The sequence below is a fragment of the Drosophila obscura genome, unplaced genomic scaffold, assembly GCF_018151105.1.
Source record: "Drosophila obscura isolate BZ-5 IFL unplaced genomic scaffold, ASM1815110v1 contig_36, whole genome shotgun sequence".
In the NCBI taxonomy this organism is placed as follows: Eukaryota; Metazoa; Arthropoda; class Insecta; order Diptera; family Drosophilidae; genus Drosophila; species Drosophila obscura.
In genome coordinates, this window is record NW_024542824.1 from 239686 (window position 1) to 528043 (window position 288358).

Consider the following 288358-nt stretch of genomic DNA (forward strand, 5'->3'; position numbering starts at 1 on the left):
GAACACATTTGAAGAAAACCTAATAATATGCCAGAACAGAGACGACAAATTGTTAAAGTTAAAAGAGATATTGCAGAAATCCGAGCACAAACATTACGAGATGAGAAACGGAGTGATATATAGAAAGAAGGATAACGATACCCTCCTGTTCTGCGTACCCGAGGAGATGGAAAGCCATGTACTCTATAAATACTACGATGAGTTAGGACACATTGGAATAGACAAAATGACCGATGCGATATCGAAGAGTTACTGGTTCCCAAGCGTTAGGAAAAAAACCAAAAAGCACATAGAGAATTGTCTCAAATGCTTAGCGTATTCAGCGAAGCACGGAAAGGAGGAAGGGTTTTTGCACAAGGTACCAAAAGGATCGGTTCCATTCGATGTGGTACATATCGACCATTTTGGACCGGTTGACAAAAGTAGAGCGAACAAGCATATATTAGTAGTTATAGACGCGTTCACCAAGTTTGTAAGGCTTTACACAACAAAAACCACTAACTCAAGGGAAGCAGTTAAGGCAATGAACGATTATTTTCGAGCTTACAGCAGACCGAGAAGCATCATATCAGACAGAGGAAGCTGTTTCACGTCAAAAGAGTTCGGGGATTTTTTAGAGCAGAACGACGTTAAGCACATAAAGATAGCAACAGGATCGCCACAAGCCAACGGCCAGGTAGAGAGAGTTAACAGAAGCTTAGGACCAATGATCGCAAAGCTCGTCGACCCGGAGAAAGGTTTACACTGGGATACAGTGGTACGAACAGTTGAACACGCAATTAACAACACAATTCAAAGGACAGTTAATGAACACCCGAGTCGTATGTTATTCGGGGTCAGGCAGAGAGGCGAAGTGTCAGATCTACTAGGTGATTGCTTAAAAGAGCTAACCGAGCAACGAGTGACCAGGGACTTAGAAAAAATTAGATCAGAAGCAAACACTCATCAGGAAAAGGTACAGGACTACAACAAACAGGCAGCAGACGCAAGACGGAAAAAGCCACATGTATACAAAGACAACGATCTAGTCATGGTGAAAAACTTCGATGCCCATATAGGGGTATCTAAAAAACTTATTCCGAAGTTCAAAGGGCCGTATAGGATAGCTAAAGTGTTAAGAAACGATAGATACGTATTGGAAGATGTAGAAGGATTTCAGCAGTCTAGGATCCCGTACAAAGGAGTGTGGGCGGTAGCGAATATGAAGCCATGGCTGGGAAAAGGAAACGAGGCAAAAGTCACAGGGAAAAATGACAGACAAAACGATTGTAATATATAGATTAAGGATAGTAAAATAAGAATGAAACCACCTGTAACAAAAAAGAAGGCCAACAAGAAGCCAAGGCAACTGTAAGGAGTTCAGGAGCACTCCGGTCAGGATGGCCGAATTGTAGTAATATAAGTAGAGTACTGTAAATACTTAGAGAGACACCATTTAAATATTAAGGAGCGCGCGTAAGCATCGTTCACCAACTCGATACATGCAGTGGAGTTGCGAGTAGAAGATATTAGAATAGATCGGGAGAAGAATATCGATAGGGGAGGAAGCGGAGATCTTGATCGAGCCGGGACTGGTTGGTTGGAATACGATCGGCGGAAAGCTCACGAAGCGGAATAAAAAAAGATTAAAACGAACTAATTTGTGCAAAGTTTTGTTATTCTTGTACCCCCCTACACATAAAAATAGCAACAGGGTCTCCGCAAGCTAACGGGCAAGTGGAAAGAATTAATAGAGATTTAGGACCAATGATTGCCAAGATTCGAGACGTAGAAAAAAATGAGCAATGGCATAAAGTATTGGACAAAGTGGAGTTTGCAATGAATAACACAAAAAATAGAAGCATAGACGAATACCCGAGCGTAATGCTCTTTGGTGTATAACAAAAGGGCAATAGTAAGATAGTTTAAAAGAGAACAGAAAATCAAAGAAAATCAAAGTAGCGATCAAAGAGACTTAGATCATAAAAGATGCAAAGCAGCAATAGTTCAACAGAAAGTTCAAGAGTACAATAAGAGTTACGTTGATACAAAGCGACATAGACCCAGAGTATATTCTATTGATGATTATATTATGATTAGAAATTTCAACTCACAACCAGGAACGTCCAGTAAACTATCTCCAGTTCAAGGGACCGTATAGAATTTCAAAAGTTTTAGATAACGATAGGTATGTTGTGCAATATATAGAAGGATTCCAACAAACTCAAATCCCCTATTCAGGAATATGGGCTGTCCACAATATTAAACCATGGGTCTATGATCAAAATGTACACAAAGAATAAAATGATGAAGAAAATGTAAACAATGAATTAAATGATGAAGAAAATGTAAATATTGAATTAGGTGATTAAGAAAATGTAAATATTGGATTTGACAATGAAGAAAATGTAAATAATGAATTAGATGATGAAGAAAATGTAAATAATGAGTTAGATGATGAAGAAGATGTAAGTAATCAACAAAATGTAAATATTGAATTATATAAAAAAGAAAATTTATATAATGAATCATCACATAATGAAGAGAATGTAAATGTAAAGTTAGAAAATGAAAATGTAAATGATGAACATGAACATGAAATCAATTTAAATAAGAATGATGAGGATGTAGCTGATTCACGGTATAAGATAATAGCAAGCGAAATTTAAAGAAAAAATTCAAGAAAAAAAAAGGTTGAGAAAAATGGCTGAGAGCAGCATAATAACAAGAAACATGGCAAAGAGAATCAGGAGATCCTCACTGTGAGGATAGGCCGAATTGTAGCAGTACTATCCCCTAATACCACTGTACAAATATATATTACTAACAATTAAGAACACTCCCTGCAGTTCCAAAAGTCAATTTTCACTCGTGATTCATTCGGTGAATCACTCATGGCATGTCCTCTGCCGCTGGTGACTCACTGGTGAAACTCCAGATGATATTTGTATGGACATATCCGCTTTTGTCACTCGTGAAACTTCATATGAAATTTTCACTGAATTTTCTAGTGATTTCACCGGTGGCTTATACGTATAAGCCATGAGTGAAATCACTCGGGACATGCCTCGAGTGATTTCACTGGGGAAACTTCCGAAAATGTCACTCGTGACTCATTCGAAATGTCCCATATAAAATCACTCGTGACTCTTTTGAAATGTCCTATATGAAATCACCTGATAATTTCATATGTGAAAGCCACCCAAAAATTTCTTTAAACACTTCATTCAAATAAAAGTAAATATATTTATTTTACACAGATTTTCTAGATTTTTCGTTGATTTAATTATTTTTAATTATCTGTAGGGCCTTCCTTAACCGACTCGATCGGGTTAATGAGCACCAATGCTCCTGAAATGATAAAAAAAAAATATATATATTTAGCCATGGAAGGTAATATTTTCTGAACTAACTTCTGAGTTATGTTCTGATTTTTATAAAGCAATACACATACAGTAGGCACACATATTATTCGGACACCCTTGTCACTCTAGTTTAAACACCTATAACTCGGCGTACGGTTAAGTTAAACATAAAAAGTTAATTTTATATCAAAGATCAACAAATCTACTATCCGTTCACAAAAAAATATTTACATTTTCTACTATGGTATCCTTATAAAAATTAACTAAAGCAAAAAAGTCACTTTTTGACGCAGATAAATTATTCGGACAGTCTTTAGGTTCTTCAAGTAATATTTGAATATTACAGCTACACATTCATTCTTAATGATGTCTATAAGTCCTCGGCACACCTTTTCCCCAAAGTTTTTGGTGACCTATGCATTAATATTGACCCACTAAACAAGCAGAGCCATTTTTAAGGATTCTTTCGATGAAATTTTTGGTGTTCGTATCCTTTTTTCCAAATTTCTGCAAACATGCTTTATGGAACTTAAGTCAGGTAACTGGAGCTGAGTTTTCAGCTGGTTGAAGTGGGAAATGAGCAAGATTTGATCAAATAAAGATGCATTTTTTCGGAATTTTTTTGGCTGGTACAAGATGGCCTTTGGAATATGCCCAAATTTAATGGCACATGGATGCAATTTGTCACTCAAACTATCATTGTACATATCCTTGTCAATTTTGCCATCAATGAAAACCATTCGTACAGCTCCAGCTGCACCTATACACCCACAAACCACTATGCTACCTTCGCCATGCCTTACAGTTGGTACCCGATTTGTCTCATGGCTTAATTTACTTTTCGCAAGGTCCATCAATCCAAAATATGTCCTATTTGAATTCACCCGTTAAATCACATACTCCAGAAATGAATTTGGCTTTGTGTTCCTCCAAAAGTCTTGCGAAAAGTAAATTAAGCTCGCAACCTTTCGAAAGGTATTTTTTGTTAATTTTTTCCATATTTTAGGTTTGGTTAACGAATTTTAGCTCCAAAGTCTCTCCATAGATTTTAATGAGCGATACCTTAAAGTCAAAATTTCGTAAAAAATACCGCACAAAAATCATAATTTTTTCATTTCAATGCTTTATATTTCCCAGACGGTAAGCTGTAATCACAAAGTGTTTGGGCTTAACTTCTAGCTGTTTTAATTATCTTTTCAAAATAGCAAAGCGCTACCTCTGAAAAAAACTTTAAAAAAAATACTAGTTTTCAAAAATTCTTTAAAAAAAAGTTCTGCCATAGAAAAAATCAAATATCATCAAACCATTTCTAAGCCCGAAATCTTTAAGAAAAAGTTCGTTTTGTTCCTTGAGGAAAAATCGTGTTGACTAGTGTAATCGGTTTTTCTCCCCACATCCCTTTGAGGAGACGAAATGCGCGAGAGTAGAAGAGTTAGGGTCAAATGCAGGTGCAGAAAACTAAAAATATGAGAGAGAGGGAAATCTATGGACATCTGCTTCTCTTTCTTACGAGTCAGCTTCGATCTGCAGCAGTTGAAGCTGGTCAGAATTTCATGCTGACGTCGACGTCGCTGCCTTTGTCGACGTCGAGCCCGAACAATTTTTCCTATGACACTTTCATGACGTGACAGCCAGAGCTGCAGGGCTGTAATTATGCTCTCAGCACCAACACATATAGAGATACTCTCAATGCAGAGAAAAAGAAGGAGAAACGAAAAGAATAAAATGAAGAGCGAGATCAGTTTTGGATCGAGCAGAAACGAGAAAGCACGCGTTGTGAAATGCTGTCCAGACTAAAAATGTACATTTTTTTTGAATTCTCAATAAGTTATACGCTCAACAATTTATATATTGACTGAGTACGGGTATAAGTAGAGTCTCGTCAGCAGAAGCGACTCACACGTTCCTTCTTAGCTATTTTGAAATTATAAAAGTACATCTTTGAACAATCAAATGTTTTATATCATATAAGAAAAATATTCAAAACTCATTGCGAAAACTCATATTAATGAAACTGCGAAATGAACGCTGAGATAATTTAAGCTTGGAAGGAGTTAGTCTTAGTTCGAATTTTGTTTGTTAAATTGTTAAGAAAAATAAAAACGCTCGGAGTTCTGTAGCACCGCTGAAATTTTTACGCGAAAATCCTCTGCACGGATTTCCATTTCGCTCGGGATTTCTGTGGCACCTCTGATTTGTTAAATTATTTATACTTGGTGAAATCTTTTTGTCAATGATAATACCCTACCTGAGGAAAAGAACGAACGAAGGGTATCAAATGCTTCGGCCTCGAAACAAACCTTCCCCTCCTGTTCTCTTTGACGATACAAACACAAGCGTACAGAAAGTTTGGAACGTTTTTTTTTCCAAGCCGTTACCGCTCACTGTAGTTGTTGCCTATGCAAATATATGTATATATTTACGTACGTATTTGTATTATGCTTTTATACGAGTATGTATACTGTTTGTAAGTATACTGGAACAGCTTAAAGTTTCACAACGTTAACGCATGCTCGCTAAAATTTGTTGGAAAGGTCACGTTCGAATACGAAAATGTCTCAGTTCTTATAAATTAGTTACAACAGAGTGCACTTACACATGAACAGGCAACTGTGTTGGCTTCACTTACGTGTGTTATTTTTATTGACAAATTCGTGAAACCATAAAAGATTTTAGTGCAGAATTAAAATTACTGAATTAATATAAGCTTCGTTACACTATGGAAAAGTTACACCAGTATCAGGGAATAACAGGGCGCTTTCATCAATTAAGGGACAATATTAAAGAATTTTACCAAGACTTTGGTAATGAAGATTCGACTAATATACTACAAAGAGCTAAACAAACCGCTTTGGGGCAGCTTAAAGGAAACACAAGTGCCAATAAGGATTACTCACACATATTCAGGTAATCAAATTAAATTGTTCAATTAAGGTTCTTAAGGGTAAGGTTCAACTAGGTTCGCCCAGAGACTATAAGAGCTAGAGCAACAAAATTGTGTGTTCAGACTCAGTGGATATCACACTGCTACAAGTGCATTTCAAAATTTCGCCTCGCCCCTTTTCGCCCTTTCCACAGTTTCGTAGAGAATGACCATATCTACCAGATTGGTGAATCTGGTTCAGATCATTATTATAGCCAGAATGAAGAAATTAATGTGCAGTGGGTACCCCCACCCCATCCAGGACAAAATATTAAGTTTAAGTGATTTTCTTAAATTTTTGTAAAAAGGTCAAAACTGAGTACATGCGAGCTGTTTTGGTTTTCTATTTTTCTCTCTATGAAAGCTTCCCATCTGTTTCTGTTATTTTCTAAGAATAAAGTAATTGATATATGAAAAATATTTGGTTTTCTTTGCTTTATTCGTTTAGCTGTTATGGGAGACGAAAGTCGGTGATACTGAGTATATAATCACTTTTGCTCCCCACCGTATATACTGACTGAGTACGGGTATAAAAGAAGAGTCGCGTCCACAGAAGGCACTCACAACGTTCCTTCTTGTTTTTGTTGTGTATTAGTATAATTTCATTCATATCTTTAAAAAACATAGTCATACAAAACATACAATACTAGTTTCATTAAATCATTTCACATCAGCATTTTGAATTTGAATCAAAGCCATATCGCTGCCTTTATTTATATACTTGCAAATGTATTTGATAAATTTTACTGAACTGCAGAATTCAACATTTGGACAAGGCTTTGTAAATTTTCCATTTTGAATGCAAGACGATAAGCGATTCATATCACCTCTTGGGCCATGAATCATGTTTGTGGTATTTATATCGAACAGTAGTTGATCAGTAGACGGATCTGGAATTTTTGCAGAAATTACACTCTCTGTTTCCTTAGAGGGTATTTTTCGACTAACCAAATTAAAATGTGTGCATGAAGTAATACTCGTTTTTTCCGTTCAACTTAATACATCCAGCATTTTGTTTGACTGAATACGTGTAATTTTGTAATAAATCTTATTAAAGACTTAAATGTTTGTTTGATGAATAATTTCAATAATTCATTGTGATGCTTAAGTAGTTCGTACATTCCAACTATGCGGCTGGCTATTGCCGAAGTAAGGCTATTGTAAGCGCAACGAGAATCTACGCGATGAGCGAGTGCGAGATTTATGATTTATGAAGTTTATTTGTAAATGTGCTTCGCTAAACATTGGCAGCAATGAGCCTATTTTGTGGTAAGCTTTTCCTTTGATTTCAAATGTAGAATTGTATTGTTTAACATTTTCCGCAGTATTGTTGATTATTTCTGTTGCTTCAAACGATGTCACTTGGAAGCATCATTTGCATTTGCGAATGGACTAATGTAGCGGCGCCCACGTTTCTGTTCCAATTGTCTTTGCTCATTTCATTCATTTCGTACCTGTTTTGATTGAGATTCATGTAATTGCGACATGCCCTCACGCACTTTTTCGTTATCTTCTTCGATTCGTTTGAATGTTCTTTCTTCTCTACTATGTCTCATGAATATTTTATTATTTGTTCGACGGTGCAACTGGGCCCCCTGGCGTCTTGCTGGCATTGTTCACTGTATAAACAAATATAAACGAGAAGGAACGTGTACCCGTACTCAGTATATACATTTTTGAGCTTTTGTGATTAATGTAGAATTTAAAAAAGCAACTGAAAATTCATTTCTTCATTCTGGCTAAAAATACTATCCGATCTGATTCAGATTCGGTAATCTGGTAGAGAGGTCATTCTCTACGATACTGCGTTTTTAGTTTTATCGTATATTTAAAATTGTGCCTGCCACAGATTTTCGTCCTTTGTGTTGGCGGAATGCGGAAGGCGAAATTTTGAAATACACTTGTAGCAGTACGCAGATATGAGTCTGGAAACAAAACAAAACAGCCGACAAACAAAACGGACGGACGGACAGACAGACATGGCTCTATCGACTCGGCTATTTATGGGGTCGGAAACGTGTTCTTCTCTGCGTTACACACATCCACTTTTACCACAAATTTAATATACCCCTTAACTCTTTTTGAGTACGGCTGTAAAAAAGTAATCTATCGGGAAAAAGTCGGTTCTGTTCGAATCGGAAATAAAAAGTTAAATTTTGTCGAGTATTGTAATTTTGCGAAAAGTAATGAAAAATAAAGATTGTAATTTTGTTAAATGTACAATAAAGTTTTTTGAACACATACATTTTAAATAAAGAATTCGATTTACCTCATGTCCTAATACCAAAATTATTAATCCATAAAGCTCACACAAAACCTTCTTAATGATAAAGTATCTGACTTTAGGTTGGGCCCCAATTTTTTTTTTTGCACCGGGACCCTTTCTTACCGAGCTACGCCACTGCGTTTAGTTAGCTTGTGTTGGAATGGAAAATAGCTAATATCTTCTTAAAGGTTCAATTGTAGTAATCGTATTTTCTTTTGTTTGTTTGCTGAACATTGCAACTATTTTTTCGTCCAGTCCAATGCTTGGCCAAATATGGCCTTTTTTATATCTCGCTTAAAATTGAAAATAGTGAAAAATTACGTTTCTTTAAAAGGTTAGGTTAGGTTAACCCAGACGCCCCTCACGGGGCCACGCATAGGCCAATATGGCCCTTAGTTGTCCGGATGGGGGTGTATGAACCTTTCGAAAATATTTATGAAGTTTTGAAGTCCTTAAGAATCGAAGTGTTTTTGGCAAAGGCTAGCAGTTCCCCTGGCGTCCTTTTGGAGGCATCTTCCAGTGATGCCAGTACCGGGGCGCCCAGGTATATTCTCCTAGCCCTTGAGAGAGCCGGGCAGTTGCAGATGAGATGTTCCAGGGTTTCAGTTGCCCCGGATTCCTCGCATTTCCTGCAGTTGCCACTGTTGGTGATGCCTAGTTTGACAGCATGTGCCGCGGCCAGACAGTGACCTGTGAGTATTCCCACCAACATTCTGCAGTCCTTCCGTGGGAGGTGCAGTATGTAGTGGCTGAGTTTCCTATTGCGCTCCTTGCACATGGTTTTTGAGGTTCTACAGGTGGTGGTTCTGCTCCAACTGCTTCTTGCCTGTGTGTCGGCCCGTTTCTCTAAATCGCTTTGGAGCGTTCTAAGGGAGACAGGCACGTTTTCAGTTCTGTCGTTTGCTAGCCCGACGCCGTCCTTAGCCAGACCGTCCGCCATCTCGTTGCCATCGATGCCTTGGTGGCTGGGAACCCAGTACATCCGCACTGACTTTGTCGTGCTTAGGATATCTAGTGCCTCCCTGCTTGCCAAGACATTTCTGGAACTGACCGCCGACGACTGCATGGATCTTATCGCCGCCTGGCTGTCCACGAACAGGTTGATCACGTCGTGTGGACGATCCGTAGACTGAGCAGCCTCTGCCGCTTTCCGTATGGCGAAGACTTCCGCCTGGAATATGCTGCATTGGTCCGGTAGCTTATAGGACAGCCTTATCTCAGGGTCTGTACAGTATATGCCTGCTCCTACTCCTCCTTCCATCTTGGAGCCGTCAGTATAGATGTTAAGGTGTTGAGTCTGGTCCCGACCCCTTTTCCAATCGTCGGGTCCCATGTATGAGGTTGTATTTACATCCAGGCCAGTTTGGGGGTTCATGTAGTCAGATATACTGGTCATGTCTCGGCCAATTGAACTGTGCCCGAATCCTTGTAGAGACATATTGCCTGATGCTACTAAGCGTTGTGCCGCCTTTCCTTCAGTCAGTTGAGCGTGGATGTCCAGGGGGTCGATTCCGATTATGGTTTCGAGAGCTTTTGTCGGGGTTTACCCCAGCGCCCCGTAATGCAGAGCAGTGCTTGCCGCTGGGTCCTTTCCATAAGCTTATTGTGCGTCTTCTTTTCTGTCGCTTGCCACCACACTAAGACTCCGTACAGCAGAGTCGGTCGCACCACCGAGGTGTAGATCCAGTGCATTAGAGCAGGTGACAGGCCCCATATGCTGCTAAGCATCTTCTTGGATGCGTATAGCGCAATGGTGGCCTTCTTCACCCTTTCCACTACATTGGGCCTCCATGCCAGCTTGCTATCCAGTACTATGCCGAGGTATTTGACTTGTGCTTTCGGGGTCAGCCTGGTTTTATCAATTTTCAAGGGGATCCATGCCGGTACCTTGTATCTCTTGTCCGCGTTGATACTGAGTCCTACTTTTCCTGCCCACTCACATATCTCCCTGAGTGTGGATTCCATTATGGAGCTGAGGGTCGATGGACATACTCCCGTAATAATTATGCTTATGTCATCTGCATAGGCTGTTATTTTTGGGGCTCTCCTCTCGAATCTCTTTATTAAGTCGTCGACCACCAGGTTCCACAGGAGGGGCGACAGGACCCCACCTTGTGGTGTGCCTCTTTGAGCCCCCCCTCACCATGGAAGCGGTGCCCCACTCTGATTGCACCCGTCTGCAACTTAGAAGGTTCTTTATCCAGAGGTTGATTGCGGGATGTGTGTTGGTCGCTTCTAGGCGGTCCATAATAGCGTTCGTGGTGACGTTGTTGAATGCTCCGGATATGTCTACGAACACTCCTAGAGCATACTTTTTATTATGGAGGGCTCTCTCGATGGTGGCTACTAGCGAGTGCAGTGCCGTCTCTACCGATTTCCCTTTGGTGTGGGCATGCTGGTTGGTTGACATCAGTCTCCCTACATCATTCCTGATGTGTAGATCCAGCAGCTTTTCTAGTGTTTTGAGTAGAAAGGATGTAAGGCTTATCGGTCTATAATCCTTGGGGCTCATATGGCTGCACTTTCCTGCCTTTGGAAGGAAGACAATCCTCGAGGTCCTCCATTGGATAGGGATATAGCCTGTGCTCAGGCAAGCTGAGTATATTGCAGAGAGCCATGGGGTGATCACGTCTTTGGTCACCTGTACCATGGCTGGGAATATACCGTCTAGTCCAGGTGCTTTTGTACCCGCAAAGGAGTCTATAGCCCAGTGGATTTTCTTAGACGATATGAGACCTGTTGGGGGATGCTCTTCCTCAGTTACTAGGTCCTGATGCGTTGTAGCGTCAGCAACCTCGGTGCATCCTGGGAAGTGAGCTTCCATTAGTGCTGTTAGGGCTTCTTCACTGCCCTCAGTCCACTGTCCATTGTTTCGCTTGAGCTGACTCTGTATGGTAGGTTGCTTTGATAGCAGCTTCCGGAGTCTAGACGTTTCTGGGACTTTCTCGATATTGGAGCAGAAGTTCCTCCACGAGTTTCTTTGTGCCCTGCGTATTTGATTCTTGTACTCCCTGAGTAGGATTTTGTATTCCTCATTGATTATCTCCTCGTTCGCCTGTTTGGCGATTTTGAAGAATTCTTTGAGGTTGTTTCTTTGAAGCAATAAGTCCCGGTTCCACCAGAGTGGTTTGGTCCTCTTTTTCGTTCTCGAGGGTGGGCATGATGCGTGGTACGCATCCAGTAGTTCCTTGGACAGGGTCTCTAGGGACGTTTCTATGTCTTCCGGGGATTTCACTGTGCCCGGGCGAGTCGCGAGCTTCGAAGTAACTGTTTTTTTAAACTTTTCCCAGTTTGTGTTCCGGGGGTTTCTATAAACAGTTATCTTCGGAGAGTGTTTAAATTCGCACTTGAATTGAATGTACTTGTGGTCTGAGAAGGATGGTCTTTCAAGGACTCTCCAGCCAGATACCAAAGTACTCTTTCCCGTTACGAGTGTTAGATCTAGTACGTTGGACGAGGTGGGACCTACGAAGGTGTGTTCCTCCCCTACGTTTGCTACATCTAGGTTAGTTGATAGTATGAAGTCTAGAAGTGACTCAGCTCTGTCGTTGATGTCGGGGCTTCCCCACACGCTGTGGTGGGCATTGGCGTCTGAAGTTGCTGGTCTTTCGGGCTGGCATCCGCCACCAGACTCCTTAGCTCTTCCGGTGGAGCTGGCCTGTCGTGTGCCATATAGCAGGAAGCGACCATAAGGTGCTTTTCCTCGCTTTCTAGCATCACAGCAGTCAGGTCATCAGTTCTGTAATGAGACAAAAGGTAAGCATGGATGCCCTTCCGTACGAGTACGGCGGTTCTGGTCCTGCTTACCGATTGTGAGTGGAAAAGGTTGTAGTTGGAGGACTTTAGTCCGGCCACAGCGTTGCCAGAGGCAATCCATGGCTCCTGGACCAGAGCTATGTCGACGGGCCCTTGCTTCATGGCGATGAGGAGCTCCGTCGACGCGAGCTTGCTTTTATGTAGGTTGAGCTGCAGCACCCTCACTGACATGGGAGGCTGGCTCAACTACACTCGACGGGTTGACTATTATTGTCAGGTCTCCGTCCTCCTCCTCTTCGGAGTCGTCCAGCGCCATACCCTGAGCGGCCTCCACGATGGACTCCAGACCGAGGTCCTTCTCCATCTCGTCTACCTGCAGGTTGTGCGTGTCCTTGTCTTTGGGGTGGCGCTTTTTGAGGCGGAGGTATACGCTACCCATGCCCCACGCCATCTTCCCGAATCTGGGGTACAGCAGGTCCTCTGCCTCCTTCCTGATTTAGAGGATCGCACTCTGGGCCCCGTTGTGTAGTGGGCTCCCAATGTGCAAGATCCTCCAGTTCGCCGTTGGCACGTCTGGGTTCTGCCGCTGTAGCAGCCTCAGCGCACGGTCTCCTTGGATTGCGATGGGGAAGAGTACCTTCGCCTTTGGTATGGACGGGATTAGCTCCCTGTCCACAACCTCCAGTCTGGCCCCCTCCCACATCGCCTCCATTTGGCAGACCGTTTGCGTCAGCCATTTGAGTGTGGGGTCGTCCATACATTTCAGTATTTCGACCCCGTTAAGCCAGCCAGCACCATCGAACGTGGTCATGGGGGCTGTTGGGTCCTCCTCCATTCTTCCGAACAGCGACTCTACGAGCTGCGCGTGCACCATCTTCCACCGCGCCTCCGTCATCTTGCCATTCCCATCGCTCCGGTCAACGAGTGCCACGATCAGGTGTCGTTTGGTCACCTCATTGACCTTCGCCTTGGATTTGGGCTTCTTTGCCGTTTTGGGTGGAGGTCCCACCCCCTTGGGCCCGCGTTGCCGCTTGCTCGCCGGAGTGTCCTTACTGACGCTCTCGGTCGAGCGTTGCCTTTTGGTGGCGAGAATCTCCTCCACCTTGTTGGCAAATTCCACCTTCGTCGGTTTCATTTGCGGCATTTGTGCAAAGTGTAGGTGGCCCTCCTCTACCTTCTGCTCGGCCCAGGCTAGCTTGGACTTCTCCTCTTGGGAGATGTCTTCTCTGCCTTGGAGCCGGCTTCGGATTTTGAGCGCCGCCTTATATTGGGCCTTAGCCTTTATCCCCTCCCTAAAACGCATCGGCCCTTCCCTACGCAGGGAGCTGGAACCTGGTTCAGGCGAGCGGAGAAGGCTATCTTCCTCCGTCTTGCTGACCGAGACTCGCTCTCCAGGTCCGAGTCTGTCTCGACTAAGGCACCTGTGCGGCTCAGCTTGGAGTGAGTCCGTTTTGTGGCAGTAGCATTGCAACTGACATGACCTGCTCCCGCCATATCAGAGGTGTGACCGCTGGCGACACGCAGAGAGGATTGCTCCTCCCCGTGCCCGCCGGTGGTAGCAGTCACGCTTTCCACCGACGTTTGGGTTGACATCCCAACCCGTGTTTGACCATCTGTCCGCTCCATACTAGGCCCGAAGGTCCATACGTAGTTGATGTTTATCGGGGGAACCACCCCCTAGCGTTTTATGCCTACCCGCCAGGCACCTCCATCCATGGCCATGGTTCAGTTCCCCCAAATTTTTGGTCGGGAGGACCTGGATCCGGCCTTGGCTAGACACTGCATTACCCCGGACAGAGCAAGCGAGAGTGCATTACCCGATCCGGGATAATGCAGTGCCCATTGCCCGGCCGGCACCCTCGGGGTGGGTTCAGCTGGAGGATTTTCGCCGGCCGTTTCTTTAAAAAATCTAATAAAATTATAATCGCAACAAATATTTCCTTTTTTTAATTCATATTTTAAATTTGTCATTAAATTAAGGAAAAAAATTTCTCCTAGCTTGAGTACTTTTAATCTAAAATTTTTTTTCTAAATTAGAAAATGTTGGTTTTAAATAGCTCTCATTACGTTTAGCTGCTCTTTGTCGTAGCTTTTGCCGCCTATCACTCTCTCTCTATCACCTTACTCTCAATAATTGTTCTTTTTCTCACTTATAAGCTGTTACAGCAACCACTCTCATCTTATTTTTACCGATTTCGCCTTAAGCATTGCTCTAAGCATCAGCTCTGCACATTGGTCTGATTTTTATTTGTTTTGAATTGTTTTTTCCTCGAAATAAAAAAATAAAAGACATTAATATGGAATTTGCTGTCGTCTGCGCCAAAAAAACCTGCAAGAAGCAGATCACCCATGACCAGCCCAATATCCCTTGCTGGCTTTTCTGCATTATAGTTGTGCTGTGGAAAACGACATGCGTTTGTTCATGAGGCAGGAACGGAGTGGCTTCAATAGGCTTTAAACAGCAATATGATCGGCTCTTGGCCATTGACACTCAGTTCAGCAGCTTACAGCTGCTGGCTGAGTCTCCGAGGCGCAAGAAGTCTACTCCGCGGACTTGCAAGTGCCGACTGCCTCATGTCCGCCGGCACCCGAAAAACTTACTCCGACCACTCCCTTAGTGCAGCAGTTGATTACGTTTGCTACTCCAAGGGCAACGATCGCTGCTGGGAGCCGAATGCGTCACTTCGGAGAGTATGCAGTTGGAAGTGTCTGCAGCGTCCGTGTCCGTCGAGTCCGCACCCAACTCCTTAACTATCCCATCAGTTTCGCTCCGGATACCACCGGATACAGGCATCATAGGTACTAGGCCTGTGGTGCCAAAACCACTGGTGGGAGTCCCACCAATGCGACAAGTTTTTGTCTCGCGGCTAGACCGTGACCTCATCCAATAATGTGACCGCTTTTATACAAAGCTAAATAGAAGCCGTCGACTTAAAGGTGGAAAAATTTAACTTTTCTTACGCCAGGGAGATATCATCCTTTAAGATAAGCGTCTCGCCGACTCAATTTGACACCATTTGTTCCGCCAAGTTTTGGCCGGAGTATTTGGTAGTCAAAGAGTTTAAGGCTAAGAAAAAGAATAGGCCCCCCATAACTCTTCCCAGAAGTCAGACCAGGGCTCCATCTTTAACCTCATCTTCCACCTCAACTTCTACCCATCCAAAAAACTAACTTCCTCTCTTTTAGTTACCTTAAAGAATGCTAGAGGCTTGCGTAGTACGCTCAGTACTCTTTTTCTTGAGAGTCTCGCATTATCGTTCCATGTTATTGTGTTTACCGAGACCTGGTTAAAGCGGACATCCTTAGTTCCGAATTTTTGGCAGGTCGGTACGCAACTTTAAAAATGACCGTTCGTCTCGACGTGGAGGTGGGGTCCTCATTGCAGTGGACTCAAACTTCACGTCGGAACATTTCATGGTCCAGGTTAAACAAAACCTGGAATTCCTGTGCGTAAAACTGATGCTCCCGGGCTTTTCCATTTTCATTACTTGCTCGTATATTCCACTTTCCTCGGATATCTTAATATACGAGCATCACCTGTCCGCTTTAAAAACTGTTTCTTCCTCGCTATCAGATAAAGACCATATGATAGTTCTTGGTGATTTTAGTTTGCCAGGTACTGTTTGGTCTTCGGTAAACGATTCTAATAATCTTGTGCACATGTCATGACATGACTTTATCGACGGCTTGCTAGACCTATCCCTGTCTCAAGTCAATCATGTGAAAAATTCCTTGGGTCGATTGCTTGATCTGTGCTTTGTCTCGGATCCGACCATAGCGTTGCTAACCCGAGCCCTTCCGCTCACTATACCTGAAGACTCCTACCATCCTACATTCGAAGTGTTGGTCGATATTGGGCCTACTGTACTGTACTGTACTCAGGTACTGTGCCGACGTTCTGTGTGGACCTCTGCTTAAACTATTCACCCTATCCATTAAACCTTCATGATTTTGACCTTTTAGGGTTTCCGCCTAATCTTTTGAGATGGATTTCTAGCTACCTTCGTTCTAGTTCTCAAAGAGTCCTCTTCAAAAACTCCTTCTCTTCACCTGTTAAGGTTACTTCTGGAGTACCACAGGGCAGCCATCTAGGCCCCCTACTATTCACACTCTTTATTAATGATCTGCCTTCAGTATTAACAAACTCTCGAGTACTCATGTATGCGGATGATGTTAAACTCTGTGTCCAGTATAAGGACTTTTCATTTCACTCTCGCAATCCGATCTCAATTACTTTCAGTCATGGTGTTGTGCAAATATGTTACACTTAAATGCCTCGAAATGTAAGGTAATGATATTTCATCGCTCCAGCCCCTTTTTATTTATTTATTTCAATTTCAATTAATTAACAATTATCTGCTAACTATGAACCATAATAGGAATAAACATCATTAAAGAATAAATATAATAGAAGAAGAAAAGAAAGGTTTTAAAAATTTGCTAGGTTAAGGTTAAGGTAAACGTTACGTACAATCGTATCAAGGGATAGTTCAGGAGATATTGTATTGTAAAAGGAATTGTTATTATTGCAAAGAACACGGAAAGGTTGGTGCTGCGCGAAGTAAGAACTGTAAAATGTATCTGTCCCAACAGAGTTTGGGAGTCCACAAGCCCAAGAATGAGATTGTGAATGAATAAGACGCCATTGCAAATTCTACGATGGTGTAAGGAGGGTAGGTCGAGTAGTTTTAGCCTGGATCGGTATGGAGGCAACCGTCTGCCAGTCCCAGTTCAGATTCCTAAGGGCAAAAATTAAAAATTGTTTTTGAACAGATTCAATTTGAATTTGTTGCTCTTTGTATTGAGGGATCCATACACAAGAACAGTACTCCAATATCGGGCGTACCAATGAGACGTCTAGTGATTTTGTTATGTACGGGTCGTCAAACTCTTTTGACCAACGCTTAATGATTGCTAAAACGCCCTTAGCTTTGTTCACCGTTAAACCAAAATGGCAACCTAAAGAGTAGGAAACCAAATGTGGAGCTCGGCGGTGAAACGTCATAAGTTTGCGCTTAGAGTGGATCAAAAACCACTTATTTAATTCATGGAGGTCGAGTTGAAGGCGAGTGTGCGAATACCAATCAGAATATGAAAAACAGATTTTGACGTCATCAGCATACATTAGTGTAACTGAGTGCAAAATAACTTGAGCTAAGTCATTCACAAACAGATTAAACAGCAGCGGACCTAGATGACTTCCTTGAGGAACACCTGAGGTTACATGCACGACATTTGACAAAACATTAGAGAACACAACACGCTGTGTGCCGTTTGACAGATACGTCGATATCCAATTTACAAGATTTGCAGGAAAACCTAACAGAGAGAGTTTATGGATCAGCAAAGTATGATTAACAGAATCAAAAGCTTTGCTGAAATCTGTAAAAATTACGTCAGTTTGCAAGCAGCTTTGAAAGCCTCGGTTGATTAGAGACGAGAACTCTATAAGGTTAGTCGATGTTGATCGATGACTAAAAAAACCATGTTGCGACGGGGATATTGTTCTACGACATGCGTGTTGCAATTGTCGAGTAAGAAGGTGATCTAGCAGCTTTGGAATAGCAGAAAGTTTAGCAATACCGCGGTAGTTTTCAACGTTGGATCTAGACCCTTTTTTGTGAAAAGGAATAAGGTAGGATTCGTTCCAATCACGGGGAGGCAAGAACGTTCAAGAGACAAATTAAACAGGAAGGTCAAAGGTTGGCATATGGCTCGAGCGCAATACTTTAAAATGCAGCTCAGATAAAGAACCAGTAGTTGGTACTTTTTATATAGCCGGGATCTTTTAGTTTTAAGGTAGGACAGATACTTGGAGAACCAGGGCGGTTTGGAGGATACCTGAATGGTAACTTCAGGAACATAGGTGTTGAGAGCAGAGTGTAACGTGTCATAAAACGAGTTGACTATTCCATTTATATCTGATAACGACTGAAGAAAGGACCAATCAATTTGCAAGAGATGTAAACTTAAATCGGTGAAATTAGTTTTATGAAAACACTTTATTAGATTAGTTGAAGATATAATGGAATTAATATTCGAAAGCTCGACAACTATAGACAGAGTTGGATGGTACGGATCTTCAGGAAAATACATAGGACTACCTCTGACAACCGTTGCTCGAGAAGCATCGCTGACGAAAGTGAGATCTAACAGTCTACCTCTATTGTTTTTGACGGAACTAATTTGGGAAAGGGAGACATCAATTATACCATCAACAATATCATGTTGACTACCAGGTAACAGCATGTTTGATTCATCCTGCTGCCAAGATAGAAGTGGTATGTTGAAGTCGCCCATTACTATGATATGATCAGCACAACCTGCAGCAGAAACTACAGAATGAATGGCAGAAAGGTGGTTAAAATAAACAACAGCATCAGATCTAGGAGGAATGTATGAACAGGTAAAAAAGATAAACGACGCTCCAATACGGATTTTGACTGCTACAAATTCAATGTCATGGGTGTTGTTAAATGGAAACAGCTCGGATGCAAAATCAGTTTTACTGCAATAAGAACCCCACCAGCAAATGATGGTCGATCCATTCTGCAGGTGGTGAACTTGTGGATGAAAATTTCATGATCGGAGACGGAAGAGTTAAGCCAGGTTTCAGTTATAGCCATAGCGTCGAATTCAAAAAGGGCGCTATCCGGATATATTTTGGTCAATTTACCCAAAAGACTGCGTACATTCTAATATTGGATGGTGAAATGGTTCCTCAGTTTTCTTAAATCTTAGGGACAGTGACTCTAGGACTCTGGGAATAGCTGCTTGGGAGAAATTCATGCAAAATAGTGTGCTCAGACCATGCGGACGGTTCCAGGACTTTGGATAGAAGAGAATCGTGAATAAAAATTTTGAAGGATGAAATATTACGCTTATGTTTAAAATTAAATTCAGTTATGGTAAAGGCATCAGGCGGTGAGTTTAAATAATGACTAAGATGTAGTTTAACATCTTCCGGTGTGGTTTCTGGGAGGAGGCGAGAGACAAAGATTGCCTTTTGAGTTACTACTGCTCTTAGTTGGAGTCCCGGGGCAGAAACGATGGCAGCAGCCGATGCAATGAATGGAACAGGAACGGTGGCAGGAACAGTGGGGACGTCATCGCACATACGCACACTGGAAGCACTAACAGCGGTGTCAGCAGTGATGGATACAGTGAGTGGCATTACATTGTTAGTCGGTGTGAGAAACGGATTGATTTCCGGCAAGGCATGACCACTCGGCGAAGCCAAGGATGCCGATGTATGTAGGTGAGAAGAAGGCGTTCCGATTCCAATAGGTTGCAAAAAGTTGCTGTTATCGGTGTTCGGGATTTTCCGTCTAGGGGATTCACTCAGAAGCTTGAGGCCAAGAAATTGAGATTCCAAGGTCAGGAACTTCTCGTTGAGAGCGACAAATTGCTTCCGGACATCCAGAAAGCCAGTACGAGTCTGCCTCATAAAAGTGCGCATTTCGGCCTCAATCTCCCGCCAGGCCAAACATGACCAAGTCAGACCCATACGTTTTGAGATGAGATCGTGTAGTCGTCCAAAATTACCAACACCAGCACATTTTATATGGGCGACATTGTCGCATAGTCAGCAGCTAAGGAATGAATCGCTGACTATGTTGCCACCGAATTCGCATTTCTTTGCACTGCAGACAACAGCCATTTTTGACAGCAGTTGAATCACTGTGCTCGAAGTGGGAGCGCAAGCTATATGAGCGGCAGACGATCCAGCGAGGTTGTAACATATAACCTGCGAGGAGATGTTCGTTTAACTGAGCGGGGTACGCGTTTGCTTCCGGCTTTTCTCTGGTCGGCTGGGGGTGGGTTACGGGGAATTGGCCGACAGTTAAGGATCTCGCGTTCAAATAAATAGGACAAAAAAAATCGCGTACTTTAGGATAGGGAATGGGGGAGGAAGACCACGGTACAGCAAAGAACTGAAAAGAAGGGGACGAAAAGATTTACGGACAGGCTGGTACTGGTTTTAGGCGATGCTGGGCATTGGGCTGCATGTGCGAAATCGCACGGACGCCCTCCCTACCATGATCTCTTAGGTGCCAAGGTTACATAGAGATCCCTCCCAACGCCGTTCCGGCGTTAGACTGTGGCTTCAAGGTCGGCATGGGTCCAACAAAGAAAATAATATTAGTGCATTTTGCTTAACTGCTATTTATTCATAAAAATAAAAGAGAAATTGTTTGTACTTCATTATCTAACCAGTTGATATTTGCTTATGTTAATAGGGGTCTACTAATAATCTTAACGTCTAGTAACGTGCATAGTGAGGGTTTAGGTATAAATGGAGGCAGATAAATTCTATGTGTAAGTATATATATGGATATGTGTAGATATGGGTATATGAAATATAGGGTATATATGTAATTCGTAAAGTTGGAATAAAGTTGGAAAGGGAATGCAAAATTATGAGCAGCAAAAGTAGAATGATGCCCATTGTATCGGCAGAAAAATGCAATGAAATTGCGGTTCTTGCGGTTCCGTTGTACCCGCTTTAAAGCATAGCTATGCTCGGCTCTATGGCACAAGAGCTTTCCTCAGTGCTATCGGGCTCTGCCCTTTACACGCTCTCTCGCTCGTACAAGCCACTTTCTTTGGCAAGACCAAGCTTCAGCGATGATTAAAACTCACATGCAGTTATGTTGGTACCGTAATCCATCGCCGAAAGATCTTTCGCTGGGGGACTAAGGTTCCATCTGTGCTGCGAAAAAGAAAAGAAAAGAACAGAAAGCACCAAAAAAAAACGAGAGAGAGAGAGCGCTTAGGAGCTTTCGGGCCTAACCTTCGGCTGCCGTTGGGGCCACTGCACTTTGAGGTTGCGTAAGGGATTTTTTTGGTTTAATCTTCTTTCTTTATTTTATAAACTGTTTTATTAAAATTTGCTAGCACATATTATGCCGTGCCCTTTCGAACCCTTTACAACATTTCACTTTTTCACAATATGATTTACTTTTGCCCTTCCTCGCCTCTCCATTTCGGATCACTTCCACTCACAAGCACAAAAAAAACAATATTGGTGGGTCTTAGGCCCGCACACTTGACACGATCGGCTAAAATAAGACTTTGATGGGGGGAATTAAACCCAACAGTTGGGATCCGCGATTTTAAGGTATACACACACCGATTTGGGGAAAGTTGTAACCTCTCCGCGAGCCATCCGTGTGAAACTAGGTGCTGCTTGTTAAGCGGTTATGCCTTGCCGGGGCTTTCGTGGGAGGTTATGCACATATATGGCATATGTGAGGTTGTGTGCGTACGACACAATAGCTCCCGCTGCAGCGGTTAACAGCTCCAAATCTCAGGAAGCTTTTCTCGAGAAGTTCCAAGCTTCTAAATAAGTGATTCCCAAATAGGTAATTGCCAAATAGGTAATTGCAAAATAGGTAATTACCAAATAGGTGCCATTCTGCAGAAATACAAATGAAAATGAAAGTAAGAAAATGCTAAGCCGAATGCCGCATATGTGGGAACTTTCGGTATTAGCTGGAACCAACAGGCCCGGACAATATTTACCCTGATTCGGTTTGGCACCTGCGATAATATCTGCGGTAAATTTTTGTGTCTGAACTCCACTGGTATTGGCTTCTTTTTTTCCCGGGTCGGAGGGTATGAGCCACGCGTCTTCTCCAGTTGCGGGTCGTTAGAAGAAAGAAAGAACCCAGAACCGGAAACTACTGGGAGGCTCAGTGTCATTCTTCTCTCCTTTTTGCATCCTTGTCCCTTGACATTTGCTCCTAACAGCTGGTCGTTTTAGGGCGTTTTAATGGCTTCGAGTACCCTTAACTTTGCCTGCTACCTATCTCTGCCGTTTGGGCCCTATCAGGTCTTTGCCTTCTCACCCTAGTTTGATAGAGATGCAGCCGCTAATATTTTTAAATATATGTATATACCTAACTGCCTTTTCAAAGCTTGGCGTTCCCTTTCACAGTAGAACTGTTCCCAGGCAGTCAACACCAAGCTTTAATATATAACATATGTATATACGTATATATAAGCTTAAAGCTTGCCCTTCCCCTTCAAAACCGTACGGGTCTACGTTTGTTCTAAGTGCTGTTTGATCGGTGTCTACTTTTAGGGTGTACTATATATATACTGTATTAGTATATAGCTACTCGACCAAACGACCTATTACACACCCCCCCGCCAAAATCACACTTAGGGGTTCAAGACTCCAAAGGGTGATCCTCGTTCGGAGAGGTAGCTATGTTCGTCACTGTTTAATGTCCTTGGCATGGTATTTTCCCACTAAATTTCCCTGGAGATCCTCCAGCTCATAGTAACTTTGTCCTAGCCTTTTCCGTACTCTTGCTTTTACAAACGTCGGTGCGAGTTTAGCATTGAATCCCTTTGCAAAGTTGTTTTGTTGATGGTTTTGCCGAAAAACCTCCTGCCCTGTTTGAAATGATACCTCGCGACTTCGCAGATTATAGGAGTTTTCATTCCGCCGATGTTGTTTCTGCATGGTTTGTTGGGCCATTTTGCGAATCAGGTCGAACGAGTCTTCCCTATTAAATGCAAAGGACCGATCCTCCAATACTCCTAGGTTGCGTAGCAACGGATAGGCAGTACCACTCGTGATCATATTCTGACCAAAGGCCACCCGATACGGACTGCTATTTATGGCGGCATGCACACTTGACCGCAATGCACAAGCTATCGCACTCATCTGCTCATCCCAGTTGCTTTGGTCGGGTTTAATGTACGCCTTTATTGCGGCAATAACCGATCTATTGACCCTTTCCGAAGCATTAGCTTGTGGGGCGTATACAGCGGTGTATGAATGTTTAATGCTGTATTTCTGCAATAGCTCATTAAACCGGTGCGACTTAAATTGCACTCCATTATCCGACACTATAACCTCCGGAACGCCAAAACAATGGAATAGCTCTTCCTCTATGAATGGAGTAATGGCCTCCGCCGTAAATTTCTTGACCGTTTTCAAAAACGGAAACTTCGAAAAATGATCTAAAACTACGAATATGCCTATGTTTCCGAACTTACTGCGAGGGTACGGCCCTAAAAAGTCCACATAGAGCTTCTGGAAGAACCTGTGTGATTCACCTGACTTCCCCATTGGCGGTCTCAAAGTGTGGTTTGGATGCTTGCTACCTTTGCAAATGTCACAGCTGCCTATAAACTCTTTCACATCCGTCACGAGATTTGGCCAATAATAATAACGACGAATTCGCTCAAGAGTCTTGTTTATCCCACTATGAGCTGCTAATGGGTGTTCATGAGCCTGCTTTAGCACCTCCTGTACTAATCCTTTTGGGATCCACAATTTCCAACATAGATCGTCGGCAATTTGTTCTCCCGTGGCATGCTCAGCTCGCCGATAAATAAGGTTGTCGACTATCTTCACGTCAGGCAATCGCATTTGGTTAGCCCGAATTTTAGACATCATGTCTTGATAGTCAGTTGATTGGAATTGAGGGGATCGTAAATCAATAACGCTATCAAATTGAATAGTTGACAGATCTTCAGTGAAGACCCGAGACAGGGCATCCGGAACAATGTTCTGCGATCCCTTTCGATGGAAGATGTTAAAGGAGAAACCCTGAAGCTTCAGTGCCCATCTGGCTAACCTGGAGCTTAGGTCCGCTTGGGACATAAGCCACTTCAAGGACGCATGGTCTGTGATTATGGAAAACTCCTGTCCTTCTATGTATGGCCTAAACTTCTTCACACACATCACGGCTGCCAGACATTCTTTTTCCGTTACGGAATAGTTACGCTGACATTGGTTCAGCTTCCGTGACATGAATGCAATGGGAACTTCGTTGCCAGCAGTATCCGTTTGCATGAGCACCCCTCCCGTTCCAGTATGACTGGCATCGCAGTGGATCGCAAACGGCACTTTAAAGTCGGGACTGTGCAAAACTGGAGCTTCGCACATTTTTGTTTTCAGCAACTCAAAAGCCTTCTGGGCCTCTTCGGTCCACTTGAACTTTAGCTTTTGCTTGAGCGTATCGGTTATTGGCGAGGCCAATCCTGCATAGTCCTTGATGAACTTTAGAGACCGAGGGATAGGAAACTCTTTTATTGAATCCACTTTTTCAGGGTCCGTCCGAATTGTGCCCTGCCCAATGACATGTCCGAGGTATTTGACTTCTTTTAGGCAGAAATGTGATTTCTGGACATTTATTGTCAAACCCGCTTGCTGCAGACGGCCCGCTACTTCGGTGAGAAACTTCACGTGTTTCTCAAACGAATCGGAAACGACTAACAGGTTGTCAAGGTACACAAATACCTCATTCCGCAGCGCAGAAGGAATAACCTTATCCATAAGCTTGCACATTGTTTGTGGTGCATTAGATAGGCCAAACGGCATGACGGTGAAGTGATAAAGAGGTCGTCCCGGCACAGTAAATGCAGTTTTATCCCGTGACCTTTCTTCTAAAGGGATCTGCCAATACGCGTCCTTCAAATCAATGCTTGATATGAATTCGGCTCGTGGAACCCGACTAAGAATCCCGTCAATAAGAGGCATTGGGTAGGCGTTTTTAATCGTCACTTCATTAAGCTTTCTACTATCGATACATAGCCGAACCTTGCCAGGTTTTCGTACCATAACGACTGGCGAGGACCAAGGACTATTCGACTCTTCTATTACCCCCAGAGACAACATTCTATCAAGTTCGGTATACATGAGTTGCTCGACCGCTGGCGAGACGGCATAGTGTCTCTGCTTGATGGGTTTAGCATCTCCGACATCGATATCATGCTGTAACAAGGTCGTTTTCCCTAGCCCTCTCTCCGCAAATGAAGGAAACAACTTTATCGTCTCGACTAACTGGACCTTCTGCTGTACTGACAGAGGCAATTGGTTCGGATCCTCCAGCATCACGCCTGAGATGGTCGCACCAAGGGTTTTGTTAGAAAGAAAGGCCGGCAGCAAGTTAAACTTCGTCCAGAAATCGATCCCTAAATACAAATCTTGCGACAAAGATGGAACAATCCACAAGCTAACTGCCTGGGACTCTCCCCTAAACCGAATAGTGGTATTAAGTCGTCCAATAATTGGTTGATGCTTGCCATCTGCTGTGCTAACCGACGCTTTAATAGGCTTGTAGATTGAACTTCCCTTTTGAATTTCAGCCGCCAAAGTGCCCCCTATACAGCTGATCGAGGCCCCCGTATCCATTAGGCCTGTGACGGTTTTGCCTAATAAATTCACCTCTGCGTACGATCGCCAATCCTTGGAATCGTTAACTATTGATGCGAGTACAGTTCGCTTTTCTGCCTTTTGTTTTTGACGATATTGCAGTCGACGCTGTCTCGACCTATTGACTAACGATTTTTTTCCCACCTTAGCTTGCATCGGAGCCCGAAGATGCAATGGAATTTCTGTTAATTTTGACACATCCGGTAATTGAGATCCATCTGGAAACTCGGAAAAATCTGGTAGTTTGGAACTAGTCGGTTCCACTATGGTTCGGTGTTCGTACCGCGGGAAGCTACTGGTTTGCGTGCACTGACTAACGGTGCACGCCCCTTTAAGTTTTTTGCTGCATTACATCGATTACACGATGGCTTGTAAGTTTCTGGTCGACCACAGCCGTAACAAAAGACCTTGCGTTCTGCTACACACTCCTGGTACCGGTGACCATGCACTCCACAGTTCCAACATAAGAGAGATACAGCAGCAATCTCTAGGTCTTCGGACATTTCATCTTGTTCTTCGTCATCATCCTGATCTATGGCTACTGCAATTTCTCTTATTCGTGGTCGAAAAGAAGGATCAGGCCGATGACTTGGCGTAACCGGCTTGGTCAACGACTGCATAAAACGTTCGCGAGTGCGAACTACATGCCGTAGCTGCGCCACCGACATGATCGACACATGCAAAATTTCGTGCTGAATATCCGCCGCCAAATTAGCTCTTAGGATTTCCAACAGTGCTGGTTCCGTCAGGGGTTGCACCAGTTTATCGGCTATTGAAATGATGGCTTCATAGAAAGCATCAAAGTTTTCCTTCCCTTTCTGTTTTCGCTGCGATAACGCTGTACGAATTTCCAGATCGGTTCTGCCGTCCTTAAGCTGCGCTCTCAGTGCTGAACTTAGTTCAGGCCAAGTTACTATCGCGACACTTTTGTGATATCGCCAGAACCACTCGCTAGCGCTACCCTCAAATAGGTTGCTGGCATATCGAGCAAGCAATTCCAGATTTCCATCTAAAGTCTGCCTAGTAAGAGCCTCTACTCTGTAAACAAAATCATCCACTCCCATAGACGAGTATCCCGAAAAACGTAGCTTCCAATTGGAAATGATTTGACTTATTCTGTCTGGTCGTAACTCCGAGAGCACCCCTGGGATCCCCACGGGGATCGCCCTTCAATGCCACCATTGTTCATCGGCCCTACTGATTCTCTCGGAGGTATTTGAAACAGTTGTTCAAAGGTCTGGGGTGTAGCCTCAGCTTGCGTTCCCATTTCCGCGTGTGTCCTTGGGGTCATACTCTGAATGGTTAATCGCTGGAAACCCGCTTCTATCGATTGCGTCATCTGCCCCATGGCTTGTGCCATTTGTGCGATCTGTGACATTGCTTGAGTCAGCGATTGGGTCATTTGCGCTAGTCCATCATGGATTGATATGCCCTGCCTATCCTCGGGATTGATAATTGGGGGGTCTACTGCCTGAGCGACCGGTTGCTGCTCTGTACCCTCAGGAACAGGAATTACCTGCGATCTTGTCCTAGGCATGTTGCTCGCTTCTGATTGGGATCTAGAGCTCTGCGCGGAAGCGAGTTCTTCTGCCAAGTTAGGCGCTGGAATCCCCAAATACGCAAAACAAACTGGGCAGACTGTTTTTTCTCCTCCCCGATTCCGAAAACACCCAATATGAAAGATATGATTACACACAGACTTAAAACACTGCGCTGGGTCTTCAATTTCAATTACACAAATCCCACAACTTAGTCTTTGTTCAACTCGCGACCCGCGTTGTGTGCGGGACATGTTCCTGTGACTTTTAGTTTTATACTAACTAGCTGTTTTATTTCACACTATACTAATGCTGACACTTAATAACTAACTTTTCATACTATTTTTTTTTTTTTATATATTTTAATTTATCTTTTTTTTTCCCCTTTTTTAATAATTTGATTTATTCCAAAAATATAAAAAAACTTTGTTCAAAAAAAACAATGTATATCAATAATAGTTGGACCCTAACCCAAACCTTCATGCTCACAGTCTATTTTACCTATAGCATCGAACATACAAAAGGAGAAAGAAAATACAAAAACTTTATTGATACCGGCCGGATTGAAAGGGGCCTATACCGTAGTTAACCACCACGACAGGAATTCCACAAACATCCGCCGATCTCGATTGGCGAGAGAATACCGAGTTACTCGTAACCGTAAGGATTCGAGGCTGCATACGTGCTAGGATTTTCACTATTTTTCAAATAAAACATCGGACATAGTGCACCGTAACACAAAACACAAAGAGAACTCACTAATAGTCATCCCAACTGACAGTTCCCATATGCATTGCACCTCACTGCTTGGTTTTGGAGTAGGAAAAATGAAATACAAGGAAAACATTAGAAGAACCATGAAGATGATTCAAACTAACTTCAAAGAAAGTTGTTGCTGTACCAATGGTATGAGTGTTCGAATTAATTAGCTAGCGGCAAGGCCATCAATGTGACTGATAATATTCCTTTATTCCAGCCAAGCGGTATAATTCGAACGGAACCTGGTTCCTTATGGAAATTATATGCTTGCTTTCCCGGTAGTCTGTAGATCAAGTCCACAAAAAAACTAATTCCAAAGCGAAACAAGCATATCCGTCCCACAAGAAATCATAGAAAGCCGTTACTATGACCACGAATAGCTACGTTCTCCGCGCCGTTGGTAGATCTGGTCCACCTGTAAGCTTCTATAAAGAGCGCACCTGCTATTTCGTAACGTTAACATAGCAATAGCGAAAGGAAGCTGTTAAAGTCTTGTAGCTGTTATAGACTTTGTACCTGTATTCTATGTGCTTTAGGGGCAAGCCGGAATTTGGCCAGCCGAATCGGGCCCCACGTTGGGCGCCATTTTATCTTATTTATTATATATATATGTATCTGTAACATATAACCTGCAAGGAGATGTTCGTTTAACTGAGCGGGGTACGCGTTTGCTTCCGGCTTTTCTCTGGTCGGCTGGGGGTGGGTTACGGGGAATTGGCCGACAGTTAAGGATCTCGCGTTCAAATAAATAGGACAAAAAAAATCGCGTACTTTAGGATAGGGAATGGGGGAGGAAGACCACGGTACAGCAAAGAACTGAAAAGAAGGGGACGAAAAGATTTACGGACAGGCTGGTACTGGTTTTAGGCGATGCTGGGCATTGGGCTGCATGTGCGAAATCGCACGGACGCCCTCCCTACCATGATCTCTTAGGTGCCAAGGTTACATAGAGATCCCTCCCAACGCCGTTCCGGCGTTAGACTGTGGCTTCAAGGTCGGCATGGGTCCAACAAAGAAAATAATATTAGTGCATTTTGCTTAACTGCTATTTACTCATAAAAATAAAAGAGAAATTGTTTGTACTTCATTATCTAACCAGTTGATATTTGCTTATGTTAATAGGGGTCTACTAATAATCTTAACGTCTAGTAACGTGCATAGTGAGGGTTTAGGTATAAATGGAGGCAGATAAATTCTATGTGTAAGTATATATATGGATATGTGTAGATATGGGTATATGAAATATAGGGTATATATGTAATTCGTAAATTAAGAGAATAAACAATAAAAATATTAACGGATAAAGTTGGAAAGGGAATGCAAAATTATGAGCAGCAAAAGTAGAATGATGCCCATTGTATCGGCAGAAAAATGCAATGAAATTGCGGTTCTTGCGGTTCCGTTGTACCCGCTTTAAAGCATAGCTATGCTCGGCTCTATGGCACAAGAGCTTTCCTCAGTGCTATCGGGCTCTGCCCTTTACACGCTCTCTCGCTCGTACAAGCCACTTTCTTTGGCAAGACCAAGCTTCAGCGATGATTAAAACTCACATGCAGTTATGTTGGTACCGTAATCCATCGCCGAAAGATCTTTCGCTGGGGGACTAAGGTTCCATCTGTGCTGCGAAAAAGAAAAGAAAAGAACAGAAAGCACCAAAAAAAAACGAGAGAGAGAGAGAGCGCTTAGGAGCTTTCGGGCCTAACCTTCGGCTGCCGTTGGGGCCACTGCACTTTGAGGTTGCGTAAGGGATTTTATTGGTTTAATCTTCTTTCTTTATTTTATAAACTGTTTTATTAAAATTTGCTAGCACATATTATGCCGTGCCCTTTCGAACCCTTTACAACATTTCACTTTTTCACAATATGATTTACTTTTGCCCTTCCTCGCCTCTCCATTTCGGATCACTTCCACTCACAAGCACAAAAAAAACAATATTGGTGGGTCTTAGGCCCGCACACTTGACACGATCGGCTAAAATAAGACTTTGATGGGGGGAATTAAACCCAACAGTTGGGATCCGCGATTTTCCGGTATACACACACCGCTTTGGCGAAAGTTGTAACCTCTCCGCGAGCCATCCGTGTGAAACTAGGTGCTGCTTGTTAAGCGGTTATGCCTTGCCGGGGCTTTCGTGGGAGGTTATGCACATATATGGCATATGTGAGGTTGTGTGCGTACGACACAATAGCTCCCGCTGCAGCGGTTAACAGCTCCAAATTTCAGGAAGCTTTTCTCGAGAAGTTCCAAGCTTCTAAATAAGTGATTCCCAAATAGGTAATTGCCAAATAGGTAATTGCAAAATAGGTAATTACCAAATAGGTGCCATTCTGCAGAAATACAAATGAAAATGAAAGTAAGAAAATGCTAAGCCGAATGCCGCATATGTGGGAACTTTCGGTATTAGCTGGAACCAACAGGCCCGGACAATATTTACCCTGATTCGGTTTGGCACCTGCGATAATATCTGCGGTAAATTTTTGTGTCTGAACTCCACTGGTATTGGCTTCTTTTTTTCCCGGGTCGGAGGGTATGAGCCACGCGTCTTCTCCAGTTGCGGGTCGTTAGAAGAAAGAAAGAACCCAGAACCGGAAACTACTGGGAGGCTCAGTGTCATTCTTCTCTCCTTTTTGCATCCTTGTCCCTTGACATTTGCTGCTAACAGCTGGTCTCTCGGCCCTCAGTGTTCCTTGATCGCCGCTTGGGGGCGTTTTAACGGCTTCGAGTACCCTTAACTTTGCCTGCTACCTATCTCTGCCGTTTGGGCCCTATCAGGTCTTTGCCTTCTCACCCTAGTTTGATAGAGATGCAGCCGCTAATATTTTTAAATATATGTATATACCTAACTGCCTTTTCAAAGCTTGGCGTTCCCTTTCACAGTAGAACTGTTCCCAGGCAGTCAACACCAAGCTTTAATATATTACATATTTATATACGTATATATAAGCTTAAAGCTTGCCCTTCCCCTTCAAAACCGTACGGGTCTACGTTTGTTCTAAGTGCTGTTTGATCGGTGTCTACTTTTAGGGTGTACTATATATATACTGTATTAGTATATAGCTACTCGACCAAACGACCTATTACAAGGTGACGAAAACCAACGGTGAAGCTCACGACAGCAGAGACACCGAAAAAGTAATTGAAGAAGAATGCAGACAAAATCCAGAGTGTGAGAGCAAGAGAGCTTGCACTTGTGCGCTCCAGAGCGTGTGTAAGTAGGCGATGCGCACAGAGAGCGTTGATCCAAAGCGGAATAGATAAAAGCACTATCAAATCATTTGAGCAAGTTGGTTTAACGATCGGAATGTTTAATTACACTACTCGACAAAATTGAACTTTTTATTTAGGCTGTGAACCAACATGACTTTTTCTGATATATTTAGGGATTTAAAAATTTTTGTAGTACTTTATTTTTTTTTTATGGTGTCATTTTTTTTTAAGAATTTTTAAAATCTGGTATTTTTTTCAAGGTTTTTTTCAGAGGTAGTGCTTCTATTTTTCACATAACTTTAGTGTCTTATATCTGAAAAGCTGGCTAATGCAGCTTTAAATCGGACCCAGACACTTTGTATCTGCAGCTTAACGCCTGGAAGATATTAAGCTTTCAAATTCAAATTTCATAATTTTTTTGCGGTATTTTTTCACAAAATTTTGACTTTAAAAACTCGGGAAAGGTCGATAGCAAACGGTCAACTTACCGTTTGACCAAAACGATTCAAAACTACATTTACCTGAAAAATACCGTTGCTGGTACCAAAAATGTAACCCCTTTTCGTTTGCTTTGTTTCCAATTGGCAGTTGGGCCCGCAACCTACCAAAAAGTATTTTTATACCCGTACTCAAAAAAGAGTTAAGGAGTATTGTTCGGAGCAGCAGCCGTTAATAGATCTCAACAAATTAATATCATATAGTCATATATCATCTCTTATACTAAAAATCGCTCTCTCAGTACGCTCCCGTACACACGCACATATGTCAGTACTGCTTATAGTGCATTGCTTCGCCCTGTTCTCGTGGCAGTCCAAATATTTGTCGAACGCATCGAGTCGTAGTTCACGGCCACGGCCTCAAACCTTTGTAACCCGTCGATAAAATAAAAACATTTGTAAACTTAACCAACTGAGTAAATTATTCGAAATGTGGAGTCAGAGTTGCCGAAAAAGCTCGGCAGCTTCCAACATTTTGGTGACCCCGACGTGATTGCCGTGGACTTACAGTGCGTTAAAAGTGTTTAAATCATTCAATCAATCCAATTTTGAAGGTTTTACGTGACATTTGTGAAAAAAGTAGCGAACCAAAAGTCGTTGTGACCGACCTTAGCAGTTCTAGCGGCCCGCTTTTCGTTTCGTATTCGCTTTCACCGTCTGCTTCAGCCTGCGCAACGCACTGTCGAGACTGGCTGCATAAAGTTCTAAGCGTGGTCCGTTAGTTTTCTTCGCCTCCTCTTTGGTCGTTTGCTTCAGCCAGCTCTTGTGAGAGGCTGCAGTAATAACTCTCTGAAAATCGAACTCGAAAGCAGAGTACATCTCGTGCGTTCTCTCTTTTGCATAATTGTTGGTTTTCCGTCGTCGCTTCGTTGCTTTGACCGGTGCATACATATCGCATATATAAGTGCCAAAAAAGGGAACGCAAAGGCGTTTGAACTCGTTTGAACTCGCGCGTTGCGTAATAATATTTAATTGTGATCGACTAGCACATTCCGCGTCAACCGATTTCTATAACCGAAAACATGAGCAAGAAAAAGAATAGCAGAAAGAGTGGATCGTTTGCTATGGACAATGAAAGTGATTCTGTGACATTTGGCGCTGCTCCATCGGGTGAAAGTTTTAGTGCGAATGCAGCCAGCACCCAAGTCCCTGTTCCGATATCTCGTATTTCCTTCATGAGACTGAAGGCTAGAGCTATTTTCGATCGGCTAGAGTCCATGCGCACAGAGATGGATAGTGAAAAGTTGCGTCAAATGGATGAATACGACTTGCGAGGGCTGTTGGAATCATTGACGGAGCTTAAATCAAATTTTGTTGTAGCACACACAAGTTTGGAGGATTTGGATTTGGAGTCAATGTCCAGTGAAATTCCTGCCAAATTCGACTCGTCGATATTGTCGTTGAGGACCATTCTTCAGCGCGAGCTTGGAAGTCGCTCGAGCAATAAGCATTGTTCCACATTCAACGCCAACTCTAGTGAATCGCAGTCAATCGTCATAATGTCCAATCGATCTCGGTTACCTCATCTGGAGCTGCCCAAATTCAGTGGAATTTGTACGGAGTGGGCCAATTTCTTCTCAATGTTCACCGCGATTATTGACAAGGAGTCTGTCTGAGCTGAGCCCTATCGAAAAGCTGCAGCATCTACGTTCCTACTTGAGTGGCGCGGCCCTGAATACCATCAGCTCGTTGGAAATAAATGAAGCTAATTATATCATAGCATTAGACATTCTGAAGCGACGCTTTGACAATAAACGTTTTATTTTGCAGGCACACATCAGAGGGATATTTGGGTTGGAGAAGGCTGACGCATCGGTGGGCAGATTGAGGGAATTGACCGACAGAGTTACATCGCATATTCGTGCTATGGAGTCGCTTGCAAGCAAGGAAGAAGTGGCGGATTGCATTATCGTGCAGACTGTTCTTCAGAAGCTGGACAAAGCCTCTTAAAATAGATGGGAGGAGTCTTCGTCGAATCAAGAGCTGCCATCTTGGGAGAAACTGTCTGGATTCTTGGAAAAAAGATGGGAAACGCTTGAAAATGTGGATCAATCAATGCAAGGACAAGATGGTCAGGTTGGCAAGTCAGGAAAAACCGTGAGTACGTATCAAAGAAAGACATTTGTAGCATCGACCGCTCCAGTTTCTTGTGAACTGTGCGAGAGTACTCATCACATGATTGCCAATTGTCAACGGTTTGCAATTCTATCGCCGTACCCTGTCGCGCATTTTTGGATTCGGGATCGCAATTGCATTTCATAACTAGTCGTCTAGCTAATCAGCTAAAACTTCGAACAACCAAATCGCTTACCGCTGTCTCTGGCATAGGAGATGCTAGCTTCCCAACAGAAGGTATCTCGGTGGATCTCGTTCTGAAATCGCGGATTTCAGAGTTCACCACTAGCATCACTGCCGTCGTTGCCCAGAAGATCACGGACCATCAACCTAGCCTCACAGTTACCTCTGCTAATTGGCCTATACCGTCGAATATCCAGCTTGCTGACCCTTCGTTCCATAAGCCACAGCAGATTGACCTGCTCATCGGAGCCGAACTTTTCTTCGAGTTGTGTGTGGGGCAAATTCAGCTGGCGCCTGAACTACCGCTGCTTCAGAAGACACAGCTAGGATGGATTCTTTCTGGTGGCGAGCATTCAGCCCTCAATAACTTGTCGTTCATCGCAAACCAATCTTCGGATTACTCCAATCACAGCACTCGGCTCAATGAGTTGGTTCGTGTATTTTAGGAAGTGGAGCAAATCTTTGAGCCAATCGCTGGGGCAACAAAGGAGGAGCTGCACTGCGAGGACCACTTCGTCAACCATCACACTCGATTACCCTCAGGGGAATATTCCGTTAGCTTGCCCATGAAGCGAAGTCTGGAGTCCTTGGGCGATTCCTACCGGCAAGCAAAGCGACAGTTGGAAAATTTGAAGCGCAAGTTCGTGCGTAGTCCAGCTCTATATTTGAAATATTCGGCATTTATGAAGGAGTACCTGTCTCTTGATCCTATGTCTCTGTTGCCAAATGAAGATAGATACAAGTGCAGATATTGCCGCATCGTTGCGTCTTAAAAGAGGACAACTCCACGACAAAGATAAGAGTCGTATTCGACGGCTCTGCAGTTACCACATCTGGTCTCTCGTTGAATGATCTGCTTATGTCAGGTCCCACCATTCAAGCCAAGCTGTTTCAAACTCTCCTTCGATTGCGGACATTTTCCATTGCTCTTACAGGCGATATCGGTAAAATGTATAGGTGCGTGCGTGTCTCAATGCCCGACACCATGCTCCAATGCATCTTGTGGAGGGACTCTGTTGACGACGATATACAGATCTTCAAGCTAAACACTGTCGCCTATGGGACTAAGCCTGCATAGTTTTTAGCTATTCGAGCTATTCATCAGCTGGCCATGGATGAGTCGTCTTCGTATCCATTGGGTTCGGAAACCATTCTACAGGACTTCTACGTAGACGATATGATTTCTGGAGGAAATTCAGTCGAGGAAGTGCTGGATATTATGCGTCAAACCACGGAGCTTCTTGCTTGTGGCAATTTTTAGTTAAGGAAATGGTGTTCCAACTCTCCTGATGTTCTTCGTGAAGTCCCTGAGGCAGAAAGGGAAAGTTTTCTGAAGCTCGATGATGGCAGCGATGTGCCCAAGGCGCTTGGACTCATCTGGGAACCCCATAGGGACAAGTTCTTGTTTACTTTTGCACCTCAAATCGGTGTTGGCAAGCACACTAAGCGTTCGGTGTTGTCAACCATTGCACGGTGCTATGATCCTATGGGATTGATTGGGCCCATATTGACCAGAGGGAAAATCATCATGCAGCGCATGTGGAGAGACAAGCTGCATTGGGATGAAAGTCTTCCTCAGCCACTGGAATCGGCGTGGACTCAGTTTTGCAAGGACTTCGCTACTGTGGGTCACGCTACATTTCCGCGTTATATACTTCAACCTAAGGCAAGGTTTGAGTTGCATGCATTTTGTGATGCCAGCCTCCAGGCCTATGGGGCTTGTGTCTATGCTCGTTCGTTTAAGGATACCGCCGATGAGGTACATTTGCTTTGCTCGAAAGCTAGAGTTGCACCATTAAAAACCCTCACGGTGCCTAAGCTTGAGCTATGTGCAGCGTTCCTGTTAGTCAATTTACTTCGCGAAATTAGAAAAATGGATACCTTCGACTGCCCGATCCATTGCTGGTCGGATTCAACTGTGGTACTATCTTGGTTGCGAGAGGAACCCTCCAAATTTAACGTGTTCGTGTCTAACAAGATTTCCGCAATACAGCAACTTACGAGGGGCATGGATTGGCGCTATGTACCAACTGAAATGAACCCGGCTGACATTCTTTCAAAGAGAGCAGCGCCTCAGGAGCTCTTGCAGTCTAGGTTGTGGATGAATGGACCTTCTTTCTTGCAAGGCTAAAGAAGTAGCTGGCCTGAACGTTGTTCGCCCGAACTCAGTCTTCCGGAAATTAGGCATCGAGTATTGCTGTCGTCTGAGCGTGTCGACATCTCGCTTTCGTTTAAGCACATTAACTCATTCGGAGTCATGATGCGCATTTTTGGATATGTTCATAAGTTCGTCAGCAAGAAAAGGTCACCTGATCTCTCGTCTGAAGACCTTCGCAAAGGATCGCACTTGTTCTGTCGCATCATTCAACGCGCCCACCTGTATCCTGAGTACCGTGCTCTGCGGAAGGGGAACTGTGTGGAGTCCTCCAGCAGCATTATATCTCTCTCGCCTTTCATAGATGACTTTGGTTTGATTCGTGTTGGTGGTCGCTTGCGGCACTCAACGCTTGGCTTCGATGCACGCCACCCAATCATTTTGCCCAGGGATCATCCATTAACGTTCGCCATCATCATGCACTTTCATCGGAAGCATCACCATGCTGGGCCGCAGTCTCTACTGGGATCTATTCGCTTGCAGTTCTGGCCCATCGGCGGCATGAAAACTGTTGCTCGAGCGTTGCGGAAATGCATCATCTGCTGCAGGTCCAGACCTCGTCTTGTGGAGCACATAATGGCTGACCTACCGAGGGATCGAGTGCAGGATTCGCCTGCATTCAGCGTCACTGGAATCGACTACTGCGGTCCCTTCTATTACAAGCCAGATGGGCGCACTCGAACGCCTACAAAATGCTACATCAGCGTCTTCATCTGTTTTGCAACAAAGGCCGTTTGGTTGGAATTAGTGAAGGACCTCACAGCTGCTGGATTTTTGAGTGCCCTCAAACGCTTCGTTGCCACGCGCGGCATACCCCGATGCATTTGGTCGGACAATGCCACCAATTTTGTGGGAGCAAGGAACGAGTTGGAGGACCTTAGGCGGCTGTTTATGAGCGAGAAGCATCGTGATGCAGTTCATAATCATTGCATCAAAAATGGCTTCAATTGGAAGTTTATCCCGCCTCGCTCTCCCTACTTCGGGGGCTTGTGGGAGGCAGCAGTGAAGATGGCCAAGCAGCATTTATATCGCTCCCTGGGATCGTCACTCTTGGCTTCGACGAGCTGCGGACATTGGTCTGCCAAATCCAGGCTGTAATAAATTCACGACAAATTCAGGACAATTTCTAATTGGTCGTCCGCTGATGGAGTTTCCCGAGCCAGACGTTACGAGTCTAAACTTTAACAGACTAGATTGCTGGCAAAGAGTCGTCTGTGCTCAGCAGATCTTTTGGAAGCGTTGGAGTGAGGAGTATTTGACTCTGCTCCAACAACGTGCCAAATGGCGCACCCCGCAGCCATCGATCCAAGTCAACGACATCGTCTGTATCAAGGACGAAAATTTGCCGCCGTTGAAGTGGCCATTAGCACGGGTGATCGACATCATTTCTGGAGCTGATGGCACTGTGCGAGCTGCCATCCTGAGAACACCATCTGGAACAAATCGTCGAGCTGTCAACAAGCTGTGCGTCCTACCCGTTGAGGATCCTGTTGAAAGCCCTGGTCTTTCAACGGGGGGGAGTATGTTCGGAGCAGCAGCCGTTAATAGATCTCAACAAATTAATATCATATAGTCATATATCATCTCTTATACTAAAAATCGCTCTCTCAGTACGCTCCCGTACACACGCACATATGTCAGTACTGCTTATAGTGCATTGCTTCGCCCTGTTCTCGTGGCAGTCCAAATATTTGTCGAACGCATCGAGTCGTAGTTCACGGCCACGGCCTCAAACCTTTGTAACCGATAAAATAAAAACATTTGTAAACTTAACCAACTGAGTAAATTATTCTAAATGTGGAGTCAGAGTTGCCGAAAAAGCTCGGCAGCTTCCAACAGGTATATTAGATTTGTGGTAAAAGTGGATGTGTGTAACGCAGAGAAGGAAACGTTTCCGACCCCATAAAGTGTATCTATTCTTGATCAGAATCAATAGCCGAGTAGATAGAGCCATGTCTGTCTGTCCGTCTGACCGTCTGTCCGTCTTGTTTGACGCCTGGATCTCAGAGACTATAAGATCTAGGGCAACCAAATTTGGTTTCCAGACTCATGTGATGTCACACTACTACAAGTGTATTTTAAAATTTCGTCCCGCCACCTTCCGCCCCCACAAAGGACGAAAATCTGTGGCAGGCACAATTTTAAAGATACTATATTTTAAAGATACTATAAAAACGCAGTATCCTAGAAAATGCCCATATCTACCAGATTGCCGAATCTGAATCAGATCGGATCATAATTATAGCCAGAATGAAGAAATTCATTTTCAGTTGCTTCCCCCGCCCCCTCCTGCAAGAGAAACGCTACTCATTCTTTTTCTCACTCGAACACTCTGCCGCGTTCAGTGCGCGAGAAACCCCTAGCGGAGGAGATGTAGAATATAAATGGTACATCTATAATCTACATGTTAGATGCAAAATATACATTGTAGATGTAGATGGCAGATATAGCAAAAAAATTTAAATTGTAACATTTTTTTAAAATTTTAAAATTCTAAAAAATCGTATGCGCAAAAATGTATATACTGACTGAGTACGGGTATAAGTGGAGTCGCATCCCCAGAAGCAACTCACACGTTCCTTCTCGTTTTGTCTATTTTTTCACTTTTAAGGTTTGGCTAACGAGTTTTAGCTCCACCGTTTATCCATAGATTTTAATGAACAATACCTTAAACGACGCCTAATTAATGCGTCTATATAAAACTAAAAATGTTGGCCAAGAATTATTTTGCTTTCGACTTTTCCCGAGTTTTTAAAGTCAAAAAATACCGCAAAAAAATGATGAAATTTGAAAGCTTAATATCTTCCAGGCGTTAAGCTGCAGATACAAAGAGTCTGAGTCAAACTTATAGCTGCATTTGTCAGCTTTTTAGAACTGCAAAGTTTTATGCAGCCAGATATAAGATACTTAAGTTATGTGAAAAATAAAAACACTGATTTCAGGTAAAATTATTTTTGAGTCGGTTTGGTCAAACGGCTGCAAGTTGCACTACCTTAAACGACGCCTAATTAATGCGTCTATCCAAAACTAAAACTTTTTAAAGACAAAATTTCGTGAAAAAATACCGCAAAGAAATAATGAAATTTGAATTTGATAGCTTAATTGTAAGTAACGAACCATGGCTCTAGCCATGTCTCGTCACAAAAAGCGGAGTGTCAGCGAACCTTCGCCGTTCGCGAACAACAATCAAACTGATATACGCAGAGACACCGAACCATGGCTCTGGACTCGTTTCTCCTCACAAATAGTGGTGCGTCAGCACCCCGGAAAATACAATAGTCTTAAGCAACGCACGCAATTATTAAAATTAAGAACTCTCGATCAACAACTCTACCCATTCTGCATTATTTCGCAATCAGCGAAGATAGCAGAAAATTCTCGGTCACTCACCTCCTGGCGATCTTTCGCAACCATTCGGCCTCAGTTCATCGACTTACCGCGATGCAGAGTTAGCAAAAACTCATTTTGAAACCAAACACCCAACTGCAGCCCGCACCTTCCGGGATGCAGGCTCAGCAAAACCACCCTCCTGGCGATCTTTCGCAACCATTCGGCCTCAGGTCATCGACTTACCACTCCACTTCCGCAATGCAGAGTTAGCAAAAACTCATTTTTGAAACCAAACACCCAACTGCAGCCCGCACCTTCCGGGATGCAGTCTCAGCAAAACCAGACCCACTAAAATTGTCAACGAAGCACCAAGCTTCGACCTAGTTGCCACACCCCACAATTATTTTTATCCAATAACCTTAAGTTAGCAATAAGAAATTATTTCCGGATCTCAGGTGCGATCGCCAGCTGCATAAAAGGGCCAAGATCGGCCGAAAGAATAGGCAGTCCATCAGCCCGAACACGAGACACTGACTAAGCAGTCCACCGGCTCACATGCCAAGTAACAAGATCCGCGAGTAATCCATTGTAAACAAACCCACGAAGAATGAAGTAATAAAAATAGTAACGCCAGCAAAAACACAAACCACGACTTCTTGAAGTATTTTCGTCAGCTACACGACGCTCCTGTCACCTACCTCTCTTTCGGTCAGACAAGGCCGCCCCGAACCTAAAAGTTCCAGCAATCTACAAATTTTCTTGTATAGGACCCTGGAAAAACTGATGCATATCCCAGCCTGAAATAGGAACCTTACAATATCTTCCAGGCGTTAAGCTGCAGATACAAAGAGTCTGGGTCGGATTTATAGCTGCATTTGTAAGCTTTTCAGAACTGCAAAGTTCTATACAACCAGATATAAGACACTTAAGTTATGTGAAAAATAGAAGCACTACCTCTGAAAAAAAACATTAAAAAAATACCAGATTTGAAAAAATTCTTTAAAAAAACTACTCCATAAAAAAAAACCAATATTGAGCTAGCGAGCTTTTTCACTAGCTGTTGAATTTAGATTAAATTAAATTCAATATACTTTATGTGTGTACATTTTATTTGTTAAGTAGGCGAAATATAGGGTGCGTAGGTGTAGCAAAATAAAGCGAGAGGTGCCGGTTGATCAAATCAAAGCGAGAATTGAAGACGCAGGGTCTGTTCAATATGCGAGAGAAGTGAGTGATTGATCAAGACGGTAGAACGTGAGTGCGATAATGATGACGATTAATTAAATACTAAAAGAGGGCAGGCGGACCAAATTGCCCGTGCCCTAATGCAAGCGAGAGAGAGAACGAAAGAAGCGATAGAAGCTCGGCTGCTGCTGAGCCGAGCACGAGCGATATATAGAGAGAGAGAATGCGAGAGAACAGCATTGATGCTGCAGCTGCAGTAGCAAATGAAGAAGGAGATATAAAGAGGCGAAAGAACGGCCACTGCCGTAAGTAATTATAATCGGTTACAATATATATATGCAGTGGGCAATGCAAATAGAAAATAAAGGTGAGATTACGTTAATTTGCTCCACTAGCTATCAGGCTGGGAAACCAGACAACCATAATTCGTTAAAAATTTATAAGAAAAAGTCATTTTGGGCCACAGCCTAATTCTCGTGTTGACTAATGTTATGTTTAATCAATTGTATAGCAAGTAAAACAGATATAACCGTCACAAACAGTGATCAGCAATGATAGGTTCAATGATGTACACAATTATTAGCAATTAATATTGAGTTATTATCGCAAAAAGGCAAGAGCGAGGTGAAAGAACGACCGGCTTAAGCAATTGACGATTGGCTCCTTATAGCCTCTGCGGTGGTTCTCTTGAGAGAATTACCTTTGTGTTAAACTAGACCCAAAGTTAAAGTTTTCTGAACACATTTCTAACATGGTAAATAAGGCCATGGGCGTGCTTGGGTTTATAAAGAGGTGGTCAAAGGAATTTGACGATCCCTATATAACGAAGACTCTCTATATCTCGCTTGTTCGTCCGATTTTAGAGTACGGCTCTTTTGTATGGTGCCCCTAGTACAAAGTACACCATGACCGTATAGAATCAGTCCAGAAAAACTTTTTACTTTTTGCTCTGCGTAGCCTTAACTGGGATGCAGGTGTGAGACTGCCATCTTACCCTCGTGGATTGCTTTTAATAAACCTTCAAACCTTAGTTAGTCGTAGAAAATGCTTGGGGTGATGTGTATGCACAACCTGATCAAGGGTGACGTAGAGAGCCCTGACTTGTTGAGCCGCATAAACTTTACGATTCTTATTAGATCTATTAGAAAATGTATTCCTTTGTTTCTTCCGCTTTGTAGATCAAATTATTCCTTGCACGAACAATTTAGGGTCCTATGCTCGGACTTCAATTCCCTCTACCATATTATATCCACCACTAATTCCATGTTACCGTGAACCGTGTTATAGCAAGAAAATGAGTTTTTATAGAATTAAATGCAATGATGTGGCAGTCAGGTCACTGTGCCAACAGACTAAACGTTTGTTTTAGACGATAATAGATTTCGAAGTGTCTTCTGCGTTTTCTGATGAGCCTCCCTCACACCAGCTGACGAACGCTGCACCAGCAAGAGCATAAGCAAAGGCCAACAAAACGGTGATATAAGAGAAGTTACACTAAGAGATATTACAATATGCTCAACTTCTCTTTGTGCTGCAATGGGCCGGCGCTTAGCCGAAAAGACTGTTTTATAGATACATTTTCTAAGTGCCAAAAATGTTGTGAAAATAGGTTCAAATGTCTAAAAAAAGGCTTTCTATTCCTAGAGAATGTTGTTAAAAATAATAAAACCATTTTCAGACGCCTAAGTTGTGTTTTTCATAGATAGGCCAGAAACTTAAATAGCAGCCTACGTATTTCCCAAACGGTAAGTTGAAATCAGAAAGTTTTTTACTTTTATTTATAACTCCTTTTCATAGCTTTTCAGAAGTTCATTACAGCCAAATGAAAGATACTTAAGTTATGTGACAAAACAAAGGGCTAACTCCGAAAAAAGGTTAAAAAAAATAGCAGACTTCAAAGATTTAGAAAAAAACCATAATTCTTATAAAAAATTTAAAAAATTAAAAAAAAATTATCTGAAAAAGTTGGTTTGGTTCAAAAACTTCAGTTTTGTCGAGTAGTATTAAACATCTTCACCGCCAGAAGACGCATACTGCACGAGGCAGAGTTCGTGAGCGAGAGAGAGAATGAGACGCGCTACACTGCTGGAAGGGGATGGGCTCAATTAATTTCCTCATTCTGGCTATGATAATATGGCTGCCACAGATTTGTTTGTTGTGGAGGCGAATAATGGCGGCGCGAAATTTAGAAATAAACTTGTAGCAGTCTGATATCCAATGAGTCTGCAAACAAAATTTGGTTGGTCTAGATTTTATAGTCTCTGAGATGTAGGCGCTCAACGGACAATCAGACATGGTTAAATCGACTCGGCTATTGATGCTGATCAAGAATATATATACTTTCTGGGCTCTGAAACGTTTCCTTCTCAGCGTTTCACACATCCCCTTTTACCAAAAATCGAATATACCCCTTAACTCTTAGAGTACAGGTGTAAAAAGTTTCAAAATTCGATTTTTATTCTGCTAGAATTGCTGTTTTGCTTAGTGTGCATCGCTGCCAAGAACCCACACTTAGCTTATTACTAAAAAAAGGAAAATCATGTAAAATTAATTTTTATACTGACTGAATACGGGTATAAAAAAAGAGTCGCCACCACAGAAGCGACACACAAAGTTACCTCTCGTTTACAACTCAAATCATTACTGAATTTGCTGATTTTGAAAGCGCACAAAAAATTAAGGGATTGATGAAAATCAGGAGGTTCAGAAACTTATGAAGGTTTTTTTCTGCCAATAATTCTCAATAACATCCTGGCTGTTAACGATATAAATGTAATAGATTTCACTGAAGATTCCAACTGATGGTGCAAAGAAAAATTTTGGAAATTTAATAAGTTAAAATGTCTCAAAATTCGGTAAGAAACTCTAAACAAATTTTTTAAATAAAAATAACAACATTAATATTACTATTTTACACAAGATAATAAAATAGTGGGGTGTCCATGTAAGTTTTCGAAATAAAATTTATTTGTCTCAGTCTAATGTGCATGTGTGATTTGACGAATTTTTAATAATTCATTGTGCTCATTTAATAGGTCCAGCTTGCAGGTTATATATTAAGGATAGATATTTGGGGGGTATTTATTAACAATTATCTGATAATTATGGACTAGGATAAAAATAACTAAGAAAAAATAAAGATAAAAGACGAAAAAATTAAAAATAAAAATGAAAATTACATACTCGCTTAATTTAGAAGATAGTAAATATTTTGTAATAATATGTTAAGGGATATTTCAGGGAATATAATATGGTAAAGGCAATTATAATTATTATAAAAAACACGAAACGGTTCATGCTGAGCGTAGTTAGACCTACATAATGGTAATCGGATAAGCCAGAAAAAACGGGTAGGTCTAGACGGAACTGCGAAATCTATTTTTCCTACAAGTTTTTGGGAGTCAACAATCCCGACAATAAACTTATGTATAAACATCACCCCATTGCAAATTCTGAGATGGTGTAATGAGAGAAGGTCGAGAAGTTAAAGTCTAGATCGGTATGGTGGTAAGAGTCTGCCAGAGTCCCAGTTGTTTTTGAACTGATTGAATAAGAATTTGTTACTCTTCTTATTGAGGGCTCCACACACAAGAAAAATATTCCAATATCGGACGAACTAAAGAGACGTTTTAAGTTATAGTTGTTGAACAGAGTTTGACCAATGCCGTGGAAATTATATTTTAACAGAAAAGACGTAGCCGTTGCGTTCGTTCATTTGCAATGTTTATTTGTGACTGACTGAGAAGTTCTGCTCGCAGGCAGATGGAAACCAAAGAAGAAAACAAAAAATAAAAAGAAGATATTAAGACGTTGCTTCGACACGTCTCTCACCCATACATTTTTTTTTAAATTCATTTATTATCTTAATAGTATGTATGTACAGAGTTAATACTGGATCTGGCTTGGCGAGTCGTTCATGTGCGGTACGGCCGTGAAGCATTGCTTCGCACATGCGGGATCCTCGCCTAGGCTATCCGCTCCCTTCTCTCGCGCTCAACAGCGCGCAGTTTTGTCATGACAGACGCCGTGAAGTTGCTGGCCGCTTCCCAGTGCTCCGGAGACTGGAGCATCAGCGGCACCAGGTTCTGAGCGGTAATGGCACCACCCAGGTCGACTCCAAGAATGCTTCTAGTTTCGGCAAATCTGCCGCACGAGAAAATTACATGCTCGGCATCCTCCTCAACTCCTCGCCCGCACCATGAGCACTCCGCAGACTGTTCGTGCCCAAAACGATGCAAGTATCTGCGAAAGCAACCATGGCCGCTGAGGAGCTGCGCCAGGTGGAAATTGACCTGCCCGTGCCTTCGTTCCACCCACTGCTCAATGGCCGGGATGAGCTGGTGAGTCCACCGTCCCTTGGTGGACGTATCCCAGCGATGTTGACACTTGGACACTTGCGATGTTGACACTCTCGAGCAGCTTTCCTGCTGTGTCAATCAGGCAGATTGGCTGATCCTGGCGGTTTGCCCGGCTTGGGAATAAGCACAAGTTTCTGCTTCTTCCACCTCTCAGGAAAGACTCCTTCTCGAAGGCACTGGTTCAGCAGCGCAGCGAAAATTTCTGGGCGCAAGGATAGGGCGAGAATCAGGGCTCTATTTGGAATAGAGTCAGGCCCTGGTGCCTTGTTCGGGTTTATGCTCCTGGCTGCGATTCTCACCTCCTCCAGCGTCACTTCTTCAAAGGCGGGCTGGTTTGAGGTTTCCTGTGGGCTGGGGGTCTCCTCTATGTGGTCCGCCATGCGCGGAAAGAGCTCCTCGACAATGGATCTGACTAGGTCCGGGTCCGATGGGGGTGTCTGCTTTTTGCCGCCCAGTTTGTCGGCCACTAACCGGTATGCCCTTCCCCAGGGGTCGTGCTCAGCAGTGTCGCAGAGCGCCAGGAAGCACTTGCGCTTGCTCTCCTTTATGGCCGTCTTGAGCGCGCGTCTGCAGTCCCTAAAAGCCACCTGCAGTTGCCCGCCTAAAGGGTTTCCGCGTGATCGCTGGCAACGTCGACGTGCATGGTTGCATTCCCGGCGTGGGCAATACTCTCGTTCCACCAGAACACGGGTCGATGGTGGCGACCATATTGCCTCCTCTTGGACATAGAGGCGTCGCATGCTGACTCCAGGCCCTCCATGACGTGGTTTGCCATACATTTCCATCCGCCGTAAGGTTCGCCGCCCGCTCTGCGAACAGCGCCGTGTTCATGCTGTCGGCGCGGTAGCATTTCCATCTGGGCTCTGCCGGTACTGTGCTACCTCTCCGCTGTCCGATATGGCATATGATTGCCACATGATCGCTCGCCGTGTATGCGCTGCTGATGCTCCAGCTAGTTAGATTGTAGAGCGAGCTGCTGACCAGGGTGAGATCAACTACCGAACCGACTCCTGCTCTAGAGAAGGTGTGCTCCCTTCCCTGGTTAAGAAGAGCGATGTCCAATGGAGCGAAAGTCTCCAGCACCGCCCTGCCTCTTGCATTTGTCGCAACGCTTCCCCACTCCTCAGCCCATGCGTTGAAGTCGCCTCCAATAGCCACTGGGTGTCGACCACTGACATCCGCCGCAAGGTTATCGAGGATACGTGCAAACTCGTAGAGGGATAGGCTTGGGGCGAGGTAGACGCTATAGACCCACGTAGCTCCAACCTTTGCACGAACATACCCACTCGCACGGCTAATGTCGGTGAACTGGTAATCGCCGCACATCCACAGCGCCGCCTTTTTGGTAAAATCTAGAATAAAGTCAGCCGACTCCCTGACCTTGTATGGCTCGCTAAGGACTGCGAGGTCTATCTTTAACTCCGCTACAGTTTGGCTCAAGAGGTCTTGAGCCGCAGCACAGTGGTTAAGGTTAAGCTGCAATAGCTTCATCTTTGGGGCGGCATGCTGGATCCTCCCTTGGCTGCTGGACATCTTGAGCTGCCCGCGTAATGTTGCGTCTCCTTGGCTTTGTTGGCGATGCAGATGAAGCAGCTTGGGTCGCTCTGGCAGGTAGCTGCTTTGTGCCCATTTGCGCCACACCTGAGGCAGCATCCGGTGCGATCCACCGTGCTTTTGCACACGGCTGCAAGATGTCGAAACTCTAGACATCGGTAGCATCGCCTCTGAGATATCCGCTGCCGGAGCCGACAGATCGACCACCCGACTTTGATCTTCCCCGGTGCTAGCAGGGCTTTTGCCTGGGTGGGGGGCAAGCACACAAACCATACCATCTCACCCATACATGTAAATATACATATGTGTGTCAATACATGCGTGCATTGATAGCAATGGTAATTTTCAACACCCTTCCTCAATGCGAGCATGCTTACAAATTCATTTGATTCAATTTAAACTTAACATTTTAGTAAATTCTACATGCTTTCTCTAAGGGAGATTCTTGGTCAAGACATTAGCAATCATTTCGTTTGTACTAGCATACTTTAAGTTAACATGACCCTCTTCTACAACCTGACGAACGAAATGGTATTTTATATCAATATGCTTGGTCCTTGAGTGATGAACTGGGTTCTTAGCCAGCTCCTGCGCGCTCAGATTATCGCCATAGAGGGTAGTTGCTGTAGTTTAATCTCCACGCTTCGTTGTTTCTCGGATCGCCAAGAAATTGGACCACCTGCCAAAAAATAAACGTAGCCCGTATAGGACTTCCGGTTAGTTCGGTCTCCGCCCCAATCCGCATCCACATATCCAGTCAGAGGCTGATGACACTCTTTTTAGTGTAATTTGAAATTGACCGTTGCTCCTAGGTACCTTAGAACGTGTTTTACGCCAGCCAGATGCTCAGCGTGCGGATCTTGATTTCTCTGAGCCAACTTTGCAACTGAGTGCAAAATGTCTGGTCTGGTTGTGAGTGCCAGCCACATCAGCTCACCAATCATGGATTGATACTTGACAGGATCAACTCTTTGACACTGCCCATCAGTACAATCTACCTGGAAACCCGCATCCAACGGAGTAGCCACTGGTCTACATTTCTCCATGCCGTGAGCTTGCAATAGTTCCTTGATATATTGCGAATGGCCTATGGTGATAGGCCCAAGCTCACCTTCACGGTGCACCTCCATACTCAAAAACAGCTCTGGAAAACCTTTGTCAACGCATTCGAACGAATTGGAAATAGCCGATTTAATACTGAGCAAGTCTTCTTTGGATTGGCATGCTATAAGTAAATCGTCAACATATACCAGGATTAACGATAAGTTACCTTTCCCTATTTGCTGGTAGAGACAAGGCTCATTATCGCAGGCAACAAATCCCAATTTAATAAGGACGCCATTTAGTTTAGCATTCCAGTCCCTTCCTGATTGCTTCAATCCATATATTGCCTTTTTAAGAAACAACGCCTTAGTTGGATGAGATCGTTCCAATGTACCCTTGTGGTTGCTTCATGTACACCGTATCACTCAGGTCACTGTTGAGGTATGCCGTGCACACATCCATTTGGTTGACAAACAATTTCAATTCTGCTGCTAGAGCGAGAATAAATCGCACGCTCTCCAGTCTGCAAACTGGTGAAAATGTTTCGGCATAGTTTATGCCATACTGCTGGGAGCAACCTTTTGCTACCAACCGTGCTTTGAACCGCTCAATCTGGCCATCTTTACCGCGTTTCAGGCTATACACCCATTTGCATCCCGATGATCTGTTGGTAGGTCTGCCAACTGCCTTGTCTGGTTCGGCATTAGTGAATCATATTCACGTTGCATCGCTTCGGACCACTGTGATGCTTGAGTACTTTTCAATGCCTCCTCATAGAATAATGGAATCTTCACATTGCTGGCAACCAGAGAACCAAGGATGTTGTACTCCTTTCTCGGGCGGCCAGGTTTGCCTGTTCGAATCAGCCTTGGTCTGCCAGGTCCAACACGAGGAACCGTATCATCTGAGTCTGCTTTCTCAGTTGCGCTCTCGTAGGCGTTAGAGTCGCTGCTACTGGCATTGTCGTCGACATTGCTTCCTCCATCGCTGCTGTCATTCTCATCAGGGTCGCCGCTGTCTCCCTCATCAGCGTTTCCTTCAGTACCTTCCGACTTCATGGTAACTTCCTTCATAGGAAACTCGATTGCGAATGCATCCCTGTCGCCTTGGAGCTCGTTAAAGAGGACATCTCGCCTCTCAATCACCTGATGGGACACCGCATCATACAGTCGATAGCCTTTAGCTGCTACCGAATACCCAATCATGCGATATTCTTTGCCTTTTGGTTGAAGCTTACTCTTCCTTGGACCCTTGTCCAAGGCAACTGCAATGGAGCCAAAAACTTTTAGATGACCAACAAAAGGTTTCTTACCAGTCCACGCTTCCATAGGCGTCATACTGGTCAGCGCACTTGTTGGTGATCGATTCCGTACATATACAGCTGCGTTGACTGCCTCAGCCCACAAGGATTCGCCTAATCCTGACTGAACCAGCATACACCTTCACATATCTACCAGGGTGCGGTTTGCTCTCTCAGCAACGCCGTTTTGTTGTGGAGTGTTAGCAACTGTCAGCTGCCTCTCGATCCCATGGTTCTTCAAAAATTCATCAAACGATTTGTTGACAAATTCACCGCCATTGTCGCTCCGGATACATTTAAGGTTTTTTCCCGTTTGCCGTTCAACCAGTGTTTTAAACTCGACAAACTTATTGAAGACTTCATCCTTCCGCCGTAGAAAGTACACAAATATACGTCTTGATTTATCAACGATGAAGCTTAGAAAGTACTTCGATCCAGCAAGTGATTGTGTGCCAAATTGTTCGCACACATCTGCATGAATTAATTCCAGAATGTTTTGCGATCTGTTGGTGGATGCAACAGGAAATGGCTGCGCATGAATCTTGCTGAGCATGCAAGTTTTACAACTCATACTTGCTGGGAAAACCAAATTTTCAATGCCACGCACCATTCCTTTGGTTTGTAAGTCTTTCATACTGCTGATATTTAAATGGCCATACCTTTCATGCCACAAAGCACCATCAGCCTTAATCGCAGCAAAACAGCTGTTTTGTGTTCTTTGAAGCATATATAAGTTTCCAACCTTGTTTGCCTTTATAATACAATCACCGTCCTGGACCACTTTCGCATATTCTTGCCCAAAAGTGACAAAACATTTATTTTTTACTGCGCTGCTCACGGAGAAAAAATTTCCATTCATTTTGGGAACATAGAGAACATCTTTTAACGACAGCGTACATAGATCTGTCTTCAGCTGAACCTCTCCTTTCCCTTCAGCTTTTAGAAAACCGGAGTCAGCCAGGCCAATCAGTTCTGTGTGTTTTTCTAGCTTTGTGAATAACTGCTTATCACAACACATATGGCTCGTCGCACCACTATCCAAACACCACATACTATTTTTCAAATTATCTGCGTCCATCGCATTTAATAGGCTGCACTGCTTGTTCTCTCCTCTTGGTGATTTTCCTTCGTTTGAGCTCTCTTTCTTACACTGAGCCTTCATATGCCCGTGCTCACCACACTTTAAACATATAATTGTTTTGTTTCTCTTCTTTTGCGCTCTCTGCACGGCCGGCTTCTGCGTCGCAGCAAATGCTTTTGCGCATTCCTTTTGTTCTTCTGAATTTCCCTTTCTCTCGCCTTCTTCTTTCAGTTTTATACATAGAACGTCAAAAGATGGGAGACTGTCGCGCGTCTCTATGGCGACTACAAAATTTTCATAATGTTCTGGAAGTCCGACCACAAAACAATTGTGCGAAGTTCATCATTTAGGTCGATTCCTACCGAACTAAGGCCATCGGAGTATCAATAAATTCGTTTATGTAGCTTGAAATGCTTTGCCTCTGGTCCATGCGCTTGCTTAGCAATTTCTTGTACAGTTGAACCTTTCGTACTGGTCCACTTGGTTGATGGACATCTTTTAATTCTTTCCATGCCTCAGCCGACTTTTTGCAGTTCTTGATGTATCCCAATTGTGAAGTTTTCACATATAGCGTGATCATTGCCAGTGCCTTCTCATCCTTGCCCTTGCACCTTCAGGGACATCCGATGCTGTGACATCACCAGATGCTTCACCAGATGCCACACTCCACAACTACGCGTGCACCAACACAGACCGCATTTGAATGGACCATGAGTCATACTTTCCCTCCTCCAATTTGTCTATTTGATAAATTCCGCTCATAGCTGATTATCGTTTTCTTTCTGAGTCACACCGATGTTTTTAGTTCCTAACTAAAACAATCTCTTTTATTTTCCGATCTAAATATCCGATCCTGGGCCCATAACCTGTAGAACAGAGTTTGACCAATGCCGTGGAAATTATATTTTAACAGAAAAGACGTAGCCGTTGCGTTCGTTCATTTGCAATGTTTATTTGTGACTGACTGAGAAGTTCTGCTCGCAGGCAGATGGAAACCAAAGAAGAAAACAAAAAATAAAAAGAAGATATGAAGACGTTGCTTCGACACGTCTCTCACCCATACATGTAAATATACACATGTGTGTCAATACATGCGTGCATTGATAGCAATGGTAATTTTCAACAATAGTGACATACGGATCGTCAAACTCCTTTGACCAGCGCTTGATAAACGCTAAAAATCCCCTTGCTTTGTTTACCGTTAAAGCAATATGACTGTTAAAACATAGCTTGTGATCGAAGAGCACTCCTAGGTAATTTGATTTTAAAATCCAGAACATGATGTCCTAGAGAAAAGGGGACCAAATTAGAAGGTCGGCGGTGAAAGGTCGTATCATTGCACTTAGAATGGTTCAAAAAAAGTAAGTAAGTACCAATCAGTAAAACAGGTTTTAACGTCATCAGTATACATTAATGTAGTTGAGTGCAGAATAACTTGAGGTAGGTCATTTACAAACCGATTGAACACCAGTGGAAATTAAATCCGTTTGCAAGCAGTTTTGAATGCCTCGTTGATTAGAGACGAGAACTCTAGAAGGTTAGTCGATGTTGATCGATGTCTACAAAAACCATGTTGCGACGGGGATATTAAACAACAGCATGCGTGTTGCAATTGACGAGTAACAAGTTGCTCGAGCAGCTTTGGAATATCAGATAATTTTTCAATACCGCGGTAGTTTTAGATGTTAAATGAAGAGGAATTCTGTTGGATTCGTTCCAAATCACGGGGAGGCACTCCAGAGATAAATTAAAAAGGAAGGTCAAAGGTTAAGACAGCGCTTGAGCACAATGTTTTAGAATGCAGCTTAAAGCCTTACCTGGACCCGCAGAGAAAGGGATGTCGATCGATGACAAACCTTCAAAAACTACGCTTTCTTCGAAAAAAAAAAAGGAAATACGTGGTTTGCATGAGGTAGATGGTATGGATAAGGGGTGGAAGGGTCGTAGGTATGCGATGAGTACGTCGATTGAAAGACGATGGCAAATAAATTTGCAATACCTTGAGCCTAAGATTCTGTTTTATGAAGTGAATGAAGGGAAGGAGGAACGCGTTAGACTTACGTTTTGAGTTGACGAACAAAAGGACTTTATTGGGATCATTTTGTTCGTTGTTCATTTGTACTACATTGGAAAACATATTGGTTATAACATTGTTTATTGACAGTAAGAAATTGTGAGCGTACAGAAGAATATTGAGAAAAGAAAGATATAGAACCAGTTTTCTGGTACTTTTTGTAGAGCCAATATTTCTTATTTTTTTAGATAGGACATGAGGTAGATGGTATGGATAAGGGGTGAAGGGTCGTAGGTATGCGATGAGTACATCAATTGAAACACGATGGCAAATAACTTTGCAATACCTACTTGGAGAACCAGTCAGGTTTTGAGGATACATATAAGAGGCTTTCTGGAACATAGGTATTAATGGCTGAGTTTAAATTGTCGTAAAAAGAGTTGACTGTTGCGTCTATATTCGATAACGATTGAAGAATATACCAATCAACTTGCGAGAGATGTAGGCTTAGATCAGTGAAATTCATTTTGCGAAAACACTTTTTTCGACTTGTTGAAACTTGGCTATTAGTACTATTAGTACTCGAAAGCTCTACAACTATAGATAACATTGGATGATACTCTAACAACAGTTGCTCGAGAAGCATCACTGACAAAAGTGAGATCTAGAAGTTTGTCTCTATCGTTTTTGACTGAATTATTTTGGCGTCAGTTATACCATTGTGAAGGGATGGCTTTTGAGTAGTATAGTAGTGTTTATTGGATATAATAAGTTGAACAATATATGTAGACTGAATTAATTGAAAATAAGGTTTTCTTGAACGTGTGTTATCTTGTTCGCTTCGACTTCTTAAGTAAGTATCGCCTCTGTTGTTATCGATGGCTAGGGGCCTATCGTGCGTATAACAGCCCCCCATAGAGTGGACCGCTTCTGTTGACTAACAGCTCTTCACAGTCGGCCTTTCCTGAAAAGTCGCCTTCCATGTCGTCATCTTCATCTGGTTCATCGGGTGGGAGTTCGCACCAGCATTTCATTGTCAGAAGAATACACCGACTTATAGTGCCTTTGCTTTCGTTGGGCATGAGGGATATCTTCTACTAGATATCGGTCGTTTGGCAGAACCTTGCTGATAATAAATGGACCTTTGTAGCGAGGCTCCAATTTGCGTGATGTTCCTGTGCTAAACGGCTCATTCTCGACTAACACAAGATCACCAAGGGTATATACGGTTTGCTTGGAATGTCTAGCATCGTAACGTTTCTTCGCAGCAGCCCTATGATCGTTGACTGTAGTCGCAGCATCTGCTCGTAGCTTTTCCAACTCGTCATCTGTCATCATTTTCAGATCCGGGCCTTGGATCGCATTTGTCACTGTGTTCTTGAGGATATCTCGTGGCTCATAACCATACAATAGCTGAAATGGGGAACATTTAGTTTTACTATTTACCATGGTGTTGATGCTCCATTGAATTGAGCGTATCTGGTCGTCCCATCGTTTTTCATTTTCATTTGAAGGCAATAACATTGACAAAATAATCCGGTTGGTTCGCTCTGCATGTCCGTTCGCTCTCGGTGTCTTTACAGCATTGAGTATGTGCTTTACATTATTCGACTTACAATACTTTTCAAAATCCTTTGCAGTAAAAGCTGTACCGCGATCGGTAATGATTCGATCTGGCATTCCTAAGTAGCTGGTTACCACCTGCAGGATATCAATAACGTGTTTCGTGGCTGTACTTTTTACAGCTCGCACTATGGTGAATTTAGTGAATGCGTCGACAATCACAAGAATGTGCTCATTCCGTTTTGAACTCTTTGGGAAGGGTCCCAGGTAATCCATATGTACGGTCGAAAAAGGGATCGGATGGATGTCATCATAATGGTATTGTCCTTCCTGACGTCCACCTGGTATCTTATACAGCGCACAGCCCACACATGACTTTATGTAGCTTTTAACGTAGTTGCGCATTCGGGGAAACCAAAACAAATTTAGAATCCGATTAATGCCTTGGATGCCTTGTCGGGACATTCATGTAAAATATGGAATCTTAGCTGCTTCGGCACAACCCATAGTAGCTTGCCGTCATATTTGCGAAACAGGCGATTTTGCTCGATCACATACTCGTCGGTCTCAGATTTCTTATCAATGTTCATCTCAGCGACAATCTTCTGGATTTTCTCATCTTGCAATTGTATGGCAAACAACCAATCAGCCTCGTCAATGATGGTCTTCGAAATTTGCAGGGATGCTGTGTCCATCTCATGTGCATCCTCCAATGGAGCTCGACTTAGCGCGTGCCGTTTCTTGTTCGTGCCCCTTTTGGGTGATGTTTTCAGGGCATTACAATCGGTAACGACTTTAATACGCTTACCATAGATGTAATATTTAAATCGCTCCAACGACTCGACGACGGCTAGAGCTTCTAGTTCGTAACTGTGGTAGTTCTTCTCTGGTTTGGACGTTGCTCGGCTATAGTAAGCAATTGGCTTCATCTGATCCTCATCCTTCTGCAGCAATACTCCGGCTAAGCCAACGGCACTGGCATCCGTATGTAGCTCATGCTCAGCATCGAGTCGGTAACTGGTGACAACGGGCTTCGATATTAGGCGTCTCTTTAACTCGTCAAATGCATCCTGTTGTGGCTGTTCCCACTTGAACGTCTGGTCTTTGCGCAACAGGGCACGCAGGGGATCCGAAATAATGGCATATCCGGCAACAAATTTCCGGAAGTAACCGCTGAGACCCAAAAACTGCCGTACTTCAGTAACATTGCTCGGCGTCGAGAACAATGCAATAGCGTTCGTCTTAACCTCTCCAGGACTGATGCCGTCTGCGTGTATCTGATGACCCAGGAATGTAATTGTTTGCTTGAACAATTCACATTTATCCAGATTTAGCATTAGTCCGCACTGTTGCAATACTTGGAGGATTCGCTCAAGCTTCTCATACATCTCGTCAAACGTCTGACTACCAATTAAGATGTCGTCCATGTAATGTATCATGTCGCCTTTCTGCACTCGCTTCTGTAATTCTGCCATGAGTCGATTGAATACAGCAGGGGCAGTTTTTAGTCCAAAAGGAAGTCGCTTGAACTCATACAGTCCATCCGTAGTGATGAATGCAGTAAACTTTCTACTTTCCAGTGCTACTTCTATCTGAAAATAACTGTTGTTGAGGTCCAGAGAAGAAAAGTATTTAAATCGCTTCGCCTCCTGCAGACGCTCCTCGATGTTCGGTACAGGAAAATTTTCCTTCTTGATCAGTTTATTGAGACGGCGGTAATCAACACAGAGTCGATCACTACCGTTTGGCTTCTTAATGAGCACCACTGGGCTGGCGTACTCTGACGTGGATGGTATGATAATATCCTGCTCCAACAGCTCTTCGACCATTCTGCTTACAATTTCCTTCTTTGGCTCGGATACTCGGTATGGCGCTTGCGAAACCACTTGGCCACTCTCAACGATAATGTTGGCTTGGACGATGTTGGTTTTGCCTATGCCTTGCAGTCCTGTGGAGAAAACATGGTTGAACTTCTCCAGAAAACCGCCCATTTTACTTTTTTCCTGCTGGTTCTGTAGATTTACAAGAAGTTTTGTAGTTAGGTTGTCGCTTAAAAACGCTACCGGTTGATGAACTGCACGTTTCACTTCGGTGTCGCCTGACTCAAACTTCAGCGATAGCTGACCGCTAATGATGACGTCTTGTCCTAACAGAAAGTCCTCTTGCAGCAGGTCGTCGTCTGCTACGTATACTTTGGCCGTAATCATTTTTCCATCGATGTCCATATCCACAACCATTGCTTCAGTCAGGATACAGGAACCCCCACAAATGCCTCGAATCTTCATAGAGCACTTGTGGCGATCAGCGTTGATTTGTTTGGCAACTGATTGGCGCATGATACTAGCCTGACTTCCAGTATCAATGAAGGCGCTATAGATGTACGACTGTATGTAGATTTTCCTGGTGAATAGCTTGTCGAGATTCGCGGCTCCCAAATGCATGATATTTGCCAGTTGGCATTTCTCATTGCGTGCATGAAACTTATTGCAGTTGGTACAACGCGACTTCTTTTTTTCTTGTTGGCATGAACTAGCGAAGTGCCCCAATTCTCCACAATTGTAGCACTTCTGAGCCTCCTTTGGCTTTGTTGGCTTTACGTCGTAATCCTGCTTTGTCTCAAAGTTGCTGCCTTTTGGTACGAACTCCTTTTTTTTTGCAAAATACGATTCGGCTGCATCACGAAACTGCTTCATTGACGAAAACTGAATTGCGGCAATACTATTTTGCAATTCTCGATGCTGTATACCTGATCTAACATATCTTATAACAGGTGCTTCAAAACAGCTGCTGCCGGAAACAGTACTCCTTTACTGTCTCCTTTGATCGTCTGGTTGCATTGGCCATATTGAAGTGAACTTTTGCCTCATCTGGGTTAGATCCAAACTCGTCTCTTATAGCTGCAGCGAAGTCACTCCATGTGGTGTGTAGAACCGGCGACGAGTCGAGCCACATCTTAGCGGGACCGTTAAGCCGCGTATAAATGGCGAGCAAAAGAAACTTCTCGTCCCATTGGTAAGCCTCAACTACCCTGTTGACCCTGTTGGTCTACGGAGATGGCGTTATCGTCGCTGGGGTCATAGTCCGGCAAGGTATTTGCTATTTCCTTGACCGACGCTTGCCTTACGTAATTGGTAGCCTGTCTACCTTCGGCATTTTCTTCTCTGATCTGCTGCTGGTTTGTTGTTGCTTCTGCCGCTTGTGCTGTTTCACCTGATGCTGTTGCTTCCGCGTTTAGTCGTTGCATGATGACCAACTGAACCATCATATTCTTCAGCTCCGTCATTTAATTTTGCATGTGTGAAATTGCCGCCGCATGTGACGTCAGCGTCTCCTCCTCATGTTGACTTATGTTTCCAGCTGCTTGTGGCATCTCTACGTCTTCGGATTTCTCAAACTCAATTAGTCGTTTTACTAATTCGGCTGTGGAACCCGAAACTGCCAAGTTCCGCTCTCTTAACAGGAACCGTAACTGGTCCACCTTAAGATCTGCAATTGTGACCATTTTCGCTGATATAGTCGTCCCACTTTTTGTCTGCTTTTAACTTGCACGCACAATTAATTTGGTTATCATGTTTGTAAGCGGGACAACTGATATGACTGTATTTCACAACGTTGGGCTTCAACTTGTGAATTTCACAACGACGCTACATATACACACAAGCCTTTTGTATGTATTAATGTATATCGACAGGCTCACACAGATTCCTGACGCAATTTCTTGAGACCCTTTTCTGTCCAGGTTCACTAAGATTCCTGATCGCTGAACGTTGAATCCGTCTGCCGCGTAGAAAAGGAACACCTCCGTAATTTGCAATTTTCTTTGTCACACAGACATTAGGGAACATATCCCATTGCAAACTTCCCACGCCGACGATTCTTGCCGCTTTTTTTGAGTTTCTCTTAAAACTTTTACGCTCTACACATAACAACTCTACTAATCCCACTTCTGAACTGTGAAGGGATGGCTTTTGAGTAGTATAGTAGTGTTTATTGGATATAATAAGTTGAACAATATATGTAGACTGAATTAATTGAAAATAAGGTTTTCTTGAACGTGTGTTATCTTGTTCGCTTCGACTTCTTAAGTAAGTATCGCCTCTGTTGTTATCGATGGCTAGGGGCCTATCGTGCGTATAACAGCCCCCCATAGAGTGGACCGCTTCTGTTGACTAACAGCTCTTCACACCATCGACAAAATCATTTTGACTACCAGGTAGCAACTTGTTTGATTCATCCTGCTGCCAAGAAAGATATGGTATGTTAAAATCACCCATTACTATGATCTGATCAGCACAACCTTAAGCAGAAACCACAGCATGTATGGCAGACAGTTGGTTTAAATAAACAACGGGATCAGATCTAGAAGGAATATATGAACAGGTCAAAAAGATAAATGCCGCTCCAACACGGATTTTTACTGCAATAAATTCTATACCGTGGGTGTTGCTAAATTGAAACAGTTTGGACGAATAGTCAGTATTTACTGCAATAAGAACAGAACCAGCAAATTGTGGACGATCCGTTATATAGGTATTGAATTTATGGACAAACATTTCATGATCGGAAACGGAAGAGTTAGACCAGGTTTCAGTTATAGCGATAGCGTCAAAATCAAAAGAGGCCGTATGTATTTTGGTCAATTTACCTAGAAGACTGCGTACGTTCTGATATTGGATGGAGAAATGGCTCCTTCGTTTTTTTAAATTCTAGGAACAGTGACTCTAGGACTCTGGGTAGAATCTCTTGGAAGAAATTAACGCATAATACATAGAATGCTCAGGCCATGCAGACGGTTTCAGGGCTTCGGAAAGAAGTGCATCGGGGAGAAGAATTTTGAACGAAGAAATATATGCTTATGTGTAAAATTAAATTTAGTTATAATGAAGTCCTCAGGAGGTGCTTTGAGATAGGAGCAAAAATGAAGTTTGACATCTTCCGTTGTGGCTTCTGGCATGAGACGAGAGACAAAGATTGCTTTGCGAGAAACCACGGCCCTGAGTGGTAGTCCAGAAAAGCGAGCTGGTGGAGCTACTCTTAAAAGTCTCGGTGCGGGAGCTGTAGAACTAGAGGATCCATCCGCTACCGATACCACAGAAACCGGGGGACCATCATTAGACGGTAGATGCTGGATTCTACTGTGGAAGGCAAAATCACTGGCAGCTGAATCCATAATTACGTTGTCGGAAGCATGGATGTTTGAGGCAGTTATTAGGGTATTAGGCGTGAAAAAGGCTGGAGCCTCAGACGGCGGATTGACTTCCATCGGTGGTAGCTGACCACTTGGAGTTAAAAATGAATCCGTTAGTTGTAGGTGAGAGGCAGGTGTTCCATTAGGTATGGCCAGCAACAAGCTATTGTTCGGGATTTTCCTCCTTGGTGATTCGAGGCCTTGAAACTGCGATTCCAAGGTAAAAAACTTCTCATTGAGAGCATTGAATTGTTTCCGCACATCGTGGAAACCATTCCTGGTTTGTCTCATGAAGGTGCGCATTTCTGCCGGCAAGCCAAATAGGACCAGCAAAGAGACATACGTTTGGATATAAGGTCAAAAGGTCAAAAATATAAGGACGCCCAAAATGACTGCCTCCAGCACATTTTATATGAGCAAAATTACCGCAAAGCCAGCAGCTGAGGTAGGAATCGCCGGTAATGGTGCCACCAAATTGGCATTTCTTTGCACTGCATTTAATAGACATTATCGACAACAGTGGAATCCCGGTGCAGAGATAAGAAAAAGTCGCAGTAAGAGCACAAGCGAGATGAGAGACTGGGCAGCAGAGCAAGCACGACGATCAGCAGTAGCTATGTATGTATGTATGTCTATATATGTATATATATACAGGGAAGACGGGCCAGCGGCGCGACGAAAGCTAACGGCGAACTCCAATAAAGCAGAGACGCCGAGATATTAGTCAAAAACGAAGAATGCAGTCAATGTTCGGTGAAAGTGAGAGCAAGAGTGCGTGCAGCTCTTATACTTTCCAGAGGGTGAGTAGAGGATGCAACGGATGATGCGGGAGAACGGTGAGCACCGAAGAGCGATGAGCCACAGCAACAGATCAATTAGTTTTAGACACAAACAATGCTACGCCTTAGTTTGGCTTGTACGCTCGATTGTCACAGAAATTTTTTAAAGATTATAAATCAATCAAAAACACTGATTACACTAGTCAACACGATTTTTCCTCAAGGAACAAAACGAACTTTTTCTTAAAGATTTGGGGCTTAGAAATGGTTTGATTATATATTTTTTTTTTTCTATGGCAGAACTTTTTATACCCGTACTCAAAAAAGAGTTAAGGGGTATATTAGATTTGTGGTAAAAGTGGATGTGTGCAACGCAGAGAAGGAAACGTTTCCGACCCCATAAAGTATATATATTCTTGATCAGCATCAATAGCCGAGTCTATATAGCCATGTCCGTCTGTCCGTCCGTCCGTCTTGATGAGCGCCTGGATCTCAGAGACTATAAGAGCTAGAGAAACCAAATTTGGTTTCCAGACTCATGTGATATCACACTGCTACAAGTGTATTTCAAAATTTCGCCCCGCCCCCTTCCGCCCCCACAAAAGACGAAAATCTGTGGCAGGCAAAGTTTTAAAGATACGATAAAACTAAAAACGCAGTATCGTAGAGAATGCCCATATCTACCAGATTGCCGAATCTGAATTAGATCGGATCATAATTATAGCCAGAATGAAGAAATTAATTTTCAGTTGCTTCCCTTCCCCCACCCGTTCAAGACACCACAACTCATTTTCTTCTCGCTCGCACACTCTGCCGCGTTCAGTGCGCGAGCAACACCTAGCGGAGGAGATGTAGAATATGAATGGAACATGTACAATCTACATGTTAGATGTAGAATAGACATTGTATATGTAGATGTAGATAGCAGATGTAGCAAAAAAATGTAAAATGTAAAATTTTTTTTTTTTCTAAAATTCTAAAAAATCATGCTCAAAAATGTATATACTGACTGAGTACGGGTATAAGTAGAGTCGCGTCCCCAGAAGCGACTCACACGTTCCTTCTCGTTTTTAAAGAATTTTTGAAAACTAGTATTTTTTGTTAAAGCTTTTTTCAGAGGAAGCGCTTGTTTTTTCACATAACTCTAGTATCTTACGTCTGGTTGTAAAGAACTTTGCTATTTTGAAAAGATAATTAAAACCGCTAGAAGTTAAGCCTAAACACTTTGTGATTACAGCTTACCGTCTGGGAAGCATTTTGCATTGAAATGCAAAAATGATGATTTTTGTGCGGTATTTTTTACGAAATTTTGACTTTAAAAACTCAGGAAAAGTCGAAAAAAAATTATATCCTGTGTCCTCTATTTTTTTGTGTATAGGTGCATTAATTTGGCGTCGTTCCAAGTATCGCTCATTAAAATCTATGGAGAGACTTTGGAGCTAAAATTCGTTAACCAAACCTAAAATATGGAAAAAATGAACAAAAAATACCTTTTGGAAAATTGCGAGCCCAATTCCCATTGGGAATTGGGATCGCGATCAGGTACCAAATGTACAACCCTTTTTTGTTTGCTTTGTTCCCAATTGGCAGTTGGGCCCGCCGCCTTCAAAAAGGTATTTTTTGTTCATTTTTTCCATTTTTTAGGTTTGGTTAACGAATTTTAGCTCCAAAGTGTCTCCATAGATCTTAATGAGCGATACCTTAAACGACGCCAAATTAACGCACCGACTTTTCCTGAGTTTTTAAAGTCAAAATTTCGTAAAAAATACCCACAAAAATCATCATTTTTGCATTTCAATGCTTTATATTTCCCAGACGGTAAGCTGAAATCACAAAGTGTTTGGCATTAACTTCTAGCGGTTTTAATTATCTTTTCAAAATAGCAAAGTTCTTTACAACCAGACGTAAGATACTAGAGTTATGTGAAAAAAAAGGCGCTTCCTCTGAAAAAAGCTTAAAAAAAATACCAGACTTCAAAAATTTTTCAAAAAAAAGTTCTGCCATAGAAAAAAAAACATAATTCTTTAAAAAATTTTAAATCTCCATATCTATCAGAAAAAGTCGGTTTGGGTCCTTGAGGAAAAAAAAAGTTCGATTTTGTCGAGTAGTGTTGTTCAAAAGTATTATGCAGTATAATGATGTGTGCAAATCGGATAACCATAATTAGAATAATTAAGTTAACTATTTCTTGAGTTGAGCAAAATTCGAGAGCGAGGCAAAAACACGATCGGTTTGAGCAGCTGAGTCTGAAATTCACCAGGCTTTTGGCAAATTTATGTTTTTGTTGACGGAGCGTGCATCCACATGATTGGGTAGTGCGTGTTTTTGATCGCTCGATTGATCCGATTGGTCTACATACAATTTGTCACCATGCACCAGGCTTTTGGAAAATTTCTGTTTTTGTTGACGGAGCGTGCATCCACATGATTAGGTAGTGCGTCTTTTTGATCGCACGATTGGTCAACATACGATTTATCAGTGGTACCCCTTTTGTTTTAGCATTAACTATACAATACCAAGTTGGTGCATGAGAAACAAATGTCCATTCAATTTTCGCTTGACGCTTCTTGGTATGGGTGCGCGCGACTGTATCTTCAATTCTCTGAAATGCTACTGGATTCATCAACGCTAAAGACTTTGTCGTGGCCCAGTACGGACTCAGTCGAAGAGAGGTTGCAAAAGTCAAAAAATTATATGTCCGCATTGGATAAAATGAAAATACGCATCTAATAGAGAAATTTCCAGAGCTTTCAAAAAGTTAATTTTCCAGATAATTATAGCTTAGGAGATATGAGACAGAATAAAGCATTATACTTTTAACACTAAAACTATACAGATGTATTGTGTTTCGGAAGAGGAACCCTTTATTATTTTCCAGCTTTCAAAAAGTTAATTTTTCAGATAATTATAGCTTAGGAGATATGAGACAGAATAAAGCATTATACTGTTAAGTAGTTTAAGTTTCATTTGTATTAACACAGTTGTAAGAATAGCCCTAATGGCACGAGAGCACCCCAAATAGCTATCGAGTAACATAATGTGAACTATCGATAGACTATCGCGGACCAGCGATCGATACCGGGATCGGGACCGGCATTGTGAGAATTTGGAGGAACAGCGAGGAGTGAAAAATTAAGAACATTGTATTTAAAGAATAAGAAGCCAACTAACACGCTATTAAATAAAGCATTTATTTATATAACCGCGTGCTTGCCCCTTATTTCATCGGAAGAACCCCATCACAACTTCAGAAGTGGGATAAAGGAAACGTGCCTACAATTTAAAGGAATTTTTTTCACCACTCATACATTCAGCACATAAGACTCCGGTAGCAGAAGGGAGATAGCACTACATATTCGGTACAGTTAGATTGCGGCGTGGCGTCGTATTTTCGGCAGAATATGGACAAACACGAGGTTTCAGAGTGGCTGATCGAAAATAACATTGAGTTTGATCAGGCTGCAACATTCAGACAGCTTCGGCAACTGGCAATGGCAAATGGCGCTAGCGTAGAGGAATTACCTGATGAAAGAATCGAGAATAAGGAAATAAAAGCAAACGTTCCAGAAATTTCGCCAGACGCACAAGCTAAGAGGCTGGAAGCCGAACGCCTTATGATAGAAGCAGAGATATGTTTGCTCCAGAGGAAACAAGCCCTGGAAGAACTGCGCAAGGGGAGCGAATTGGCCAACTTCAAGGAGATTATGCAGATTATGGAACCGTATGCAGGAAAAGTAAACAGCGCTCATGCTTGGATCGAAGATTTTGAGCTGAACTGCAAGGGGACGGATGCGTTTAAGCTCAGGTGCGTGCGACGCTTAATGAAGGCGGACACGGACGCAGAATCGTTTCTGAAAGTAAACAAGGCTACGTCGTATGCTGCCTTTAAGAAAGATTTCCTGGACACATTCGGCAGGATTTCCTCAATGGTAGAGGTAATAAACACGCTCAAATCTACGTTTTATTGCCCGGGAAAGATGTCAGTTCTAGGTTATGTGCTGCAAATGCAAGAAATCGCGCAACGAGCTCCGATCGACGAAGAACAAGCCGTCCAGTTCGTGATCGACGGGCTAAAGGATGATTCCGCTGACATTGATATATTCTATCCGGCCAAAACTATTGGCGAACTTGTGAAGCTGTCACACCGTTACGAAGAGATGCGTAAAAAACGTTGGAGCGCATCGGGACTCTTGGGACACAAGAGCATTCCGGCCAAAGGAGGACCTGTACGTTGTTACAATTGTTCGGGCGTGGGACACATCGCCAAGGAGTGTACAGAGCCCAAGAGGATGAAGGGCTCCTGTTTCCGTTGCGGATCCATGGGCCATTCTATCAAGAACTGCAAGGCCCCACCACCTTCAGGGAATACAGCGGTGGCATTATCGGATCAATTCCGACAGGAAGAAACTACCAAGGAGTTAGACGATAACGAAGTGGCAGTAATAAACACGGTAAGAATCTCTTGCGACACTACAAATAGGCCAGATAGGATTTATAATCAGTATACTTCACTTTTTGATACGGGCAGCGCAATTAGTTTAATACGTCACTCCGCATTACCACTTCAATTAAGAGAAAACAGTTTGAAGGAAACGAACTTTAAAGGATTAGGAAGTTTTCGGTTATGTACATTTGGGAAGATCTGGATATTTATGTCATTTTCTGGTATTACGCACAGAATATTATGTTACGTTGTTCCAGATAACTACATTCCATATCCTATTTTATGTGGAAGAGATTTTTTAAGAAGATTTAACCTAAAATTAAAATTTTGTGAACCTATGGAAACGCCAAACATTGAACTAAAGGCAAATAAATATAATTTGGAAATTTCTGAAAAAATTCTGCACTGCATATTCAGTTCGGTGAAATCTGATAGGACTATTTTAAGTTGTAATCTCTGCAAAAATAAGTACATTTCAGCTTCCGAAAATCAAAACAATAAGGTAGAAGTGCAGGTTAGGCCCTCAGCTTCAGATCATTCAGCTTCTGTGTGTTCCGACTATTCAGATTCCGAACCTTTAGATTCCGACTATTCAAATCCCGATATGTTTATATACAGTATTAACGTTCAGAACGAGGAAGACTTTTCTATTAGTCCAAGTTTAAGCACTGATCAAATTAAATCCGTTAAGCAAACTATTAAAACAAACTACGTCGATAGAGCAAAGATACGTCCAGTAGAGCATAATTTTGAATTGAAACTTAAGTTGAAATATGACGTTCCGATAACATCAGCACCGCGTAGAGTTTCATACCACGAGCGTAAGATACTAGAAACATTAGTTAATGAACTGTTAGAAGCGGGCCACATACGGCCCAGTACATCACCATACTCTTCAGCAACCGTGCTAGTGAAAAAGAAAAGTGGAGAAAAAAGATTATGTGTAGATTTTAGGCAGTTGAATAAAATTATTGAAAGGGATGGTTATCCATTGGCGCGCATAGATGACTGCCTAGAGAAACTGGAGGTCAATCGTTTTTTCAGTATATTAGACTTAAAAAGTGGATTTCATCAAGTTAAGGTTGCCAAAGATTCCGTTAAGTACACGGCATTTGTGACACCAAATGGTCAGTACGAGTACGTGAAAATGCCGTTCGGATTAAAAAGAGCACCCGCCTGTTTTAGACGGTTCACAGACTTTGTACTTCAGCCGTTGGTTAAGGAAGGCAATATTGCGGTTTATATGGATGATATTGCAATCGGCACCAAAACATTTGAAGAGCATTTAATTTTATTAGGACGAGTCTTAAGAAGGCTGACGGAATTCCGACTGGAACTAAAACTAAAGAAATGTCAGTTCTGCGCCACAGAGATAGACTTTTTGGGGTTCAGAGTTAGTAAAAAGGGAATAAGGCCTAATGAAGAGCATACAGTAGCAATTAAGCACCTCCCGGTTCCAAAGACTGTGTATGAAGTCGAAAAAGGCTTGGGACTCTTTTCATATTTTAGACGGTTTATTCCGGCGTTTGCAACAATAGTTAAGCCAATTAAGAACCTGACAAGACCAGGTGTTACGTTTGAGTTTACAAACGAATGCCATAAAGTATTTCAGGATCTATGTTCTAGATTGTCTTCAAAGCCAATTCTTGCATTATATAATCCAGGTAGAGAGACCGAATTACATTGCGACGCAAGTATTCATGGGTACGGTGGTATTTTATTACAGAAACAAGACGATGGGAAATTCCACCCAATTGCGTTTTTTTCAAAGTCCGCAACTTCAGCCGAGTCGAGATACCATAGTTTCGAGCTGGAAACGTTAGCAATTGTGTACTCATTAAGAAAATTCCATATATATCTAGAAGGTATTCCGTTTAAAATCGTTACCGATTGTAACTCATTAGCCCTCACGCTTAATAAAAAAAGCGTCAATGCCAGAATTGCCAGATGGGCGTTAGAGTTCGAAAACTATGAATATGTTATTGTGCACCGAAGTGGGAAATTCATGTCGCATGTCGATGCGCTGAGCAGGTGTTTAGAATCTTCCGTAGACATTCAAAATATAGGTAAAGCAGATCAGATAATAGCAGTGCTAAACGAGGATGAGATAAATCTTCAGCTACAGATAACCCAAAGTAGAGATTCAGTAATAACCAAATTAAGAGATGAGTTGGAGTCTGGCCCAGTAAAGAATTTTACACTGGAGGACGGATTAGTATACAGAAAAATAAAAGATGATATAATCTTGCTTTATGTCCCATCGGAAATGGAGGAGAATGTGATTCGCTCGGTACATGAGAAGCTATGCCACATGGGAGCTTTTAAGTGTATAGCGGACATAAGCAGGCACTATTGGTTTCCGAGCATGGAATCTAAGGTGGAACATTTTATTAAAAATTGTCTAAAATGTATTATGAATTCAGTACCTAGACACGCGAATAATCGTACACTACATAATATTAAAAAAAAACCGATTCCGTTCGACACAATTCATATAGACCATTTTGGGCCTTTGCCAGCCATTCTTTCAAAGAAAAAACACATATTAGTCATAGTGGACGCGTTCACAAAGTACGTTAAGCTCTATTCCGTGAATTCAACAAGCACGAAGGAAGTAAACTCCAGTTTGGGCAGATACTTTGAATATTATGGTAGACCAAGAAGAGTGATTAGTGATAGAGGAAGTTGTTTCACGTCAATGGAATTCAGCTCCTTCCTGGTGGAGAACAATATTGAACACGTTAAGGTAGCTACGGCATCTCCGCAAGCGAACGGTCAGGTCGAGCGAATAAATAGAATAATTAAGGCGATGTTAGGAAAAATTTCAGATCCCATTCAGCATTCCGATTGGTATAAATTGTTAGGTAAGGTCGAGTACGCAGTAAATAATTCAGAACATTCAACTACGGGACAGGCTCCCTCAGTATTGTTGTACGGCGTATATCAAAGAGGACTCGAATTTGATTCACTTAGTGAATATCTAGAGGATAAAGCGGATTTGGCTCGGAATCTGAATGCAGTACGGAAGACATCAGGTGAAAAAATTCGGAAGGTACAGAAAAAAACAAAGGAGGTATTCAGGAAAAACCACAGAACACATATAGTACATAACATTGGGGATTTTGTGGTGGTGCGGAATGTCGATACTACAATAGGTTCAAATAAGAAATTCATACCAAAATTTAAAGGCCCATATATTGTGAAAAAAGCGCTACCAAACGACAGATATGTGATTACAGATATAGAAAATGGTCAAGTAACACAAATACCCTACGAAGGTATAATAGAAGCAAATTGATTAAGAAAATGGGCAGACTGGCGAAATGGTGTGTCGTAATTGATTCTGAAAATATACCGTAATAATATAGATATCTTAAACAGCTTATATATACTAATCTAAGCAATCAAATTGATCGGGTCGATCAAAAGGTCAGAATGGCCGAGCTGTTAAGTAGTTTAAGTTTCATTTGTATTAACACAGTTGTAAGAATAGCCCTAATGGCACGAGAGCACCCCAAATAGCTATCGAGTAACATAATGTGAACTATCGATAGACTATCGCGGACCAGCGATCGATACCGGGATCGGGACCGGCATTGTGAGAATTTGGAGGAACAGCGAGGAGTGAAAAATTAAGAACATTGTATTTAAAGAATAAGAAGCCAACTAACACGCTATTAAATAAAGCATTTATTTATATAACCGCGTGCTTGCCCCTTATTTCATCGGAAGAACCCCATCACAATACTTTTAACACTAAAACTATATAGATGTATTGTGTTTCGGAAGAGGAACCCTTTATTACACTACTCGACAAAACCGAACTTTTTTTTTCCTCAAGGATCCAAACCGACTTTTTCTGATAGATATGGGGCTTTAAAATTTTTTAAAGAATTATGGTTTTTTTTCTATGGCAGAACTTTTTTTTGAAGAATTTTTGAAGTCTGGTATTTTTTTTTTAAGCTTTTTTCAGAGGTAGCGATAGTTTTTTTCACATAACTTTAATATCTTACGTCTGGTTGTACAGAACTTTGCTATTTTGAAAAGGTAATTAAAACAGCTAGAAGTTGAGCCCAAATACTTTGTGATTTCAGCTTACCGTCTGGGAAATAAAAAGCATTGAAATGCAAAAATGATGATTTTTGTGGGGTATTTTTAACGAAATTTTGACTTTAAAAACTCAGGAAAAGTCGAAAAAAAATTATATCTTGTGTCCTCTATTTTTTTGTGTATAGGTGCGTTAATTTGGCGTCGTTTAAGGTATCGCTCATTAAAATCTATGGAGAGACTTTGGAGCTAAAATTCGTTAACCAAACCTAAAAAATGGAAAAAATGGAACAAAGCAAACGAGCAAGGGTTGTACATTTGGTACCTGATCGCGTTCCTTTGTTCCCAATTGGCAGTTGGGCCCGCCGCCTTCAAAAAGGTATTTTTTGTTCATTTTTTCCATATTTTAGGTTTGGTTAACGAATTTTAGCTCCAAAGTGTCTCCATAGATCTTAATGAGCGATACCTTAAACGACGCCAAATTAACGCACCTATACACAAAAAAATAGATAACACAAGATATAATTTTTTTTCGACTTTTCCTGAGTTTTTAAAGTCAAAATTTCGTAAAAAATACCCACAAAAATCATCATTTTTGCATTTCAATGCTTTATATTTCCCAGACGGTAAGCTGAAATCACAAAGTGTTTGACATTAACTTCTAGCTGCGTCAATTATCTTTTCAAAATAGCAAAGTTCTTTACAACCAGACGTAAGATACTAGAGTTATGTGAAAAAAACAAGCGTTACCTCTGAAAAAACCTTTAAAAAAAAATACCAGTTTTCAAAAATTCTTTAAAAAAAAGTTCTGCCATAGAAAAAAAAAAATATCATCAAACCATTTCTAAGCCCCAAATCTTTAAGAAAAAGTTCGTTTTGTTCCTTGAGGAAAAATCGTGTTGACTAGTGTTATTTTCCATAACGGTAATAATTACGCTCCCATAAATCCGACTGGATACGTAACTGGCGCAGCCGAAAAGACCTTCTGACAGAAGAATGGGACCTTCTATCAGAATGAAAAACCAAAATATAACAGCATGGATGAAGAAAATCTTAAGATAAGTTATATAAAAACATACATACATATATACATATAAACATAAAAAACAAAAGTCTTATGAACGTGCTTGATGAATGAATTCCTATAGGAATGGATGGTGAAGTGAAGTTATAACAAAAAACAAAATTAATACACATTTGCCAAAAGTTTTTTTTCGTGAAACCCTGGCTCCACCCAAAGTATCCTTTGGTTTTTCGTGAACACCTGGTTCCTACTTTTCCTTTCTTTTCATTTGATGGTGACGAATAAAACACTTCGATATTCACGGAACACAAAATTATTCTTTACGCAGCTTCATTTTCCATTATGTTTTGCTGCAGTCTTAACACTTAACTCTTAACACTAAAAAATCTCAAAAGTGCGACGCAGCGCGATCCAAAAATACCAAACCAATGTGGGAAAATTTAGTGTTCAAAAATACAAAAAGAAATTAAAGAAATTCTATATCGGCTGCAATGCGTTCATCAACATCCCGGGCCGCCCTGTTTGACATCAGCTGGTAATTGAGAATTGCTCAGCAGTCCCCAAACTCGTAGGAGGCCATTCTTGCATATTATCGGTGAAAGCTTGAGCAGCTGAGAGCGGCTCCGAAGTGGCTTGTTCTCCTGCAGTAGATTTCGATCCTCCTTGAAACATTCCTGAGCCGTTTGTAGGCAAAGAATGCGAGCCGCCTGGATCTCCTCAAATGCCAGCATTTTGCTACTTGCCAACATGCCTGATTTAGGACCAGGGCCCTTTGGAAGAAGCGCAAGACGTAAGCTACAAGGCGAACCAGTTTTGTCCACGACGAGACACGCTGCATCTGGGCTTCAAGCGGTGAAAATGAGTCGACCTCCTTAGTTGTCAATGCGGTCGTCTACACTTCTTCTTTACCATAGTTTAGAATAGAATTTTTTAGATCTCAGCTTTACCGCGAGATTTTCTGGATCTTGCAGCCATGAAGGTCCCATCCACCACAAGTCGAAATTGAGCAGCTCTGCAGCGAACATGCCTCGTGTGACGCAGTCAGCGGAATTTTCCTTTGTATTTACATGATGCCATGCATTGCGTGGTATTGCATCGAGTATTTCTGATATTCTGTTTGCAACAAATGTTTTAAGCTTCGATGGTTGCTGTGAAAGCCAAGCTTGAACTATAGTTGAGTCGCACCATGCATGAATGTAAGTTGTTTTTTAGGTATAGTTTATTAATATTATATCGCGGTGCACAGGTAATGGTAAGAATAGTTGGGCTTCTGTAACTGCTTGATATCGGCTGATTTCTGCTGCTGCTGGTCAACGTTGTTTCTCGTTCTGCTCTTATTGCTGTTCATCTACTGTTACCGCTGCTGCTCTGCGGTCACTGCTGTTAACCAATGCTCCTTCAGTGGGCCGACTTGCTCACTCCCTGTTACATTCGGTCATCCTGATTAGTCATCAGTCCCTGATGACCATGCGTCCTCGTTTTCTACTGAAAATCTCCATAGTTTCATATTATCGTTGCTCGTGGTCATATTATTTGGTCCTTCGACGTTTGCTGCTTTTCGAACATTATAGCGTCCACCTCGTTTCATGTTGGTCATTTTGTATGGTCCTAGCCATCTTTCTTCCAGCTGTGAATTGTCTTCTATGGCCACGAGATCTCCGACTTTGCATTTCGCATTTCCGCTTTTTATCGAATTGTTCCTTTTATCTGTTCTGGTCCTGCTGAATGTTTTCTTTTGCTTCTTGTCGCATCTTCTGTCTTTCGTCGTCAAAATTATCAACCATGTCCTTTTCTATTAGCTGAAGTATATCGCTATCTGGTCCACAACGCATTTTTACACTGAAAGCGTAAATGGACAACACTTTGTAGATCCATGAACAGTACTATGAATAGCCCTCTGAACTCCTCCGACGACAATTTTGAAATGATGCTCAGAATAGATCGGTTTACTCGTTAAATTTGTCCATTGCCTCTTGGCACCCCTGTGGTGCCCATACGTGTTCAATGTTCTCTTCCTTCACAAACTCCTCAAACTAGAACACGTAAATGCTGCTCCACGATCGCTTACAATCCGAGCCGGATTTCCAAAGATATCAGAGCATTCCTTTAACTTCTTGAGAACTTCGTCTGCGCCTGTTGTTTTCGTGGGATACATCCATACGAACTTGCTGAAGCTATCCACCATCGCGAAGATGTACTTGTACTGCTTTGAAGTAGCATCCATCGGCCCCAGGTGATCCACATGTAGAGTATGAAGCGGCTCTGATCCTTTGTCGATTTTATGCAAAAATCCTTCCTTTTTGCCCAGCTTTTTGTTGTAGATTATGCATTTCATACATTTCCCTATGATCTGCAGTACTTTTCCTTCCATATCCATGTGGGATCCAACAGCTCTGCTGTACGGCATGCATTGTTTTTTGGGAGGCGAAGTGTCCTGCGTTTTGAGCCTCGGTTATTATTTCTCTCTCTAGTGATGTCGGTATCGCCAGAAAATCCGTGCCTTTCACAACCTTGTACACAAGACCAGCCTTCAATTTGAAGTTGTCATATGGCCTACTTTTCAGAATTTCGGAAACTGCTTTGATCATCGTATCCTCCTGTTGGGCTTTCTTATTCTTGCTGTGACCTCCGACGATACCATCATCACATCAATTGGGTATCGGCTCAGGCAATCCACATGCTTCAGACGTTCTCCTGCTCTGTGTTTCACTTCGAAATCGTAGTCCTGCAGGTACAGAACTCATTGGGCTACCTCACGCGGAACGTCCTTCTTGATTAACGTTTGCTTAAAAGCGGCGCAATCAGTTACGAGCTTAAAGTTGGGTCCAAGTACATGTACTGGCGAAATTTTTAGCATGCGAGAAAAATAGCTTTGGCTTCCTGTATATAGCTATGCTGTCGTGCTTCAGACTCTGACGTTTTCTTACTCCAGAATAAGATCGGATGCAATTGTCCTTCGTGCCACTGTAACAGCGCGGCTGTGAACCCGTCCTTCGACGCATCAGTATGTATCTCGGCTTTTGTATTCCTGCGATAGAGTCTCAACACCGGCTCGTTCACCAATGCTTCCTTTAGTATGGCGACCGCTTGCTGCTCTTCCAGACCTTTTTCAAATTGGACATCTTTTCGCAGAAGATTCGTTTTGCGATTAGTGAATACTTTTTATAAATTTACGGAAAAAACCAGTTAATCCTAAAAAGGACTGCACAGACTTCCGGCATTGGAAACTTTCTGATGGCTTTGGTTTTCTCCAGTCCAGGCTTGATCTCTCCTCCTCCAACTTGATGGCCCAAAAATGTAATGGTCTTCCACTTCATCTTCAGCCCGTATTCAACTGCTGCCTCAAAAACCTTCTTCAGCTTTCCCAGGCATTCGTCGGCGGTTTCGGCGTGTATAACGATATCGTCCATGTACAAGTCTAGAACGTTTTCATTTATGAGGTTTTGAAATACATAGCCAATAAAACGTATGAAAACAATCTTTCAAAAACATCTTATTCAACTGACGATAGTCTACGCAGACCCGGTTGCTCCCATCTTTTTTTTTTTAAGATTACTGTCCGACTGGCGAAATTCGATGATGAGCGTCGTTTTATCCCAGCGTTGGCCCATTCATCGACCTGCTGCTTAACGACATCGGCTTCGCTAATGGCCACTCGACTTGGCGCATGTCGAAACGGTGCTATGTTCTCATCCGGCACGATCTTCAGCATGATCGGGCACACGGTAGTCTGCTGATATCCTCCCGGCGTTGACATCATTGTGAATCTGGATATGAAGTCGTGTCCCAGCAGCAATTCGCATCCGATGGCATTATCGGCCACAACAAGGAACTTGTGTGCCAGACACATTCCGTCGATCTCCACTTCTGCCATGAACTGTGATGTTCACGCGGAGCGTGTGATGTTGATTCCAAGTCCTCTCAAAGTTGACGAGCTTGGTTGCAGAATTACGTTTGGCTTACAGGACACAAAGAATATAGCCACTATAACGTAAACTGCAAGTAAAATCCCTGTTTCTTTTCGGATCAGGACATGCCTGAATATGGAGCCAGACATCTGTAGAATGTCCTGAATGTGTCAATGCCTTCTGGAGAATGTGCTGGATCGTTTGCAGTCAATTTGGATTACAGGATACAAAGGATATAGCCATTATAACGTAAACTGCTAGTAAAATCCCTGTTTCTTATCGGATCAGGACATGCAACGCCTCCTAGCCATCTGTAGAATGTCCTGAATGTATCAATGCATTCTGGAGAATGGGCTGGATCGTTTGCAATCAATTTGGAATACAGATCATAAAGGATATAGCCAGTATAGCGTACACTGCAAGTAAAATCCCTGTTTCACTATAACTCAACAGTTTCTTATCGGATCAGGACATGCCACGCCACATTTCTACACTGACATTTTTAAGAAAGAAACATCTGCACCGGTGTCTATGAGCCCCTTGACTTGCACATCGTTGATTTTTAGAGACTTTTTCCTCGTATTCCACGTTTACGGCAGCCGCACTCGGGCAGTCTTTCGACATGTGTCCAGTCTGATTGCATCGGAAACACTTCAATGCAGCTCGGCAATCCCTGCGTAGATGGTCTAGGGATCCACAATTATAGAAGTGCTGTTTCCTCATATATAAACGATCACTCTTAAACTCCTGTATAAGTTCCTAACGTAACTGGCCGTACTCATACACTGCTGTGGACTCGAGGAAAAGAGCGGCCGTACATGTTATTTTTGCTTGGACGTATTTTTGTTTTTCGTTAAGTCCATATGCATCAGCGTTTAGCTCGAAGTTGTTGAACCACTCCTGTGCCGACATATTTTCTCCACTGAATTCTGGAATAATTTTGACAAAATTTCCCACTACCAGTCTTGCATCATTTTTCTTGTCAATTTCATCAGCACTAATTTTCATCGAGAGAAGTTGTACTAGCTGTTGGAGTGTCTGTGTGTTTTCTTCTATGACTGCTGCACTCATCGCTTCATTGTCTGTGTTTCGGCGATAGTTCCCGCATGCCCCTGATCCACTTGGGCTTTCGTCTTGCTGTATATTCTTGGCTGTTGGTACGCTTTTATTTTGCGTTATAATTCTACTGCGCAGTACTTTTTCGGGCTGCCCGCTTGGACCAACCTTTTTTTCATGGTTCTGCTTTTCACTCACTCGCTGTCTAGCTGTCTCGCTTCTTCTGCTGGCGGCTTCTGAGACTTGCGGCGCAAAACTTTTCTTCTGTCTCGCTTTATCTTCTAACGGCTTGTGAGACATACGGTATACAAATTCTCACTTTTCGTTGGCAATACGCGTCCGGTTGAGCCACCAAATGTAAGTTGTTATTTAGGTAGTGTTTTATTGATATTATATCGCGGTGCACAGGTAATGGTAATAATAGTTGGGCTTCTGTAACTGCGTGACATCGGCTGATTTCTGCTGCTGCTGTTCAACGCTACATCCGTCTGCTTAGGTTATCTTCTTACTACTCCTTCTGATGATCTTCCTCTCTGCTGTCTTCTTCCTCTGCCTTTTCTGCTTATCTGTTATTGTTTCTCGTTCTGCTGTTAGTGCTGTTCATCTACTGTTACCGCTGCTGCTCTGCTGTCACTGCTGTTAACCAATGCTCCTTCAGTGGGCCGACTTGCTCACTCCCTGTTACATGTATGTCAATGTTCTCATGCTGTAGAGCAGCTCAACAGCTGAGCACTACACAGCTCGAGCTGCGGTAGTGATTGCTGCTTCAGCGGAGCAACTCTGGTTTTTCCTGCGATGAGTGAAACAGATACGGTGCCATTTGCCTGTACCAATCTGCTGTAGACGACTGCGGAGTATGCCTTAATGGAAGCATCCGAAAATCCATGCAGTTCGATGTGATCCTCCTTGTTGTCAACAAATCGTGGCAGACGAAGTTCCTGGAGTACATTTAGGTCGTTACGGCATTTCTTCCACCAATCACCTATTTTTTGGGGAAGTTCTGTATCCCAGCCGAGATTGAGAAGCCACAATTCTTGAAACAGAATTTTAAATTGCACCACCACCGGTGACAGAATACCCAGTGGATCAAAGATGCGTGCCACGTCCGACAGCACTTGTCGCTTGGTGCTGTCCGGTTTCGACGAGAGGCAAACGTTGTATGATAAAGTATCTTTTTCTGGATCCCAGTGAATGCCAAGAACTTTTGCTGGAGAATTGAGTCCCTAGCCTTGAGTAGTGGTTGAAATTAGAGTTACGACAGAAATACGCGATGAATTTGAGACCCGTTTTCCAAGCTCCATGCCTGCACGTTCCATTAGCTGAATCAATTCATCTCGCATGCAAGTAAGCTCTTCCTCTGTGTATGCTCCCGTGAGTACGTCGTCCATGTAAAACTCCTCCTTGAAGATTTTAGCTGCATTGGGAAACTCGTGTTGATGGTCGTGAGCTAGCTGGTCCAGGACCCTCACTACCAAGAATGGTGCGCTAGACGTGCCGTATGTTACTGTGGAGAGCTCATAGTGCTTGATAGGAGTGCTTTCATCTTCTCGACATACAATGCGCTGGTAACTGCAATGATTGGCAGCCACCCAGATTTGTCGGTACATTTTGACTATATCTAACGAAAAGACGAACTTAATCATTCTGAAGCGTATACAAATTGAGAATAAATTTCGCAGAATACTGGGTCCAATGTGCAGCGCGTCGTTCAAGGCCTTTCCGCTAGTATCCTTAAACGAGCCGTCAAAAACCACCCATAATTTTTGTGTAATTACTGGAGGATGTGGCAAGTAAAAGCATGGTTTCTTGTTAATGTTGTTGGAGCAGCAGCAGCAAAATAGCATAGTATAGCATAGAATAGCATAGTATAAGAGTTATTGGATTGTTACGCTCAGTCGCTGTTACGATCGTTCGATCGGCTCCCTTCTGGACTGGGGCGAACGTTGGCATCGCTGGCTGCGACCAGTGCATTAAATAGATTTAAATTGAACGGCTGTCTTTTTCTCGTCTCTGTCGCTGACACCGAATACCACCGTTTTCGAAGCACCACACCTAGAGCTGCTGGACCGGCGTCATTCCCACAATACCGTTCCGGGAAAATCATTCCGGATTTTTCAAATGTCTTCTGGCGATAGTTCTCGCATATGACCCAAGTTAAGATAATCACGAGTAAACAGCACATACTGTGAGTGCAGATCGTGATCTCGTTCCAGGCGACGTTCAACACCCCTGAATCTTGCTAGTGCTCCGTGTATTGCATCCAAAAACTGTTGACTAGGATCTTTGAACTGCAGCTCGACGATGTAAAGCCCCTTGGAGTCCCGAGTGTGTGTCTTCATAAAGTGTTGCTCAACGTCATCGTCCTCTGGTTCCCGATGAAATTCCTGGTTGACATCCTCCAACTCCCAAAAGCTTCGAAGCGATGCGTCAATGTCAATAGCCGTGTGTATTGTTGTTGTAGATGATGAGCTGCTAGTCGTAATAGAAGTAATGTTCCCCTGGCTGTCGAATATGATTTGGCCGGTGAACACGTTCCACACATCATTTCTGCCCAATAGGATATCCACTGGCGCTAACGATTGATAGTCAGAATCTGCGAGATCGAAGCCTTCGAATGCCTTTGGTGCAGCGGCGTCAATATCGTGTCTTGCCAATGTTGAGGTGATTTTGCTGAGTACGTGCGCGCGTACAGCAGCAGCGCGTTGCAGCAGCCTGCGAAGTAGCATTTTCTATGTGTAGTAGAAAGTGGTGACGAGTAAGGAAAAATTTGCATGTGAATTTGGATTCACACTTTCGTGACAAATGCCCAAGCTTGAGGCAGTTAAAGCACAAGGACCAAACTTCGGACAAATGTAGATCTTGTGTTCCTTGGAGTTACATTTAAACAAGCTGCTTTTTTCAGCGATACCATAGCGTGTGACGATCGCTTGGCTTTGTTTTGTTGTGCCCCAGCCTTGAAGTCTGTGTCAGTCTCACTTTTGCTTAGGTCAAATTCCTCGCAGCGTCGGTCTAAAAACTTAAGTAAATCGTTTATAGTTGGCGATTCCAGTTCCCGACTTCCTTTAGTCCATTTGCATCGGGTTTCAGCGTCAATTTTGGCCACAATGAAATGTATAATCCAGCAGTAAATTCACAAATGTATCCAGCAGAGTATTTACAATGTGACGTTGTCGGTTGTAACGCTCCGTTAGGCAAGTCCAAGCAGCAGTATAAACAGCTTCTGTTATTGGCATATGTCGTATCAAATCAGCTGCTTCTCCAGTAACATATGTCTTCCAGTAGTGAAATTTTTGAATGGCTGTCAATATATACCCCCTATTTCTCTGCTCGTTTAGTGAGCGTGAGCAAGAAGGAAACGTCTAACTCCCGACTAGCACAGTTTAGTGAGTGTGAGCGAGAAAGAAATATTTGGCTCTGAAGTGCGCAGTTCACTTTTTACTAGAAAAGGCAATGTCGAAAGGATTTACAAGCGTTCAAGAGTTTAATGAATTAAGACCTTCGAGACCATATCACATTAAAAGCATAGCTTGGTGCAAATTAAAGAGTGAATACATCAAAAAGTAACAGAGACCTAGTCCAGAAGGTAAAAAAAAAACCTATACATACAAGGGTGCCACAGAAATCACGCGCAGAGGATTTCCGCTTAAAAATTTCCCCCGTGCCACAGAATTCCGAGCGATTTCATTTGTCTTAGCATTGTCACAAACCAAATTCGAACTAAGGCTAGGGCTGACACCTTTCAAGATTTCGAATAGGGTTCATTTTGCAGTTTTATTGATTTTATCATATCAAAACAATTGGTTTTTATTTTTTTCTATTATGATATAAAATAATTGATTTTTCAAAGCTGTACTTTTATAATTTCAAAGCAAAAAAAAGCATCCCATATCTCGCGAGTCAAACAAAACCATGTATTCGGCAACTCCAGCAGTTGTATGGCAACTCTCCGTGCATGGCAGCAATCAGCTGTTAAAAAAAAAATAGACATCTAAATTTTACTGTAAACTTAATTAAAATGCTTTTACCGAGACTGTTGGCCATCGAAGAACTACCGAGGAAACATATTAGAATACAAACCTTCTCAGATGCGCATCGGACTCGTTTTCACTTTGAGACGATACGTATGTGGTTTTTGTGATTGTCTTCTCAAACTACTCCTAATTTAGTTCATTAAAATTACCAGTTTTTGGTATAATGATCGCTATGCTTCTATTTGTGCTGCCATGGCTCTGCGCTTAGTCGAACAGTGGTTTTTGACATAAATGCAATGGCAATAATGTGTAGAAATGGTTTGTTAGTTTTTTTCTGGCATTTTGAAGCGATGCCACCTGGTAGAACTACAAAAGGCTACAAATGTTTTCACAATTTGCACAAAAAGTATGCACACGTTTGACATAAAGGATATTTTACTGCAGTGAGCTATTTTTTATTATGCTTAATGTTGAGCTACTGAGCTTTTTCAATAGCGTAGTTTTGCGATATTTTTATTAACGAGACGATGGTTGTTCAGGTTAAATATGGTTTATTGTTGTGAACAGTATAGAAAGCGATACAGAGTCAAAGGGATAGCGAAAAGTTCGAGTTAGGTTGATGACGAGCCGGTTGGAGAGTTAGCTGGATTCCAGACGGGGTCAAATTGTAGGCGCGGGGGTCGGTACAAGACGGTGTCGGATTGAATAGCTCGATTCCAAGACGATGTGCAGTGGTTGCTAGATCCAGACTGAATCAAAGGGCAGGCGGGCCGAATTGCCTGTGATCTAATGCGAGCGAGAGAGCGAAAGGTCGAAAGAGTGATAGCAAAGCAAAGGAAAGAAAGGCGCGAGATGAAGAGGCGAAAGAAAACGGCTGCATAGGCTGCTGCCGTGCGGGAGCATGAATGCGTGCATAAGTTTGTAGGTAGATGACACTTTAGTACAGTGGGCAGTGCAAACAACGAACAATAATAAGGATTTACTCTACTGCTGCATCACCGGCTATAATCTATGCATTTGTCCACTATTTGGCTGCGTATCAAACACTTAAATAAAGAAAACAGAATGCTTTTAATAGAATTAATAGTAAATATCTTGCTCCGAATTCGGCTTAAGAAAGGTGGCATTACTGTATTAACTTCAAAGGTCCGAATCGCCCTAGGTGGCCACCTCAGACTGCAGCGGATTGAGCGCGGAATCGTTAACTGAAAATTCAGTCAGCGGATTGGATAATGATTTACTAAAATGCTTATTTTATTAACTTTATTAACATGTATAATGTTAAATTATTTGGATCAGGGTTTAATCACCAATTGAACAACCTTTATGGTAAAGTAAGAGTCGAATCGTTTTAGGTGTGTTTTATGGGTGTATTGAAATAAATCGCTGGATAAATTGTGAGCGATTTTGATTCCGCTGAAAAATCGGTGTGTGGCACCGCGGAATGGAATTGAGGTGGTTTTCCAGCGGAAGTGATTTCTGTGGCACCGCTGTATAAGAGCTAGAGCAGCCAAATTTTGTTTCCAGACTAATGTGCTATCACACTACTACAACTGTATTTAAAAATTTCGCCTCGCCCTCCTTCGCCATTACAAAGAACGAAAATCTGTGGCATCCACAATTTTAAAGATACGATAAAACTAAAAATGCATTATCGTAGAAAATCACCATATCTACCAGATGCAGAATCTGAATCAGATCGGATCATAATTATAGCCAGAATGAAGAAAGTTGCTTCCCCCACCTCCTTCAGCAAGAAACCCTTTTTTCGCTCGCACGCTCTGCCTCGTTATGTACGCGACCGCCCGCTACCGGAGTAGAGTAGATCTAAATGGTACATGTAGAATCTACATGTTAGATGTAGAATATACATTGTAGTTGTAGATAGAAAATAAAAAATTTTTAATTTTGTAAATTCTACATAAATCATAAGCTCTCAAATTTATATACAGCCTGAGTACGGGTATAAAAGTAGAGTCACGTCCCCAGAAGCGACTCACACGTTCCTTCTCGTTATACCGTGTAATTATACTATTTAACTAAAATATTATGAATTTTTTTTTTTACAGATGCAAATCTCGCTCTGAGTTAATACGTGTATCTGCCGCAGTAATGGGCATTGAATTTTCGTACGCGGCAGAAACAGCATTTGTGTCTCCAACACTACTGAAAATCGGAGTTGAGCATCAGCATATGACATTAGTTTGGGCACTATCTCCTCTAGTCGGCTTCTTTTTATGCCCAATACTGGGATCATTTTCTGACCGATGCAAGTTAAATATGGGACGACGACGGCCTTTTATATTACTTCTCTCTATCGGAGTGGTTCTTGGTAATAATAACACTAGTCAGCACGATTTTTCCTCAAGGAACAAAACGAACTTTTTCTTAAAGATTTGGCGCTTAGAAATTGTTTGATGATATTTTTTTTTTTCTATGGCAGAACTTTTTTTTGAAGAATTTTTGAAAACTGGTATTTTTTTTTAAAGTTTTTTTCAGAGGTAGCGCTTGTTTTTTTCACATAGCTCTAGTATCTTACGTCTGGTTGTAAATAACTTTGCTATTTTGAAAAGCTAATTAAAACAGCTAGAAGTTAAGCTCAAATACTTTGTGATTACAGCTTACCGTCTGGGAAATATAAAGCATTGAAATGCAAAAATGATGATTTTTGTGCGGTATTTTTCACGATATTTTGACTTTAAAAACTCAAGAAAAGTCGAAAAAAAATTATATCTTGTGTCCTCTATTTTTTTGTGTATAGGTGCGTTAATTTGGCGTCGTTTAAGGTATCGCTCATTAAAATCTATGGAGAGACTTTGGAGCTAAAATTCGTTAACCAAACCTAAAATATGGAAAAAATGAACAAAAAATACCTTTTGGAAGGTGCGGGCCCTAAAAGCTTACAAAAAAAATACCAGACTTAAAAAATTCTTCAAAAAAAAGTTCTGCCATAGAAAAAAAACCATAATTCTTTAAAAAATTTTAAATCCCCATATCTATCAGAAAAAGTCGGTTTGGATCCTTGGGGAAAAAAAAAGTTCGATATTGTCGAGTAGTGTAATAAGTACATATTTAATTGTGCACTCAAAATTGACAGGGCCACACCTATATAGAAATTCTAAGGAATTTTGTTATAGCTTGGGATCGTAAAATTAAAGTTATTGTTGAAGGAGTGGAATCCCTTTTTTGACTACAATTTGCATCCCATACCTCTCGGGCAGAACAATATAACAATAAGATGCGTAACGAAATACAATTTTTTGTATTTATAATCTATAATCTATAAATTTGTATGTAAGCGGCTATCTCCGGAACGTGAGCACCAAATGATAGCCAGAGAATGTAGCATGGATTGCAAATTAATCAAAAAAATCTTAAATTTGGTCCAAAAGTGTGTGTTTAAACGCCTATTTCATTTAATTTCTCCGCAAAGCGTGCACCAATTTGCATGTTGATTTTTTTAAATGATAGCCAGAGAATGTGGCATTGTTTCTATACAAAAGTTTTTACTTTTCTATAAATAGGTTCTACGAACATTAAAAATGTATCCAAAAAATCTCAAATTTGGTCTAAAAATGTCTATTTCATTTCATTTTAAGTCATTCTGTGAAACAGAACATTTTATGATAGATTTTGCTTTTATACCTTTTTGTTTGAAAAGTGTGTTCTGAAAAAATTGCAATTTGTGTAAGTATATTTGTTGTTCTTGATTACGCAAGGGAACAAGGGTTTTGTTGATTAAGAACTGAATGTTGGTTTTAAGGTAATCGGGGCCACTGACGCTGAATCCAACCCTGTACTTGGTTTTTTCCTATCAGATCGAGTTTTCGCGATATACCGTTATATCCAAAATTAAGGCACTTCCCTTACATATAGTGGAAAACGTATAGTGGAACTTAAAATCGGTTAACCGTATTCAGCTAAAAAAAATCCAAAATCCAACAGATTCAGTGATATCGTTGTAGTTTTGAAAAAAAAAAATTAGCGATGAATTCATAAAAAATAAATTCATTTAGTTCGCAGCTCAGTTAGCAGCGAAGCGCGAAGGTCTGCTAGTTGTTTATATATATCATATGTTTAGTTTGTTTTTAAAATATAGAATGTATGAATATAATGTGAAGATATATGACTTCACATACTAGTAATTGTCGTTAGGTTATTCAGAATGCGTTGTCATAAGAAACGGGTTTGCTGAAATTTATTATTGCCTGAAATTTATTTACCGAAATTGGGGTTAGGGGACGAAAATCCTTTTGAGACTTTAATCCGTTATCTATATACATATATATAAAAATGGCTCGTACCGTACCGCCTACCGTTCAGACGTGCTTCGTGACGTGCTCCGGCCCATGATCAGATTGTGAGACACCTGCAACAACACGGAACGCCAGCTGATGCGCAACAGATAAAGAAAGAGGCTCACTAACCAGGCATTTGATACCAGACCGTGACGGAAGGGCCACTGACGTATATCAGCAAATAAAAATACAGGTTGCAAACGCTGAAAACTGGAAATTCTCATGGAAAGTGGGTAAAAGTGACTCTTGAGTGAAAATTGATGCGGGAGCAACAAAAACAAAGCCAGGCGTGGCTTAGCAGACTGGAGCAAAGCAGCAAGGCCCGGAACCTAATTTTCAAAGGCCTAGAGAAGGAAGATTCCCCAAAGGAGAGAGTCGAAAATTGCTACGGGGTAAAATGGCGATCACGAACGCATCAGTACGAGAAACCCGAGTGCTCTACCAACGAAACAATAAGATGGGAGTGCTGGTGGAAATGGAGAATGCTTCAGCGATAAATGAGGTATTAAAAAATGGAAAAAAGCTAGCGGGTAGTTCAGTCTATATTGACAGAGACCTTAGCCAACAGCAGCAAGAAAACAAGCTGGCCCTGGGAGTTTGTCAGGAGGTTGAATGGGATCAACAGGAGCATGCAAATCAGAGTTGAACCGGACAGCTTAGCGCAGCATTTAAAAAATCTACCCCTACAGCACAGCCAAGCGATACAGCACTATTTTGCTTCGCCATACACCGTAAATAGAGAGCTAGACCAGGAAATATCGCAGTGGGAAGTCAAGGCAGCAGTGAACAAGAGCAAAAACTGTAAAGCCCCCGGAATCGACCGGATACCAGCAGAATTCCTAAAACACGTTGTCTTACGAAGGTATTCAACACAATTTGGAATGCAGAGAATGTCCCAGAAAGCTTTCGGCAAAGCATTATTTACCCGATACACAAAAAAGGCAATGTCACTGATGCAGCGAACTATAGGGGGATAGAATAGAATATATGCGAATAGAGTCCGATCGTGGCAGATGGTCGTGTTCTACTTCGTTCCTCCAACAAAGTTTTATTTTCGACGCTTAATTGAATATAATTGTGTGTTATTAGTGTACCCTGTGTTGTAAACTGACCGTGCAATCTGTCCACTACCTGTGCTCGTTTAGTTAGCGTATTTTTGTGTTTTAATTTCATATTTAAATTCAATCGCTCTTTTTCTTTTCTTCCTTGCATTCGTATTCACAGCTTTGTTGTTGTTAACGTTTGCTCGATGCACTCTCTCTGAGCCACTCTCTACTCCGTTCTATCTCCGTTCTTACCGTTTCTTCATACATACTTGCACTGACGCTCTCTGTTCGTCGCCTCTTCGTGCCTGCCTAAAGATCTGTGTTTATCTCGTTTCTCTGTGCTTAAGCTTTGATTGCTAACTCCGCTTCAAGCGGCCACCGTCGAACGCTTGTTGTTTTTCGATCTTTGTTATTGTTTGTGCGTTTATCTGAGTGTTCAAGCGTGTGAGACAGCTTTACCATAAACACCGACTTGATTGCTACCTTTTCCCCATCTATTTTTCTTTTTCTTTCGGTCTATAATGAGTCTTATAATGAGTACTTGCTGTACCAAAAAGTGCCGCTCGGTAGCCGTAAAGCAAATTTTCACCTACTGCTGACTGTGTGACAACATGGCACATACGGTATGCGCTGACCTCGGCAAAATTGGTGGACGCGTGGTCGACTTAATTAAGTCTCACTGTGGCCTTAACTGGACTTGCTGGGACTGCAGGCAGATTGAAAGCGACATGCGAGTTTTTATGCGACAAACTCATAATGATTTCGCGGCCGTCAACTCTGGATTCCGACTGTTCCATGAAAAGTATCTTTCTATGCAGTCTTATTTCAAAAATCTTAAAATTTTGACTGAGTCGCCTAAGAGAAAGAAAAGTAACAACAGTCTGCCCACTGGCAATAATGGTGTTTTCCTTGCAGTTCCTGGACGGGATGTTAATGATGATTCTGGCGCTGGAGCTTCGGTGCCATGGATGTGGAGGCTCCGTCTGCCTCGGCATCCATCGTCAACCCAGAATATGACCCATCATCTGCCGATTCTGCCCTTCGGGTTGAATCTGGTCTGCCGGTTCTACCCAATAGTTCTATCATCCCACCTTCTATCCTAACTGCTGTCGCCCCACTAAAATCTATTTTCGTTTCTCGACTGATGGCATCGGCTACGGATGTACTGGTCAGGGACTTTATCTTTTCTGAGCTTGACATTGATGATTCCTCAGGTCTTGTTGTCACTAACTTTAAACTTTTAACTTTAAAGTTAAACGCAACATATCTTCCTTCAAAATACTTGTTCCTGACAAACATGTCAGTAGTGTGCTCGACCCCTCTTTCTGGCCTGAACATACTATCTGTCATGTGTTTACCAATCGTCCCTCTAGCCCGGAACGACGAGTGGGTGTCCTTCCAACTCCATATCCGACTGCTTTAACTTCTGTCCATCCAACTCCATCTCCGGCAGCATTACCCTCGGCCTCAAAAAACAAATTTCTCCTCTTTCCCTTAAGATAACCTATCAGAATGTTGGTGGCTTGGGCAGTAAGCTTAACAAGCTATATACTGACGGTGCATCTTTCGGGACTGATGTAATCGCTTTTTCTGAAACCTGGCTCAACTTCTCTAATTATGACTCCGAGATTCTTATTAACAAATTTAATATATATAGGTATGATCGTCCATCTCGTTGCGGCGGAGTCCTGATTGCTGTTCGTTCGAACATAGCTTCCCAAATCGTTCACGTCAAAGGGCTTAACAACATTGAAATTATTGTTGTTAAGCTTTGCTGGCCCTCTTCTAAGCTCTTTATATCCTGCTCTTACATTCCGCCGTCCTCCGAATTCTCCACTTATATGCTTCACTTTTCCCATCTTCAGTCTATTGCGTCCCAACTTAATGACTCTGATCGTCTTATAGTCCTTGGAGACTTTAACCTACCTAATATCTCATGGTCTCATGGTCATATATTATACCCATTCATAAAAAGGGCTCTAAATCGGATGTTTCAAATTACCGTGGGATCTCCAATTTATCCGCAATTCCCAAACTCTTCGAAAAAATAATTACTTCACAGCTCCAACACTTTTGTTGTTCATTATTCTCTGAATCGCAGCATGGATTTGTAAAACGTCGGTCTATTTCGTCTAACCTCCTGGAATTCTCCACTTTCATGCATAAGGGTTTCGCTAAGCAGTCGCAAACTGACTTAGTCTATACTGACTTTAGTAAAGCCTTTGATTCAGTGAATCATAATCTGCTTATTCATAAATTATCTCTCCATGGGTTTCCGCCTAAACTTCTTTTCTGGTTGATTGCATACCTTTGTAATCGATCTCAGCGTGTCTGTTTTAATAACTCTCTTTCTCTCTGTTTCGTCGGGGGTACCTCAAGGTAGCCGTCTTGGCCCTTTGTTGTTTAATTTGTTCATTAATGATCTTCCCCAAGTCTTAACTCATTCCCGAGAACTTATGTATGCGGACGATGTGAAGTTATGTTTCTCCTATAGCGACCCCATGTCCCCGTTATGTCTCCAATCTGATCTTGACGCCCTCAACAACTGGTGCTTAATAAACATTCTTCCCCTTAACATTTCCAAATGTAACGTCATGACATTCCATCGCAGCAAGCCCTTCCTCTTAGAATATAATATCCATAACTGTTCCTTAAACCGCCTTTGCAAAATTACGGACTTGGGAATTATCTTTGTACCTAATCTGTGTTATAACTCACACATATCCGCTATTTCGAATAAAGCCAGAGGCGTCCTGAGCTTTATCAAAATATGGTCTATGGAGTTCACCGACCCCTATACCACTAAACTTTTATATGTATCCCTTGTCCGGCCTATCCTTGAATACGGTTCCTGCGTTTGGTCTCCGCATTATCAAAAATATCAGGATATGATTGAGTCCGTTCAAAAACAGTTTATCCTTTTTGCACTTCGTGCAAATTGGGACCCCTCTAGACATCTTCCTTCTTATGAGAGTAGGCTCCGGCTCCTCGATATCCGCTCTCTTGAAAGCCGTAGGATTTGCCATTGAGTGCTTTTTTCTTCACAAACTTCTCGCTGGTGAGGTTGATTCCACTGCCCTCAGTAGCCTTCTTAGCATTTCTGTCCCTTCTCGCCCGACTAGGCATTTATTTCCGCTTCATCTTCAACTCTGTCTTTCTAATTACTCTGACCATGAATCTTTCCGTAGCCTTTTGCCGTAACTACAATACCTTCTTCCATCTGTTTTCCTTCGACACTAGTTCTATTAAGGTAAAATCTTTGTTAACAAACAACTAAAATTAAGTATCTTAACTTAATAGGCTATAGGCTATTTCCTGACCACAAATTGCTGTGAGCTGGACCTTAGCGCCAATAAATTAGTCCCATTAGGTCAGGATAATATCTATAGTCTGATAATCCATGTTCTTTTCCTTTTCATATTACGTTATAATTTGTTAGTTTAACTGCTCATAGTTGAACCTTATTAAATAAATACAAGTACATTCCTGAGTCTCACCTCCACCATTTTGTCGTCGGCATCTCTCTCGGAGGACTCCATGTCTTTCCCCTGGTTAGGTCGCCTGCATCCGACTCGTAGTGGTCCAAGATGTCGTCCGACATCTCCGAAGCTACGTCCGACGCCGCGGTTTGCTTTCCGCTTCCGGGACCTCTGACAGGTCAAGATCAGGCTGGATCTCTGCTTGCCTGCCCTTAGAGTCGGATTTGTAGGGGGCTATGGTCACCTTCCGGTATTCCGTCTGACTTTTTCAGGAGCTCGAGAGACTCCTCATTAGGGACGAGGATTATCTGGCACCTCTGTCCAGTAACCTCATCCACCTTGGCCACCTTCCAATCGGCTTTAGGAAAGTGGGGGTTGCAGACCTGCAGAACCTTCAGGATCTTCTCCGGCTCTGCAGTTGGTTTTTGTTTTTGTTGGCAATTTTTAGATCTTGGCATGTTGTTTCCACGAGTCGGCGGGAAGTGGATAGTCACCAGAGTCATAGTCCGCTTGCCCCGGGAAACCTAAGTTAAACTGGAGGTCGGCAGGTAGCCAGAGTTCGCATGTACAGCACCGAGCTCCCCCTAGTCCGAGGGTACAGTTATGGCGAGACAGACCTTCATCCGTTAGTCCCCATGTATCACCCGAATAGCTGACGGCTGGGTTGGTGTGAAGCCTTGTATACAATTACCATGAACGACGTGCAATAATGAGTCCTAGAAAACGACGAGAAACAATGATACTAAACGTAATGATCAAGAACGATGACGGCGACGCGAAAGCGTCTGTGTGGTATAAGAAGAAATCTTGACTTTTGTTCGAGTGTGGCAACGAGATTTTTAAAGGATTTGGCAAAAGTCAAAAATAATATGAGCGCTTTGGATGATTTGAATACACCACAATGTATCTCCGTAATGAAGTATTGGACTAGCTGTTGCAAGATATATCCATTGCATTATACGTTTTTGAAAGTGGAGGGCTATCGTGACGTTCTTTACACATTCTTTTAAATTCAGTCTCCCATTGAACTTTCTGGCAACCCTAAAAATTAAATACTTTTTACTTATTTGTGAATAACAAAAGTTCTGTTTTCGAAGGATAAGCTCTCAGTCGCGTGATTTTGTCCATTTTGACAGTCGCGCGAGCTTTGCGGTCAGTAAATCGCAGAGTTTTGAGAGAGTTTTCCCAAGAAGATAATGGCAACGTGGCGCAGTGCGAAAGCTTCAGCCGACAAGAGGTTGCAAAATTCAAAACTTTTATGAGCGCATTGGATAAAATAAATGCACTCATGTAATGAACAAATTTCCAGAGCTTTCAAAAATCTATCTTATCAGATACATAACACTACTCGACCAAATTTAACTTTTTTTTTCGAGCCAAGCGGACTTTTTGTGATAGATTAGGTGCTTTTTATACCCGTACTCAAAAAGAGTTAAGGGGTATATTAGATTTGTGGTAAAAGTGGATGTGTGTAACGCAGAGAAGGAAACGTTTCCGACCCCATAAAGTATATATATTCTTGATCAGCATCAATAGCCGAGTCGATATAGCCATGTCTGTCTGTCCGTCTGTCCGTCTGTCTGTCTTGTTGAGCGCCTAGATCTCAGAGACTATAAGAGCTAGGGCAACCAAATTTGGTTTCCAGACTTATGTGATATCCCACTGCTACAAGTGTATTTCAAAATTTCGCCCCGCCCCCTTCCGCCCACACAAAAGACGAAAATCTGTAGCAGGCACATTTTTATAGATACGATAAAACTAAAAACGCAGTATCGTAGAGAATGACCATATCTACCAGATTGCCGAATCTCAATCAGATCGGATCATAATTATAGCCAGAATGAAGAAATTAATTTTCAGTTGCTTCACCTCCCCATCCCGCGCACGACAACGCAACTCATTTTCCTTCTCGCTCGCACACTCTGCCGCGTTCAGTGCGCGAGCAACCCCTAGCGGAGGAGATGTAGAATATGAATGGAACATGTACAATCTACATGTTAGATGTAGAATATACATTGTAGATGAGATGTAGATAGCAGATGTAGCAAAAAAATATAAAATGTAAAATTTTTTTTTTTTAATTCTAAAATTCTAAAAAATCATAAGCTCAATAATGTATATACTGACTGAGTACGGGTATAAGTAGAGTCGTGTCCCCAGAAACGACTCACACGTTCCTTCTCGTTTTTATTATGACAGAACATTTTTTTCAATAATTTTTGAAAATTGGTATTTGTTTTAATTCTTTTTTAGAGATAGCGCTTTTTTCACAAAAGTTAAGCCCTGGCCTTGAAATGTCCGGAAGAGCAGTAGGCAAGGTGGGAGAATTGATGACGCGGTAACTTTTGTGTTTTTTGGTTATTATTAATGCCTTTATTCGTTTTACTTTTTTACAATTCGAGACCTGCTGGTCTTGCTAGTAGTGCTGTAGGCTGGTGGACTGCCAAGGTAGTGTCTTGAGTTTTTGACTGCCTAGTGCAGTGTCTTGTGTGTTTGGGCTGATGGACTGCCCAGTGCAGTGTCTTGGGTTTGTGACTGTCTAGTGCAGTGTCTTGTGTTCGGGCTGATGGACCGCCTGCTGATTTGGCCGAGCTTGGACTTTTTAAGCAGCTGGCGATCGCACCTGAGATCCGGAAATAATTGTTTATTGTTAACTTATGCTTATTGGGTGACAATAATTGTGGGGAGTGGAAGTGGGTCGAAGCTTGGTGCTTCGTTGACAATTGGCTATGGGTCAGTGTTGTTGAGGAAGTGTTTTGCTGAGACTGCATCGCAGTAGGTGCGGGCTGCAGTTGGGAATTGGGTTTAAAAATGCGGTTTTGCTTACTCTGCATCGCAGAAGGTGATAGCTGAATGGTAGGTCGATAGTTCGAGGCTGAGTGGTTGCGAAATATCCCAAGAAGTGGGTGACCGAGAAAAAGAGTTAAGAGGAATATTAGATTTGTGGCAAAAGTGGATGTGTGTAACGCAGAGAATGAAACGTTTCCGACCCCATACAGAATATATATTCTTGATCAGCTTCAATAGCCGAGTCGATAGAGCCATGTCTGTCTGTCCAAAGACAATATAAGTATAACATGCGTAACGCTCATACATTTCAATTGCCATATGCAAGACAATTTTTCGGCCAGCGACGAAATTCGCGCCATCTCGCTCGCACAAATTTGAGAGCGTACGAATCTAAAAATAGAATCCGCTTGCATGTGTAAGTACACACAGAACAGCAAGTGCGTATGTGTGCGTACTTGTGCTCAGCGGACGATTTTCGAGACGGAAACCTTTTTATGAGTTGAGAAACGAAATTATATACCGGCGTTGAATACGTCGCATCTTGAATACCCTAATGGCAATTATTCCAATGTGAAGTCATGTATTAAATATATTATGTATTTTTATATATGTATATCCGATCATCATTATCGAATATACCATCTTAAAATAAATTATCGTTGGAGGGATATACATATACAATATAACAGTTTTTTAATATTGGGGTGGTAAGCGTCTTGCAAAATTAACTTACACTTATAAAGTGAAGGGTATATTTCGACAGCGCTGTAAAAAACGTATGCATGTGCACACATACAGTCGTCGCGACGACTCGGCTCGGCTGTCGCATCGGCAAAGAACCAACTTCGTGTGCCTTCGTATGCTGTATGCATACAAGAGAGCGGCTGGCTCTAGAGCGCTCTCTCTCTCTAAAAAATTTCAAGAGAGCCTGGAGCCAGCTCTAGAGCCAGCCTCAAAAATTCGTGTGCAGAAATTTCGTATGGCGTTACGCATCTTATACTTATATTGTCTTTGGTCTGTCCGTCTGTCTGTCTGTCCGTCTGTCCGTCTGTCCGTCTGTACGTCTTGTTGAGCGCCTAGATCTCAGAGACTATAAGAGCTAGGGCAAACAAATTTGGTTTCCAGACTCATGTGATATCACACTGCTACAAGTGTATTTCAAAATTTCGCCCCGCCCACACAAAGGACGAAAATCTGTGGCAGGCACATTTTTAAAGATACGATAAAACTAAAAACGCAGTATCGTAGAGAATGCCCATATCTACCAGACTGCCGAATCTGAATCAGATCGGATCATAATTATAGCCAGAATGAAGAAATTAATTTTCAGTTGCTTTCCCCACCACCCCCTGCACGAGATTCGCTACTGATTCTCTTTCTCGCTCGCACACTCTGCCGCGTTCAGTGCGCGAGCAACTCCCAGCGGAGGAGATGTAGAATCTAAATGGTACATATACAATCTACATGTTAGATGTAGAATATACATCTATACTATAAATTTGTAGAAAAAAATATGTGTGTAAGCGGCTATCTCCGCAACGCGTGCACCAAATTGCATGCTGTTTTTTTAAAATGATAGCCAGAGATTGTGACCTGATTTGCACAAACAAATTTGTACTTTTCTATAAATAGGTTCCTCAAGAATTAAAAATGAATCAAAAAAATCTTAAATTTGGTCCAAAAGTGTGTGTTTGAACGACTATTTCATTTCATTTCTCCGCAACGCGTGCATCAAATTGCATGCGGTTTTTTTTAAATGATAGCCAGGGTATGCGTCATTCTTTTTTTACAAAAGTTTTCACTTTTCTATAAATAGGTTCCACAAAAATTAAAAATTAATCAAAAAAAAAAATCTCAAATTTGGTCTAAAAATGTGTGTTTGAACGCCTACTTCATTTCATTTTGTGTCATTCTGTAGAACAAATTTGTTCTACACTTTTTGTGTGAAAATTTGTTTTTTGAAAAAATTGCAAAAATCAAAATCGACGCGTTCGCGTACATTAGTGTCACCAATTACGCTTCTCATAGGCAAATTATAATTGGTCAAATGAACGACCGTTGTCGCCATTGTCAGGCATTAAAATTTAAAGGTGAAGAAGATGGGATGTGCTGTGCGTGTGGTAAACTGAAATTGTCTGAATTAAGCAGCCCACCACAACCATTGAGCACATTACTTAATGGATTCACACCTGAGTCCAATCATTTTTTGAACAATATACGAAAGTATAATTCGAGTTTTCAAATGACATCTTTTGGCGCCAAAAATATTATAAGAGACAACTTCATGGCCGTTCAAGGTAATTAAATAGTTTTGTTTATGCAAATTGTACGTTTTTGCTCATTCTATCATATATTTTATTCAGATTCAAGGTCAAATATACCATCGATCTGGCTCTTTGTTACCTTTCGACAACGCAGACCACCAATTTTTCAAATTATATTTGATCGGGAACGCGGAAGACGAAACCGATCGTCGGTGTGCCATTATCACCAACACGCGGAGACAAATTATTTTCGATTTGCAAAATATGTTCCATGAGCACAACGAATTGGTTCAGGTTTTCAAAACATCGCTTGATCGAATGCCATCTGACGATCATAAAATTGTTATTCGAGCTGATAAAACACCGGTTGGCGAACATGCAAGGCGTTTCAATGCACAAACAGTTGACGAAGTGGCAATAGTCATAGTTGGTGAGCAATTTAATAATCGTGATATTGTGCTTCATCGTAGAAATGAACAACTTGAACGTGTATCCGAGACTCATCGCTATTATGATGCACTACAATATCCCATATTTTTTTGGAGCGGACAAGATGGCTATAATTTCCACATTAAAATGATAAATCCAGTAAACGGTCGAGAAGGAACAAAGAAAGTTAGTGCTATGAGCTATTACGCATACAGGCTGCAGATACGGCAAAATCAAGACAGCCACATATTGAGGTGTAGAGCACTTTTCCACCAGTATATTGTTGACATGTATTCAAAAATTGAATCGGAACGGTTAAATTTTCTTCGATTAAACCAAGCCAAATTACGTTCCGAAGAGTATGTTCATTTGCGTGATGCCATTAACAACGATGGTAATGCACAAAACGTTGGAACTATGATAATATTACCGTCATCGTATGTTGGAAGTCCACGTCATATGTTTGAGTACGCGCAAGATGCGATGTCATATGTTCGCCGTTATGGTCGACCAGACCTCTTCATCACCTTCACGTGTAATCCGCAATGGGAAGAAATCTCGGAATTATTGTTTGTTGGCCAAACATCGAAAGATCGCCATGATATTTTAGCACGTGTTTTTAGACAAAAATTGAAATCACTCATGGATTTAATTGTCTGTTCAATGTTGGATGTATTCGATTGAATGGCATTTGGCTGATTGAAAAAATAAGGCCGAATCAAATTGACGATGTGATTTCGGCAGAAATTCCAGATCCGACAGTGGATCCTGAATTGTTTGAAGTGGTCACCAAAAATATGATTCACGGATCATGTGGTGCGTTGAATTTAAATTCACCCTGTATGGTTGAATGGAAATGCTCCAAACTTTTTCCAAAAAATTTGGTCTCCGATACAGGAGACGTTGACGGGCAACGATGGATATCCCGAATATCGGCGTCGATCAACTGAAGATAATGGCCATTCGGTAACTTTGAGAGTTTAAAATCAAGATTTGGAGATTGATAATCATTGGGTTATCTATTAAATCTATTAAATACATTTGCAAATACATCAACAAGGGCAGTGATATGGCTGTTTTTGGAGCAGTTGCTAATGTTACCGATTAAATCACTCAATTTCAAATGGGCAGATACATCAGTTCAAATGAAGCAGTATGGCGCATATTATCATTCCCGATCCATGATAGGCATCCAACTGTAGTTCATTTAGCTGTTCATCTTGAAAACGGTCAACGCGTTTTTTTCACACCCGGAAATGCAATGCGAAGAGATGCGCAACCACCTTGAGCTATTAATTGAGCGGGTGCCAAAAGGACTACACTGGAAGACGTTCCTACTTTACCAAGATGACATTATAGTGAGCTCGACTTGAAAGAGTTGTTGCGGCTTCTTATTTCTATTAATAAAATTTTGTTTTTGTCTTGGTGAAAAAACATTTTCCAGCAGGAGTACGTCTGGTTGTATGCCTTATACTGCCATCATGAAAGTTGTTATTTTTAATAAATTGAATAACATTCTTAACTAGCTCGCTGCAGCTCTTCTTCTGGATGTACATATGTAAATGGCCTTATCTTCTTTTGGGTCTCTAGTCAAGCTTCGGTAAGCTAATCTTTTGCATTATTAGCCAGCAGCGAAAATATTTGATATTTGGCGTCACAGCCAAACCAGCTTTTTTATTTATTTATTTTTAATTCTTGTGTTTGCTTTGCTTTATTGTCGGAATTAGCGCTGGACCATTCATTCGATATTGTCATAACATTCTGCCTTTGCGTTGCATATGTTGAGAACGCTGTCGCTATCGCGTTATTGGTGACGAAGACTCTTGTGTTGGAGCGCTGCTTAAGTCGGAAACGTTTCCGACCCCATAAAGTATATATATTCTTGATCAGCATCAATAGCCGAGTCGATATAGCCATGTCCGTCCGTTCGCCTTGATGACCGTGTTTCCAGACTCATGTTATATCACCCTGCTACAAGTGTATTTCAAAATTGCGCCCCGCCCCCTGAATCTAAATCAGATTGGGTCATAATTATAGCCAGAATGAAGAAATTAATTTACAGTTGCTTCCCCCGCCGCCTACACACTCTGCTTAGTTATGTACGCGAGCGCCCGCTGGCGGTGAAGATGTAGACTCTAAATGGTACATGTAGAGTCTACATGTTAGATGTAGAATATACATTATATATGTAGACAACAAATGTAGAAAAAATATTTAAAATGTAAAATCTTTTAAAATTCTACATAAATTGTAAGGTCAGACTGTGTTCAGTCGCATTTTTATGAATTAATTAATATTACATAATATACACTTATCGAATAAGTCAGGTCCACCCATGTAACGGGAGACATAATAACAAACGGCAAAGCATTGTAGCTGGGTTAACAATAACCGCTTGTGCAGCAATTTCTGCCAACGATGCGATCGCTCTTCAGAGGGCAATAGCAATGGTGCAATTGCTGAATATCACAATTTCCCAATAACACAATATCATATTAAATCCAAATTAATTCAATATTAATTCCAATTCCCTTTTACCATATTCTTACTAGACTCAGCACTTTCTGTACCTTTTGTTACCTATAAATAGAATTTAAGTTTGTTGAATAAAATCAGTATCAGAAACAGTACCATCACTGCCTGTTCACTCATTCTCTACAACTGCAATCAACAGAGGCTGTCGCCGTGTCTTCAGACCCTCATTCGCTCGACGTAGGAAACCCTCTCCGCAGTCCAACTGGTTCAAGTTCTAGTTTCGACGACGAATTTGTAAACGGTTTATGTACCGTATGCATACCAAATCACACACACACACACAAACACACGGACCCGGACCCTAGGGAGACCCCTAAGAGGACGAGGGAACCTGCCAGCCCGGCAAGCTCGCAGAGAACGACGCCGCCCAAAAAGAGCAAGGCATCCCAGGAGGCAACCTGCCTTTAAAACCTCGTGGAGTTGGGGGAACTATTGCAGGAGGTGCCCACCAAAATGATGGACAAGGCTTCGCGCCACATCACCATCCCCACGAGGGCGACGTTTGTGCGCATGGAGGTGCTTCACTCGAGCATCCTCGAGGCGTGGCGAGCAGCCGCAAAGGGCGAAGGCGGCAGGCAGGAAGGCCACAACGCCGAATTCATGTGCCCGAAATGCTCACAGAGCACACAGAGCGCTGATAAGGAGCAGCAGACGATGAAAGTCTGGACCAAGGAGGCCGCAGCGCAGACGGAGCCGTGGCGAAGGCTGAGCCAGCCGGCCGTGGAGGAAGAGGACGCGACTCACAGCGTTGCTAGGAACCCCGAGAGCCCAGAGAACCCGGAGAGCGGATGGAACGTGGTAGCCAAAAAGCCGAGGTCTGCAAGCCGCGCACGCCCAGACGCGATCGTGGTGCAGGCAGGCGGCAAGCCATACAGCGAGGTACTGGCCATGGTGACTAGGAGGGAGGACAAGCAGCTGTCGGACCTGGGAAGCTGCGTCAGCAAGGTACGTCGTACCATCAACGGCAATCTTCTGCTGGAGGTGGCCAAAGATAGTGCGCAGAGCATCGCGCGGGTCCTCGGCGATGTAGCGTCAGTGCGTGCCATGACGGAGGATAACAAGGTGGTAGTGCTGGAGATACGCGATCTCGACTCCCTCGCGACGGAGCGGGAGATCTGCGCCACTATCGCGAGCCAATTTGGAACCGAGGAGGGACGAGTGAGTACGCAGTCACAGTTGGCAGTGGTCAGCTTGCCTTTCTCCTTGGACAAAGCCGTCCTACAGCGCAGTGAGGTGCGGATCGGTTGGACCGTCTGCAGGATCCGGGAGAGAGAAGGTCTCCCAAGGTGCTACCGATGCCTGGAACCCGGGCACATTGCGGGTAACTGCAAGAGCACAGTGGATAGGAGCGGCTGCTGCATCAAATGCGGAGAGCAGGGGCACAAGGCAGCCGAGTGCAGCAATGAGCCATCGTGCTTCATCTGCTCAGCAGCTGGCAAGAAGGAGGTCAGGCAGAAGCTGTCCAGCCTCAAGCAGCGGGGTCGGAAATTCCAGACCAAAATGCAGGTGATTCAACTCAACTTGAATCACTGCAGAGCTGCGCAGGATCTCCTGGCGCAGACGGTGCGCGAACTGGGTTCGGAGGTGGCAATCCTCAGCGAGCCCTATAGGGTGGGCAGCAGCAGCGAATGGGCCACGGACCGCTCTGGCAAAGCGCCCCTGCGGCTATGCGGAGCGGAGGCGCCACAGATGCGCGACACCAAGTCGCGCTCCGCAGAACGTGCCTCCGCGCCAGAAGGCAACGTGCCAGGGACACTTCGCGCCTAGACCTCTGCATCGAGCGCTACAAAGCAGCGCGGAAAGAGCTGAAGAACACCATCAGGGACAGCAAACGGGAGTGCTTCCTCAGGCTGTGCGACGCAGCCGAAGCAGATCCCTTGGGATGCGCCTACAAAATGAAGAGGCTCAACGCGGGCGGCAAAGCCCCAACTGATCCCGTGGTACTGGAGGGGATAGTCAGCGCCCTGTTCCCGCGAGGACAACAGGTTGAGAGTCTTCCACGGCCCGAGATTGGCCTAGAAGAGATCTCCGAGGTCACGGTAGAGGAGGTACGAGGTACAGGCGGGCAGACACCTTAAGCCCAAGAAGGCACCGGGCCCTGATGCGATTCCCAACAGAGCGCTGAAGCTGGCACTATCGTTGCTTCCGATGGAAGTTGCTGGGCTTTTTAACCAGTGTCTGCAGAAGGGTACTTTCCCCGAGAGGTGGAAAAGGCAACGGCTGCTTTTGCTGGCCATGCCGGGCAAGCCTCCAGGAGAGGCTTCCTCGTACAGGCCCATCTGCCTCCTGGACACAATTGGGAAGGTCTTCGAGAGAGTGATCGCAACGAAGATGAGTGCAGCTATCGAAGCTGCTGGCGGTCTCTCCCCGGACCAATACGGCTTCAGGAAGGGAAGGTCAACGCTGGACGCTATCTCGAAGGTCGTCGGAACGGCAAAGGAGGCTACCGCAGGAACCAGGTGGAAAGGTTGGACCAAGTCCTCTTGTCTAGTGGTGACACTAGACATCAGGAACGCCTTCAACTCGGCCGACTGGAGCCGAACGCTGGAGGCCCTGAGAGGCTTCAACATCCCGGGTTACCTGCTGAACATAGCCTACAGCTATTTCAGTGCCAGGGTGCTGACGATGGACACGAGTTTGGGTTCCAGGGCATATGAAGTCTCTGGAACGCTATGTACGATGGAGTGTTGAGGCTTCCGATGCCAATCGGTACAAGCATGGTAGGCTTCGCGGACGACGACCACCACTAGTCGCAAAGGAACTCGCCGCGGTGGAGAAAATCGCCAACGAGGCTATCCACTTCGTTGAGTCGTGGCTGGAGGTCGCAGGACTAGAGCTGGCGGCTCAAAAGACGGAGGCGGTGCTCATATCGAGCCGAAAAGCGGTCGAGACAGCCAGAGTGCAGGAGCACCTGGAATACGGCCACTGAAAGGCCAGCGGGACAGCAGGATCGCTCTCTCCTAAACACCAGAGGCCCAAAGCAGGCAACGCGGAAGCTGCTGACGAGCGTCGTGACGTCGCAAATGCTTTACGCCGCGCCAGTGTGGGCGGAGGCAGCAAAGGTAAAGAGTTATATGCGAAGGCTGGAGGCCACGTAAAGGATATGCGCCATCAGAATCACGTGCTCCTTCAGAACCATCTCGGACGAAGCAGCGCTGGTCATCGCCGGGCAAATCCCTCTCGGTAAGCTGATACTGGAGAGGAAGGAAGGACGCACACCCTCATCCCGCGCATAGCGTGCTGGGTGGATCGGAAGCACGGGCAGGTAGATTTCTACCTCACCCAGGCTCTGAGCGGGCACGGCTGTTTCCGCAGCTATTGGTGTCCAGAGTGTGGCACTGGTATAGTGGAAGACGCTCAGCACGTTCTTTTTGAGTTCCACAGGTTCGGCTACGAGCGGCAGGAGTTGGAAGCCGCTGCAGGGACAAGAATAAGCGCGGAAAGTGGTGCCGCTGATGTTGGCTGAGCCAAGAGTTTGAGAAGCGGCCACGGTGTTCGCCTGTAGCGTGATGAGAACGAAGGTCCCTGGAGAGAAGGCGGAAGGAACGGACGGAGTAGGTGTCCTCGCGGCGGCAAAGCAATGCCTTGCGGCAGTACCGCTCGACGCACGACCCCTACCCCTACCCCCCATCACCCCCCTGTCCGACACCCCTTACTGTTATTGTTATTGTTACTAGGTGTAAGCCACGCTAAAGTTTAAACTTAAAATATATGAATACAAAAAAAAACATTAACATAAGATGACCCCGACGCAGGAAAACCTGCAGATCACACTGAAGAAGTCAGACTCTTCAACACAAACTGGCAGCAAGCCACATACTTACGGTAGAATCTCCTACCAATAAGCAGAACAATTTGGCAGAAATGTCACTTTCAGATCATCAGCCAACAAGATCTACGATTAATAATATGAAGATCACAAGTGCGTTTCACCAGCACAAAACCTCCATTCAGTACGTCATCTGTACTTTTACTTTGACCAACATCGGTTGCGAATAGGAGCGTATCCAGCTGAAAAGCGAATAAAATACTCCCAACGGGTCAAAGTATAACTAAGAGGCGAAATGGATTCCCACAAGGAGGAACACGCTGCCGCCACAGAGGCATTAAATGAGCAGCAAGAAATTGGAGATTAAATTTCGAAGATAATTAGGAACTTCAAAAAAGACTCTCCAGAAAGGAAGCAACATATAACGTACTTCCAATCAAAAAAGGCGGGTCTCGAGGATGCATGGAATAGATTTAACGAAATCGACACCAAGATATCAAAGGCATATAAGACCGACCACTACGTTAAATTTCGTGAGGACTTGCGTAAAACACTAAAAACGTACGTTGCGATTTTTACTGAAAGCATGGACAAGCTAAATCAGGCATCAAGTGCTCATGTGGGTCAATATGTCTAACAACAATCGAATGATCGGAGCCAGCATCCAACGGAAGCTTACAGAAAATTGCCTTCACTATTTTGCCGACAAAAGGCCATAGTAGAGTCCATAAAACGCATTCTGAGACAATTCTCAGAGGCGGGAGGACGTACATCAAGTGATTTGATATAATTACTATGGACTCAAGCACAAGAAGTCCATTTTACTATCCACGAGGATTATGATAGCCCAGAAGAAGGAGGATACAACATGGAAGCCTATCTGACCCTGGAAAAAGAGGTACAAAGAGCATTGGCAAAACCAGCCACATCAAACAATAATGACGTGCAGCTTCCACGCATCAACATTCCAAAGTTTGATGGGGACATACTAAAATGGTCCCAGTTTTATGACCTGTTTTCATGTATGATATATGAAACAAACATGCCCACAGTATGGAAGATGTGGTAGAGGAGAGGCAGAAAGATTGATCCGACATATCGATCTAAAAGAAGAAAATTATGTGAGCGCCTGGGAAATTCTGATTGATACATACAACAATCCCAGAGACGTCGCTAGCACGGTATTGAAACGCTTCCTAAATTATAAAAGTTAATGACGACTCCAAGTCATTAAAAGAGTTGTACGTTACAACTATCGAATCCCTGGCATCATTAAAGGGATTGGGCATCAATATATCCACCTGAGATCCAATATTGATTGCCGTCATAAAAAATAAGCTGGATGTCACTAACAGAGCCTTGTACGAGAAATCATTGGGAAGCTCAAAGGAAATACAGGCCTTGGACACAATGCTTCAGTTCCTAGAACAAAGAGTTCGAGTTCTAGGAGCAGGCAAAAGACACAAATGTCAAGGAAAGAGCCAAAAGCACAACATGTGCAAGCCATTGGCTCTACGGAAGCGATGAGTTTCACTCCAAATCACCATCAGAACGACTTAATTGGGTACAAAAGCAGAAATTGTGTGTCAACTGTTTTAAAACAAGCCACAAAACAAATGCATGCCCAGGTCGGACATGTTTCAAGTGCGACAAAAAACACAATACACTGCTGCTCTTGGACATACCAAGTACAGAGCCAAGAGCACCGACGGTTGGCGCAGCAAGTAACAATCATTACAATGTACTAGCTACAGCAAAAGTAGCAATAGAAGCAAACAATGGACAGAGAGCCAATTTCAGAACTTTGCTGTATTCAGGATCACAGATTTACCTGAGCTCTGAACGAATGGCATCAATGTTGTCAGTAAAACTTAACGATACAACATTAGGCATGGAAGGAATTGGAGGTCAGTCAAATACCAGCAGAGCAAGAGTAAATGTTCTAATAAAATCCCTTCACGGCGGATTTACGCAAAGAATTGAAACATTCGTACTACCTCAGATAATTACTGATCAACCAGCGCAGGCACTCGATGAAATGAACTTGAACATACCAAATAAACGCCATACCAAACGCCAATCGAAGCAAATTGCGAAGCTCACTTTATAGAGAACTTACAAACAGTATAGTAAAACTCCCATTTTCCGAACACTCTTCAGCCCTGGGGGGGTCTTTGGAAACTGCAACGAAAAGATTCCTGGCATTAGAGCGACGGATTTCACCTGACACCTGGAAAGGCTACGTGGAATTCATGAATGAATATGAAGACCTTGGACACATGAAGATGGTCCCAGTATCACAAGTGCCGGAGAGGCACTACTTCATACCACACCACTGTGTACTCAAACCTGAGAGCACCAGCACAAAGCTACGACAGTCCGCTACAGCGGACATCGAGAAAATGTACCGACAAGTGTGGATAAATCCCGAGGATCAATTTCATCAGACTAGCGCCCAACGTGGGGCCCATAATAGCAGATGATGAGCTCATCCAAGTTTCCGGAAGACTAGAAGAAGCTCTAATTCCGTTCAACACAAAACATCCAACCCTGCTACCGTACTCAATAGTCAAAATAGTCAACGACTCAATAGTCAAAATGATTATGCGAGAACTACATGGGGAAAATCTGCATTGCGGTGCCCAAGCATTAAGGGCAATTGCAAGACAACAATATTGGATTATCAACGACAAGACGATGGCGAGAAGCATCATACATAGCTGTATTAGATGCACCAAAGCCAGACCAAAGCTGATACACCGGATCACGTCAACAATCAACCAAGCAGAGCCACGCGGATCATTACCCCCGATCCCCATTCCACGCCGCTTTTCAGTCGACTTGGGCGATGGTTGAACACCAGTCCAACGGCCGGGAGAATGTTCAGTCGCATATTTATGAATTAATTAATATTACATAATATACACTTATCGAATAAGTCAGGTCCACCCATGTAACGGGAGACATAATAACAAACGGCAAAGCATTGTAGCTGAGTCAACAATAACCGCTTCTGCAGCAATTTCTGCCAACGATGCGATCGCTCTTCCGCTCTTAGGTTAGGTTAACCCAGACGGCCCTCACGGGGCCACGCATAGGCCAATATGGCCCTTAGTTGTCCGGATGGGGGTGTATGAACCTTTCGAAAGTATTTATGAGGTTTTGAAGTCCCTAAGGATCGAGGTGTTTTTGGCAAAGGCTAGCAGTTCCCCTGGCGTCCTTTTGGAGGCATCTTCCAGTGATGCCAGTACCGGGGCGCCCAGGTATATTCTCCTAGCCCTTGAGAGAGCCGGGCAGTTGCAGATGAGATGTTCCAGGGTTTCAGTTGCCCCGGATTCCTCGCATTTCCTGCAGTTGCCACTGTTGGTGATGCCTAGTTTGGCAGCATGTGCCGCGGCCAGACAGTGACCTGTGAGTATTCCCACCAACATTCTGCAGTCCTTCCGTGGGAGGTGCAGTATGTAGTGGCTGAGTTTCCTGTTGCGCTCCTTGCACATGGTTTTTGAGGTTCTGCAGGTGGTGGTTCTGCTCCACCTGCTTCTTGCCTGTGTGTCGGCCCGTTTCTCTAAATCGCTTTGGAGCGTTCTAAGGGAGACAGGCACGTTCTCAGTTCTGTCGTTTTCCAGCCCGACGCCGTCCTTAGCCAGACCGTCCGCCATCTCGTTGCCATCGATGCCTTGGTGGCTGGGAACCCAGTACATCCGCACTGACTTTGTCGTGCTTAGGATATCTAGTGCCTCCCTGCTTGCCAAGACATTTCTGGAACTGACCGCCGACGACTGCATGGATCTTATCGCCGCCTGGCTGTCCACGAACAGGTTGATCACGTCGTGTGGACGATCCGTACACTGAGCAGCCTCTGCCGCTTTCCGTATGGCGAAGACTTCCGCCTGGAATATGCTGCATTGGTCCGGTAGCTTATAGGACAGCCTTATCTCAGGGTCTGTACAGTATATGCCTGCTCCTACTCCTCCTTCCATCTTGGAGCCGTCAGTGTAGATGTTGAGGTGTTGAGTCTGGTCCCGACCCCTTTTCCAGTCGTCGGGCCCCATGTATGAGGTTGTTTTTACATCCAGGCCAGTTTGGGGGATCATGTAGTCAGATATACTGGTCATGTCTCGGCCAATTGAACTGTGCCCGAATCCTTGTAGAGACATATTGCCTGATGCTACTAAGCGTTGTGCCGCCTTTCCTGCAGTCAGTTGAGCGTGGATGTCCAGGGGGTCTATTCCGATTATGGTTTCGAGAGCTTTTGTTGGGGTTGACCTCAGCGCCCCCGTAATGCAGAGCAGTGCCGGCCGCTGGGTCCTTTCCATAAGCTTATTGTACGTCTTCTTTTCTGTCGCTTGCCACCACACTAAGACTCCGTACAGCAGAGTCGGTCGCACCACCGAGATGTAGATCCAGTGCATTAGAGCGGGTGACAGGCCCCACGTGCTGCTAAGCATCTTCTTGGATGCGTATAGCGCAATGGTGGCCTTCTTCACCCTTTCCACTACATTGGGCCTCCATGCCAGCTTGCTATCCAGTACTATGCCGAGGTATTTGACTTGTGCTTTCGGGGTCAGCCTGGTTTTATCAATTTTCAAGGGGATCCATGCCGGTACCTTGTATCTCTTGTCCGCGTTGATACTGAGTCCTACTTTTCCTGCCCACTCACATATCTCCCTGAGTGTGGATTCCATTATGGAGCTGAGGGTCGATGGACATACTCCCGTAATAATTATGCTTATGTCATCTGCATAGGCTGTTATTTTTGGGGCTCTCCTCTCGAATCTCTTTATTAAGTCGTCGACCACCAGGTTCCACAGGAGGGGCGACAGGACCCCACCTTGTGGTGTGCCTCTTTGAGCCCCCCCTCACCATGGAAGCGGTGCCCCACTCTGATTGCACCCGTCTGCAACTTAGAAGGTTCTTTATCCAGAGGTTGATTGCGGGATGTGTGTTGGTCGCTTCTAGGCGGTCCATAATAGCGTTCGTGGTGACGTTGTTGAATGCTCCGGATATGTCTACGAACACTCCTAGAGCATACTTTTTATTATGGAGGGCTCTCTCGATGGTGGCTACTAGCGAGTGCAGTGCCGTCTCTACCGATTTCCCTTTGGTGTGGGCATGCTGGTTGGTTGACATCAGTCTCCCTACATCATTCCTGATGTGTAGATCCAGCAGCTTTTCTAGTGTTTTGAGTAGAAAGGATGTAAGGCTTATCGGTCTATAATCCTTGGGGCTCATATGGCTGCACTTTCCTGCCTTTGGAAGGAAGACAATCCTCGAGGTCCTCCATTGGATAGGGATATAGCCTGTGCTCAGGCAAGCTGAGTATATTGCAGAGAGCCATGGGGTGATCACGTCTTTGGTCACCTGTAGCATGGCTGGGAATATACCGTCTAGTCCAGGTGCTTTTGTACCCGCAAAGAAGTCTATAGCCCATTGGATTTTCTTAGACGATATGAGACCTGTTGGGGGATGCTCTTCCTCAGTTACTAGGTCCTGATGCGTTGTAGCGTCAGCAACCTCGGTGCATCCTGGGAAGTGAGCTTCCATTAGTGCTGTTAGGGCTTCTTCACTGCCCTCAGTCCACTGTCTATCTTCTCGCTTCAGCTGACTCTGTATGGTAGGTTGCTTTGATAGCAGCTTCCGGAGTCTAGCCGTTTCTGGGACTTTCTCGATATTGGAGCAGAAGTTCCTCCACGTGTTTCTTTGTGCCCTGCGTATTTCCTTCTTGTACTCCCTGAGTAGGGTTTTGTATTGCCTCGTTCGCCTGTTTGGCGATTTTGAAGAATTCTTTGAGGTTGTTTCTTTGAAGCGATAAGTCCCGGTTCCACCAGAGTGGTTTGGTCCTCTTTTTCGTTCTCGAGGGTGGGCATGATGCGTGGTACGCATCCAGTAGTTCCTTTGACAGGGTCTCTAGGGACGTTTCTATGTCTTCCGGGGATTTCACTGTGCCCGGGCGAGTCGCGAGCTTCGAAGTAACTGTTTTTTTAAACTTTTCCCAGTTTGTGTTCCGGGGGTTTCTATAAACAGTTATCTTCGGAGAGTGTTTGAATTCGCACTTGAATTGAATGTACTTGTGGTCTGAGAAGGATGGTCTTTCAAGGACTCTCCAGCCAGATACCAAAGTACTCTTTCCCGTTACGAGTGTTAGATCTAGTACGTTGGACGAGATGGGACCTTTGAAGGTGTGTTCCTCCCCTACGTTTGCTACATCTAGGTTAGTTGATAGTATGAAGTCTAGAAGTGACTCACCTCTGTCGTTGATGTCGGGCTTCCCCACACGCTGTGGTGGGCATTGGCGTCTGAAGTTGCTGGTCTTTCGGGCTGGCATCCGCCACCAGACTCCTTAGCTCTTCCGGTGGAGCTGGCCTGTCGTGTGCCATATAGCAGGAAGCGACCATAAGGTGCTTTTCCTCGCTTTCTAGCATCACAGCAGTCAGGTCATCAGTTCTGTAATGAGACAAAAGGTAAGCATGGATGCCCTTCCGTACGAGTACGGCGGTTCTGGTCCTGCTTACCGATTGTGAGTGGAAAAGGTTGTAGTTGGAGGACTTTAGTCCGGCCACAGCGTTGCCAGAGGCAATCCATGGCTCCTGGACCAGAGCTATGTCGACGGGCCCTTGGTCCATGGCGATGAGGAGCTCCGTCGACGCGAGTTTGCTTTTATGGAGGTTGAGCTGCAGCACCCTCACTGACATGGGAGGCCGGCCCAACCACACTCGACGGGTTGACTATTACTGTCAGGTCTCCGTCCTCCTCCTCTTCGGAGTCGTCCAGCGCCATACCCTGAGCGGCCTCCACGATGGACTCCAGACCGAGGTCCTTCTCCACCTCGCCTGCCTGCAGGGTGTGCGTGTCCTTGTCTTCGGGGTGGCGCGTTTTGAGGCGGAGGTATGGCCCACGCCATCTTCCCGAATCTGGGGTACAGCAGATCCTCTGCCTCCTTGCTGATTTGGAGGATCGCACTCTGGGTCCCGTTGGGTAGTGGGCTCCCAATGTGCAGGATCCTCCAGTTCGCCGTTGGCACGTCTGGGTTCTGCCGCTGTAGCAGCCTCAGCGCACGGTCTCCTTGGATTGCGATGGGGAAGAGTACCTTCGCCTTTGGTATGGACGGGATTAGCTCCCTTTCCACAACCTCCAGTCTGGCCCCCTCCCACATCGCCTCCATTTGGCAGACCGTTTGCGTCAGCCACTTGAGTGTGGGGTCGTCCATACATTTCAGTATTTTGACCCCGTTAAGCCACCCAGCACCATCGAACGTGGGCATGGGGGCTGTTGGGTCCTCCTCCATTCTTCCGAACAGCGACTCTACGAGCTGCGCGTGCACCATCTTCCACCGCGCCTCAGTCATCTTGCCGTTCTCATCGCTCCGGTCAATGAGTGCCACGATCAGGTGTCGTTTGGTCCCCTCATTGACCTTCGCCTTGGATTTGGGCTTCTTTGCCGTTTTGGGTGGAGGTCCCACCCCCTTGGGCCCGCGTTGCCGCTTGCTCGCCGGAGTGTCCTTACTGACGCTCTCGGTCGAGCGTTGCCTTTTGGTGGCGAGAATCTCCTCCACCTTGTTGGCAAATTCCCCCTTCGTCGCTTTCATTTGCGCTTCATTTGTGCAAAGTGTGGGCGGCCCTCCTCTACCTTCTGCTCGGCCCAGGCTAGCTTGGACTTCTCCTCTTGGGAGATGTCTTCTCTGCCTTGGAGCCGGCTTCGGATCTTGAGCGCCGCCTTGTATTGGGCCTTAGCCTTCATCCCCTCCCTAGAACGCTTCGGCCCTTCCCTACGCAGGGAGCTGGAACCTGGTTCAGGCGAGCGGAGAAGGCTATCTTCCTCCGTCTTGCTGACCGAGAGCACGCTCTCCAGGTCCGAGTCTGTCTCGACTAAGGCACCTGTGCGGCTCAGCTTGGAGTGAGTCCGTTTTGTGGCAGTGGCATTGCAACTGACATGACCTGCTCCCGCTATATCAGAGGTGTGACCGCTGGCGACACGCAGAGAGGATTGCTCCTCCCCGTGCCCGCCGGTGGTAGCAGTCACGCTTTCCACCGACGTTTGGGTTGACATCCCAACCCGTGTTTGACCGTCTGTCCGCTCCATATTAGGCCCGAAGGTCCATACGTAGTTGATGTTTTTCGGGGGAACCACCCCCTAGCGTTTTATGCCTACCCGCCAGGCACCTCCAGCCATGGCCATGGTTCAGTTCCCCCGATTTTCGGTCGGGAGGACCTGGACCCGGCCTTGGCTAGACACTGCATTACCCCGGACAGGGCAAGCGACAGTGCGTCACCCGATCCGGGATAATGCAGTGCCCATTGCCCGCCCGGCACCCTCGGGGCGGGTTCAGCTGGAGGATTTTCGCCGGCCTCCGAGGGCAATAACAATGGTGCAATTTCTGACTATCACAATTGCCCAATAACACAATATCATATTAAATCAAAATTAATTCAATATTAATTCCAATTCCCTTTTACCATATTCTTACCAGACTCAGCACTTTCTGTACCTTTTGTTACCTATAAATAGAATTTAAGTTTGTTGAATAAAATCAGTATCAGAAACAGTACCATCACTGCCTGTTCACTCATTCTCAACAACTACAATCAACAGAGGCTGTCGCCTTGTCCTCAGACCCTCATTTGCTCGACGTAGGAAACCCTCTCCGCAGTCCAACTGGTTCAAGTTCTAGTTGCGACGACAAATTTGTAAACGGTTTATGTACCGTATGTATACCAAATCACACACACACACAAACACACATTAACAGACTGAGTATGGGTATAAAAGTAGAGTCGCGTCCCAGAAGCGACTCACACGTTCCTTCTCGTTATTTTTTATATTAATTTTATTTCATACATATATACATACACATGTGTCGGTTCATAATAATATTTCCAGTGTATTTTAGTCTGTCGGTTGCTTACGAATCCCCTAAGTTATTGTTCTCAGTGTATTATCACTGAATCCTTTGTACTTCTCTTTTTGTCGTATGACTCATCTCCTTGGTCGAGTTGCAGTTGTTTCTATGACGGCCAAAGCTAAAGGCCACGCCACGAGCTAAACGGAGTAACTCTGTATTGACGTTGTACCTTTGTCAAAATGGCCTATCCTAGCCAGGAAAAGTGGGATCTGTGCCAACTTCTGCTATATCTGTGGAGAAGTTGCGTGTAGTTCTGGAGCTGGCCAAAGTTATGCAGGCGTCGACTACACAGAAGACTGGCGTCACTCTGCCAAAATTTTATCCTGATCCAGTGGGCGCCGACGCACCGCAATGGTGTGTGACCGCTGACATAATTTTATCGGAGAATCCGCTAACTGGCAGTGGGCTCATGGCGGGCAGTGGTTCGTAGTGATTGACCCAACTGTGTTGTGCTGAATATAGTCCGAAAGGCATCACTTTCCGTTGATAGAGGCCTCGGCCTGGTATTGTGAAAGCTGTTGCTTCTCGACTTCCGTTGGCCATTGGAGAGTAGGGGTAGACGTTCCAAGATGTAGTGGATTCTGGGCAGTGGGTACGCGTCCGGGATGGAATGTGCGTTGAGCTGTCAAAAATCCACACACATGCGCCATTTCCCATTCTTTTTACGTACGAGTACGATTGGGGCGCTGTGAGGGCTTCGGGAGGGCTCGAGGAGACCTTCCGTTATCAATTGGTCTACTTGTTCGTCGATGATTCGCATCATGGCCGGGTTTTTAGGATAGTATCGTTGCTTGATGGGTCGATTGTCCCTCATGACGATGCTCGGCGATGTCTGAGGTGCCATGGAGGGTAGCGAACTTCGGTAGCTCTTCGTCCAGAAATGCTTGAATTTGAGGCGCTATGTCGTGTGCTCAAGGATCCGGGGCTGGTTCTGACTCGTCTACGATCTCGGGGTCAAAGTGTTGTTTCGGGGCTTCGGGTAGGATGGTGGTGTCAATCGCGATGGGTGGTTCGATTCTGCGGGAGAGTTCACTGATGTGGGCTACAATGGGTGTGGTATCGACTATGGGTACGATATTTTGGTATGCCGGATGTAGTACTCGTGTTGTACTACAGCCAAAGTGGTACGTGAACAGGCGAGTCGCGATGACGCCTCTGGTATCGCAACAACGACTTGTTTGGGTGACGAAGATTCGGACATGGCTCTAGGCATGGCGCTAAGGGTCATGTCGGTACGCGGAAGGTACTCCAATGGATTGGCGAAGATCTGTGTGGCGTTCAAAATACCGTGATGGCAAGAAGAACGTTAAGACTGGCACGGTCTGTGAGAAGTTCGGCCACGGCTCGCGGCAGCTGGCTTGTGTCCACCCCATACGAGAGCGTGCGTTCTTCGAGCAGTTCAATTAATGATAGAGGGTCATCTTGGCCGTCAAACTGGATTCCCCACTTTCGGATGCGTTCCGCCATTGGTGCGGCGTAGTGGTAGTAGTGCCCTTCCATGGGTTGGTCGATCGCTGGCACGATCCTTGGTAAAGGCGCTGGGTGAATCTCTGTAGCTAGAGACCCTGGAAACGGGGCTGCAATAGTGCGGTATTCGGTGGCTGCGGGGACTCGTAATCCGGTCTTGGGATCCATTTGCCGAGTGTCGGATGGTCCAGGAGAAGTGGGCAGCGGTGACTTGGAGCGTGAACGAGCTCTCCTAGGTGCACCCAGGCGTCTTGCGCGAGTGGCCCGGCGACGAGTGTGGCAAATTTTTTTCGGCGTTCATCGACCGTTCCTTCGCTGCCGAATCGGAATTCTTCGGCGAGGACTTCTAGCTCGTCCCGACGGAGTTTGTGGATCCAGCCGGTGCTGACCCCTGGATTGAGGGGATGGGTCTTTTCCTTGCGCTTTGCTTGGCTTTTCAGCGGCAATGGCGGTGGCGATGGCAGTGGTGATGGAGGTGGGCGGGGGGCATGGTGCTGCACCGACAATGATAACGATGACGACCATGTCAACCATGTCGACCATGTCGATGATGATGGCGACAATGACGTTGGCAATGACGACGACGACGATGATGCTGATGCAGTGGCAATGGCCAATTTTTTGGGAAAGAACCAGGATCTTTGCCAGGAACTGAAAGAGAACTATTAGCTTTCACCACACGTTTGGTTCCTTTAGAGGCTTTAATAGTTTTATTTATTTTTGTGTCGGGTTATTATTATGGCTACTTAGTTAGTTTGTTGGTTGGGCCGCAGCGGTTGACTGCCGATTGACTCCAACGTGTTATTGCTGATGGACTCCCGATCGACTGCCCTTCTCCACGCCAGGCAGTGCCTTTTATGGATCGGCCGGCATCGATTTTCCCACCAATGTCTTACAGCTATCTTATTTCCGAATTATTGACGGTTCTTACATATGTATATATATTTCTGAGTCGATTGCCCGGTAACAGATGGTTACCTAACGCAATCGGCTCCCAGTAAGTGCCCCATCTCCCAGGTGAGGTTATCCATGTGCACCTGTACCGTGGGAACGGAATTTGGCTGATTAATATTTTTAGGAAATATTTATTTATTGAATATTGTTGGCAAGACTTATTACGTAAACTCCTGGCTACTGGTCTCCTGGTGCTGAGTCTTCGTTTTGGGTGTCGGCCTCATCGCTTGGGCGTAGCGTGGGTTGCTTCTACTATTTGTGGCGAACCATGCGATCCATCCAAAAATTCCACTCTGTCACTCTGAGTCCCCAGGACGTCCGGGTATAGTGATACTTCTCCATTTCTTTGTAGACGCGGCGGGCGTAAGGTTCTTTTTCCTCGGCCGGTCTCCTCGGGTCTGTTTTCCTCTTTTGTGTACCTTGTCCGGTCTGGGTGCTGGGATCGTCCTCCGGGTCCCGTGTTGATCCTCAGGTCCCGAAGTGGGCTGGCTGGTGTCCTGCCGGCCTGCGGGTAAACAGCGGTGGGCCGTTCCGTCCGGATGGTGTTGCCTTCGGTGTCGGGGCGGGTGGCCATTCCTCGGCGTTGTGTGGCCGTGGGGAGAAAGAAGGCATGGCCGGCCTTTGGGAGGTGTTGGCGTTGGTTGTTCTCGACCTCGGTGGAGGTGACCACAGATTCTCCCGCCGGAATCGTGTGTACCTGGGGTCCGGTGTCGGCTCCTCCTCGTCTTGTCTAGCGTTAGGTTAGGTTAGGTTTATAGGGCTGCTCGCCTGAAGTCGAGGTCACTCGGAGGCAAGTCTGCCCATTGTGATGCCCACACTCGTCACGGGATATTGTCCGGTGCCTAGGGAGGTTTCGCGAGTCATCCCGAGGCCTCTATAAAGAGCACCAGTTTCTCTAGAGGCATGTTTGCCAGGCTGTCCAGATCTTCGTAGAAGGCGCCACCGAGTATTCGGTGACGCCTCCCCATGAGTGCAGGACAGTTGCAGAGAAGGTGCTGGATGCTCTCTATTTCCTCCTCGTCCCTGCAGCTGCGGCAGAAGTCATGGTGGGGCAGTCTGTACCTTGTGGCCATGCGGCCGATGACACAGTGCCCCGTTATAACTCCCGTCAGTGTTCGCACCCGACTTTTCCTGAAGCTTAGGAGAGTCTTGGTGCGTTTAAGGTCATAGTGGGGCCAGAGTGAGCGAGAGATCTCACAGTTGGGTGTGGTGTTCCACCTCCTGTCCGATCTCGTTCTGCGAGATGATGTCTCGTAGTGGTCTCCTTATGTCGCTGACTGCGTCCGCCATTGGCTTGGCCGATCCAGTTCTGATCTGGTTTAGTGCGTCCACCGTATCACGTACGAGTCTGTTTGTGGTCTTGCAGGATACCAGGGCTTTGATGGCAGCTTGACTGTCAACGCAGATTGCTATGTTCCTCGGAGGTATCTCCAAGGTATATACCAACTTTGCCGCTTGCCATACTGCATATATCTCCGCCTGGAATACACTGCACCAGTCTGGTAGTCTTAGGGATAAGTTGGTTGCTAGTTCTTCGGAGAAGATTCCAGCTCCTGTCCCTTCGGCCGTCTTTGACCCGTCGGTGAAAATGGAGAGCTCGTTCTGCCCCAGGACAGTGTTACTCTTCCATTTCTCCCTATCCGGTATGTGTCCTTTAAAGTTTCTTTTCCATGAGAACTCTGAGACACAGTAGTCACTCCACCTGGCGGTTCCACTATCTTCCATACGGAGTATAGTTGCGTGGCCATAAGGCGATGGCTTGAAGAACTGCGCGGCTAATAGCCTAGCGGCACTTGTCTCAGCCTTGCACTTAAGATGAAGGTCTATCGGTTCCAGGCCTAACATGGTGTCCAGAGCTGCCTGTGGGGTGGATTTGAGAGATCCGGTGACCCCAAGGCATGCTGTCCGTTGGACTCTACGGAGGTTCTCCAGGTGGGATTTGGTGTTAACCGCTTCCCACCATACCATGACTCCGTATGTCAGGATGGGTCTTATTACCGCTGTATACATCCAATGGATGATGTGCGGCTGTAAGCCCCATGTTCGTCCAAAAGTCTTCCTACAGGTGTAGAAAGCTGCCATTGCCTTTTTCTTCCTTTCCTCCGTGTTTCTCTTCCAGGAGAGTTTGGAGTCAAGGATGACAGCAAGATACTTGGCTTCGCTCGATAGCTCGAGTGTCGTTCCACCGATTGCTGGTAGTTTGAAACTCTTCGTGAGAACAGCACCAGTTCTGTTTTTTGAGGATTGACCCCCAAACCGTTCTGGCGTGCCCAGCTGGCGGTAGTGCCCAGTGCAGATTCTAGAAGGTCACTGATTGTGGGCAGAAATTTACCCGTTACCAGTATTACTAGATCGTCTGCATAGGCTGTAACCTTATATCCGCTCCTCCCCAGCTGAAGAAGGAGGTCGTTGAGGACCAGGTTCCACAGGAGAGGGGATATAACTCCCCCTTGCGGAGTACCTCGTGTGACCGTCTTTCTTGACGAGGAGGAGCCTAGATTGGCGCTTATCGTTCTGCTCCTGAGAACGCTGTCTAGCCATCCGGTTACCGTCGGGTGTGTACCAATCTTGGCCAGTGCATCCGTTATTGACTCGATCCTGACGTTGTTGAAGGCCCCTTCTATATCTAGAAAGGCCGCCAAGGCATATTCCTTATAGCTTAGATTCTTTTCGATATGCCCAACAACTTCGTGTAGTGCGGTCTCAAATGATCTACCTTTGAGGTAGGCGTGCTGAGCTCCACTGAACACTTGTTTGTCTAGCTTGGTTCTTATATATAGATCCATTAGTCGCTCCATCGTTTTAAGCAAAAATGACGACAGACTGATGGGTCTGTAGTCCTTTGGGGAGATGTGGTTTATCTTCCCGGCCTTGGGGATGAAGACCACTCTCACCTCCCTCCACCCATGGGGGACGTACCCAGTTAGGAGGCATCCTTCGAATATTTTCTTCAGCCATGGTAGTAGGTGCAGGCAAGTTGCTTGCAGCATGGCTGGTCGGATATCATCCGGTCCCGGTGACTTGTAGGGACTGAATGATTTAATGGACCAGATAATCTTGTCTGGTGCCATTATATTTCGTATGAGATCCTCGATTTCCTCTCCTGGATGATCCTCAGTGTCGTTGGTGGCGTTGGATTCGTCACCGGTGACATCTGAGCAACCCGGGAAGTGAGTACTCATGAGGAGCTCCAGGGATTCTTGGCTGCTCTCTGCGAAGGTACCGTCCTGGCTGCGGAGCAGGCCTGGTGTGGTGGGTGCCTTCGACAGTACGCGTCGAAGCCTTGAGGCCTCAGTGGTACCATCTATGGCATCGCAGAAGGCTGCCCATGATTCCCTTTTCGCCCTCCTACAGGTGTTTTTGTAGGTATTGAAGCTGCGGCGATACTCGTCCCAACTTTCCTGTGTGTTTGTCACTTTTGCTTTATTGAAGAGTTTCCTCGATTCCTTTCTGACTTCGCTCAACTCCCGTGTCCACCACGGGTTGTGATTGGACTTTGGGGGTCGGCTGATCAGGCAGGATTTGAGAAACGCCATCTGTAGAGCATTAGTGACGGTCTGCGTAGCTTTCTCTAGTGCTTCCGTTTGAATTATGTCCCCTTCCGGTGGGTTAGGCAGCACCTTCTGTACGGTTGCGGAGAAGCGGTTCCAGTCTGTCCGCTTGGGATTGCGGTAGGCCTTGGGCCTCTCCTTGTTCCATTTGATGCTGTACACTATCCTGTAGTATGCATACATAGGCAATACCCACTGTACCAAGTGTACTTAAGGGGAACACACTGTAACACTTTGTTGCAGTGTTTATGTAATTAAAAGTCCCAGGCATAACTTGAGCTATCGTATTACGATCGCCCAAGAATGCCTCGAGCGACATAAGTGCAGCGTCAACATATTCCCATGACTTGACGGCACATGCATACACATACATTTACATATTCCCTCGCGCCCTCGCTGTCAGCAGCGCTGGGCATATGCACATATACACATGTATATATATGAAATAAATAAATGCGGCCGCTCCGCTGCCGGCGTTGCTGGCGGCTCAGCTACGCTGGCCCTCAGCCAAGTAGAATTTAAGAAACATACAAAAGATCATTCAATAAAATTATATCAGAAATGACGGATGTCTTTTCTTTAAAATCCCTATCTCTGGAAGATAATACAATCTTGTAGTGGTCCGAAAAGGAACACTCACTGGACACGTGCCAGTCATCGATGGTAAGGGAGTCGCTATTCGAGGCCAGTGTTATATCTATAACCTCTGCACGGTTCCTGTTGCGGAAGGTGGGGTGGTCTCCCCGGTTGCAACAAGATTTGTGGACAGAATGTACTCGAACAGCGACTCTCCTCTAGAATTTGTGCCCGTACTTCCCCAGAGGGAGTGATGGGCATTCGCGTCACAGCCTAAGACAATATCAAGTCCCTCCCTCCGCGCTTGGTGGATCAGGGCCCTGACATCCTCCGAGGGTGGAAGACCCTCGTACGGCAGGTATGCAGAGGCTAGGTATAGGTTTTTCCCGTCCTCCCTCTCACATAGTGCCACCGTTAGGTCCGGAGTGCTGTACCTGGAAGTAAACAGAACATAAAGCTCGTTCCTTACCACGATACAGGTTCTTGGCTTACCCGCGGGGTGTGGCGTGAGAAGGCGGTATCCGCGACCGTAAAGTCCCCGAACTCTTCACTTACGATCCAGGGCTCTTGGATGAGGGCCACGTCCACCGCCTTCTCCTCCATAAACCGCAGCAGGTCCGCCGATGGTACACTTGAGTGATGCAGATTAATCTGCACCACCTTCATGCTATTCAGCGGACCTGGGGTGTCGCGGTACTGCTACCGCCAGGGTGCCCATACCAAAGGATATGCGGCAGTCCGTTGCAAGGAGTTTGGCCAGGCTTTCTTGACCAATGCTGATCCAGAGTTCCTTGCCGTTCCCCTTGTCTCGCGCTATCGATCTTGTGATGGTCCAGTCAGATGTCTCCAGGATCCGGTTCTGTGCCTTGATCAGAACGAGTGTGTCCTCATCCGCCTTAATCGGGGGAGGAATCCATACCTTCATGATCGTTCTCCTGGGAATCTGATCCGTCGGGACCACGCGGAGTGCCGCTCCTGGCCAAAGTTCACCAAAACCTTGGACCGTGGTTTTGAGAAACTCAAGAGTTTCTGCATTGCCACAGGCCACTACTTTGGCTCCCTTATACCACTTGATACCCTTGAACTCGCAGACAAACGGGTTATCTGCGCGCACAATGGCATCCTTCATGGCGGTCAGGATCTCCGATTCTGCCTTCAGCCAATTGACGTCCGATATCTTCCCCTCTGGGTGACTTTGGTCGATGATGGCTACCTGCAGCTCGGCCGGTGATCCTAGGCTGGCCAGAATGTCATCTGGTTTCGCCTTCTTCGACTCGGAAGCTTTTGTGGAGTCGTCCGTTCTCTGTCGCTTGAACCTTGGCTCTCGACCAGTCGGTTCCACCGGTGCCTTCTGTACAGAGGGCGTTGGTGGTGCCTTGGCACTCGCCGTGTTCTGCGTCAGAGGTGTGGTCTTCCCCCTCTGCTTCCCGGACAACTTTTTCCCCTTTCTCCCTCGCGCGTTCGCAGACGATGACTTTGAGGGTTGGTCCACCTTCGTCTTCGTACCAGCTGATGCTGACGCTGAAGTCGACGGTTTGGGGTCCTCAGTCACCGCCGCGTGTGCGCTTGGGGGGGCTTTGTCTCCGTTGGTAGGAGCGACTCCGTTAAGCCGCTTGTACCTCCGCACGTTTTGCTCGTGCTTCTTCTTGAGGCTCCTTTCCCTCGCGGTCAGCGTATCGGGGGGTCTTTGGCTAATACCACGGAGGTATTTTGCCGATGCCCTGTATCCCGACAGCCGTTTGCGTAGGGTCTTAGCCTCCGTCTTCTCATCCGTCACAGGTAGTGGACCCGAGTCGACCTGGATGTTGGGAGCCGTGACTTGTGGCTCCGCCTTCTGCGGCTCCTCGTTGTATCCGAGTCGAGAGAAGGCGGTAGCCAACTCTGCCTCCGACACTGAGGGACCAGTGAAGACTAAGCTTCCGTCTGTGGTTCCCGGTTCCAGATCCTCTATCGTCCCTTTCTGTCTGCGGATCCTTCTGTTGCTTGTGGCATTACGCGATTTGGCAGCCAAGCACTCCACTGCCATCTCGGGTTTCCTGCAGTCACAGCATATCGACGCCGGGGGGCCTGAGCTCGCACCCCCAATCACCGCCGGTACTGGGTCTCCGACTCCCTGCACCATAACTGTTTTTTCGTTATCGGACATTCCCCCATAACGGATGCGTTTTATCCCTACCGCCAGGGTGAACTACTTTTAGCTTCGGCGCTCCTCCATGACCTGCCCGGCTTGGGTGGCCCTTCTGGCAGCATTACGCTACCGCCGGTAAAGTTCCTGGGTTCCTTACGCTTACTAAGCCCCCCCATCGCGGCAAGATGGTAGTTCTCCGAGGGGGTTCTCTAGCGTTGGTGGTGGTTTTTTCTGACTCTTCGTCAGATGAGAGTACGATGATATCTTCCTCGTCGTTGTTGAAACGATCCATGTTGATGATTGCCGTCTTTCGTCCCTGGTATGCGCGGCAGCACTGATGGGCACTACCGTTTCGCATACCGTTGATACCTCGGTCTTATGCCTGCCGTCAGTCGAGCGGTGGGCAGAAGCCGTGGTCAGCGTTTTTGGGTGGACGTCTACTTGTTGGGTACGGGAGTGATCCGCGTTCCCTGGCCCGGTGGTCGTGGGGCTGGACCTACTCGGGTGGCCGCGTCTGGTTGCTTCCGAGCTTCGGGGGGCCTGTTAATTCCCACAGGGGTGGTTGGCACGTGGTTGTTGTCGGTTTCATGGGCTGCGGCCTCTGGGTCTGTGGGCGTCGCTTTGCATCGGTCTTGGGTTCCCAGTCGGCAACGTAGGATCCAGATGACGCAGAGTGGAAATGCGATGCTTACCGTGAGAATATATGTGGTGGCACTCCTCACCGTCAGCACTTCTTGTAGGTGGCCGATATGTTTGAGATTCTTCAGGCTGAGTTCCCTCAAGAAGGGTAGACTCAGTTGTTCTCGGTGCGACGTCACATTCACCTGTGTCATCGCGGACACCACGGCATTTCGTTTCGAGTCCCCTAGATGGTTTACGTACCAGGTCCCATTTAGCGCGAACCAGTGGGAATACGTCACAAGATAGGTCCCAAAGCTGTTCTGTAATTCGGTAGTAATTACTTTGGTCATCCGATTGACGGCCTGTTCTGTTTGGACCACATATTCTTCGTAAGAGGTTACATTTGTCGTGTGACGTATGTATCCGTAGCTATCCCAGATGACGGCATCTCCATCCACTATGGGGATGTAGTCGGCATTCGTATAGTTATGTAGTCTGACGAGCGCCTGGGCCGACGCGATCAGGGTGATAAAAATCCAGGTGGTGTCCATATTGTATTGGCTGCAGCTCGTTGAAGGATATTCGTTGGCGTTGGTAGGCTGATGGCTAGCTGCTGTTCTTGTAGATGTTGGAGGTACTTCGGCGGGAGCGTCGAGTTAACGTTGGGTTCTTCCGATCGAATTGCAAATCGACTGCAAATCTGTGGTCACCATCACTGAGGTCGAGAACAACCAACGCCAACAACTCCCCAAGGCCGGCCACGCCTTCTTTCTCCCCACGACCGCACAACGCCGAGGAATGGCCACCCGCCCCGACTCCGAAGGCAACACCATCCGGACGGAACGGCCCACCGCTGTTTACCCGCAGGCCGGCAGGACACCAGCCAGCCCACTTCGGGACCAAAACGGGACCCGGAGGACGATCCCCGCACTTAGACCGGACAAGGTACACAAAAGAGGAAAACAGACCCGAGGGGACCGGCCGAGGAAGAAGAACGGTACGCCCGCCGCGTCTACAAAGAAATGGAGAAATATCACTATACCGGGACTCCCTGGGGACTCAGAGTGACAGAGCTGTAAGACATTGGTGGGAAAATCGATGCCGGCAGATCCCTAAAAGGCACTGCCTGGCGTGGAGACGGGCAGTCGATCGGGAGTCCATCAGCAATAACACGTCGCAGTCAATCGGCAGTCAACCGCCGCGGCCCAAAAAACAAACTATCTAAGTAGCCATAATAATAGCCCGTCACAAATAAATAAAACTATTAAAAACTCTAAAGGAACCAAAAGTGTGGTGAATAGCTAATCGTTCTCTTTCAGTTCCTGGCCAAGTTCCTGGTTCTTTCCCGATAAAGTCCTTGTGAATTACAAATATCTTCTGATTCAGGATCCCTGGACGGACTGATGCATATCTCAGCCTGAGACTTTTTATACCCGTACTCAAAAAAGAGTTAAGGGGTAAGATTTGTGGTACGAGTGGATGTGTGCAACGCAGAGAAGGAAGCGTTTCCGACCCCTTAAAGTATATATATTCTTTATCAGCATCAATAGCCGAGTCGATATAGCCATGTCTGTCTGTCCGTCTGTCTGTCTGTCCGTCTTGTTGAGCTCCTAGATCTCAGAGACTGTAAGAGCTAGGGCAACCAAATTTGGTTTCTAGGCTCATGTGATATCACACTAATACAAGTGTATTTCAAAATTTCGCCCCGCCCCCTTCCGACACCATAAACGACGAAAATCTGTGGCAGGCATAATTTTAAAGATACGATAAAACTAAAAACGCAGTATCGTAGAGAATGCCATATCTACCAGATTGCCGAATCTGAATTAGATCGGATCATAATTATAGCCAGAATGAAGAAATTAATTTTCTGTTGGTTTTTCCGCCCCCTCCTCCCAGAGACTCGCTACTCATTCTCTTTCTCGCTCGCACACTCTGCCTCGTTCAGTGCGCGAGCAACCCCTAGCGGAGGAGATGTAGTATCTAAATGGTGCATGTAGAATCTACATGCGAGATGTAAAATGTACATTATAGATGTAGTTAACAGATGTAGCAAAAAAATTTAAAAGCGACTCAAACGTTCCTTCTCGTTTAATGTTTTATTCAGCACATTGCAAATCTTATGCACTAGTTTTATTAATGAAAATGCGCTTGAAATATTTTTTCACTCCGTACAAGATAAACAATTGCAAAATAATATTGAAATTCTTAAGGAAGGTTTCAATGTGTTACTTTTGTTTGATAAATGTGAAATCATAATAACCAAATCTGTAAATGTTTGTGCAGCTTACGAAATGCCAATTAGTCTATTTAGCTGATTATAAAAATGGTTCGGACCCACTCTGTGTAGATTTTAGAGAGCTGAACGCAAGCGCGGTTTCTGCCAGGTATCCCTTAACACTCATCGATGACCAGATTGTCGCTTGATTTGAACAATGCGCCATCCGTTTTCTAGAGTACCGTCATCAAAGCGTTAGTGTTTACATGGATGATTTTCACCTACCATTGAGTGGATATTTTGGATATCTTGAATCGGGGTGGGTTCTTGTTCAACATTTCGATGTAGAGTTTTCTTAAAACAAATGTGAGAGCTGGAGAGATAAGGCCGAATCCGGGTAAAATCATTGCCTTGAACTCCCTAACGCCCGAACAGTTGGAGAAAATTCATCGGTTTGGTTTCATATTTTCGTAAATTTGTGCCTAGATTTTCACAAATGATGGCTTCATCAAGATTCCAAGCTTAAAGCTGTCTAAGCTTTCCGATCATAATTATCTTATTATCTCCAGCAATGTAGTAGAGTAAGAGAAACATAATAACATTTACCGTTCCTTTACAATTACATTACGTTTAGCATGCATTCTCCTTTCTCTCATGTAAAGCTTACATAGCCCATGTAGACCTTAGCTATAAATACGGTCCTGTGGCAAAATAAAGATCACTCAAGAGTAATCTCTCGCCTTTATCATATTTCGATCCTGCCTAGTCCGGCAACGAAAAAAACAACCTCAGCCTAATAGGGCAACATATCCTGCCTACTATGGCACAAGGATGACCACAAGCCATCCCACAGCAGCAGGACCCAAGCCACTCTTTATAGAGGATTACAAGGCACGCCAACCCGGTGCACAACAAGCCCTAGCCAGAAAAAGCATTGAAGAAGGGCGGCTGACCACAATACCCAGTACAACTAAGGTAAGGTGAAAATTTGAAATACACTTGTAGCAGTAGCAGCTCTTATAGTCTCTGAGATCTAGGCGCTCATCGAGACGGACGGACAGACAGACATGGCTATATCGACTCGGCTATTGATGCTGATAAAGAGTATATATACTTTATAGGGTCGGAAACGTTTCCTTCTCTGCGTTACACACATCCATTTTTACCACAAATCTAATACTCCTCTAATACTCCGTGAATTAAAAAATATGAGAAACAACAGCAAAATAACCGAATACACTAGCGGCAGAAGCTTTGCAAAAGAAAAAAAAACTCATAGCATAAAACGAAATAGGACGAAAAACAAACAAGCAAACCCACATGCACATATATAGAACAACATGCACTGCACTAAGAGCTTATACCAAGAAAAACAAGATAAGAAACATACACACAAACACAAAAAACATACTCGCATAAGAAGCTTACCTAAAATTAAGCGTAGCCAATATCAAAGTTTAGAACTTAACGCCCAAAATTCATATTCAAATTGTATGACTGTTGATCTTCATCAGTAGCGTTGTTTTGTGATATTTTTATTAACGAGACGATGGTTGTTCAGATTAAATATGGTTTATTGTTGTAAACAGTAAAAAAGGCGATACAAAGGCGAAGGGATAGCGAAAGGTCCGAGTTAGGTTGATGACGAGTCGGTTGGAGAGTTAGCTGGATTCAAGACGGGGTTAGATTGTAGACGCGGTGGTCGGTACAACACGGTGTCGGATTGAAAGGCTCGATTCCAAGACGATGTGCAGTGGTTGCTAGATCCAGACTGAATCAAAGGGCGGGCGGGTCGCGGGGAATTCGGGCCCGTGATCTAATTCAAGCGAGAGAGCGACAGATCGAAAGAGTGATAACAAAGCAAAGGAAAGAAAGGAAAAAAGAAGAGGCGAAAGAGAACGGCTGCATAGGCTGCTGCCGGGCGGGAGCATGAATGCGTGCATAAGTTTGTAGGTAGATGACAATTTAGTACAGTGGGCAGTGCAAAAAACGAACAATAATAAGGATTTACTCTTCTGCTGCACTACTGGCTATGATCTACGGATTATTTGTCTGCGTAACAAAACAGGTACATATGTATGGTTAGTTTTGTCGGATGCCTGGGTTTCGAGCTGCAGTTATTTGTTCGTTTAGGCGAATTTTCAACTCTTTATAGACAGGACAACCTCTATAGTTGGCAGTATTGTTTCCCCACAGTTGCTTTATTTTTTGGTAGATGGGTCCTCCTTATTTACGGGGCAGGCCTCAGTGAGATGGACATCCCCACAGGCAACGCTGACTGTCCGTAGAGTGAAATAAGTTTTCGTGTGCATTGGACGGGTCCATTTCGTTTTTGCAGTTCCTCAACGGTGATCGTACGGTGCAGCAGATATTGAAGCTTGTAGATTGGGTAAACTTAATTTTTACTTATATGCGTACTGTCAGGTGTCAGTTGTACCTTGAACATTGGCTGGGGAGTTTAATTCTATTTATTACGTTCATAGCCATTTTGACTTCGAAACACTTTATCGTTAAGTCCATTTGTTATCTCATTTATTGGGACTGTTGGTTCGATTCTTTTGATAACTACTTTTAATCATTCGCTACTTTTAATTTGGTAGGTGTAGTAATTAATTTTTGTATTTTCAAGGTATTTCGCCACTGCACTATGGGGAAAAAGTAAAAAATGTTGGCATTTATTCTAAAAATAAAGCTAGACCTCTACAAATTTGCACAAATGCTCGTTAGACTAAAGTAGAATTCCGGAAAAAAAATGTTGTCTTTTGGACCACTCCTTCTTTCCCAATACTAACATCCATTTATGTCGTAATTACACTACTCGACAAAATCGAACTTTTTTTTTCCTCAAGGATCCAAACCGACTTTTTCTGATAGATATGGGGATTTAAAATTTTTTAAAGAATTATGGTTTTTTTTCTATGGCAGAACTTTTTTTTGAAGAATTTTTGAAGTCTGGTATTTTTTTTTAAGCTTTTTTTAGAGGTAGCGCTTGTTGTTTTCACATAGCTCTAGTAACTTACGTCTAGTTGTAAAGAACTTTGCTATTTTGAAAAAATAATTAAAACAGCTAGAAGTTAAGCCCAAATACTTTGTGATTTCAGCTTACCGTCTGGGAAATAAAAAGCATTGAAATGCAAAAATGATGATTTTTGTGCGGTATTTGTTACGAAATTTTGACTTTAAAAACTCAGGAAAAGTCGAAAAAAAAATTATATCTTGTGTCCTCTATTTTTTTGTGTATAGGTGCGTTAATTTGGCGTCGTTTAAGGTATCGCTCATTAAAATCTATGGAGAGACTTTGGAGCTAAAATTCGTTAACTAAACCTAAAATAAGGAAAAAATGAACAAAAAATACCTTTTGGAAGGTTGCGAGCTCAACTGCCCATTGGGAATTGGGATCGCGATCAGGACCCAAATGTACAACCCTTGTTCGTTTGCTTTGTTCCCAATTGGCAGTTGGGCTCGCAACCTTCCAAAAGGTATTTTTTGTTCATTTTTTCCATATTTTAGGTTTGGTTAACGAATTTTAGCTCCAAAGTCTCTCCATAGATTTTAATGAGCGATACCTTAAACGACGCCAAATTAACGCACCTATACACAAAAAAATAGAGGACACAAGATATAATTTTTTTTCGACTTTTCCTGAGTTTTTAAAGTCAAAATTTCGTAACAAATACCGCACAAAAATCATCATTTTTGCATTTCAATGCTTTTTATTTCCCAGACGGTAAGCTGAAATCACAAAGTATTTGGGCTTAACTTCTAGCTGTTTTAATTATCTTTTCAAAATAGCAAAGTTCTTTACAACCAGACGTAAGTTACTAGAGCTATGTGAAAACAACAAGCGCTACCTCTAAAAAAAGCTTAAAAAAAAATACCAGTTTTCAAAAATTCTTCAAAAAAAAGTCCTGCCATAGAAAAAAAAAAAATATCATCAAACCATTTCTAAGCCCCAAATCTTTAAGAAAAAGTTCGTTTTGTTCCTTGAGGAAAAATCGTGTTGACTAGTGTTATTAAACAAAATTGGTATAAATCATTTGTTCGGAGTAGACCGGCCTATAATTTCATATATACATATCATTAAGTAAATGCCACCCAGCATAATTTTTTTTTTTACTTTGTTTTGTAATGTTCTATCGCTCTGTTAGCTCTCTCGCGCTAAAGCTTGCACTCTTGCTGAGCTTTTGGCTGCTGCTGCAGTTTTTGAGCGCTGATGGAAGTAGTGGAGCTCTGACCACAAACAGACATTAAACATACAATATATATAGAAAGCCAATTTCTTCGTTTGTTATATATATATTCGTCAAGGTGATATAATTCGATATCCTCCTCTAAACATGTTGGTGAACCCGACGTGATTGGAGCCTGTACCACGGTCTAAAATATTAAAATTGCCTATATCGTTCAGGAAATTGATTATTCGCGATCCAGCTGTTTGTGCACGGTGCCAAACACACAAAACACACACATTTAAGCGCAAGCAAATACAAATCAGTGATTTCTACATCGTGTAACTACCAGCAGTTGGCTGTAGTTCGGTGAAAGGTTCGCGTTTAAAAATCCTATATACATTTATATGTACATATATATAAATTATCTTTAATGGATGTTAGTCCGAGCTGCGGTCCGGTGCGTAGGCTCCGGCGGCAGCGATCGGCTTCCGGTGGCCCGCTCTGGTAGCGGGGGGAGGTGGCTTGATGGCGGTGTTGGTCCGAGCTGCGGCTCCGGCGGCAGCGATCGGATTCCTGTGTCCCGCTCTCGTAGCGGGGGGCGGTGGTTTCCGTTTGGCAACTCTGTCTTCTTATGGAGATTACGTTGAGAGGGTGACTGCCCTCTATTTCGCTGGCCCTTAAGGCTCAACGATATAATCAAGCTAATAAATGTTTTACGACTTGTGTCGGAGCAGAAGTGAACGATCCGTTCGTTTATTTGTAAAATCTTAAACTAAACTTAACTCCCGGATCCCCCGCTCGCGAACCATTCATGCAAGAATGGAATTCGCTGACCACAGCACATCCGCCAGAATCAGGCGACGGCCGTTGGCCAATGGAGTGAGGGACGGCCCACAACAGCGTCAGTGCTGTGTCAGCTTTCTGAACTGTGCGCTGCAAGATGTTATGTGTGGGGTGGCGCAAGATGATGAAGTTAAGGGGGTGCGATAACTTGTAATATGTGTTAACTTATATATGGACATCGGTCTCATAGATGCGTGCAAGCACCCCGCCCAGAAACTGTTTTTTTTTGTTGCGCGTGTGTTAGAAGGGCAAGCGAAGTGCAAAGTCCTGAGAAGCTAAGGAAAAATAAGAATTAAAATCGAACCGTTGGTTTTTCGTCGCTTGTAACAGGGTGTCATATTTTGCCTTTAAAAACTTAAGTAGTGCCTCTGATTTCTGTGCGAACTACTTGTGACGCGAACAAAATGGCAGAAAACCATTGGTCATGCTTTGCCTGCTGCCCCTAGTGAAGTAGATTTTTACAGAGCCAAGGCGAAGTCGATCCAGCGTTAACTCGTGGATATGAACACATACATTACCGGTGACTCTATAGTTCAGTTTGACGAGGCTAATCTACGCGCGCGAATAAAGCATAATGAAACAATGTACGTTGAATTCAACATTGCACAGACCAGCTTAGAAATCCTCGATCTGATGGTGCTCGACGGCGACGCGCGGGGCGATTTTACGACGGTTTATTTTGAGATCGAGGCCAAACTAAATCGCGAGTTGGCTGCACAGCAGAAGGAGTTGGGCAAGGCAAACTCAACGACCATGCCTCATCATTTTGCCGAGGATGCTTCTTTCAACACTTAATCTCGGAGGTCAAGGCTGCCGCATCTGGTATTGGCACGCTTCACTGGAGACTTCGCAGACTGGCCAGATTTCTTCTCGATGGTTTCAACTGTGGTGTACAACTCTTTGTGCTAGCCTAGACGGCCCAAACATCAAGCCATCAGGTGGGACAAAGCACGCAAAATCCCAACCATATTTCCTTATTGCCTCGTCTACTAACTCTTATAACTCTGCATGCCTGCATGCATGCATTCAGCCAAAAATATTCAACACACTGGTTCGGTTCGGGCTCTTCAAGATTTCAATTTGTGGAGACATCTGCAAGCTGTATCGCTGTGAACGGATGTCTCACCCGGATGAATATTTGCAATGCATCCTTTGGCGCGAAAAGCCTTCTGATGAAATCAAGGTGTACAATCTGGAGACCGTGACGTATCGACCAAAGCCCGCCGGTTTTTTTTGGCAATTCGTGCCATGCACCAGGTATCGTACGACGAGGAGGCATCATTTCCTATAGGAGCTCAAGTTGTATGCAGAGATTTCTACGTGGACGATATCATGTCTGGTGGTGACACAATTGAAGAGGTGAATGTGATCCGGCTACAAGTAAAGGATCTCCTGCATAGAGGACACTTTCCCATACGCAAATGGTGCTTCAATGAGCCTATGGGGCTTGTATTGGGGCTATGGGGCTCCTACTTCAGATAGTCAGTTCTTCAATTTTTCGCAAAAAAATTTGCAGACGGCCCACCCACCAAACGCTCTGTCCTATCCGCTATAGCCAGATTCCATGATCCCCTTGGTTTAATAAAGTGTCTAAAGCCAAAATATTCTTATGATGCACTGCCTGAGTCTTTGTCGACAGTGTGGTCAAACATGACATCTCCATTACGCATACTTCAGAACTGTAAATTTCCCTCGTTTTGTCATGCTCCCGAACTCATCTCTCCACGCATTCTGTGACGCCAGCATGACCGCATATGGAGATTGCATTTACATAAGATCGAACACCCAAGAGCAACATCCCGCTTACTCTGTTCAAAGTCCAAGGTAGCGCCTTTAAAGACGCTAACCATACCCGAGTTGGAATTGTCCGCTACGTTGCTGTTGACGGAGCTCGTCGTAAGCGTAAAAAAAGCATCTCATCGCCCTGTGATTTCCATTGTTGGTCGGATTCAACTATTGTGTTGTCTTTGATACGTGAAGCCCCATCAAATTTTAACGTTTTTATCTCCAACAGAATTGCGCAAATCCAGGAGTTGACAAGGGAAATGGAGTGGCATCACGTGCCAACGGTGTCAAGAGGATGTTCTCCAAAAGAGCTTTTAGATTTGGAATTGTGGCTAAATGGACCACCGTATCTGTTATCGGACTCGTCAGGATGGCCCTCTGAAGCTCGGACAACTGAGGACCTACCAGAACGCAGACAGACGGCATTGGTTGGAACTGTTGTAACGGACCTCTCATGTGACAGCAAGCACACAAACTCGTTTGGCAAGCTCACGTTGTTTGGATACATTTATCGTTTCATCGTTCAAGTGCCACGCACTTCCTTCTCGTTTTTTCTAAAATTCTTAAAAATCATAATCTTAAAAATATATATACTGACTGAGTACGGGTTTTCTACGATACTGCGTTTTTAGTTTAATCGTATCTTTAAAAATGTGCCTGCCACAGATTTTCGTTCTTTGGGGGGGCAGAAGAGGGCTGGCCGAAATTTTGAAATACGCTTGTAGCAGTGTGATATCACATGAGCCTGGAAACCAAATTTGGTTTCTCTAGCTCTTATAGTCTCTGAGATCCAGGCGCTCATCGAGACGGACAGACGGACATAGCTATATCGACTCGGCTATTGATGCTGATCAAACGTTTCCTTCTCTGCGTTGCACACATCCACTTTTACCACAAATCTAATATATCCTTTAACTCTTTTTTGAGTACGGGTATAAAAATGGTAGCCTAACTATTGTATTAGTAATCAAATCCAACAAAAAAATTTTATTTTTTTATATTTCAAAATTTGACTTTTATTCCGCTAGATTGGCTGTTTTGCCCAGTGTGAACAGCATTTAATTTTTATGAAAACAATGTTAGTACTTACTCTGATAATACAAATAATGTTCTATTAATCTTAATTAGTTTTACCACGAATAATTGCAGTCTCCTTTTATGGAGTTTCTGAAAGTATATAGGTGAGGTTAGGTGAGCTTGAGACGGCTGTCGGGATCGCTAGGAACCCATCACACTTAGGCCGGTGATACCACATGGATCATGTCCTCTTCCCTTGTGAGACACTATGTCAGCAATTATCACATCCGGATGCTTTATGAAGTTTGCGATCCTTCTGGGACTCATTGTAGACATGTCCGAGATGTCATTTGTGAAAGCTGAGCCCAAGTATTGTAGTCTTCTTCTACTAAGAGCCGGAAAGGAGCAACCATGGATCCCATGGTTCGTCACAAGCAGTCGGTGCAACCAACGCTTCCCCTCTTGTTGGGAGCCGATTTTTTTTCCCGTTTTTCCCAATAAAGTCCTCGTGAATTATAAATAACTTGTAATTCAGGACCCTGGACAGACTGATGCATACCTCAGCCTGAGATAGGACATTACAAGTGGCGCCCGAGCAGGGACCTTAAAGGATTTTTTAGTGGAAACTTCAAGAGAACCGAAATCAGGGACTTCGTGGATTAAAGACCCACTGCCATCAAAAAGCAAATTGAATCAATAACAAGTTCGCGCACTTACATAATCCGGGCGCGAAAACAAACGCGAAAGTATACGCAGTGCCGATCCTGAAAGTACCGTTCAACAGTGACTCAGTGTCCAAAAATCAACAGAAATCATGGAACATCACGACGATGAACAACCAGAGGAGGCATACCCTGCGGGACACTTTTCCAATCCAGGGGTCAGCACCGGCTGGATCCACAAACTCCGTCGGGACGAACTAGAAGTCCTCGCCGAAGAATTCGGATTTGGCAGCGAAGGAACGGTCGATGTACGCCGAAAGAAATTTTCCGCACAAATCGCCGGGCCACTTGCGCAAGAAGCCTGGGTTCGCTTAGGAGAGTTCGAGAGGCACTATGCCAAACAACCTCACGCTCACGCTCCAAGTCACCACTGCTCACTACTCCTGGACCATCTGACACTCGCCCCTAGCTACAGAGACCCACCCAGCGCCCGTCCCGAGGGTCTTGCCAGCGATCGACCGACCCATGGAAGGGCACCACTACAACCACGCTGCACCAATGGCGGAACGCATCCGAATGTGGGGAATCCAGTTTGACGGCCAAGATGACCCTCTATCATTCATTGAACTACTCGAAGAACGCGCGCTCTCGTATGGGGTGGACACAAACCATCTGCCGCGGGCCATGGCCGAACTTCTCACAGACCGTGCCAGTCGTTGGTTCCACACCAGCCGCTTACAAAGTTCCTCATGGGAAAATTTCCGCCAGGAATTCTTAACGTTCTTCTTGCCACCACGGTATTTTGAACAATTGGAAGACCGGATCAGAGCCCGCAAGCAAGTGGCGGGGGAACTGCTCAAAGATTTCCTCATTGAGATTCGTCTACTCATGCACCACGCCTGGTACGACGCAGCCAAGGAGCTAACAAGGATCTGCGACAACGCCCTCCCAGCATACCAGATGTACGTGCGCCGCCACGAACTGTAAGTCTTGTTACAGCTAACACTGCTGGTATTCAAGAGCGGACCATCCCGATCACTTTCGCACCACCACGACACACGCCCAGATACGCAAGGCCTGCTACAGAGCCGAGGAGCGGCGACTCCAATCCGACAATATTCCGGAAGCCTCATTGGGACTCGGCCGACTCACCAAGGAGACACCATCCAACCCAGCCAGTACGGCAAAGCCCGAGGTGGCATATCGCATCAACACTACCCCCATCGCCAATCCACGCGCAGCCTGTCGCCGGTGTGGTGAAGTAGGGCATGCTTCATACGAATGCCAAAATCCCTCGATCCTATTCTACTGGGAATGTGGCAAGCGCGGCACACAGACCATCGATTTCTGTCGCCAGAACACGCCGTGAAACGACTCGCGTCCTCGACTGACACGGGATCAGCCGGGAACGACGCCTCCAATGACCCGCAAATAAAAACTCCACTACACATGAACGCGAACCGGATAGTGGCAATAGTAACCATAGGAGAACACGCAACGGAAGCAAAAATGGACACCGGTGCATCCCTAAGCTTTATCAGTGCAAACCTCGCCCGACAACTAGACAACAACACCAACCTGCAAGATGGATGCGTCCGCATACGCCTGGCCGTTGGCTCGGTCAGAGAGATCACACAGATTCTACTGGCGCACATCAGGCTGGATCAAAGAGAAGTTCAAATACCCCTCCTTGTCCTACCAAACATGTTGGATAAAGTTATCGTCGGCATGGACTTCCTATGCGCCATTGAAACAACGATCCAGTGCGGTACCAAACTTCTTCAATTACGACTTCAGTGCCCCACACCACCTATCCACACCGTTCCGACCAACAGAGTACAAGGCAAAGAACCCCGACACCATAAACCGAAGCCAACGGCAGCCGTCATATGTCCGCAACCTATCCCAACGATTTCGGCACCCAGCAACGCCAACATGACACCCATAAAAACCCCAGCGAACACAAGACGACGACCCATCCCAACGGAGTGTGATTACCGAAAGTGAACGGTCGTGTTTTGAATCCTCCAGTGAAGGTGCCAAGTTGCAGGCGATAAACCACCCTAAAAAAAGGGGAAGAGTAAGACAGAGGAGTCCAAAGGGAAGGGGTACGTACCGAGCCAGTCCTGCACGCCAGGGGAACATCTCCGAGCGCATCTACCAGGCGGAAAGCGGTGCTCCATCCCAGGAGGAGGGGCGGAGGGGACACTCAACACTGTTCCACGCTCTCTCCTGTTGTTCTCCTAGCAACAACAAAATATTTTCCGCGCAACTTTGCGTTCCTTTTCCTCGCCGACTCGCCAAACAGCTGACTGCGACCGATAGTGCTGGGTAGTGCGCAAATCTACCAGCTGGCACCCATCGGCTACGACTCCACCGTAGCAGACAGCAGCTGCCAGGGTGCAAGAAATTTGCGGATCACGCAAAAGCCTTGCATACCCCCAGGCTGAGCGCGAGGCAAATAAGGAAGTGCATACTTCGAGGCGTAACCAGGCAGCACAGGTGGCACGTGGGAAAAGGTCACGGACCCGACCAACCTCCGATCCCCCGCTCAGGCGGTGTCCCGGTCAACGGGACGTCGGGGACCGGGGAGGGGCGGTATATCCCCCATCGTGAAGCCAAGGGGAAATCTGTGGCCAGCGCGGGAGCCACCTTGTGCAGACCAAGAAGTAGAAGAGATGGATACAGCGAACCCGTTCGCGGGCAGCTCGCTCATCCGTTCTCCAGCATCCACGTCAACTCCAGCAGCGGGACTGAGAACGGACCCGGACCCTAGGGAGACCCCTAAGAGGACGAGGGACCCCGCAAGCCCGGGGAGCTCGCAGAGATCGACGCCTCCAAAAAAGTGCAAGGCATCGCAGGAAGCTACCGATCAGCAGAATTTTGCGGAGCTGGGTAGACTTCTGGGGGAGATCACGTCTCGGATGCTGGACAAGAGCACGCGCCATATAAATGAGGCGACCAGAACCTTGTTCGTGCGCATAAAGGCGCTGCATTTGGCCATACAGGATGCAAACCAGGCAGCCGCAGCGGGCAGCAGCGACATTCAGGAGGGCGCAGCGGGCGTAGTCCGGTGCTCGAAATGCTCACAGAGCGTTCAGAGCGCGGACAAGGAGCAGCAGACAACGACCATCTGGAAGACGGATGCCGCATCGCAAACCGAGCCGTGGCGAAGGCTTAGCCAGCCTGTTGTGTCGGATGGCCCCGCTGGGGGGCAGGCTCCAACGCTTATGCGCCCAGAAGGTCACAAAGGCGCACCCATGAAGAAACAGAAGAAGGCCCAGATAAAGCCACACGAGGAGAAGGCGGCGCACAATGCCCCCAGCCAACAAGAGAGCCTCGGAAACCGTGAAAGCGGGTGGAGTTTAGTGGCTAATAAGCCGAGGACAGCACGTCGCGCACGCCCAGACGCTGTCATAGTACAAGCGGGCGGGAGGTCGTACAGCGAGGTGCTGGCCATGGTGACCAGAAGGGAGGACAAGCAGCTGGCTGACCTGGGAAGCTGCGTCAGCAAGGTACGCCGAACCCTCAACGGCAACCTACTGCTGGAGGTGGCCAAAGGCAGCGCAGAGAGTGCGGAGGCCATGAAGGACAGCATCGCGCGGGTCCTCGGCGACGCAGCGACGGTGCGTGCCATGACGGAGGACTCCAAGGTGGTCGTGCTGGAGATACGCGACCTCGACTCCCTCGCAACGGAGCGGGAGATCTGCGGCGCCATCGCGAGCCAGCACAAAATCGAGGAGGGCCAAATACGAGTGCGGAGCTTGCGACGAGGCTACTCGGAGTCACAGTTGGCGGTGGTCAGCTTGCCCTTTTCCGTGGGCAAAGCCGTTTTGGAGCGCGGCGAGGTGCGGATCGGCTGGACCGTCTGCAGGATCCGAGAAAGAGAGGGTCTCCCAAGATGCTACAGGTGCCTGGAACCCGGGCATATTGCAAGTAATTGCAAGAGCTCGGTGGACATGAGCGGCTGCTGCATCAAATGCGGTGGACAGGGGCACAAGGCAGCCGAGTGCAGCAAGGAGCCATCGTGCTTTATCTGCTCAGCAGCTGGGATGAAGGAGACAAGGCATCAGGCAGGCAGTAGGAGCTGCCCAGCCGCAAGCAGCGGGGTCAAGAACGCCAGATCCTCATGCAGTTGATCCAACTAAATCTGAATCACTGCAGAGCGGCGCAGGATCTCCTGGCGCAGACGGTGCGTGAGCTTGGCTCGGAGGTGGCAATCCTCAGCGAACCCTACAAGGTGGGGAGCAGCAGCGTGTGGGCCACGGACAGCACTGGCAAAGCTTCCCTGTGGCTCTGCGGAGTGAATGCTCCACAGATGCGCGAAGCCAAGTCAGCAGAAGGATTCGTCCGGGCGAACGTTGGAGGTACGTGGCTGTACAGCTGCTACCTGGCGCCCAGTCTCTCGCTGGAGAGCTTCAGCAGGATCCTGGACGATCTGTGCAGCGACCTGAGAGGACGGAGCAACGTCGTGGTCGGGGGCGACTTCAATGCCTGGGCCCAGGAATGGGGGTCCTCCCGTACCAATGCCAAAGGCCGCACGGTGCTAGAGGCTTTCGCCACGCTGGACATCGTTCTGCTAAACGAAGGGTCCCGGCAAACCTTCAGCAGGGCAGGCACGGGGTCAGTCATTGAAGGTCAGCGAGGTCTACACCGCCAGCGACCACGAGGCAATCCAGTGCTCGGTGGGCGTGCCTGGGCGAGGGGCAGAACCCCCCCCCCAAGAAGGCCACCCAAGAAGGCACCGGGCCCAGATGCGATCCCCAACAGGGCGCTAAAGCTGCCGCTAGCGCTGCTCCCGACGGAGGTTGCTGGCCTGTTTAACCAGTGCCTACAGGAGGGCACGTTCCCCGAGAGGTGGAAGAGGCAGCGGCTGCTACTGCTGGCCAAGCCGGGCAAGCCACCAGGAGAGGCCTCCTCCTACAGGCCCATCTGTCTGCTGGACACCATCGGGAAGGTCTTCGAGGCAGAGTGCAGCCATCGAAGCGGCTGGCGGTCTCTCCCCGGGCCAATACGGCTTCAGGAAGGGGAAGTCAACGCTGGACGCCATCTCAAGAGTGGTAGTAACGGCAAAGGAGTCATGCGCGGGAACCAGGTGGAGAGGTGGAAGCAAGTCCTACTGTCTGGTGGTGACGCTGGATGTAAGGAACGCCTTCAACTCTGCCGATTGGGGCCGAACGCTGGAGGCCCTCAGAAGCTTCAACATCCCGGGGTACCTGCTGAATATAGCTTACAGCTATTTCAGCGCCAGGGTACTCACGATGGACACGAGTCTGGGTTCCACAGCATACGAAGTCTCAGCCGGAGTCCCGCAGGGCTCCGTTTTGGGACCCCTGCTCTGGAACGCCATGTACGATGGAGTTTTGAGGTTGCCGATGCCAGCCAGCACAAGCTTGGTAGGCTTCGCGGACGACGTCGCGATAGTGGTGGTCGCAAAGGACCTTGCCGCCGTGGAAAACCTCGCCAACGAGGCTATCCAAGCCGTGGAATCGTGGCTAGCGGTAGCAGGCCTCGAGCTGGCGGCCCACAAGACGGAGGCTGTACTCATATCGAGCCGGAAAGCGGTGGAGACTGCCATCGTGCAGGTCGGAGGGACCACGATCACGTCCCAAAGGTCGATTAAATACCTGGGTGTCCACATAGACACGAGGCTATCCTTCAAGGAGCACCTGGAGTACATCAACAAGAAGGCCAGCGGAACCGTAGGATCGCTCTCGAGGTTGCTGCTCAACACCAGAGGCCCAAAACAGGCAACGAGGAAGCTGCTGACGAGCGTTGTAACGGCGCAAATTCTCTACGCCGCGCCGGTGTGGGCGAAGGCCGCAACGGTCAAAAGCTATATGCGGGGGCAGGAGGCCACGTATCGGCTATGCGCCATCAGGATCGCATGCGCGTTTCGGACCATCTCGGACGAGGCAGCGCTGGTCATCGCCGGGCATATTCCTCTAGGGGAGCTGATCCGGGAGCGCAGAGAAATTTACGACGCCCTGCAGGACGACGAAGCAGGAATCAGCAAGGCAGAGCTGAAGGCTGCCGCTAGAAGAAGCAGCATGGAGAAATGGCAGAGGAGGTGGGACAGCTCCCAAAAAGGGCGCTGGACGCACTCCCTCATCCCACACATCTCGTCCTGGGTCGGAAGGAAGCACGGGCAGGTAGACCACTACCTAACCCAGGCGCTGAGTGGGCATGGCTGCTTCCGCAGCTACCTCATGCGCTTTGGGCACGATACGGAGGACTGGTGCCCGGAGTGCGGCTCTGGCATAGTGGAGGACGCTCAGCACGTCCTCTTCGAGTGCCACCGGTTCGCATACGAGCGACAGGAGTTTGAAGCCATTGCAGGGTCTGCAATATGCGTCAACAACCTGGTGCCGCTGATGCTGGCAGACCAGAGGATCTGGGAAGCTGCCGTGGTGTTCGCCGCGAGCGTTATGAAAACGCTCAGGGCCATGGAGAGAAGGAGGAAGGAGCAAACGGAGTAGGTGTCTCCGCGCGGGCGAAGCAATGCCTTGCGGCAGTACCGCTAGTCGCACGACCCCTACCCCAACTGTCCCCCCAACTGTTCGTATCATATTGTATTGTTCTTAGGTATAAGCACTATTGAGGAAGCCATTAAATGAATACAAAAAAAAAAAAAAACCCATCCCAACGAATAAAACGAACCAGATCGGCCACTACGGAGCAACCGCGTCCTAGGCCAACCACAGGGGACACATACCCGAAAGAAACTACACAAATCTCACCCACGAGACAAGCACTAACGCACTGGAACCCGGCGCTCGACGCAGGAAGCCCAGGTCCAGAGCTACCGAAGTTCGATACCCTCCATGGCACCTCAGACATCGCCGAGCATACCATCGTCATGAGGGACAATCGACCCATCAAGCAATGATACTATCCTAAAAACCCGGCCATGATGCGAATCATCGACGAAAAAGTAGATCAATTGATAACGGAAGGTCTCATCCAGCCCTCCCGAAGCCCTCACAGCGCCCCAATCGTACTCGTGCGTAAAAAGAATGGGAAATGGCGCATGTGAGTGGATTTTCGACAGCTCAACGAACATTCCATCCCGGACGCGTACTCATTGCCCAGAATCCAATACATCTTGATCTGATCTCTCCATCTGAATAATGGATATTGGCATACCAATGGCCAACGGAAGTCGAGAAGCAACAGCTTTCACAATACCAGGCCGAGGCCTCTATCAATGGAAACTGATGCCTTTCGGACTACATTCAGCGCCGACAACGTTTCAGCGGGCCCTCGACACTGTAATTGGAGCCGATATGGAACCCTACGCATTCGCTTATCTAGATGATATTATCGTAATTGGGAGAGATTTTAATGAACACCTACACAATCTAAAAGTGGTTTTTTCTCGACTACGAAGAGCAAATCTACGCACAAATTCGAAAAAATGCACAAAAACGGACTACTGCATTCCGAGGGAGTACATAGACACTCCTTTTGAAATAATTATCCCCCCACAAAGACAACTGCCACGAGGGACCTCCTGGCCAGAAGCAATACAAATCTTCACAGATAGCTCAAAGCTGGACTATAAGGTGGGGGAATCTACACCGAACAGTAAACATAAGCACTCTTTCAGGCTCCCAGGCAACCAGGGAAACTCTGAGCTGCCCATGCAGTTTCCCCCACGCCTACTCACTAAAACTACAGTGACAGCAAGCTGCGATCAAATCGCTGAATGTGACCAAATCGCTGAATGCAATCAAATCGCTGAATGCGATCAAATGCGAGCAGCCCGGTGCTCGCTCTTAGTGGTGCCCCTTCCTGCCGCGTTACCGCTAATATTCTGGATGAGGGTAATAGTCTGTATTCCGCACTGCGACGATTCGGCAGGCTTCACATGTGGGTCGGGCCACTGTTGCTCATTGAGACTGCCCCGGCTGCTTGGAGCCCCCTCCGGTGGCCGCTGGCCGGACGGCGTTGCCACTTCTGTGAACCTGCCGATAGACGTAGCTAATCCCTACGCTATATTCCAAACTATAGCTGGTATACGCACCAAGGCCCAGGCTGTTTATTTAGATCCTCTACGTGCGATTTCGATATCATCATATCATCAACGGTATTTACCCAACCTTACAGGTGTCGTAGGACAGACTGGTCCAAAACGAGCGCTGCAGAGGAGGTGTGGCCATTAGACGAACCCTGCGCTCTGATGCGGTTCGTCTGCTGGAAGACGACTCACTTTTGGATCAGATTGGGGTGTCGGTGGCCGGTCAGTCGGAGACACTATACGTCTGCGCGTCGTATATCCCACCTAATAATGGGTATGAAATATACAAAGCTCACACACATAATATTATTAACGTTTATGACAATCTTCGAGACCGTCAGCAGCTCTGCGTTGTTGGCGACTTTAATCTGGGTTCGCTAGTATGGACCGCCGATCCTCAATCGTCGGCTATAATGCCAGCAATGTGCACTTGCCGCAAGAAATTCTTTTTATAGATGATTGCTTTAGTATGGGCTTATCCCAAGTAAATAATGTATTCAATAGATTAAATAAGATTCTAGATTTATTTTTTGTTAGTTCGGATATCGATTGCTGTGTTACATGTTGCGAACTGCCTCTTTCAGAATGCTACATGCAGAATGCGACATGCATCATATGTCCTTGGTAGTTTCGACTAAGCGGGCGGAACGATTTTCTGATTATTACTTTACTGATATACGTCTCAATGTTATTCGGGATGAAATGTCAAACATAAACACTGGGCTTCTGTTCTCTCGCATCCTGTGGCTGACGCTTCATATTGCATTTCGTAAATACTATTCGTCAAATTATTGAATGTAATGCTTCAAAAAGAGTGCATGGCTCCTATAGGCTACCTTGGAATACTAAGGGTCTAGGGAGTCTACGCAACAAGGCGAGGTTGACTGGGCGAGGTATGTGCACATAAGCGCGAATTTACCTTCTGAGTAAATTTTTAAATAATCAGTACATTTCTGACGTTGAGAGGGTACTTAAAATCAATCCCAGATCGTTCTGGCGCTTCGTAAGTTCCTAAAGATCGACGAGCTCGCTTTCTTCTGCTATGAGTTTAGGTAATTTGACCGCAATACTGATAGTGGCATAGCTAACTTATTTGCTTCTTTTTTCAGACCAAATTTTGAACCTTATGCAGTTTGGAATGACTTAGGTACTCTAAATTCTATCCCTTCGGTCGTTAATATTGATGCATAAGCTATATCTGACGCTGACATCTTCAAGGCTATAGCCAATTTCGACAATTCTAATAAGCCCGACAGTGCTGGCATTTCTCCCTTCCTTCTTCGCAACTGTGATGTTGCTTTTTGTGATCCTCTCAAAATACTCTTCACAGGGTCTCTGCCACGGGTCGTTTTTGTGATAGGTGGAAGGCTGCCACGATTACGCACATTTTTAAAAAAGGTCCTAAGAATGTGATCTCCAATTATAGACCAATTGCCAAACTTAGTAATGTGTCGAAGCTTTTTGAGCGAATCCTAGCCAAAAAGATCACTTTCTTCATGAAGTCGTATATCAGCCCAAATCAACACGGGCTTATAGCGGGTAGATCCACGACCACTAATCTTGTCGCTTTCAGTAATTTTTGCACTCGTGCCTTTGAGTTGCAAACTCAAGTTGACACTGTGTATACTGACTTTGCCAAGGCCTTTGACAAAGTTTCTCACAGTGCCCTTATAGCCAAGTTATATCAACTAGGGATTCATTCCTGCCTGCTCGGTGGCTCTTGAGAGACGGGAGTATGTGGTGTTGATAAATGGAAAGCATTCGGACCCATATGTGGCTACTTCCGGCCTTCCAGAGGGTCCACTTGGTCCTCTGCTGTTCTTAATATTTATCAATGACATATGTCTCAGCGTCCAAAACTCTGAGTATCTGCTCTTTGCTGATGATTTGAAAATTTTCCGTGCTGTCAAAACCGTAGGCGACAGTATCCTGCTGCAGCGAGATCTGGATGGAGTTGCTCGTTGGTGAAGACTTAACTCGCTCCCTCTCAACATTAGCTAATGTTATTCTGTCTCTTTAAGCAAGTGTGTCTTTAATGTGCTGGCCTCATATTCAATAGAAGGCCATCCGCCTTTAAAACAGACGGACATACTTGACCTAGGGGTCTTGTTCGAATCAAAATTTCTTTTTGTCGAGCATTTGAGCTCGAAGCTCGAGTACGCTTCCGTTGTTTGGAACCCCACCGGGGCCGTATCGAGGGACTATAAAGAGTGTTTCTGAAGTTTGCACTCCAACCCTTGCACTTTTCTCTCCCCTTGCCATCGTATGAGTGTAGATGTCGCCTTGTGCACCTCTCCTCTCTCGAGGATCGTAGGACCATCGCGGCACAAATATTTCTGTATGACCTACTAGTGGGTAACGTTGATTGTCCTGATCTGTTGCCGAATCTGAATCAGATCTGATCGGATCATAATTATAGCCAGAATGAAGAAATTAATTTTCAGTTGCTTCCCCCGCCCTCTCCAGCAAGAGAAACGCTACTCATTCTCTTTCTCGCTCGCACACTCTGCCGCGTTCAGTGCGCGAGCAACCCCTAGCGGAGGAGATGTAGAATCTTAATCGTACGTGTATAATCTACATGTTAGATGTATAATATACATAGTAGATGTGGATAACATATGTAGCAAAAAAATGTAAAATGTAAAATTTTTTTTTAAAATTAAAATTCTAGAAAATCATGTTCAAAAATGTAAATACTGACTGAGTACGGGTATAAGTAGAGTCGCTTCCCCAGAATCCGGCTTTGAAAGAAAGTGCATTTTTTCGAATTTGTGCGTAGATTTGCTCTTCGTAGTCGAGAAAAAACCACTTTTAGATTGTGTAGGTGTTCATTAAAATCTCTCCCAATTACGATAATATCATCTAGATAAGCGAATGCGTAGGGTTCCATATCGGCTCCAATTACAGTGTCGAGGGCTCGCTGAAACGTTGTCGGCGCTGAATGTAGTCCGAAAGGCATCAGTTTCCATTGATAGGGCCTCGGCCTGGTATTGTGAAAGCTGTTGCTTCTCGACTTCCGTTGGCCATTGGTATGCCAATATCCATTATTCAGATGGAGAGATCAGATCAAGATGTATTGGATTCTGGGCAATGAGTACGCGTCCGGGATGGAATGTTCGTTGAGCTGTCGAAATCCACTCACATGCGCCATTTCCCATTCTTTTTACGCACGAGTACGATTGGGGCGCTGTGAGGGCTTCGGGAGGGCTGGATGAGACCTTCCGTTATCAATTGATCTACTTTTTCGTCGATGATTCGCATCATGGCCGGGTTTTTAGGATAGTATCATTGTTGATGGGTCGATTGTCCCTCATGACGATGGTATGCTCGGCGATGTCTGAGGTGCCATGGAGGGTATCGAACTTCGGTAGCTCTGGACCTGGGCTTCCTGCGTCGAGCGCCGGGTTCCAGTGCGTTAGTGCTTGTCTCGTGGGTGAGATTTGTGTAGTTTCTTTGGGGTATGTGTCCCCTGTGGTTGGCCTAGGACGCGGTTGCTCCGTAGTGGCCGATCTGGTTCGTTTTATTGTTGGGATGGGTTTTTTTTTTTTGTATTCATTTAATGGCTTCCTCAATAGTGCTTATACCTAAGAACAATACAATATGATACGAACAGTTGGGGGCAGTTGGGGTAGGGGTCGTGCGACTAGCGGTACTGCCGCAGGCATTGCTTCGCCCGCGCGGAGACACCTACTCCGTTTGCTCCTTCCTCCTCTCCCTGGCCCTGAGCGTTTTCATAACGCTCGCGGCGAACACCACGGCAGCTTCCCAGATCCTCTGGTCTGCCAGCATCAGCGGCACCAGGTTGTTGACGCATATTGCAGACCCTGCAATGGCTTCAAACTCCTGTCGCTCGTATGCGAACCGGTGGCACTCGAAGAGGACGTGCTGAGCGTCCTCCACTATGCCAGAGCCGCACTCCGGGCACCAGTCCTCCGTATCGTGCCCAAAGCGCATGAGGTAGCTGCGGAAGCAGCCATGCCCACTCAGCGCCTGGGAGCCGGATTCTGGGGAAGCGACTCTACTTATACCCGTACTCAGTCAGTATTTACATTTTTGAACATGATTTTCTAGAATTTTAATTTTAAAAAAAAATTTTACATTTTACATTTTTTTGCTACATATGTTATCCACATCTACTATGTATATTATACATCTAACATGTAGATTATACATGTACGATTAAGATTCTACATCTCCTCCGCTAGGGGTTGCTCGCGCACTGAACGCGGCAGAGTGTGCGAGCGAGAAAGAGAATGAGTAGCGTTTCTCTTGCTGGAGAGGGCGGGGGAAGCAACTGAAAATTAATTTCTTCATTCTGGCTATAATTATGATCCGATCAGATCTGATTCAGATTCGGCAACAGATCAGGACAATCAACGTTACCCACTAGTAGGTCATACAGAAATATTTGTGCCGCGATGGTCCTACGATCCTCGAGAGAGGAGAGGTGCACAAGGCGACATCTACACTCATACGATGGCAAGGGGAGAGAAAAGTGCAAGGGTTGGAGTGCAAACTTCAGAAACACTCTTTATAGTCCCTGGGTTCCAAACAACGGAGCGTACCCGGCGTGGGGTTCCAAACAACGGAAGCGTAACTGGAGCTTGAGAGCCTCAAATGCTCGACAAAAAGAAATTTTGATTCGAACAAGACCCCTAGGTCAAGTATGTCCGTCTGTTTTAAAGGCGGATGGCCTTCTATTGAATATGAGGCCAGCACATTAAAGACACACTTGCTTAAAGAGACAGAATAACATTAGCTAATGTTGAGAGGGAGCGAGTTAAGTCTTCACCAACGAGCAACTCCATCCAGATCTCGCTGCAGCAGGATACTGTCGCCTACGGTTTTGACAGCACGGAAAATTTTCAAATCATCAGCAAAGAGCAGATACTCAGAGTTTTGGACGCTGAGACATATGTCATTGATAAATATTAAGAACAGCAGAGGACCAAGTGGACCCTCTGGAAGGCCGGAAGTAGCCACATATGGGTCCGAATGCTTTCCATTTATCAACACCACATACTCCCGTCTCTCAAGAGCCACCGAGCAGGCAGGAATGAATCCCTAGTTGATATAACTTGGCTATAAGGGCACTGTGAGAAACTTTGTCAAAGGCCTTGGCAAAGTCAGTATACACAGTGTCAACTTGAGTTTGCAACTCAAAGGCACGAGTGCAAAAATTACTGAAAGCGACAAGATTAGTGGTCGTGGATCTACCCGCTATAAGCCCGTGTTGATTTGGGCTGATATACGACTTCATGAAGAAAGTGATCTTTTTGGCTAGGATTCGCTCAAAAAGCTTCGACACATTACTAAGTTTGGCAATTGGTCTATAATTGGAGATCACATTCTTAGGACCTTTTTTAAAAATGTGCGTAATCGTGGCAGCCTTCCACCTATCACAAAAACGACCCGTGGCAAGAGACCCTGTGAAGAGTATTTTGAGAGGATCACAAAAAGCAACATCACAGTTGCGAAGAAGGAAGGGAGAAATGCCAGCACTGTCGGGCTTATTAGAATTGTCGAAATTGGCTATAGCCTTGAAGATGTCAGCGTCAGATATAGCTTATGCATCAATATTAACGACCGAAGGGATAGAATTTAGAGTACCTAAGTCATTCCAAACTGCATAAGGTTCAAAATTTGGTCTGAAAAAAGAAGCAAATAAGTTAGCTATGCCACTATCAGTATTTGCGGTCAAATTACCTAAACTCATAGCAGAAGAAAGCGAGCTCGTCGATCTTTAGGAACTTACGAAGCGCCAGAACGATCTGGGATTGATTTTAAGTACCCTCTCAACGTCAGAAATGTACTGATTATTTAAAAATTTACTTAGAAAGGTAAATTCGCGCTTATGCTGCACATACCTCGCCCAGTCAACCTCGCCTTGTTGCGTAGATCTCCCTAGACCCTTAGTATTCCAAGGTAGCCTATAGGAGCCATGCACTCTTTTTGAAGCATTACATTCAATAATTTGACGAATAGTATTTACGAAAATGCAATATGAAGCGTCAGCCACAGGATGCGAGAGAACAGAAGCCCAGTGTTTATGTTTGACATTTCATCCCGAATAACATTGAGACGTATATCAGTAAAGTAATAATCAGAAAATCGTTCCGCCCGCTTAGTCGAAACTACCAAGGACATATGATGCATGTCGCATTCTGCATGTAGCATTCTGAAAGAGGCAGTTCGCAACATGTAACACAGCAATCGATATCCGAACTAACAAAAAATAAATCTAGAATCTTATTTAATCTATTGAATACATTATTTACTTGGGATAAGCCCATACTAAAGCAATCATCTATAAAAAGAATTTCTTGCGGCAAGTGCACATTGCTCGGCATTATAGCCGACGATTGAGGATCGGCGGTCCATACTAGCGAACCCAGATTAAAGTCGCCAACAACGCAGAGCTGCTGACGGTCTCGAAGATTGTCATAAACGTTAATAATATTATGTGTGTGAGCTTTGTATATTTCATACCCATTATTAGGTGGGATATACGACGCGCAGACGTATAGTGTCTCCGACTGACCGGCCACCGACACCCCAATCTGATCCAAAAGTGAGTCGTCTTCCAGCAGACGAACCGCATCAGAGCGCAGGGTTCGTCTAATGGCCACACCTCCTCTGCAGCGCTTCGTTTTGGACCAGTCTCTGTCCTTACGAAACACCTGTAAAAGGTTGGGATCGAAATACTCGTTGATGATATGATGATATCGAAATCGCACGTAGAGGATCTAAATAAACAGCCTGGGCCTTGGTGCGTATACCAGCTATAGTTTGGAAATATATGCGTAGGGATTTAGCTACGTCTATCGGCAGGTTCACAGAAAGTGGCAACGCCGTCCGGCCAGCGGCCACCGGAGGGGGCTCCATAGCAGCACGGGGCAGTTCTCAATGAGCAACAGTGGCCCGACCCACATGTGAAGCCTGCCGAATCGTCGCAGTGCGGAATATCAGACTATTACCCTCATCCAGAATATTAAGCGGTAACGCGGCAGGGAAGAGAGTGCACCACTAAAGAGCGAGCACCGGGCTGCTCGCATTTGATCGCATTCAGCGATTTGATTGCATTCAGCGATTTGGTCACATTCAGCGATTTGATCGCAGCTTGTCTGTCACTGTAGATTTTTAAGTGAGTAGGCGTGGGGGAAACTGCATGAAGGCAGCTCAGAGTTTCCCTGGTTGCCTGGGAGCCTGAAAGAGTGTCTTATGTTTATCTGTTCGGTGTAGATTCCTCCTCCGACCTTATAGTCCAGCTTTGAGCTATCTGTGAAGATTTGTATTGCTCCGTCTAGGCCAGGAGGTCCCTCGTGGCAGTTGTCTTTGTGGGGGGATAATTATTTCAAAAGGAGTGTCTATGTACTCCCTCGGAATGCAGTAGTCCGTTTTTGTGGGGACGAGATTTTTTCCATTTATGATAGATGCGCGACCGATGTGCTGTGACACCCATTGGTCGGAGTCTCTCAGACGAATTGCTGCCATTTCTACATGCGTCCTGCCTGCAAGGTCAAGGCTCTGAAGGCATAAGATGGCATTTAGCGCATCATTTGTTGTGGTGCGTACAGCCCCACTGATGCATAGGGCGGCAGTTCGTTATACCTTGCCCAGTTGTTAAGTGATCGTAATTTTTGATAGGGCAGGCCACCACAGTGCGACTCCGAAGAGTAGTATTGGACTATGCTTGGGTTCATGCCCCATTTTGAGCCAATGAGCCTTTTGCAAGTGTAGAGGGCTATCGTGGCATTGGCATTGTTGCTGGACGAGAGACTGCATCCGTTTAGTATTGGGGTTTTGTGAGGGGGAATTTTGTATTTAGTTGTCAACAACACAAGCGAGGGATTTTCGAGGGATTTACTCCCAGTCCGCGTGACTTTGTCCATTCTGATAGTCGCATGATCTTTAGGGACGTTTCTATTTCTTCCGGGGATTTCACTGTGCCCGGACGAGACGCGAGCTTCGAAGTAATTGTCTTTTTAAACTTTTCCCAGTTTGTGTTCCGGAGTTTCTATAGACAGTTATCTTCGCAGAGTGTTTAAATTTGCACTTAAGCTTGTGGTTTGAGAAGGAGGGTCTTTCAAGGACTCTCCAACCAGATACCAAAGTACTCTTTCCCGTTACGAGTGTTAGATATAGTACGTTAGACGAGGTGGGACCTACGAAGGTGTAATCCTCCCCCACGATTATTACATCTAGGTTAAGCGGGCTATCCACGATAGATTTTGTTCGGAAAACATGTTGGGTTCGAGTCGTTGGTGGTAGTGTTCGGGTCGACATTTCGAATTCGAGTTGTGTTCGAAGAGAATAGAAATTATTCTATCTTCATTGTGTTCGTGCCAACATGTTCGTCAATGGATGGCAATTTTGGCACGAACATCATTTGTAAACATTTTTGCTTGAGTGAAAACCTTCATTTAAAATGTCAAAACAATTTTTGCACGAATTTATACATTGCCTGCATTGCCTTTTTTCTTTTTTTTCAAACATATATGTATTGCCATTAAGGCAATTACTGTCTCGGTGTCCTCTGACATGTTTACTCGTTGACAATTTAAAGAAAACGATGTTTGCGAGAAATGTTCGCACTCGTTGGTGGGCAAATGAAATTCATAATATACAACATGTTTTCCAACAAATTCTGTCGTGGATGGCCTGCTTTAGTAGATAGTATAAAGTCTAGAAGTGACTCACCTCTGTCGTTGATATCTGGGCTTCCCCACACGCTATGGTGGGCATTGGCGTCCGTACGAACGAGAAGTTGCCGGTCTTTCGGGCTGGCCTCCGCCACCAGACTCCTTAGCGATTCCGGTGACGCTGGCCTGTCGTGTGCCACATAGCAAGATGCTACCATAAGGTGCTGTTCCTCGCTTTCAAGTATCACCGCGGTCAGGTCTTCAGTGCTGTAATGAGACAAAAGGTAAGCATGGATGCCGTACGAGTTCGGCGGTTCTGTTCCTGCTTACCGATGGTGGGTGAAAAGAGTGTAATTAGAGGACTTTAGTCCGGCCACAGCATTTCCAGAGGCAAGCCATGGCTACTGGACCAAACAATGTCCACGGGCCTTGCTCCAAGGCAATATGGAGCTCCAACGACGCGACCTTGCTTTTATGCAAGTTGATCTGCAGCACTCTTAATGTCATGGGAGGCTGGCTCAAATAAATTCGACGGATTGACTATTACTGTCAGGTCACCGTTCTCGTCCTCTGCCACATCTGAGTCGTCCAGTGCCAGATCCTGGGCGGCCTCCAGACCGAAGTCCTTCTCCACCTTGCCTGTCTGCAGGGTGTGCGCGTCCATGTCTTCGGGGTGATGCTCCACGCCAGGAGGAGGATGTCCTCCGCCTCCTTGTTGATCTGGAGTATCAAGTGCTTGCCCCCCTCATTGGGAAATGGGCTACCAGCATGTAGAATCTTCCAGTCTTCCGTTAGCACGTTTGCATTTTGCCTCTGAAAGAGTTTCAGTGCTTTGTCGAACTGGAAGAGCACCTTCGCCTTTGGAATGGAAGGGATCATCTCCCTGTCCACTACCTCCAGCTTGGCCCCCACCACACAGAGCTTCCAATTTGGCCACCACTTGCACCAACCACTTCCTCGTCGGGTCGTCATTGCACTTGATGATCTTTACCCCGTTCAGCCATCCCGCACAGTCGAAGGTGAGCATGGAAGCGACTGGCTCGTCCTCTATTCATGCGAATTCCACAAGCTGAGTGTTCGGATAAGCGCCGGCCCATGGCAGCACAATGAGCAGTTGACCATATGTAACATCTCTTAATGTCGTCTTAAAACGTCTCTCTTTATTACCGTTTTGTTTGCTTTGCTTATGCTCTATCTGGTACTTTGCTCTCTGTCGGCGTTCGTCAGCCGCTGTTGGGGAGGCTCGTCAGAGAAAGCGGAAGACACTTCAGATTCGATCACCGCCGTAGTTAAACGTTTTGCTGTCTGGCACAGTGACCTGCCTGCCACAAGTTCTATACGCTCATAACACAAATATTTCGCTTTCAACAGTCTTGAATCGGACCCGCGCCTTCAATCGAACCTTCGTAAACTCTTGCTAGCAAATCTGCACACCTTTCGCTATTTCTCTATGCAAAACATATATATAAACTTAAGTACAACAAATTGTGAAAATATGAACTGAAACCTCTTTAATACCTCGCAAAACAACGCTACTGAAAAAGATCAGTAGCTCAACATTTGGTGACCCCGACGTGATATAAACATAAACTCGCTAAATTTTATCACAAAAACATAACATTTTCGTTGGATAATTTCGCTTTGAACCACGGTTTATTCGTATGTGCACAAGCAACAGAAACGGTTCTCGCATCATCTGCTTTTCGGTCTGCTTGCTTGCTGTTGTTTCGTTTCGGTTTCGTGCTCTCAGTGTGCATGCCTTTGTTGTTGTCGGATGCACAAGTGCAGTGCGTTTCAAACTGTTAGCTCACGCTGCTGATCTGTAAAACTGCAAGACCGTGTGTTTTGAACGCTGCGATCGATTGTACAGTTTGTGTAAAACTGTTCGAGGTTATTCAACAGCTGTTAACCTCTACACTCTCTCAGTGACTCTAAACTCAGCTTTTCTACTGAACATATACGATGGCTTCTAATAGCACCCCTTCAATCTTGGCCCCCTCACCATTGTTCGTCGATTCGCAAGCTGCATTCTACAAGCGCAAGGTGCAATCCATGGTAGGGGCAGCACGGAAAATGGAAACTGCTGTCGGAGAGGATTGGCGAACTCAGTGAGGAGGAGTTGAATGTGCGACTAAAGTTGCTGGCGGATCTGGTCGCTTCGTTCAACGAGCACCATAATGCCCTGGAGAGGATTGATCTCGATGAGATCGGCAGTCCTTTGAGGGAGGAGTTTGACGAATTCGTGATCATGCTGGAGACTAGCATGAAGCGGGAGTTGAACAAGCTGCAGCCCACAATGCTCCCATGCTCAACAATGCGGACAGACCATGTTGGAGAGGCCCCAGCTACAGTCATAGTGCAGAGTCGGCCTCGACTGCCGGAATTAAAGCTTCCCGAATTCAGTGGGGGCTACGCGCAATATGCCGTGTTTTGGGGCATTTTTGCCTCCATAATTGACAAAGATTCTGACCTAACGAATGTGGAGAAGCTGCAGCACCTACGATCCTGCCTGAAAGGAGCAGCTCTAGACACAATCTCTTCGCTAGAATTCAGCCACGCCAGCTATCCCATCGCCCTAGACCTAGACAAACGATTCAATAACATGCGTTTAATATTTCAGGCACATGTCACCGACATTTTGGGTGTGCAGCGTATTGAGACCTCGTCTGTGTCCCAACTCCGGTCATTGTCAGATACTGTAAATGCCAATCTGCGGGCCTTGCAGAGTGTGGGAACAAAGGACCAGATTGCTGACTGCATTCTGATAAATTGCCTGCTACAGAAAGTGGACAGCGCCACACAAGCCAAGTGGGAGGAATGCTCGTCAATGGATAGCATACCCACAAGCCAGCACTTTACCGCTTTTCTGGAGCAGAGAGGTCAGAGGTTGGAGACTCATGAGCACGCTAAGGACATGTACACCAATAGCAATCGGAAACACTGCCTAGTTGCAAACACCTTAAAGCCGATTCCCTGCGTGCTCTGCGGCGATACCGGGCATTCGATATATCGATGTTCTCCGTTCAGCAACCTTTCTCCTCGACTTCGGCTCCAGGAAGCTAAGAAGCTATCGCTATGCACCAACTGCCTCCGATCAGGCCATCAGCAAGGTGAATGTCGTTCACGATCCTGCCGAGTATGTGGTGCTAAGCATCACACGCTACTTCATTTCGAGTCTTCGTCCTACACTTCTCAAGCCATTCTGCCTCAACTCTTCAAATCAACATCGACTCCACGAAATCCCGCGATACCCTGTGTCGATGAACATGCCGTAACATCATCAGCCACGTCGCTCTTGGCCCAGAGTCATCGACGGGACGCCGTGATTTTGCCCACTGCCATAACACTACTCGACAAAATCGAACTTTTTTTTTCCTCAAGGATCCAAACCGACTTTTCTGATAGATATGGAGATTTAAAATTTTTTAAAGTGGTTTCGGCAGAACTTTTTTTTGAAAAATTTTTGAAGTCTGGTATTTTTTTTTAAGCTTTTTTCAGAGGAAGCGCTTGTTTTTTTCACATAACTCTAGTATCTTACGTCTGGTTGTAAAGAGCTTTGCTATTTTGAAAAGATACTTAAAACCGCTAGAAGCTAAGCCTAAACACTTTGTGATTACAGCTTACCGTCTGGGAAATATAGAGCATTGAAATGCAAAAATGATGATTTTTGTGCGGTATTTTTTACGAAATTTTGACTTTAAAAACTTAAGAAAAGTCGAAAAAAAATTATATCCTGTGTCCTCTATTTTTTTGTGTATAGGTGCATTAATTTGGCGTCGTTCCACGTATCGCTCATTAAAATCTATGGAGAGACTTTGGAGCTAAAACTCGTTAACCAAACCTAAAATATGAAAAAAAAATGAACAAAAAATACCTTTTCGAAGGTTGCGGGCCCAACTTCTAAGCCCCAAATCTTTAAGAAAAAGTTGGTTTTGTTCCTTGAGGAAAAATCGTGTTGACTAGTGTAATCAGTTATTAGCAGTAAAAAAAATAGCAGTAGCTAAAAAAAAAATAAACAAATAAACTATATTGATAATAAATGATTTAGTTTCTAAGTTTTTATTTGAAAAAACCGACGAATTAAATTTTTTGTAATGTATTTTTACCCAAGAAAGTGTTTTTTTTCTTTTCAACACCCAAACATTAAACTAAAAATTTGAAAACACTTGTATAATTTTATTTACAAACAAAGAACGTACCACCTTGAGGTATCCCACCGGGGGGTTGTTTTTGGCGGTCGGGGCCCGCTCCTCAATGTCAGGCGGGGTCCTAGTTTCCCTTGTATAGGGCTAGCTACTTGAGTTGCCAGTGTCCCCTCGTTACTGCTTTTGGCTCTGTTGAAGAGAGTCCTGCAGTCTCTATGTAGGATATCTATTTGTCTTGACCACCAGGGTGGTTTCTTTTTCCCCCTAAATCTGGTTGAGGGACATGCTGCCGTGAACTCCCTGATGCATGCTTCATGCACGCTGTCGCTGGCTATCTTGCGAACGAGGTAACTGCACAGTAGTCTAAGCTGAGTGAAACTTGATTGTGTGCGGATTTTGTTAAAATAACTATTTATTTGGATCATATTCAATAAAAAAACATATGTGTTTGTCCTGTGCTTATATGTATTAGAGGTAAATCGTTGCTGAAAATTTAGAATAGTTTTTCTAATCACAAAACCGAAATACTTGGGTGGCGTAAAGATTTATTAAAAGCGGGGACGAAATAATGTAGGTGCGCTCGATCGAATTCAATTTCAACGATTATATTCTAACAATTCATTACACTTCATTCTATGCCTAACTAACCTACGGTGGCAAAGCGGGGCGAATTCACCTTGAGCGAAAGAGCGAGCTTTTATTGCGCTCCCGCCTTGCCCTAACCTACTTACACTAGACTTCAAAACAATTCAAAATAATCTTAACATAAAACATTGACTAAGACGACGACATGACGAAACACCGGCCCCGTTGAAGGCCTGAGCGGCTTCAACCCATTGGTAGCGGCGCCAACTTGTGGATGGCCCGCCGAAAAATGCCACCATCGCTCCTCCTAAGGTCGACGAACCTGACCATGCCGTCCTCCCCGGCGTGCGTGGCGATCACCCTCCCGAGGAGCCACTGCTGTGGAGGCATGTTGTCCTCGGCCACGAGGACGAGGTCTCCCTCCTTGACGTCGGGTTTCCGCTGGTGCCACTTGCCCCGAATTTGAAGTCCCAGGACATAGTCCTTGGACCATCGCCGCCAGAACGCTTGCCTGACTGACGAGGCAAGTTGCCATCGCCGCAAGCAGCTGAGACCCTCCTGGTCCGGAGTCCGCAGTGCTGGGGGGGCGATGAGCGACCCGCCTGTCAGCAGGTGCCCGGGCGTGAGTGCCTCGCCGTCGCTGGGGTCCTGGCTGAGGGCTCCCAGCGGCCTGGAGTTCAGGACGGCCTCGATCCCGACGAGGACTGTGGCGAGCTTTTCGGCGGTCAAGAGCGCGCTGCCTACCGCCCGTAGGAGTAGGCTCTTCGCAGACTTGACACCTGCCTCCCAGAGTCCTCCCATGTGCGGTGCTCGAGGCGGTATGAACGCAAATTCGCATCCTTTTCTTGACGCGAATTCGCGAACTGCGTCCGCCCCGTCCTCGAGCGGCTTCTGCAGAGCGCTGAGGTGGCGGCTCGCTCCGACGAAATTCGTCCCGTTGTCGCAATGGACGATCTGGGGATATCCTCGGCGCCCAACGAACCTTTGGAAAGCCAATAAAAAAGAGTCAGTGGTCAAGTCGGATACAAGTTCTAAGTGAACCGCTTTGGACGCAAAACAAACAAAAAGCGCGATATAGGACTTGAATGGGGGCCTTCCTCGAATTTTCAATGTCGTCGAGACGGGTCCACAAAAATCAACGCCGCAAATTGAAAATGGGCGGAGAGCACGGAGCCGGTCTGCGGGTAAATTTCCCATCAGTTGCGTCAGCAGTCGAGGCTTGCATTTAAAGCAGCGGATACACGATCGAACTGTCTGACTGCAGACCTCCTGAGCGTTTACGATCCAAACACTCTGTCGAAGGATGCTCACAAGTGCTCGTGGGCCGACATGAAAATTGATATGGTGCAGATGACGAACATAGCTCCGCACGAATTGCGAACGCTTCGTCAAAAGCAACGGAAACTTGGCATCGTATGATATAGGAGCTTTAGCTAGTCGCCCCCCTACTCTCAACAACGAAAAAGTACACCAAGTACCAGTGTCTTCAAGACTAGGACCAACTCTAGATCCTTTCCGAACTTTCTCGATTTCCTCACGATACTCGTGATGTTGGATAACTTCAACAATTTTGCGAAAGGCTTCATCATACTCGGTCGGTGAAACCGTTTTGTCAAACGTTATGCTCGGGTTCTTACATTTTTTTATAAAGCGGAACATATAACAAAACACTCTAAGCAGCTTGAGGTGTGACGAGAATCCTTCGATGACATCTACCAAATCCGAAATTTCTACCGCAGCGGTCAGCCCGACCGCGTTCTTCCTCTTCTCCAGCTTGACATCTTTTGTAGGCTCGAAATGAGGGTTTTTTGGCCAGGTCTCTTCTTCATCCTTCAAAAATGATGGTCCTTCAAACCAGATTGACTGGACGATTTCTTTGACGTCACAACCTCTTGACACAATATCTGCAGGGTTCTGTTTTGTAGGGACATGCCGCCACGTAGCTTCATCTGACCACTCCTGAATCTCAGCCACCCTATTCGAAACGAACGTCGACAACGAAGATGGATGCGACCGAATCCAGTGAAGAGTTACTTCAGAGTCTGACCAATAAACAGCTCGTTCGATAGGGACCTTTAATAGGGGCTTGATTCTGTGACAGAGATCCGCGAGAAGGTGAGCGGCACATAACTCAAGCCGTGGGAGCGTTTTGGTCTTGAGCGGCGCTACTTTGGACTTTGAAGTCAACAATGATATTTTTAAACCTTCTGCAGTTCTGCTACGGACATAGACGCAAGCTCCATAAGCTCTCATGGAGGCGTCAGCGAAGGCATGTATTTGGATCGGTGACATCGGATCGGAATACACAAACCGAGGTATGGATATCTCTTCCAATTGAGACAGTGTATTTTTCAACATATTCCATGCTGTTTCCAAATGCATCGGAATCGACTCATCCCAATCTAGTTTGTTAAGCCAAAGTTCCTGCAATAGGATCTTGCCCTTTATGACGATAGGACTTAACAATCCAAGGGGGTCGAACAGCTTCGATGTCACCGACAGTATGTTCCGTTTTGTCGCTCGGAGACCCATAACTTCATTGTCAATTTTAAACTGAAAGGCATCTTCCTTAGGCAACCATGAGATTTCTAACGCCTTAGTCGATTCTGAATCCGAGATCGTTATGGGTTTTGCTGTGCTCTCAGATGCGGTGATTTCAGGTGAGTTCGAAAACCACTTCGCTAACTCAAACCCTGCGGTCTGAAGAACCTGAGATACTTCGGACTTAATTGCCCTTAGCTCCTCTACGCATGCAGCACCAGTCAACATGTCATCAAAGTAAAAGTCGGACCCAATAACGTCAGCAGCTTTAGGGAATGATAGCTTCACAGACTCACTCAACCTTTTTAAACACCGGATAGCCAAAAAAGGGGCTGGTCCAGTCCCATAAGTCACGGTGTTAAGCTTGTATAATCTCAAGGATCCAGATGGGTCTCTTCTCCACACTTTCATCTGAAACTGCCTATCCGCTTCATTCACCATCACTTGGCGATACATCTTTTTCACATCGGCAGTCAGGGCGAACCTGTGCAGACGGAAGCGGAGCAGTGTTGAGTATTCCTCTTGAATGGTCGGTCCGACCATCAGAATCTCATTCAAGGCCACCTGAGAGGACGTCTTCGACGACGCATCGAACACGACGCGAAGCTTGGTGGACGTACTTTGGGGCCGAAGGACACACTGATGTGGAATTACGTAGTGTGGAGTAGAAGGAACCGTATTGTCAGTCGGTGAGATATGACCTAAGGAGAGGTACTCTTCCATGAATTCCAAGTACATTTTCTTCAACTCAGGGTCACGAGACAATCTTCTTTCGAGCGACAAAAACCGCCGTTTAGCAACCTCAAAGGAGTTGCCCAAACAATTTGGATCTGATTTAAACGGCAGCCTTACTTCAAACCGACCTGATGGCAATACCTGAGTCGTTTTCCGAAAGTGATTTTCACATAACGTGTGCTCAGGCGAAATAATTTTCTTTGGAGATGGCATTTCTTCCAGTGACCAGAATTTTTGCAAGGTCCTGTCAATGGAAACTAACAGCTCTTCACTGCAACTCAAACTGTTTGCCGTTTGGGGGACAGAACTTTTGGAAACATATTTTCCCGAAACAACCCAGCCAAGAAGGGTCTTCTGAAGAGTTGGATAGTCAGGACCTTGCTTGATTTGACCAACAGCTAATAACTCAAAGAATGATTCAGCTCCAATCAGCATGTCTATTCTTTGTGGCTTGTAGAAATAGGGGTCTGCCAGTGGTAGGTTCTCTGGGATTTTCCAATCAGTTACATTAACTGACTGGTCAGGATGATAACCTGAAATTGATTTCAGGATCCAAAAATCAAAGGAGAACTCACTACCATTTATGCGCGACTTCACCACAGTGTGTATTTTATTCTTTACTTGAGAATTGGATTCACCAATACCAAGCAAGGTAATACACGACTCCTCTCTACGGATCTGTAAGCGGTGGGCGAGGTCTTCCGTGATGAAGTTTGTTTGGGATCCAGAGTCAAGGAGAGCTCTGGCCAAAATGTGCTCACCATTTTTTGCTCTGACACTTACGATCGACGTAGCCAAAATCACCCTGTCCAACGAAGTCGCATGCAGAGCATGAGAGGTGGAAGGGTGGTCCTGATTTAAAGGAGGAGACGAACTCTCTGGGGGAGGCGGCAACGCGAGACTATTATCAGTCACTGTGTATCGATGCAACAATGTGTGATGTGAGCGGCCACAAACTCGACATTTGGCGACCTTGCATCTTACAACAGTGTGACCCTTTTGCAGACAATTTATACATAAGGACGCAGACTTTGTGAACTCGAACCTTTGCATAACCGAGAGACGTGAAAATGGCGTGCAGTTGGCCACTACATGGTCTCCCGAATTGCAATAGCTGCATGTTCGCTGAGCTCTACTGTTGGGGGGAGTGGAAGAACAAGCAAATGCACTGCGATTGTGCGACTTGCTTGGCATGACTTTTTCTTGCCTTGGCTTTGTCGACTCTTCCGCAGACAAATGCTGGTATCGACGATTTAAAACTTTTTCAAAGTCGGACCAAAGCGGCAACTTTTCGAAGTCAAGCTGTTCTTCCCACTTCTGTCTAGTCACTGGGTCGACTCTGTTCAAAACGAGATGAATGAGCATTGCATTCGAAATCTTCGTATCGTCTCCTATCGATAATAATGAACCATAGATCGATGACACTGTATCGATGAGGCTTCTTAGGGACGATGCGGACTGTTGCGAGATTTTTGGCAGATTAAACAGTGCGGAGATTTGGTTCGAGAATATTAGACATTCGTTGTCATATACTCGCTTTAGGCTGTCCATGGCCTTTGCATAATTGGCCTCGGTGACTTGGAACGCCTTTATTGTTCCTAATGCTTCATTAGAGAGGCACGAAATTAAATGATTAAATTTTTCGATCACCGGTATACTCTCATCATTATGAACAAGAGTCTCAAAAAGGCTAATAAAATTTTTAAACTCCGAATATTTACCACTAAATTTTGGTAGTGCCAATTTCGGGAGTCGAGCACGAGTTGGGGCTGTAGAAGCTGATACCGAGGGCGGCGGATCGCTTGTTAGCTTCAAGGCATCGATAAGCGACATTATCTTTGCCTTGGTTACAATGGCCATTTCTTCCAGCTCGGCTCCTGCAATGGGTTGGCCTTGTTAATAGCAGAATTCAGAACATCGAGTCTGCATTGTAGCTCTGTCAATTGCAATGGAATCGACCCACCCTCTAATCGATCCTCTAAGCGGCGAATGCTTTTGACTCGGTTTCTGAGCTTACTTTTTAAGTCATCGAGAACAGACTTATTTTCTTGTGCCATTTTACTATTTATAATCTACGCGACGAAAACCAATATTTTTGTAGATAAAGAAATAATAAATGTTCAAACAAGAACGAAAATCGAGAACGACAATAATTGAATGTCGAGGCACGAGGTGTATAGTTGGTTGCAAGTGACAGCCAAAACGATATACCCTCACACTGTAGGGTAGCGCGTAATTTTCCAAGAGAGCCGAAAGAAATATACCCTAAGATGTGGGTAGCGCGTCACTTTCCAACTGAGAGCCAAAACAATATACCCTAAGAATGCAGGGTAGCGCGTCATTTGCGAAGTGACAAGAAAAACAATATACCCTCGAAAAACAGGGTAGCGCGTCACTTGGCGCTCCGTTTTGATCAAGCGCGGCAACGGAATTCTCCCACCAAATACACAGCAAGCAACGGTGGATCAGCGAAAGCGAGAGACGAAAAGAATGCACCGGTGCAGCTGCTTGTATGTATGTATGGAAGTAAGTGTTATACACCGCGGCTTGGGTTAACGAACCAACTTTTTGTCGAATTTCACACAACGAGAGGGGAAAGGGGGGGGGGGCGACAGTGATTGCGGTAAACGATATATATATAATTGTGCGTCCAAATAGCGGTTCAAATAGAGTATGGTATGGTTTTTGTACATATGTGTTATATGGTGTTATATATGTATGTATGTGCACTAATAAATTAAATGCATGCAAATCAAACTCTACTATATCATACGGCTGTGCCAAGAATTGAAAGCGAGGTGCAATTTTTCCAGCACAAGACAATTTATATAAGTATTTATGTATGTCTTCGGCTCTAGCTTTCAATTTTTTGCACAAATACCTCAGGCTCTGCGTTCGGATCTTTAAGTCCAGCTGCCACTTTCCTCTTGCAGTCCGTGCAATCACAAGGGGCCATAGGTCTCTTGGGTTGCAGCAACGGTGTCTGATGGTGAAGCGGCAGGTAACCAGCAGGGTAGCAGCAACGATTAGCAAGCGGGTGAGGGTATTGCGCGGCCGACACGACGGATTTGGCAAGTCTTTTGTTATTTGATACACACACGACGCGGGCAACTATACAATGCTTTTTATTCTATAATATAGAATTAATTAGTTATATTATTTATAACTAATGTTGGCGTATTTTTGTTACACTGGTTGTGCTATCACTGTGTCACTGTCACTATTATTTGTTGCCTTTTTATTTATTCTTTACGTCCACCCGGGGGCGCCATGAAAATTTAGAATAGTTTTTCTAATCACAAAACCGAAATACTTGGGTGGCGTAAAGATTTATTAAAAGCGGGGACGAAATAATGTAGGTGCGCTCGATCGAATTCAATTTCAACGATTATATTCTAACAATTCATTACACTTCATTCTATGCCTAACTAACCTACGGTGGCAAAGCGGGGCGAATTCGCCTTAAGCGAAAGAGCGAGCTTTTATTGCGCTCCCGCCTTGCCCTAACCTACTTACACTAGACTTCAAAACAATTCAAAATAATCTTAACATAAAACATTGACTAAGACGACGACATGACGAAACAGTTGCAGAACTTAACATTTGCTTTAGATTGTTATTACTTACATATCCGCGAATTGCTTGGAATAGATCTTTTGACATCCGCCCAATACCTCCTGTTTGGTCTCCCCGCCGAGCATTATTCAATCCTGTTGTTGAGCTAGCGAGCTTTTTCAGTAGCTGTTGAATTTAGATTAAATTAAGAAGTCGAGCGATTCAATATACTTTATGTGTGTAGAGTTTATTTGTTAAGTAGGCGAAATATGGGGTGCGTAGGTGTAGCAAAATAAAGCGAGAGATGCCGGTTGATCAAATCAAAGCGAGATTTGAAGACGCAGGGTCTGTTCAATATGCGAGAGAAGTGAGTGATTGATCAAGACGGTAGAACGTGAGTGCGATAATGCTGACGATCAATTAAAGACTAAAAGAGGGCAGGCGAGCGAGAGAACGAAAGAAGCGATAGAAGCTCGGCTGCTGCTGAGCCGAGCACGAGCGATAGATAGAGAGAGAGAATGCGATAGAACAGTATAGATGCTGCAGCTGCAGTAGCAAATGAAGAAGGAGATATAAAGAGTGAGTAATTATAATCGGTTACAATATATATATATGCAGTGGGCAATGCAAATAGAAAACAATGTGAGATTACGTTAATTTGCTCCACTGGCTATTTTGAGGAATTTATTGGGGAATATGAGGCCGGGAAACCAGACATACTCCCCCCGTTGAAAGCCTGACTTTCAACAGATGCTGAAGGGTTTCACAGCCGTCGCTTGTGGCTGATTTGATGTAGCAATCCTGATTCCGTATTTAGCAAAGCATCTTGAGACACGTCAATGAATCCGGGTATGAATTTGACCAATGTCCCAGGGTTCTGTATACGCTTTGAACGCAGCTGCAGCGACGAGATGTAGTCTTCTTTCCATCGCGTACAGAAGATATGGAGTAAGTAGGTAACGCATTGCCTGTCATCCAATTGACGCAAGATCAGGCATGTTACGCTAGGTTCAGGAAACGAAAAGAGAGGGCCACGAACTGGCACATCCAGATCGGCAGAGCTCTCTGTAATTGAAGCTAATGTTGTAGGATTAAAAATGCCCAAAATGTGGTCAGTGATACGAAAGCAATTGTAGTTGCCCATCTTCACGGCAGCTCCACTCCCCCCAATAGGCCAATATTGGGATGGACTAAGTGCAAGCCGAGCACGAAGTCCAGCGCGAAGTTTCTGCTTATTAGCGTTAGGTGGTGGTGCGCTGAACTAGAGTTTTGTTTGGTACGCTGATTGGATGACGGCCAGCCAGGTTTAACGAAGATTTAGAATGAGTTCCAAAAATCAAAAGAGAGGGCTCGTTCAAATGAATTCGACGAGACCAACGAGAAGAAATACCATCCGGATTCTGACCGTTTGATTTCACGCAGCTACTGGCACGATAAATCTTAATGCTTACGTTGCAGAATCCGTCAGCTGCACACTCAAAGTTTAGAGCGGGTCTTGATAAAGGAAGTTTAGGACCAGGTAGTCCGGAGGGGCCGTTGGGCTGTTCTTCTGTAGACAAGGCATGAACTGAGCGCCTGCAGGGGCGCGTCGACGACTGAATGTTCAAGCACGAGAGTATTGGTTCCTCAGTAACCGGTTCCGAAGCTAGTTCCAACGGTGCTGGGACATCGCTGCCAGTGTCGAACTTCAAATGTGGTTCCTTGTCGTCAATAGAGCAGCTGATAAAGCTGGTTTCTCCCAAATCGTATTGTACTCCTCCTGAGAACGGGAGCTGGATTCCGAGACATCTATGCATACGTCGCGAAAATGATTTTCTGCATCAACAGACTGCTCTACCCGCTCATCTGTTGTCAACTGCAGCATTTGCCCCACAGATAAGCAAGTGGCAGGCTTCTTTGTATCCGCAGATAGCGATTGCACAATGCATAGAACGGGTGCCGGATTCCTCCGTGCTGGAAGCTGCCTGCCAACAATATTAACAATAATAGTTTTTGCTGAAACTGTAGAGGGAGGAGGCAGGTGAGGGTTGAGACGAGAGATTTCAAGCCGAATCGAAGCATTCAGCGGCATGAAACCACAATTAAACTTTTCGCACAATCCAATGTGATTATTGTCGTAATCCAACTATTGGAGCTCGTTGTGCAGGGTTTAAAAAGTGCCCTGCAGCTCCTCGATCTCCTCCAGCCATACAACTAGCGTAAAATAATCACGCAGCGATATCTCACTCTCCACAATAGCCTTCATCCTTTCCAATTTTTTTTATTAATGAAGGTACTTTCAGTCTCAGGAAAGTCACCCTGTTTTTAGCTGCGGCTACTGCAATGTCGTTTCCAGCATCGGTTCCCATAGCAAGGGCAGAGTTAGAAACGTTTCTAGCGGAAAGATGACCGAAAAGAACAACACGCAAAATATACGGAAAAGACTGCCAACAGCTATGCCCATATGCAAGGGCTGACTCTATAAGCTTGTGTGCACCTATGTGGTCGATGACACGGGTTGAGACAGCAGGCAAGTGAAACCAAACGAACGAACGGAACTTGAGGGTAATTTCGATATTAAATTGTAGTTTGTAATTTGCACTACCGAATTGTTTATTGCACAAATCACGTCGGTGTCACCAAATGTTGAGCTAGTGAGCTTTTTCACTAGCTGTTGAATTAAGATTAAATTAAGAAGTCGAGCGATTCAATATACAGGCGGACCGAATTGCCCGTGCCCTAATGTAAGCGAGAGAGAGAACGAAAGAAGCGATAGAAGCTCGGCTGCTGCTGAGCCGAGCACGAGCGATAGATAGAGAGAGAGAATGCGAGAGAACAGCATAGATGCTGCAGCTGCAGTAGCAAATGAAGAAGGAGATATAAAGAGGCGACTCGCTGCCGTGAGTAATTATAATCGGTTACAATATATATATGCAGTGGGCAATGCAAATAGAAAATAAAGGTGAGATTACGTTAATTTGCTCCACTGGCTATTTTGAGGAATTTATTGGGGAATATCAGGCTGGGAAACCAGACACCTGTTATTTGTTCGTTATTTTCACTGCCCTCTGTTTCTAAATCTAATCGACATGTACCTGCACCCACCCCCTCACTGTAATAGCCGTTTCAACCGATGCAATCATCCTGAAAAATGGCGCACAGCACACCATCCACAGTACGCAAGGACGCGAAGGATATAGGGCCTCAAATGTTCACCAAAAGCAGGCGAAGAATTCGTCTTGGAGTGGATGAACTGTATATATTCGTCCGAGGGCGACTTGTCACAAACGTTTCACAAAAAGGAATGAAAGAAAATAAGTGAACGGCACATGCCGTTTTGGTCTTTCTGCTATTTGCGCTGATTTGCGTCCGTAAGGTACACACGTTCTCCAAGTGAACTGCCAAATGCATATTTGCAAACGTATTTTATGGATTTAACGGAGTTGCACTACTGAACATTGCTGTGGGTTGAGAACGTTTTCGACTAAATCGGAAAGGAACGAACCAGCGGTTATCGATAACGACATCACGATTGATCTGTCGTTGTCATTTGGAGAACGACGCCGATACAATGGATATCTGTCTATTCCACTGAATGTGTCTATTACTAACGGACGAGGAGAACGCTCTGATCAATTTCCGTTTTCCATACATGGTGAGTCTTGGTTGTGGACTCCGCAAGGACCATGGATAATGGATCACAATGGAATGCAACTCCGGATCAGTTTCTGGAACTGGTATTTCGGCAGAAAAGATCAAATCAATATGATCTGGTCGAATCTTGTCGAACATCCAAAGCAAAATGTGTGCATGTGGTAAACCACGCTTCTGCCATTCAATCGAGTATATCCAACAACGAATTTCGCCAAAAACCTTTTCCTCAACAATTTAATTCATGAGTACTCTGATCTTTTCTTTGAATACTCGTGCAGTGATATCATGTCGATCGCTGGATGTTTGTCCTGTCGGCAAAAGATTCGTAATTTCGAGCCATTTCGGATTGCAAGTGAACGTGATGAATAAATCCAGACGTCGTACTCATGCATGTGACGCGGGCTTCCACCATGAGTAGCTGGGAGAATGGTCAAACAACCTATGTTGGCGGCGTTTCCTTCAGTACTGATGGTGATACGCAAGTGGATGAAGCCGCTCCGTTTCGACCTTTACGTACATGTCGTCAAAGTACTGTTGAAAAAACCAGCGATATCTTAACAGATGATTGTCAACCTCTTGCCGAATCATCAATCGATACACAAAAAAATTCATTGCGCTGACCTTATTCGTTACTTCTCCTGAAATATGAATTTATCCAACCTAGTTGTAGAATGAAAAAAAGAAGTAATTACTTTTAAACAAACCTTTTGTTGCATTGACCAACTTTATATTTAAGTAATAGCCATGACCGACAAATGAGTCTCGTATAATCGTTGCAATTGTCCGCCATCCCGACGCTTTAGAACAATATCACGTGATTCTACATTCCCTCCAACCATTACCACTGCGAATTCATTGACAGTTGGAGCATTGAATTGTCTTGCATGGCCTTCGGTTGGTCTGTTTGCTCTGATAATGACTTTGTGGTCGTCAGAATGCATTGTATCCAATGCGGTTTTGAAAAATCTGACCAATTCATTATGCTTGTTGAGCTATTGAGATTTTTCAATAGCGTAGAGTTAAATCGACAATTTGTACTTTGATTAATTCACAACACAGTTTGTTTGATTATGTTAGTTTCTTTATTTTCCATGCAAGGCGAGTGGGAATAGAATGGGCAAGAGTTAGCAACAGGCGGACCCGTGGTGGACCGTGTTGAAGCGAAAACAATAATGGGTTTTGTATAAAAGGTAATAACAATGTAGCAGGTCACTGTGCCAACCGACGATATGTTGTACGTTTGATGATGCTAGATTTCGAAGTGTCTCTGCTGCGCAGACGAGCCTCCCTCACAGCCTTCGTCGGCTGACGATTTTCGGGAGGGGGAAAATGACTCAAGAGCGCAGAGTCAGGTAGGCAATGTTGTGCATAAGAGCTTAGCTCTGCTCTCTTTGCGCTGCCATGGGTCGGCGCTTAGCCGAACATTCTCCCCCCGTTGAAGAACACGGGTCTTCGACATCATTCTTTGGCAGCATACACAGCTTTGCGATAGCCCTCGTGGTGCTCCCAGTAGCCGTTTTGAGCTCAGCTACCCTGGAAACGCCATCTCTGCCGGCGATCAGTTTCGTCACCCTTCCCAGCGGCCACTTAAGTGGAGGCAAGTTCTTTACGAGGACCACGTCGCCGACGCTGAGGTTAGGCTGCTCAGTCCTCCATTTTGCCCTCTCCTGCAGAAGCGTGAGGTACTCCTCTCGCCAGCGGGACCAGAAAGTCTGCTGCAGGAAGTTGACCTGCTGCCAGCGATCAAGACGATTGAAGTTAAGTCCGGTCACATCTGGTTCCGCGAAGGTACGGATTGGAGCAGTACCTAAGAAATGCGCAGGTGTTAGCATGTCTAAATCGTCAGGATGCTCTGAAATGGGAAGCAATGGCCTTGAGTTTATTATGGCAGTGATATGGCACACAAGCGTTCTCAGGTCATCAAAGCACAGCAAGGAGCTGGAAGCGGAACGGTAGAAATGATGCTTGGCTGTTTTAACCGCAGCCTCCCAGAGTCCGCCAAAGTGGGAAGAGCGAGGGGGAATAAACCGCCAGTCAATATGATCCGCAACGCAAAACTCCTGAACTTCCTTCATATGCCTTTCTGCCAGAAACAGCTTCTTCAACTCTGCCAACTCGTTCTTTGCTCCCACAAAGTTGGTTGCGTTATCGGACCAAATTTCCCTGGGCCGACCGCGAGTTAAAATGAATCGCTTTAGTGCGCTTATGAACGCTGGCGTCGATAGATCCTGCACAAGCTCCAAGTGAACGGCCTTGGTGGCAAAGCATATGAAGAGGCATATGTAGCATTTGATGGGTGGTCTGGTCCGCACCTCACTCTTATAAAAGAACGGACCACAAAAATCCACACCGGTGACTTCAAAAACGTACGACGCATTCACACGATCCTTCGGCAAGTCGGCCATAATATGCTGCAGCAGGCGCGGCTTGGCCTTAAAACATCTGGTGCAGCGATTTACGACGCTGGCCACTGTCTTGCGCCCTCCAATCGGCCAATACTCATGCCGAATAAGTGCGAGCAATGACCGAGGCCCAGCGTGCAGATTCTGCTCATGGACATGCACAATTACAGCAGATGTGACGGGATGACGCCTTGGAAGAATGACTGGGTGCCGTGCGTTGAAATCAAGTGATGAATTTTCCAACCGCCCACCGACGCGTAACAAGCCATGGTCATCCAGGAACGGCGCGAGTGACGAGATGGAGCTAGACGACTGCACCTGCTGTTCGTCACGCAGAGTCTTGAAGTCGGGCCACAAATGCACTCGCTGAATCGAACGAAGAAGTATCCGCGTACCACCAACGATGTCAGCTACTGTTAATCCGGACGACCTTTTGCGCTGCAGAAACTTGAATTCATATCCAAATGTGCGCTGGATCTTTCCGAAGGAATTGGAGAACTTTCGGCCGTCAGATAAGTCTACGAATGGACAAACTGCAATCAGGACTCTCTTGCGCAACTCCAGTGTTGGCGCAGATTGAATAGACGCTGCTGGCCACAGAGGTTGCTCATCTTGAAGAAAGGGTGGCCCGTGGGCCCAAAGATGCGATTCCAGAAGCTCTGACGGCGAAGCGCCTCTGGACAATATGTCAGCAGGGTTCTGGGCGGTGGGCACGTAGCGCCACTCCATCTGAGCAGTCCGCTCCTGAATGGCTGAGACCCGATTTGCAACGAATACGTTAAAGCTTGATGAGTCATGGCGCACCAAGGCAGTTGTGGAGTCCGACCAGCAATAGAAGCTTCCAGTGAACAATTTAAGTTTCTGTATCTCACTGATCAATTGAGAAAGCAAGTCAGCGCCACATAACTCCAACTTGGGCACCGTCAATACCTTAAGAGGGGCGACACGAGACTTCGCACACAGAAGTTGCACGTGCGCGCGATTATTTGTCCTTGACACAACGTAAATACATGCTCCATAGGCGTCTAGGCTGGAGTCACAAAACCCGTGAACTTCCACTGTTGAATTGGGGAGAACTGACAGACGAGGAAATCTAAACAGTTGAGGGGTGGACAAACTCTCGCAGAAAATGGTCCACGCTGATGAAAGAGACTCTGGCAGACTCTCATCCCATTGGAGCTGCTCCTTCCATACCAACTGAAGGAAAATCTTTGCCTTTGCGATGACAGGCCCAATCAGTCCTAAAGGATCATAAAAACGAGCAATCGTTGACAACATTGAACGTTTCGTCGGCTTTGATGGCAGCTGCGTGGGTACTACCGAAAAGAGAAAATTATCAGATGAAGGCTCCCAAACCAATCCAAGAGCCTTTGTGAAGTCGGTGCCATCGTCGAACCTTAGCAGCGTTTCCTTATCCTTGTCAGGAATTCCCTCAAGTACGCCAGGGACGTTGGAGCACCATTTCCGAATTGGGAACCTTCCCCGAGCCAATAACTGGGATGTCTGCCTCATCTTTTCGCGCACTTCCTCTACAGATCCTCCTCCAGTCATCAAATCGTCGACATAGAAGTTGGAGGTCAACACTTCCGAGCCAATGGGAAATGCAGTCCTCTCTTCTTCTGCCAATTGGAGCATGGAACGAATTGCAAGATAGGAAGCCGGTTTGGTTCCATATGTTACTGTGTCGAGCTTGAACGCCTTCACATCCTCGTGAGGGGAATCCCTCCATAAGATGCACTGCAGGTAATTGTCCGGCTCAGATACTCGGACACACCTGTACATCTTGCAAATGTCACCAGTCAGCGCAATGAGGAACGTACGAAAACGAAGCAGCGTATGTAGCAGCTTTGGCTGGATAGTAGGCCCCGCCATTAGGACCTCGTTTAACGAAAAACCTGTTGATGTTGTGGCAGATCCATCGAACACGACCCTCTATTTGGTGGTCGTGCTGTCCTGCTTAAACACGCAATGATGCGGTAGAAAATAGCGACAACGACTGAGCAGTTCTGATTCCACCAACGACATATGATTAAGCTCTTGGTACTCCCTAATGAAAGATGCGTACTGAGCCTTCAGCTGCGGACGACGCTCAAGTTTCCGCTCCAATTTGAGGAACCGCCGATATGCTTGCGTGTATGAGTCGCCCAAGATCTCCAAACATTTCTTGATGGGCAGCTTCACGGCAAACTCTCCAGATGACAGGCGTGAGAAATTTGCTTTGAAGTGATCTTCACAATCGACATCCTCCTGCTTGACCATTACCGAATCTTCAGTGGAACTTTCAACCTCCCAGAAACGCCTCAGTAACAGTTCCACTTGATCAAGAGACTCCTGCCTGGCGTCAGATGAGGCCTGGGCCCCAAGTAAGGCTGTCCTACGCGTTTGCTGACCACCTCCTGAAACCACCCATCCAAGGCGAGTCTTCTGAAGCGATGGCAAGCCAACATCCAATTTGATTTGGCCAATGCACAGCAGCTCGAAGAATAGGCTAGCCCCAATGAGCAGGTCAATACGCTGTGGCCTGAAGAACTGCGGATCTGCCAATGGTAAATTCGGCGGAATTTTCCAACCAGAAACGTCAACTGAAAAGCTGGGCTGCTGCTCGGTGATTTTGGGAGCTACCAACGCGACGAAACTGGTACTGTAGTCAGAGGCTTGGGACTGCAAGTTGAGTCCCACAGTATAGCCCTCCGATACCAAACTGGAATTCCCAAGACCCGATACTGCGGCCGACGACATGGTCCTTTTCAGTCTAAGTTGTTGGGCGAGGCTGGAGGTTATAAGGTGCATTTGTGATCCGGAGTCCAAGAGTGCCCGACATGGTACGAGCGATCCAGCACGATCCCTCAGCAGAACAACTGCAGTGGCTAAGAGCACAACATCCCTGCAATAGTTCTGTGCAACCAGAGAGGCAGCTGAGGACTGTGGCTGCGCTTCAGGGTGCGGGAATGACGAGACAACGGGTTCCGTGGGCGAGGGTCTGGCGTTTAAATGCAATAAGGTGTGATGTTTGCTACCACAGTGACGACAAGTTGATGACCTGCAAGTGCGCAATTGATGGCCAGCCTTCAGGCAATTCAGGCAAAGACCAAGCTTTTTCACCTTAATTAGGCGAAGGGACGGCGAAAGATTCCCAAACAGCGCGCATGTATATATGCTATGGCCAGCAGTATTGCAAAATAGACACTCAAGAGAAACAGACTCAGTGGCTACAAATGAACTTCTAGGGTTGCTCTGTACTTTTTTTATCTTTCCCACCTGAATGCCAGGCGTATACATTGCCATAGCGTGCTCCCGATTCTCCAACTTCTGACATCTTTGCTCCAGAAAAGCGGTGAATTGTTGGCTTGTGGGTATGCTGTCCAGCGATGACGTTTCCTCCCACTTGGCTTGCGTAGCGCTGTCCACCTTCTGCAGCAGGCTGTGTATCAAGATACAGTCTGCAATCTGCTCCGTTGTTCCCATACTCTGCAAAGCCCGAAGATTAGCATTCACAGTGTCCGACAAAGACCGAAGTTGCGACACAGACGAAGCCTCTACGCGCGGAACACCCAGAATGTCCGTGACATGCGCCTGAAAAATTAAACGTTTGTTATTAAAACGCTTATCAAGGAGGTCTAGCGCGATGGGATAGCTGGCGTGCGTGAACTCTAGAGACGAAATAGTGTCTAGTGCTGGTCCTTTCAGGCAGGAACGCAGGTGCTGCAGCTTCTCCACATTTGACAAATCGGTATCCTTGTCTATAATGGAGGAAAACATGCTCCAAAACGAGGAATACTGAGCGTAGCCACCACTGAACTCAGGAAGCTTCAACTCCGGCAGGCGTGGCCGACTTTGCACAACGACCGTAGTTGGGGCCTCTCCTACATGGTCCGTCCGCATTGTTGAGCATGGTAGCATTGTGGGCTGCCGCTTGTTTAACTCCCGTTTCATGCGAATCTCCAGCATGACCACGCACTCGTCAAACTCCTCCCTCAAGGGACTACCGATCTCATCGAGATCAATCCTCTCCAGGGCATTATGGTGCTCGTTGAATGAAACTACAAGCTCCGCTAGCAATTTCAGCCTCACGTTCAGCTCCTCCTCACTGAGCTCGCCAATTCTCTCCTTGCCAACGGCCGTTTCGATTCTCCGTGCTGCCCCTACCATGGATTGCACCTTGCGCTTGTAGAATGCAACTTCCGAATCGACGAACAATGGTGAGGGGGGCAAGAGTGAGGGGGTGCTATTAGAAGCCATTGGGTAGGTTTACGACGCACTGGGTTACAGTTTCTGAAGCACGGAGAGGTTAATAACCGGTGAATAACCTCGAACAGTTTGATAGGAACTGTACACTCGATCGCAGCGCTCAAACACACGGGCTCACAGTTCTACAGGCCAGCAGCGAAAGTTCACAGTTTTAAAAGAACTGAGTAGGTGCAGCTGACAACAACAATGGCATGCACACTTAGAGCACCGAAAACCGAAACGAAACAACCGCAAGACAAACCGCAAAGCAGATGACGCGAGAACCGTTTATGTTGCTTGTGCACAGACGCCGAATCGAAAAACCGTGGTACAAAGCGAATTAAACAACCGACAAGGCATATATATGTGTATATATATAAATATATATCGATTAAATCACGTCGGGGTCACCAAAATGTTGAGCTATTGAGATTTTTCAATAGCGTAGAGTTAAATCGACAATTTGTACTTTGATTAATTCACAACACAGTTTGTTTGATTATGTTAGTTTCTTTATTTTCCATGCAAGGCGAGTAGGAATAGAATGGGCAAGAGTTAGCAACAGGCGGACCCGTGGTGGACCGTGTTGAAGCGAAAACAATAATGGGTTTTGTATAAAAGGTAATAACAATGTAGCAGGTCACTGTGCCAACCGACGATATGTTGTACGTTTGATGATGCTAGATTTCGAAGTGTCTCTGCTGCGCAGACGAGCCTCCCTCACAGCCTTCGTCGGCTGACGATTTTCGGGAGGGGGAAAATGACTCAAGAGCGCAGAGTCAGGTAGGCAATGTTGTGCATAAGAGCTTAGCTCTGCTCTCTTTGCGCTGCCATGGGCCGGCGCTTAGCCGAACAATGCTCATGCAGAAGATTTTCACGTTTCACGTTTAGTCGCAGTAAAAATTGCACAACGCCTATTTAGCTCTATTGTTGAATCTCCAACGAAATAGATCTGAAGGAACTTGTGATCTTCGTTTGGTGGTGGTAACAAAGCGCCCGCTTGATGGTGATTTTGCCTTTGAATCTGAATGTTTTAAAGCCATTTCGAACAAAAATAAAAAAAGAGAATTGTTCATGCTTAACAAGTTCGGCGCCAAATGACGTCATTTGAAAGCATCCGGTTTATTTTTGTGTATTCGCCAGGAATACAATGGCTCTGGCGGATGAGTCAAAATGGCCAAGTTTACCTTTCCACCAGTGCAGCATATGCCGGAGTTTCCGATTGAAACTTCAATGCATTGCAATGCTGGTATACGACGGACAATGAACCGATATCGACGCAGCGAAGATCTTGGTTGGCTATTGTGCTATTGCAAAAGCAGCGCGTTCCAAGTCTTCTGGTCGAATTTGAGGTGGTAATTGTGCAGCAAGCGCTTGTGCAATATGGGCACGTCTCCATTCATTTACTTCTGCACGTTCCTCGTGCGTTAGATTAATAGAGATATTCCGATTACTTACTTTCATGACGTGTAAGTTGTCCAAGGTTTGATCGTCTAATTGTAACTCAATTGATGAATAATATCTCGAGGCTAGAACTAATCTTCGACTATGACAATTGCCTCTTCGCCGACTTAGCAGACTTCAGTCAACCAAATAACTAAATTGATGAATAAGAAACTCATCTTCAAATTGGCTCTTCATCTACTTCCATAAAATAAACAAATACAAAATCACTTTTTTCGCGATCATAGGTTGGTTTTTGCAAAAATTTTCTTTGGTAAAAACATTCTCTTGGCAAATACGAACCACTGAACAAAATTTGAGTCAAATCGGCCCAGCCGTTCTAAAAATCAATTTTTTTTCGCGATAGATGGTTTTTATACCCGTACTCAAAAAAGAGTTAAGGGGTATATTAGATTTGTGGTAAAAGTGGATGTGTGCAACGCAGAGAAGGAAAATTTTCCGACCCCATAAAGTATATATATTCTTGATCAGCATCAATAGCCGAGTCTATATAGCCATGTCCGTCTGTCCGTCCGTCCGTCTTGATGAGCGCCTGGATCTCAGAGACTATAAGAGCTAGGGCAACCAAATTTGGTTTCCAGACTCAGTCAGTATATACATTTTTGAGCATGATTTTTTAGACTCCCCCTGCTACAAGTGTATTTCAAATTTTCGCCCCGCCCCCTTCCGCCCACACAAAGGACGAAAATCTGTGGCAGGCACAGTTTTAAAGATACGATAAAACTAAAAACGCAGTATCGTAGAGAATGCCCATATCTACCAGATTTCAGAATCTTAATCAGATCGGATCATAATTATAGCCAGAATGAAGAAACTAATTTTCAGTTGCTTCCCCTCCCCCTCCCGCCCACGACAACGCAACTCATTATCCTTCTCGCTCGCACACTCTGCCGCGTTCAATGCTCGAGCAACCCTTAGCGGAGGAGATGTAGAATCTAAATGGTACATGTACAATCTACATGTTAGATGTAGAATAGACATTGTAGATGAGATGTAGATAACAAATGTAGCAAAAAAATGTAAAATGTAAAATTTTTTTTTTTCTAAAATTCTAAAAAATCATGCTCATAAATGTATATACTGACTGAGTACGGGTATAAGTAGAGTCGCGTCCCCAGAAGCGACTCACACGTTCCTTCTCGTTCTTACGTAGAAAATTCTTCTGGCAAATACGAACTGAATAAAAATTTAAACAAAATCTGCCCAACCGTTCTCACGTGATGATGCACTATACATTTTTATCTACTCATTTTTATATATACAGATTAATAAAACATTCTAAAATATTTTGAATAAAAAATAAATTATTTTTTTTAAAATTAATTTTTAAGTCTTTTAACTAAAAAATTAAAGTTAAAAATGTATTTAATTACTCCGCTGGTTTATTTTCCAAAATAAAAAATATTAAAAACGAGATGGAACGTGTGAGACGCTTCTGGGGTCGCAAAATTTTTAAGCTTATGATTTTTATAAAATTTTAAAATATTTTACAATTTTGCTACATTGTTATCTTTATCTACATATAATATGTCGATTACACATCTAAAATGTAGATCCTACATACACAACGTAGATAATACATCATCTCCGAAAAAGGTCGCGCACTGCACAGAGCAGAGTCTGTGCGAGCAAGAAAGATAATAAGTACCGTGGTTTCATGCTGGAGGAGGTGGGAGAAGATTCGGCAACCTGGTAATTTTCTCGTATCTTTAAAATTGTGGCTTCCACAGATGTTGTGGGGAGGAAATTTATGAAATGCACTTGTAGCAGTGTTATATCACATGAGTCTGGAAACCAAATTTGGCTGCTCAGCTTTTAAAGTCTCTGAGACGGACAGACAGACAGAAATGGCTATATCGACTCGGCTATTGATGCTGATCAGGAATATATATACATTATGGGGTCGGAAACGTTTCCTTCTCTGCGTTGCACACATCCACTTTTACCAAAAATACAATACCCGTACCCGCGACTCTACTTTTATACCCGTACTCAGTCAGTATATATATACTATATGTGTACTATCAGACCCGCGCGCTTCGCTGCTTATTAAATAAATTTAATGTTTAGGAATTCATCGAAATTAAAAAATGATCATTTTGATGTAATGACATATTTTATTTATTGCAATGCTTTATAATAAACAATATTCTTTGTTTTGCCGTCGGTACAATGAATAATTAATGCCGAAGGTTTGCCTACTCGTGAGCACGCTACATACAGTTGACCATGTGAAAATACCGGATGCTCCAAATGTAAACAACAAATTTGCAACGACTGTCGTTCTGATTTATTAATAGTCATAGCAAAAGGAAGACGAATAGGAAATTTTAGTCGTTTGAAATCAAATGGCATGTCAGTCGGAATCATCGGAATTCTCGGAATTAAAACGTGTTCACCACAAAATTTCCCAGTCAAAATAGTTGCTTCAAGTAAATTAGTCATACCTTTTTTCACAGCAAGTCTTGTACCATTGCTAAGTCGTGGTGGATTAAGATTCCGCAGCATAATTATGGTGGCTCCCAATTTTTACTTGTAAACAGAATGGCGGCAATCCAGGTAAGTCCAATGAATTTAGAAATTCGACTGGATAATTTACAACAACATCTTGATTGATAATTGTATCAACCGACCTATACACAACCATTTCTCCTGGGATGGAATTCAAAATAGAGGCGTTGATCTCATTGACATCCTTATTTGTTCCGGCCAAAATTGCTTTTTCCCTCAAAAGTCACGGTTTCTATAATTTTGCACAATATTTGGAAACACGCTCTGAATCAAGTATTCCTACGATGACACAAAAGTCCAAAAATTAGTTGGAAGCGTTATGAAGCCAGAATTGTCAACGGGAAGTATGCGATTACCAATGTCTAATAGTTGTCTGGAAAACAAATCTGCTGAAGCATCGTTTTGCAATTGAACACGTACATTTGTAGTCAATCTAAGTGTTTTCACAGAGCGCCACAAATTAGATGTTTTCAAACACGCATTAATTTCATCAGCAGAAGTTCCTAGTTTGACTACAGGCAATGTTTGTCTGAAATCACCTGCTAACAATATCAATGCACCACCAAACAATCGATTATCTCCACGAATATCTTTCAACGTACGATTAAGTGCTTCCAGTGATTTCTTGTTGGCCATAGTACACTCATCCCATACAATTAGAGAGCATTGCTGCAGCACTCTCGCCATTGCAGATCTTTTTGAAATGTTGCATGTAGGATTATCGTCAGCCTTCATATTCAAGGGCACCTTAAGGGCAGAGTGCGCCGTGCGACCACCATCCAATAATGTTGCAGCGATGCCAGACGAAGCCAAAACCAATGCGATTCTACCTTGTGCTCGAATGGTAGCCAAAATAATCGAAATAACAAACGTTTTTCCGGTACCTCCAGCTGCATCCAAAAAGCTCTTCGATAGCTCGCAATATTTGGTCGTAAACCGTTCTTTGGTTGATATTTAACCGTGGCTCATTGTTTTGCACAAACGCATTAAACTCGGCACGATCATACTGCTGTTCACGATCCAGTTCTTTGTTGAAAAGGTCGTGTATATCACGATTAGGCGCTGTCATACCTAATTGAGCTAATGCTTTGCTTGCCATCTTCAAGCAAAGGTCTTCAATAGCAATTAATGCTTCGTTGTAAATTTCCGGCGTATAGTCCATGTTTGACGGCGCAATCGATGTAAAAAATCCTGACAAATGATTTTGATGTTTTTGCCACAATTCAATTGGCTTTGCTGGACTGCACGTGGCTAAAATAATTGCAAAAAGTGTCCGAATTTGATGTGGACTTGATGACAATGCTGCATCTTCAAGTGTAAGATCCCAATGCATGTCATTCTCAAGCATATTTAATCGTTCGCATGCTTTGCGATACGTCCCACACAATTCTTCATCAACAGCTCGCAAAGATTCAAATGATGTTGGTCCACGAACATTTATTAGCAAAAATCGCAAATAATAACACTCTTGATTGTTAGGATGAACTGTATAAATTCGTCCTATCGCATCTGAGTGAAACAATACTGGCTGACCATGAACGGCTTTTCCGCGTCTTCGCCTTTGAAAAACTTTTGACGAATTATTCCACGTATACTATTCGGGTACTTCAGCGTATAGCAATGTTTTCGCAAAATCATCTGCTTGACACAACGAAAAAAATGCAGTTAGAGTTGTTGCTGGTGGTTGCGCAGCTCTTCGCATTGCATTTCCGGGTTTGAAAAAAACGCGTTGACCGTTTTCAAGTTGAACAGCTAAATGATCTACAGTTGGATGCTTATCATGGATCGGGAATGATAATATGCGCCATACTGCTTCATTTGAACTGATGTATCTGCCCATTTGAAATTGAGTGATTTAATCGGTAACATTAGCAACTGCTCCAAAAACAGCCATATCACTGCCCTTGTTGATGTATTTGCAAATGTATTTAATAGATTTAATAGATAACCCACTGATTATCAATCTCCAAATCTTGATTTTTAACTCTCAAAGTTACCGATTGGCCATTATCTTCAGTTGATCGACGCCGATATTCGGGATATCCATCGTTGCCCGTCAACGTCTCCTGTATCGGAGAAAAAGTTTTGGAAAAAGTTTGGAGCATTTCCATTCAACCATACAGGGTTAATTTAAATTCAACGCACCACATGGACCGTGAATCATATTTTTGGTGACCACTTCAAACAATTCAGGATCCACTGTCGGATCTGGAATTTCTGCCGAAATCACATCGTCAATTTGATTCGGCCTTATTTTTTCAATCAGCCAAATGCCATTTAATCGAATACATCCAACATTAAACAGACAATTAAATCCATGAGTGATTTCAATTTTTGGCCAACAATCAATAATTCCGAGTTTTCTTCCCATTGCGGATTACACGTGAAGGTGATGAAGAGGTCTGGTCGACCGTAATGGCGAACGTATGACATCGCATCTTGCGCGTACTCAAACATATGACGTGGACTTCCAACATACGATGACGGTAATATTATCATAATTCCAACGTTTTGTGCATTACCATCGTTGTTAATGGCATCACGCAAATGAACATACTCTTCGGAACGTAATTTGGCTTGGTTTAATCGAAGAAAATTTAACCGTTCCGATTCAATTTTTGAATACATGTCAACAATATACTGGTGGAAAAGTGCTCTACACCTCAATATGTGGTTGTCTTGATTTTGCCGTATCTGCAGCCTGTATGCGTAATAATTCATAGCACTAACTTTCTTTGTTCCTTCTCGACCGTTTACTGGATTTATCATTTTAGTGTGGAAATTATAGCCATCTTGTCCGCTCCAAAACAATATGGGATATTGTAGTGCATCATAATAGCGATGAGTCTCGGATACACGTTCAAGTTGTTCATTTCTACGATGAAGCACAATATCACGATTATTAAATTGCTCACCAACTATGACTATTGCCACTTCGTCAACTGTTTGTGCATTTAAACGCCTTGCATGTTCGCCAACCGGTGTTTTATCAGCTCGAATAACAATTTTATGATCGTCAGATGGCATTCGATCAAGCGATGTTTTGAAAACCTGAACCAATTCGTTGTGCTCATGGAACATATTTTGCAAATCGAAAATAATTTGTCTCCGCGTGTTGGTAATAATGGCACACCGACGATCAGCTTCGTCTTCCGCGTTCCCGATAAAATATAATTGGAAAAATTGGTGGTCTGCGTTGTCAACAAAGAGCCAGCTCGATGGTATATTTGACCTTGAATCTGAATAAAATATATGATAGAATGAGAAAAAACGTACAATTTGCATAAACAAAACTATTTAATTACCTTGAACGTTGGCATGAAGATGTCTCTTATAATATTTGTGGCGCCAAAAGATGTCATTTGAAAACTCGAATTATACTTTCATATATTGTTCAAAAAATGATTAGACTCAGGTGTCCATCCATTAAGTAATGTGCTCAATGGTTGTGGTGGGCTGCTTAATACAGGCAATTTCACTTTACCACTCGCACAGCACATCCCATCTGCTTCACCTTTAAATTGTAATGCCTGACAATGGCAACAACGGTCGTTCATTGGACCAATTATAATTTGCCTATGAGAAGCGTAATCGGTGACACTACTGTACGCGAACGCAACACCTTGTAGATTTTCAATATCACGACGTTCACTTGCAGTTGTTGTTGCATCATTGTTCCGTTGATTTGAACGGGACCTTGCTATGCGTAGACGATTATTTTCATTGCGATTGCAATTGCAATTTTTTCAGAAAACAAATTTTCACACAAAAAGTTATAAAAAACAAAATCTATCATCAAATGTTCTGTTCTACAGAATGACACAAAATGAAATGAAATGGGCGTTCAAACACACATTTTTAGACCAAATTTGAGATTTTTTTTTTGATTAATTATTAATTTTTGTTGAACCTATTTATAGAAAAGTGAAAACTTTTGTAAAGAAAGAATGCCGCATACTCTGGCTATCATTTAAAAAAAACCGCATGCAATTTGGTGCACGCTTTGCGGAGAAATGAAATGAAATAGGCGTTCAAACACACACTTTTGGACCAAATTTAAGATTTTTTTGATTCATTTTTAATTCTTGAGGAACCTATTTATAGAAAAGTACAAATTTGTTTGTGCAAACCAGGTCACATTCTCTGGCTATCATTTAAAAAAAAACAGCATGCAATTTGGTGCACGCGTTGCGGAGATAGCCGCTTACACACAGATTTTTTTCTACAAATTTATAGTATAAAACATTTTTTTTTTAATCTGTTAACTTTATATACAATGTCAATTCCACATCTGAAATGTATATTCTACATACATAATGTAGATTCTACATCTTCTCCGCAAGAGGTCGCGCATTGCATAGGCCGAGTAAGAGAATCTGTAGCTTGGTTTCGTGCTAGAGGAGATGGGGGAAGCAACTGAACATTAATTTTCTCTATTCTGGCTATAATATTGATTCGATCTAATTCAGATTCAATCTGGTAGATATGGTCATTCTCTACGATACTGCGTTTTTTTGTGTAATCGTATTTTTAAAATTGTGGCTGCCACAGATTTTCGTCCTTTGTGGGGGCGGAAGTGGGCGGGTAGAAATACACTGGTAGCGGTGTGATATCACATTAGTCTGGAAACAAGGTTTGGTTGCTCTAGTTCTTATAGTCTCTGAAAACTAGGCACTTATCAGGACGGACAGACGGATAAACAGAAAGACAGACTTAGACTCGGCTATTGATGCTGATCAAGAATATATATACTTTATGCGGTCGGAAACGTTCCCTTCTCTGCGTTGCACACTTTAACTTTTACCACAAATATAATATACCCCTTAGCACTATGAGTACGGGTATAAAAACGTTTTAGTTCCTTGAGGGGAACAAAAGTCCGATTTTGTCGAGTAGTGTAATGCGACCGATCAGCCTAACGAATCTGGAGAAAAAAGAAGAAGAGCAACAGCGCGATAGTAAAAAAAATATATTTAAATTAATGTTGTTCGGAGCAGCCGCTAGCAACGAATGCACGCTCGCTCTTACCGTCAAACGCTCACTCCCTAGATCTAGCCCGAGTGCATAGCGTTGAGCGGGCTGAGTGAGTTGCATTGCTCTTGAGAATGAGGGAGTCGAAAACGTGAGAGCAAACGGAACGGACTAATATAGTCCAACGACCCTTGAAAAGTAGATATATATTCAGTAACCCTTCGCCATAAAACACACGGATTGAATTTTTCGTTTGTCAAGAATGAAGACAACTTTGTTAAGTTTCTTTCTTTCTTTTTTTGGAATTTATTCAAGCGGTCGGAAAAGTCCGACAGCTCACAACAAATGGAAATACAAATTTGTATGTCATTCCATTTACTAAAGGGAACATATATGAAACCAAACTTCAAAAAAAGCAAAATAAGCAATTCCGAGTGGTGTCTAAATGACACCAAGATTTACTACAAGCGCCTACAAACAAAAAATCATCAAGGGCCTGCAAGTGCTACTGAAAGACATAGAACCGGCCATCGAACTATAGACTCTGGGCCATTTACAATCAGTAAAAAAGACGCATCCGACGCGTAACTACGGCACGCTCTCCCAATACACCAAACGAAAGTTCAACTTCAAAAATCACACCTGACGTATTTTTCGAAAAATCAGCCAGGTGAAAACGTCGAAACAGACATTTCCCAACCCGTGCCACTTCTTATAATTACAAAGTAAATATCTTTTGACGAAACTTAGACTTAAATACAAAAACTCATATAAAAAAGTGTGAAAATGTTGAAATTTTATTCAAAAGCATTAATGTTTACATTTTGTATGGGCAAAAATGAAACTTTGAAATTCAATTAAAGAAGAACCACTTCCGACTGCACAATAATTTCTGCACTTAATTCTTGACAAATTAAGCACCACAAGTGCCTTTTTTTCGGAATTTTAGGAGCCTTAAATCGAACATTTACCAAAGAAAGACTAAAACGAGAAGGAACGTGTGAGTCGCTTCTGGGGACGCGTCTCTACTTATACCCGTACTCAGTCAGCATATATGTACATTTTTGAGCATATAATTATTTAGAATTAAAAAAAAAAATTTTACATTTTACATTTTATACCCGTACTCAAAAAAGAGTTAAGGGGTATATTAGATTTGTGGTAAAAGTGGATGTGTGTAACGCAGAGATGGAAACGTTTCCGACCCCAAAAAGTATATATATTCTTGATCAGCATCAATAGCCGAGTCGATATAGCCATGTCTGTCTGTCCGTCTGTCTGTCTGACCGTCTGTCTGTCTGTCTGTCTCGATGAGCGCCTAGATCTCAGAGACTTTAAGAGCTAGGGCAACCAAATTTGGTTTCCAGACTCATGTGATATCCCACTGTTACAAGTGTATTTCAAAATTTCGCCCCGCCCCCTTCCGCCCTAACAAAGAACGAAAATCTGTGGCAGGCACATTTTTAAAGATACGATAAAACTAAAAACGCAGTATCGTAAAATGTAAATTTTTTTTTATTCGTAAATTCTAAAAAATAATAAGCTCAAAAATGTATAAATTAAATATTATTTATCCCGTTTATATGTACCGGCGGCGAGGGTTACGTTTTAAAGTTTATTACCGGCACGACTGGCTCGGTCAAGTATGAGATTAAATCTGAAGTACAAGAAATGAAATATAAAATGATATTCTTAAAGTTGCCCCCCAGACGGCAGCGCTGCCCATGCAGCGGGCCGACGTTCTGCAACCTCAGCGCCTCGAGCCGACGGTCCGCTCTCCAGCGGATGTTTATGCAACAATGTAACTTGAGGACCCCCGTCCACTTGAGTCAGCATCAGAGGTCTTCCACTTCTGGAATTCCGCTGATACCCTGCAGCTGGTGGGGAGTGTTAACTACTCCCCCTCTTAAAGGGCGGGCGTCCTCGCTGCTCTCAATCCGTCTATCATCTCCTTGATTTGCCTCGCATCTCTCTTCCTATTGAGGTGGAATCTGAGGTAGATGATTCCCCCCAATGCTCCGCACAGAGCCATGCCCAGTCCAAACGCGTGGAGCGGGCTGAGCTTGGCCATGGTGGCCTGCTCGACCTCCTTGATGTAGTTGAGGTTGTCCTCGCTGAGCTGGTGTAAGAACGGGAGGCTCAGGATAGTCTCGTGCCCGGAGATGTTCAGAGCGGGTACTGATGCGATGCCTGGAAATCGCTGTTGGATGTTATTGCGATTTCGGAATCGGGTGCCATTTACGGTTGCGCAGTCATTGAAGGTGATGAGCTGCGTTCCGGCGGTCGTAACCACCGTGTCCGAGTCACAGCTGATCTTTGCCGGCCGGTTATTGACGATGATCATGCCGTCGTCGACGAGGGTGATGGGCTCCAGATGGCTCGGTTGCGAAAGGCAATGAGCGGTGCCCCCGGAGTGTAATCCCTGGGCACAGGAACCTCTTACTTCCTTTTTGCAGAACGTGGTGGTGGTTGTGGGGGCGCAGCTCGTGACGGCCCACACCTGGTTTCCGCACTCAGCTACAATGTTCTCTGTCAGCTGCAGTACCTTTCCGTCGTGCTCAACCGGGAATATCGTCACCTTTCTACAAGCTATGCTAACTCTAGGGTATTCTATTATAAAGTGGATTATGTTATTAGATTGTAGGATTTTAATCTTAGATACTTCTAGTAGGTTTGCTACTGTGACCCCTGTGAATTGGTCAGTGAGAACAGATTCTATGTCAGTGTGATCTAAAATGGCCGGGTTCACTACGTTGGCCTTTGCCAGGGTTATAGTGAGCATCAGGTTGCCTATTTCTGTAATAAGAATTCTGTTTCTAGCGAGCAAAGTCTCGTACAAGTGGGCTGTGTCGATTTGTGCCTTTTTTTCTATGCTGATGATCTTGTTTACCAAGCTAGTGAGTGAATTTAATTGGTTCTGAACCTTGGTGTTTATCTGAATTTGCCTATTGTTTGCTTGCACCAGTTGTGCTTCTGTAAACCTGGTGTTTTCTAAATCGGACGCGTCTGGCGTGCCGGCCACTACTTTAAGGGCGGTTCCCAGGAAGTCTAGACTTCTCGCCAGCCTGTGGTGGATACTGATATCGGACAACATATCTCTAATGTGATTGCAGTCCGCGTCTAGCAACTGTCTCATGTGCGATTTTGGGAATAGGTCCGCCATTTTGGCGGTTTTCCTCGACAAAGCGACCATATTCGGTCAGATTTGCCGTGTGCTTGACGTAATCAAGCCCTTCCCATATCAGTACCGTTCCGTCCGTGATGGGAATGTAATTTGAGTTTGAGTAGTCGGTGACGCGAGCCGCGACTATGGTGAGGATGTGAAGTACCCAGATAACCCTGTAGATAAAAATACGTATGAAATATGGGGAATAAAACTAACACAACACCGCCACCAATCGTTTTCCTTAAGCCTAGTCGTAGTGTCTACCAATAACAGCTATAATTCCTTCACCAAATTAACTTATATTTAGTCGGGATATCTATCTGAGGTTGTCCTTATGGACCACCCTCCTCTAATTAGGACTGTTGTCCCCAAGTCCGCTTCAATTGTTTCTTCGACATACAAGGGGGAGAGCTTATTCCCCAGGCGTCTGTTGGTTTTAACCAACACCTTCTCGCCTACACTGAAGTTTCTGTTTTGCCGTGCTTGGTTGACTCGATTGTTTTGTACAATCTGGGCCTTTTGCACTTTGTTCTGAACTTCTTTGTTACTTTCTGCAGCCACTGCATGCAGGATGTCGATGGGTCTTTTGTCGGTGACCGAGTGCACCGATCTATTGTATTCCGCCGTTGCTTGAAGGAATAGGTCTACCGTGTCGGTGATTCCCTTGGCCATTTTAAGGCACCTGGCGATTTCCACGAGTGTACTATGGAATCTTTCCACTTGTCCGTTCGATGTACTGTGGAGGGGTGGCGCGTTAGCGATGCGGACCCCGAAATTGTTGTGCAACAGCGATCTGATGGTCTCTGAACTTAGTGATGGTTCGTTGTCACAGTAAATCTGTTTGGTGTTGGGAAAAATGTTCATGAGTTGTAAGAGGGGAGTCTTAATATCCGCTATGGTGCGGGAAGCTATAGGCTGTACTATGGCAAATTTGGAGAATTTGTCCACGCATGTCAGAAAATATTTTCTGTCCGTCGAAAATATGTCGACATGAAGCATTTCTCCCGTGAACGAGGGGACCGGTATCGGCCCTAGCTCCTGTTTCTTAGGGTGCCTGTCGTATTTTGCTTTGGAGCAAATTTTGCAATTCATGACCACTTCGCTTGCGAGTTTCGTCATTTTTGGGAAATAGTAGTCGGACATGATTTGTTTGACGTTTTCTTGAGCGGCTCTATGGGCCCGGTTGTGCTCGACGTTGATAATTTCTCTTTTTTCATTATCGTCGACAATGTCGGCGACAAGATTCCTGCAATGCCAGAATTTCGTCGCCGGAAAAGATTTTACTAGTTCATGCTGTATGAAAGCTAGAACTGGGAGTTCGCAATGGATTGCGTTCACAACTTGTGGGTTCACCAGAGACTTGACGGTCTCAATTAGAGCGTCCCTGTTTGGGAAATGTATTATGTGGCGCGTTTTTTCCCCAAAGAGCACAAACATTTGCTTCAGGGGAAAGCGCGCCTCTTCCAGAATGATCTGGTTCCTGAAGCAGTTTACAGGTTTTTCAGACGATTCTATCGTGTAAGTCATTGAAACTTCACTGTGGATCGTTGCTGCGTCTGAGCGCGGTGCGCTGCTTCCAGCGCGTAAATATTCTGCCGGGACAGTGCGTCCGCGACGAAGTTTTCTTTCCCCGGCTTGTAGAATAGCCTGGCGCCGATTTCATCGATTCGCGCCTTCCAACGCTTGATTTTTGCGTTGGGGTTCCCCTCTGACACCGCGAACGTGAGCGGCTGGTGATCAGTAAATACGTTTATTTCTTTGACGCCATAAATGTAATGGCGCAACTTTCCCAAGGCCCATACAATCGCTAACAGCTCTCGCTCGTTAGTGGCGTAGTTCAGCTCACAGTCCTTGAGGGTCCTTGAGATCATTGTGATCGGTCGACCCCCCTGAGACAGTACCGCTCCGATGCCGTAAGCAGAAGCGTCGGTGGTCAGATCGAAGGGCTTTTTGTAATCTGGGTACATCGGCATTACGTTTTCCGATGCCAGAATGTTCCTAAGTTTCTGGAACGCCCGTCTTTGATCTTCGTTGAAGATAATGGGGGTTTTTTTAGACTTATATTTGCTAACTGAACCGTTTTCCCCTTTTAGGATGTTTGAGAGAGGGCGGGCGATCGCCGCGAAATCTTTCACAAAACATCTGTAGTAGCTTGCTAGGCCTAAGAATGATCTTAGCCCGAATAGCGTTGTTGGCTCGACGTACTCCTGGATGGCTTTCACCTTTTCCGGGTCCGTTCTTGTGCCTTCGCTAGTTACAATAAAGCCAAGGTATTCTACGCTTGTCTTAAAGAACTGCGACTTCTCTTGAGCCACTCTCATGTTGGCATCATAGAGGCTTTTCAGTACCCAGTCGACGTGTTTAACGTGCTCGTCCTGAGACTTGGAGAATATGATTACGTCATCGACGTAAACATAACATGTTTTGCCGATTTGTTCGCGCAAAACGTCATCGATTGCCCTCTGGAAAATGCTGCCAGCATTTCTTAAGATCGAAGGGCAGTCGGCAAAACTCATACTTCCCTCCATTTACGGAAAAGGAAGTTTTTTCCCTGTCGCGTTCCGCCAAAGTTATTTGGTGGTACCCAGATTTCAGGTCAAGAGTAGTGAAGTACTTTGCAGTACCTAAATTTGCCAATATCATTGAGATGCATGGCATGGGGTATTTGTCGGCTATCGTTTTCTGATTGAGCTTCCAAAAGTCCATTACGAGACGTTTCTTCTTATTGCCCTTCTCATCAGTGCCTTTTTTGTCGACCACCCATATCGGGTTGTTATATGGCGACCTTGATTTCTGTATGATTTTGTCCTTCAAGAGGCTTTTAACCTCGGCATCGACAAAATCAGCTCACCCCATCGGGTAGGGGTAAAGCTTGGAATAAATTGGTTCGTCGTCCACTGTGCGAATAGTGGCCACGACCGAAGTGTTATAGGGCAGCGACCCGTTAGGGTCGGCAAAGGCCTTGTTTCTTTTCTTCAGCATTTGCATGAAGCTTGCCTTTATGGCAGCAGGTGCGTCGATGTCAACAACGTTAGTATGGTTGACATCTGTGCACTCATGGAACTTGATTGTCTCGGTTGTGTTGCCGAAAGTGAGCGTTCCATTTCTCAGAGATAGCGTGGCCCCTACCTGCGTGAGCAGGTCAGGCAATGATGCCATCAAAGGTTGTTAATGTTTTTAGTAGAAAAAACGGCGTGATTTTGCCGAATATTGACAGGGGACATTTCTGTGTAATGTTGTTGGACCCGTTAATAGAGTGAACGGGGAACGGTGATTCAACCGGGGTAACGCCAGGAAGCCACATGAATGGCTTGATGTAATTTTTGGACGCACCCGTGTCGATCAGAAGTTTTATGTTGACCCCTGCTACTTTCCGCCAAACGAATGGCAGCAGGAGCATCCCCTAAAAAATTAACCGAGTCGCTCTCGTATCCGAGTTCGGCGTCGGCCTCTATTTCTGCGACCGCCTCAGCGGCGGCCTCAGTGTAGGCCGCCGGGACCGGTCACTTGAGGTGGCAATGTGTTCCACCCTCTGCCGCCAGTTTCCTGACGTGCGCTCTGACGAATTTGGTTTTCTTCCGAAACCGCTGTCGCGCTTACCCGTCCCCCCTGGCTTTTGGTAAGCCGTGGCCTGTCTAAATTTGGAGGATGAAGGGTCTACGTCCATTGGCTCGGGGGCCTGGCCCGTAGCTCTTTGTTGTTGATTCGAGTTGCCCTGGCTCCTAACATAATGAGGGCTCTTAAACGAATTTGGGTCTTGCGGTCTGTTTTGCCTCCCGTTACCCTGTTGTGGCGCTTGGTAATTGCGCTCGCCTGTTCGGAAGGATTTTTCTTCTATGGCCTTTGCGTAGTTCGCAGCCAGAATGCTGCGATCTTCGCTGGATTCCGCCGACTGGGCTAAGGCCAGTGCGGTTGGCAAATCCTTTGGCCTCGCCGGAAAGACTGCTGCCTTCAGGGGCCTTCTCAAACCTGATATGAACACCTCTAAGGCGTCTTCCCTAGCTTTTTGGTTGAGCACATCCGCTGCTTCTGCGGTGCGCATCATCACGTTTTTGTTGGTGATGAGGGAGACCTGTTTCTCTATTGCGTCATAGTAGTCAGTTAGAGACAGGTTCCCTTGTCTCATGGTTGCCAGCCTCTGCTGGATCACCCCTACAGGCGTCTTATCTGAATAAGAGCTGTCTAGCCTGTTTATTATGGCCTTAAAATTGAGCACTGTGTTGAAGGACGACAACACATTGTTCGCTGCTCCTTTAACCTTATTCCTAATGATGCCCGTGGCCATGAAGTGTTTGGAGCTGCCTTGGTAAGGCTCGAACACCGAATACGCGGCCATAGCTGCCTGGCGCCAACCGACGTATTCCAGCTGTTTGCCGTCAAAGTCTGGTAAAGACTTGACCATGTCCAAGCACTGATCGCATTGGACCCCGGGAAGAATTTCCGCGCTCTTTAAAAACCTCTACTACCGGCACAGATGGTCCTGCGCTCGATTGGTTAACTTGTTCCCGCAGTGCGAGCATTTCCGCACGAAGTGCAGTAGCTTGGCCCGCTAGGGCTGCAGCCTCTTGTGCTTGGGCTGCAGCCTGGTTTGCTTGGGCTGCAGCCTGGTTTGCTTGGGCCACCTCGTCTTGTAGTCGCTCTAAGTGAGCCTGAAAACCTTTGGCTTGATTATCTAATGCGGCCTGTAAGGCATTGTTGAATGACGTCACGTCCATGTCTTTTGGTTTTTCTTTTGCTGGTCGACTGTCCAGTGCTGTTAAATGGAGCCCCTCTATGAGGGAACTAAGGCTATCGTCACTGTCGCTGTCGCCCTCCCTATGGCTCATGTGGTGCGATTTGTTTCGGCAGAACTACCCTATAAAGGTTTATCTTACGTTCCTAATTCTTAAAAACGCGGGTCGAAGGGTGTTTGCTCATTCGCGGTTTACTTTAAATTTTGACCAAAATTTGCCAAAAATAGCGGATCTTTCGCTGTTATCGATACTTATTGCGTTATCACTGACATAGGAAATGTTAACACATGAAAAATTCACTTACATGTTCTCTGATTGTAGGGTGAAGGGAGTCTGATCTAGCCCCTGCCTATTGGTCTTCGGTTGAGCGTCGGGAGCCTTTCACGCTGAGATGGTTGGGCTGGGCGAGGGAATTCCCTGCAGCCCGCGTAGACTTTTGTTGATTTTTGGTAAGGTGAGGCGAGGGAGGGCCCTTCAGCCTATTTTTTCCTTCGTAGATATTGGGTGGAAGCGAGGGATTTCCCTACAGCTCCTTGTGTTTGTTCCTCTGGTGTCAGCTCCCGCGTAGTTGGGTGTTTTTTTGTAATTTTTTTTTTTTTTGATTCTTAATGCTTGGTTGTAGCGCACATGAAACAGAAGTATTTTTCAGTAGCCCTTTTGGTTTTGGCGAAGAACAAAAAAAAATTTGCACACACTGATGTATTTTTTTGGGCAGGGGTTTGACAACCAAAACTTCTCACTTATTTTTTCTTTAATTTTTCATTCCTTTTCTGTTGATTTGTTTGTGCCCACAGGGAGCTTTTTTCTTTTAAGGGCCACTAGGGTTTGACAACAAAAAAAACTTCTCACTTATTTTCTTTTTTAATTTTTCATTCTTTTTCTGTTGATTTGTTTGTTCCCACCGGGAGATTTTCTTTTGGGCCACTAGGGGTATCTTTCTTATTTCACTGACACAAGTAAAAACATGAGATGCACTCGTTGGTATGTTTTCCACTTTTATTATTTATTTCGAATTTTCTTTTGATTGTTGAATTCTTCAGCACTTTTTATACTCGCGTTAACTTGGGTTCTTTTGACCCGTTGGGCGCCAATTAAATATTATTTATCCCGTTTATATGTACCGGGGCTCGGCCACCGGCAAGGAAAGACGAGATTACGTTTTAAAGTTTATTACCGGCACGACTGGCTCGGTCAAGTATGAGATTAAATCTGAAGTACAAGAAATGAAATATAAAATGATATTCTTAAAGTTGCCCCCCAGACGGCAGCGCTGCCCATGCAGCGGGCCGACGTTCTGCAACCTCAGCGCCTCGAGCCGACGGTCCGCTCTCCAGCGGATGTTTATGCAACAATGTAACTTGAGGACCCCCGTCCACTTGAGTCAGCATCAGAGGTCTTCCACTTCTGGAATTCCGCTGATACCCTGCAGCTGGTGGGGAGTGTTAACTTATATACTGACTGAGTACAGGTATAAGTAGAGTCGCGTCCCCACAAGCGACTCACACGTTCCTTCTCGTTATTCTTTAAATTAATTTCTAACTAACTTACATTAAAATCAATCTTTACCGCGGGTGCATGCCTAATAATTGTGTAAAACCACAACTTATTCAATAAATTTTGTGCGTCGGTTAGTCGTGTGTTTGTGTTGTTGCTTTTCGTAAGTACGCCCTCTCATTACATTTAGCCGCTCTTTGTCGTAGTTATTTCCGCCTATCACTCTCTCTCTATCACCTAACTCTCAATATCTGTTCTTTCTCTCTCGCTCTCATAACTTTCTGTGCAGTAACGCTCTCACTTGTAAGCTGTTGCTGCAACCACTCTCCTCTCTTATCTTTCGCCTTAAGCATCGCTCTAAGCAATTGCTCTGCACATTGGTCTGATTGCTATTTGTTTTAAACTTTTTTTCTCGAAATAAAAAAAATTAAAGACATCATTATGGAATTTGCTGTCGTCTGTGCCAAAAAAAAAACCTGCAAGAATCAGATCACTCATGACCAGCCCAATATCCCTTGCTGGCAACGATCGCTGCTGGTGATGCAGATTCGGGACCCGAATGCGTCACTTCGGAAAGTATGCAGTTAGAAATGTCTGTAGCATCCGTGTCCGTCGAGACCGAACCCAACTCATTAACTTTACCATTAGTTTCGCAGTCACCTGCTAATAGATGTCCAGCACCACCGGATACTGCCATCATAGTAAGAAGGCCTGTGGTGCCAAAACTGGTGGGAGTCCCACCAAAGCGATAAGTTTTTGTTTCGCGGCTGAGCCTGACCTCACATCCAATGATGTAACCGCTTTTATACAAAGTAAAATAATAGCCAACGGCTTAGAGGTGGAAAAATTTTACTTTTCTTACTCCAGGGAGATATCTTCCTTCAAGATAAACGTCTCCCCGACTCAATTCGACACCATTTGTTCCGCCAAGTTTTGGCCGAAGTATTTGGTAGTCAAAGAGTTTAAGGATAAGAAAAAGAATAGCCCCCCCATAACTCTTCCTAATAGTGGGACCAGTGCTCCATCTTTACCCTCATCTTCCACCTCAACTTCTACCCATCCAAAAAAACTAACTTCCTCTCTTTTAGTTACCTACCAGAATGCTAGAGGCTTGCGTAGTAAGCTCAGCACTCTTTTTCTTGAGAGTCTCGCATTCTCGTCCCATGTTCTTGTGTTTACCGAGACCTGGTTAAAGCCGGACAGCCTTAGTTCCGAAGTTTTGGCAGGTCGGTACACAACTTTTAGAAATGACCGTTCGTCTCGACGTGAAGGTGGGGAACAGTAAACAGTACAGTATTGCAGTGAACTCAAACTTCACGTCGGAACATTTCATGGTCCAGGTTCAACAAGACCTGAAATTCCTGTGCGTAAAACTGATTCTCCCAGGCTTTTCCATTTTCATTACTTGCTCGTATATTCCACCTTCCTCGGATATCCTAATATACGAGCATCACCTGTCAGCTTTAAAAACTGTTTCTTCCTCGTTATTAGATAAAGACCATATGATAGTTCTTGGTGATTTCAATTTGCCAGGTACTGTTTGGTCTTTGGTAAACGAGTCTAATAACCTTGTGCCCACGTCACGACATGACTTTATGGACGGCTTGCTAGACCTATCCCTCTCTCAAGTCAACCATCTGAAAAATTCCTTGGGTCGATTGCTTGATCTGTGCTTTGTTTCGGATCCGACCATAGCGTTGCTAACCCGAGCCCTTCCGCCCGCTATACCTTAAGACTCCTACTATCCTACATTCGATGTTACGGTCGATATTGGACCTAGTGTATTGGATCTATTGTGTAAGATATCTGAACGTGTCCGCTGCTTTCGTAAAGCCGAGTGCACTGACGTTTTGAAAGGCACAAACTTTTTTTATAATGTACATGACACATTTTTTGATTCTTGTGTCCCCCTTTCTGGTTCGGTTAGATCTGGTAGGATTCCTTGGTTTACCAAAGAGTTATCCAGTCTAAAAAACTTAAAATAAAGACTTTATAAAAAATATCGAGAAGTTGGTTCTCTCTCTTCGCTCTCTCGCTATGTAATAGCTCGGTCAAATTTCTCCGTTCTTAACGCTCAATGCTATAAAAACTACCTATCTCGATGCAGGATACGGATTTTCACAGGAGCCCAAACAGCTTTACAGCTTCGTAAATAGTAAGCGTAGAACGTCCGCACATCCATCCTCGCAATCATTTCTCAATATGTCAGTAAACAATGATCAGGCAATTGCCGATCTTTTTGCCAAATTTTTCCAAACAACCTATTCTCATGAAAGCTACTCTGGTCAGCCGTATCTATACAGTTTAGCAAGGTCGAATGGCATTTTCAGCCCCTTTTTAAATAAAAGCTCACTGCTTCATGATCTTCGACTAGTTGAGCCGGTGTTTTCACCAGGTCCTGACAAAGTTCCCGGCTGTGTACTCAGGTACTGTGCCGACGCTCTGTATGGACACCTGCTTAAACTATTCTCCCTATCCACTAACTCTTCATGCTTGAATGGCATTTTCAGCCCCTTTTTAAATAAAAGCTCACTGCTTCATGATCTTCGACTAGTTGAGCCGGTGTTTTCACCAGGTCCTGACAAAGTTCCCGGCTGTGTACTCAGGTACTGTGCCGACGCTCTGTATGGACACCTGCTTAAACTATTCTCCCTATCCACTAACTCTTCATGCTTCCCCCCATCTGGAAGGAATCTTTTATTATTCCGCTGGTATATCTAAGTTATCCGCTATTCCTAACATTTTTGAAAAGCACGGATTTAGAAAGCGACGATAAACAACCACACATTTATTAGAGTTTACCTCTTTTAGCATTAAAGGCTTTCAAGGTAACTTGCAGACGGATGTCATTTACACTGATTTCAGCTAAGCATTCGATTCTGTAAACCATTCCCTCCTAGCACAAAAACTTGACCTTTTAGGGTTTCTGCCTAGTCTTTTGAGATGGATTTACCATCTCAAGGTAGGATGACCTACCTTCGTTCTAGGTCGCAAAGAGTCTTCTTTAAAAACTCTTTCTCTTCACCTATTAAGGTTACTTCTGGAGTACCACACGGCAGCCATCTAGGCCCCCTACTATTCACACTCTTTATTAATGATCTGCCTTCAGTATGAACAAACTCTCGAGTACTCATGTATGCGGATGATGTTAAACTTTGTGTCCAGTATAAGGACATATAATTTTACTCTCGCTTGCAATCAAATCTCAATAACTTTCAGTCATGGTATTGTGCAAATATGTTACACCTAAATGCTCCGAAATACAAAGTAATGAGAATTTGACGACCTCTATATAACGAAGACTCTCTATATCTCGCTTGTTCGTCCGATTTTAGAGTACTGCTCTTGTGTATGGTGCCCCCAGTACAAAGTACACCAGGACCGTATAGAATCAGTCCAGAAAAACTTTTAACTTTTTGCTCTGCGTGGCCGTAACTGGGATGCAGGTGTGAGACTGCCATCTTACCCTCGTAGATTGCTTTTAATAAATCTTCCAACCTTAGTTTTTTTTATATACCCGTACTCAAAAAGAGTTAAGGGGTATATTAGATTTGTGGTAAAAATGGATGTGTGTAACGCAGAGAAGGAAACGTTTCCGACCCCATAAACTATATATATTCTTGATCAGCATCAATAGCCGAGTCGATAGAGCCATGTCTGTCTGTCCGTCTGTCCGTCTGACCGTCTGTCCGTCTGTCTGTTGTGTTGAGCGCCTAGATCTCAGAGACTATAAGAGCTAGGGCAACCAAATTTGGTTTCCAGACTCATGTGATATCCCACTGCTACAAGTGTATTTCAAAATTTCGCCTCGCCCCCTTCCGCCCTAACAAAGAACGAAAATCTGTGCCAGGCACATTTTTAAAGATACGACAAAACTAAAACTAACGCATTATCGTAGTGAATGATCATATCTACCAGACTGCCAAATCTGAATCAGATCGGATCATTATTATAGCCAGAATGAAGAAATTAATTTTCAGATGCTTCCCCTGCCCCCCCCAGACGACGACAACACAACTCATTTTCCATCTCGCTCGCACACTCTGCCGCGTTCAGTGCGCGAGCAACCCCTAGCGGAGGAGATGTAGAATCTAAATGGTACATGAATAATCTACATATTAGATGTATAATATACATAATATATGTAGATGTAGATAACAGATGTAGCAAAAAAATGTGAAATGTAAAATTTTTTTTTTAATGCTAAAATTCTAAAAAATCATATGTTCAAAAATGTAAATACTGACTGAGTACGGGTATAAGTAGAGTCGCGTCTTTAGAAGCGACTCACACGTTCCTTCTCGTTTTTTTTATTATTACGGGATTTTATTTATCGAATCTTCCCTATTAGAGACTTACGACAAGTATACAAATCTTAGCCTAATATATTTATTTAATTAGTTACACTTAATTACTTAGAGTACGTCTCTAGCTAAGTATTATTGCTGGGTAGGGAGGTCTCTTCGCCGGAGTCGTGTATGGCTAGTGTGCCAAGTTAAAGACTGCTCAAGTCTATTAGGATGGGCTTGAAGCTTGGCCTGGTACTTTGCATTCGTTTTGGCAATTTCATCTTTAACTGATCCTACATTTAAGTCTTTATGGATATTTTCATTCCGTATGTACCATGGTGCCCCAGTGATAGTTCTAGTATCTTCGATTGAGCTCTCTGGATTATTTCTAAATTACTAACGCAAGCATTTCCCCATAGCTCGGAGCCGTATGTCCAGATGGGTTTGAGAACTGCATTGTACAAAAGCACTTTGTACTCCAGTTTTAGTGGTGAATGGGTGTTTATTAGCCAATGTAGATTACTAGCTTTAAATTTAAGTAGATTTCTCTTCGCTTCGATGTGCTTATGGATGTGCTTATGGAGGGCAAGTTTGTCTGTTTAACGTGAAGGTGACATGCTTGCACTTTTGCTCATTTGCATGTATCCGCCAGTCTGCTAGCCATTTTTTTAAGGCCACAAGATGAGATGATAAGTGTTCCGTGGCCCTTCTTGGGCACTTGGAGCGACTTAATATGGCAGTATCGTACTGCTAAAGTTCTTTGCTGTAGGTATGACTCCAATATTCCATGGATGTTCTGTGGAAGTAATATTTTGATCTTGTGGATTAAGCCATCTAACCAAACGCGTTCGAAAGCCTGGGCGACATCCAGAAAAACAGCGGAGCAATACTCCCGTCTTTCAAATGAATTTCGTATCTCAGAGGTTATACGGTTTACTTGTTCAATGGTTCCGTGTTTTTCGCGAAATCCAAATTGGTGAGTCGGGATGGCACCGTTGATGTGTAGGTGTTGTTTGATACGATTCAGGAGCAGCTTTTCAAATATCTTTGATAGGCAAGGCAGTAGGCTGATAGGTCTATATGATGATGGCTTGGACTTTTTTTTCCGGCTTTATGGATCATTGTGATGACTGACTCCATTCTTGAGGATAATAGCCCCATTTCATCATGCTGTTGAATATCACAGTAAGGAAATACACTGCACAGCTCGGCAATTCTATGAATCCACTTTGAACATTGGCTGGGGAATTTTTTTTCTTTTTATTATGTTCATAGCTATTTTGACTTCGAAGCACTTATCGTTAAGTCCATCTATTATGTCATTGATTTGGACTGTTGGTTCGATTCCTTTGATAACCACTTGTAATCCTTTGCTACTTTTAAGTTGGTAGGTGTAGTAATTCATTTTTTCATTTTCGAGGTATTTCGCAACTGATCGATAGTTTTGTTCGTCATTGACTTGTATTTTTGTTTCATTTATATTACCCCTTTTTATGGACGTGACATAGAATGTGTTTGCGCCAATTGTATCAGTTATTTTTTTGACCAGTTCAGCACAATTTGCCTGTCGAACATAAATAGGTGGCAGTCTTAATTTTTTGGCCTTGGGTGTTTGGGCGATCTCATCTTCATTTGGGACACTTAGTATCGCAAATCTATTGTTTGCTAGTGCCTTATGTGGCACAGTGTTCTCGGTTATTTTAGTTATTTTAGCTGCATTATTGTTCTTCACATTTTGTAGGCTCAATTTTCTTTTGATTTGCACATAGCGATCGAGCCCATTTTGAACTAACGCTCCGTTAGCGTTTTTTGAACTTATTGGTTGGGTGAGGTGGGGCTTGTCGCAGTGGGTCGACAGTATCGGGCACTGAGCAATTGCAGTGGTTGTTGTTGTGGTTGTTGTTGTGGTTGTTGTCGTTGTTGTGGTCGAAGACACAGTTTTGAGCGAGGGCATTGTACTAGTTGTTGTCGATATTAGCAAATCGCTGAGCACTGAGCACTCCATGACCCACTTTGCAATGCAGGGGAGAGAGAGCGTGCTCTCTCCTCGTTCACTTGCAGTGATGCAGTTTTTTTTGGTACTGCTGCCTTTGGCGAGCGTATAGAGAAGTACGCATTGTTTTTTGCTTGCGAGAGCCGACGCTCGTCTTGTTGTTGTTGCCGGGCTTGGCTCATTTTGGCTTTGGTTACAGTGCTTGTGCTCTTTACCGAGCTGGTGCTCTTAAACGTTGACATTTGTTCTTTTCTATTATTTCTATTAATCTTTATTACTCGATTGGATGGTATTCATGGGCAGCACGATCACTAGTACCCATGCCTACCCCGAGCGCTTTTTCACGAATTAATTTATGATTAATCGCGATTAATTGATTTAATTGATTTAAAATACGTCTGTAGTCGTTGACGGTTGACGACCAACCTTAGTTAGTCGTAGGAAAATTCTTGGGGTTATTTTTATGCACAACCTGATCAAGGGTGACGTAGATAGCCCTGACTTGTTGAGCCGCATAAACTTTACGATTCCTATTAGATCTACTAGAAACTTTATTCCTTTGTGCCTTCAGCATTGTATTCCTTGCTCCAACTTATTCCTTGCTCGGACTTCAATTCCCTCTACCACCACTAATTCCCTTCCTCTTCTTAAATAATACTAACATACCTTTCCCCTAAGTAGTAAAATTTCTTAGCTATCTTTGCATGATTAGCTCTTTAGTTTTCCTCGAATTATAGTCTATCACTTATCGTTCGTAAAAAAAAATACCCCACAAAAATCATAAATTTTGCATTTGAAAGCTTAATATTTCCCACACGGTAAGCTGAAACCACAAATACTTAGTCCAATTTATAGATGCACATTGGGTTGGGCCAATAACACTACTCGACAAAATCGAACTTTTTTTTTCCTCAAGGATCCAAACCGACTTTTTCTGATAGATATGGGGATTTAAAATTTTTTAAAGAATTATGGTTTTTTTTCTATCGCAGAACTTTTTTTTGAAGACATTTTTGAAGTCTGGTATTTTTTTTTTAAGCTTTTTTCAGAGGTAGCGATAGTTTTTTTCACATAACTTTAATATCTTACGTCTGGTTGTACAGAACTTTGCTATTTTGAAAAGGTAATTAAAACAGCTAGAAGTTGAGCCCAAATACTTTGTGATTTCAGCTTACCGTCTGGGAAATAAAAAGCATTGAAATGCAAAAATGATGATTTTTGTGGGGTATTTTTTACGAAATTTTGACTTTAAAAACTCAGGAAAAGTCGAAAAAAATTGGGAACAAAGGAACGCGATCAGGTACCAAATGTACAACCCTTGCTCGTTTGCAAATTTTAAAAGATTTAAGCAAGCACAAAACGGTTTAGTAACCTTTTCACACTGGTGAAATGGCTGGTCATCATTTATTTGTGGGATGGTCCGCAAGGTTTTGCCATGGAAAGGGCTATAAAGGGAATTTTCAAAGCTTGGCAAACCTGATATTTTGAAAATCCGTTAATAACACTAGTTAACACGATTTTTCCTCAAGGAACAAAACGAACTTTTTCTTAAAGATTTGGGGCTTAGAAATGGTTTGATGATATTTTTTTTTTCTATGGCAGAACTTTTTTTTGAAGAATTTTTGAAAACTGGTATTTTTTTTTTAAGCTTTTTTCAGAGGTAGCGCTTGTTTTTTTCACATAGCTCTAGTATCTTACGTCTGGTTGTAAAGAACTTTCCTATTTTGAAAAGGTAATTAAAACAGCTAGAAGTTAAGCCCAAACACTTTGTGATTTCAGCTTACCGTCTGGGAAATAAAAAGCATTGAAATGCAAAAATGATGATTTTTGTGCGGTTTTTGTTACGAAATTTTGACTTTAAAAACTCAGGAAAAGTCGAAAAAAAATTATATCTTGTGTCCTCTATTTTTTTGTGTATAGGTGCGTTAATTTGGCGTCGTTAAAGGTATCGCTCTTTACAACCAGACGTAAGATACCAGTTTTCAAAAATTCTTCATAAAAAAGTTCTGCCATAGAAAAAAAAAAAAAATATCATCAAACCATTTCTAAGTCCCAAATCTTTAAGAAAAAGTTCGTTTTGTTCCTTGAGGAAAAATCGTGTTGACTAGTGTAATTTGACCAACAAATATTGTTTTGTTCTTTGTTATAGCCATATGATATTAGACATTGCTAACTCACATGCTGAAAAAATAAAGATGGCCTTATGGGGAATGCCTGCAGTCAGAGCGAGAGAACTATATGCGTCAAGCTGGCTGCCCAGTTAAGCTACAGCAGCGCTGCGGCAGAATTTGTCGAAAATTTTTATTTGCGGATACAATTTTGCTGGCTTGGTGTCTGTGTTCTGCTGGAAAACATCATTGTGTGTCAAGTAGTGCCTCAGTTGTTCTACTAAAAGCCATTAGACGTGTCTAGAGACGGCTACGAACAATAGTGTTGCATTTTGTCTCTAGAATTATCCCTCTCTACGCAGCAAAATTCTCTAAGTCTAATGTCATATGGCTATTAGTAAATATGATTATACATTTTTTTTTTCAAATTTTTAGTGTAATGTTTGGCGGTTGCTACCACGAAAAAAAAATACACATTTTTTCGCTCAGCCTACTGCACATATTAGCTTTTCAGAATGGCAAAAGCCAGATGTAAGATACTAGATTAAAGTGAAAAAAAGAAGAGCTACCTCTTAAAACATCATTAAAAAAATACAAAATTTTTTTAATTCTTTATAGAAAATTCTGCCATAGGAAAACAATTTTATTAAGCTATTTTAAAGCCTCATTGCCCATTCTTTATAATATTTACATTTATTACCTATCAGAACATTTTTTACCTAAAATTCATCTTATATACCTTTGTTAATTCCAAGGACTTCTTTTGGTGCCAAATGGTGAAAGTTTGGGTTATTGGTTTGGTGACGAAAATCAGTACCCGTCTAATGCATTTTCTGTAAGCAACATTACACAAAATGGGACTCACACGATGCATAGCTCTTCTAAGAATTCCCATCCTTGGGGAATTTTTTTTACTGTTTTGGGAACAGTTCTCCTTGACTTTGATGCTGATGCTTGTCAAAGTCCTTCAAGAGCGTACTTACTAGACGTATGTGTTCCAGAAGATCATGCCAAGGGTCTTTCTACTTTCACCATTATGGCAGGACTGGGAGGATTTTTTGGATATTCAATGGGAGGCCTTAATTGGGATGAAACAGAAATTGGTAAGCAAATTAAAACATTACCTACATTAGATTAATACTTATATAACTGATTCAGGTCGCCGCTTGGGAGGACATGTCAAAGCTGTTTTCACAATAATAACTTTTATATTTGTCGCTTGTGTTACATTAACAATTACCAGCTTTTCTGAAATACCCCTTTGGGCACTATCGAGTTCAGAAAACAGTCACTATCCAAAGGAAAAAGAAGAGTCAGAATTGCCTCTTTCAACTTATGGTGCAGTTGACATTGAAGTACCTAGCATGCGCGCTGAAAATAAGAAACAGGTAAACACATTTTATTATTTTAAATTTTCTGAAATTTGTAAGAACAAATTATTATTTCTGTATTTTCGGGAAGAAAAAAAATTGTTTGAAATCGGTGAACGTTTGAGGCACCGAGGTAAAAATATTCGTTATTGGCCAAGTTCTTCTTTACAGATTAGTACTCAGACGCGCTAAGTTTTCCATCGACCGAACCAGGGATGATATTCGTATGATATTCGTATAATAGTGCATGCCTGTATTTCGGTCGAACAAAAATTTCGCAGCAGGCGTTGCGCAGACCGGTACTCAGTTCGGAAAAAGACAAGCCGATAGATACTATCTCCATCTCGAGCAGAATATAGAATTATTCTATCTTTCGTAGTCCAAAATACACATATAAACACATTAAAAATGGAGGGAAACAAGGGCAAGCCAGCTACAAAAATGCAAAAATGAAGACAAACTAAAAATAACACTACTCGACAAAATCGAACTTTTTTTTTCTCAAGGATCCAAACCGACTCTTTCTGATAGATATGGGGCTTTAAATTTTTTAAAGAATTATGGTTTCTATGGCAGAACTTTTTTTTAAAGAATTTTTGAAGTCTGGTATTTTTTTTTAAGCTTGTTTCAGAGGTAGCGCTTGTTTTTTTCACATAACTCTAGTATCTTACGTCTGGTTGTAAAGAACTTTGCTATTTTGAAAAGATAATTAAAACAGCTAGAAGGTTAGAGCAGCTAGAAAAAGTCATTTTGGTCCACAGCAGAAAAAAAAAGTTCAATTTTGTCGAGTAGTGTTATAGGAAAATTATGATTTATTAATCTCATACCCAGTACTTATTTTAATCATTTAAAAATAAATAAAAAAAAAATTTTAAATGCATTTCTGTGCGGCAGGATCGGATTTATCCAATAATATCCATTGTCGTTCTCCAGCTCCACAGCGCCCACAAAGAAGCCATTTTGCTTGCTTTAATGCAAAATTTGAAATTTTAAAAGATTTAAGCAAGCACAAAACGGTTTAGTAACCTTTTCACACTGGTGAAATGGCTGGTCATCATTTATTTGTGGGATGGTCCGCAAGGTTTTGCCATGGAAAGGGCTATAAAGGGAATTTTCAAAGCTTGGCAAACCTGATATTTTGAAAATCCGTTAATAACACTAGTTAACACGATTTTTCCTCAAGGAACAAAACGAACTTTTTCTTAAAGATTTGGGGCTTAGAAATGGTTTGATGATAATTTTTTTTTTCTATGGCAGAACTTTTTTTTGAAGAATTTTTGAAAACTGGTATTTTTTTTTAAGCTTTTTTCAGAGGTAGCGCTTGTTTTTTTCACATAGCTCTAGTATCTTACGTCTGGTTGTAAAGAACTTTCCTATTTTGAAAAGGTAATTAAAACAGCTAGAAGTTAAGCCCAAATACTTTGTGATTTCAGCTTACCGTCTGGGAAATAAAAAGCATTGAAATGCAAAAATTATGATTTTTGTGCGGTTTTTGTTACGAAATTTTGACTTTAAAAACTCAGGAAAAGTCGAAAAAAAATTATATCTTGTGTATAGAGGACAATTGGGAACAAAGCAAACGAACAAGGGTTGTACATTTGGTACCTGATCGCGTTCCTTTGTTCCCAATGGGCAGTTGGGCTCGCAACCTTCCAAAAGGTATTTTTTGTTCATTTTTTCCATATTTTAGGTTTGGTTAACGAATTTTAGCTCCAAAGTCTCTCCATAGTTTTTAATGAGCGATACCTTGAACGACGCCAAATTAACACCTATACAAAAAAAATAAAGGACACAAGATATACTTTTTTTTCGACTTTTCCTGAGTTTTTAAAGTCAAAATTTCGTAAAAAATACCGCACAAAATCATAATTTTTGCATTTCAATGCTTTATATTTCCCAGACGGTAAGCTGTAATCACAAAGTGCTTAGACTTAACTTCTAGCGGTTTTAATTATCTTTTCAAAATAGCAAAGTTCTTTACAACCAGACGTAAGATATTAGAGCTATGTGAAAAAAACAAGCGCTACCTCTGAAAAAAGCTTAAAAAAAATTCTTCAAAAAAAAGTTCTGCCATAGAAAAAAAACCATAATTCTTTAAAAAATTGTAAATCCCCATATCTATCAGAAAAAGTCAGTTTGGATCCTTGAGGAAAAAAAAGTTCGATTTTGTCGAGTAGTGCTATCTACGGTTGAAACGTATGATGGGATGGTGTTTGAGATTTGTGCATAATTGTCGGAAGGAGATTCAACAAAGAGAAAAAGGAGAATTATCCGCACCCGAACTAGTCCTTGCTGAATCTAAATTATTTAAAATGGTACAAAATCAAGTATACGCAGAGGAGGTTGCTGAATTACACAAATTTGAAACAGTTTCTAAGAGTAGTTCCATTTATACGCTCTCTCCAAAACTAAATGCGTGTGAAGTTTTAGTTGTCGCGGGAAGATTGGACTATGCCATCGCTATACCAGAAACACAACGTCAACCAATAATACTGCCGCCACGACATAGCTTCACGGAACTTATTATAAAATGGTATCATGAAATCTACCACCATCAAAACGACGATACCATTATAAACGAAATAAAATGCAAATTCTGGATCACAAATCTACGAAAAGCGGTTCGTCGGGCAAAAGCTTTTTGCCAATATTGCAAAAATCATAGTGCCAAACCAATCGTTCCTTTAATGGGTCAACTACCCAAGGAGAGAGTGACACCATATCAACGACCTTTCACCTTTTTGTGGGATTAGACTACTTTGGTCCGGTGATGGTTACCATCGGAAGACGACAAGAAAAAAGATGGGTTGCACTCTTTACGTGTTTGACAATCAGAGCCATGCACTTGGAACTAGCTGCTGATTTATCCACAGACGCCTGTATTTTATGTATAAGGAACTTCGTGAACAGAAGAGGTGTTCCCGTAACAATACGATCAGATATGGGAACAAATTTCGTCGGAGCAGATAACGAACTAAAACAGGTTAAGAATTTATTTGACTGGGATTACATAAAATCGGAGATGTCAAATAAAGGAATCGACTGGAAATTCAATTGCCCTTCGAATCCCAGTTCAGGAGGATGCTGGGAGCGCTTGGTGAGATCAACAAAACGAGTCCTGAGCGTAACACTCAAGGAGAAAGCACCACACGTTGAAACGTTAAGAAGTTTACTTATTGAGGCCGAAAATATTGTAAATAGTCGACCTCTCACTCACCTACCTGTTAACAAGATGACCTGGAGCCTCTAACGCCTAACCATTTTTTGCTCGGAACGACGAATTCTACTCAAACGCCAGGGGATGTAAACAATTTTTGTCATCGTAAACAATACCGCGTTGCCCAGCAATTAAAGGATCACTTTTGGAGTCGATGGATTAAAGAATACTTGCCGACTCTGACTAGACGAACCAAATGGCATTCAAGGACCAAGCCTATCACCATTGGAGATGTAGTAATAATTTGCGAAGATAATCAACCTATAGGAAGTTGGAAAAGAGGAATCATAGTCAGCTCGATTCTAGCCAAAGATGGTCATATTAGATTAGTATAAGTTAAAACATCCACAGGCATTCTTAAACGTCCAGTATCAAAATTAGCAGTTTTGGATGTCTTAGGTAAAACACCGGAGTAGTTTTACGGTGGGCGGGATGTTGCTGGTTCAATAAATATTCGGTTGCTGATTCGAATTCAAATTTTTAATTTCAAACGGTCACCATGCTCCTACCCTTATTATTGTCGGCCTGCTATCGATGTTTCTGAGAACGAGAAAATATCGGGACTAAGTCGCGTCGCCGATCTCTAAAAAACAGAACGAAGAGGAGAGTAAAAAAGAAGACGGCGGCACGACAACACAATTTAATAAATCATAACTATAGTGCTTACATAAATAAATGTATTTCGAAGCATAAAGATTCTATTTGGTGTTGTTGTTAATTATTTGCCACACGGAGTGGTAACAAGCAGCTTGTCGTTGTTTGCCTCAATTCGCTTTGCCATTTCACTATACTCTGCCGTTTGAAATTCTGGCGACTGAGGATCCACTAACAACCCTTGGTTGGCTCCTATTGCCGCTGGCTCTTGCTCGTTCACCCTGGACAATGCATCAGGGACGACATTTAATCTACCACTTCGATGCTCAATCTTTAAGTTGAAACCCTGCAGTTTTAACGCCCAACGAGCCAGACGAGAATGCAGATCTGTCTGCGACATGAGCCACTTCAGGGACGCGTGGTCGGTTATGACCGTGAACTAATGTCCTTCGACATAGGTTCGGAGGCGCTTAATGTAGACAATGGCTGCTAAACATTCTTGCTCGGTAACTGAGTAGTTCCTCTGAGCTTTATTCAACTTTTTTGGCACAAAAGCAAGTGGATATTCATTGCCGTCTGGTGTATTTTGAACAAGCACTCCTCCCTTACCTATTTTGCTGGCATCGCACTGAACGGCTTATTGAAATCGGGACTTCCTAACACTTGCGCAGAGCATAGCATATCCTTAAGCTTCACGAATGCTGCCTGTCCTTCCGAGGTCATTGCAAATCTATGCCTAGGTTTTAATAAGTCGGTAAGTGAAGTGGCGACCGAAGCGAAGTTGTCGATGAATTTTCGGTACCATGCCACCATTCCCAGGAAACTCCGAAGGGACTTAAGCGACTTTGGCAACGGAAACTCCTTCATTGCCGAAATTTTTCCGGGTCTATACGGTTGACGCCATTTCCCACAATATTGCCCAAGTAATTAACTGAACTGAACTTGCTCTTCTCGACATTGAGCGTCAACCCAGCAGCTTAAAAATGTCCTGCTACCACACGTAGCACCTTCATATGAGTCTCAAAACTATCTGAAACCACCGATAAGTCGTCAATTAGTCGGTCCATAAGTGGAGTCATCGAATGAACCGTCAACCGTCTACGACTTCAGACGTATTTTTGTATCGCTCATCCGTAAAATCAATTAATCGCGATTAATCATAAATTAATTCGCGAAAAAGCGCTAGGGCTAGGCATGGGTACTAGTGATCGTGCTGCCCATGAATACCATCCAATCGAGTAATAAAGATTAATAGAAATAATAGAAAAGAACAAATGTCAACGTTTAAGAGCACCAGCTCGGTAAAGAGCACAAGCACTGTAACCAAAGCCAAAATGAGCCAAGCCCGGCAACAACAACAAGACGAGCGTCGGCTCTCGCAAGCAAAAAACAATGCGTACTTCTCTATACGCTCGCCAAAGGCAGCAGTACCAAAAAAAACTGCATCACTGCAAGTGAACGAGGAGAGAGCACGCTCTCTCTCCCCTGCATTGCAAAGTGGGTCATGGAGTGCTCAGTGCTCAGCGATTTGCTAATATCGACAACAACTAGTACAATGCCCTCGCTCAAAACTGTGTCTTCGACCACAACAACGACAACAACCACAACAACAACCACAACAACAACCACAACAACAACCACAACAACAACCACTGCAATTGCTCAGTGCCTCACCCAACCAATAAGTTCAAAAAACGCTAACGGAGCGTTAGTTCAAAATGGGCTCGATCGCTATGTGCAAATCAAAAGAAAATTGAGCCTACAAAATGTGAAGAACAATAATGCAGCTAAAATAACTAAAATAACCGAGAACACTGTGCCACATAAGGCACTAGCAAACAATAGATTTGCGATACTAAGTGTCCCAAATGAAGATGAGATCGCCCAAACACCCAAGGCCAAAAAATTAAGACTGCCACCTATTTATGTTCGACAGGCAAATTGTGCTGAACTGGTCAAAAAAATAACTGATACAATTTTCGCAAACACATTCTATGTCACGTCCATAAAAAGGGGTAATATAAATGAAACAAAAATACAAGTCAATGACGAACAAAACTATCGATCAGTTGCGAAATACCTCGAAAATGAAAAAATGAATTACTACACCTACCAACTTAAAAGTAGCAAAGGATTACAAGTGGTTATCAAAGGAATCGAACCAACAGTCCAAATCAATGAGATAATAGATGGACTTAACGATAAGTGCTTCGAAGTCAAAATAGCTATGAACATAATAAAAGGAAAAAAAATTCCCCAGCCAATGTTCAAAGTAGAACTGTCACCTGAGAGTATGCATATAAGTAAAAATGAAGTTCACCCAATATACAAGCTTCAATACCTACTGTACGGTGCAGTTGATCACCGTTGAGGAACCACACAAACGAAATGGACCGGTCCAATGCACAAATTGCCAGGAATATGGACACACGAAAACCTATTGCACTCTACGGGCAGTCTGCGTTGCCTGTGGTGATGTTCATCTCACTGAGGACTGCCCCGTAAATAAGGAGGACCCATCTGCCAAAGAATGTATCAACTGTGGGGGAAACCATACTGCCAACTATAGAGGTTGTCCTGTCTATAAATAATTGAAAAATCGGCTAAACCAACAAATAACTGCAGCTTGAAACCCGGTAGTTCGACAAAACTTACCATATATACCATCAACTACGACTCCAGGAGTTTCTTTTGCTCAGGCGTTAAGTTACAACAACGGGTCGTACGCCTCAGTCTCTAAGCTGACACTTCAACCAACCACAGCTGGAATAATGCAGAATCAGGCATCAAATCAGATCCCAGAAATCTCTGCCCAACATACCCCTGCTAATCCATCCCAATTGCCTAGTGGAATTGAGTCAATGCTGGTAACTATAACAAACACAATGGTAGGAATACAACAAACGATGCAGGAGCTTATGCGCAACCAAAATCTCCTCCTGGAGCTCCTAATCAAACAGAAATCTGATTATATGTCCTGTCTAAATATATGTTTCTGGAATGCAAATTTCATTTCTCAGCACAAATGCAAGCTCATACAGTTCCTCGCTCAACACGACATTGACGCCATGCTCATATCAGAGACTCACCTAACAAATAAAAACTATTTTCACCTCGATGGCTATAACTTCTATGCGACAAATCATCCCGATGGTAAGGCACATGGAGGTACTGGCGTTCTGATCAAGAATCGCATTAGGCATTATCCATTGCCTTCATTTGCTACACCTTATCTACAGGCAACAGCAATTCATATTGAAATTCAGAGCGGCTACCTAAACCTAGCCGCAGTATACTGCCCACCACGCTTCTGCATTTCCGAAACAGAATTTGTAACATTCTTCGACCTACTAGGTGACCGATTTATAGCAGCTGGTGACTACAATGCCAAGCACACCCATTGGGGATCTAGACTTACCAATCCGAAAGGAAGACAACTATATAACGCTATAATAACCCCACGAAACAAGCTAGACTTTATCTCTCCGGGCAAGCCCACATATTGGCCCACAGATCCAAACAAGCAACCCGACTTGATTGATTTTGCAGTTACACGAAGGGTGCTGCAAGCTCAGATTAATGTAGATCACTTAACAGATCTATCATCGGATCACTCGCCCATTCTACTTCACCTTAACGACCATCCACGGCTTTCGGAACGCCCACACTTTCTAACTTCTAGCAAAACAGATTGGCTCAAATACAGGAAGTACATAAGCTCTCATATTGATAGCTGCCCAAACATTAATTGTAAAGATGACTTTGATAGGTCAGTCGAAGCATTGGTATCCTCAATGTCACTGGCGGCAAAACACTCAACACCATTAGCATTTAATAAACTTTCCAAAGGCAGTCGTATTTCTAGGCACATTGAAGTGCTGCTACGCGATAGAAGAAGGCTTCGCCGAGAGTGGCAAGCACACAGATTACCTGCCTCGAAAGAGCAGCTAAAAATAGCCAACCACCTACTACGCAGAGCCCTAGAAGATGAAAAAACCGAGCTCAAATATCCTATATGGAGCAACTCTCCCCAACTAGCAAACGATTCTCACTGTGGAAAGCAAAATCAGGCGTATGCCCACCAATCGAGAGTGAATCACCATTGCTTACACAAACAGGAGAGGGGGTCGCAGCAACAAAGAGAAGGCAAATACATTAGCCGTCCATCTAGAAAACGTCTTCAAGCCACACCCAGCAACAAATAGCTTTGTGCTCCCACCAACCAACAATCCCGAAGCTACTCCGCCTATCATATTCCAGTCAGGAGAAGTCACAAGGGTCATTAAAGACCAAATCTCAAAGCAAAAGAGAGCTCCGGGCCACGATTTCATCTCTCCTAAAATGATCATAGAATTGCCGAGCTGTGCAGTGTATTTCCTTACTGTGATATTCAACAGCATGATGAAATGGGGCTATTATCCTCAAGAATGGAGGAAATCAGTCATCACAATGATCCATAAAGCCGGAAAAAAAAGTCCAAGCCATCATCATATAGACCTATCAGCCTACTGCCTTGCCTATCAAAGATATTTGAAAAGCTGCTCCTGAATCGTATTAAACAACACCTACACATCAACGGTGCCATCCCGACTCACCAATTTGGATTTCGCGAAAAACACGGAACCATTGAACAAGTAAACCGTATAATCTCTGAGATACGAAATTCATTTGAAAGACGGGAGTATTGCTCCGCTGTTTTTCTGGATGTCGCCCAGGCTTTCGAACGCGTTTGGTTAGATGGCTTAATCCACAAAATCAAAATATTACTTCCACAGAACATCCATGGAATATTGGAGTCATACCTACAGCAAAGAACTTTAGCAGTACGATACTGCCATATTAAGTCGCTCCAAGTGCCCAAGAAGGGCCACGGAACACTTATCATCTCATCTTGTGGCCTTAAAAAAATGGCTAGCAGACTGGCGGATACATGCAAATGAGCAAAAGTGCAAGCATGTCACCTTCACGTTAAACAGACAAACTTGCCCTCCATAAGCACATCCATAAGCACATCGAAGCGAAGAGAAATCTACTTAAATTTAAAGCTAGTAATCTACATTGGCTAATAAACACCCATTCACCACTAAAACTGGAGTACAAAGTGCTTTTGTACAATGCAGTACTCAAACCCATCTGGACATACGGCTCCGAGCTATGGGGAAATGCTTGCGTTAGTAATTTAGAAATAATCCAGAGAGCTCAATCGAAGATACTAAGAACTATCACTGGGGCACCATGGTACATACGGAATGAAAATATCCATAAAGACTTAAATGTAGGATCAGTTAAAGATGAAATTGCCAAAACGAATGCAAAGTACCAGGCCAAGCTTCAAGCCCATCCTAATAGACTTGCGCAGTCTTTAACTTGGCACACTAGCCATACACGACTCCGGCGAAGAGACCTCCCTACCCAGCAATAATACTTAGCTAGGGACGTACTCTAAGTAATTAAGTGTAACTAATTAAATAAATATATTAGGCTAAGATTTGTATACTTGTCGTAAGTCTCTAATAGGGAAGATTCGATAAATAAAATCCCGTAATAATATAAAAAGAAAAAAAAGTCGAGTCATCGTCTGTGACGCATTTGTCAGGCCAAAAGGCACTACCTTGTATTGATACAAAAGCTTTGCCGGTATGGGGAACGCAGTTTTTTCGCGAGAGCTGGGCTCTAAAGGGACTTGCCAATATGCATCTTTTAAGTTTAGGCTAGAAATGTACATTGCTCTTGGAAGCCGACTCAGTATTCCGTCAATTTGTGGTAACGGATAAGCATCTGTTTTAGTCACCGCATTTACCGTTCTACTGTCTAGACAGAGTTGAATTTTCCCCGGCTTCTGCACAAGAACAACTGGCGAAGACCAAGCGCTCTTCGACTCCTCGATAACCCCCATCTTGAGCATCCTATCGATCTCAGCGTATAATAGCTTTTCTACTGCTGGAGATACGGGAAAGTGCCGTTGTTTCACCGACTTGGCCTTTCCAACATCTATCGAATGAGAGAGAAGACTCATCTTCCCAAGGCCCGAAACAGCGAAAGAAGGAAACTCGACTATGACTTCCCTTAATTTATTCCTTTGTCTCTCCGTAAGCTCATGAGATTCTGCCGTCCGTTCTGCGACTATCATATTGGGCGGAAGTAAATCAAAGGTTGACCAAAAATCAATCCCCAGGTATAGATCTTGGCTAAGTGATGGAATTATATGCAGCTCTAACTCTTTAGCCACATCCTTGTTTTTCACCGGAACTTTGAGACGTCCCAGGACATTGTCTTGTCTTGTCTGGTGCCATCAGCCGTACAAGCTGATGAAACCCCTTTTTATATGGGATCCTACTTCGAATGACCTCTTCAGCCAATTTCCCACCTATCACGCTCGTAGCTGCTTCCGTGTCCACTAATCCTAATACTGTTCTATCTAATATTCTAACCGGCATAAGGCCGTCTATCATTCTTCTTATACCTAATCGCATTGATGGCCTTCAATGACCGCCAGTAGGCGGTCCGGCAGAGCCTCCTCAATCAATTCTGACAATTGCTTGCGGAAAGGCACAACATTCTGGTATCCCTGACTTTTCTTCACATCATCCAGGAAATCTCCCTGCGACGAAATATCTCCCTCAGACGATATACGGAAGGAATTGAGAAATTTAGCAATTCATGCCTTTTCTTTTTTTACGGTCTCCACCGTTTCCCGTTCCGACAGAGGAGTCTCCAAGTTGTCCATCAGCAGTACAATGGCGTCGTAAAAAGTGTCGAAGCTTTCTCGATACCGCGGCTTACGGTCGCGAATGGCCTCCCTAAGGTCGACATCTGTTCGTGTGTCCCTAAATGGTTTTCGCAGAGCCTGGCAGAGGAGATCCCAACGAAAATCGCGCGGGGTTTTGTGAAAACACCAGAAAAATTCTCTGGCCTTACCATCAAATAGCAGGCTAGCGTTGCTGCATAGAATGGCGAAATTGCTTTCGAGCGTTTGGTGCGTGAGTGCCTCTACTCTATAAATAAAATTATCTACGCTAAGTCCCTCCTGACTGCCACTGAATCGCAACTTCTAACCATTCAGAATATGTTCCACCTTATCGGGTCTTTGCAGAAGATCGGAAACCGCGCTCCTTGGAGTATCCCTTGCTGAGGCTATATAGTTTGCCGAATGAGGCCGGTCAGAACCAGCTCAAGGCTCGTTCTCATCCTCAGGCGCTCGGCCTCTCTGAGAACCTATCTCCATTGGCCGAAGGTAAGCTGACATAGTTGTCTGAATGAGCTGGGCCATTTGACTGGATAATTGAGCCATAAGATTGTTTTGCATGGCTTGCACAGCTTGGGTCACAGTGCTAGTTGTAGGTTCGGTCTGTAGTGCCCCCAACTTTTTTGACTCCCTGGAAAAGCTAGTAACTTGGCTGCCGCGAGCTGGTGACTTGTTGCGACTCTGCTGCCTAGTATTTTTGGCTATCGGGTCTGATGAAGTAGCTGCCCTATCAAACACACACTGTTTAGCATGTAGGGCAAACATTTTTCGTCTGAGCATGGGTGGTGAGACATATCTTATAGAATTCATGCCCACATTTGGTTTTATATAAAGCTCCTTCACTCAAACTCTTATCACTCAACGCGCATTGCGGGGTAATTTGGACTTTGCCTCCCCCTCGTCATCGGATCGGACCATCATGATCTAAATAAATAACTACATGTAGCCTAAGAATCTAATTCCTACCTAACTTATGGCCTAATCAACTCGCTAAACTAAATGTATTGTTTACCTTCGCTAATTAGCGAAGGGTTTCTTTATCTTTTGCTTTGTACTGAATATGAAAAGCAAAAGATAAAGAAACCCTCGAGCCACACTCAAATACAAAAAAAATTCCCCAAAAAAATAAACTCACTCGCCTCCGTCGCGGAGAGCTATACAAAGCAATACTTAATTAATGCAAGAATCAAATAAATAAAAAGAATATGTAAAACACAAGAATTCGGAACAAGCAAAACGGCAAACATTCGGAACAAACAAAGATAAACAAGATCATAAAATAATTTGACATCAAGCATACCCGAAAACCACATAGAAGAACCCTAATTAGCTTGAGAACCAGCAAACCGCAAAACGGAACAAAAAAAAAACAACAAAAACTGCATAGTGCAGAGCTTTGCATGGGTCGCGTGCCGACCGAAATGTTCGGCATCCATGCCGCTAACCTATACACCCTGCATCGGAAAATTGAGCATACCTCTTTTTTTCCCATCATCCGAGGAAAAGCTTTCGTTAGCAAACGAAATGAGTTGAATTCCTATTGGGAAGATGGAAGCTGATTAGGCCCAATAACTTGAACTGTTGATACCCTGTTCGACCTTCATCCGTGGTCAGACATTAAGTTACTGACAATTCGAAGTCTTCAAATCCAATGCGTCTGAAGGACCGAACCTATGGACTCAACAATTTTCTTTAAAGGAGATTAGAAATATTTGTACGGGCATCTCTTGTTTACCATTCTCCTCCCTCTGCCGTGTCTGGGTGCCTGATAGATTTATCTGAACAATTCCATTTCCGAAGCGTCTGAGGAAAGATCAAAGCAGAGCTACAAGATACTTTGTACTACTGTCTTGAAGTAAGTGGGTGTGTGAGCTACATCTAGTCGATCGGGCCCACGTTGGGCTCCAATTTATAATTATAATGATTATCTATTAAATAATAAATTACACATGGGAACAAAATTAAACTTTTTGGGTGTTGATTGAAAACTGATTGAAGTTTTTTACTAATTTGGGGTCGCCGATTTCAAATATGATCGCCATTTTTTTCCATCAGATCGCGTTTTCAAGTTACAGGTATTAATAGGTATCCATCAACAAAAGTTCAAACAGTCATAACTTTACTGCTCATTCAGCGACAAAGATAACAGTTACAGTTATACTCAGATAAGGTGCTTACCATCATTCGCGCACTGCCAGCAAATCCCAAACTTTATGGTAATAACTGGTTTTAAGTTTTTGTTCGTCCAACGTCGAAAAGCCACTCAATTTTGTCGAAAGTGTGGAAAGAAGGCCGAAAAAAAGCGGCAAATAAAATTTCACTGAGTGAAAAGCGCAATCGAAGCAACCAAAACAAAATTAGAGGTCACACCAGACAGCTGATCAACGATCAATAGCACCTGCCACCTTGGTGTGGATAAATTCCACCAGAGGGCGTTTAGCATCAGTGCATCAAAGCAGGGTGACCGTTAAAAGTTTGAAACTTGTAACTTGCCACAAAGATGTCGAAAACTGAATCAAAACGCGTTCGTAGCGACTCATCGCTCGATCTGAGAGCTGGTCGCTTCTCTGAAAATCTGTCGCCCCAACTGATCGAGCTGATTAATAGCCGATTCGAAGAGCAGGCGAAGCACATCAGCTGCAGCGTTAGGGAAGCCGAAGAAAGAATTCTGCGTGAGATGGCCGAGAAGTTTGAGACTAAGCTTAATAGTCATTCGGACGAAGTCGAGCAACTTGGAAAACGAATGGTAGAGCTTGAAGAGAGAAGCGATACAGTCCGTGCGCTATGCAGCAAGGTGGAGGAGTTAGAGGCAAACTCCAAGCCAAAGCCAATGCAGATGCCGATGCACTCATTGCAAATGATGTTCGGGTACATGGAGTGCCTGTAATGGACAACGAGAACTTAAAGGCTATCTTTAATGGCCTTTTCTATACGTTAGGCCTCGTCCCACCACCGAAAATTAAGGAGATTTTTCGCATCAAGTCGCGGGTACATGCACATGCACATGAGTCTGTTGTCGATCCTGTGATCGTCGTTAAATTTGAAAGCAGTAGTGACAAAATCATGTTGTTGAAACGGGCTGGAGAACATCGACGACAGACTAAACAGCCACTTTGTCTCGGTCCATTACTATTCTCTGTGTATATTAATGATCTACCGAGTGTATTGACAAATTGTGAAGTACATATGTATGCTGATGACGTTAAAATGTATGTTAGTCGTCCTATTAGTAGAATTAATGACTGTGTTCGTGTGTGTAATAGTGAATTAAAAGCCGTAAGTCAGTGGGCAAAAATCAATGAGCTAGAATTAAACCCAAAATAAGTCAAAATGTATAGACATAGGTAAAAGACAGTTCAACACTGACACTCTACAAAAATTATCGATTGAAAATATCCCTATAGAATATGTAAAACGGGCCAATAATTTTGGTTTTACATTTAATCAAACGTTGACATGGAATGACCACATAAGTAAATCAGTTGGAAAAACATATGGAATCTTAAGATCGCTATATATAACAAAAGACTTTTTAGCACTGAAAATCAAACAAACAATTGCAACAATGTACCTCACACCAGTACTTCTTTATGGTATCTTAGTCTTTAATGACTGTAACTCCACTAGCCAACGAAAGCTGCAAGTTGCTTTTAATAATATCGCGAGATATATTAATAATAGACGTAGAACTGACCGTATTTCTGACGTAACGATTAAGATATTCAATATGCCACTTAAATTCTGGACAAACCATAGAGTCTTGACATTATTGCAGAAAATTATATACACCAAAGAACCTTGTTACCTATACGAAAGACTTAGGTTTAGCACGTCAAGAAGGACCAGAAACATTATGCCAGTTAAATGCAAGTACTCCTGCACAATGCGACAATTCTTCGTATATGCTGTCCGCATTTGGAACCAACTTCCCCACGGCCTTAAGGCCATAAGTGGCGCGAAGCAATTTAAGATCGCACTGGAGGAACATCTGCGCACTGCCTAAATCTAATTATTTAAACTTTTTAATAGTGGGGATGGACGAAGAGAGGGCGAGACCTATAGAAGTAAAATTAAATATATTCTGTCAGTAAATGTTAGTACATAAGTTCAATTATAATTCTAACTTAAATGTTTCTATGTATTCTGAATTTTTTTTTTAAATGTTAATAACTTTTAGAATTGTTGTGACTAGCGCCTTAATTTATAAGTATTTCTATGCTTGTCGCGCTAGGATGGAAAATACAAAATACATTATTAAAAAAAAAAACTAGTTTTTAAATCGCCGGATGAGGAGTAAAGTTATGATTCTTTGAACTTGAAATTTTTGGAAAAAATTTAATAATTCTTTTAATACCTGTACCTCAAAAACGCGATCTGATGGAAAACGAGAAGGAACGTGTGAGTCGCTTCTGGGGGCGCCACCCCTCTTTTCCCCCCCCCCCCCCCCCCATCTTTTTTTTTTTTTTTTTTTTTTTTTTATTTAAAAAAAAAAAAAAATTTTTTTTTTTTTTTTTTTTTTTTTTTTTTTTTTTTTTTTTTTTTTTTTTTTTTTTTTTTTTTTTTTTTTTTTTTTTTTTTTTTTTTTTTTTTTTTTTTTTTTCTCCCCCCCCCCTCCCGCCCCCCCCCCCCCCCCCCCCCCCGGGCCCCGGGGGGGGAAAGGAGGGGGGGTGTTTTTTCCCCCTCGGGGGGGGGGGGGGGGGAAAAAAAAATTTTTTTTTTTTTTTTTTTTTTTTTTTTTTTTTTCTTTTTTTTTTTTTTTTTTTTTTTTTTTTTTTTTTTTTTTCTTTTTTTTTTTTTTTTTTTTTTTTTTTTTTTTTTTTTTTTTTCCCCCCCTCTTTTTTTTTTTTTTTTTTTTGGGGGGGGGGGGGGGGGGGCTTAAACCCTTTTTTCCTTTTTTTCTTTTTTTTCCTTTTTTTTTCTTTCTTTTTTTTTTTTCTCTCTTTTTTTTTTTTTTTTCCCCCCCCCCCCCCCCCCCCCCCACCCCCCCCCCCCCCCCCCCCACCCCCCCCCCGCCCCCCCCCCCCCCCCCCCCCCCCCCCTCCCCCCCCCCTTTTTCTTTTTTTTTTTTTTTTTTTTTTTTTTTTTTTTTTTTTTTTTTTTTTTTTCTTCCCCCCCCCCCCCCCCCCCCCCTTTTTTTTTCTTTTTTTTTTTTTTTTTTAAAAATGGAGATCAGATTTGAAATCAGCGACCTCAAGTTAGTAAAAAACTTCAACAAAGTTCGAGGAAACATGTCTCAGTAATGGTTGATTAAATAAAAAAGAAAAGAAAAAAAAAATTACAAATTTTAATTTTCGTCAAGTTTATTGGCTGGGGAGGCAATTGGGCTTTTATTAGCTTTATGAAAAATAATATTAAAGTAGCTTTCTATGTACATTTAATCTCTAAACAAAATAATTATAATATAAGAAAATCTTATAAAAGAACATTTTTTGATTAGTTCCAAGTACATTATAATACTTATAACTTTCTTTTTGGACTACCGATCGGAAATAAATAAAGAAATAAATTTTATCTCACTTAAAATATATTTAACTAAATTGTTTTAGACCAAAACTTTGATTTTTGTGGCTATTTTTTTTTTTATTAGTTTTTAAACAAGAAAATATTTTTTGTTTTCGTTAATTTTTTTTTTTTTTTTCAAAACTGCAACAATCTGTTGGGAAAATCCAAAACAATGTAGGCACGACTTGACGACAGTATTGTTGGCGAGTTTTGGATTTTTTTTTTAGCTGAATATGGTTAACCTTTTTAAAAGTTAGCCCACTATATGTAAGGGAAGTGCCTTAATTTTGGATATAACGGTTTATCGCGAAAACTCGATCTGATAGGAAAAAACAAAGTACAGAGTGTGATTCAGCGTCCCCAATTACCTTAAAAGCAACATTCATGTCTTGATCAACAAAACCCTTGTTCCCTTGTATTATGAATGTAACGAATGTAATAGTACCCAACGACATAGTAAATAAAAGAATATAAATACAGGTAAATAAAAATTAATAAATTTAAAAAAAGTAAAATAAATATAATAAAATTGATACAAAAAAAAAATGCAAGTAAATGAAATGATTAAACACGAACAAGGAAAATCAAACCCAAAAAATTTTCCACTCCGCTAGAGCTTCATTCCTTTTGCCCGCAACAAAAAAAACTGCAAAGTAGGCAAAGAAAAAGCACTAAACTTTGAGTGAAACGGTCGTCTCTATTGCCCTTCTTTCTTTTTGTTCCGATCGATGCTATGCTTTCGACTCACTTGCGGGCATATGCTTTGTTCGCCGCGTTCAGTCGGAACTGAGTAATAATATAACAAACAAAAAACAAACATATTAGCACGGATCGGTGGTAAAGATGAGGGCAAGCACTAATGTAAGCGCACAAAAAAATGAGAAGGAACGTGTGAGTCGCTTCTGGGGACGCGACTCTACTTATACCCGTACTCAGTCAGTACATACATTTTTGAGCTTATGATTTTTTAGAATTTTAAAATAAAAAAAAAATTTTACATATTAAATTTTTTTGCTACATCTGTTATCTACATCTACATCTACAATGTATATTTTAAATCTAACATGTAGATTATAGATGTACCATTCATATTCTACATTTAATCCGCTAGGGGTTGTTCGCGTAGGTAGCGGGTCTCTGGCAGGAGGGGGCGGAAGAACCAACAGAAAATTAATTTCTTCATTTTGGCTATAATTATGATCCGATCTGATTCAGATTCGGCAATCTAGATAGATCTAGGTAGATATGGGCATTCTCTACGATACTGCGTTTTCAGTTTTATCGTATCTTTAAAAATGTGCCTGCCGCAGATTTTCGTCCTTTGTTTGGGACGGAAGAGGCGGGGCGAAATTTTGAAATACAATTGTAGCGGTGTGATATCACATGAGTCTGGAAACCAAATTTGATTTCTCAAGCTCTTATAGTCTCTGAGATCCAGGCGCTCATCGAGACGGACAGACGGACGGACAGACGGAAATAGCTATATCGACTCGGCTATTGATGCTGAACAAGAATATATATAGTTTATGGGATCGGAAACGTTTCCTTCTCTGCGTTGCACACATCCACTTTTACCACAAATCTAATATACCCCTTAACTCTTTTTTGACTACGGGTATAAAAATTGAAATTGCAAAATGTAATCGAGAAGCAAATTTTCGCACTTATTAGCGGACCATACACAACCGGTGTTGAGCTACTGAGCTTCTTCAGTAGCGTTGTTTTGCAAGATTATTTAAGAGACGATGATTGTTCAGTTAATATATTCACAGTTTATTTTACTTAAGTTAATACATATATTAACTGAACAATCATCGTCTCTTAAATAATCTTGCAAGACAACGCTACTGAAGAAGCTCAGTAGCTCAACATTTGGTGACCTCGACGTAATATAAACAATTAAATCACAAAAACAATAAAACTTGTCGTTCGTTAAATTCGCATAAAGCCAAGTGTTTTCGGTAATCGGCTGTGCACAAGCAACAAAAACGGTGCTCGCGTCGTCCGCTTTACGATCTGCTTGCGGTTCTTGCTGCATTTATTGCAAGCGTTCGTTCTTCTTTGCAGTCATATTCTCGCTAGGAACGTTTTCTAGCGCATGCTGCCGAAATGGATGCGAGGAACGACGGTTCAGTGACCGCTGCTGGAAACAGTGTGGCTTTCCTAAAGCGGAAAGCACCAGCGTTATTTGAACGGATGAAACAGCTAGAAGTTGTCTTGGAAAACGCTTCCCTATTTGACCACTTCATGCTCGTTGGCAGGCTGAAGCAAATCGAGGAGCTGCACGGCACTTTTAAAACCGTGTTCAGTGAACTCGAGAAGCTAGACTGCGACGAGATTGGGAGTGAACTCGCCGATGACTTTGAAGAGCTGTTTGTGACGCTCAATGGGATCATTCTCTCAGAAATCACTAAGCGGTCCACTACCGTAACTCCGCAGCCTAAGTCTGTTGAAGGAATCACACCTGCCACATCCCAAGTGGATTCTTGTTCGAGTTTGAACCAATTGGAGTTTTGAAGAGACCTCAATGCCAATTGGATCATTCTATTGTGGCGTCTACGCCTGATGGAGCAGAAGATAAGGAATCCTATTTAAAGTTCGACGGTGGTCTCGATGGAATCAACACAGTTGGACTTGCACCGGATTCAGTCCATCCCGTTGACATGGGATGACCACATAAGTAAATCAGTTGGAAAAACATATGGAATCTTAAGATCGCTATATATAACAAAAGACTTTTTACCACTGAAAATCAAACAAACAATTGCAACAATGTACCTCACACCAGAACTTCTTTATGGTATCTTAGTCTTTAATGACTGTAACTCCACTAGCCAACGAAAGCTGCAAGTTGCTTTTAATAATATCGCGAGATATATTAATAATAGACGTAGAACTGACCGTATTTCTGACGTAACGATTAAGATATTCAATATGCCACTTAAATTCTGGACAAACCATAGGGTCTTGACATTATTGCAGAAAATTATATACACCAAAGAACCTTGTTACCTATACGAAAGACTTAGGTTTAGCACGTCAAGAAGGACCAGAAACATTATGCCAGTTAAATGCAAGTACTCCTGCACAATGCGACAATTCTTCGTATATGCTGTCCGCATTTGGAACCAACTTCCCCACGGCCTTAAGGCCATAAGTGGCGCGAAGCAATTTAAGATCGCACTGGAGGAACATCTGCGCACTGCCTAAATCTAATTATTTAAACTTTTTAATAGTGGGGATGGACGAAGAGAGGGCGAGACCTATAGAAGTAAAATTAAATATATTCTGTCAGTAAATGTTAGTACATAAGTTCAATTATAATTCTAACTTAAATGTTTCTATGTATTCTGAATTTTTTTTTAAATGTTAATAACTTTTAGAATTGTTGTGACTAGCGCCTTAATTTATAAGTATTTCTATGCTTGTCGCGCTAGGATGGAAAATACAAAATACATTATTAAAAAAAAAAACTAGTTTTTAAGTCGCCGGATGAGGAGTAAAGTTATGATTCTTTGAACTTGAAATTTTTGGAAAAAATTTAATAATTCTTTTAATACCTGTACCTCAAAAACGCGATCTGATGGAAAAAAATGGAGATCAGATTTGAAATCAGCGACCTCAAGTTAGTAAAAAACTTCAACAAAGTTCGAGGAAACATGTCTCAGTAATGGTTGATTAAATAAAAAAGAAAAGAAAAAAAAATTACAAATTTTAATTTTCGTCAAGTTTATTGGCTGGGGAGGCAATTGGGCTTTTATTAGCTTTATGAAAAATAATATTAAAGTAGCTTTCTATGTACATTTAATCTCTAAACAAAATAATTATAATATAAGAAAATCTTATAAAAGAACATTTTTTGATTAGTTCCAAGTACATTATAATACTTATAACTTTCTTTTTGGACTACCGATCGGAAATAAATAAAGAAATAAATTTTATCTCACTTAAAATATATTTAACTAAATTGTTTTTGGACCAAAACGTTTTGGTGGCCGATTTTTGTATTTTTTTTTTTTTCAAAACTGCAACAATCTGTTGGGAAAATCCAAAACAATGTAGGCACGACTTGACGACAGTATTGTTGGCGAGTTTTGGATTTTTTTTTTAGCTGAATATGGTTAACCTTTTTAAAAGTTAGCCCACTATATGTAAGGGAAGTGCCTTAATTTTGGATATAACGGTTTATCGCGAAAACTCGATCTGATAGGAAAAAACAAAGTACAGAGTGTGATTCAGCGTCCCCAATTACCTTAAAAGCAACATTCATGTCTTGATCAACAAAACCCTTGTTCCCTTGTATTATGAATGTAACGAATGTAATAGTACCCAACGACATAGTAAATAAAAGAATATAAATACAGGTAAATAAAAATTAATAAATTTAAAAAAAAGTAAAATAAATATAATAAAATTGATACAAAAAAAAAATGCAAGTAAATGAAATGATTAAACACGAACAAGGAAAATCAAACCCAAAAAATTTTCACTCCGCTAGAGCTTCATTCCTTTTGCCCGCAACAAAAAAAACTGCAAAGTAGGCAAAGAAAAAGCACTAAACTTTGAGTGAAACGGTCGTCTCTATTGCCCTTCTTTCTTTTTGTTCCGATCGATACTATGCTTTCGACTCACTTGCGGGCATATGCTTTGTTCGCCGCGTTCAGTCGGAACTGAGTAATAATATAACAAACAAAAAACAAACATATTAGCACGGATCGGTGGTAAAGATGAGGGTAAGCGCACAAAAAAATGAGAAGGAACGTGTGAGTCGCTTCTGGGGACGCGACTCTACTTATACCCGTACTCAGTCAGTACATACATTTTTGAGCTTATGATTTTTTAGAATTTTAAAATAAAAAAAATATTTTACATATTAAATTTTTTTGGTACATCTGTTATCTACATCTACAATGTATATTTTAAATCTAACATGTAGATTATAGATGTACCATTCATATTCTACATTTAATCCGCTAGGGGTTGTTCGCGTAGGTAGCGGGTCTCTGGCAGGAGGGGGCGGAAGAACCAACAGAAAATTAATTTCTTCATTTTGGCTATAATTATGATCCGATCTGATTCAGATTCGGCAATCTAGATAGATCTAGGTAGATATGGGCATTCTCTACGATACTGCGTTTTCAGTTTTATCGTATCTTTAAAAATGTGACTGCCGCAGATTTTCGTCCTTTGTTTGGGACGGAAGAGGCGGGGCGAAATTTTGAAATACAATTGTAGCGGTGTGATATCACATGAGTCTGGAAACCAAATTTGATTTCTCAAGCTCTTATAGTCTCTGAGATCCAGGCGCTCATCGAGACGGACAGACGGACGGACAGACGGAAATAGCTATATCGACTCGGCTATTGATGCTGAACAAGAATATATATAGTTTATGGGATCGGAAACGTTTCCTTCTCTGCGTTGCACACATCCACTTTTACCACAAATCTAATATACCCCTTAACTCTTTTTTGACTACGGGTATAAAAATTGAAATTGCAAAATGTAATCGAGAAGCAAATTTTCGCACTTATTAGCGGACCATACACAACCGGTGTTGAGCTACTGAGCTTCTTCAGTAGCGTTGTTTTGCAAGATTATTTAAGAGACGATGATTGTTCAGTTAATATATTCACAGTTTATTTTACTTAAGTTAATACATATATTAACTGAACAATCATCGTCTCTTAAATAATCTTGCAAGACAACGCTACTGAAGAAGCTCAGTAGCTCAACATTTGGTGACCTCGACGTAATGTAAACAATTAAATCACAAAAACAATAAAACTTGTCGTTCGTTAAATTCGCATAAAGCCAAGTGTTTTCGGTAATCGGCTGTGCACAAGCAACAAAAACGGTGCTCGCGTCGTCCGCTTTACGATCTGCTTGCGGTTCTTGCTGCATTTATTGCAAGCGTTCGTTCTTCTTTGCAGTCATATTCTCGCTAGGAACGTTTTCTAGCGCCTGCTGCCGAAATGGATGCGAGGAACGACGGTTCAGTGACCGCTGCTGGAAACAGTGTGGCTTTCCTAAAGCGGAAAGCACCAGCGTTATTTGAGCGGATGAAACAGCTAGAAGTTGTCTTGGAAAACGCTTCCCTATTTGACCACTTCATGCTCGTTGGCAGGCTGAAGCAAATCGAGGAGCTGCACGGCACTTTTAAAACCGTGTTCAGTGAACTCGAGAAGCTAGACTGCGACGAGATTGGGAGTGAACTCGCCGATGACTTTGAAGAGCTGTTTGTGACGCTCAATGGGATCATTCTCTCAGAAATCACTAAGTGGTCCACTACCGTAACTCCGCAGCCTAAGTCTGTTGAAGGAATCACACCTGCCACATCTCAAGTGGATTCTTGTTCGAGTTTGAACCAATTGGAGTTTTGAAGAGACCTCAATGCCAATTGGATCATTCTATTGTGGCGTCTACGCCTGATGGAGCAGAAGATAAGGAATCCTATTTAAAGTTCGACGGTGGTCTCGATGGAATCAACACAGTTGGACTTGCACCGGATTCAGTTTTTGCTCAACCTGTTTTCTCGATATCGTCCCGTCAAACATCTTGGAGTCCCTGCAAGCGCTCCGTTTCGGCCGATATTCATTCGCGAGGGGCTCTTTTGAAAGAGCTGAACATGTCCCCTCTATCTGTTGACGGACCTAATGCTGGACATCGCGCTGGACCTCGAGCTCTGCTGGTCCCATGACTATCCCAATGTTGGTCGATTGGGGGGAGGGCAGAGAATTCTACAAATCTAGTTTTCATTTCAGGCATTCATGCTGATCTGGACACATCACTTCCAGTGCTTGGTTTGAATGTGCTATTCTTCTTCGCCTCTTCTTCTGTTGCCGAGCCTCACATTACATGGCTCAACTTCAACCGACTAGGTGCCGGACAACACGTTGCTTCCATGCATCGAATCTACAGGTCTCGATGGAAGGAAGAACGGCCCCATCAACAACAAGCTTTGCCTGCTGAACCCTATATGTTGTTGAAAAGGGATGTTAAAGACCCGTGCTCTTCAACGGGGGGAGTATGTTTGGTTACGCAGCCAAATAATCATAGATTATAGCCAGTGGTGCAGTACTAGAGTAAATCCTTATTATTGTTCGTTGTTTGCACTGCCCACTGTACTAAATTGTCATTTACCTACAACCCTATGCACGCATTCATGCTCCCACATGGCAGCAGCCTATGCAGCCGTTCTCTTTCGCCTCTTCATCTCGCGCCTTTCTTTCTTTCATTTGCTTTGATATCACTCTCTCGACCTGTCGCTCTCTCGCTCGCATTAGGGCGCGGGAAATTCAGCCGCCTGCCCTTTGATTCAGTCTGGACCTAGCAACCACTGCACATCGTCTTGGAATCCGACACCGTCTTGTACCGACCCCCGCGTCTACAATTTGACCCCGTCTTGAATCCAGCTAACTCTCCAACCGACTGGTCATCAACCTAACTCGAACCTTTCGATATCCCTTTGACTCTGTATCGCCTTCTATACTGTTTACAACAATAAACCATATTTAATCTGAACAACCATCGTCTCGTTAATAAACATATCGCAAAAGTACGCAAGTGAAAAAGCTCGCTAGCTCAACAACCGGCTTGATCGAACTTGTGGAGGAATTTGTCGAGATGGTCGCTAGCGTTCTGGCGGCGTCTGACATTTGAACCTGTTAGCGCATTTCTTTGTCGTCTTGACCTCCCATTCGCTAACCCACTTGAGCACTAAATGGCGCCACGCCAACCAACATATATTTTCTACTACAAGCGCTACACCCATAGCCAATTGTCAACGAAGCACCAAGCTCCGACCCACTTACCACGCCCCACAATTACTGTCACCCAATAATCATAAGTTAGCAATAATTAATTATTTCCGGTTCAAAGACAGAGAATCACGGTCTCAGATGAGTTTGCCAGCTACTCAAAAAGCCCAAGCTTGGCCAAAGAAGCAGGCAGTCCATCAGCCCGAACGCAAGACACTGCACTAGGCAGTCCATCAGCCCGAACACACGACATTGCGCTAGGCAGTCCATCAGCTCGAACACAAGACACTACACTAGGCAGTCCACCAGCCCGCAAAACAAATCGCAAGACTAGCACGTTCTGAATTTTAAACAAACCAGCCAAGCCAATAAAAGAATTAAATAATCAACAAAACAAAAACAAATGACAAAAGCTCTTGAGTCATAAAATTTCCCACCTTGCCTACCACTCTTTCGGTCATACAAGGCCTGCCCGAACCTTAAGTTCCAGAAAATCTACAAATTTCTTGTAGAGGAACGCATTTCCTTGACGTTCGATGGCACGTGTGCTGAGTCTTCGATTTTCCTGTCTGGCCGCGCGTTTGCTGAGGTTGGTAGTTATTTTTCTTTATTTTGTCTCTTGTGTAGTACGCTTGGATGTTATAATTGTTATGATTGATTTTTATTTAAATGAAGCTTATATTTATACAAAATCGTTGGGGCGAGTTGCCTCCATGCAGGTGTTCTATCGTGGGAAACAAAGCCCTGTTGCGTAAGGTTCCCACAGTCAATATGCAATATGATGCGTCAGCTTTCGGTCAGCGGTGGTACCTGCCCAATGCCCGTTACGTAAGGTTCTCACGGTTTAGATGCAGACGCATCACTTTTGGGCAGCGACAATGACCGCCGCCGAAACTGCATCATATTGCAACTTGGCCTTGGGGTGGTGCTTAAATTGGTTAGGCCAAGCACACTGCATGAATACACTACACTTGATGTTCGCATTTTCGTTGATTTTGGTGGCGCGTGTGCTGATATTTCATTTCATTGGGTGTTGAACTCGTTATTTGAGACCTTTGGTTACTTGGTTTTGGTGTTGGTTATATGGGGGTTGGTTATATAATCTTGACCAGCACCTTTCCGTCGATTGGCCGCCCGTGTGCTGAGTTCTCGCTTTTCTTCCTTTCTTCAGTCGACGCCTTTCTGTCTTTCGACCTGTGCTGCGTCTTTGAATTCGTTGGAGTAGCGTTGGTTTCACCGAATGCTTGTGATGAACAATGGGATCCATGGTTCGTTGCAATGTGATAGGAAATATCGTAATATTCGATATGATGATATGTAATAATGTGTGTAATATATGTTGTAATTCTAATGTATGTTGCAATGTGGGCCGGCACTTTATGTGGTGGTGCTGGGCGTCACTCCCCCTCCTTTCCTTTGTGTGCGTCGTCGGCGTGTTTCGGCTTCGCGTTAAACTACTTGCTGATGCTGACGTCCCGTGCTCTTTGATCCTGCATCCCTCTTCCTGCCGCCTCCTTATTTTAAAACGACGTTGTTCGTGGGCCGGGCCCTCGGCATTCCTCTTCTTAATCAGCTTCCATTGGGGTGGGATGGTGATGCTCGTGGGCCCGTGTCGCCATTCGGGTTCTGGTCTTGGCATCCTTTCGGACATTGTTCGTTGCTCGTGCTCCAGATCCAGTATGTCGGCGTTTCGTTCTTCCCCCTCTGCCATTTTCACACAGCCGACGGCTATCGTTGGCTTCGGTCGTTTTGGTTTTGATGTCGGCGTTGGTACGGTGGGGATTTGCGGAGGTAGTGTTGGCGTTATTTGTGGTTGGTTCGCACAACTGATGTCGTGGTTTCTCCTCGTCGGTCTGGGGCTTTTTCGGTGGGGCCACCACCTTTGTTTTGGATACCTTCATCCTGTTTGTGGTTTCGGGGCCCTCCTCCAGCATCTTTGTGCGCCTGCCTTCGGCCTGTTTTGCCGCCATCCGCTTCTTGAACCTCTTCGCCGTTAAGTCGAACTTCTAATTCATATCTCTGAAAAGAAAGAGCGATTGTACCGTTATTTTGTCTGTTTGTTGTTCTGCTGTGAGTGCAGTTTTTAATTGAGAGACATATGTTCGCATTTGTTTGCTAGTAGTGTCGACTTTTGTTACAATTACTGTAGTTATTAGCTCGAGTACCTGTTTTTTGGTTAAAGTTTTGCTGTTGTTTTGGTTTACTTTCTTCGAAAGCAAGTGCGTTCTGACCCATTTTGTTGTCCCGAACCTCATTAGTTTCCGTAGGTCTTGGACGTAGTAGTCACCGTTTCTGTTTCGGACTGTTTGCGTTCCGTGACCTGTTTTGCCAAATGCTCCTGATACCCTGGTAACAAGAAGTTTTCTTTCAGTCCATCTTTCACTTCCTCCCATGTGTTGATTGGTGCTGGCTTCGTGTTCCACCAGTCCAGTGCGCTTTCCGCCAGAATGACCGGCATCGCGAACACCTGGTGGTCAAGTTCTATCCCGTAGGTTTCCGCTAATTCCTCCATCCGGCTCATGAACTCCAGCAGTTGACCTTTTCCTGTAAGTGTTAAGCCCCATTTGAGGATTTTGTCGATTATGGCTACTGCTTCTGGCGATCCTATCTTTATTTGCTTTTTTCCTTGCTGTTTTTGGTTCCGTTTGTGGGTCGTCCATTTGTGGCTTGGCAAGCGTCGATTTGGTGATATTGGTTTGCTGTTCTCCAGCTGTTGCAATCTTTCCAGTAATTTTTTCGAATGATCCGTTCTTTCTGCGAACAGGACCAGTGCTTTCCTTTTTACTTCCGTTCCTTCTGTTTTGTCTAAGCTAAACTCTGCACAGTATCTATTAAGTTCCGCCTTTGTTGACTGTCCACTGCCTTGCCATCTCGACCATTTCAGAACTTCACTTTATATTAACACAACCTGCTCGGGCGCCACTGTGACGTTGCTAAGCCCGGGTATGCTCGCCGCACCGGGTTCACCGAAATTTGTTTGGTTTTTGGCTGTGGTAGCTGGAAGAGATACCAGGGCAAGTAGTAAAGTAAAAAGGGTTTTTTATTGGTTTAATCGTACACAGTTGGAAATAGGCTGGATCGTGGTGACGTCTTCCTTCTGGGTCTTCCTTCAGAGTTGGCTACTCGGCCGCACGTGTCTGTTTGCTGCGTGCTGCGTCGGATTGGAAGTCGTGGGTGACTCTAGGGTGCTCCGGTGAGAATACGGATGCGGAGGTTTGAACACACCCGGAGGAGAAGATTGTTGCGGAGGTTTGGGCACGCTCCGTGGAAAAGATCGTTGTGGAGTTTTGGACATACTCTGGAGAGGATTCAGAGGTTTGGACACACTCTGGAGAGGATTCAGAGGTTTCGACACACTCTGGAGGGAGAGGTAAAGTATTGAGCAGAACGAGTGGAAAGGTAGATATTAGATAGACCACTGTAAAATTTTGGTTTGTTAAGCCAGGGCTTTCCGTGTTGGACTGTCCCGATTCGATCTGGCGATCCTCCTTTTACTGCCGGCGATCAGCTGTTGGTGACCCGATATGGGCCTAACGCGTTTTGGTTTTGCCATAACGCATCCCGGCCCAGCTGTTAGTGTGACCGTGGGTCGGTGGGTTTTGACCATGGCGCGAGCGTTCATGGTTTGGATTTGTATTTAAATGTTAAACGGTTTTTTTTTCCTCATTTATTATTTATTTGAAGGAACTTCATGGTTTTTGTCGCTTATACATATGTGATATGAAATATGGTAATATTTGATATGATTATATGTAATAATGTGTGTATTGTATGTATTTATATGTTGTTATTCTAATGTATGTTGCAATGTGGCGCCGGCGCTTTGACTGGCGTTTGACGTTGACCGACTGACCGCGACATGTTTTGTAGTTCTTGATGAGCGACTCCCTGCTAGACTGCCGTTCTATTATGGCTGATGGACTGCCGATGGACTGCCTCGTCTCCAAGCCAGGCAGTGCCTTTTATGGATCGGCCGGCCATCGATTTTCCCACCAATGTCTTACAGATATCTTATTTCTATTTCGGAACGTTGGAAAGTTCTTACATGAATATATGTTGCCGAGTGGATTGCCCGCTAACAGAAAGTTACCTAACGCAATCGCCTCCCAACAAGTGTCTAATGTCCCCGGTAAGGTGATCGGTGTGCACCGGTACCATGGGAAAGGAATTTCATTGGAACTTCGTGAATATATTTTTAGGAATATATATTTATTTACAGTCTGACAGTTAATGTCACCGATTCGAACATTCCTTTTAATATTCAGCTTGCCGATCCTGCATTCTTCAATACCCAGTGAGTAGATCTCCTTATTGGCGCGAGCATATTCTATGCGTAGGGCAAATCAAGCTCACAGATGGATTGCCTCTTCTGCAGAAAAGGGTGGATCGTATCTGGAGGTGGACAAAGGATAGCTAGCTCGTCGCTTTTGGCAACTCAAAATTCTCCTGATTTGGAAGCTTGGATGAATGCAAGACTGGATCAAACTCTTCGTATTTTTTGCGATTTAGAGAATTGTATGGAGCCTAGTTTCAGTACTAAGGAAAAAGTAGATTTTGAGGCGCATTTCGTAAGCCACTTTTCACGTTTGCCATCAGGGGAGTACTCCGTTCGACTGCCTTTAAAGCATGATGCTGATCTCATGACAGATTCTTATACTCAGACGTATTGACGATTTTTCAGTTTGGAGCGAAAACTGAATCTTAATCCTACGCTTAAGGAGCGTTACTCCGCCTTTATGAAAGAGAATAAAGATTTGAAGCATGTGTCCGAAGTCCATCCCGACTCGTGTAGCCTCTGCAAGTATTTCCTAACTCATCACTGCGTTTTAAAGGAGGACAAAGTTCCGTCTCGTTTTCGATGGCTCTGCAGCTACATCAACTGGATTTTTATTAAATGATGTGGTGATGACAGGCCCTGTTATTCAGCCAGCATTGTTTAACATACTGATCCCTTTCCGCACATGTCCCGTCGCTCTCACTAGGGGAAATTTTTTAACTGTAGCGCTGCGTAAGGGTGTCATTAACTGACAATTATCTTCAGTGTATCATATGGCCGCTCAGTTGGGCCATCCGTCCTTATCTTCTACGAGCTGCGTACCTTGATCTGGGAGATCACGGCAATCGTTAGAAAAATCTTTCAGAAAATCTTGATGACTTTTATGTTTTGACGCCTCTTCATCTGCTTTTGGGAGGCCCGCATGAGACAATTCTCGTGCCTGACCTAACGAAGCTCAATTACAATCGTCTGGATGGTCGGCAGCGGATCACTCAACTGCAGTAGACATTCTGGAGGCGTTGTCACGAAGAGTATCTAACTCTGATGCAAGACCGCTCGAAGTGAAGTGCGTCTGCAAAAAAACCTCTGCGTGAACGATGTTATTCTGGTGAAGGAAGAGAATTTTCCACCAATGCGTTGTCCACTGTCTAAAGTGGTCCATGTCGTCAAGGGCAAGGAGTATGCCGCGTAGCTGATTTGAAGACGGCCTCAGGAACCATCAGAACGGCCGTTACTAGGATGTGTTTGCTGCCCCTGAAAGAGTCAGTTGAAAGACTAGCTTCCAACGGAAAGAATATGTTCGTACCAGCAGCTAGAATCAGCAGCTAAATCATCCTATTTATTATAAACAAGCTCTGCCATTCCTTCTTGCTTACATAATTAGAGCATAATTAGGGCGCTCTTTACATGTCGGTATATGTCCAACTCCTGTTTGTCCATTGAGCTTCCCAATGATTGCTCGTTGTTTGTGACATCCTGTTTCTGATGGCAATCAATATTGGATCACATGTTGATATATTGATGCCCAATCCCTTTAGTGATATAAGGTATTATATCGGCGTTATGTATGTCGGGGGCAGGAAATCTGGGTGCTCTTCCTCCTGCATTGTAGCACTTGAGCGCAGTGAGTCGCGGCTATGTGTTCTCTCCTTCAATTCTGTGACCAAACTGAAAACTCCTCTTCTCGTTTTCTTCTTTTCGCTTACGCAATGCACAACACCGTATTGCATCATCCAATTGCTCTCTTTAGCAATTCCCTTTTGATCCTCCTCTCTCTCAGAGGCATCGTACACACAACCGCGCCACACTCGGCTGAGACGACTCTCTCTCTCGTTCTCAAACCTCGCTCTCAGCAACAATGTGAATAGAAGGAACAACGGATTAATTACTGCGTAGTTTCTGTTCTCCTTTATTGACATAGTTTCTTAACTCTATACATTTCTGTTTACATTTTCATCAGTTTTCATACATCTTCATTATACATCTCCGACATGTACAACTCTTTTAATTACATGGGTTCGTCATTGATTGTTTTGTGAAGCGGTTCAATACCGTGCTAGCGACATCTCTGGGATATTTTTATGTATGTATATACTGTGAAGGAGTAGACTCCTACACAACGACAGGGCAGGGGAACTAGGAGCCAGCGCCGGCAAACGGAACTGCCAAGACTTTTGTTTTTTTGTTATTATTTCTTATATTCTTTTTTTTTTATATTATTCATTACCCACTATTTCTTTCCTAGCATAAGTACCATTATCTAGTATTATCCGAAATATATAATAAGTAAACTAAACTAAACGTTGGTTAGTGGGACCGATGACTTCTGGGGAGCAGTCAGGTACCATCACTAAGAACCAAGAACCAGCACCCAGAACCAGCACCCAGAACCGGGAACCAGCAGCAAGAACCGAGAACCAGCACCCAGAACCAGGAAACAGCAGTAGGAACCAAGAACCAGTACCAAGAACACGAAAGAGAAACACCGAGCGAACGAAAAGGGAGGATACGCTTAAGAGAGCGATAGGCGGGCCTAAGCAAAGAGAACGGAGCTGGCCGTCGGGAGAAGAGAGCCCTAGCCAAGCATAACTGGCACGCGTCAGAAATATGAGCGGCAGAGCCAACGACGCAATTCTAGGGCAAAGCCGAAAATCACCCCAAACCAGCCCACAGCAGCCGAGAGAGGAGCAGCGCCGCAACGCAAGAGAGAATCGACGATCGGCTCAGCGTTCGGCAGCTAAGCTACAAAGTGGCCGAGGGCCGGGCAGAATTACCGGCACAGGCCGGATCATGCGGCTTGGCACGCGTCAAAAAAGATGGGAGCCGGGAGTCGAAAAATGGTGTCAGAAGCGAGCAGTTCAGTTCCAGAGCAGGGTCCAGACTTAGTGCGATCGCCGTGACCCCCGCCCCCAGGATTTGCAACAACGACAACAACACAGGACCCAGCCAACGACACCGACGGAATCCTGCCCGCTGAAGATCTCCCCAACACGGAGGCCACCGAGAATCAGCGAAATAACACCAAACCAGGCGAAAAGAGGACAGGTAAGCCGGCTCACTTACGTGGGTGTGTAGGGAGAGAAAGAGACGGTGCGATAGGTAGGGACCCAACCACGGATATAATAAAGAATATATATAAAACGCTATTGGTTATTGTATCGGCTGCCACCAAACTGTACCCTTCCATCTCTTCACCACTATCCTTGGGGAGACGGGCCATAGCATCGGTACGCGGTCAACGCACGGTGACTGTGGTCCGCCCCTCCCCCTTCCCGTAGCACCTTCCCCGTAGAAAACCTCGCCTTTTTCCCCCCGGAGGACCAGTTGAAAGGTGTGTACGCGGGCACGCACGGCACCCCCCGAAACTGGATTCCCCATTCCCCCCGAGCATTCCCTTCCCGTGCCTGGCTGCAAGGGCCCCGTTCCGATCCCACGCGCGGAGCGCCGCACTTTTCCCTCGCCACTCATTCCAATCTCTAGGTCCCAAAAATACAAATAGGCTGTATTAGGATCGGGCCATGGGCAGACTGAGAGGCTGTACCCCGGCCTGAGAAAACATCCTTACAGATGGCGCCCGAGCAGGGACTTTTAGAGAAGAAATTTGCGAAAAATAGGGCAAGGCATTGTAGGAGCAACCAGCGATAAGTGGTATGAACACCAGTACAGCGTAGATCAGCCTCAGAGAGTCACCCACACCCAAAGCCAAGATCACAGACCCAGCCCCTTATACCTCGTGGGACGACGGCAACCGCGCAACCACGTTTCGCGGTCGGCCGTAGCAGCAGCGGCGCCCGAAAACACATTGGCGCACAGGCGAGAAAGAGACAGCAGGTGACGCCGAGAAGTTCGGCAACAACGCAACCACGCGGTCGCAGCATAGCCACGCGCGGATCAACAATAGATAGAACAATAGAACAATAGATAGAACAATATAAGGCAGCGCCCAAGCCCAGGAAAGAGAGAGTGGAGTTCTAGCCCTCGATGTGAACAGTGAACAAAATAAAAGCTCTAGCTTCCAACGGAAAAGACTCTAACAAACAAAAGCCCTGTTCATAAATCCTTTAGTGCCAAACCAAACATCCTTCCGCAGGATCAATCACCTAGTACCGCGCCGCGAATCCTGACAAAGGATCAAAAGTCCTTAGTGCCAAACCAAGCATCCTTCCGCAGGATCACCCGCCTTGTACCAACCGTTTGGTAACGCGCCGCGTCTCGTGCCAAAGTGCACCGATCCCTAGTGCTGTGCCCATAGCCCTTGCCAAGGACCACCAATTCCTAGCACTGTGCCGTGCACCCGTGTCCAGAAGGAGTACTTATTCTCCCGCACCAAGCCATCTAGCCTGCCCGCTACGACCTCAAAGGGGAAACATGGGCTCGCGCTGGATATCCTACCGTCGGAAGGACGAGCTACAAGGATTGGCCCAAGAGTTTGGACTCGAGGCTGCCGGAACGGTGGATGAGCTCCGAAGCCGGATCGCCGGATTTATTTCACGCGGCGGCCACTCGGAGGAAATTCAGGCAAGGATAGCTGAGTTGGACACCCACTTCGGCAATATCCCCAGTCCCAGGGACCCACGAAGCCCCGCAACGTCTCCAGGACCAGAGACGCGAGCAAAGGAGGAAGGAGGCCGGGATAGGAAGCAGCTCTTATTGGTGATCCCTGAACCAGCCAACACGACCCGACAGGCCGGGCCCAAATCTCCAGGTCGCCCCATGACCCTCAGGACAACGAACGGAGGCCTCCGAGCCACCGCCCACCGACGGAAACCTCCAGAAAGGCCCAATTCTGGAACTGCCACAATGGGTACTCCCCGAGTTGCCCAGCACGAGCCGAGGATTGGGGATCAGTGCCGCTGGACCCCGTGACACGACCGCTGAGCCACAGGCTGGCCAGGGTAACCACCAGCAGCCCAACCGACAGGAGCCAACCCAAATGGCCGTGGCTGAACCATGCAGTATGCCTCGAAGGCCAGGACCTAGCACCACCGGGCCACGCCCCACCAGGAGTCAGCCATCAATCGTCGACAGCCACTACCAACCTGGTCTGTCTCAGGGACAACGGGCCCCCCACTCAGGAGGCGAGGTCTCGTCTTCCCTGCTGGCAGACAAGCTCAGGAAATGGGGGCTCACGTTCAATGGCCATACGGACCCTCTGGCATTCATCGAACGACTAGAGGAGCGGGTCGAGTCGTACGGAGGAAGCCCGGAGCAACTGCCACGAGCCGTATCCGGTCTCTTGACAGGTAAGGCCGAGGGGTGGTTTCGAACCTTTCAGATGCAAGGCCAGAACTGGACAGATTTCCGGAAGGAATTCTTGGAGTTTTTCTTGCCGCCCCGATACTTCCAACGCTTAGAGGACACCATCCGGAGCCGTGAACAGAGGCCCAAGGAGTCCTTCCGAGACTACCTGATCGAGCTACGACTGATGATGCAGCGGGCTCAGTACACTCGAGAACAAGAATTGGACCGGATTTACGAGAATCTCCGACCAGAGTATCAAATGTATACTCGCAGGCAAGACTTCCACTCGCTGACGGAATTAACTCAGCTCATCTCGGCATATGAGACCGCCAGGGACCGCGGCCCATCGCGCACCAGCGTATCTACACCGACGTACCTACAGCGGGCCTCACACAGAGGCCAAGGGGCCACAAACCAACGGGGTGCAAACCACGAGGCATCCGGAAGGTCAGAGGCCGCCCATCTAGGGAAACGGCAGGAATGAGGAGGGACCAGTCGACGTGCGACGGGCCTGCCGGAAGTGCGGAGAAGATGGACATTTTCGTAGCGACTGCCACAATCAACAGAAGCTATTCTGTTGGGAATGCGGCCGCCGAGGAATCAGGACTATCAATTGCTGCCGAAAGCTCGAGTCGGGAAACGAGTCGGGTCTCCGCCCCACTGGGACACGGGCGGAGACGCACACCCAAGATCCGGGGACATCCACCCACTAAGCATGGCAGGAGGGAGGATCGTGGCTCTGGTGACCATCAATGGAAGGGCTTGCTCAGCCACACTCGACACAGGGGCCACCCGGTCTTTCATTAGCCGGCGGATAGCGGACGAGATAGGAACGGCAGAAAACCAACGAGCAGTGAGAACCAGGATCAGCCTAGCCGACCACTCAAGGAAGGAGATCACACAGTCAGTAGCAGCAACGGTGCGCCTCGACCAGCAGGAAACACAGGTATCTCTCTTAGTGTTACCCACCGTACTGGATGACATCATTCTGGGGCTTGACTTTCTGTGTGGTATCTCCTGAAGCCATGCAAGGATCCACTGTGGACGAGCGTATCTGCAACTCAAGCGGCGCCAACACCCTCCTGAGAACACACCAGAAATCACGGCGTCACTGGGTCCAAGAACGGTGACGTTTGCCGACCCAATAGTCATGAACGACGGCCTGACCACCACTCAAACGCCCTTGCCCACAACACTGGGCACCAACCAAATGAACAGCCATAGCCAAGCAGGACACGACAACCAAAGCAGGACAACAGATTCGACACCCAAACCGGACCCAAGCCCGATTACGACAAGGAAAGCTGCGACACCGATGGGTCCAACCATGGACAGTTCCCTCATTCGTAGCACGCCTGCAAAGCATCGCCAGGACCAAGGGACTTCGGCCCAGATGGCTGTGGCTCCGCTGGATCAATCCAGGGCCAGTCAGACAAACCGAGGGTCGTCTTCAAAGCATCGCCAGGACCAAGGGACTTCGGCCCAGATGGCTGTGGCTCCGCTGGATCAATCCAGGGCCAGCCAGACAAACCGAGCGTCGCCTTCAAAGCATCGCCAGGACCAAGGGACTTCGGCCCAGATGGCTGTGGCTCCGCTGGATCATTCCAGGGCCAGCCAGACGAACCGAAGGTCGCCTTCAAAGCATCGCCAGGACCAAGGGACTTCGGCCCAGATGACTGTGGCTCCGCTGGATAAACCCAGGGCCAGTCAGACGAACCGAGAGTCGCCTTCAAAGCATCGCCAGGACCAAGTGACTTCGGCCCAGATGCCTGTGGCTCCGCTGGATCAATCCAGGGCCAGCCAGACGAACCGAGAGTCGCCTTCAAGTACAACGGGTACAACAGCTACGACTCACCTGGAACGAAAGAACGCGGCCCCATGTCTGAAATTACATTGAGCCGCGACTAACAAGCGAGGGGTCATCAGACCAAGCAACCCAATAAGTGAATGCAGCACCCCGACACCACGGGACGACTCCAGCCAGAAAAGGACGACGGACTACCAGCTGGAACCACGGGCCGACTCTAGAACAGCTCGAGAACGGAACCCGTTTCGTACAGCTGACAAGGACTACGACAGAGCGGTATTGGCGGCCGCCACCGCCATGGAATTGGAGGACCTCTCTCCTTGGCAACCAGCCCAAGACCCGGAACCACCTCCCACGCCCTTGGCAGCCAAATTTCTGGAGGAAGAATTGGCCAAATTTGAGGGACTAAGCGGAATCTCCCACATCGCAGAGCACACCATCACCATGAGGGATGACAAACCTGTGAAGTAGCGTTACTTCCCGAAAAACCCTGCCATGCAAAGAATCATCGATTCCCAGGTAACCGAGCTGTTACAAGACGGACGAATCGAGCCATCCAAGAGCCCACACAGCGCGCCGATTGTGTTAGTGGGGAAGAAGACAGGAGAGATGCGGATGTGCGTGGATTATCGGCAACTGAATGCGCGATCTGTGCCCGACGCCTATCCGCTCCCCCGGATCAATCACATTCTCGAGAGACTCCGTTATGCCCGCTACATATCAACACTGGATCTCAAGAATGGGTATTGGCAAATCCCAGTGGCCAAGGATAGCAGAGAGGCGACAGCGTTCACCGTCCCGGGCAGAGGACTGTTCCATTGGAAAGTCATGCCTTTCGGCCTGCACTCAGCGCCGGCGACTTTTCAACGAGCGCTAGATAGCGTCATTGGAACCGCCATGGAGCCATATGCTTTTGCGTATTTGGACGACATCATCATCATCGGAGCCACGCTAGAGGAACACGTCGAGAACCTTCGAGAAGTCTTCAGGAGATTGCGAGAAGCCAACCTACGGCTGAATAGAAACAAGTGCAGTTTCTTTAGGAAAAGCCTGGTCTACCTCGGACACGTCATCAGTGAGCAAGGAATACACACGGATCCAGACAAGGTCATCGCCGTCAGGAAACTGGCACCACCCAGCAACCTAGAGGAGCTACGACGTTGCATCGGGATGGCATCGTGGTATCGCCGCTTTGTCCCCAACTTCGCTACGATGGTCCAGCCGATGACGAGCCTTCTCAAGAAGAACCAAAAGTGGGCCTGGACAGAGGACCAACAACAGGCGTTCGAAGCACTCAAGGAGAAATTAACTCAGGCTCGTACTCCAAACGGACGCCAGTGCATACGGCCTCGGAGCCGTGCTGACGCAGCAAATAGCAGGAGAGGAACGTGTCATCGCCTACGCCAGCCGCCGACTACTCAAGGCCGAAGAGAACTACTCGGCCACCAAAAAAGAGTGTCTCGCTATCGTTTGGGCAATTCGGAAGCTACGGTGCTTTTTGGAAGGCTACCATTTCGACGTGATCACGGACCATCTCGCGCTGAAATGGTTGAACTCGATCGACAACCCGACTGGTAGGATCGCTCGCTGGGCATTGGAGCTCCAACAATATCGGTTTGACATACATTACCGTCGTGGAAGTCAGAACATCGTGGCCGATGCACTCTCGCGACAACCCTTGGAAACTTTGCAGCGCACGGAAGAGGAAAGAAACACCTGCCCCTGGCTGCAAAGACTATACAAACGGATCCAGGATCACCCCGAATTCATCATGGAAAATAACCAACTGTACAAACAAGCGAGCAACCGATCAATCGAGGAGGACGCGATTCAGTGGAAACTATGCGTCGCCAAGGATCACCGCCGACGCGTGTTAGAGGAGTGCCACGACCACCCGACAGCAGGACACCTGGGAATTCGGAAGACGGCGAACCGAGTGACCCAACGGTATTACTGGCCTGGACTCTATCGAGATGTAGCCCGATATGTCCAAAGATGTGCCAGCTCCCAGCAATTCAAGGTGAGCCAACAAAAACCAGCCGGGCATATGCATACCCGGCAGGCCCAGGGACCACTGGATGTCTTATGCGCGGACTTCGTCGGCCACTTCCCCGTTCGAAGCACGGCAACACGATGTTGCTAGTATTCTTCGACGCGTTCAGCAAATGGGTGGAACTGGTGCCCCTGCGCAAAGCCACCACGGCACGGCTGGAAAAGGCGTTCCGGGAACGAATCCTGAGTCGCTTCGGAGTCCCCAGAAGGTTCGTCTGCGACAACGGGACACAATTCACCAGCCGCTCCTTCAGGGATTTCTGTAAACTCGCCGGCATGGAATTGGAGCATACTCCATACACACCTCAGTAAAACCCAACTGAGCGGGCCAATAGGACAATCAAAACCATGATCGCCCAATACATCGACGGGGACCAGCGGACATGGGACGACCTCCTCCCAGAGCTCAGCCTGGCCATCAACAGCAGCGTCTCCGACACAACAGGATTCAGCCCCGCGCTCATCGTACTCGGCCGAGAGCCAAGATTACCCGGGGCTCTCTACGAGGAAGCCACCCCAGGGTTAGGAGAAACCAGCGAAGGCCCACAAGAGAAAGTCGACCGACTTAGGGACATCTTCAAAGTGGTACGCCAGAACACGCAACGGGCCTCCCACGAGCAGAAGAAAACGTACAATCTCCGACGACGCGAGTGGCGACCCACGATAGGATCTTTGGTCCTATTGCGCCAGCACCACCTGTCTAAGGCAGCAGACAACTTCGCCGCAAAGCTGGCACCCAAATACGAAGGGCCGTATAGGGTAATTAAATTTCTCTCCCCCACGATAGTGCGACTTCAGCAACAACAAGGGCGACAGCGAAGGACCGCTGGACTGGCCGACCTCAAGGCTTTCCACGACAACAGTGATGACCACAAAGACAACACCGACGAGGAAGACCCTGGCGAAGAGCAGCAGCGCAACGCGGGTTCATGAGGGCCACTTATGGCAGTGCGCTGTCATAATGTCATAATGTCCCGGCAGGGGCAACAGCAAACATCGACGCAGTAAGATAGATATAACCCCTTATGGGATTAGTTTTAAGCAAAATTCGTACAATGTAAATCGCACCGTCAGGCAGGGCAGGGGAACATTAATTAAGTCAGACAGGTTCTAAAACCCCAGATTCCTCCCCATAGGAATACGACCATTAACGCAGAAGAGGTGGCCGACGAGCCGATCCTAGAAGCACAGGATGCGACATCCTAACCGCGCTTCGTCACTGGCAGCACCACGTCCGCAGCATACCCAATCCGAGGATGGATCCTCCGAAGGAGACACCCTGGACAGGCCCATGACGCCACAAGTACTGGTAGACGACGACACCGACATGTCCTGGGTACCAGGAACCGCCGTCATGGATGCCCCGTCCACACCACAACACCTGACGAGTCCAGCGGGAGTCTCGCGGATACCCCTCATGCCCCGGGTCGATATGGGCTACGCCGACCGATACCTCGACGGACCCTCAACCTCCCACGCGGCAAGAATGCACCTGCGCACCGCTGCCGGAGATACTCTTCCAGCACGTCAACCCGAGAACGACAACGCCCCGGCCATGTCACTAGTGGCCTCGGTCTGCATCTGGCCCGATGCCGTAGAGAGCCTGAGGATAGACGGCGGCCCACCTCGCCTGGCATCACCCCCGCCTTTCGCCGAATACGTCCGGCGGATGGAACTCCACGACTTCCTACGTCGAATGGGCGAGGACCTTAGTGACGCGGACGAAGGCTTCACGGAGGGAGACGCCTGTGTCGCGGTCCAGCGGTGGGAGCAAGCCCGAGTACGGCTCGTGGCTGGCTCCACAAGACCCGCTCCTGAGGGACAGCAGCAACTCCGAGCCACCACAGTCTGCGCCGTTGGATCTGACAACCGCGAAGGCCGGGGCTCAGAACACGACCGAAGCTCCAGGGACTCCTTGGATGAAGGCCGTCCAAGCTTTCCAGGCCGTACAGGACGCGCGCAACCGCGAACGGGCCGAAGCGGGCGGCGAACATGAAACCAGCAGCGAGGCGGAAGGGTCGGAGGACGACAGCGAAGAGGAGCCAGAAGTGCTGAGCAGCGAGGCGGAAGGATCGAAGGACGAAAGCGAGGAGCCGGAGGTTCTGAGCAGCCAGTTGGAGGAACGGGAATCCGGAGTCAGCGAGGGCGAATCATCGTCCCAGGCGAGCTACGAGCCACGGACACCTTCCTTCTCCCCAACGGGAGGGCAGTCACCAGAACCGCTGAGCAGCGAGCCTCGGTCAGGCACGGCATCCCCCGAGCCTCGAGGAGATCGACGGCGATGGGACACGCCGACACCGGAGCCTGAGGCCCCCGAAGAGCCCACCAGAGCCCAGTCAACGGAGCCCGTCATCATCAGCGATGATGACGAGACCGAGGAGACCGACGCCCCAGGCCTTAGCGCGTCGGCAGACGAGGGGGACACGTCACTGGAGTTGGACGAGGAATTAGCGGACGGCCTCATGGCCGCGTACGAGGAACTCCCCACACTCGATGCGGTTCAAGCGGTTCCATCAACCAGCGGAAAGAGATTTTTATTTCGTCCCGCCCCCGAAATAGGTGGAAGGGAGTTGAAGGAGATACTCCTACACAACGACAGGGCAGGGGAACTAGGAGCCAGCGCCGGCAAACGGAACTGCCAAGACTTTTGTTTTTTTTGTTATTATTTCTTATATTCTTTTTTTTTTATATTATTCATTACCCACTATTTCTTTCCTAGCATAAGTACCATTATCTAGTATTAACCGAAATATATAATAAGTAAACTAAACTAAACGTTGGTTAGTGGGACCGATGACTTCTGGGGAGCAGTCAGGTACCATCACTAAGAACCAAGAACCAGCACCCAGAACCAGCACCCAGAACCGGGAACCAGCAGCAAGAACCGAGAACCAGCACCCAGAACCAGGAAACAGCAGTAGGAACCAAGAACCAGTACCAAGAACACGAAAGAGAAACACCGAGCGAACGAAAAGGGAGGATACGCTTAAGAGAGCGATAGGCGGGCCTAAGCAAAGAGAACGGAGCTGGCCGTCGGGAGAAGAGAGCCCTAGCCAAGCATAACTGGCACGCGTCAGAAATATGAGCGGCAGAGCCAACGACGCAATTCTAGGGCAAAGCCGAAAATCACCCCAAGCCAGCCCACAGCAGCCGAGAGAGGAGCAGCGCCGCAACGCAAGAGAGAATCGACGATCGGCTCAGCGTTCGGCAGCTAAGCTACAAAGTGGCCGAGGGCCGGGCAGAATTATCGGCACAGGCCGGATCATGCGGCTTGGCACGCGTCAAAAAAGATGCGAGCCGGGAGTCGAAAAATGGTGTCAGAAGCGAGCAGTTCAGTTCCAGAGCAGGGTCCAGACTTAGTGCGATCGCCGTGACCCCCGCCCCCAGGATTTGCAACAACGACAACAACACAGGACCCAGCCAACGACACCGACGGAATCCTGCCCGCTGAAGATCTCCCCAACACGGAGGCCACCGAGAATCAGCGAAATAACACCAAACCAGGCGAAAAGAGGACGGGTAAACCGGCTCACTTACGTGGGTGTGTAGGGAGAGAAAGAGACGGTGCAATAGGTAGGGACCCAACCACTGATATAATAAAGAATATATATAAAACGCTCTTGGTTATTGTATCGGCTGCCACCAAACTGTACCCTTCCATCTCTCCACCACTATCCTTGGGGAGACGGGCCATAGCATCGGTACGCGGTCAACGCACGGTGACTGTGGTCCGCCCCTCCCCCTTCCCGTAGCACCTTCCCCGTAGAAAACCTCGCCTTTTTCCCCCCGGAGGACCAGTTGAAAGGTGTGTACGCGGGCACGCACGGCACCCCCCGAAACTGGGTTCCCCATTCCCCCCGAGCATTCCCTTCCCGTGCCTGGCTGCAAGGGCCCCGTTCCGATCCCACGCGCGGAGCGCCGCACTTTTCCCTCGCCACTCATTCCAATCTCTAGGTCCCAAAAATACAAATAGGCTGTATTAGGATCGAGCCCTGGGCAGACTGAGAGGCTGTACCCCGGCCTGAGAAAACATCCTTACAATACATAGTTATCATAGTTATCTTCTTTTAGATCGCTTTGTTGGTTTAATCTTGCTGCTTCTTTAGTTACGGTTGTATTTATATACCATTTCTTTCGTACTGTGGGCATGTTTTTTTCATGAATCATATATGAGAACAGGTCATAGAACTGGGATCAATTTAGTATGTTTAGTATATCAAACTTTAAAGTGCTGATGCGTAGAAGCTGCACGTGACTATTGCTTGATGGGGCTGGTTTTTGGTAATGCTCCTTACACCTCTTTTTATAGTATCAGGTAGGGTTTCATGTCCTATCTCCCCTCTACTGGGCTAGTCGAATGGGGATCTTGAGCTTAAGTCCATAACCATTTTATCAAATCACCTGAACGCACATCAAGCCTATGACAATTGTTTCAGATTGTGTTTTACTGACCAATTTATTGTAAGCCTCAGTGATCTGGTGGCTCCGATCATATTATTGTGGACCAACATTTTGTTCTACATGAACATTTAATGCCTGCATTAGCTTAATCATCCTCTTAGTATCTTTGGAATTCTATGCATCCTCGAGTGCCGTTTTTCTGGTTTGGAATTATGCTTTGTTTCCTTTCTTGGGAATCTTTTTTTAAGTTTCTAATGACATTCGAAATTTCATCTGAACATTTAATGCCTCTGTGGCGGCAGCTTGATCTTCCTTATGTGAATCTAGTTTATTTGTTTGTACTTAATACTTTTGAGCCGCTGGGATTGTTTTATTCGCTTTCGATTCGATGTTCGTAAACGAATTAATAAGATAGATAACGTTCAAAATGGATGGGATTTGTTTCCAGGTGATGGAGCGCACGTCTGACAACTAACGTTGATCGCCTCGTTTGTAATCGACTAAGATGTCTTACTGTTGGCTGATAACACTACTCGACAAAATTAAACTTTTTTCATCAAGAAAGAAAATCGAATAGAAAAATTTGGGAGAGATTTCAAAATATTTCCAAAAAATTTTATATTTTTTTAATGCGTTTATTAGAGGTAGCTCTTCTCTTTTTCGCATAACTTACGTATCTTACATCTGATTGTTTTTTAATTTGCTCAGTTAGTTTTCTCGTCGGGTGTGTTTGAGGTATTGTCTTCTGAGCGATGGAAAGGATGATTTTGTGTATTGTTGCCGCTTCTTTGTTTATGTTTGAGCTTGGTTGTCGTTGTGCGGAGTATTCTTCTGTTAAGGACTGTCTCCAGCACCGCGGAAAATTGCGGCCAGGAATTTGCTAGGTTTTCCGTGAGGGTGTGGGACATGGCTAAAAAAGGGTTGATGAATCAGCTGTGTTTTGTAAACAGAGGCAACTGTAAAATTAAAAAAGGAAACAAATGATGATGAAGTGATTGTGTTGGTGGAGGCATATATTGTTGCAAAACAAAAAAGAATAATTTTCATCTCTCATTTTGGTTTTGCGGACAGTTTTTGCCTACATCTTGCACCATTCACTTCAGGAAGAATTGTAAAGTATATATTCTTGAGCTGGGTATCAGCTGTTCTCTCAGTCCACACACGGTCCCGATAGGCAACTATCGATATAAATCTGTGGATTCCGCTCGTGTTGCTGGATACACACTCCAGGAATACGTAAACGAAACATTCCTGTCACAGTTTATTTTATATGGAGTTTGACAGGAATTGTTCGACTCCGCAGTGCTGGATACTATGCTTTGGTTTCGAAAATTTGTGCTAATTTGTTTTGTCGGCAATGAAAATAGGCTTACGTGAAATGAGTTGTAAAAGATACCAAAAAGATTATCTTCTGTGTATGCCATGTGCTGTCGATTTGGAAGTATTGGGCTGCTGAAAGTTAGGTCAATGTTTGTTAGTGTGTTGTGTGTGTTGAAGTGTGTTGGTGACATGTCGTTGTTCTGGCTCGACGTTGACAAAGGCAGCGACATCGACGTCAGCATGGAATTCTGACCAGCTTCAACTGCTGCAGATCGAAGCTGACTCGTAAGAAAGAGAAGCAGATATCAATAGATTTCCCTCTCTCTCATATTTTTAGTTTTCTCTACCTGCATTCGACCCTAACTCTTCTACTCTCGCGCATTTCGTCTCCTCAAAGGGATGAGGGGAGAAAAACCGATTATTTGGTGCAATCTTTTGTTGCGAGCGGATGTGATTTTTTTGATTTGAGCGTCTATTTACATGTTTATTCATTTTAAAAGTGGTTTTTCAGTGTTTTTAAAGACAGGTAAGAGGATTCAGTGATTACAGTGCGCGTTGTTAGTTAAATTAAATATGTACATCGGTTGCCTCAAAGGTAAAATCAAATTTCATATGTGAATAGCTTTATAAAAATCATCAATATAAAAATGTGCCAACCGTTGAAGTCGCCAGTGGTTAAGGTGGGAATATGTGAGGTGTCCAGTACGGCCCGAAGGTTTTGCAGTGAAAAGGCTTTGTATGGGGCGATTTAGGCTGAGATAGGTCTGAATTCAGTTCTATGCATACTGCGTCAAAATCGTCGCTAAGGATTATTTCTCGAGTTTGCAGTGATTTGTGAGTCAGAGAAGCTACGCCTCCGTGGCAAGACGAGGTGTTCTTTAATATGAGTGTATAGTTTATGGGTGTGGGGATGTGATAAGTAAGTATAATTTATATGTGTTTCTTGTAAGGATTTTTATAATTATTTGGAGTTCGCCAATAACAAGTAGTTTTAGTGCTGATTTCTGATCTACTTTTTCTGTAACTTTGATTGCTACCCGTTTTTGTTGTTTTTTAAATGTTCGGCCACTGGGTCTAGTGGGCTGTGTTTAGAGTCGATTTCGGAGATGTTTTTATAGTTTATGCAGCTTTTTTAGTTGTTGCATTTCTCGTTTTACTCTGTGTTTACTTTGGCGGAGCAGTTCTTACAAAGATTTTTTGGGCTCTTAGACGTTGGAGTCGGGTGTCCAAAACGTAGGCATTTTCTGCATCTTAATAGGATTGGGATGTAGGGGCGAATTTATGGTCTTATGTTCGGTGGCTTTTACTTCAATGTCTGTCATGTTTTTCAGTTTAAGTAGGATATTTGCCTGTAAAGTGTTTTTTGTTTTGATTAAAAGGTAGCCAGATCGAGTGTTTAACATGATTCCACTTTTCTTCCTCATGCAAAGTCGATGGATTTGTATACCCGTACTCAAAAAAGATTGTCGCTGGTGGTGTGTTGATATTCTACCTATGTCGGGTGGTTTGTCCATTGCTATTGTTTTTTTGGGCTGTCGCCCGGCACGTGAAACTACGTTTTCTGTGCCTGTTGTGTGTGCGGTTTTTGTCTTTTGTGTATTCTGCTTTGTGCACTTATTTTCTTTTTTGCTGATAAGCTGGAGGGAGCTGTTGTTGGTGGTTTGCACTACGGTAGGTCGGAAGTAGCACGTCTTATCTCCAACAGGTTGAGACTGACTTTATATATGTTCTAGGTTGAGGCACAAAAATGTTTTTTAGAAATTTAAACGGGACACTTTATAATTTTGTTATCTATGGTTATATAGTTATATTGATGTTTTTATTTATACTTAAACAAATTTTTTAGAGGCTGGTAACGAATTTAAAAAATGTATAACCAAGAAAATTAAAAAAAATTTTTTTTGCGCAATCAGTTGGATAATGCTGTGAAATCTTTTGCATATATAAATATACCATTAATATCGTCACTAATCAATTATTGGGAGCAAAAAAACTGCACAAGTTTTTGCAAACAAGTTAACTAAATATATCAACCTTAGCTGAACTTCCTAGTTTTCACCAATTGTTAATTATTTAATAACTAAAAAACAAAATACCTTATTATAAATATGAACTCGTTTCTAGGTTTCAATACGAAAATATAAAACGAATTCATTTTTTTTTTAATGTATATTTGAACAAAAACGGGTAATTTCCTTTCGTGGTAGCAACACCTACAGCAACATTACACTAAAAATTTTAAAAAAGTTTTATTATTTTATTTTATTTACTAACAAGGAACAGAATGTGTCCGCTTAAAAGAACAAAACAAACAAAATTTTCATAAAATTATGTTTATTTCTTCAGAGATTATATATTTTGAAAACTGAAATAAATGAAGTCAAAAAACTGTGCGTACAGCTTTCGAATAAATGTAGTTCAATATATAAAGTTCAACATCATGACACGGACGCGGGCTCGCGTCCACTATGGCAATGTAAATTCATACTTCTTCTATTGATTTCTGCTGGAAATTTTTTATTTTAAGCTTACGACTGCAACGACAGCAGATCACATCTCAACACTGAAGGATACTGATGAAACTTCATTCACGGAAATTCCAGACCAATCAAGAGAAAAAATTGAAGTGGAAAACGTACAACAGACTCAAAACTCCGTACAAATAGAATCATTGTCACACTATTTACTATCCATTATATACATGCCATACTCCTTGCGAATGGTATGCCTGACGAATCTATTTTGTTGGATGGCGCATGTTTGCTACTCACTTTATTTTACTGATTTCGTGGGCGAAGCTATATTTAATGGTGACCCAAAGGCAACGGAAGGCTCAAACCCTCAGATCCGTTACGAAGAGGGCATTCGTTTCGGATGTTGGGGAATGGCAATGTATTCACTGTCATGTGCTTGCTATTCCCTTGTTATAGACAAGCTTATTCAACGATTTAGGTAATTGCACATTTATAAAGCACTTTGACAAAAAATCACCTCATTATATATTTCTTTAAGGGCCAAGATTGTATACATTGGAGGTCTTTGTTTCTATTGTACTGGAATGGCCTTAATGGCCTTGACTCGAGCCAAAATAAGTGTCATACTATTTAGCTGGACAGCGGGTGTTATGTATTCTACTCTCTTCACCATGCCATACTTACTTGTAGCACACTACCATTATCTGTCTACGGTAAGTATGTACATAAATAAGTTTTAATCAGATATGAATAAAATTATTGTTTTCAGTTTGAGTTAGATGAAAATGGACAAGCAAAACATGGCTCAGGAGTAAGAGGCTTGGGCACTGATATTGCCATTATAAGTAGCATGGTATTCTTAGCCCAATTCATTTTATCTATGTGTATGGGTACAATTATTAAACTATCGGGTACTACAACAGCTGTTATTTACACCGCAAGCTTTTTAAGTCTCTGTGGGGCATTATCGGCCACAAAGATAATGTATCTGGACTTATAAGTCTCATGTAAAATAATAGTATTTAATGATGAAAATGTAGAGCATAAAATCCAATACATTTCAAATTATTTATTATTAAGTAAATGTAATAAATTAACGTATATAACTACTACATAAGAAACTATCAAGGAATCCGTAGCATTGCGTGAGCGGAGTGGGCTAAGTGTGTTTGCTAGGACCTTGACTACTTCCTATATAATCTTATTTAAGGATCCCTACTAAAAATACAAGATTGGGAACTAATGGTTCAAAACAAACAGTAAACTCCATGTAAAAAATAGTATTTAGTGATGAAAATGTAGGGCAGATTAATTCGGGCTAATATCCAATGCATTGAAAATTATTTACTATTAAATTAATGTAATAAATTAACTTGCATATATAAAGACTATATAAGAAACTATACTACCAAACAATGAATAAGAGATATGTGCATGGTTTAAAGGTTGAGTCACCAAAACACTATGGGCTTTGTTGCATTTTGCTTTGGCATACACACACAAAGTTTTTAAAGAATTTTAAAATTCATCTAACTTATATTTTTACAATACTGATTTACCGGTGCACTCTTAAAGTTAGCGGATTATGCACACAGTAGCTTTGTGTAGAATTTGGCGGAATACAAAAATGTGTACCTTTCCTGTGGCTTTATTTGCGATATATTTAGAAAAAAGTCGAGGATTTTGCATTATGGATAAAAAATATAGCTGCAGAACAATAGCCATAGCGCGAGTTCACGCCTCGTCAGTTGATCGATTCAAGTCGGTGTCGGTTCAAGAATGTGTCAGATTGAAGATAAATTCCACGATTTGCGAGAAGTGAGTGCCGTAACAAGACTATTCAAAGGCAGGCGAGCCGGATTGCCCGTGCCCTAAGCGAGGCTTTGACTAGAACGCGAAATATAAGGAAAGCAAAGATGCGAGAAAGCGTCAGCAAACGCTGCTGCAAAAGTATATATGTGCATATACAGGGGTGCCACAGAAATCGCTTCGCTTGAATTTCTCTATTTGTATTTCTTTATTTGATTAAATACACCAATAAAACAGACTTAAAACATTACGAATATTACTTTCCCATAAAGTTTGTTCTATTTGTGATCAGACTTCATCCAAATAATTTAAAATTATACATGTTAAGTTAAAATAAGTTAGTTAATCGTTATCATGTCCGATGCCTGATTTTTTATGTAACGATTCCGCGCATAATCAGCGGGCGTCAGAGGATGTCACCTAGTTTGAAGATAGGGCAGTAGTCTCTCATTTTTTTAAGCCATATTCGGAGCATGGATTTAATATTAAATGTATTTAAAGCATTGTTTTTTCTTTTGGCTGTCGAAAATCCTTCATCAGAACCCTCCACGAGAGTGCAGGCTTGGCAATGCATTATCTGCTCTGTCCAAGGTAACGCAGGGTCTAGCTAAGGCATTGGGGGCCATGGCTGGAGGTGGCTGTCGGGTAAGCACCACTTGGGGGTGGTTCCCCCGAACAATATTACCGGATAGACCGTATAGACCGCCCACATAAACTGCGAGAAGGGTCAAACACGGATTGGTATGTCAGTCGAAACGTAACACATTGTAGCCTTTGAATAAAATAAATACACGAATGCGATAGAGACTTTTTCAGAGCTTTTAAAAATTCAAATTCAATTCAAAATTCAGATTTAAGTAAATCTGATTTTTGGTTAGGAAGTTATTTCCGTGTACAAAAATGTATTAAACTTTTATTGGCATACTGCATTTTTCAAGTATAATATGATATGAGGTATTATTTTGTTTTAAGTATCTTTAACTAGGTGAATTCAGTTTTATCAATATTTAATAAAAACCGGGCCGTATACAGTTCTACAGAAAAACTTATTTTCCAAAACATCCAATTTTTGTTTTTTTTTCTAACTTTAACTTGAAATTTAAAAAATGTAGGGTTTTCCCGAGATTTTTTTTTGTACATGCTCTTTGAATATTCCTTTACCTATGTTTAAATTTCATTATTGATCTTTTGAGTTATCCGGATTCTACATCGATAACAGTGACATGAAAAAAAAACGTATGTGCAGTTCCATATAAAGTCAACATTGCCGTGTGCGGCATAACTGTAATTAGCAATCCTGACGAGGTCCCTACTGTGCGTCGGTGGAAAGCGTGACTGCTACCACCGGCGGTCATCGAAATGCTCCTTTCGATGATCCTCTCGCGTGTTGCCAGCGGTCACACCTCGGATATGGCGGGAGCAGGTAATATCAGTTTCAATGCTACTGCCATAAAACGGACTCACTCCAATCTGAGCCGCCAGGGTGCAGTAGTAGATACAGACTCGGACCTGGAGAGCGAGCTGTCGTTCAGAAAGTCGGAGGAAGACAGCTTTCTCCGCTCGCCTGAACCAGTAACCATCTCCCTGCGTAGGGAAGGTCCAAAACGTTCCAGGGAGGGGATGAAGGCTACGTCTTAGTACAAGGTGGCCCTCAAGTCGGCTTTAAGGCAAGGCGGACATCTCTCAGGAAGAGAAAGTCAAGCTAGCCTGGGCCGAGCAAAGGGTTGAAGAAGGAAGGCTGCAAGTGCCCTAAATTAGGTCGTCAAACGGCGGATTCGCCAACAAGGTGGAGAAGATGTCCATCAAGGACACTCCGGAGAGCAAACGGCAACAGCCCACGGGGGAATGCCCCCCACCCAAAGCGGCGAAGGAGCCCAAACCAAAGGAGAAGGTCAGCGAGAAACCAAAGGAACCGGGCGCTGAAGCTCCTGCAGCGGCAAAATCTGGATGTGCCAACGGCGAATTGAAGGATCCTGCACATTGGGAGCCCACTACCCAACGAAGAAGGCCAATGTTCGATACTCCAAATCAGCAAGGAGGCAGAGGACCTGCAGATTCGGGAAGATGGCGTGGGGCATAGGTAGCGTATACCTGCGCCCTAAGAAGCGACATCCCGAGGACAAGGATGTGCACATCCTGCAGACAGGCGAAGTCGAGAAGGACCGCGGTCTGGATACCATTCTGGAGGCCGCCCAGCTAGCGCCCAGCTAGCGGACCTAGCTTCCTTCTATATGGCACACGGCAGGCCAGCTCCACTGGAAGAGCTAAAGAACTGGTGGCGTACACCAGCCCGAAATACCAGCAACATCTTGTACCAGCATAGCGTGTGGGGAAGCCCCGATGTAAATGAAAGAGGTGAGTCGTTCCTAGAGTTTATATTATAAACTAACCTAGATACTTTTATACCCGTACTCAGTTAGTATATAAATTTGTGAGCTTATAATTTATGTAGAATTTGAAATATTTTATATTTTTACATTTTTTTGCTACATCTGTTATCTACATCTACATCTGAAATGTATATTATACATACACAATGTACATCTATATCTTCTACATCTTCTCCGCAAAGGTTGCGCATTGCTCAGAGCACAGAGCGTGCGAGCGAGAAAGAGAATGAGTAGCGTCTGCAGCTCCGAAGGAGGTAGGGCAAGCAAGTGAAAATTAATTTCTTTATTCTGGCTATAATAATAATCCGATCTGATACAGATTCAGCAATATGGTAGATATGGTAATTTTCTACGATACTGCTTTTTCAGTTTTATCGTATCTTTAAAGTTGTGCCTGCCACAGACTTCGTTTTTTGTAGGGGCGGAAGGAACACTTGTTACAGTGTGATAACACATGAGTCTGGAAAAAATATTTGGTTGCTCTAGCTTTTATAGTTTCTGAAAACATCAGGACAGGCAGACATAGCCGTGTCGACTCAGCTATTGATGTTGATCAAGAATATATATACTTTATGGGGTCGGAAACGTTTTCTTCCCTGAGTTGCACACATTCACTTTTACCACCAATACAATATAGCCCTTAACTCTTCGAGTACGGGTATAAAAAGAGGACCGAGCCACTCTGATGGAACCGGGACCTATCACTTTAAAGAAATAACCTCATGGAATTTTTCAAAATCGCCAAACAGGCGAACGATAAGTTAATCACTGAGGAATATAATATCCTCCTCAGGGATGAGGAGAAGAAAATACGCAAAGAAAGTCGTGGAGAAACTTTTGCTCCAATATCGACAAATTCTCAGAAACGGCTAGAACCCGGAAGTTGCTAACAAAGCAACAGATTAAGATCAGATTAAGCGAAACGACGGACAGTGGACTGAGGGCAGTGAAGGCACTAATGGGACGTCACTTCCCAGAATACACAGAGATTGCCGATGCTAAAACGCATCAGGACCTAACAGCTGAGGTCCTATAAGACAACCCACTGAGCTGTAGACTCCTTTGCGGGTTTAAAAGCAAGTTTACTGTGAGGACATATCTCAGGCTGAGGTATGCATCAGTCCGTCCAGGGTACTGAATCACAAGATATTTTTAATTCACGAGGACTTTATCGGGGAAAATCAGGAACTTTGCCAGGTACTGAAAGAGAACGATTAGCTATTCACAACACTTTTTGGTTCTTTTAGAGTTTTAAATGTGTCGGGTTATTATTATTGCTACTTAGTTAGTTCGGTTGTTACGCCGCGGCGTGTAGGTTACTTCTGGATTCCCGGTGGACTGCCTTGCGCGTTTGTTATTGCTTGATTCCCAGTTGACTGCCGATTGACTGCGACGTGTTAATGCTGATGGACTCCCGATCGACGGCCTCTTGTCCACGCCAGGCAGTGCCTTTTATGCATCGGCCGGGCATCGATTTTCCCACCAATGCCTTACAGATATCTTATTTCGGAATTTTGGAAGGTTCTTACGTAGATATATATTGCCGAGTGGATTGCCCGGTAACAGAGGGTTACCTAACGCAATCGCCTCCCAACAAGTGTCCAATGTCTCAGGTAAGGCTATCGGTGTGCACCGGTACCGTGGGAAAGAAATTTCGTTGGATAATATTTTTAGGAAATATTTATTTATTTATTGACCCACCGTTGTCAAGCGTATTTAGCCATTTTAGCGCGAGAAGATCGGTGATTACATCGAATCGGTATCCTTCCAGGTAACAGCGTAGTTTTCGAATGGCCCAAATGACTGCCAGACACTCCTTGTCGGTAGCGGAGTAGTTTTCTTCCGCCTGGTCGTCGGCTGACATATGCTATGACTAGTTCTTTGCCTTCGATTTCTTGGGTGAGAACTGCGCCAACTCCTAAGTTGCTCGCAACTGTTTGAAGCAAGAAGTGAGAAGTTTCTTCAGTAGGTCAAAAGCAGCCTGTTGTGCTTCGGTCCATATCCATGGTTTTCCCTTCTTGAGTGGGCAGGACATCGGTTGGACGACTGTCGCGAAGTTTGGTACAAATCCCCGGTACCAGGATGCCATCCCGATGCATTGAGGAAGTTCCTTCAGGTTTGTAGGAGGCCTAAGTTCTTTGACGGCGGCAATTTTGTCGGGGTCGGTATGGATGCCTTCTTCGCTGATCATGTGACCCAGATATTTGATCCGGCTTTGAAAGCACGTGCATTTTTCCGAATTTATGCGTAAATTAGCTCTTTGTAGTCGAGAAGAGACCACTTTTAGATAGTGTAGGTGTTCATTAAAATCTCTCCCAATGACGATAATATCATCTAGAAAAGCGAATGCGTAGGGTTCCATATCGGCTCCAATTACAGTGTCGAGGGCCCGCTGAAATGTTGTCGGCGCTGAATGTAGTCCGAAAGGCATCACTTTCCATTGATAGAGGCCTCGGCCTGGTATTGTGAAAGCTTTTGCTTCTCGACTTCCGTTGGCCATTGGTATGCCAATATCCATTATTCAGATGGAGAGATCAGATCAAGATGTATTGGATTCTGGGCAATGAGTACGCGTCCGGGATGGAATGTTCGTTGAGCTGTCGAAAATCCACTCACATGCGCCATTTCCCATTCTTTTTACGCACGAGTACGATTGGGGCGCTGTGAGGGCTTCGGGAGGGCTGGATGAGACCTTCCGTTATCAATTGATCTACTTTTTCGTCGATGATTCGCATCATGGCCGGGTTTTTAGGATAGTATCGTTGCTTGATGGGTCGATTATCTCTCATGACGATGGTATGCTCGGCGATGTCTGAGGTGCCATGGAGGGTAGAAAACTTCGATAGCTCTTCGTCCAGAAATGCTTGAATTTGTGGCGCTATGTCGGGTGGCCAAGGATCCGGGGCTGGTTCTGACACGTCTTCGATCTCGGGGTCAAAGTGTTGGTTCGGGGCTTCGGGTAGGATGGTGGTGTCGAACGCGCTGGGTGGTTCGATTCTGCGGAGGAGTTCGCTGATGTGGGCGACAATGGGTGTGGTATCGATCATGGGTACGATATTTGGTTATGCTGGGTGTGTTATACTACAGCCAGACTGGTACTTAAATAGGTGAGTCGCGATGACGCCTCTGGTATCGCAACAACGACTTGTTTGGGCGACGAAGATCTCGGACATGGCTCTAGGCATGGCTCGGTGCATGGCGCTAAAAATCATGTCGGTACGCGGAAGGTACTCCAATGTGTCGACGAGGATCTATGTGGCGTCGGCCGTGGGTACGACAGGACGGCGGTCGTTGTATCGTGGGGTCATCGTCCTGGTTTCCGGTCTCGCGCTGAGGGGCTCTGTGGATATTAGTTCAATTAAGGGCCCCGACCAGTGTGGGGTCAGCGTGGCTGTTTCCCTTGTTGCTGGGCAGTCGATCTATTGCTGCCGATGTCGGTGTCGATGCTGTTGTCTTGGTTTTAAGGACCTATCTCAGGCTGGGATAGGCGTCAGTCTGTCCAGGGTCTTGAATTACAAGTTATTTATAATTCGCAGGACTTTATTTGGAAAACCAGGAATTCGGCCAGCAACTGAAATAGAATTGGTTATTTGGAGTCAAAACACGTTTGGTTTAAGTTGAAGTTTAATGTGTATCTTTATTTAATGCGTTTGAAGCGTGTTAATCCAGGTGAACTGCTAGCTAACTGCCAACTAACCCCCAGCGAACTGCAAACGAACTGCCTTAGTACAGGGAGAACTCCGATATATATAGTGTTTTCCTATTCTTAATAGTAGGGCCAGTGCTGCTAGGTATAATTCGATGGCACGTGTGCTGAGTCTTCAGGTTTACTGTCTGCTGCGTGTGCTGAGTTTTCATTTCGGTGGGTGTTGACCTCGTCATTTGAGAGCTTTGGCTACTTGGTTTTGCTGTTTGTTATAAGGGGGTTGGTTGTATAATATTGGCCAGCGCCTTTCCGTCGATAGGCCGCGCGTGTGCTGAGTTCTCGGTTTTCTTTCTTTCTTCGGTCGTTGTCTATCTGTCTTTCGATCTGTGCTGCGTCTTCGGATTTGTTGGTGATATATTCTCCTTAGTTGGCCTCCTCATCCGACTCGCACGAGTTACTGTACCGGTACCCGGCCACCCGCCGGTCATTTCTGCTAAACAGAAATGCAACATCAGCATTAAGCCGATTACATAGATATAAGAAGGCATAAGCAAAAGCTTTTAATTGTAATAAAATCAGTCGAAAGACAAAACTCAAACCAAGAAGACTTGCTATTATTTCGCGACTGAACATAACTGGCGCAGCCGGTCATCTCAGCCGGAAGAACTAAAAACTGGATTTTTTTTTTTTTTTTATTATTATTACGGGATTTTATTTATCGAAACTTCCCTATTAGAGACTTACGACAAGTATACAAATCTTAGCCTAATATATTTATTTAATTAATTACACTTAATTACTTACGTCCCTAGCTAAGTATTATTGCTGGGTGGGAAGGTCTCTTCGCCGGAGTCGTGTATGGCTAGTGTGCCAAGTTAAAGACTGCGCAAGTCTATTAGGATGGGCTTGAAGCTTGGCCTGTTACTTTGCTTTCACTTTGGCAATTTCATCTTTAACTGATCCTACATTTAAGTCTTTATGGATATTTTCATTCCGTATGTACCATGGTGCCCCAGTGATAGTTCTTAGTATCTTCGATTGAGCTCTCTGGATTATTTCTAAATTACTAACGCAAGCATTTCCCCATAGCTCGGAGCCGTATGTCCAGATGGGTTTGAGAACTGCATTGTACAAAAGTACTTTGTACTCCAGTTTTAGTGGTGAATGGGTGTTTATTAGCCAATGTAGATTACTAGCTTTAAATTTAAGTAGATTTCTCTTTGCTTCGATGTGCTTACGCCAAGTAAGCCTTCTATCCAGATGAACACCAAGGTATGTTACTTCGGTGGTTTGTGGAATGTTGATATTGTTCAGACATAATGGAGGGCAAGTTTGTCTGTTTAACGTGAAGGTGACATGCTTGCACTTTTGCTCATTTACATGTATCCGCCAGTCTGCTAGCCATTTTTCTAAGGCCACGAGATGAGATGATAAGTGATCCGTGGCCCTTCTTGGGCACTTGGAGTGACTTAATATGGCAGTATCATCAGCAAATGTCGAAGTTGTTGTTAGGCTGTTTGTCGGTAGATCTGCTGTGAATATGATATACAGTGTCGGTCCAAGCACGCTGCCTTGCGGTACACCAGCTTCAATTGGATGATATTCAGAGAGGAAATCTTTGCATCGTACTGCGAAACTTCTTTGCTGTAGGTATGACTCCATTATTCTATGGATGTTCTGTGGAAGTAATATTTTGATTTTGTGGATTAAGCCATCTAACCAAACGCGGTCGAAAGCCTGTGCGACATCCAGAAAAACAGCGGAGCAAATGCATTTCGTATCTCAGAGGTTATACGGTTTACTTGTTCAATGGTTCCGTGTTTTTCGCGAAATCCAAATTGGTGAGTCGGGATGGCACCGTTGATGTGTAGGTGTTGTTTGATACGATTCAGGAGCAGCTTTTCAAATATCTTTGATAGGCAAGGCAGTAGGCTGATAGGTCTATATGATGATGGCTTGGACTTGTCTTTTCCGGCTTTATGGATCATTGTGATGACTGATTTCCTCCATTCTTGAGGATAATAGCCCCATTTCATCATGCTGTTGAATATCATAGTAAGGAAATACACTGCACAGCTCGGCAATTCTATGATCATTTTAGGAGAGATGAAATCGTGGCCCGGAGCCACGTGGTGGGCAGTATACTGCGGCTAGGTTTAGGTAGCCGCTCTGAATTTCAATATGAATTGCTGTTGCCTGTAGATAAGGTATAGCAAACTGGATAGCTGGAAATTCTGGAGTACATCAGGAGAGGAGGAAGCATCATAAAGGATACCCGGAGAACTGAGAAGGACCATGATCTGGGTTATCATTATATTAATTTTTATTAAACAGTGAGTAAGATAAAAGGGTGTAAGTGAGGTGTGTGAAAGTACCAAGATCATATGCATTAGAATAAAAATGATTAATGAGTAGCAGTGATGAGTTTAAAACAAAGAAAAGTTGGAAGTGAAAAAGAAAATAAATAAAAATAGAAAAAATATTAAATGTGTCAGGCAGTGTAATCGTTGCAGCAGCGAAAGATAGAAATTGTAAATGAGAAACATGAGCTGGGTGGTCCGTCGTGGAAGTGTTCGAACATGTTGGTCTCACTTGTGCCAACATCAAAAATAAAAATAAAATAAAATAAAAACAAACAAACGTTGACTGTCCGCTCTTGACTGGGATAATTGCATCGCGCAAAGATCCCGTTTCGCTTCAGCACGTTGTGTAGCCAAGTGTAATAGGATGCCGCTGCATCGCGCAAGGGCATCTAGTAGTCATAATAATAGAAATTAAAGGGAATAAGGGTACCATTGCATCGCGCAAGGGTATCTGACAATCACTATAGAAAAAACAAGAAAAACAAAAAAAAGATGTATGTAATTTAAAAAATTAAAAAATTACCAGTCACGATATCACAATGGCACAATAAAACGAGAAGGAACGTGTGAGTCGCTTCTGGGGACGCGACTCTACTCAGCATATACATTTTTGAGCATATGATTTTTTAGAATTTTAGAATTAAAAAAAAAATCTTATATTTTACATTTTTTTGCTACATCTGTTATCTACATCTAACATGTAAATTATAGATGAACCATTTATATTCTACATCTCCTCCGCTAGGGGTTGCTCGCGCACTGAACGCGGCAGAGTGTGCGAGCGAGGAAAAGAATGACTAGCGGGTCTCTGGCTGAAGTCGGCAGGGGAACCAACAATTTCTTCATTCTGGCTATAATTATGCTCCGATCTGATTCAGATTCGGCAATCTGGTAGATATGGGCATTTTCTACGATACTGCGTTTTTAGTTTTATCGTATCTTTAAAAATGTGCCTGCCACAGATTTTCGTCCATTGTGGTGGCGGAAGGGGGCGGGACGAAATTTTGAAATACACTTGTAGCAGTGTGATGTCACATGAGCCTGGAAACCAAATTTGGTTTCTCTAGCTCTTATAGTCTCTGAGATCTAGGCGCTCATCAAGAGGGACAGACGGACGGAAAGATGGACATGGCTATATCGACTCGGCTATTGATGCTGATAAAGAATATATATATGTTGAATATGTAAACTTAAACAAAGCACTGTGTCTTCTCTATTTTTCTTTCTGTTATGCATTATCCAGCATAAGTAAACATGTATGTATGAGTCGCAATGAAGCGGCGTTCTCTCGTTTCCATTTTTGATTTGTATTCCGTCTGCCTTTGACGGACATCTTTTTGCTCTTCATATTTAGTCACAAATAAATACCACAACGAATAGGTTATGGGCCCAGAATTTCTGTCTGCGGCGGTTGAAAGTGATTTTTCTGACTTTCTGAAATTGTGACTCGATCGATTGCGAAAATGGGTTCGCCTTTCCATTCAATCGATAAGCTCGACAATGAGAATTATAGTGCGTGGGTAATCCAAATGAAAAGCGTGCTAATACACTCTGAGTTGTGGTCAGTAGTGTGCGGTCGAGAAGTGAAAAATGAAGAAGATAATGATGCGCAGAAGGCACAGTTTGATCTAAAAGACGAGAAGGCTCTTGCGAGTATTATGCTGTGTATCAAGCCATCCCAGATAAACTATGTGAAAAACTGTACATCTGCAAAAGAAGCATGGAAAGTTCTAGCGGGTATCCATATGCCATCAGGCCCCGCGCGTCGCATAAGCCTGTTAAAGCAGTTGTTGTTCGTAAAAATGAGCGAAAATGAATCGGTAGTGAACCACGTAAATAATTTTTGTGCGATCGTGGAAAAACTGAAAGAAATTGACTTAACAGTTCCTGAAGAAATTTTGTCTATTCTGTTGCTATCGAGCCTGCCCGAGGCCTACGAAAATTTTGTGGTAGCAATGGAGACACGTGATTGTTTGCCAAATTTGAACTCTCTGAAAGTAAAGCTTCATGAAGAAGGAGACAGGCGCAAGGCAAATCAAGAATGCGCAGAGAAAAGTGAACAACGAGCGTTCGGTTCGGGTGTTAAAAATTGGTCGTCGTCAAAGCAAAAGACGAATAACGAAAACGGACAGAAGAAAACGAATGGCCCGAGTGGGATAATTTGCTGGTCGTGTGGTCGTCGCGGACACAAGGCGTCAAAGTGTAGAGCAAAGAACAATCAAGAAAACACACCGAAAGGAAATAACGAAACCGAAAGAGAGAAATCGTATTCCGTTTTTGCGTGCGCGTCTGTACTCGGTCGGTACTCTCTTTCCGAAGAGTATGTGGTGTGTCGACAGTGGTGCCACGGCTCACTTGTGTTGTGAGCGATCTCTTTTACCGAACTAAAAGAGCACAAAGAGCGAATTGCTTTAGCGGGCAATAGCTACATAGAAGCTGAAGGGCGCGGCACAGTGGATTTGATTTGGGAAAATAACCACATAAAACTTGTCGACGTTTTGTATGTGAAGGAATTGCAATGCAATTTTATGTCGGTGTCCAAGGCCATCGAAAATGGTTTCTCTGTTGAATTTGCAAAGACAGAAGCGCGTGTGAAAAACAATAAAGGCGTCGCCATAATGGTTGCAAAAAAGCAGCACGATTTGTTCTTGTTCCAAAATCAAGAAAACAAATGCTTAAATGTACAAAAAACCCAGTAAACGTGTGGCACGATCGTTTCGGACATTTAAACTATGCAATCCTAAAAAAGATGATGTGTGAAAAAATGGTTAACGGTATTAAAACAAGTCCATTAAATGACATGAACGGCCAGGTGTGCGAAACCTGTGCAAAATGCAAAATTTGTGTAAAGCAATTCCCAAAAGCTAGTGCAAGCCGTGCAAACAATGTTCTTGGATTGGTGCATACTGACATTTGCGGACCAATGAATAAAAACTCCTTAGGCGGAGCTCGGTACTTCGTAACATTCATCGATGACAAATCGCGCTATGTGTTTGTTGATTTTCTGAAGACAAGAGACGAAATCTTAGTCAAGTTCAAACAATTTAAATCATTCGCGGAAAATCAGTCGGGAAAGAAGTTGGTACTCTTGAGAAGCGATAACGGTCGGGAATACTTGAGTGACGCGTTTGAGTCATGTCTTGTTGACAACGGGGTAAAAAGACAATTAACTGTGCCTCATACCCCCCAATAGAATGGTGTTGCGGAACGAGTTTCTACATTGGTAGAAATGGCCCGCAGCATGCTCTTTCATGCAGGATTGGACGAGCGATTCTGGGCAGAAGCAATCAAAACTGCTGCATATTTGCGTAACCGTGCAGAATCTTCAACTTTACCTGGCATGACACCGTTTGAAGTGTGGACAGGAAGGAAGCCCTGTGTCGGCCATTTGCGGATCTTTGGTGCGAAGGCAATTGTGTTGAATAAAACTCAACATAAGAAATTTTCGCCAAAAGGCGAAGAGCATTATTTGGTCGGCTATTCTGAAACAGCAAAGGCATATAGGCTGTTTAATCCCGAAAAACAAAAAGTGATTGAGGCACGAGATGTAATTTTCATCGAGAGCTCCCTGTATAGGAATCGCATGCCTTCGTCGAGTGCTGCTGAATATGTGCAGCCGCAGCTTGTAGAGTTCCAGAAGCATTCTATTCCGGACGAAGAGGCCCTGGACGTGGCTAGTGAGGATGAATCCTTAGTTGAAATGGACGATATGCGAAACACAGAGGAGCCAGAAGGTTCAGATCGAGTTGACGATGACAGACATTTGGTCGTCGGACAGCCGATTTCAGAAGGAGCACGAAGGGGTCGCGGGAGACCGAAAAAGGTTTATACGGGTCGGCCTGGACGCCCAGCGAAGGAATATCACATGCTGAACACCATATCAGCTGAAGCTATTAGTGTCCCTGCTAATGCAAATGAGGCATTAACGAGTAATCATGCAGCGGACTGGCGTGCTTCAATGAAAACGGAAATGAACAGTCTTCTCAAAAATAAGACTTGGTCTCTAGTCGATCTATGTGGGTGTATGTGGGTGTACGCACTAAAGCGTGACAAAGATGGCAATGTCGAGCGCTTCAAAGCCCGACTTGTTGCCAAGGGCTGTGCTCAGCGATATGGAGTAAACTTCACCGAGACTTTTTCACCAGTTGCCAGATACTCAACGATCAGGCTGGTCATGGCATTGGCTGCAGAGCACGGGTGGTATATGCACCAAATGGACGTTTCGTCAGCGTATCTTAATAGCGAGTTACATGATGTCATCTACATGCGTCAGCCGGAGGCATTCATTGATCATCAATATCCTGAGCGTGTGCTAAAGTTGCACAAATCGTTGTATGGTCTAAAGCAGAGCGGCAGGGAATGGAACGAGAAACTCCATTCTACACTCATCAAGCTTGGATTTCTACTGTTTGAGCGAAGAGGCGTCTCAGGGTGTCCACCAAAGAGTCCCAAGATAAAAGGCGTTAGAGTCCGTGTTTTTCAAATCTTATTTTGGGGTTTGTTCTGGATATGTATATGTAAAATGTCGCGAGCAAAAGCCGGCCGTTTTGCGTTGGGTGGAAAAGCGAATTGAAGCTCGATCGGTTGTACTCCAGCTGCCGAGGGCTGTCGGCGGCGAGAGCGGGAGCGTGAGCGTGGGCGGGAGCGCCAGCGTGGTGAATAAGCGCGCGAGAGCGCGTCGCGGGGGGAAAAATGCTCTTAAGTACGAGGGCGAGAGCGAGGGCGACCGCTTGGGTAGCTGGAACGCTAACAGCGATGTGTGGCTGGAATGCCCACAAGCGGTTGCCCCGCCAGCGCCATCCTCACTCTGAACATTCTCCCCCCCCTTGCAGGAATGCAAAGATTTTTTACGTCTGCATGCACGCACCAGACACGATCCATCCAAACACCGTGCTTTGAGCCACGGGAAGGCCGTCTGCGCGGGCGAGGAACCCCGGTTGAATGACCCTTGGATACAAATCTGCACCCAAGACGAGCGAGATGGTGGTCGGCTTGTGGAACTCCTCGTTGGCCAACTTCAAGTCGCCGAAGCGAGCACGGACGGTGTCGCTCAGTGGACGGATCGGCGTACGGATGCGCAGACGGGGCTCGATCTTGAAGACTGCCTCCGCCTTAAAATCTCCTGTCTTCGCCCGGATCATGGCGGTGCACACCCGCTCGTCCCCGATGCAGGTAGTGGGCAATTTCAGTTCCCTAGCCACCTCGGCGTCGATGCAGCTGACCGGCGTGCAGGGGTCGATCAGCGCACTCATCATCTTGGTGCCTGCGAGGACCACCATTGCCGTCGGGAGGACGTTGATGCTCCGGTGCTGGAGCAAGGAGTTTGCGGTCGGGATTGGAATTCCGACGACAGGGCGGCTGACCGGAAGACGAGGGCGTGGTTTGGCGCGGGAAGACTTAGGTGAAGTCGACGGAGCCGAGGAAGAACCAGCAGGGCGCCGAGACGGAGGTGACGTCGACGGAGCCGAAGAGGAGCCAGCAGGGCGCCGAGACCCGGGTGAAGTCGACGGAGCCGAAGAGGGTCCAGCAGGGCGCCGAGACCCCCCGGGCAGGTGGAGCAGAGTGTGGTGGTTCCGGGAGCACACCTTACAGAGGTCTCCACTGCGGCAGTCCTTGCCCGAGTGCTCGTGAGCCAGGCAGTTCGAGCAGTATTTGTGCAGAAGGACGGCTCGGAGCCTCTGCTCGACGCTCAACCGGATAAACTTCCGGCAGTTCCTTAGTGGGTGAACTCCGGGGCACACTCGACACTGGAAGGAAGTCTTCCCTCGTGCCCTCGTGCGATCCGACCTGCGGCTGGATCGGGAACGTGATGCGGTCTGCGGGGCCATATCTACTTTCTGGAAAAAACTAGGATGAAAGAAAGGAATCACCGGAGCATTAGTAACAAACTGGCATGGGTTGGCATACGGATACGGATACGGGTACGGATACGGGTACGGATAACTACGTTGGATTTACGCAGAACAAAAGGGCGGAGGCTTATGAATCGGAGCCTCCGCGCGAGTAGGTGGACAGGACATCCGATTCCATAGGCAGCAGAACCACCTTCGTGATCGGTCTCTTGATAAGGCCGCGGGCCGTGAGTAGGTCTACCACACGGACCTTATCATCGGCTCCAGGATACGCGTTCTGCACACGGCCGAGACGCCATTCCTGAGCGGGGATGTTCTCCTCCTTGATCACCACGAGGTCTCCAACCTCGAGGTCTCTTGTCGGATGCTGCCATTTGTTGCGCTTGTGCAACTCTCGCAGGTACTCTGTCTTCCAGCGCGAACAGAATTGCTGGTTGAGAGCCTTGAGATGTTGCCAGCGGTTTAGGATGGAGGAGGCGCTCGCTTGTATTTCTGGCTCGGCCACGGATAGTAGCGGACCACCAATCAGGAAATGGCCTGGGCTCAAGGCCAACGGATCAGTTGGGTCCTCAGACATAGGAGAGATTGGTCGCGAGTTAAGGCATGCCTCAATCTTGGAGAGAAAGGTCGCGAACTCCTCTAATGTGTATTTGGAAGTACACATCGACCGTTGGAAAAGAGCCTTGAAGCTCTTCACACCCGCTTCCCATAAGCCCCCCATATGTGGGGCCCCTGGAGGGATGAATCGCCACGTGAGCCCCTGCTGGCTGTACACCGCGGAGGTCCGAGTGCGGAGGGCCTCGAGAAGGTCCACAGCCAGAGAGCGGGATGCGCCGACAAAATTCCTCCCGTTGTCGGAGTGGACTTCGTGGGGACAGCCTCGTCTCGCGACGAACCGGGCGAAGGCGGCTAGGAACGTGTCGGTGGACAAGTCGGACGTAGCCTCCAAATGGATGGCCTTCGTGGTAAAACAAACGAAAACGCACACATACCCCTTGGAGATGCGACAGGCGCGTCCTGTGAAACTTTTCACGTCGAACGGCCCGGCGAAGTCGACTCCGGTGTATGTGAACGGCCGCGAAAATGTAACTCGTGAGGAAGGAAGGTCGCCCATTAATTGGGTTTGGAGTCGCTTGCGTTGGATGACGCAGACCTTACAGGAGTGGATTACTGCCCTCACGACGTGACGTAGTCGAGGGATCCAGTATGTTGCCCGGAGAAGGCGGATGACCAGCTGGTTCCCACCATGTAGGGATACGTGATGGGTGAATCGAACCAGCAGGCGAACCAGGAGGCATGCGGGTGGCAACAGGATTGGATGCCGCTCATTGTAGGTCATGGATGCCGAGGCTCGGACCCGGCCACATGCCCGCATGACTCCGTTTTGGTCCAGGAACGGATTGAGGTTCTGAAGAGAGCTCGTAGTCGGAAGTGGCTGCTTGTTTACAAGACAGCGATGCTCCGCCGTATAATGGGAGCGTTGGGTCGTGATGGTGACAGCTTGGAGAGCTGCAGCGACCTCTTTATTGTCTAGCTCTGTGGATACGTGGACTGGCGTTGCTTGCCCTCTGACGCGCAGGCCGAACCGCCGAACGTAGGCGATCACGCGCAGAGCGCGTCCGAATTCGGAAAATCGGCTGAGAATGTCCGAGGCTGTGTCAGTGGCGTGGTGAACCTTGACGGCTCGTTTCTCCAAGTCGGTCTCAAGGATTGAGCCTCGTGGACAAGGCCACTCCGACTGCGGACCACGCAGCCACGCAGGGCCATGCCACCACATGTCATTGCCGACCAGTTCAGTGGGTCCGAGCCCTCGACTGGCGAGGTCGGCCGGGTTGTCCTCGGATCGGACGTGGCTCCATCGTTCGCGGGGCCAACAGCGAGTGATTTTGGCGACTCGATTCCCTACAAAGGTGGTCCAATCACATGCCGGCCTGTTCAACCAGGCCAACACAATAGTGGAATCGGTCCAAAAGTACACCTGGCTGGCGTCGAGCGGCATTTGAGGAAGGATGGCCACGGAGAGTTCTGTCAGAAGGACAGCTCCGCACAGCTCGAGTCAGGCAACGAGACTGTTTTCACGGGGGCAACGCGGGTTTTGGCTGTGAGAAGGGTACACACAATGCCCTGCGGACGCTCAACTCGGACGTAGATCGCTGCCCCATAGGCACGTTGAGACGCGTCGCAGAACCCATGAATCTGTACCTTGGCCATCGGACAGACGTGTAACCACCGCGGAATGCGGATCCCTTGGATGGCCGGAAAGCTGTTCAGGAATGTCTCCCAGGCTTGAGACAGATCGTTAGGAAGGACGTCATCCCATCCTAACTCTCTCAACCAAATCTCCTGCATAAATATTTTCGCTTGGACGACGAAGGGGGCAAGCCATCCCGCTGGATCAAAGAGCTGCGCGATCTGGGACAGCACATTGCGCTTCGTGCAGGATTGTCGCTTGTTTAAAGCGGGAGGCGAAAAGAAGAACTCGTCGGCACTGGCTTGCCATCGGATTCCCAACGTCTTAGCGATGCTACTCTCTTCCAGCTCTAGGAAGTCAGCGCGGAGTAAGTGGTCGACTGGAATGTCGCGCAGGACGCCCTTATGGTTAGCTGTCCACTTTCGGAGCGGAAACCCTGCAGAGTCGAGTGCTTCGCGTAGTTCAGCAATGGCGGAAATTGCCTGAGACTGAGAGTGAGCACCAGCGAGCACGTCGTCCACGTACATGTCGCTCTCCAGGATGACGCTTGCCATCGGCAGCTGTGGACGCACCTCTTGTGCGAGTTGCTTGAGGACGCGGAGGGCGAGGTACGGTGCGCAGTTGACTCCGAAAGTGACAGTGGTGAGCTCGTAGTCACACACGTCCCCGTTACGGTCGCGAAACAGTATTCGCTGATAGGGCGTGTGTTGGGAAGCCACTTGGATTTGCCGATACATCTTGTTGATGTCGGCATTGAAAACGTAGCGAAAGACGCGCCACCTCAGGATTTGCATGGTCAAGTCAGACTGAAGGACTGGCCCAGCATGCAACGTGTCGTTGAGGCTTTTCCCGTTGGAAGACGGGCTGGAGGCGTTGAAGACTACGCGCAATTTGGTTGTGGTGCTGTCGGGTTTAAACACGGCGTGATGTGGCAGGTAGAAATGGCCGGAATCATGACTAGGTGTAACCGCTGTCATGTGGCCGAGCTCTAATACTCCTGAATGACGGAGTCGTACTGCTTCTTGAGCGGCAAGTTCCGCTGCAGCCGCTGCTCGTTTCTAAGGAACTGGGCCTTGGCCGCGCTTCTGGAGTGGCCTAGCTCGACTTTTTCTGGACACTTGAAAGGGAGAGTAACCACGTATCTCCCATTGGGGGTTCGTTTAGTGGTCTGGAGGAAGTTTTCCTCGCACACTGAATCGGACTCGCTCGTCGGTCTCCCGGAAGGTCCTCCACCTCCCAGAATTTGGTGAGAAGCTTCTCGAGTCGGACATCCGAATTAAACGAGAGCTTCGTGGTGAAGGCGGAAACCGTCCGAGCCGAGTCAGCTGATACCGGACCGGATAGGACCCATCCGAAGATGGTCTCTTGTCCCAGCAGCGAGCCACAAATGGCAGACTGGAAGCCGCTCAGCAGGATAGCAGGAAGGATGTCAGCGCCTAGAAGCACATCAATCTGCGAGCTTCGGTGGAAGGAAGGGTCTGCTAATTGGAGGTTTGGAAGGTTATCCAAGAAGTGCTGCGGTATCGGATATGAAGGAAGGTTGCCTGCTAATTGAGGCAGAACATATGCCGTGGTCTCGATCTTGAGGCCCGGCCTGGAGGCGGCCCCGATCATGAAGTGGCAACGCTTTTGCGCCTTAGCCGCTACGGTTTGGTTTAAACCCGCGACTTGAGCCTGGATAGCTTCGAACGGTGGCTTAATGATGTTAAAGAGGCGTTCAGTGATGAACGTCGCTTCGGAGCCTGAGTCGATCAGAGCGCGGGCACGGAAATTGGTCCCCAGGTGGCAAATATTAATGAGTGCTGTGCCCAGAAGAACGGTACTTGTGCTGGAAGAGAAATAGCTCTGTACGTTGGGCTGAGAATCGGACGCGCTGGGGGTTTGGGCGGATGTCGAAGCCGCCATGTTGGACGGAGGCGCGGAACGATGCAGAAGCGTGTGATGTCTGGCTCCACAAGTGGAACAATTGTGGCTGCTTGAGCAGTCGCGAAGCTGATGGCCTCTTGCGAAGCAATTTAGGCACAGCTGTCTTGTCTTGATGCACTTGGAACGTGCATCAGCGGACATGTTGAGAAAGCGCGGACATAGTCGGATCGGGTGATTCTCCTTGGAACAGAGATCACACGTCCTCTTCTTCGGACTCACTTGGTTCTTGAAAGAAAGAACCTTGTTCGGCACCGAACTGCCGTGCGACCGGAATGGATTGGATCGGCTGCAAGAAGTGGATGGATTCTGGCCGCCTTGGGAGGGTGGCGGATTCGTAGCCACTCGGGAAGTGGAAGGGTCGCTCTCAATAGCTTCGAGCGTCAAATAGCGCTGAGTGAGGAAGGAGTCGATTTCCTTCCAGGGCGGCACTTCCTTCTTGTCCGTCACGGACGCTTCCCATAAGGCGCGGCTTAGCTTCGGCAACTTTGAAGCGCAGATAGTTACCAGCAGACTATCCCAATTGTCCGTGCAAACGTTGGAGACCGCTAGCGCATTTAGGACTCCCTGCATCGTACTTTGAAGTTCCTTCAAAGCCCGACTGCATTCGGAAGTTACGCGGGCAAGAAGAGGAGAATGTTAATTTGGTTGGTCACCAGAAGCCGATTGTTCTCATATCGGCTGCGGAGAGCCAACCAGGCGGACTCGAAACCGTCATTCGTGAGGGGGGACTTTTCTACAATGGCCTTTGGGTCGCCCCTGGTCTTCTCGGTGAGGTAGTATAACTTCTCTACCGGAGATAACTTTGGATTGTTTATCACGACCGCGGTGAACAGATCCCGGAAAGTGGGCCAGCGGACGTAGTCCCCTGCGAAAACCTCAATATTGACGGGAGGCAGTCGACAGCCGCCCTGTTGGACTGGATGTGCGGGAGGAAGGACTGCGGAGGGGGCCAGCTGGGCATTGAGGTCGCTGAGACACTGCTCAAACACCCCATAGCATTCGCCATATGTTTCCCGGATGTCCGCTTGGATTTCTGGATCCTCGTCAGCCATCACCGCGGAACAGGCCTTGTATTCGGCCTCGACGTCCGTCCACATGCTGAGGATTTGGCCTCGGCGGACCTCGGACAGAGAGGCGGATGGGGCGGAAGTGATACGCTCTGCCAGGTGGGAGAGTCGGCCAATGGCGGCTACCAATTTGGTCCGAGCGGCAGAGGTGGCGGATTGAGCCATTGTGGTGAAGTGGCGAGAGCTGACGGGACTAGTGATGCAGCCTTTCGGATCCTGTTTAGTCACCGATGGAACCTTAAGGGTCACCGGAGACGGGAATAGGACCGATTTGGTCCTTGTAGCAGGGCTGCTACTGGCTGCTCTCGGAGTGAGGGATGCCTTGATTGGCTGTGTCGGAGTAGTTCCGGAGGCGGACGAGGTGCGTAGCCGGTTGGACGAGGTCACAGGCAAAAGTTGTTTGCCGTCCTTGTGACCTGTTGGCATAATTTAAAAGGACCCATGCAAGAAAAAATCGGTTTTTTTTTTTGGAAGTCTGTGAGGGACTGCAGACTGGTCTGAATAGAGTTGACTCGGAACCGTCAGGAAACACCCGTAACCCAAACACGGACTATCAGACAAAAGGCCTCAAGCTAGCTGGAAGGCAATAATCGGAACGACTCGGATTGTTTGAGGTCACCTGTAGGTGAGAAATCTCAAACAATGAGTGACCCTATATTGAGCCGAGCTGAGGAGAGGAACGGTCACACTGGAGTAGCAATATTTGGAAATATTGACTGTGCGATGCTCCTCCGTTTACCCCTTGACGCAGTCGTGAGCGGAACTTCCCTACAAAGGTGGTCCAATCACATGCCGGCCTGTTCAACCAGGCCAACACAATAGTGGAATCGGTCCAAAAGTACACCTGGCTGGCGTCGAGCGGCATTTGAGGAAGGATGGCAACGGAGAGTTCTGTCAGAAGGACAGCTCCGCACAGCTCGAGTCTCAGGCAACGAGACTGTTTTTCACGGGGGCAACGCGGGTTTAGGCTGTGAGAAGGGTACACACAATGCCTGCGGACGCTCAACTCGGACGTAGATCGCTGCCCCATAGGCACGTTGAGACGCGTCGCAGAACCCATGAATCTGTACCTTGGCCATCGGACAGACGTGTAACCACCGCGGAATGCGGATCCCTTGGATGGCCGGAAAGCTGTTCAGGAATGTCTCCCAGGCTTGAGACAGATCGTTAGGAAGGACGTCATCCCATCCTAACTCTCTCAACCAAATCTCCTGCATAAATATTTTCGCTTGGACGACGAAGGGGGCAAGCCATCCCGCTGGATCAAAGAGCTGCGCGATCTGGGACAGCACATTGCGCTTCGTGCAGGATTGTCGCTCGTTTAAAGCGGGAGGCGAAAAGAAGAACTCGTCGGCACTGGCTTGCCATCGGATTCCCAACGTCTTAGCGATGCTACTCTCTTCCAGCTCTAGGAAGTCAGCGCGGAGTAAGTGGTCGACTGGAATGTCGCGCAGGACGCCCTTATGGTTAGCTGTCCACTTTCGGAGCGGAAACCCTGCAGAGTCGAGTGCTTCGCGTAGTTCAGCAATGGCGGAAATTGCCTGAGACTGAGAGTGAGCACCAGCGAGCACGTCGTCCACGTACATGTCGCTCTCCAGGATGACGCTTGCCATCGGCAGCTGTGGACGCACCTCTTGTGCGAGTTGCTTGAGGACGCGGAGGGCGAGGTACGATGCGCAGTTGACTCCGAAAGTGACAGTGGTGAGCTCGTAGTCACACACGTCCCCGTTACGGTCGCGAAACAGTATTCGCTGATAGGGCGTGTGTTGGGAAGCCACTTGGATTTGCCGATACATCTTGTTGATGTCGGCATTGAAAACGTAGCGAAAGACGCGCCACCTCAGGATTTGCATGGTCAAGTCAGACTGAAGGACTGGCCCAGCATGCAACGTGTCGTTGAGGCTTTTCCCGTTGGAAGACGGGCTGGAGGCGTTGAAGACTACGCGCAATTTGGTTGTGGTGCTGTCGGGTTTAAACACGGCGTGATGTGGCAGGTAGAAATGGCCGGAATCATGACTAGGTGTAACCGCTGTCATGTGGCCGAGCTCTAAATACTCCTGAATGACGGAGTCGTACTGCTTCTTGAGCGGCAAGTTCCGCTGCAGCCGCTGCTCGTTTCTAAGGAACTGGGCCTTGGCCGCGCTTCTGGAGTGGCCTAGCTCGACTTTTTCTGGACACTTGAAAGGGAGAGTAACCACGTATCTCCCATCGGGGGTTCGTTTAGTGGTCTGGAGGAAGTTTTCCTCGCACACTGAATCGGACTCGCTCGTCGGTCTCCCCGGAAGGTCCTCCACCTCCCAGAATTTGGTGAGAAGCTTCTCGAGTCGGACATCCGAATTAAACGAGAGCTTCGTGGTGAAGGCGGAAACCGTCCGAGCCGAGTCAGCTGATACCGGACCGGATAGGACCCATCCGAAGATGGTCTCTTGTCCCAGCAGCGAGCCACAAATGGCAGACTGGAAGCCGCTCAGCAGGATAGCAGGAAGGATGTCAGCGCCTAGAAGCACATCAATCTGCGAGTTTCGGTGGAAGGAAGGGTCTGCTAATTGGAGGTTTGGAAGGTTATCCAAGAAGTGCTGCGGTATCGGATATGAAGGAAGGTTGCCTGCTAATTGAGGCAGAACATATGCCGTGGTCTCGATCTTGAGGCCCGGCCTGGAGGCGGCCCCGATCATGAAGTGGCAACGCTTTTGCGCCTTAGCCGCTACGGTTTGGTTTAAACCCGCGACTTGAGCCTGGATAGCTTCGAACGGTGGCTTAATGATGTTAAAGAGGCGTTCAGTGATGAACGTCGCTTCGGAGCCTGAGTCGATCAGAGCGCGGGCACGGAAATTGGTCCCCAGGTGGCAAATATTAATGAGTGCTGTGCCCAGAAGAACGGTACTTGTGCTGGAAGAGAAATAGCTCTGTACGTTGGGCTGAGAATCGGACGCGCTGGGGGTTTGGGCGGATGTCGAAGCCGCCATGTTGGACGGAGGCGCGGAACGATGCAGAAGCGTGTGATGTCTGGCTCCACAAGTGGAACAATTGTGGCTGCTTGAGCAGTCGCGAAGCTGATGGCCTCTTGCGAAGCAATTTAGGCACAGCTGTCTTGTCTTGATGCACTTGGAACGTGCATCAGCGGACATGTTGAGAAAGCGCGGACATAGTCGGATCGGGTGATTCTCCTTGGAACAGAGATCACACGTCCTCTTCTTCGGACTCACTTGGTTCTTGAAAGAAAGAACCTTGTTCGGCACCGAACTGCCGTGCGACCGGAATGGATTGGATCGGCTGCAAGAAGTGGATGGATTCTGGCCGCCTTGGGAGGGTGGCGGATTCGTAGCCACTCGGGAAGTGGAAGGGTCGCTCTCAATAGCTTCGAGCGTCAAATAGCGCTGAGTGAGGAAGGAGTCGATTTCCTTCCAGGGCGGCACTTCCTTCTTGTCCGTCACGGACGCTTCCCATAAGGCGCGGCTTAGCTTCGGCAACTTTGAAGCGCAGATAGTTACCAGCAGACTATCCCAATTGTCCGTGCAAACGTTGGAGACGGCTAGCGCATTTAGGACTCCCTGCATCGTACTTTGAAGTTCCTTCAAAGCCCGACTGCATTGGGAAGTTACGCGGGGCAAGAAGAGGAGAATGTTAATTTGGTTGGTCACCAGAAGCCGATTGTTCTCATATCGGCTGCGGAGAGCCAACCAGGCGGACTCGAAACCGTCATTCGTGAGGGGGGACTTTTCTACAATGGCCTTTGGGTCGCCCCTGGTCTTCTCGGTGAGGTAGTATAACTTCTCTACCGGAGATAACTTTGGATTGTTTATCACGACCGCGGTGAACAGATCCCGGAAAGTGGGCCAGCGGACGTAGTCCCCTGCGAAAACCTCAATATTGACGGGAGGCAGTCGACAGCCGCCCTGTTGGACTGGATGTGCGGGAGGAAGGACTGCGGAGGGGGCCAGCTGGGCATTGAGGTCGCTGAGACACTGCTCAAACACCCCATAGCATTCGCCATATGTTTCCCGGATGTCCGCTTGGATTTCTGGATCCTCGTCAGCCATCACCGCGGAACAGGCCTTGTATTCGGCCTCGACGTCCGTCCACATGCTGAGGATTTGGCCTCGGCGGACCTCGGACAGAGAGGCGGATGGGGCGGAAGTGATACGCTCTGCCAGGTGGGAGAGTCGGCCAATGGCGGCTACCAATTTGGTCCGAGCGGCAGAGGTGGCGGATTGAGCCATTGTGGTGAAGTGGCGAGAGCTGACGGGACTAGTGATGCAGCCTTTCGGATCCTGTTTAGTCACCGATGGATCCTTAAGGGTCACCGGAGACGGGAATAGGACCGATTTGGTCCTTGTAGCAGCGCTGCTACTGGCTGCTCTCGGAGTGAGGATGCCTTGATTGGCTGTGTCGGAGTAGTTCCGGAGGCGGACGAGGTGCGTAGCCGGTTGGACGAGGTCACAGGCAAAAGTTGTTTGCCGTCCTTGTGACCTGTTGGCATAATTTAAAAGGACCCACGCAAGAAAAAATCGGTTTTTTTTTTTGGAAGTCTGTGAGGGACTGCAGACTGGTCTGAATAGAGTTGACTCGGAACCGTCAGGAAACACCCGTAACCCAAACACGGACTATCAGACAAAAGGCCTCAAGCTAGCTGGAAGGCAATAATCGGAACGACTCGGATTGTTTGAGGTCACCTGTAGGTGAGAAATCTCAAACAATGAGTGACCCTATATTGAGCCGAGCTGAGGAGAGGAACGGTCACACTGGAGTAGCAATATTTGGAAATATTGACTGTGCGATGCTCCTCCGTTTACCCCTTGACGCAGTCGTGAGCGGAACTGGGTTACTATCGGATGGACGGAATCACTGGAAGCAGGCACGGACACCTCACAGAAACGGAACAACAATAACTTCTTTGTCAAAACAAAAAAATATTTTTTTTGTTTGTGAACAAAAAGGACTCGGAGGTTTTTCTTGTACGTAGTCGGAGTATTTAATTATTTAACAAATTTTTTTTTTCTATTCGGATGAACACCGGTTTCGGATGCCGATAGTTTTTTTTTTTTGGGCCACCTCTCACTCTCGGAACAAAAAAAATATCAAAACACGCAACACAATTTGCCAATTTGTAATGTAAATTGCCAAATAATTACGGAAAATGCGCCGTGCCTGGGTCGCGAGTAATTAATTTGGACTCTGGAGAATGTGGGAGAAATTGGGACCTTGCGAAAAGTGGCTGGAGGGCACGAATTTCACTTAATCGCGGATTTTCAAATATGGCACTTGCGCGGAGTGGTGGAATGCGGTATTTAATTATTTGGTATTTTTGTTGAATGTGTGTATGTATGTATATAGTTGGGAGCCAACTATGCAAGTAAATGTAATAAATAAATAAATAAAATAAATAATAAATTTAATTAAGAAACACAGGTAGCTGGATGGATACTTTTATTGCTGCTGTAATGTGTATATGTTGGTATGTGTGTGTGTTCACTGGCACTTGGAGTGTGCCAGTGTATATTGTATTAGGGTAGGGCGCGGATGGAATGCTCTTGGAGACCTGTATATCAATGTAGGTGTGTGGGAATTCACTTGCACTTGGATCGTGCCAATGTATATATTATTGGGGTAGGCCGCGAATGGAACGCACTGAAGAAATATTATACTCTCTGCACACTGAGTCCATCCTGGGGGAACGGTGGGAATTTTTGAAAGATGTGAAACACCGATTCACATTGACACCATCCACCATCCACCATCCATGAGAAACAGCTGTTGCTCACAATTGCGTGAGGTGAAAATTTGTTTACTTTAATTAAAATGAATATAAATAACATTTCAATGGTCGTGAATGTGATTCAGCAGCAAAACATATTCTTGCACAAGCTAATCATGTTGTTGGACATGGACGATGATGATGAGGATAACTTTGACGAGGAGGAGATAATAGAATGGATATCTGTTTGAAAACACTGAAGCCCGGAAGGTTGTGGTCATTTGTGAGTGCTTCTAATAAATGCAACCAATGTTTAAAGTACAAATATATATGTTATGTTTTTCAGAAGCGGCTCGGTACATTTTGGGAGAAGGATGTACCCGAAAACAACGAGGCGTTTTTTAAGGAAAGTTTTAGGATGGAGAGATCCTGCTTTTCTCTGTTGGTTACTCGCTTGGAAGTGCTACGGAAGAAGGACACAAACTGCCGAGCTGCAATTCCTCTGGAGAAGCGTATCGCCATATCTTTATATACTTTGGGATCTTCTTCTGAAAAGAGTGTTTTTCGGAGTGTCAGCCAACAGCGTCTGCAATATCCTGCATGAGTTTTGCAGAGCATTCATCAACGAATTCTCAGAGGAATACATGTCCAAAAACTATCTCACTTCAGAGAAAATTGACGAGTGTGTCCAAGCATTTGAAGAAATTGGGTTTCCTCAGTGCCTGGTGCAATTGGTAATAATGCAATAAAATCATCCATAATATATGTATATACATATATGTAAATTAATTTCATCACTTAATTCTTATGTTAGATGGATGTCACATCGAAATAAAACCACCTGCAGCTTATATATTTGATATTTTTTTATTTTTTGCGTGCTTTGTGAGATCTGATGGGGTTATTTTGTTTTATTTTTATATTTTCCTGTCTGTCATTGTTTACATTTTCGTAGTGATCTCCGATTTTTTGTTGTGAAATATGGTTGCATTTGACAATTATCGAAAAAATACCGCACTGAAACGTGAGAATTAGGAACATCCCAGATGGATGGTGGAATAACTGGGAAATTTTCGGAACGGCAAAACCTTACGGACCATCCCAGAAATGGATGGTGGATGGTGGATGGTCCCCAGTGTGAAAAGGCTATTAGTGTATGTGTGTGTGAATTCACTTGCACTTGGAGCGTGCCATGGTATATTTGATTGGGGTGGGTCGTGCTGGAATGCACCTGTTGAGACACGGATGTAGATGTGTGTGTATGTACGCAAGCCGCTCTTATGGGCTTGAATGTGCGCACATACATATGCGCGGAATGCACTTATTTTGGTTTTAATTTTTTTTTTTTTTATTTAATTTGTCCGCAAATCATGGACAGACACAAGTAATCGGAAAAAACTACCGTATCACTGGTAGTTGAAGGGGAATGACGGGAGAACGGCAGGAATCGCCGATAATATGGCGGTGTCGAAAAAAGAAGAGACACGGATAACGGAGATGGCGAGAGTACATATATAAGACTATATATATGTACTTCGGTCGCGGCACTTTGAACTCGCGGAATTTTCTCTGGAGCACAAACCGCTAAATGGAGGCGGTTTATGGTAAAGAAGGCAAGCGTACTTATCTTGTGATTCCCTGGTGCGGTGAAGGCGATTCCGTGCTCGAAGGCTGGAGAAGCTTTTGGGGAAGCAGTAGTATCCGGCTCGAAGGACCAATGTTAGAGCGAAGAGGCGTCTCAGGGTGTCCACCAAAGAGTCCCAAGATAAAAGGCGTTAGAGTCCGTGTTTTTCAAATCTATATTTCGGGGGTTTGTTCTGGATATGTATATGTAAAATGTCGCGAGCAAAAGCCGGCCGTTTTGCGTTGGGTGGAAAAGCGAATTGAAGCTCGATCGGTTGTACTCCAGCTGCCGAGGGCTGTCGGCGGAGAGAGCGGGAGCGTGAGCGTGGGCGGGAGCGCCAGCGTGGTGAATATGCGCGCGAGAGCGCGTCGCCGGGGGAAAAATGCTCTTAAGTACGAGGGCGAGAGCGAGGGCGACCGCTTGGGTAGCTGGAACGCTAACAGCGATGTGTGGCTGGAATGCCCACAAGCGGTTGCCCCGCCAGCGCCATCCTCACTCTGAACATCTACCATGTGCAAGCGAGCCGTGTTTGTATTCTAGAAAAGTTTCTACTAATATTTGTATTATTGTTGTATACGTAGATGATCTTCTAATAGCCAGTTCCGACAGAGGATATCTCGAAAGCGTCAAGACTGCCATTGCTGACGAGTTTAAAGTGGTCGATGGCGGCCAACTAAAGCATTTCCTAGGCATGGAAGTGGAGAGAGATGGCGAGACCGGAAGCGTGAGGGTTGGCCACAAGCAGTATATAGAGGATCTACTCAGAGATTACTCTATGCAGTGCTGCAAGCCAAATGTTACACCACTAGAGGCAGGACATCAAGTAAAATGCGACAGTCCGAGCTGCGTACGTGTGAATCAGGTGGCCTATCAATCATTGATTGGGTCTCTGATGTATCTGGCTATCACCACGCGTCCCGATATTCTCCATTCTGTAGCGAAATTGGCGCAACAGAATGCTGATCCCCACACTGAACATGAAGGACCGGATAGGACCCATCCGAAGATGGTCTCTTGTCCCAGCAGCGAGCCACAAATGGCAGACTGGAAGCCGCTCAGCAGGATAGCAGGAAGGATGTCAGCGCCTAGAAGCACATCAATCTGCGAGTTTCGGTGGAAGGAAGGGTCTGCTAATTGGAGGTTTGGAAGGTTATCCAAGAAGTGCTGCGGTATCGGATATGAAGGAAGGTTGCCTGCTAATTGAGGCAGAACATATGCCGTGGTCTCGATCTTGAGGCCCGGCCTGGAGGCGGCCCCGATCATGAAGTGGCAACGCTTTTGCGCCTTAGCCGCTACGGTTTGGTTTAAACCCGCGACTTGAGCCTGGATAGCTTCGAACGGTGGCTTAATGATGTTAAAGAGGCGTTCAGTGATGAACGTCGCTTCGGAGCCTGAGTCGATCAGAGCGCGGGCACGGAAATTGGTCCCCAGGTGGCAAATATTAATGAGTGCTGTGCCCAGAAGAACGGTACTTGTGCTGGAAGAGAAATAGCTCTGTACGTTGGGCTGAGAATCGGACGCGCTGGGGGTTTGGGCGGATGTCGAAGCCGCCATGTTGGACGGAGGCGCGGAACGATGCAGAAGCGTGTGATGTCTGGCTCCACAAGTGGAACAATTGTGGCTGCTTGAGCAGTCGCGAAGCTGATGGCCTCTTGCGAAGCAATTTAGGCACAGCTGTCTTGTCTTGATGCACTTGGAACGTGCATCAGCGGACATGTTGAGAAAGCGCGGACATAGTCGGATCGGGTGATTCTCCTTGGAACAGAGATCACACGTCCTCTTCTTCGGACTCACTTGGTTCTTGAAAGAAAGAACCTTGTTCGGCACCGAACTGCCGTGCGACCGGAATGGATTGGATCGGCTGCAAGAAGTGGATGGATTCTGGCCGCCTTGGGAGGGTGGCGGATTCGTAGCCACTCGGGAAGTGGAAGGGTCGCTCTCAATAGCTTCGAGCGTCAAATAGCGCTGAGTGAGGAAGGAGTCGATTTCCTTCCAGGGCGGCACTTCCTTCTTGTCCGTCACGGACGCTTCCCATAAGGCGCGGCTTAGCTTCGGCAACTTTGAAGCGCAGATAGTTACCAGCAGACTATCCCAATTGTCCGTGCAAACGTTGGAGACGGCTAGCGCATTTAGGACTCCCTGCATCGTACTTTGAAGTTCCTTCAAAGCCCGACTGCATTGGGAAGTTACGCGGGGCAAGAAGAGGAGAATGTTAATTTGGTTGGTCACCAGAAGCCGATTGTTCTCATATCGGCTGCGGAGAGCCAACCAGGCGGACTCGAAACCGTCATTCGTGAGGGGGGACTTTTCTACAATGGCCTTTGGGTCGCCCCTGGTCTTCTCGGTGAGGTAGTATAACTTCTCTACCGGAGATAACTTTGGATTGTTTATCACGACCGCGGTGAACAGATCCCGGAAAGTGGGCCAGCGGACGTAGTCCCCTGCGAAAACCTCAATATTGACGGGAGGCAGTCGACAGCCGCCCTGTTGGACTGGATGTGCGGGAGGAAGGACTGCGGAGGGGGCCAGCTGGGCATTGAGGTCGCTGAGACACTGCTCAAACACCCCATAGCATTCGCCATATGTTTCCCGGATGTCCGCTTGGATTTCTGGATCCTCGTCAGCCATCACCGCGGAACAGGCCTTGTATTCGGCCTCGACGTCCGTCCACATGCTGAGGATTTGGCCTCGGCGGACCTCGGACAGAGAGGCGGATGGGGCGGAAGTGATACGCTCTGCCAGGTGGGAGAGTCGGCCAATGGCGGCTACCAATTTGGTCCGAGCGGCAGAGGTGGCGGATTGAGCCATTGTGGTGAAGTGGCGAGAGCTGACGGGACTAGTGATGCAGCCTTTCGGATCCTGTTTAGTCACCGATGGATCCTTAAGGGTCACCGGAGACGGGAATAGGACCGATTTGGTCCTTGTAGCAGGGCTGCTACTGGCTGCTCTCGGAGTGAGGGATGCCTTGATTGGCTGTGTCGGAGTAGTTCCGGAGGCGGACGAGGTGCGTAGCCGGTTGGACGAGGTCACAGGCAAAAGTTGTTTGCCGTCCTTGTGACCTGTTGGCATAATTTAAAAGGACCCACGCAAGAAAAAATCGGTTTTTTTTTTGGAAGTCTGTGAGGGACTGCAGACTGGTCTGAATAGAGTTGACTCGGAACCGTCAGGAAACACCCGTAACCCAAACACGGACTATCAGACAAAAGGCCTCAAGCTAGCTGGAAGGCAATAATCGGAACGACTCGGATTGTTTGAGGTCACCTGTAGGTGAGAAATCTCAAACAATGAGTGACCCTATATTGAGCCGAGCTGAGGAGAGGAACGGTCACACTGGAGTAGCAATATTTGGAAATATTGACTGTGCGATGCTCCTCCGTTTACCCCTTGACGCAGTCGTGAGCGGAACTGGGTTACTATCGGATGGACGGAATCACTGGAAGCAGGCACGGACACCTCACAGAAACGGAACAACAATAACTTCTTTGTCAAAACAAAAAAATATTTTTTTTTGTTTGTGAACAAAAAGGACTCGGAGGTTTTTCTTGTACGTAGTCGGAGTATTTAATTATTTAACTAATTTTTTTTTCTATTCGGATGAACACCGGGTTCGGATGCCGATAGTTTTTTTTTTTTTTGGGCCACCTCTCACTCTCGGAACAAAAAAAAATATCAAAACACGCAACACAATTTGCCAATTTGTAATGTAAATTGCCAAATAATTACGGAAAATGCGCCGTGCCTGGGTCGCGAGTAATTAATTTGGACTCTGGGAGATGTGGGAGAAATTGGGACCTTGCGAAAAGTGGCTGGAGGGCACGAATTTCACTTAATCGCGGATTTTCAAATATGGCACTTGCGCGGAGTGGTGGAATGCGGTATTTAATTATTTGGTATTTTTGTTGAATGTGTGTATGTATGTATATAGTTGGGAGCCAACTATGCAAGTAAATGTAATAAATAAATAAATAAAATAAATAATAAATTTAATTAAGAAACACAGGTAGCTGGATGGATACTTTTATTGCTGCTGTAATGTGTATATGTTGGTATGTGTGTGTGTTCACTGGCACTTGGAGTGTGCCAGTGTATATTGTATTAGGGTAGGGCGCGGATGGAATGCTCTTGGAGACCTGTATATCAATGTAGGTGTGTGGGAATTCACTTGCACTTGGATCGTGCCAATGTATATATTATTGGGTAGGCCGCGAATGGAACGCACTGAAGAAATATTATACTCTCTGCACACTGAGTCCATCCTGGGGGAACGGTGGGAATTTTTGAAAGATGTGAAACACCGATTCACATTGACACCATCCACCATCCACCATCCATGAGAAACAGCTGTTGCTCACAATTGCGTGAGGTGAAAATTTGTTTACTTTAATTAAAATGAATATAAATAACATTTCAATGGTCGTGAATGTGATTCAGCAGCAAAACATATTCTTGCACAAGCTAATCATGTTGTTGGACATGGACGATGATGATGAGGATAACTTTGACGAGGAGGAGATAATAGAATGGATATCTGTTTGAAAACACTGAAGCCCGGAAGGTTGTGGTCATTTGTGAGTGCTTCTAATAAATGCAACCAATGTTTAAAGTACAAATATATATGTTATGTTTTTCAGAAGCGGCTCGGTACATTTTGGGAGAAGGATGTACCCGAAAACAACGAGGCGTTTTTTAAGGAAAGTTTTAGGATGGAGAGATCCTGCTTTTCTCTGTTGGTTACTCGCTTGGAAGTGCTACGGAAGAAGGACACAAACTGCCGAGCTGCAATTCCTCTGGAGAAGCGTATCGCCATATCTTTATATACTTTGGGATCTTCTTCTGAAAAGAGTGTTTTTTCGGAGTGTCAGCCAACAGCGTCTGCAATATCCTGCATGAGTTTTGCAGAGCATTCATCAACGAATTCTCAGAGGAATACATGTCCAAAAACTATCTCACTTCAGAGAAAATTGACGAGTGTGTCCAAGCATTTGAAGAAATTGGGTTTCCTCAGTGCCTGGTGCAATTGGTAATAATGCAATAAAATCATCCATAATATATGTATATACATATATGTAAATTAATTTCATCACTTAATTCTTATGTTAGATGGATGTCACATCGAAATAAAACCACCTGCAGCTTATATATTTGATATTTTTTTTATTTTTTGCGTGCTTTGTGAGATCTGATGGGGTTATTTTGTTTTATTTTTATATTTTCCTGTCTGTCATTGTTTACATTTTCGTAGTGATCTCCCAATTTTTTGTTGTGAAATATGGTTGCATTTGACAATTATCGAAAAAATACCGCACTGAAACGTGAGAATTAGGAACATCCCAGATGGATGGTGGAATAACTGGGAAATTTTCGGAACGGCAAAACCTTACGGACCATCCCAGAAATGGATGGTGGATGGTGGATGGTCCCCAGTGTGAAAAGGCTATTAGTGTATGTGTGTGTGAATTCACTTGCACTTGGAGCGTGCCATGGTATATTTGATTGGGGTGGGTCGTGCTGGAATGCACCTGTTGAGACACGGATGTAGATGTGTGTGTATGTACGCAAGCCGCTCTTATGGGCTTGAATGTGCGCACATACATATGCGCGGAATGCACTTATTTTGGTTTTAATTTTTTTTTTTTATTTAATTTGTCCGCAAATCATGGACAGACACAAGTAATCGGAAAAAACTACCGTATCACTGGTAGTTGAAGGGGAATGACGGGAGAACGGCAGGAATCGCCGATAATATGGCGGTGTCGAAAAAAGAAGAGACACGGATAACGGAGATGGCGAGAGTACATATATAAGACTATATATATGTACTTCGGTCGCGGCACTTTGAACTCGCGGAATTTTCTCTGGAGCACAAACCGCTAAATGGAGGCGGTTTATGGTAAAGAAGGCAAGCGTACTTATCTTGTGATTCCCTGGTGCGGTGAAGGCGATTCCGTGCTCGAAGGCTGGAGAAGCTTTTGGGGAAGCAGTAGTATCCGGCTCGAAGGACCAATGTTAGAGCGAAGAGGCGTCTCAGGGTGTCCACCAAAGAGTCCCAAGATAAAAGGCGTTAGAGTCCGTGTTTTTCAAATCTATATTTCGGGGGTTTGTTCTGGATATGTATATGTAAAATGTCGCGAGCAAAAGCCGGCCGTTTTGCGTTGGGTGGAAAAGCGAATTGAAGCTCGATCGGTTGTACTCCAGCTGCCGAGGGCTGTCGGCGGCGAGAGCGGGAGCGTGAGCGTGGGCGGGAGCGCCAGCGTGGTGAATAAGCGCGCGAGAGCGCGTCGCCGGGGGGAAAAATGCTCTTAAGTACGAGGGCGAGAGCGAGGGCGACCGCTTGGGTAGCTGGAACGCTAACAGCGATGTGTGGCTGGAATGCCCACAAGCGGTTGCCCCGCCAGCGCCATCCTCACTCTGAACATCTACCATGTGCAAGCGAGCCGTGTTTGTATTCTAGAAAAGTTTCTACTAATATTTGTATTATTGTTGTATACGTAGATGATCTTCTAATAGCCAGTTCCGACAGAGGATATCTCGAAAGCGTCAAGACTGCCATTGCTGACGAGTTTAAAGTGGTCGATGGCGGCCAACTAAAGCATTTCCTAGGCATGGAAGTGGAGAGAGATGGCGAGACCGGAAGCGTGAGGGTTGGCCACAAGCAGTATATAGAGGATCTACTCAGAGATTACTCTATGCAGTGCTGCAAGCCAAATGTTACACCACTAGAGGCAGGACATCAAGTAAAATGCGACAGTCCGAGCTGCGTACGTGTGAATCAGGTGGCCTATCAATCATTGATTGGGTCTCTGATGTATCTGGCTATCACCACGCGTCCCGATATTCTCCATTCTGTAGCGAAATTGGCGCAACAGAATGCTGATCCCCACACTGAACATGAAGTTGCGGCCAAACGTGTGCTCTCTTAAGAGGCACGGGTGATCCGCAGTTGCATTACCATCGTACTGGTCGTGCAATACATTGCTATGTAGACGCCGATTGGGCCAGCGATAACACGGACCGCAAATCATACAGCGGTTGGGCCTTCTTTGCTGCAGGAGCTGCATTTTCATTCGAATCCAAGAAGCAGAGTGTGGTTGCCCTTAGCAGTACGGAGGCTGAATACGTTGCACTATCAATGGCGTCTAAAGAAGCGGCCTACATTATCAAGCTGGTTGATGAATTGGGTGTTGGCGTTGGAAAGCTCCGTCCAGTGAAGATCTTCAGCGATAATCAGAGCGCTCAACATCTTGTTAAGAATGCGACCTTTCACGCACGAAGCAAACATATAGATATTAAGTATCATCATGTTAGGGAAATGTTTAAGAAAAATGTAATTGAAATAGAATATGTTCCCACTGAAGAAATGATATCTGATGTAATAACAAAAAATTTGTCTAAAGTTAAGCACGAGAAATGTATAAAATTAATGGGATTATGCTGATTGTAATTTGAAATGATATTTGTAAAGTCAAACATAATGCGTTGAGAAGGAGTGTTGAATATGTAAACTTAAACAACGCACTGTGTCTTCTCTATTTTTCTTTCTGTTATGCATTATCCAGCATAAGTAAACATGTATGTATGAGTCGCAATGAAGCGGCGTTCTCTCGTTTCCCTTTTTGATTTGTATTCCGTCTGCCTTTGACGGACATCTTTTTGCTCTTCATATTTAGTCACAAATAAATACCACAACGAATAATATATATACTTTATACGGTCGGAAACGTTTCCTTCTCTGCGTTACACACATCCACTTTTACCACAAATCTAATATACCCCTTAACTCTTTTTTAAGTACGGGTATAAAAAAAAACTTTTGCACACAGACTTCCAACCCAACCTTCTGAAAAACAGAGCGGCAAAAAAAAAATAATAAAAGAGAGAACAATTCACATATACTCGTATATCTTTTAGCAGATCATCAGCGCACACCTCGCTTCTAGAATAGACAACACATACACAAACACAAACACAGCCGAAACACACAAATAAGTATAGAGATATAACAGTAAACATAAGTAACATAAGAACATACACATACAGTAGAATAAGATATTGCACAAATAAGAATAAGAAACTAAAAGGTAGCAAACAGTAGAGTCACAAGTGAGGAGGAAGTGTTCTAAATGTCAGCATTGGGTAGAGTAGGGAAATCTTTTAATCCGTTAACAAGGTCTAAAGCAAAGAAGGCGTGTAGCCTTCCGAGCAGAAGAGTTAGAATTACAGCAAAGTACGTCAAAGTGTGGAAAAGAGAAAGCCATGCAGAATCAGGATCAGGTAGTCATCGCACCCGGAGGCGGGATGGCAGCAATTGACGTATTAGGAGGGTTAAGAATATCGGATGTAATCCGTTCTATGCCTATTTATGAGAGGAGTTCTGAGACGTTAAATGAATTCATATTAAACGTAGAGGAGATTCTCTTAATGATTAGGGGAGCAGATCAGACCCCCACGGGGCTTATGGTTTTGAGGACGATTAGGAATAAGATACAAGGTAGAGCTAACGATGCCTTGGTCAAGGCAGACACCAAGAAGACATTTTTTGAGATCACTTGCCTTGATACCTTTCTGACAGGGTTGAAATGTAACTTGGGTAGTGCCGTTAGGAACAGGGAACCGGAGTCATTGCAAAAGGCGTATGAGAAAGCTCTGAAGAAAAGGGATATATATTATAGAAACAGGGACCCTGTGGGTGTTAGTAATCCCAACAGGCAGCAGAATCAAGGGTACAACGGGAACCGATACTACAATAATTATGGCAACAGAGGAAATGGGAATTATAACGATCGGTATAGGCAGCAGGGAACGTTCAATAGAAGGGACAATTATAGATGGAATAGAGATAATAACGAAACAACCCGTAGATTTGACAATCAGTGGGAAGGTGGAAGCACTGGGTATAATAGAAAAGCTATTATGCCGAAGCAGGAGGTAGCTGAATATACTCCATCTGGGTCGAAGTCGGGTCGCTGCAATACGGCGAAATCATAGAGAGGGCAGTTGAATATGTCTGAATCGGGTGGCAGAGGACAGCAACTGCATAATATTCAAGAGGAAGAAAATTTTCGGCAAAATGCCTCTAAAGACAGACTGGGTTTATAAGGAAGGATAGTCACGCCTCAGTACTGCCGTATATTATTGTCACATCATCAAACGTCACCCCTTTAAGACTACTAATTGATTCAGGCGTTACGAACTCATATTTGAAACCCACAGTAATAGAACGGGAGCGATGGCAAGAGTTATAGGAGGCATTCGTAGTCAAGACGCCAATAGGTTCGAATAGTATACGAACTTATGTTAGGAACATATTGGCATTGTTTAAACTACCGTTCACAGTACACAACGGGCCGTTGTTTATGGATACAATAGTTGTGAAAGACGGAGTAGAAATAACGGGGGGAATATACACAGCGAAGAAAGGACAGGCAGAAAACGAAGTCAAAAATTATACAGATGAGCAGAAAAAGTTGTATTTGGAGGAGCCCTTAGTAGCGACACGGTACAAACCGGAGGAGTATGTAGAAATAGAGATGATAGAGCCCTGTAAGCGAACAGTGCACGAAACAGAGTTTAATATAATAACAAGCAGCGCAGAGGACATAACCGAGAGAAGGGACTTTAAGAAAGAGATAAGGATGGAAGAATTAAACACAGAGGAAGCAAAAGGGTTGTGGGAGCTTTGTTCTAAGTTTCCCAATATATTTTATTCAAAGGGGGATAAATTGACATTCACCAATATTGTCAAGAATGCGATTCCAACAACGGATGATACCGGTGTATAAGAAGCCGTACAGGTATGGGTTCAAACATAGAGAGGAGTATCATCGTGTACTCACCATCTCTCCAGAGCCACATGCAGGATCTGCGCACAGTGTTCCAGAAGCTTAGTGACGCGAGATTCAAATTACAAACAGATAAAACAGACTTTTTGAGGAAAGAAATTGAATATTTAGGGCATGTAGTGACAGAAGACCAATAAGCCAAATCCTAAGAAAATTTAATCAATTAAGCGATGCCAAAAACAGGAAAAGAAATAAAATCTTTCTTGGGATTAGCAGGTTATTATAAAGCCACTAACAAGGAGATTAAAGGGGAAATAAAAAATAGAAATAGATGACGAATATGTAAGAACTTTTGAATATTGTAAGACTCTTTTGTGTAATGACCCTTGTAACGATTAACGAAGATAATCCTCGGGCAATGAAGCGGGTGGTCGACAATGTTGGAAGGAGTACGCGCTTGCTCCTACGGCTCGTCTCTGGTCGGCTATGGGTATGGGTTCTTGTGGAGGAACCTTCCAATTGTGTGCTTCGTTCCTGCAGTTATCTCTATTAACTTCGCGTACTGCGTTTACGGTATAGGGAGGGCGGAGGAAAGGCAGGGGAAGGAATGGTAGGGAGCCGGTGCACGGGCTATTATATAAAAGAGAAAAATAGGATAGAAAAAGAAGGGAGAGGGTTCTACCTACGCTTCGGACAACTCTGCTGGCACTGAGTTGTGCCACGCCCACCCTACCATGATCCTGATGAGCCGAGGTAACTAATATCAGGATCCCTGGAGTGTCCGGGGTCGGCTATCCTTCTTCGCTCCACGGCAGCATGGTTCCCCAACTGACGTACCTTTTAGCACATAGTTAAATTAACAAACAATTTATTAACAGCTAACTCCATTATCATTCAGGCAAACTAAAGCGTAAGCTAACAGGGAATAAGAACAACACAACTGGGGGCTAGCATAGGGTCTCGGTCGAGAGGTATATATATACTTAAGATATTTATATAAATATAAAGATATAGGTATAAATAGGTGTGATTACAAACACTTCGATATAGTGCGATATAAATTAATTATTTTTCCCTAAATAGAAAACATAAAATTATAGGGCATTATACGGTCGTAAGTCGAACGACTTCCGCCAACAGCATCGGGCATCAGATATTAGTGCATGCAAGCAGTCAAATCAGCTGTGGTTAATTTAAAAGTTTGAGGTCAACGACCCACGAACAGCGCTAGCAAAAGGGAAGCTTTTGGCAGCGATCGCGGAGTTGGCATATGCAGATAAATGTAATAGGGAAAGCTCACTTACAGTGTGTTGGTTTGCTTGGTTGCTCCCGCGCCGAAAGATCTTTCGTAGCTGGGGTGTCTCTGTGTTAGTGAGATTATGACGCTTTTATCTGAAAAACCAAAAAAAACCAATCTGCGCACCTGGTGCTGCCTGGCAATAACTCACTGTTAGGAAACTGTCGCGTGGACGCTTTAAAGCTCGAACTTTTAAAGCCACTTTCAAAATAATTAGAACAATGTTTGTTTTTCTTTTCGTTCGTTTTGGGTTTGACTTTACATTATAATGGCTTTGTCCACTTGTCTTACCCAAAAGAACCAACAAAAATTACTGCGCGGGTCCAAGGAATTCAGGCCGCGATATACACTAAATCTGCCTCCGATGGTGTCGACGAACTATATGTATGTGTGCGCCTCTCGTTGGAGCTGCTTTCACAAGTTAGCCTACCCTAGCAACTATCACACAAACCGACATAACGTAAAACACAAATTATTACTGACTAAACCGTTAACTTGTTTAATTCAAGGCCGAATCGTCCGGCAGGTCATTGCAGGCGGCTGTGCAACAGAGGCTTTAGCATAGGCCGGTATCACTAGGTATCGCCGTGAGGTTAGGTTCGCACGTGGCCCAAGGGGGCCTCCTTACATGAAAATTTTCGAGGCTTAGGACTTAACCTGATCACCACGGACTATTCGGAACGCCTATTCTCTTGACCAGGTTCAAAAACACCTAACGGCTAACACGCCAATTCGCCGAGCTACGTTAGAGCAGACGGCTGTCTTCGGCACGCACAGCAAAAGTTCACTGCTCGCACATCTGTGGATCAGCTGGTTGTTGGTGCGGGCTTAAAGCTTTGGTTCCACCTGTTTTCCTTTTGCTGCGATATGGCCGGTTTAAAGGGCGTTTATTTAAACTCTCAACTGGGTGCCGATTCTGAATTTAAAGACATCGAAAAAAAAGAATAAGGAAAGGAACCAACAAGAAAATTCAACCGTGAGGCCATATCAATATTTACCGCTTGGAAATGGCACCGCAGAGAATAAATTTGAAGGGATTTCCTCTCTTTCTCCAGGGGCTGCGAAACACAAGTGTACCCACAGGCACCTATATGGGTGTGTGGACAGGTGCGCGGACCAGTACTATAGCGATTTTCCAACTGACGCACCAGGGAAAAGAGCCAATTATTTTAACAATCAAATTCCGTTCCTATGACAGCTACTCACTTTACGAATATTTTATTGTATTTTTGTCAGCTACTTGGTGCTGATCTACGACTTGACTCTTGGGCCGCCACGAGGAGAAAGAATTACTAAGCTAGGCTACCGACTGTGCAAAATTCGGGTTCTCCGGATCTTCCTTTGACCCGATCCTTCGCCATTCACCCTGAGCGGTTGATTACAGTGTGGGGACTGTCTTTGCGTTTTAGCCCCATTCGTAGCATCTCCCATAGATGGCGCTACCTCTACATGACATGTAACTTATGATACCTACTTATAATACCGGTACCTGGCTAATACCCCGAAACCGATATTGCCTACTTTCAGGCACTATCAAAACGACTTCTTACAAGCGCTCACTACAAATCCCCCCCGCCAAGATCACACTTTGGTGTTAATAACATCAAAGGGTGATAGCCGCTTGGAGGACTAGCTATAACAGGTTTTAGGGTAGCTACTGTTTTATGTCCTTTGCGTGGTATTTGCCTATCAATCTACCCTGAAGATCTTCTAGTTCGTAGTAACTGTGGCCCAGCCTACGTTTTATTCTTGCTTTTACAAAGGTATGAGCTAATTTAGAGCTAAAGCCTTTAATGAAGCTACTCTGCTGAAAGTTGCGCCGATAAACTTCTTGGCCAACGTTGAAAGATACTTCACGACTTCGAAGATTGTACTGCTTTTCATTTCGTTGGTGCTGGTGTTGAATCGTTCGTTGTGCTGTTTTTCGAATCACATCAAACGAATCTTCCCGACAAAAACTCACTGTGCGATCTTCTAATAGCTGTAAATTTCGTAAGAGCGGATATGTATCTCCATTGGTGATCATGTGTTGCCCAAATGCAACACGATAGGGGCTGTCGTTAACTGCCGAATGGACACTGGATCGGAGCGCACAACATATAGGGCTAAGCTGCTCATCCCAATTGGATTGGTCTGGCTTGATATAGGCTTTAATGGCAGCAATCACGGATCGGTTTACGCGTTCCGATGCATTGGCTTGAGGTGCGTATACAGCCGTATAAAAATGTTGCACGTTGTACTTTTTTAACAATGCATTGAAGTGGTGGGACTTGAATTGTACTCCATTGTCAGATACAATTACTTTGGGTACCCCGAAACAATGAAATATGTCATCTTCCATAAACCGAGTGACTGCATCTGCTGTAAATTTCTTCACAGGCTTTAAAAACGGATATTTTGACAGATGGTCCAAAACCACAAATATTCCAATATGTCCCGATTTACTTCTGGGATATGGACCCAAGAAGTCTACAAACAACTTTTGAAAAACTCGTTGCGTTTCCTTTACTGGAGCTAATGGAGGTCGTAGTGAACGATTGGGATGTTTGGTACACTTGCAAATTGAGCAGCCGTTTATGAACGCTCTCACATCCGTGGCTAGATTTGGCCAATAGTAGTATCGTCGAATTTTCTCTAACGTTTTATTAATACCACTATGAGCTGATAAGGCAGGTTCGTGATGCTGCTTCAGTACTTCTGAAACCAACTCCTTTGGAATCCATAGCTTCCAGCACGAGTCATCCGCGATTTGCTCCCCAGCGGCATGTTCTGCTCGCCTGTATATCAACTTATCAATAATCCTAATGTCTGGCATCTGAGTCTGATTGGATTCAATCTTGCGTATCAGATCCAAATAGTCTGCTGACTTGAAGTGAGCCGAATGCAGATCCACCAACCCATCGCAGCTGAGTGCCGATAAGTCTTCCGTATGCACCCGCGACAGAGCGTCCGGAACAATATTTTGGCTACCTTTGCGATGGAAGATTTTAAAATCAAACCCTTGTAATTTGAGGGCCCATCTTGCTAATCTAGAGCTTAAATCCGTTTGCGACATTAGCCACTTTAAAGAAGCATGGTCGGTATGGATGGAGAATTCATGACCTTCTACATACGCTCGAAACTTCTTCACACACATTATAGCTGCCAAACACTCCTTCTCAGTGACGGAATAGTTTCGCTGACACTGATTCAGCTTGCGCGACATGAATGCGATTGGGACGTCATTACCATTGCTATCAGTTTGCATTAACACGCCTCCAACTCCGGTGTGGCTGGCATCGCAATGTATGGCAAATGGAATTTTAAAGTTAGGGCTATGTAAAACTGGAGCCCCGCACATTTGGTCTTTTAACGATTCAAACGCCTTTTGTGCCTCGTCGGACCACACAAACGTTCGACGTTGCTTTAGCGTATCAGATATTGGGGCAGCAATGCCTGCATAATTTTTAATAAATTTATGGTACCAACCGGTGGTTCCCAAAAATCTCCGCACTTGCTTCACCGATCGAGGCACTGGAAAATTTCGAATAGCCTCTACTTTTTCTGGATCGGTTTGTATCGTCCCATACCCTATAACATGACCTAGATATTTGACTTCCTTCAGACAAAATTTGCTTTTCTCGACATTTATTGTAAGTCCAGCTAGTGACAACCGGTTGGCCAGCACTTTCAACACGGAGATATGCTTCTCAAATGACTCCGAAATTACCAATAAGTCATCGAGATAAATGAAGATCTCATTTCGCAACGAAGGCGGGATGACTTTATCCATTAGTTTGGACATGGTCTGCGGTGCATTGGATAAACCAAAAGGCATCACCGTGAATTGATATAGCGGCCTTCCCGGCACCGTAAAGGCAGTCTTCTCACGGGCCCTTGGGGTCAGCGAAATGCCAGTACGCATCTTTAAGGTCAATGCTCGAAATTAACTGTGCTTTCGGGAGTCTACTTAATATGCCTTCGATGAGGGGCATAGGGTAAGCGTTTTTTACGGTCACTTCGTTCACTTTACGACTATCGAGGCAAAGGCGAACTTTACCTGGCTTACGCACAATCACGACAGGAGAAGACCACGGACTATCGGATTCTTCAATCACGCCAAGGGCTAACATCCGGTCTAACTCTTCGTACATACATTTCTCGATGGCAGGCGACACGGCATAATGCCGTTGTTTTATGGGCCGTGCCTCAGAAACGTCTATATCATGACTAAGCCAGCTTGTCTTTCCTAACCCTTTTTGGGCAAATGAAGGAAACAACTGTACGGTCGCAGCTAGTTCCTTTCGTTGTATTTCCGACAACGGTATTTGCGTCGGGCTATCTAACTCTAGCGCTGCTAAATTGGGAGTATTTGCTTTGCTCATCAAAAAGAACGGCAGCAAATTGAAGCTTCTCTAAAAGTCTATTCCTAGATACAACTCTTGCGATAACGCTGGAACCAGATAGAGGCATATGCGTTTTGAATCTCCCCGAAACACAATTGTGGTTGAGATCCTGCCTAATATGGCTTCCATCTGCAGTTCTCACCGCTGACTTCATCGGCCTGACCTCCTCGTTAGCTGATGGAGGCGCCAGTATCCAGTAAGCCACTTATGGTCCTCCCAAACATCGGCAAAGGGGCGTAAATCGTTTATATTATTTATAACCGACGCTAATATGGCTCTTCGGTTTTCTTTACTCTGCGTACGGAATCGATCTCTACGCTGCTGGTTTCGCGATTTAGACATAGTTGTTTGGCCAGGAGCAGGGGTCTTTTTTTGTTTGTCCTGGAGAAGGAGTATATTGGGGGTTATTGTTCTGTCCTGGGGTTTTGGGAGTAAGCTTGAAGTAGCCCATGTTACTCCGTGTTTGTCGCTTTCGACATTAGCTTTCGTGCACTCGTTACCGGTGCACGAGTCAGCTCGTTTTTTGACGAGCTACATTTTCGGCACGACGGTTTATATGTGTCCCGCTTACCACACCCATAGCAGAACACTTTACGCTCGGCTTCGCACTCCTGATAACGGTGGCCGTGCTGGTTGCAATTCCAGCAGGAAAGAGTCATCGCTTCGATATCCAACGCGTCAGTCTCTTCCAACTCGGGTTCTGCATGACCCTCGGTTTGCACGGACATTTCGTTCACCTGATTACGCGGAACGTATCGTCGAACTGACGGAATTGGCTTAGACGTGGTTTCCATAAACCTTTCACGCTTGCGCACCACTTGTCGCAGCTGCACAATGTTCTGTATCTGAACATATAAAATCTCGTGTTGCACGTCATTTAACAAGTTTGCGCGTAATACCTCCAGCAAGGACTGCTCCGACATGGGCTGCACAAGTTTATCGGCGAGAGCCACTATGCCTTCATAAAAACTGTCAAAAGATTCGTTCGGTTTCTGTTTCCTTTTTGCAATATCGGTTCTTATTTCTAAGTCAGTGCGGCCATCCGAAAACTGCGATCTCAGTGCTATACACAGATCAACCCAGCGTACTCTTGGTACGCTTTTATGATACCTCCAGTACCATTCACCCGCAGTCCCTTCGAACAGATTACTAGCGTAACGAGATAACAACTCGAAATTGTTATCTAATGTCTGGCTGGTAAGGGCTTCGACGCGATAAAGAAAATCATCTATTGACATCGATGAACGTCCTGAGAATCTCAACTTCCAGTTAGCGATTATCTGGCTTATCCTATCCGGACGCAAATGCTGTGATTGTTGCGACTCAGGCGGATGGGACCAATTACTTGGTCGATCGGACGCTGGATTTTGCAGCTCGGTGTTTTCCCTGCTGGATAATCTAAACAGTTGCTCAAAAGATTGATTCTGCCTAACAGGAGAAGACTGCCTATGGACTGGTTGTACCCTTTCCGTCGTAGCTGGACCTGGTGTCTGGAGCGACATTCTTTGAAATCCAGCTTCAATCGCATTTGACAACATTTGCGTATGCTGTGCCAGTGCCGCAGCTACTGCTTCCGCAATGATTCGATGCAGGTTACCATCGAGGGTTCCCGGATCAGGTCGGGCGGTAGAGCTAGCCGAAGCTAGTGCGACAGCCGGAATTTGCGGTTGCCTTCGTGGCAGATCTGGACCTGACGTTGGCCCTGAACAACTAGGACCTTCTGGCTGACTAACACTTCGAGCCCCGCTTTGCATCTTGCTAGCAGCTAATTGGCCTTGCTGTGATTTAACCGTTTTCGATCGTGATCTAGTCATTGAAGCTGGTCCTGGTTGCGAGCCTACCGCTTGGGCTGCTGCTAGTTCTTCTGCCAAATTGAGAGTCGATTTACTCAACGCCGTTCTACACACGGGACAGACTTCTCTATTTCCTGGGAGAGTGCTAAAGCAGGAGTGATGGAAATAGTGGTTACAACTAGTTGCTAACAATTGACCGGGATATGCCACTTCTTGCGTACAGACACAACAAACGGTTTCGCTACCCTGGCGCTGATGACTATAAGCCGGGCTTCTATCTACCGGCATCCTAACTTTATACTATTTATTCCTTAGCTTAACGCAAATTCTCGTACCTATATACGAAGAAAAACAATAATACAGACAAGCTCGAAAACACAAGAATATTTCTTTGATAAATTTGGGAAACCATGCAACCCTTTCCTGAAGAAACGGATGCCAATAGCTATTTGTGGTAGATTAAGAAAAGAAGGGCAAGAAATGATATAGACATAGATTCAGATATTGCGGCACAAGTAGTAGCTCTAGGCCACACCCTGTTTCCGCCGAATACCTAATCCTAGGGAAAGACAACTTCCTTACACTCGTGTCCACCCAGAGATCACGACGGTGCACGTCAGCCGCCCATCGAGGAAACATTAGCGGAAGTGGTTTAAAGGGACAGTGTAAATGTTTCACTATGCCCAGATCTATACCTTTGAGCAGTAGCTATCGTTCCAGAAAAAAACGTAGCCTGAAGAAACGCACCAGTAAACAAAAAGGTACCACGTTCTTTCGGCAATAGCTTGCAGTATATATCTCAGCACCAGTGCGACACTTACTAGAAAGCAGGATACAGACAGCGATACGTTCATAACCCCGTCTCCAGTGAAGCGGCAGCCAAAAGTATTACTCCTTTTAGCTGACTCCGGCGACACTGAACCAAAGCTACCTAACGCACCCGTTAATTTCCAAAGTACACTGGGAAATGTATTCATCAATTCAGTTTCTGTTTCGCGGCAGGTCGTAGCTTTAATCCACGAAAAACCCTGAATCCAGCAACACTTCACCGCTTGATAAATTCATCGGGATTTCGATGCTCTGGCATAAAGTGTCCGGCAATAAAGCTATGTTGAAGCTAGTATTGATCCCAGAACAGCTTACCATCGCACCGGTGGTATGGACACTACTAAGATGCGGCTTAAAGTTATCTGAAACTCATAAGCATCCATCATCAAAGCATCTAACACCAGGACACAGGAAGGGGATTGGAGGAGGAAGTGGAAGTAGGGACAAAAGTCGTAAGCTTGTGCATGAACATGCAAGGCTTGTAGGTGTTATCGACTACGTAACATTCGAGGTAGAGTTTGCCTAGGACAACCTAACAACATATTAGGTTATCCCGTTTTGTATTGCTAACCAGCTTACATTGACGCTAACTCTGCCTTCGGGCCTGTCGGGCCCCACGTTGGGCGCCAAATAAAATAATAATTCTGTAACGATTAACGAAGATAATCCTCGGGCAATGAAGCGGGTGGTCGACAATGTTGGAAGGAGTACGCGCTTGCTCCTACGGCTCGTCTCTGGTCGGCTATGGGTATGGGTTCTTGTGGAGGAACCTTCCAATTGTGTGCTTCGTTCCTGCAGTTTACTATTCTATTAACTTCGCGTACTGCGTTTACGGTATAGGGAGGGCGGAGGAAAGGCAGGGGAAGGAATGGTAGGGAGCCGGTGCTCGGGCTATTATATAAAAGAGAAAAATAGGATAGAAAAAGAAGGGAGAGGGTTCTACCTACGCTTCGGACAACTCTGCTGGCACTGAGTTGTGCCACGCCCACCCTACCATGATCCTGATGAGCCGAGGTAACTAATATCAGGATCCCTGGAGTGTCCGGGTCGGCTATCCTTCTTCGCTCCACGGCAGCATGGTTCCCCAACTGACGTACCTTTTAGCACATAGTTAAATTAACAAACAATTTATTAACAGCTAACTCCATTATCATTCAGGCAAACTAAAGCGTAAGCTAACAGGGAATAAGAACAACACAACTGGGGGCTAGCATAGGGTCTCGGTCGAGAGGTATATATATACTTAAGATATTTATATAAATATAAAGATATAGGTATAAATAGGTGTGATTACAAACACTTCGATATAGTGCGATATAAATTAATTATTTTTCCCTAAATAGAAAACATAAAATTATAGGGCATTATACGGTCGTAAGTCGAACGACTTCCGCCAACAGCATCGGGCATCAGATATTAGTGCATGCAAGCAGTCAAATCAGCTGTGGTTAATTTAAAAGTTTGAGGTCAACGACCCACGAACAGCGCTAGCAAAAGGGGAAGCTTTTGGCAGCGATCGCGGAGTTGGCATATGCAGATAAATGTAATAGGGAAAGCTCACTTACAGTGTGTTGGTTTGCTTGGTTGCTCCCGCGCCGAAAGATCTTTCGTAGCTGGGGTGTCTCTGTGTTAGTGAGATTATGACGCTTTTATCTGAAAAACCAAAAAAAACCAATCTGCGCACCTGGTGCTGCCTGGCAATAACTCACTGTTAGGAAACTGTCGCGTGGACGCTTTAAAGCTCGAACTTTTAAAGCCACTTTCAAAATAATTAGAACAATGTTTGTTTTTTTTTTCGTTCGTTTTGGGTTTGACTTTACATTATAATGGCTTTGTCCACTTGTCTTACCCAAAAGAACCAACAAAAATTACTGCGCGGGTCCAAGGAATTCAGGCCGCGATATACACTAAATCTGCCTCCGATGGTGTCGACGAACTATATGTATGTGTGCGCCTCTCGTTGGAGCTGCTTTCACAAGTTAGCCTACCTAGCAACTATCACACAAACCGACATAACGTAAAACACAAATTATTACTGACTAAACCGTTAACTTGTTTAATTCAAGGCCGAATCGTCCGGCAGGTCATTGCAGGCGGCTGTGCAACAGAGGCTTTAGCATAGGCCGGTATCACTAGGTATCGCCGTGAGGTTAGGTTCGCACGTGGCCCAAGGGGGCCTCCTTACATGAAAATTTTCGAGGCTTAGGACTTAACCTGATCACCACGGACTATTCGGAACGCCTATTCTCTTGACCAGGTTCAAAAACACCTAACGGCTAACACGCCAATTCGCCGAGCTACGTTAGAGCAGACGGCTGTCTTCGGCACGCACAGCAAAAGTTCACTGCTCGCACATCTGTGGATCAGCTGGTTGTTGGTGCGGGCTTAAAGCTTTGGTTCCACCTGTTTTCCTTTTGCTGCGATATGGCCGGTTTAAAGGGCGTTTATTTAAACTCTCAACTGGGTGCCGA

At 44.8% G+C, this 288358-nt stretch overlaps 3 protein-coding genes and 1 long non-coding RNA gene across 14 annotated transcripts; 3 read left to right on the forward strand and 1 right to left on the reverse strand.

Annotated features, from left to right (window-relative positions):
* The first annotated feature begins 5869 nt into the window (after positions 1–5869).
* On the forward strand, positions 5870–241533 carry LOC111081473 (proton-associated sugar transporter A). 9 transcript variants are annotated; one of them, XM_041594718.1, is made up of 7 exons: positions 5895–6251; positions 79836–80098; positions 193239–193586; positions 193642–193871; positions 239296–239720; positions 239781–239955; positions 240012–241524. In XM_041594718.1, exons 1-7 carry the CDS (start codon positions 6064–6066, stop codon positions 240240–240242), a joined length of 1860 nt encoding a protein of 619 aa, XP_041450652.1. In that variant the 5' UTR covers positions 5895–6063; the 3' UTR covers positions 240243–241524. The 9 variants fall into 9 exon arrangements, with proteins under 9 accessions (XP_041450658.1, XP_041450657.1, XP_041450659.1 ...); XM_041594720.1 differs by lacking the exons at positions 193239–193586; positions 193642–193871 and adding an exon at positions 119557–119765 and having other exon boundaries at positions 5889–6251; positions 240012–241533; XM_041594719.1 differs by lacking the exon at positions 79836–80098 and having other exon boundaries at positions 6054–6251; positions 240012–241525.
* On the forward strand, positions 62272–65234 carry LOC121404696. Its single transcript, XM_041594728.1, has 2 exons — positions 62272–63767; positions 63845–65234. The coding sequence occupies exons 1-2, from the start codon at positions 62718–62720 to the stop codon at positions 63851–63853; spliced, it is 1059 nt and encodes a 352-aa protein (XP_041450662.1). The 5' UTR covers positions 62272–62717; the 3' UTR covers positions 63854–65234.
* Positions 91356–93575, forward strand: LOC121404697. Of its 3 annotated transcripts, none has more exons than XR_005968146.1 (3): positions 91356–91676; positions 91743–93038; positions 93133–93575. It is a non-coding gene; the product is annotated as an uncharacterized LOC121404697 (long non-coding RNA). The 3 variants fall into 3 exon arrangements; XR_005968145.1 differs by having other exon boundaries at positions 91358–91676; positions 91743–92888; positions 92970–93574; XR_005968144.1 differs by having other exon boundaries at positions 91359–91676; positions 91743–93430; positions 93517–93564.
* A 13896-nt stretch (positions 241534–255429) lies between the features above and the next one.
* Positions 255430–257301, reverse strand: LOC121404708. The gene is made up of 2 exons (XM_041594772.1): positions 255808–257301; positions 255430–255669 (listed from the first exon to the last, which is right to left on the reverse strand). The coding sequence occupies exons 1-2, from the start codon at positions 257299–257301 to the stop codon at positions 255430–255432; spliced, it is 1734 nt and encodes a 577-aa protein (XP_041450706.1).
* Positions 257302–288358: the final 31057 nt, after the last annotated feature.

Bases quoted from the DNA above. Each gene is read 5' to 3' on its own strand.
- LOC121404708 (XM_041594772.1), bottom strand. From the start codon at position 257,301: ATGCCGCTCGACGCCAGCCAGGTGTACTTTTGGACCGATTCCACTATT. The intron at 255,670-255,807 runs GTGGCCGAGCCA...AACAAATGGCAG, and splicing joins TTGGTGGTCCGCTACTATCC to CATCCGACAAGAGACCTCGA.
- LOC111081473 (XM_041594718.1), top strand. From the start codon at position 6,064: ATGGAAAAGTTACACCAGTATCAGGGAATAACAGGGCGCTTTCATCAA. The intron at 239,721-239,780 runs GTAATTGCACAT...TATTTCTTTAAG, and splicing joins AAGCTTATTCAACGATTTAG to GGCCAAGATTGTATACATTG. The intron at 239,956-240,011 runs GTAAGTATGTAC...TATTGTTTTCAG, and splicing joins ACTACCATTATCTGTCTACG to TTTGAGTTAGATGAAAATGG.
- LOC121404696 (XM_041594728.1), top strand. From the start codon at position 62,718: ATGGACAAACACGAGGTTTCAGAGTGGCTGATCGAAAATAACATTGAG.